The sequence below is a fragment of the Xyrauchen texanus genome, chromosome 38, assembly GCF_025860055.1.
Source record: "Xyrauchen texanus isolate HMW12.3.18 chromosome 38, RBS_HiC_50CHRs, whole genome shotgun sequence".
Taxonomy (NCBI): Eukaryota; Metazoa; Chordata; class Actinopteri; order Cypriniformes; family Catostomidae; genus Xyrauchen; species Xyrauchen texanus.
In genome coordinates this window covers 30,295,947-30,576,540 of record NC_068313.1, presented here as the reverse complement: position 1 = coordinate 30,576,540, position 280,594 = coordinate 30,295,947, and the positions used below count along the sequence as shown (strand labels likewise).

The window sequence follows — 280,594 nt, the reverse complement described above, 5'->3', positions numbered from 1 at the left end:
AGGTCCCCTCCCATGAGACTGAAGCTGTGTCCCAAAAGTATACATACACTCAGGCATGTAGCATATGAAATTTCAAAGTGTCATATCATCCCAGTTGACGGTGTTGTTTTTTTACAACTCAAAAGTATTTGCTGTTTTTCAGCTGAAGGTTATGTCTTCACAGAAGTTTTAGTAGTTGCTACATTCACCCATACATTTTACAAAAGATGTGTCAGATCATCAGAGTTTTCAGTTAACTCCACTGCTTCTGCTACATAGAACAAGCCGCAAAGGCTGAGTGCATGAAGTGTCCAACATCCCACACTTTTTTGTTTGAAGATGTACTGTACCTTATCCGGTCCTCGTAGTACACTTCTTTTCGTTGCATTTTCAGTGTGAACACACTGCTCCTAGTACTTTACTCTACAAAATGGCTTAAAATTGTGCAGAACTGTGCATTTTGGGACACACATTAAAACTATAGCTCTGTACTAACATGCATTGCTCTTAGTTACTAAGAAAGCCTGCTTGAACTGCTTAAAAACAAAAGTTTAATTTTCTTATCTCACTGAGGTCATCAAATTGGTGCACTTGCTCACAAATGTGGAGGTGCACAATGTTCTGGCTGTTCAAAAAGTGTTCAAAAAGTCATTAGTAAGGTTATGAGGGCAGGTCAGAATGAAATATGGGCAATACCATTCCACCTCACTACTCACATTGTATTTCAGTTCAAATCACTTCAGCTGCACACACAAAGCATTTTAGCCAAGTGTTGAGAGCATCCCTAACACTAGACTTACAAATTATTTTAACTTCCATTTTGTTTAGTAGGTAAATACCCCTGAACATAAGATTGAGCTCAAAATTGCCTCGGTTGTAAAGCAGGATATTTTTCTGCAAATATTCAGTGCTGTAATATTTCAAATGAAACAATATATTCTTGTGGACCACAACATACTGAGTGCAAAAATTCCTATGAAACTATGTTTTATATTCACACATTAATACATTAGACATAAGTTCATGTAGGTTAGAGTTAGACTAGTAGGCCAGTTAGACATCAAGTTGTTAATATCGTTGGTATTTGAGTACAATGAGCATATAAAAGCCAACAAAAAGTGGAGTCAAAAGAAGTGATATACAAAGAAGTTGCAAACAAAATGGCCAACCTAGCAGTTGACTAGTATTGTTAGCACTTTACAGTGATATATTTGTTATATTGTTATATCACAAGATTTTTTAAACAATTGTTCCATTTCAGGATAAAATCTCATTTTATCAATGAGATTAATTATCATTAAAGCAAATCTGTAGTGTCATAATGGGTTGTATTTCGATTAAATTATTTGCTATTTTAAATTTTAAATTTGCATTTCGTTGTCACACTAAATAAGCCTGCAGGTAATAGTGAAGTCACTTCAGAATTAATGTAATGTAAGACAAGTTAAATGCACTACAATTGCATTGCCAAGTTTAGTTAGACTAGTCGTTAGTATAGTAAGTCAGAAGTTTACATACACTTAGGTTGAAGTCATTAAAGCTCATTGTTTAACAACTCCTCAGATTTAATATTAGGAAACTATAGTTTTGGCAAGTCATTTAGGACATCTACTTTGTGCATGACACAAGTCATTTTTCCAACAAATGTTTACAGACAGATTGTTTCACTTTTAATTGACTGTATCACAATTCTAGTGGGTCAGAATTCTACTTACACTAAGTTACTGTAAATGTGCCTTTAAGCAGCTTGGAAAATTCCAGAAAATGATATCAACCCTTTAGACAATTAGCCATTTGGCTTCTGATAAGAGGTGTACCGAACTGGAGGCGTATCTGTGGATGTATTTTAAGGCCTACCTTCAAACTCAGTGCCTCTTTGCTTGGCATCATGGGAAAATCAAAAGAAATCATCCAAGACCTCAGAAAATATTTTTGTGGAACTCCATAAGTCTGGTTCATCCTCGGGAACAATTTCCAAATGACTGAAGGTACCACATTCATCTGTACAAGCATTAGTACTCAAATATAAACACCATGGGACCACGAAACCATCATACCACTCAGGAACGAGATGCATTCTGTCTCCTAGAGGTGAACGTAGTTTGGTGTGAAAAGTGAAACTCTATCACAAAACAACAGGAAGATGCTGGATGAAAAAGGTAGATAAGTATCTATATCCACAGTAAAATGAGTCCTATATCAAAATAACCTGAAAGGCTGCTCAGCAAGGAAGAATCGACTGCTCCTAAACTGCCATTAAAAAGCCAGACTACAGTTTGCAAGTGCACATGGGGTCAAAGATCTTACTTTTTGGAGAAATGTCCTCTGGTCTAATGAAACAAAATTTGAACTGTTTGGCCATAATGACCATCATTATGTCTGGAGGAAAAAGGGTGAGGCTTGCAAGCCAAAGAACACCATCCCAACCGTGAAGCATGGGGGTGGCAGCATGATGTTGTGGGGGTGATTTGCTGCAGGAGGGACTGGTGCACTTCACAAAATAGATCTTGGATGGGTTTCTGTCATTTAGCTTTTCCTCTGGAGTGTCTCGAAGATCTAATGACAGAGAAAAAGGCGGTATTTTTAGAGCAATACTTTTACTTTCGAGATACATCAGTCAGATTATCTGACCTTACTAAACATTTCAGACGGCATGTCTTGGAGAAAACATGATCACAATACTGACAGTTTGTAAATCCCACACTCTTGTTCAGAACACTGAACATTAAAGCAAAACAAATGCTGCACAAGTTTTCTTGATGGGGGTTAAGGTTTAAATATATACTTTTTGTTATCCTTTTTGTCTTCCAAGAGCATCCTTCTTTACTCGGCCTCATCAATTTACCACCACAAAATCTTTCTCTTTTCCATTTCTTTATCCTGTTCTAATTTATGAACCCTTCTATTTGGCTGTTGATATTGAGCATAAATACTATGTTGGAGAACTGGAACTGCAGATGTGACGTGATGTCCACAGTTGCTGCAAGCAACTGACCGTTGGTAGAAGTTAAATAATGAATATTTTTAAACAATGACGACTCTATACTTCTGTAGAAACTCCACCCTAATATTTGGGATTTGATTTTAAGATTTGAAATATAAAACAAATTCTTAAGGCTTAGGTTACATCTTTCATGGATCATACATTTCAATGATTTACTGATATGACAGAATAATGTTTTGAGATGCACAATATTTTGAACAATTCACATTATTAATACTATTAACTAAGTAATATGCAGTATACACTGCATACTGTTTATTATTCTTTAATATGTTATTTTGTGCAAAATGTCTAAAAAGTAAAAAAAGAGATGTTAAAAATTGTGGCAATAATTACTTCTGGATAATTCCAATGGGATGACCATATTTTGACAAATGTAGTTGGTCAGTAGGTTTTTCTACACATACAGCAAATTATAATGTTTTTGCACAGAATAAATCAAATATACTGCGAAAATAGATTGAATGGTTGTATGCTATTCCAAATATGGCCTTATTGTTAAACAAAAAGGCCTTATAGAACTCAAAAGGCTTATGGGTAATAAATGCCTTGACAGTTTAAACTGGCCTCTTTTATTGAATCAGAATCAGAATATGCTGATTCAATAAAAGAGGAAGATATACAAGTATATTTGGCAGCGGAAGATTTGCAGGTCAAGGGCCTAAAGGTGAGTGAAGATGATCAAACATGGTAAATATTGCGGTAAATGAGGTTTCCATGTTCATTTAATGTATGTGCATATGATCCTTATTTGAGTAGGTAGTGGAATATTTGCTCAGTTGGGTGCAGATGGATCATTTCTGATCTAGTGACCTGAGGTGACTTCCCTTCATAATTGTATATGAGTATGTGTGTGCATGTGTGTGTTTTGGGATGTGGAAGGAAAGGGGGAAAGGAGGAGAGAAAGTTGAGAAAGTTCAAACTTTTGGGGGTCTTTTCAAGGGGTCTCTACCCTGTTCCCTCTTACTCACTTTGTTTGAACACATACATACACAAACTCCATGTAAATTCACATAAACGTATGAGCAAACTTCTATTTTGTTTAATTTTTGACTGTTTGTGTTTTCTGTTTGTGTGGATTTTTTGAATCCATATAGCCTACAGAACAAGTCTTTATAGATGTTTCTGTTGCCCTATCAAAGTTTTTAATACTCAAATATGTCATACTACATAAAAGCAAATTGATGTTTAGTGTGGAAATATCCAGAGCTGTAGGTTAGCAAATAAATCTTTCTTAAGATTTAGACAAGAGAAAAAAATAAAAGCAATATTGAGAGAGAGAAATAAAGAGAGGCAGTGTGTTTGTGGATGTATGTGGCACTTTGCCGGCTGTCAGCGTCACTCGGATGATGACCATATTGTCCAATCAGAGCTTGTGATTGTTTTGCTCTTCTTGCTTCGAGGGGGCCCTGGCATGGACCCCAGTTGCACCCCCATTACCAAGAAATAACCCTCTTTCCAGTCCAAATTTCAACCATCCTTCCTCCAAATAAAGACTACAGCACCTTCATGATATTGAGCTGCCTCAAGTCTATCATGATGAGTCCTACTCATCAAAGACTTCCTCCGAGGGGCCTACAGCAGCCTAAAACCATTGCACTACTGAAACAATCTGGCCAAACACTTTTAATTAAACACAGTATTTAAGGCTAACACTCAATGTAGTGTACTTACAGTTAAAATGTAGCACTTCAAATTAGGCCCACTGCTTTAATGTACACACTGATCAAAAAGTTGTGTAGCACAGAGAGTTCGTCCAACCCAACTTATAGTGTTTTTGTGCTTTATTTGAATTTGCAATGCAATTACGAAATGTTTGTTTTTAGAGGGCTTGCACAGTTTCTCTCTCTCTCTCTCTCTCTCTCTCTCGCTCTCTCTCTCTATCTATCTCTCTCTCTCTCTGTCTCTCTCTCTCTCTCTCGTGTGTGTGTGTGTGTGTGTGTGTGTGTGTGTGTGTGTGTGTGTGTGTGTGTGTTTGTTTTGGACAACAAGGGTGCCAGTCTCCAAAAGGATAGATCTGGACAGGGGCCAAGCCTGAAGGGGTGAACATGAGAGAGACGGGACAGAAAAGGTTTTAAAGAGGGAAAAGGAACCAATCCAGCAATTACAAACCTTTTACAAACCTGAGGAAATTTCCCAAAACGCACGTGTACACACACACACATAAAATGAATGAAATGCCACAATTATGTGACGGTAATTATATGGTGCCATCTGCTGGTGGAAAGGGGCTCTGTGGCAACTTGGCTGTGAGGGATGTAGCCTACTTACAGTTTCTTCAAGTGCTGTACTGCAGCTTAAAGTGTTTTTGGATCCTTCCGCGGACAAAACATTGATAAAATATATGTTCAAGGACATTCAGTATATAAAAAACTCAAGACAACATGAATTGTGGAATAAAGCTTTATACCGTTCGTGCCATTTAAGAGATGGAATCCCTCACAACTATAGAGCCAGAAATACGACAAAACAATTTGAATTTGAATTGTGTAAATCTGAATTATAGACTTTTGAATTTGAATTATAAGTGTGATTTTTGACAAATGTAATATTACGTTGTATTTTAAATAGGTTTGAATTATAATGTTTTTTTAACTCCAATCCTGGACATTTCATATTTAACCAAATGGCACAATTTATGGCACAATTTAATAAATATGGATTTTCAAACAGCAAATTTTTGGTTCTGAATTCTACACCGTAAATATCTCGTTTAAAAAAATACAGCTTCAAGTTTTCAAGATGAAGAAGAAATTCAGAACGCCAAATTCAATATTCTAAAATTCAAACCGCAGAAATTCAGATCTACAGAAAGTGGGTCAGAGTTCAAGCTTCCGTGTTCCACAGGGAAGAGTAGAGGGTCTCGGAAAAGTCGAACGGAGCATTTTGACCAATTGCAGGTCGAGGTGCAATAATTCTCTGGCGCGAGCATGATTCAAAAGGTCGCCATTCTGACCATGAAGTGGTTCTTAAACTTTTATGATTTATATTTTTATGGTTAGCACGTTAGCACATCCTCAGCACATGAGACATTTGTCTAAGCGGTCTCTGGTATTTGTTTTAGTATAAAGTATATTTAGTATGAAAGTGATTAATATGTGAAAGAGTCAGCATCACATATAACTCAATTATGAATTTCTGCTTCATTCTGTGATCGGAATCCACATCAGATCTAAGTCGGATGTTATTTCAAACACTTGTAGGTGTTTTAAGTGCGTTTTGAGCTCAAGACATGAACATGAATGATCATTCAGATGTTTGTGATTTAGCAGGCGTGATTATATTATACGATTAATTTCATGCAAATCGTAGGCTTATTGTAAGGCATTTAATGGCTAATTTACACACCGAACTCAACAAACGTTACAAACACAGTATGACTGTCATTCTCCAACGTGTACATTCCTATTGATGTTTAGTCATTATGCCATTTATTTTAGTTTGACTGTCAGAATTATTTTAAAGGAACATTTCACGTGTTCTTGTCATAAATCTTCAAAGCTGCAAAATAAGTTAAAACAAGCAGCATAAAAAGGTTTGATTTTGGATAATGTTGATTATTGTTAATAATAACAATGTAAAAATGTATAAGCCTTTTTACTATTTAATAATTTTTTTTCATCATTATGGTCATCATTATGAAGGCATTTCAACGCCATTAATCCGCGCGCGTTATTGATGCTCGCACTATACATTTTTCACCCTGCCCAGAAGATGGCAATATGCATGACAAATATGAATCACCAAAAATACAAATAAAAATTCTTTTTGCAATGTAGCTCCCTTTCTTTCGCTTTCATTCAGTTTCTTCTCTTCGCTTGAATCCGTTTTTTTCCACCCCCTTTCTCTCCTTCTTTCTGCACTCTTTGCCTCTTTTCTCTCTTTCCTCTCTCTATGTCTTTTTTTTAGTCTGGGCCGTAACCTGAGGCAATGTTCTGGCTTTGCTTCCCCCTCAGAATAAATGTGGGGAAACTTTAGATTTGGCCCACTCGTGGGAGCATAACGTCAATTTCCTCCCAGAGAAATAGAGAGAGAAGGAGCCGGGAGGTGGGTGGATGGGAAGTAACCACTGCCACTTCCATGGTGAAGACCGGAAAAAATGTGTCATAATAATCACTCAGGTCTTTCCCCATTCTAGCAATGGCACACCATTTTCCCTCTTTATCTGAAAGAGTATAACAAAGTAACTTTTTCTATGCTCCCTAGCATTATATCACCAAGATAGTGTCTTAAATAGAACTATTTGGTTAAAAAAAAATAGAAATTTGCAAAGAATTCCTCTTTTTAATTTTAGCTTGTAACTTTTGCATTGAATGTCCAAGAAACTTCTTGTTTTTCTATGATTCAGTGGGTCACACAAACTAAAAATAAATGTGTCCCATCAAACAGGAAGTATCGCCATATCTTAGCAAGATATTGAGCTTACTGAAGAACAAAACTTTCTTTTTGCACCTATATTCTCTGCTTATCTTACTATTCTCTATTATCAAACATGTAATGCTGCCTCTGTTTTCCTTTACACTTCAGTAGCTTGTCGTACTGCATTTTACCATGTTCCACATGATCATTGTAGAGAAAATGATTATATGATTGACTATATGAAGTTGTTCTGCAACTCGTCCAACATTTTGGCTGAAAAGGAGACATCATATTGTACCATATTTAAGTCCCATTCTAGGCCAACATGATCACACGGGAAGTTGACATTTTGCTACCGAATGTTCCAGTACCCTGACATTGACCCCATTCTGCTGAGTTACTGGCAAATGCCATCTCCCATCAGACATTTATGCTTCAGCACAATTGTTTTTACCTTTTCCCATGATGTGACTGTTACCATGTTGCATCTGCACCCTCAGAGACATGGGTTCTCATATTGCATTGAAACCAGGATGCAATTTTGTTCAATGAATAACGCAATTCAGAGGTTGCATTTTCCCTTTAAGATCACATTGTTACTCCACTGATGGTTAGGTTTAGGGTTGGGGTTTGGGGTTAGAATTAATAAAACATGCATTACTCTACACTGTATTATATAATTTACTGCTAAATCAACTTGCTTTTGGCACCACTCTGTTGATATTTCACTTGAAAACTGCTCACACCTGCCAATTCGTTCAAAAACATATCCAGCTTCACCCACTAGGGGCAGATGTTTCAATTTCAGTAAGCACAGACCGTGTTTAGCTGAAGAAATTTCGATCTACTGTCACCGAATTTACAGTGAGATCAGTCTGCCTAGACAGGTGACGAAAGGTCCCATTAAACTGGCACAGTGCTTAAGCATCCCATATTCTTGTGACAAAAAGTTGGCAAACCTATTTACAGACCAGGATGCAAAAGGCCTTAATGAAATGTTTTACACACATGCACACATATGTAGAAATATATTCTATACGTGTAATGTGGTAATCCAAAATAAGTACACTGTATTTGTCTCAACGTAATGAAAATGTTAAAACCTCAGATGCAATGAAAGTTTGTTTCAACAAATATCAAAAAGCATTATTTATATTGAGTTAATTAAATTATTTAATATAATTCATCTTCAGTTTCAAGCTTCTACAGCTCTACAACATAACGGTTCTCTCAAAATACCTAACCCTAACTTAACCCATATCTTAAGCTACTGACAGGTGCACACCAACCTGCAGCCTGCCATATGACAAGTCCCATCATACAATGGTATTAAGTAGAGAGTGGGAATTTCTCCGTCTTCTCAAACAAAGATGGAAAAATACACACATGGTTTTTCTCTCAGTGCTAAAACAACAGCCTGAGAAAACTATCTTGCTGTATCTGCAGACTGAAAAAAGAGCGTTCTCTCTCTCTTTTTCTGCACCGTTACACTCTGTTTCGTCTTCTGTCCGGACTTCTTATCCGATCGGGTTTCTCTCCCAGAGTGGCTCTGCACAGCTGCACACCTCTTTAATCCACCTCTCGCTCTTTTTTCACACACACACACACACACACACACACACACACACACACACACACACACACACACACACACACACACACACACACACACACACACACACACACACACACACATGTTGTGTTTCCATGTTTTATGGGGACTTTCCATAGACATAATGGTTTTTATACTGTACAAACTTTATATTCTATCCCCTAAACCTAACCCAACCCCTAAACCTAACCCTCACATAAAACTTTCTGCATTTTTACATTTTCAAAAAACATAATTTAGTATGATTTATAAGCTGTTTTCCTCATGGGGACTGACAAAATGTCCCCACAAGGTCAAAAATTTCGGGTTTTACTATCCTTATGGGGACATTTGGTCCCCACAAAGTGATAAATACACGCTCACACACACACACACACACACACACACACACCTCTACCATCAGTTTTGAAATGAATATTTCCGGAAAAACATGGACGAAAACATAATTTTTCAAAGTAACTCATAGATGCAATCCAGGATTTTTGCAACCGCCAATTGAACTTGAGGGAAAAAACCTCTGTGATTGTAAACACATGGGTGGAATTACCATAGAAACTAGCTAGCTGTATAAGCGCTAACAGCCAGTCATTTGCAACAATTACAGACTAAACTTTGAAAGAAATTTACCTTGAAACGTGACTCAAATATACCAGAACTGAACTAAGAACTTCTTACCCAGTTGCTAAATAGTGAAACCAAGCAACAGACTCTTATTAGTTTTATAAACTGAGGTTATGTACTGCAAAAAATTAATTTCTTGCAAAAGTGACAGATGATGTTAAGTCTTCAGAGAAACCTAACCAAATTTAGTGAGATTAAGCTTAAAATGTTTTATATATTTTATAAAAGACTGTTCATATATTACATTTTTTAATATTCAGAGTTCAATACAAGTTGAACTCAATCGCCATCATTTGTGGCATATTGTTGATTACCACAAAAATGTATTTCCACTTGTCAGCAAAAATCTTGGTTACAGTGAGGCTCTTGCAACGGAAGATAATAGGGTGAATCTGTAAATGTTAAAATACTCACTTTTTCAAAAGTATAGCCAAAAGACAAATGCAATATGTGTTTTAACATGCTTTTAGTGTGATTAAATTGCTATCTTTTTCTGTGTAAAGTTATATCTAATTTTACAACTTTGTTGCATGATGATGTAATGGTGTAAACCCTAAAACCACAGTAAAACAATGATTTAAACAAATTTAAAGCTTAAATAAAGTTTTAACAGAAGACTTTATTTAAGTGCTTTTATAAAATTCTAAGCTTCACATTTCTGCCTTAAAACAACTAGTTTGCAGAAACACCATCTGTATGTAGATGATGGACACATCATCAGTGATGAACCCAGGGTCGTCGGGTGTTTCGCGTCTAATCATCAGACACCCTCACCTGGGAGACCCAACAGGGATGATCAGTCCCCAGCTTGTGTCCAAGTGGCACGCTACACCATGGATCCCTCCCTCTTGATCCACAACCAACTTGAAGATTTTTCTACATTTTCAATGATGTTCCTGGTGGCTTTTCTTTCCTGCAACCCTCTGATGCCAAGGAGCCTGAGTGCCCGGTGCAGAGACTGCCCTGGAAATCCCATGTTGCCCACCTCGATAGGCTCACAGCGGGCCTTCCATCCATTCCCTCTACAGGCCTCTTGCAGCTCAAGGTATTTGGCCCTCTTCCGCTCATGGGCTTCCTCTGTGCGGTCTTCCCAGGGGACTGTAATTTCCAAGATCACTACTTGCTTTGAGGAGTCAGATGTTAAGACCAAGTCTTGCCTGAGTCTTGTTTTCGCAATGTGCTGTCTCCGTAAGTCCACTTTCAGGATACCTTCGCTTGTATCGGAGGTTGGCGAATACCAGATCTGGGGCCCCTGATATATATACATATATATATATATATATATATATATATATATATATATATATGTATCCAGTTCTATATATATATATATATATAGAACTGGATCGCTGACACAACAGTAAACTGCCAGCAGTTTGTGTGCCCAAACTGTCATAGAGCATCAATGACTGACAGGCGAAAATGCCCCCGTTTCAGTCTCTGATCTCCAGATACAACAGTCACATTTTGCCCTCTAGTTACTATCATGATTAACTATTAATTTGCACGTTATGGATAATATTCATAGCGAGGGAAAATATTTACACGTATCGCGATGTAAGAGCATTCACCAGCCACAGTTTTCTGCCTATCAGCAGGGCTGGACTGATAATCTTTTGGCGTAATGGCCATTGGGAGAACCGAGCATGCCGGTGGTCTGGCCGTGAAACGTGCCAAATGGGCCGCGATAAGCAGCAATGAGCTGCCACAAAACGGCGCTAATTTCTCTTCCCAGTCCAGCCCTGCCTATCAGTGAAGCACAAAAATCACCAAAGGAAGTGGCAAAACTGCCCAAAAGATGTAATGTAAGCATGAAACTGTAAAAGCTGCTTGTTTTAGGGTGAAAACATGTCCTTTCACCCAGAGGGACTTTTAAAACGTTAGCCCGGGATTTCTAACTCATCTTAAATGCCCTAGATTTGTCTGTTTTTATAGTGATGTGCTCTCTGTGGTCATCCATGGATACATGTCTTACATTATGTGTTTGTTTGCTATTTACACCTAGCATATCAGTCTTAACCATCAGTCTCCCCTCACTCTATGCACACCCTCTGCGCATGTGATAGAGAGAGAGAAAAATCACGCTCCTATTCAAGTGACCGAGAGAAAAAGGTACTTTTTGATGAAAACATAAAATAAGTAACTCCAAACAAACACTTGGATGTTAACAATAAATAAGTGTGAAAATGTCTGCTTGTATCTCACCTCAGTTTCAGTGAACTTGTTTACATTCAGCTGATCTGTTCACCACTGAAGTTAGTTTGAGGTATACTGTTTGTTACAGATATACAACTCGCTTGTGCATTCAAGAACCAGGAAAATTTAGGAAAATAGGGATGTACATGCAGATTTCAGATATAAAATCAATGACTGAATGACTAATGTTTACTCACTGAAATTAGATGATTTCCTATTAAGTCAATAGGGACTTTGGAATGTTTGGGAATAGCAATTTTGTCTTAACTGTTATGTTGTCATCAGCAATCCAGTTCTATATTATATATATATCAGTGCTTTAAACCCTCCAAAAATGGGCACCATTTACTTCCATTGTTAGTGGCTCACTGTAACATCGATTTTTGCTTCTTTTTTTTTAAGAAATTGAGGGAGGTGTATTTTAGGTATATTATAAATCAACATTATGCCACAAATGCTGTCAATTGAGCTTGAGAGAGAACTTACCTTTACACGCTTAGCGTAGCACGTAACCACACAAACACACTCTCTAATTCACTCTCACTTTTTCCACCTTGAGCTACCATGAATATGTTTGTGTTTGCGGAGAGAATGTCACTCAGGCAAGTAGCTTGGCTACTCTTAGCGTCTCTTTCATGCAATCACTAAGTGGTTCACCCCATCTCCTTGGGTCACATGGAAGCCCTTCCTTTGCAACTGCAGGTGGGACAGATGACATCACCAGTGGAGAGGGTCCCAATAATGACAGAAGGGACGTGGGGTGTAGACGGGGCAATCCGGAGCATTGTCAGCTTTTTCTGACATTATTCTGACAGTACTCCGACATTATTGTCATATTAGTAGTGTCACTATTAGGCCAGGTGTGTTTTCACAGTGAGAAAACCCTAATTTCTTGAAATAGACACTTTATGGCCAAGACTGAGATGGGACAAATGTGGCATAGCTGACACAAGCTTCTTCCTCACGCAAACACTCATCATGAACCGACTAAAGGCAAACTGAGTCCATGAATGCCGGGGGGCGGAGTGTTCTGTTTACCAACTCCGAAGCAAACGTCTCGATCTCTGGGTTGTCCATCTCAGGAGCGCTTGAGAGCCTTCCGGGTCCTTGAAGGGGTCCGTGAGATGGGGGAGCGTGCAGACGGGGCATGGCCCCTGGCAGCAGGTTTGCAGCGGGGCAGGATGCCTCTCTCTGCTTCTTCACCGCTGAGGACTGCTGGGCGGAGTCGTCAATGGTGCTGCCGAATGGACGGAGCTGGGAGACAGGGGCATTCGAGAAAGCGTGCTATATTTCGACCAGGTCCAGTCCATAGATTACGTTTCTGGACCACAAGGGTGGCCATCGCCCGTTCGAGTGCCGGCGCTTCTGACCATTGCGGCCCGGGGGGCACGATCAGTCATTGAGGGTAGTTCCTGCAGCACATCAAGAACAGGACTACCCAAATGCATGTTTTGAAGTACCTTGGCCTGGTGTTGGTTCCAGGAGGGGCCATGGCATGCTGGGCGGAAGCGGTCTGGGACCACTCCACCACGAGGGTAGTGAGAGCGGAGGAGCGAGGAAGCCGGGGGCGAGGCTGTGAGCGGCGCACATGCCCGCGGAACCAATCAAGTAGCCATGAGCCCTTCATTGTCCCCAAATCGCCTTCATCGCCCGCGGCGCCTGCCCCAATCCCGTAGGAAGGAGGCGAGGCGCGGGGGCGGCTGAAGTGGCTTTCTCTCATGACAAAAGAAAGCCGCGACCGCAATGCTGTCATGGCTATGTTCTCGCACTGAGAACATAGACCATTCATAAAACGCTGCCTACGTGTAATCGCAGCACAGGCACGCAAGGCAGCTTTCATGACCGTCAAGAGGTGGGGAGAAATCAACTGCATCCAGAAACTACACAGAGGCGGAAACACATCTTTAAAAAGATGTGTCCTGAAAAGGACGTTCAACGCAGCTGTGTATTTGCTCATTTAACTGCTCTGTCGAAGCGCCCAGGGGCAAACTGCACTGCCGTGCAGAGAATGGAGAAAGCCGCTATAATGCGCCGTAGAATCCAACAGCAGGCAAGCGTCAGAGGAACAGGAGCGGGTGTGTAACTCGCAGCTGACTGCATACACGACCATCGGCTCCGAAGAAAATTTCTGAATGAACTCGACATATTTGCCCACTTTTATGCCCGTATGTCTGGGGGCTGGGTATGCAAATACTCTCTGCCTAATTCCCATTGGCCTTTTTTCATAGATCAGAGGCATACAATGTCGAAGTGAGCGACAGACGGGGAACAATATGCCACAAATGCTTTCGACTGAGCTTAACTTGTATTGTGCCCGGAACAATATTTTAAACCTTATTAAGAACATGTATTTACCTAATATTACTCAGTACATTCTTGGAGAACACTGTAAGTATACAAATAGAACACATATTGTAAAATAAATTGCAACCAGTATTTTTTCCAAGATATAGTTTTTTTCTGTAAAATAAGACAAAAATACTTAGTAAAAGAAAATAATTATTTTGCTGTGAAAGCCCTTAAATCAACTCGGAGTGCCAGGCTACCAAAAAGTTAAACTACAATTTGCAGCATATCTTTTCATCTTTCATCACAAATAAATAAAAAGAATAACTAAACCAGGGGATTCAACTACAGGGAGTCAAAACTGTAGTCACAAATTAGAACTTCACCAGCAGTCAGGAAAGTAAAACCTCTGTGACAGAGAAGCTCTGTGATCATTTGGCTTGTCTGCTCCCTCTCTAGTTTTGGGTACTTTTAAAATCTTTCATATAAAATCACTCAATGTCCCTGTAATAAAGACCAACTCCAAAAGTGTCCTTGTTGGTCCAGCCTCTTTCATGCTGATTTAGTGCTGGTCCAGCAGCAAAACCTAGCTGATAAATTTGGCCGACCAACATGATCTTCTGGTGAAGATGTTTAAGTTAAGCAGCCTGGTGGAGACACCAGCCCACCTGCATCCCTTGCCGAGTACCAGCGTCCAAATCACACCAGACACTGGTGACCAGCTATGCTGGCCTTTTCAGTCAGGTTAAAACACACAGGCGCGCAAACACACACACACACACACACACACACACACACACACACACACACACACACAACGGCTATATCACTGTGAAAGCTATCATGTTCAAGAGAGCATAGGGATCCTGAATCCAGGGCCAGATATGACGGTCTTCCTCTTTTAAAAGAGCATTGTCATGGAGACACTTCTGACACCACAAAACGTTAAATGGCAGAGCCATAAGGCAAATATTCAGCCAATTTTCGGTTGCACGCACACACAGCGACAAAGTCACAGTTGAAAAGATTTTCCTCATTTCATATCCACCTGGATATAAGTGTACAGTCTTAGCAAGAAATTTGCCAACAGATTGGCTTGAAGATAAGCAATCAAAAACACAGATACAATCTTGCACATCTTCATGTCTGATTATATTTAAATGGGGTTGTGTTGAGTCTGGTCACTATACACACAGATCTGGCCACACCCTAAGGATTTTTAGTAACAGAACACTCAATAAGTGTAGAAACAGGTTTCCTCTCTCTGCCTTTATTTTTCATCCCCTATTTTTTTTCTGTCTCTGTTCTCATACTGGACAGCTTTTTTGCTCTTAATCTTCTTTATTTTCTCATTCCCATAATAATGAAAAATCACAAATAAGATCTCTTAAATATCTCAATTGTTTCTCCTAGACAGCAATTAGATACATGGAGAGCAAATGTAGTCTTTTGGGGGAAATATTGCTCAACTGGATTTTCCTTTTGCCCCAAAACTTCTGAGACAACACCTTGACAACCCTACAGATTAAAATACCTCCTCACAGATCGCCTCTTAGTACCGGTCCTGAATGTATCTCCTCTACAGTTTTACAAGAGATTTCAACAAAGTCTCAAGCTGTGCTCAGGTGTGCCAACATAGGAAAATCTGCAATCAAATGTCAGAGATTTTAATTCACTGTTTTCTGGTCCAACCGCTGCTGCACTGTGGCATGATAATTTTGATTGCTGCTGGACTGTTTTATGGTTCTCCATTAGAAGCAATGTAAAAACTACAGTAACGAGTACTTTAGAAAGAGAACAACGACTATTTTAAGGTAATTGGAGTAAAAACAAATTCAGGCTCATGTTTTGCATTCTGCAACTTTGGCTGTCATAACAACTCCAAGAAGTTAAGGATGTCAACGTAACTAACCTTGGGCCACCACTTCATGTCTTCTGCTTACTCAGGTTAGGCACTGTCAGCATGACTCTGTGAAGTGTCGGGCCTTTGGAGCCACATGTATTTTTTATTTTGACGTTTTTACAAATATAACATGCTAAACATCAAATAAAAAAAAATGCAGATGCAAGTGAAAACACTGGAGTCTGGAAAACAAAACCATTATGAATCATGGAACACTTGTGAGTTCAGGAAAAAGGTGAACAAGAAGATTTTTCAAATCTTTCCAAAACACCTAACTAGCTATCCACATTCTTTTATCACTTTAAGGAATATTCCGGGTTCAATAAAAGCTAAGCAAGCTCAGTTGACTGCAGTTGTGAATAATATTGATAACCAAAAAAATATATTTTGACTCCATCGTTTTCTGCAAAAAAAAAGCAAAAATCTTGCTTACAGTGAAGCACTTACAATGGAAGTGAACGGAGGCAAATTTATGAACTTTGAAATACACACTTTTTAAAAGGTTTAGTCACAAGATGTGAACAAAATGTGTGTACACATATTTACACAATTTATAGCCTTTTCTGTGCAAAGATATAGCCAATTTTACAACTTTGTTACCATGACGGTATAATGTCAACAAACCCTAAAATGACTGTAAATATTACAACTTAACAGATCCAATAATACATTTTTATAACTGAAATAATTGCTTTTGACAGAAGAATTAATGCAACTGCTGTTTTTAATTATAAGCTTCAAGTTTCTGTTTAAACTCACCAAAAACGCCACTTTCATTGTAAGTGCCACAATTTCTTTTTCTTTTTTTTTTTTTTTTTAAAGAAAAGGATGGATGAGTTGAAATACATTTTGTGTTAATCAACATTATGCCACAACTGCTGTTGATTGAGCTAAACTTGTATTGAACCCGGAATATTCCTTTAAACACTTACTAAAAATCAACCATTTAGTTTTTTCTTTTTTTTAAAAAAAAAAACGATTTTAGAAAAAAAAACTGAGACAGAAGATACCCAAATTTTATACAAAGAGAGCAATCAATTTATATTATTGTTTTTTTTTTTTTTGCACACATGATCTCACATGTCTCTTCGTTTCCCCCATTCATGACTCCTGATTTTCCAAAACAACCTTAATGAGGGGAATGAGAGAGAGAGAGAGAGAGAGAGAGAGAGAGAGAGAGAGAGAGAGAGAGAGAGAGAGAGAGAGAGATCTTTGTTGGGCCTCTGTGGAAATTTTGTTGTGTTGGACAGGCCTGCTCTTTATTTAACAGTAGGAGTAAAGAGAGATGTGTGTAGATAAATATAGTGTGATAACAGGCAGACTGCTGGGGAGCTCTACTCAACCTTAACACTTCCTAAGACACTGACAAAGCAGAGTGAGAGAAAGACAAGAAAAGAGATTAGCTCTGTTTCCAATAAAGACTTGATGGAGTGAATTACAAGATAAATGCAGGTCAGGGTTTTACAGTCATCAATTTGGCCCTACAGGTTCACTCGACATTAGCACTCACTTGTTTTTAAGGATATTTGGATATTTTTCCTGGAAGACAAGTCTAAAATACCTATTAAGACATTGATTTATTGAATTAAATGGCCATGTACAGGATAGTTTAAACATGAGATATCATATTGTATGGATCGAAGACAAAAGTCACCTACGTGCTGTACACCAACGCATATACGTTTATACTATTTAACCCGTGGAAACAGCAGGTTGTCACTAAGTACATGACCTTCCATGAGTGTGTATGCAGAGCAAGAAGGACAGAATGCGACACAGAAAGAGTAGACAGAGGTGACCCACACATACAGCACACACACACACACACACACACACACACACACACACACACACACACACACACACATACACACACATACACAGACTTGTCCAGCTGCTCCATTGGGTTGCCATTACTTTGCAATCATATTGAGGATGAGAGAGTTGGCAAGAGCAGCTTCAGAGTGCGCCACAGTGGAAAACCGGCAGAAATGATGTCAGAGGAATCGCAACTACCAATTGGAGTGGAGATTCTCGGAGAGAGACTATAAAACCGGGAAAGACAACAGCAGGAACCAGCAAAGGCAGAGAACGTGTGAAATTCCAGGAACTGCACGGCGTCCATCTATACGTCCTGTGTGACTGAAATTAAATCAGATTAAGGGTAAGGAACCTTGGAGAGAGAGAGAGAGAGAGAGAGAGAGAGCGAGAGAGAGAGAGAAAAGATCTACCTACATATTCCTACAGGGCTGTGTCTGTGTGTTTGGGTGGAAAGGTGAGCAGACAGGTGTTGCAAATGTTTTTAAAGACATGTTCTTTGGGGGGTCAGATAACACAACAATGCATGCAGTTGAACAAGAGTGGCTGCAATTTTAATAGCTAGTTAACTGGACTCAGTCTGTATTTAATCTCTTGATCTTTGCATTTATTTGAGTCTTCTGAAGCAACAGTGAATTTGTTTGATCTACAGCGTTATAGATGAACAAGTATCAGAACATCTTGTTGATGTTACATCGTTGCGTACTTGCGACAGTGGCACTGGGGTGAGAAATCGTGTCTGGTATCAGAGGACTGTTTAGAGGGTCTTTGATAGAATGTGTGTGTGTGTGTGTACACATAGGGAGCCAGTGTGTCCTGTGAAGTGTGTGTGGGCAATGGGAGATGGCTGGAGTTGTTTATTTTTGGGGCTGGAAAATGCTAAAGTTAGACCATGTTGCTGGACAATGCATTTCCAAGTCATGGGGCAAGAGAGGGGCCGCCGCATCTGGTGCAGTGCTCAGTTCACCAGACCTGAAGTGCAAGATAAAGGACAGGAAACTCAAATGATAAGTATGAAAATGCATTTTGGGGCAATCAGAGAGACAATGGTATACAGAATGGCTTGATAATAGAGAGTCAAAGCTATTCTATCCTGCTAAAGAGTTTTGAAGAGTTTTGTGTTTGTATATAAAATGTGTTACACTTCTTTGAGAATGACAAATAGTTGCATAAATGACAATTTCACAGATTTTAAAATTGTACTTATAGCTTTATTTATTTGTATATATGTTTGTTGTTTTTTATTGATTTTGTAGAATATATATATATATATATATATATATATATATATATATATATATATATATATATATATGATGTAAACGTAAAAAATATACACAATTTTGAACTGTTTCAAATTAATTTTTGCGGATTGATGTCAGACAGATCGAGACACTTCGGATATTTAAAAGCTTGAAATCAGTTTTTAAATGGATAGTTCCAAATTTGTAAATTGTGAATGGCTGCCACAATTGAAGCCGATAGACTCACCTGTGACTGTATATTCCATTTATGTGCCAAGTTGCTAGGCACACATCATCAGCTCACAGTTATGCCAATTAACTATATTTCTTGGCAGAATAATTGTTTCATGTGTTTATTTTTCATCAAAAATATATTTAAATATTTATTGAACATTGGTGTCTTTTATAATATTTTTGTCGCAATTTATAAAAGTAATAAGCAAATATGCACAGACTCAATTGGTTGCTTTATTATTATTTGTCTATTATTATTTGCCATCCCAGATGTGTATGACTTTTTTTTCTGCTGAACACAAATTAAGGTTTTTAGAAGAATATTTTGGATTCACAATTGAAAAATGTCTATTGTGAGGATGGTGTTCTCTTAATAGAATATTTACTCTTAATTATTAAAATATATGACAGATTTACCAATACCACAAAATATTTGCTCAAGAGATGTGAGACTGATGGAGAGTCACAACATGAGGATGTGTGTGTGTGTGTGTGTGTGTGTGTGTGTGTGTGTGTGTGTGTGTGTGTGTGTGTGTGTGTGTGTGTGTGTGTGTGTGTGAATGGTTCAAGTGTTTTAGGGACACACAGGTAGGGGTGCAGGTTAGAGTGTGCATTTGGGCTGAGTTCATGTGTTTGTGTAGAGGGTGTGTGTAGAAGCATTCTCACACTCTCACAGCTGCAGGACCGCCCAGTCAGAGTGTATTTTCACAGATGGAGTCTGGGTGAATGTAAACACTGCCCTGTATCACTGTAACTCAACACGGTGCTGAAACTGTAGCGTGTGCATGCTCAATTGATAATACACTGCGACAAAGACACAATAAAAACTTTTTGTCTATAGTCTAAATTTTGAAGCTTTAGGCTAATAATTTTATTTTAATTTGTTTAGTTCCCTTTTCTCCCAATTTAGAATGCCCAGTTCCCACTTCTTAGTAGGTCCTCATGTTGGTGTGGTTACTTACCTAAATCCGGGTGGTGGAGGACAAGTCTCAGTTGCCTCAGCTTCTGAGACAGCCAATGCACGTGGCTCCGCAATCTTATCACGTGGCTCATTGTGCATGACACCGCAGAGACTCACAGCATGGGAGGCTCATGCTAGTCTCCGCGATCCACGCACAACTTACCATGCGCCCCATTGAGTGTGAGAACCCCTAATCGCAACCACAAGGAGGTTACCCCATGTGACTCTACCCTCCCTAGCAACTGGGCCAATTTGGTTGCTTAGGAGACCTGGCTGGAAGGCTAAATCATTTATAAATAATTGGGGAAACTGAAAAGTGTTACAATTCATTCTCTTATTTGTAACACAGTAGCTGGAAAGATTCCATGATTCTGCAAGTGTTAATTGGTCAAAAATCTCTTTAGAACATTCTCAGATCATGCTGGAAAAACATGTAATACCAGGGTTTTTGTAAGCTTGCGAAGTCCTTGCAGGTTTGGGTGTGTGTCATAAAAGCAAAAGAGGGCCATGCCAAATGTTAATTTTTCAACTGAGCTTTTCACTGAAGTTATGCTAGTAATACAATTTGTATATCATTTGAATATTTTCAGAAGTTGACTCAAGTCTTTAATAATTGACCCAAATGTACACTCACCTAAAGAATTATTAGGAACACCTGTTCAATTTCTCATTAATGCAATTATCTAATCAACCAATCACATGGCAGTTGCTTCAATGCATTTAGGGTTGTGGTCCTGGTCAAGACAATCCCCTGAACTCCAAACTGAATGTCAGAATGTGAAAGAAAGGTGATTTAAGCAATTTTGAGCGTGGCATGGTTGTTGGTGCCAGACGGGCCGGTCTGAGTATTTCACAATCTGCTCAGTTACTGGGATTTTCACGCACAACCATTTCTAGGGTTTACAAAGAATGGTGTGAAAAGGGAAAAACATCCAGTATGCGGCAGTCCTGTGGGCGGAAATGCCTTGTTGATGCTAGAGGTCAGAGGAGAATGGGCCGACTGATTCAAGCTGATAGAAGAGCAACTTTGCCTGAAATAACCACTCGTTACAACCGAGGTATGCAGCAAAGCATTTGTGAAGCCACAACACGCACAATCTTGAGGCGGATGGGCTACAACAGCAGAAGACCCCACCGGGTACCACTCATCTCCACTACAAATAGGAAAAAGAGGCTACAATTTGCAAGAGCTCACCAAAATTGGACAGTTGAAGACTGGAAAAATGTTGCCTGGTCTGATGAGTCTCGATTTCTGTTGTGAGACATTCAGATGGTAGAGTCAGAATTTGGCGTAAACAGAATGAGAACATGGATCCATCGTGCCTTGTTACCACTGTGCAGGCTGGTGGTGGTGTAATGGTGTGGGGGATGTTTTCTTGGCACACTTTAGGCCCCTTAGTGCCAATTGGGCATCGTTTAAATGCCACGGCCTACCTGAGCATTGTTTCTGACCATGTCCATCCCTTTATGGCCACCATGTACCCATCCTCTGATGGCTACTTCCAGCAGGATAATGCACCATGTCACAAAGCTTGAATCATTTCAAATTGGTTTCATGAACATGACAATGAGTTCACTGTACTAAAATGGCCCCCACAGTCACCAGATCTCAACCCAATAGAGCATCTTTGGGATGTGGTGGAACGGGAGCTTCGTGCTCTGGATGTGCATCCCACAAATCTCCATCAACTGCAAGATGCTATCCTGTCAATATGGGCCAACATTTCTAAAGAATGCTTTCAGCACCTTGTTGAATCAATGCCACGTAGAATTAAGGCAGTTCTGAAGGCGAAAGGGGGTCAAACACAGTATTAGTATGGTGTTCCTAATAATCCTTTAGGTGAGTGTATATTAGAACATGCACAAGAGTGAAGCATTGTAGTTTGATAATAATCATATTGCTTGTATTGTAGATGCTTGGCTGTGGACGTGTTTTGCTCTCTGGTCTGATGACACTGACCTTGTTCCACTGCAGTACTGAAAGCCTTCATGTACCCCAGGACAGGTCAGTGGTAAGTAGAGCTCTCTCTCTCTCTCTCTCTCTCTCTCTCTCTCTACACACACACACACACACACACACACACACACACACACACACACACACACACACACACTTAGGGTTAAATAAATATCTGACACTAAACAGACTTTAAATAGATTAAGAAGTGGCTTCTCTGAGACAGTAATGTTGAACTGGCCACACAAAAACCCTGGGAATACCCCCGGATAGCAAGTGCAGGAGGTTAACATCACCACACTCTCCTAATAAAGATTAGTTACCTGTCTGGGTCAACCAGTATATCACTCTTCCTGGCTCTCCATATGAAAAAGAAGGATCCAACTTTAGTAGTTCATCTTAAAGGGATTGTTCACTCAGAAATGTAAATTTCATCATCATCATCATCTACTCACCCTCATGTCATTTGAAAACCTGTATGGGTTTTCTTTTTCTGTTGAACAGAAATTATTTAGCAGAATGTGATGGCAAAATCTAAAAAGTAAAAGAAATATACAGTATAAATGTATATATATTGTGCCATAATACACATTTATATATAGATTATATCGCCATGTCATCAAAAGCCATGCAAAAGCTTTTTATGAGGAACAGTTGGCCCAACGTGGTCTACCAGCACTAACCAGCCTGATTACGATGGTCTGTCGAGTCAAAACCACATCCACCAGCTTGTAGGCCAGCTGATAAACCATCTAGATCAGTTAATAACCAAAAATGACCAGCTTGGATAAGATGGAAACCATGTAAATCCAACAAACACCTTAAGCTTGTTTTAGCTGGATTTTACAGCAGGGACAATGAAAATTAGTTGGAAAAGTGTGATTTAAAAATAACATCGAAAACCAAAATTGAAATTTGCATGATGTGTCACACTCAAGAATGCATTCATTGCCCTCTGGTGTAGTATGTGGAATCAAATGTCATGGAGGGCCATGGCATCCAGCAAATCCCAGGAGAGCAGAAGACCTCAGGTGCTGTGAATGCTAAACTCCTCCTACTCGACCAAATGATCCATCTGGAGAACGATGTCATTGAGACCAAGAGGAAACGGAGCTTCCCCGGATCCAACACACCACTTGACCGGCTGTCAATCAGCACCATGGACCCTAAGAGCAACAAGCAGAGGTAAAGAACAACAGAATAAGATGGAGGAGCTTTTTATTTTTAATCAACACTTTGGTTGAAGGGATAGTTCTCCCAAAAATTACAAATCTCTCATTGTTTACTCACCCTCATGCCATCCCAGATGTGAATGACTTTCTTCATTCAGTAGAACACAAACTAAGATTTGTAGAAGAATATCTCAGATCTCAGCCATGCCAATAAAAAAGTGGGGCTTAAGGTCTCAAAAACCTTCAAAAGACTTGTTATTTGCTATGATCCAGAACTGATGATGAACCATCAGTAGCTTTGATTGGCTTTGGATCAAACATATACAGTTTTCATTGGCTCAAGTCGAACATACACAGCTTGAGAGTTCTGTGTGTGCGTCAGTGCATGTTTGTGTGTTTTAACAGTACACTTAGTGCAAATTAATATTTTGTCTATAACTCACAGTTAAAGTTACTTCTATTACATTGGTGGAGTCACAGTGGTATGGATTAAGGGTTTGTCTGACATAATAATAGTTTAATACTGATTTACTGGCAGGGACAGTCCAGCTGTGAGGATGACTGGCGCATCGGACTTCCAGTCAATGATCAAACCCGTTCAGATTTGATCTCTTTGAATGATTTGATCTGCGCTGCTGGACAGAGCACACTGTGTTACTCAGCATGGCCTGAGGCACTGACAAGGCCCTATCTAAATTATCCTTAGCACTTGATAAGATCAGGACAGAAGCCAAGAACAGCAGTAAGAGCACAACGCCATGCATTATCAAATCTCATCACCTGAATCCATGTGTCAGGGTGTTCTGAATGGTTCCTAGAAAGTTGCTCGCTGGCTCAAAAGAGCCAAAAGATCCCAGTCCATATTTTGGATCCCTCCTTCAATGTAGAATTTTATCATCTGGCAGGCAAAAATGGTAAGTCTAATTGCTTAGAAAAGTAATAGCTTACCTCTTTTTTACAGGCAGCACAATTTGAGTTAACATCCCATGTCCATAAACAAAAACAGTGACATGAAAGGATAATCCTTGATTGTGAATGAGTGAATAATGAGTATTCTAAAGCACTTAAGTGGTTTCTTGGGGGCTATACCTGCAGGAAGGTGGTTGAATTGCCACGGCGACGAGTCAGCGTCCCAATTGACCGGATTGGAGTAGGCCATCTTCCCAATAGCCGAGGATAGATTCTGCTTCAGACCACACCCCGACATACAGGTACTTGAGATCAGAGATAATCAGCTATTATATTGTAAGATTAAATATAAAGCACATTTTCAACAAATACTGGCTTACATAGCAGCATATGTATTACATACGTATGTTGGAAAAAAATTTTTTTCAATAAGACCAATACTTTTTCTTTTGTTTATTCCACAGATGGCGATTTTGCAGGTAGAAGATATGCATGCTAAAGTACACCAGCCCTTACAAACCACTAACCATCGAACAAACTCCACATTCAATACGCACTTACAACCCTCACAACTCCAGAGCATTTCCTCTCTATTGATTACTGCTTTCATTTAAATCCCTGACCAAACTGTGTTTATTTAGAAGCCTGACCTATATGACATTTCACCCAATATAATGAACTATCCGTTCCACACCCTTTATGGTGTCATCAGAGGCAAATGCCAAATCCCAATCAGAGAGGAATCTGCTCATGGCTTCCATTGCACAACTCATTATTTACTCGAGTGCCTCAGCTGCTGCTCCACCTCTCGCTTGCTGTAATGAATACAATTATTGTTGTTTTCTCACTTTGACTGGAGGCTGAACATGTGAGCTCAGCCTTGACAATAAAATAGATTAAATATTGCAAGTTTCCAACTTTCTTTTGGTTTCAACTGTTTGTAACAAAATAGTTCAAGGAATAGTTCACCAAAAAAGGAAAATTCTTTCATAATTTACTCACCAGCATGTTATCCCAGATGTGTATCTTTCTTTCTTCTGCTGAGCACAAATGTCATACACATCTAGAATGGCAAGTAAATGATGAGAGAATTTCATGAGACTGGTTGTTTGAATGCTAATAACTGTGGCACATCTGGTGAGATGCTTTTGGTTTTACCAAAGTTCTTCAAATGTGTGTGTGCTTTTAATATAGAAAACACAAATAATCAAATCATAAAATGTTTAGGCAAAATGTATATAGAAACAATTAATTGACAATAAAAAGCCAATTACATGTTATATATTATATTTTACTATAATGATATCAAGTCAAGTCAGTTTTATTTGTATAGCGCTTTTCACAACACATAATTTCAAAGCAGCTTTACAGAAAATAACCTCGGGAGAAACCAGATTCACAGTGGGGGCCAGTTCCCCTCTGGCTAACCATCATGAATATAATGCCAATATTAGTTATTTATGTTCAGTGCAGGTCATGGTTTAAGATTAGTAAACTAAGTAAGTGTTAAGATCCAGTGTTTAAGAAAAAAAAAGTTGTTTAGGAACTGTAAGATTAATGACTAATGTCTTTGAAGTCCATCCTGGATTAACTGCAGAAGTTCACATGGATGAATTGTCCTTTCTTAGTTGGCTGATGAAGGCTTTTGTTGGCAATTGTTTGTCTATGTATTCCATTTCAAGAGTGTAGTCCATCAATATACAAAGGTGATGCAGGCAGAGATTAGTGAGGTGCATCATGGTTCAACCAGCAGGTAATTTCCGAGAGGTTCGGTGGGGTCCATCCTAAATCCAAGGTTAAGGCAATGGCATATGAAGTATCTAATGTCTCACAGTTGGATTTGGCATCAGTACATCCTCTGAAGTCCATCGTAAAAGACTGAAGTGATGTCTGGCTAGCACCTGCTGCATTTAGTCATCATCACTCAGAGACACATAGCAGTGGAGTCTGACACCAAGCAGGAACGGAGCTGGATAACCTCTGGATATGTATCAGCATATAGCATATTAGCGTAGATGTCATTCAATTTTATACAGAGTTAAAGATCATGATTGATTTTTCTGGTTCCGGCAGGCCTAACTAAAGCAGCCTAATTGTGAGTTGATGGATAAATTTGGTGTATGCCTAGCTAAATAGTCTTTAGTACAGCTTTAAACTGAGTATGTGTCTGCATCCCGAACAGTGTTAGGGAGACTATTCCATAGTTTAGGAGCCAAGTAGGAAAAGGATCTACCTCCTTTGGTGTATTTTGATGTTCTAAGAACTATTAAGAATTGTGTGATCATAATGAATGTGATGGAATATAGCATGTCCGAAGGTCACTTCATTACAGTGGAGCTAGACCATTCAAAGCATTGTATGTAGTTAACACAACTTTAAAATTAACATGAAATTAATTTTAGGTAGCCGACGATAAAATGGGACTAATATGATCATATTTCTTGGTTCTAGTCAGTACTCTGGCAGCTGCATTTTGAACCAATTGAAGTTTATTCATTGAACTTGCTGGACATCCTCCCAATAATGCATTACAATAATCTAGTCTTGAGGTCATGAACGAAAGGACATTTTATTTTAAAAGCAAAGAATATATAAAATATAACATACGTTCTTCGCTGTAGAAGAGGTTATTGGTCCAATACCAAATTATTAAATACATTTATTTTGCATTGCATTCTTTATTTCAATTTTTTTCTACCTCTGTTTTGTTGGAATTGAGTAGAAGAAATTTCTGGCCATCCAATCTTTGATTTCATTGATAGACGCTACTTTGGAGAATTGTGAATGTTGAATTTTTATTGTGTTTAGAAGAAACATAAAGTAACAGTGGAAACATATTAATTACAGTCCCTGTACTGTGATGGGGCCTAAATCCTGACTTAAATTGTTAATAAAATAGTTGAGAGGACACTACCTGTTCTAGTATTTTCGACATAAATGATAGATTTAAATCGGTCTGTAATAAAGCCAATTCTCCAGGATCAAGCTGTGGCTTCTTAATATGTAGTTTGATAACTGCCATTTAAAAATTTCTTGGGACATGTCCTAAGGATAGTGTCACGATTCCCCGTTGTCTGCTCTGTGTTTCTCCCCTGTCACTTATCATCCCGAACTACACTTCCCATAATCCCCTGCCCTCATCACTGCCAGTGTCATTGTTCTCACCTGTGTGTAATTTAGTCATCATCCCTGTGTATTTAAGCCTTGTTGTTTGTTCATTCGTTGTCGGTCATTTTATGTTATGTTGTCTTTGACTGTGTTCCTGCCGTGCCCTCCGTGGATGTTTCTAGTGTTTATATTTTTGTTATACCCTCGTGGATGTTTTGTTTGTTCCCTGTGTTTTGATTTATTCTGTGTTTTCTTGTTTATTTAATAAAGAACTGCATTTAGATCCTCACTCCTCATCTGCCCTCGTCTGATTCATAACAGAACGACCGTCCACGTTATGGATCTAGCAGTTCACCAGGCAAACTACAGGCTTCTCTGTAACTACAAACTACAGGCTTCTCTTCAAGCAGGAGGACCGCCCAGTGGAGGATCACATTCGTGAGTTTCTGGAGCTGGCAAATGTGGCGGACTTCCCTGAGTATTCCTTGGTGGTGTTCTTCAGGGGAAACCTCAATAGTTCGCAAAGGGAGCTGTTGCCACCGGCGACTCGTGGCTGGATGCTCCTAGACTTTTCTACGGCTCTGCCTCCTGAGCCTTCCATGGCTCTGCCACCTGAGTCTTCCACGGCTCCGCCCTACATGGCTCCGCCCTCAGAGTTCTCCATGGCTGTGGTCCTGTGGCCACCTCCCAGGCCTCCTGACTCAGTCCCTGTCCTGTGGCCACCTTCCAGGCCTCCTGATTCAGTCCCTGTCCTGTGGCCACCTCCCAGGCCTCCTGATCCAGTCCCTGTCCTGTGGCCACCTCCCAGACCTCCTGACCCAGTCCCTGTCCTGTGGCCACCTCCCAGGCCTCCTGATTCAGTCCCTGTCCTGTGGCCACCTCCCAGGCCTCCTGACCCAGTCCCTGTCCTGTGGCCACCTCCCAGGCCACCTGACTCAGTCCCTGTCCTGTGGCCACCTCCCAGGCCTCCTGACTCAGTCCCTGTCCTGTTGCTGCCTCCCAGGCCTCCTGACCCAGTCCCTGTCTTGTGGCCCCCTTGGACTGCCTGTCTGCCCCTTGTGCCCCCCGTGGACTGCCTGTTTGCCCTTTGTGCCCCCTTTGGACTGTCTGTTTGCCCCTTGTGCCCCCCTTGGACTGTCTGTTTGCCCCTTGTGCCCTCCTTGGTCCTGATGGTAGCAATGAGAGCAGCCCATGGTTCGGGTGGCTGGAGTCTCTGATGATCCTCAGAGCTTTATTCACACACCGCCTGGTATATGTGTCCTGCAGGGAGGGAAGCTCACCTCCAATGATGTGTCTGGCAGTTCGCACCACCCTTTGCATGGCTTAGTGTTTGAGGGCGATGCTGTTGCCGTAGCAGGCAGTGATGCAGCAAGTCAAGATGCTCTCTTCAGTACTGGTGTAGAACCATGTGAGGATGTGGTGGTTGATTCCAAACTTCCTCAGCTGTCTCAGGAAGAAGAGGTGCTGGTGAGCCTTCTTCACTATGGCCTCAGTGTGGACAGACCATGTGAGTTCCTCTGTGATGTGGACACAGAGGAACTAGAAGCTGCTGACTCTCCACCGGTGCTCCATTGATGGAGATGGGTATGTGTTCTTTGTCTTTTCTCCTGAAGTCCACCACAAGCTCCTTGGTCTTACTGATGTTGAGAGAGAGGTTGTGCTCCTGACACAGATCAGACCCACCACTGTCATAACATCAGCAAACTTAATGATGGCGTTGGAGCTGTGTGTTGCCACACAGTCATGTGTGTACAAGGAATACAGCCCTGTGGGGCTCCAGTGTTGAGGGTCAATAATGAGATGTTGCTGCCCATTCTAACCACCTGGTGTCTGCTTGACAGGAAGTCCAGGATCCAGCAGCACAGCGAGCTGTTTAAGCCCAGAGCCCGGAGTTTCACATCAAGCTTGGAGGGCACTATGGTGTTGAATGCTGAGCTTTAGTCTACAAACAGCATTCTCACATATGTGTTCCTTTTTTCCAGGTGGGAGAGAGCAGTGTGTATATTAGATACAATGGCATCATCAGTGGAGCTGTTGTTGCTGTATGCAAACTGCAGTGAGTCCAGTGAGGCAGGCAGCACAGAGCAGATGTAATCTCTGATTAGTCTCTCAAAGCATTTGCTGATGATGGGGGTCAGAGCAACAGGACACCAGTCATTTAAGCAAGTGATTTTGGATTGCTTTGGTACAGACACAATGGTGGATATTTTAAAGCATGTGGGGACCACAGACAAGGAGAGGTGCCACTATTAGTGAACATGTAATCTTATGCTTTAATGCTTTCTCTGTTGCTATATAGTTGAATAATAAATGTATTTTTGGTTGAAGTTGTTGGTCTTTCTAAACACTTGTATGCCGTTTGCGCAGTGTTACATGGTGGAAGCGAAGGAATATATCGAGGAAAATGGGAAACATGGGGAAATTATTATTATGTCTGTCCTTTTGAAGTGTTAGGGGTACATCTGGTAATGATAATATTGTTGTAAGTAACAGGGGCGTAGCACCAAATTTTGGGCCCTGGGTACAAACCATCTTGCTGGGCCCCCGTACCAAATATGTATGTATAGAAAACTGACTTCTAAGGGGCCCCCCCTGCCTCGGGCCCTGGGTACTCGGTACCCTTTACCCCCCCAGTCCGACGCCCCTGGTAAGTAATCGATTTCTAAACTAAAAGATTATAAAAATGAAATCCTCGCGACTGAACGGGGATGTCATGTGTAGCCTAGACTTTCATCGTGGAATTTAATTATAATATATTTTAATGTAATATTTTAATATAAATATATATTTTTTTTGAAGAGAGAAAAAAAAATTAGGAGGAGAGAAAAAAATATAAGATTTAGGCTCAGGAAGGAACTAAGACACTGTTTTTTTTTTTTTTACACCGTTATTTTTATTTCCCCCATCTTGCGGTTCAGAGCTGTGTCATATTGCTGTAATCATGGTAGGCGACAACAATGTAGTTACCATGTTGGTGACTTTTTAAAGGATAGTCTTGTACAAGAAAATGTAATTAACTCACTGACATAAAGGGGGAGCTGTAGTAAATTATGGTGAGTCAGAGTGTAAGAAATTCACAGAGAATTACCAGAGAATATTTCATAGAGATTTACATTTACATTTGGCAGACGCTTTTATCCAAAGCGACTTACAGTGCAATTATTACAGGGACAATCCCCCACAGAGCAACCTGGAGTTAAGTGCCTTGCTCAAGGACACAATGGTGGTGGCCGTGGGGTTAGAACCTCTGACCTTCTGATTACCAGCCCTGTGCTTTAACCACCACTATGCCACCACCACTCCAGAGATGGACCACTTCTATTAAATTGAATGGGAGAAATTTAAACATCAACCAAGGAGCTCGCACCCCACGGTCAACGGATGTAGAAAAGAAGCACAGCTGTTTTAGACAATTGCAGCGCCCTAGGCAAGATACTGTACCTCTTTGGCACCCAATATCATAATATTGGCCAACCATTTTTTAGATTTTGATCTTTCTCATTGAAGTAGATAGGAGCTGCACTAGTATGACTGGAAATAGCCTCCCGAGAGCATTCCAAAGATGGCCGATAGTGGACTGACTTGCTAGAAAAACTTTGGAATTATGTAAAAATTTAGTTGTGGCCATCTTTGGAATGCTCCCGATGCGCTCTCGAGCAAGCTGGTCAGCTATTTTTCTATGTAAACTAGCGGCAGCTCCTATCTACTTGAACAGGGAAAGACTGAAATATCCTAAACAGTTAGTCAAGATTATGACCAAAGAGCATAATTCAAAATTTCAGTAAAATCTGACAACGGTGTCATAAATTGTGCTATTACTCCAGCTTGTCTAGATAGTATGCATGTGCATTCTAGAGTTGATTGACAGTTGATGTCTGTATCTAAAAGGTGATTGGTTCTTTTACCTGAATGGCAGGACATCCTTTTCTATATCTGTTGGTCGTTCTACATAGTTACAATATCACACATGCACACGCACGCACGCACGCACACACAGCTTAAGGAAACTATGGCAAGTAAAGAAAGCATTGGGTTCTTAAAAAATACTTATTTTATTATAATAACATTAATATTCATGTAAATATCATACAAATGGTGCTTTAACTAGGAGTGTAACCTCCCTAATTCAGAAGTTAAAAGAGATTATAGTTTTCTTTATTTAAATCTAGCATTCAAAAATGTGCTTAGACATTTTGTTGGTGAATAATGGAAAACAACCCATTTCATCTGGTGTAAATTATTTATAACATATATTGAAGAGATATAATATTGTACATTTGCTTGTTCATCATTTTGTGTTAGAATATATAATACATGCTAATACTGATATAGGCTTAATGAGTACTGGAGAATAATCCACTTTGAGGACAATATGAATTTTAGATAACAGCAGATGAAAAGGAGAACATGCAAGCAAAAGCCAAAATACTGATAGCGCATGTTCATCACCCATGTGGTTCATCGCCCATCATCATCTATGTGATGTGCATGTTTTCATCTGGAAGACATATTCTGCAATACGTCACGACAATAAGAAGTTTCCTCTCGAATGTCAAAAAATACATTAAGCTGATGTCTTTAAGACATCTTTGATTTAGAATGTACATAAATCTGCTCTTTGTAAGAGGTTTATCAGAATATTGAACAGAACATAGAATGTAGAACTTCATAGCACTATATGAAGTAATTCTAACAAACCTCCATTAAGTTGAGGAGAAGAAGGCATTTAAGGGATATTACAAAGACATAGTGGGGAGAAATTTAAAATTGACACAAAACAGATAAATTTAGAAAAAAGGAGAGAAATCCAGCTCCTTCAATGATATTTTCCGTCATTGCCAGTGGCCTATATGTCCATATGCGTGTGAAGCCAGTGCACATAATTCGCCACCCGTGTGTACACTCCATACACTCTCTGACTACCACATTCCTCTGGCCCGCCCCAGGACACCAGTCCTTGTGCCACCCACCTGCCACTGAGGTCATCTTGGATGACGAAAGCTCCCCCACTATCACCCAAACAGGTGTCCCGCCCGCCCTCGTAAAAGCCAGCGCAGAACATATTACTGGTGATATTGTAATTGACGGAGCGTGAAGCATAGCTAGCTTTGCATTCATCTTGTGGCACAACCGGCAACTTCACATACTGGAGGAGTTCAGAGACAGCACCAGAATCAGACGTCATACCGCTTGTGGAGGCAGAAGCGTTTGCTGTGTTGATGCCCCAACCTGCCACCACGCCAAGGGTGTAAGGCATTACGTCTTGACCCCCTATGCCAGGCTTTGGTAGACAGACAGGTCGCACTAACTCAGAGAGTGCCACCTCCTGGCTGAGTTTAACCAGTGCAATGTCATTGTTGTAGTTTTGAGGGTCAAATTGTGGATGGAGGATGACTCTCTCTACAGAACGGTTGGTGGCTGTGTGCTTATCCCGTACGTCCGTGAGGCCCAAGTGGACTCGGATGTGTTCAGCAGCGACAGGGATGATGGAAAGATTACGGCGATGAGAGCGGAGCACATGAGCCGCCGTGAGAACCCAAGATGGGGAGAGCAGAGCTCCGCTGCCAAACCAGCGGTCCTCAGGGACACGAGATGCATCCTCTACAGAGAGAAGGGCCTGCCAGGGGAACAGACCGGGTGATGCTGTTTTCCCCCCAACGATTCGCTTCTGTTGGGCAGGGAAGAGCTGGGACTGTTCACCACATGCTTAAACACAAAAACAAATTTGTGCAAATTATTAAAGTTTTGGAACACAAAACATAATTGCACAAAGATACATTCCTAGACACAAATAATTTGTTTAAAGCTTAACAAGAGGAATGCTACTTAGTGGAGTCGGAAGCTGGGGGTCAGGATTTGTTCTCAAGTATTTTTCATCTCCTTCTACAGACACAAATAAAAAGTTAGAGAAACTCTAGTCATTTAATATTCATTAACCTTTATAAATCACTAAATGTAATACTCAATTACCATGCAAATGTTGTTGCTGTACAACGTAAAAATAACTACAGAGAACAGAATATGTATAAGCCTGTGTGGCAAGCCAGGCATGGCCAAGTAGTAAGGACAGACACCTGGTGGAGAATTAGCTCAATCAGCTGGGAGAACGATAAGAAGGAGCCGGAGCACCAGACAGGAAGAGAGAGTGATGCACAAGGCTGTCCGTATGTGTGTGTGTGTGTGTGGTGTGTGCTGAAAAGCAAACCTTTTGTGTACTGCTGAAAAGTAGTGACTTATTGTGTGACACTACAGGATAATTGTGAATATTCCCATGCACACACCTCACCTTCACCCTTTTACTTGTGCCCAAAGCCTCATCATGAACCAAACATAGGTGTTTAGTGGTCTGATTGCAGCCAGAATCCATCAAGGCTTGATGTGTACTCCCCTTAACACTCACAGGCATTCTGTACACTCTGGGGGCAGCCCATGGGATGTAGGGGACCCGGACCAATGTCCCAGCTCCATCATGGGACATTGGTCCTGAAAATGTGACCGGTTTCGCGGGTTCCCCACAAATCCAGCAGGCCGGCCCAGACCTTACGTCCGCACCTGTGACAGCGGGTTCAACCACCTGAGGGGGAGAGCGAAGAGAGACAGAGGGCACCGGCGGCTGTGAAAAACCCTGCAAACAAGGAGCCAGCTTCTGATGGACATTCCTGTGTTTCCGGGGAATAAGAGTAGGATGGAGAAAAGGGGCAGACACTTTGCCATTCCTTTCGACAGACAATGGATAAACTGCTCCAGCACCACCAGATTGGCAACTTCATCTGCGTCACAGTCCTCAGCCAGCAGTCATTTCCGGCGGGTGGCCGTGCACGTCAAGCTTTAGCAAGCAAAATTGTTGCCAGTGTTGTGCGGAGCTGCAGCTGACCCGCTGCAGGATGGTCTTCATCAGGTCGCCATATGCCAGGAGATTCGTTGCCAGCAGATGTTGCACCACGAGTTGAGCTTCCCCAGACAACAGTGGAAGGATTCCGGCCCACTGGGCACGTGGCCACTTCCAGATCTTGGCAGTTCTCTCAAACAAGTCCAGTAATGCTTCTGGATCATCTTCTGCCCCAATTTTCATGTGGGCAACCAGAGGCATGGTGGCTGCTGTGTCCGGGGTCGCGGCTGGGTCTTTCTTCTGTGTAGTAAGCTCTGGATGGACTGCTGGTCTCTGTTTGAGCCTGGAGAACCTCCAGGAATTGACTATCATGATCCTTGCAAAGCTCAAGCAGGGCTTGATGTTGGGAATGATGCATGCTGGTGTGTATGTCCTCCAAAAATCCCGGGTTTCAGCACCACTGTGGAAAATCTCAGCCAGGCGTCCATCCTTACTGCTTGGCCATGGCCGGTTCGCCACAGCCTGATTTCATTATAGGACTCTTAACACATTAACAAACCTTACCTGGTAGACAGATGGGTAGCTGTGTCCCATCCTCACTTACCCATTGCCCACTCTGATGACAGGTATATGTGTCTGAAATGCCAATGAGAATAAAATCCATAGTTAAACCTAATATGACTTAAGTGTAATGAAATCAAAAACTGACATTAATTAAATACATACTGTTGAGTGTGGGAGTGTCTTTACAGCTGTACTGTATTCTGGATCCAAACACAGTACTGTTCCCAAAGCTCTGAAAAACCACCTCACCCAGTACTAAATCTACTGCACCACAGTCGACCACTAAAGGAGCGAGAGAGAGAGAGAGAGAGAGAGAGAGAGAGAGAGAGAGAGATTTACTGTACTCATGACTTCCTTCTTAAAGGAATTTTTCATACAAAAATGAAAATTCTCTCCATTTGCTCACCCTCATGCCATCCCAGATGAGTAAGACTAACTTTCTTCTGCAGAACACAAATGAAAAGTTTTAGAAGAATGTTTCAGCTCCGTTGGTCCTCACAATGCAAGTGAATGGTGACCAGAACTTTAAAGTTCCAAAAAGCACATAAAGGGTCTGGCAGCATAAAAGAAATCCACAAGACTCCAGTGTTGTAATCCATGTCTTCAGAAGCATTAGGATACGTGTGGGTGAGAAACAGATCAATATTTAAGTTTTTTTTTTTCATTATAAATGTACTTTCAAATATACACGTTCATGAGAGTTATTTTTCTTCAGTTTTTTGTAGATTCACATTCTTTGTGCATATCGCCACCTACTGGGCTGTTGTGCAGATATGATCAAATATTATTTATTTATTATTTTCCTCTGCTTTATCACTCCCTTTCTTTTTCTTACTCCTCCCTGCCCAGTAGGTGCCAATATGCACAAAGAATGTGAATCCCTAAAAAAACTGGAAAAAAAAACTCGGTCCTTTCATGAACATGCAAAAGTGAATACTTATAGTTAAAAGGACTTAATTATTGATCTTGTTTTCACTCACAACTTTCATCATTTTGCTTCTGAAAATATGGATTTAACCACCGGAGCTGCTTTTATGCTGCTTTTATGCACTTTTTGGAGCTTCAAATTTCTGGCCACCATTCACTTCAATTTAATGAACCAACAGAGCTGAAATATTTTTCTAAAAAAATGAAAATCGTACACATCTAAAATGGCATGATTGAAAATGTTTGTTTTCTTTTGCAGATTTTAGAATGAGTTTTGTGCATATATTTAATAAACTGTACAAAAGGCAATCTTCAAAAATCTCCAAAAGTACAATTAAAGCACATTTTAGTAATTATAAAATGTGACCAAAATGAACAGATATGACATCAAATTAAGTCATACATTATTTGTTAGAGAGATTAGATTGGAAGGATTATTTTAGCATAGTGAGGTGAAAACAGTTCAATGACTCACAGGATGTTTAGAATTAACCTTAAATGTGATCAGTGGATTTTGCTTTAGAACATGCCATAGTTCTCATGAGATGATGCAGATGGAGTGGAGTTAATGAACAAATTAACAACTCAAATGGAGAAGGTAGATCATACCGAACTGTCAGTGTCCACTCTTCCAAAAGGGGTTTCCACAGTTGAGGGAGTTCTGTTGTGTCTGAAAATCTAAGTGCATTTTATGTGTCTTCTGTGTGTCCAAAAATAAACCAAATAGTCATATGAATGTGTCCTACTGAGTAAAGATAGGCATATAAACTTGTAGGGGAGGGAAAAAACTGTAAGGATCACAACAATTAGATTTCTTTGATGTGTGCCTTGAGTATATCCACACATACCTATGTACAGTATATTGATCACTGGTTTGACTCAACCCAAAGGCCCTTGTCATATCATAACAGTAATGACCAGTAGAGGGAGACAATATCTTAAACTAAACTAATGGCCATCAGAAGTGCTAAACTGGTCTCTGACATGGAGCTCCTATTGAAATATTGATCATGTTCAGCACAAATGACAACATACAATTTATTTAAGCTTGTTTAACAAAAAGCAGTTGTGCAAAATGTTTCATTGGAATAAAGTGACAAGGATTATAATGCAGGGTTGAATTATCAACAGAATTTAACACATATTTGTTACAGTCCATTAAGTAAATCATCAAAAATTCTCAGATTATTCAATTAAAATATATTTTTATTAAATTAAGGTTTATGATAAATTTAGATTTTGTTCTATTCAAAGACTAGCCCATAACATATCAATCCAAAACATAGTCCAGAACTAAGAAAAGTTTCCCAATAAACCCCAAGAAAAGGAACTACAAATACATAGAATCAACAATGTACCTTATGTTATAAGATATTTAAAATATGGTTGAGGAGTGGTATCTTAGTACTCTGGAGTATCAGAAACTCAAGCCGAGTTAGATAACGTTAAATACAAATACAAATGCATTGCCTGTTTGTCTTTATATCAAGCTGTTAATCAAATACTGCAGTGTACAATGGGCTACAGTTTGAAGTTGACAGTGATTGGCTACCAGCTGTAACTTATCTAACTGTTTAAAATGCTTGGTAGGGAATGGCGACTCCTTTAAGATTCCTTCACTGGTGGTAACAAGGAGAGGTAAAATAAGACAAGAAAGAGAAATGGCAAGTGAGAAAGAGACAGTAGGAGGAAAGAATAAGTGTCTAATCATAAATTCTAGAGTTTTCAATTAAAGACTTACTTTTACATAGCGGGATATCGCTGCTCCATTTTCCATCGTTCTGACACTCAATCTGATAATGCTCAAATTCTTTATCACCCTGTCACGGACAGAAAGCAAGAGTCTTAAAAATAGTAATGATTTGTCTCTCCATCATTCACTGCCTTTGTCAGTGCAAGAAAAGTGCAACCTTTGCCTGACCTTTCTCAATGAATAACCAGAGTCACAGGTCACCGTGACGTGATCTTTGAAGATGTAGTTAGATTGCAGAGGCTCTAACTGTCCATTAAGGGGTGTCGTGGGAGGAGAGCATTTAGAACCTGAAGGTGACAATTTTTAACTGCAACACTGACATACAAATATAATAAAACATTAAGTTTATGTGTTTTCTCCATTAAAAAAAATTCTAAAAGATTTCCCTTCTCTTCTCAAAAAGCTGCTAAATTTTGGGATAGGGCTGTTCAAAGCTCATCATAAAATGTATCAGTCTCTTACCCGTAGAGGTGTAGGTGAGTTTCCAGCCTAGATTCTCTCCAGAGTTGTCACTGTGAAACAGGATGCCGACCATGTTACTTCCTGTTTTAATCTTCCCTGGTGACTGATCTCCACAAAACGGACCAAAATCTTTGTCACCGGCCAGAATCTGTGGAATAAGAATTATCAGGATCACATTTTATACCAAGGGCTCTATTTTAGTAAGCACGCAAAGCAAAGCGCTACGCTCAAAAACCACGTGCTGTGTTATCCTAAGTTAAGGAGCCACACACAGAAGGAATTATGCTAAGTCTAAGTGCAATTTTCGTGCCAGCGCAAAGTACAAGTGGGCATAGGTGGGAGTGTTTGCGTCTGTGTTTGCGTGCACACTATGGGTGAATTGCATGGTAATGAAGAAGTGAAAAGCGCAGTATGCAATTTTCCTGAGAAACAGGTCATTGTGATAAGACGTTTCAAAAGCAGGTCTGTTTTCAGTGCAAAGTCTAAACTCGGTTCGTGCATTTGCAGGTGGAAATAAAGTTTATGTCCAAACTCTGAAAATATTTTGGAACATCACATTATATCCCTGATAATTGCTGTATTATGAAACTAAAATGTATGAGATGTGTTAAACTCAGGTCATGTTTTTTTATTATTATTGCTATTATTTTTATGTTTATATTTACAGTTGTATTTATGACATAATATGTATTGGCATTTTTCCACCCGATGCCATAGTAATTTTTAAGTCACTGCAAAAGGGGCCTATGGAATAAGTTGGGAAAATATTTTGGCTTTGGTATGATTTTTATGACCACTTCATTATTTTAATTATATTTACGTTTTGTTTAAAGTGTAACTTTAATGTATATATATTTCTGGTGACATTTCTTTTGTGCTTAAAATATATTTTTTTATTTTTCAAAAATTCTAGCCATGATTTGAGTGTCAGTAGATTAATATTACTTACAGAACACTTTTATAATGTAATGGAATGTACTCCCAAATCCTGATGAAAATCACATTTTCTATGCTTATAAAAGAAGCGTGTTACTGTGATAGAAATATTTCTGTTCTTCTAATTAATTGCATGCAGTCAATTTAGACTACAAACTTCTTATGATTGTGTTGTCATTGTTTATATCGCTGGTGCTTTTTTTATTTTATATATATATATATTTTTATTTTTAAGTTGGAATAGCCAATTCCCAATGCTCTCTAAGTCCTCGTGGTGGCATAGTGACTTGCCACAATCAGGGTGGCGGAGGAAGAATCTCAGTTGCCTCCGCATATGAGACGTCAAGTCATGCATCTTATCGAGTGGCTTGTTGAGCATGTTACCATGGAGATGTAGCATGTGGAGACCCAAGCTATTCTCAGCGGCATCCACGCACGACTCACCACGGGCCCCACCGAGAGCGAGAACCACAAATTATAGCGACCACGAGGCGGTTACCCCATGTGACTCTACCCTCCCTAGCAACCGGGACAATTTAGTCGCTTAGGAGACCTGGATTCAAACTCATAACTCCAGGGATTATAGTCAGTGTCAAAAGTCGCTAAGCTACCCAGGCCCCCTTATATCGCTGGTGCTTGACAGAGAATGGACAATATACAAGTAGTAAGATGCAGACGCTGCAATAACTGGAGAAGAACCTCCAAATTAAATTGCACTTGACCAAGCCCGTTAGCGTGTTTACTGCGCAAGATTTTGCCAAATCCACTTGTGCCTTGACAAAGAGCATGCTTGCATGAAAATACTAAAACCAAAACAGATGACTTTGCGCTTATGATTTATGGCATAGCACTTTGCTTTGTGCTAGCACTCTTGAAATAGGGCCCCAAATTTCACAATAAATGCTCAAATTTAAAGTAACATTTTAATTCCCCTTTCGAATTATATGATGACTATATGTAACTAATGATTTTCATGTGCACAGTGGTATCATCATTAGCCACTGTGCAAAATTGTAATTATCCACTCCGATTTTCATACACTTGCAAGTCAATTATTTTTATGTCAAGATTTGTATGTTACAAGGGCTATTTCCTTTTAGTCTGTAGTCTTAGAACTAAGAACAATGGCTCTAATGGTGTTTGTATTTATGCATGTGTGACTCAAGTCAAGAGGACCCAGGGGTTTAACCTGTGGGTGACCAAGAAATCTGGTATTAATGTCTATTAGACCAGGTTGCATAACATGGTCCTTATGGTGTGTTCAAGTTTTTCTGAGAAGTTCATACTTGCGAGGTAGCAGATCGTTAATACGATATAATGTCTGTCCAAGTGATTTTATTTTGGGGGGGGATGACTTTCTGGCAAAGATAGGAAGCTCCTTTAGCAATAATGCTACACAATGAAGAGCAAAGCAATGAATTAGGCGTGTAATTACTGTTTTATACAGTATATCTGTTTTATTATTCTCTTGCAGCCACATATAATGATGGGAAATGTAGTTTTCTTGCACAAGTCTGTTTTCTGGCAGGCCTAATTCTTCATGAACAGTATACAAAATGCATACAAATGAAACTGCACAGTCAAAATCCACAAGTAAAACTGAAATATTGTCAATAACAATTTGTTTCTGCTACTATTCTTGAATGGACACGCCTCCAATTTGGAGTCAAAGTCAAGGCTTGAAGAAAATCCAGAGTTTCCCCACTTTGTGGTGATGTTCATGTGTGCACATGACTTGAACGCACCATTAGCCATGTGAGATTCTTACTGATGGCTTTGAGATACTTTAACATTCATGACTGACTGAATTTATGTTTGTTTATATGGGCCCCTGTTTGTCTGTACCAGATGTCACGGAAGTTTTTGGACATATTTACAAGCATGACGTAGTTTCCTTATTTGATTTGCTAAATTGTTTTCATATTTTTCCTCTATATGACTTCTGTCCATTCTATTAAATAACATTTTAGCACTTCTCTTTTCTTAAAAAACAAAAACCCTATTGCTATACAACGCGGACAAGCTGCAAGATTCTCACTTTAACAAAGTCATAAGGGCAGGTGACGTCAGGATGGTCTTCTATGTCAAAGGTGTCATCAAACTCCAGAGTGATTTGAAATCCCTCCTCCAGCTCAATTCGGTTCATGCAGTCCAAGCTTTTGGGGTACGGTTTAGGGAAATCTGCACTGGTGATCTCTCCAGACCGCTCCGAATACACACTTTCATTACATTCCACTGCAACAATTACAAACACAAGAACATACTGTGTATTAGATCAATCACTCCTCATACTATAGAAACCAAAAAAAAGGAATGAACACTCATGAACAATGAACATACAACAACAAAACAAAGAGCCTTTGTCTTTCTAAAAAAACCTTGAATGTACAAATTGCATGCAAATGCATTCTGCTTCCCTAATCAAGTGTTTGAAGTTCACAAGTTTATCCGCACCTCACTGACCCCTTAAATGTAAATATTTAGCATTCTGCGATTAGTTACAATCAGATGGGCAGAGGCCAAAAGCTAGACATAAAACAGACACAGAATCACAGAAATACATGTATTAACTATGACTACAATGCATTATAGCAACATAAATCATGATAAAGTGACTAGATTTACCAGTGTCCAAGCCAACATTATGTAAATATGTTTTAATTAGTTCATCAGACTTACACAAGGCAGACTGCAAGATTTCTCTGCTTTTTCATTAGGAATCCCAGAAACTAATCCTAGATAAACCATGAGCACAAGATTTCTTACAAAAAATAAAATACAAATTAAATTCAATGCAATTTAGGGCTAAAAGTTTACATGAACTGCATCTGTAATGGTCAAACAGTGTTTGCCATGACCACAAATATGGACACAATGTAGATGAAATCACACACACACACAAGGAATTATACTGTATCTGTAAATTATGACATAAACTTGACTAATCAACATTTTCTTGAGTATTAGTATAGCTTAAAGGATTTTCCTCATTAACTTACAAATTAATAATGTTTTGAATCTGGCACCTTTTGGCACCAGAGAGTAAGAAATGGGTCAGAGAGTCAACCTTTTTTTTAGTGGGAAGGTTTAATGGAGCTTATCTGGGCAGCTGGAAAAACAATGGTTTTCGAGGTAGGCTTAAACGGTAAAAATGTACCAACACATTAAGCAGCATTGTTAGGCCCTGTTATAAGTAGACTTGCAGTCCACAAAACTATACAGCATTATTGGAGCACATATTACCCAAATATTAACAAGGTCATTATGTCCAAAGTCAAGAAACAAAAGCCAGCATCAGGGATTTCACTATATAAGCTTCAAACATCCTCCACTTTGTTAAAATCACCAAAACAAAAGTCTCCTTATAGTATCATGAGTTTTTTTTTAATGGAATTTACTTGATGTTGAGGGATGAAATAACAATATTTCACTTTATTACACGGCTCTACAGAATACTTAATCTAGTGGTCTGATTTTTTTTGAGTAACAACCACACATCCTCGTATCAGACCACTCATCCGGGTATTGCGAGCCATCTTTCCTGCTTCTCGGATCACTTTCCGATCTCCACAAGTAAGCTAATACAATAATCTTATATAGCGCTTTTTTTAACCTTAGAGGTTACCAAAGCGCTTTACACTGTGTCCCAATCACCCATTCACACTCACACTCACACTCATACACCAATGGTGTATCTGCCATGCAAAGTGCACAGGTTCTGCCATGCAAAGTGCTAGCCTGCCATTGGGAGCAACTTGGGGTTCAGTGTCTTGCCCAAGGACACTTCGGCATGTGGAGTCGTGTGGGCCGGGAATCGAACCACCAACCCTACTATTAGCAGCCAACCCGCTCTACCACCTGAGCCACAGCCCTCCCCAATAATACAAATTAAACAGTGTTAAGTGATTATTTTTACTCACATAACTATATATTTTCAATGCAAATCAATATGTTATGTCAATGTATTTATTTATTTTTTGTTATTATCCATATAATTAGTGGGATAATGTAAAGTCAGCCAGCTGTTATCTCAAAACAAACCCCTTCAGGATGATACAAGACCCTTCAGCTTTAGCACTAATGCTAAACAATGAAGAGCAAAGCCATGAATTAGGTGTGTAATTACTGCTTTATACAGTATATCTATATTATTATTCTCTTGCAGCCACATATAACATATAACATATAAGGTTTATTTTGCTATCACAGCCAGCTGACTGTATTATCCCTTACTTAGTTTTGCATAGAAAACAGCTGGTAAAACATATGTTTGCTTCACGCTGCTGTAAAGAAGCTTTTTTTTTACATACTGTAGATGACAATCCAACTGTAATGAAACAAACATTTTGAAAAGGAGTTGTTCTAACCACATACAGAATTTATATAGAGAATGAGACTTTAAGATTTTTAGCTTAGTAAATGAAGCAGGTGTTATACAGTAGTTTAACAGCTCATAATGTCAGTGGGTGGATTCTGAAATGCTACCTTTGCAGGTTCTGTTGTCGGAATGAAGCAGGAACCCATAACGACAGAAGCAGTAGAAACCACCAATGTAGTTGTGACAAAAATGATCACACACAAGATCTTCATCATTTCTGACCTGGCATTCATCTTTGTCTGGAAAGAGACAGAGAAAATTAGCAATTCTAGCAATTAGCCATTAAAAAAATAGTTAAATGCCCCATGAAGTTTGGAGTTTTGTGATTTTTAGTTAGTGCATACTAGCTTTGAGGTTATCTAAATGCCAGTGTTCTCCAAAAAGTTGACAGTTTGAGAAGATATACATAATTTAATCGTCATTTAATCATACAGACATGTAATCATTTAAAATGTACAATCTTTCCCTTGCTGGAAAATGGACCGAAAATATTGATGACTCATCTTGCACTCATGGGCGTGTACAATATTTTTTGTCCAATATAATGCTCTCTAGAATGAATGTCCCTCCCTATTAGCACCTGCCTCTGACTTGCAGTGGCAAGTAACAAATCATAGTTGTGACATGGTTGAGACATAAACTAAATACTCTTATCTTTTGTTTTGATTAATATATGTAAGTTAAGTAATAAATAAGTTAGAAAACAATGCTCATCAATCGATTTTGTAGGGTCTTTAAAACTACTGGCACTTGCGTCAACATGGAAAGACCATATTGTATTCATGTGTGTGTACATGTTGTGCGGGGGAGTGTATGTGAGTATGAATGTGTTTTTCCACACTCTCACCAACTGCGCTAAAGTGGGCCTCAAAGCCAGAGTAACGTTCCTCATTTGAGAAGTCTGAACGGAATGCCACACTGATCGTTCTCCCAGGGGACATAATGACATCATCAGCAGGGACATGCTCTGTGTCTGTATTCTCTTTTCCACAAAACACGGCCAACTCCTCAGTGTCTGAGTATACCTGGATGAACACAACACACAAACACGCAACAACAACAACAATCAGAACATTGCTATGCACTACACTGTCCATACAGGTTAAAGGGATAGTTCACCCAAAATTAGCCTCAGGCACCTTTCAGTGAATGGTGACTGAGAATCACTTTCCACTAAAAATCTCTTTTTGTGTTCCATGAAAGAAAATTTGTCATACAGCTTTGGAGTAACATCGGCACAAGTAAATTATAAAAAAATATATTTACTTTTTGGGTAAAGTATCACTGCATAAAAACGTTATTATTAAAAATTACACATTGAGCAGACTAACAGCAAATTTCCATTTGAACACTCCTACCTTCTCAAGCTCTGGATGTTCCCAAATAAATTACAGTACACAACAAGAATACTGCCAACCCATTCATTTAAGAAAATACCTGAACAAATACAAATAAACTGGCATGCGCATAAACACAATTAGATTAAGTAGACAGCCAACCTGCCAATCAAACACACAGTCATCCGTCCAAACATTTCAGACTGTAAACCCAGCCAAGTTCTCATTGTGTTTCCACAAATGCACACGCACACACACACACACACACACACACACACACACACACACACACACACACACACACACACACACAAAGAGCCTTAAAATATGTCTCTAATCGGACTCCCAGCCTGAGTGTTTACTTTACCCATGTCAGTGAACGGTGGGTAACCCACAGTTTCCAAAGAACCCCCATTAAGAGATGGCCATAGGCAGAGTATTTCTAAACACAATAATAAGCACATGCGCACAAATACACAGGGGACTTGACAGATCTAGCAATTAAAATAAAATGTGTGTGTTGAAGACATGCCAATGCAAGAATTCTAATTGCACAGCTATTTCACCAGACACACCTCCAGAAACATTATTACAAAAACAATCATGCAAAGGATAAGGTATGTGTATGACAAATGGGCTATAATCATGCCCTGTTCTAGATGCTCCTTGTGCCCCCCTGAATTTTTTGGAAAATCATGTGATTTGACTTGCTGTACTCATGTAAAACAATTGAATCATAATTTCTTTAATAATTATTATGCAAGCAGCTTTACAGGAATATAAGTACTTTTTAAAATGTGTTACTCTGCAGGACCATTTAAAGGTGCAGTCAGTAACTTTTTGCTAGTGTCATCTTGGACTTGCAGTGACACCTAGTGGTGTGGATGCAGCATCATTCAAAATCAATAGCTTTCTGTTACAGATGCCATTGTAGAAATTCACTATTCACAATCAGCCATGATTAATTTAATTCAAGAGTGAAAGAGTCCAATAAAAAGAGGGTTACTGAGATTAAGCGAGTAGTGTTCAGCTGGTCATGTGATTCCAAATTGGCAGTCCCCACGAAGACGCCCCTGCCCCATGTAGAATAACACCGATTTGATAAGGTTACTGATATGCCTAGAGTCCTCATCTCATGTGGTTATGATTTTTGTACATATATTTCAAAATTACAATAAATAGTTTTAATGTGGAAAAATGACTGAGTGCACTTTTAAGATGAACTAGCAATAAAAAAAATTACAAATTGAGAAAAACTTAACATAACTTTTTTTATACATATGCATTCTAACATAAAATCTTGAAAAAAGTAAATGGCCACATTTATGCATCAACTATCCATCTATGTGTCTGTGTGTGTAACTATCACGGTGTGTGTTCTCCATGCTCTTTGTGTCTGGTAGCGGATCTTGCTCCGTTGCCGTGGCTCGTTACCATGACTGGTTACTGTGGCACCCTCTGGGGGTATTTGAATATGAATATATCCCCCTGTGGAGTGGGCAGCGCATTGGCTCCTGTGAAATAAATGCTGTTAACTCCATCCACAGGGCATAAGGGCATCTGCCAGACCTGTCCATCAAAACACGTTCACAGACCACTCTTACCAACTTATACAATGAAAACACCAAACTGAAAATGAGATTCTTGCAAGCTCTGGACATGGTAACATGAGACTACCATTGTTTTTTTGACATGCACCATGGCAATTACATGATTTTTATTCATTGTACCATGGTGATACTGTTTTTATTTGATGGTACCATGGTAAAAATATGTTGTTGTTTTTTTGTTATTATACAATTGCAGTCCCTTGATAGTCTTTAAAATACCATGGAGTAGGCTACCATGCAAGTAACATGGTATTCAAGTGGCATTGTAATCATTCAGTACCATAGTATATATCGAAGCACCATGATATTACCAAAATAAGCTAATGTGTCAGAACCATTGTACCGCCACATTACTTTTAGTTAAAGTATCGTCCAATATGAAGATGGTACATGAATATGATAATCATTTAGTTTCATTGTAATGTCAAACTCTGATGTATCAAAGTTCTATGATATTATATCATGACTGTACAATAATAATTTTTCTAAGGGAATGTAACTGATCATGACTGTGGATATATTTCAGTATACTATTATTATAGAAATATTGCAAATTCTGTCAAATTTAAATTCGTGTGAGGTTTTAAACAGAAGTTTAACAGTATTGAAACAGTATGCAAACAACTGTAAACTGTATAATCAACACGTCATTACTCTACTTCTGCGAACATTATTGCACATATTTACGTAGGACCTACCTTTAAGTAGTCGTACTCGCACAAGTATGACGGCTCGATGTCGAAATGCATAAAATGAAGTCGGATTTGATATCCGTCCGGTACTGTTATATTCCACTGTATTTCTGTCTGCTTCGGGTATGATTCGGGGAAGTTCGGGGACTGGATGGTCCCGTACATGTCCGTGAGGTGGATGACTTGAGTCCACAGAGGCCACACGAACTGGGTCAAGATCAGAATAACACTGCGTACAGAGACATTTTATTTGATAATGTTATCATTGTCAAATGCGGCATTTTAAAGGTTTATATTTAAGATTAAACATAGTGTGTGTGCTCAACACATTTTATAAAGCGATTTTAATGCGATGCAATGTATTAATCCATGTCAGCACATATAAAACCGAGCCGGAGAAACAAATCCCAGACCACTTTAAACCCATCATGGAAATTAATTAATTTCTTAAGTTAGAATAAAAGAAAATGAAATCTTAACCGATCGACATTTGATCCTAAATTGATACTTGAGAAGAAAAAAAAATACCCAAAGTTCAATTTGGTTTCAGACCATTTAAAATGCAATATATTATTTCTTACAGAAAAATCAAAAGTTCAATGTGAAAGAAATTGTTAAGCCTATTAAGAAAATTCTCACCACGTGAGATCCATGACACTGTTCATTTACATTTATTTCTCAGTTGGAAAGGGGTTGCATTCCCGACTGAACTTTTACTGCAAGTCACATTGCAACTGTTTACAAAAAATGGTCTCCCCCACGGTGTGTGTGTGTGTGTGTGTGCGTGCGTGTGTCGGGGTGGGGTGAAAGTTTCTTATGTGGTTATCACAGTCACAGTATCAATATCAACAACACTAACAACAAGTTAATAGTATAATAACAATGCTCAAATGTAATAATTTAAATATAAAGATAACATCAGTCAATGGTGCTTTAATGGTAGGCCTATATACTGTGTATATATATATCAAGCAAAATGGTTTTATTGTTATATATTTATTAGCAAAAAACAAATTATCATTTATAAATACAAGTTTTGTACACAGTATTTGTCAAAGATTGGAAAGTTCTTAGAAAGTCAAAGATTCACAAAAAAAAGTTAAAAAAAAAGAAAGAAATAAACAACATAAAAAAGAAACAAAACTAGATTCAATCCACTAACCCTACCCCTAAACCTCACAAAAAAATAATCTGCATTTTTATATTTTCAATAAAACATGGTTTAGTATGTTTTTTTAAAGGTGGGGTATGTGATTTTCTTTTTTGACCATTTTTTCAAAATAACTTGAAATCCTATTCCTAACCCACTTACTGGCTGTAAATTAGAAGCACTGAAATGAAAATTAAGCAATTTAATCATCTGTGGAACGGGCAGGACTCGAAAAACTCCAGCCAATCATTTTCAAGACCATCTAGAATCATTGGACAGAAAATGTGTCAATCAAACGGTCGTACCATGCCCCCCTCCCCCCTGGCGCGCGTGTCCTGTTCGTGCGCATACTCAAAGCTCGTGACCCAGTAACAGGAAGCGATTGTATTTATGTATGGAGAATAGAGCTTTTATAGTGCTAGTGGGGTTGTTCCACATTTCTATGAATCCTGTTTTGAATAGAAGACCGCTGTACAGACGCCAGGGCTGGCTATGTTCTTTTTTTTTTTTTACAGTTATGAGAAAATCAGCTCTACACCTTTCAAGAGTGGTATGCGACCCCCTCCTCCTGCTGTGTCAACAATTTGCTCTGAAAAATTGTCTGACAGGTGAATGCACTGTTTGACTAGTGAGTCTAGAACACTGCTAGAACACTGCGCATCTGAGTTTTCGCTCGTGCATGATTGCGCGTCCATGTTTTTCGAATGGGTGGAGTCAGGGCCAGCGTTGGAGGAGAGAAGGTAGGACCTTAGAGTTGCGTATTTTCAAAATCTGCCGGCCGTTTTGCAAATCACATACCCCACCTTTAAGTGATTTTAATTATGGGGACTATATGTCCTCATAAGCCACATGTATAGAATAATACACTTGTAATTACCAGTTTGTAACCTAAAGAATTGTCCCCGTAAACCACATAAACCATAAACACTCACACACACAGTATAAAACAGTAAACAGTATAAAACAAATATGCAAAAAAGCTACAAAAACTCCTAATAATTATGTCAGTTGACACAACAATAATCTGTTAGTTCTGAAATCACATTCATTAAAAATGTACTTCACATGATTTTAGAAATAGTTTGCATGTGAACTTTGAAAATTAGGGTTGACTTAAGCCTGATTGTTATAGGGTGAAGGTAATGGTTCCCATCTAGATAATGCAGAATAACTGGGCGACAGAGCCAATTGAACTGAGTGATTTGCTATTCGCTTTTTTACCTCTAGAGGGGAGTGTTGATCCTATGCACAACTGAGCGCATTCATTTGGTCCCAATTTACAACTCCTACTATGGTAACGGCATAGCTCATGAATTTTAAATAGGATACGTAACTTGAGTAATTACGTAATTAATATTGATGAGGAAATCTCAAGCCACACTAAAATGAATCCTCAAGGAAATTTAGAAGAAAATGGAAACCGTTTAAAAACAAGATACACATCATGACAGGTAAGACGAGTAAAACAAAAAAAATCCAAGTTAATCGTTCAAAGTTGGTCATTAAGGTTTACCTTCAACTTAGATTGAATTTGTGGATTATAACCGCCACACAAATGTGCCACGGTAACCACAATTTCATCCTTTACTATCATTATTGCAGTAAAATTGTGGTCTTTTTATTTAGGCTACGTCTTCAAGCATTTTCCAAAAGTTGCTCGTCCACACTGAAACGTTTGAAAATGCTTAAATCGTGTCACTGCGCATGCGGAAAAACCCCGCTGCATGTACGGTCTGAAACGCGACCTCGTGTTCCGTCACCAGACACCAATTCCGAGTAAACTTCCCTTCGCCTTTGAAGGAATGCAATGTGAAGGTTGTACAAAGTTACAATAATTTTTTAACAACGCTATCAAATAAGTATCAAGTGCAACAGCGCCACTATTCTTCTTCTTTTATTGTTTTATGGCGGTTGGTAATCCAATTTAAATGGTGCATTCCCGCCACCTACTGGATTGGAGTGTGGAGCGCTAAACGGTTGGAAAGTTGAAAAAAAAAAAAATAATATTATGTTCTAGTGATCAATCTTGAATCTTTTAAGAAATTAAATAATTCTTGATAAATCATTGATTGCTTTGGGCCATTTCCTAACAAAACCTGAAGTGACACATCATTTACTCCCAGAGACCTTAAAGCTCGAGTTAGATGGAATCTTGCTCTTTCATATGATCACATTTTATAATGACATGTTCTACTGATTCTTCTAGACCATATTTATCACATTTACCATTCTCATGTTTCCCAATTCTGACAGCGCCGCTATAACACAGGCCGCCATCTTTATTGTTTTGGTTGGATAGATCACGTGACTAAAAATGCATCACCGTTTTTCAAAGCATCCATTTTCACAGTCCACACTACAACGTAAAAACGCCGTTCTCAAATGTATCCACTTTGGAGTGCGTCTTCAAAATGCTCTGTTTTCACGGACAAAAACGCTGTCTCAGTGTGGACGGAAGGCCAAAACGGAGAGAAAAAGATGCGAAAACGTATTAGTGTGGACTATGCCTTAGTCACCACTTTGATAAAAAAAAAAAAATGAAAGAAAGATTCTAAAAACTTACACCGGTTGAAGGAGATCTCATATCAAAGCTGAATGGTTTACGCCACTATCGTCATGTCTGCCATTGTGCAATCAAGTAGTCCCACCCCAAACTCTCGCCATTAACAGAGATTCGCCTGATAGTTTTTTGATTGGCTAACTCGTCCGGGACGCTGTAAAATCTTTTTTTGCCATTTTCATTTCAAACCTAGGGCAAATAGGGTTTGTTCACACTGACTGCAGGGAAAATCATTTTCTTTTCTTTCTTTTCTTTCTTTTTTTCTTCCGCAAATCAGGCTGGCTCTTCAGATAGCAAAATATATGTTGCCAGATCTGACTATTTTCGGTTGAGACTGCAGTCAGTTTTGCTAGCGAGTGTTTAGCTATTTTTTCTGTCATTGATTTATGTTTTTCATGAGAGCAGTATCATAATATTAATACATTCATCACAACACCCTCCTGCCATCCCAGATGTGTATGACTTTCTTTCTTCTGCAGAACTCAAACAAAGATTTTTATAAGAATATCACAGCTCTGTTGGACAATACAGTGCAAGTGTATGGTGACCAGAACTTAGAATTTTCAAAAATCACATAAAGGCAGAATAAAAGTAATTTATATGGCTACAGTGGTTTAATCCATATCACCTGAAGTTCTATGATAGTTTTGGATGAGACACAGATCAATAATGAAGTCATTTTTTTGCCTTAAATCTCCACTTTTGACCTGCCACAACCAGTAGGTGGCGATATGAACGAAGAATGCAAATGGTCAAAAACAGATGAAGACAAATGTGAAAGTGGAGATTTATGGTAAAAATAAAAGGTGATAATTATTGATCTGTTTCTCCCCCAGGCATATCATATCAATTCTGAAGACAGATTTAACCACTGTAGTCGGATGGATTATTTTTATGATTTTTGGAGTCTTAAAGTTCTGGTCACCATTCACTTGCATTGTGTGGACCTACAGATCACAGATATTCTTCTAAAAATCTTAATTTATGTTCTGCAGAAAAAATAGTCATACACATCTGGGATGGCATAAGGGTGAATAAATGATGAGAGAATTGTAATTATTGAGTGACTTTCCCATTAATTATTCTGCTTATATCATTAATTATTCTGCTTATATCATTAATTATTCTGCTTATATCATGGTTACCACACATTAAGACATTGTTCAGGGTTCATTTAGTAGTTTTTGTCCCTAAAACACTCTTGTGAGTGGAACTACTTTCTTCTACCACAGATTCAGCATCTTGGTTTGATACTGCCCAAGCCTCCATTGCTAGTTCGAAAACGTCACTTTAGAACTAACCACAGAGGCTTGTGAGTCTTGTGACACTTGCGCTGCATTACTGGAGCACTTCCTGGAGTAACAAGGTATTGCGTTTATGCATTTGTGTGTGTGCGTGTGTGTGTGTGTGTGTGTGAGTGTGAATGAGCGAAAGTGAGAGAAAGAAAGAAAACTGAGAGAAAAAGTGAGAGTGAGTGCAAGGATACGTTTCAACAGAAATTGAAATAAATGTAGCATAGTTTGTAATTGTTATCTGATGTATACTTAGCCAGTGTCTTTGTTTTTAGTTGGTTATCTTCACCTGTACGGCTATTTGAAATAATTAAAATTATTTGGCAAAGTGATATGGAACCGTAATGCAGACCTGGAACAACTTCATAGCCGTGCGTTTACTGGAAAATAATTGTACACCTTAGAACATCTGTCAACCAATCAGAATTAAGCATTCAACAGTCCCGTGGTATAATACCATAATATTATCATAGATCATCCACAAAAACATCAACAGGTGGCTGAAATCCAGCTCGGCTGAGTGACATGGTCACCATGGAAACAACACAACATGATGAGCTCATGTAGTATGTGGTTGAGCATCATCTCTTAAGATATTAGTCAGTGAATTTTAACATTTGCATTTAGACATATACACATATGGTGGATGAAATGCACAACGTCAGCACATTTGCCCCATGAAAAAATGCGGGGGACGGTCTTTGGTGTTATTGAAAGTGCTGCATATTCTATGCACGTGTCTGTCAGGTTGAAGCGACATTTTATGTCTGGTATTAAAAAACAATCAGCAAACAAACAACAGCTTTATTTTATAATGGTTTTTCTGTAGCAACAAGTAGAAACTGTGTTTATGATGTTTGGGACACATTGTGTTTTCATATAATGGCATCCAATATTTGAATTAGCTTTACACTCTTAATGCACAATTAGGTAAGATTTTTCGAGCGGTTTAAAAAAAACAGCCAACTTTCAAATGAATGCACCTCTCTTCTCTCTTTTATTATGTCTTTCATGTATCACCTGGGGCACTTTTAGATTTTTTTTTAAGAAACTTTCTTTACAAACTGTAATGAATGCTAATTATAATCATTACAGAGCTTAAATTTAATTACATTTAAATGAGGTGTGTGTATGTGTAGGTTGAGATCTTCAGTCTCTTTTACCACATATTAAACTGACCGTGTTTACATCAGAAGTTTAATACTTTAATCAATAAATAGCCAAGATGAATGAATCCACAGCAGGCAAATGCACTCATGGTAAACAGTTCTATTCAATATTCTTCTCGTTTTGAGTCATGGCTGACTTTATGAAATGAATCACACATTAGTCACATTTATGTTTGTCCAACACTATCAGCCAGATGATCTTTTAACACAGGCTGTGTGTGTGTATCACCATGGAAGAACAGGTGAATTGTTTTCTCATCAACAGCCTGAATATTTTTGTTGTGAAAGATGATGGTTTTGTCCATTGGCCATGAGAATGGTTAGTTTTCAGGCATTCATTATTGTAGCTTCAGTGATTTTCTTCATGCGTTGATTTTTTTAAATAAGAAGAGATTGTTTATAATGCATGTGATGGTGTATATATTGATATTAGGCATGATGTGAGTGTGTAATGAGATTTATTTAGGATTTAAATGCATTGTGTGTTTATATGCTTGTTACATTTTGTGTCTGCATATACATAGGTGCGCATAAGCATGTGCTTTATTTGTCTGTGTATGTTTTGATTGCATGGCTGTAGTTTGAGTGAACCGGTATATGTGTGTATCGTTAGAGCTTATGTTTGTGTGTGTGTGTGTATATGTATATGTGTGCTTTGTTGCTTGTGTATGTTTTGATTACATGGATGTTTGTGTGTTTTGAGTGGACGGGTGTGTGTGTGTGTGTGTGTGTGGGAGGGAGGCTTCAGGCTTCAGGGTTAAAGTGCTGTTCTATCAGGAAGCTCCTTGCAGCAGTGGCTGCATTGTCTGTGTGAATGCCTGAATTAAAGGACTTTGTCTCCTTTATGAGGGTAATGGCCTCTACAGGACAACAATGGATACCGAACAGGGACCCCCCTCCTCTTTTCCTCAATCCCTCTGTCCCTCATTTATCTTCCATACCTCTCTCTTCATCTGCCTTTTCACACTCTTCAGGAAGACATGGCATCACCCAACACTTGTTTGCTGAAATTTGTCTCTCACTGTCTGTGTCGCTTTTTATATTTGCTTAATAACTTCTTCATTTTGCTCTCCAGAGAGACATTTGCTCATTTATTTGTTTCTTTGTTCATTGATTGGTTCAGTCAGTCTGTACATATTTTTTTTTATTCATTCATTCAGTTTGGTTGGTTGGTTGGTTTATTAAGGTCTTGTAAAGTCTGAATGTGCCCCATTAGAGATGTTCACCTCTATTACCCTCTTCAGTGTCTTTGTGAGATCCTATAATCCAGCCAAGGTCAAGCACAGCAGTGTCCCACATCACTGTCAGAGGCTTGATGAAGAAACGAGGAAGCACAGAGGAAAATGAGGAGGAAGAATATCTGATGATCTCACCCTTGAGTACCTTTAGATAAAGGCACGAGGGACGTTCTGCCTGATCTCTATCTGCTCACATAATGTTTTTCTCCAGGACCACTGGCCCACTCATTACAGCGATGAGAGACAATCATCTTCAGACAGATCTAGGATAAGCCTCATGTTGGTCTTTGATTGGCTTTATCTATTGTGCTTGAGAATAAGTGTGTTGAATGATGTGCGTTTGTGCCATATTCAGTTCAGGTTTTCCACAGCAGTAATATTGAATCCTGAAACATTTGAGTGGAAAGTTTCACATCTTAAAAAATTCTATCATAGTTTATGTCACCACATTTTCCAGTCCCGTATGACTTTCTTCCTTCCATGAAAAACTAAAGGAAGATGATGTTAGGCAGAATGCCTCAGTCACAATTCACATTCAAAGTGAATGGTGACTGAAGCTGTACATCCCCAACATTATGCCTAACATCTCCTTTTGTGTTCCATGGAGGAAAGAAAGTCATGGGGGGGTTGGTGGATTTTTTACAAGGACAATTTTGTAGGTTACAAACTGGTAATTACAAGGGTATTATGCTATAAATGTGGTTTATGAGGACATTTCTATTGTCCCCATAATTCAAATAGCTTATACAATACCAAGCCATACTAAACAATATTGTTTTGCAAATTTTAAAATGCAGAACGTTTTTTTTTTAAGGGTTAGGTTAAGGGTTAGGTTTAGGGGATGGAATCTATAGTTTGTACAGTATAAAAATCATTATGTCTATGGAGAGTCCTCATAAGGATAGCCTCACCAATGTGTGTGTGTGTGTGTGTGTGTGTGTGTGTGTGTGTGTGTCTATGTGTGTGTGTGTGATAATATATATATATATATATATATATATATATATATATATATATATATATATATATATATATATTAGTGTCCACTGGCTACGTCAATAATTTGTCGCAGTAATTATTTCTGAGAGAGGATATTACCGCAAATAGAGACTTCATTATTTCAAACACTGCAAAAAAAATCATCAAAAATTGTACTGGTTAAGCACAAACCAAATGCCATTTCTCTCCTTTATCAGTTAAACGCATACTGTGTGGAAATGAGGATCTCCAGCCTGGCTCTGCTGCTGTCTATTACCCACAATGCCTTTCAAGTCAGCTGTTATAATGGATATGCAAATGATATGTAAATACAGCTAATGGACATGTTTTATTTGACAAGACTTGAGCTGAATAAAACTTTTGATGACCTGGGGAAATACCAAAGATGGGCAGATGATAGAAAGAGAGCAGATGATGTAAAGCTGTATCTGTTAATGTAAAAGCATGCATCACAATGCTTCTAGCAGATATTATTAGCAGTGATGCTGTTCGAAGTCACAGAAGCTTATTACTTAAACCATTTATGTAACACCCTTATCAAATATAAGGCATCTTTAACTGTCCATAACCAGTTTAGAACCATTAACCTATTGATATGATCATATTTCAATAAATCAACCATTTCTGTACATTTACTCAATTAATGATCATGCATGAGCGATGTTCATAGGTTCACCTCTTTTCATTTTATTTCCTACATTTTATCACCATCAGATAATCAATACATAGACAGGGCAGAAAGGAAGGTACAATTCTAAATAGTTGGTTCAAGCTAAAAAATATTTACTCACCCTCATGTTGTTCCAAACCCATATGGGTTTCTGTTCTGCGGAATATACATGTAACTCTTTTTTTATACAATAAAAGTAAATGGGGACCAAAGCTGTCCAGCTCTACAAAAGCCCCATAAAAGTAGCCTGATGACTATTTATGCACTATATTCCAAGTCTTTTGAAGCCATATGTACACAGGTTATGGTTGTTTGAAAATTAATGAAAGAATATTGAGATTCTATAAAGGGCCAGTTTATGGAAGTGCATTCACATTCCCTTTCTCATACTGACACAGAGAGGAAGATATTTAATAGTTGAATGAAAAGTATGCATTAATAGTAAGCACAAGGTGTGCCATATCAGCTACACACACACACACACACACACACACACACACACCCTGCGGGCCACTTCCCCCTTGAGAGCTGCTAATGATGGAGAAAAACGCAGGCAGACAAACCTGTTCACATTTCCAAAAAATACACATGTAAATATGCACACACACACACACACATGCTGAGGCTCTGACTGAGTTTACAGCTCTCTGTAGACATCATTACTAACCCATCATAGATTTAGATTATCATGATTGCTTTTTGTCTATTTGTGTGTTATGGTGAGAATGAGTAAGAAAAAGAGAGTGACGCATATCATTTTGCATAGTTAAAGAAAGGAGTAAAACCAGTGAGACACTTTGTTTGACTAAAGTACTTTTCAGCAAGGAAAAGTGAACACTTCATTCACGGCAGCAGGGTCAGATATCATTGATGTTGATGTCTCATCTGAGTTTGGATATTTTCCCCTTGGGGTCTCTTGTACTCAAAAAATTCTCAGTCTTGCAGAGACACAAGTTATGCCTTCACACCTGCATTCAATTTCTCTGGTACTGCCTGCCAGTTTTAGCTCCTAAGGGATGGATCCATCTGATTAGAATCCATTCTCGACCTTCAAAAGAGACATGAAACCGATCTGAGACGTAAGAAGTTAGTGTTTGGAAAATGCTTATGGTTTGAGGTGGAACTGAATTAACCTCTCCTGTTTTAGGGAAGACATAGCGCTAGTGGATTTGTAGTTTGCTTAGGCTCAAAATGAGAATGAGGCAAAAAATGAAAGTAATGTTTAGTCAGTCTATATATTGTTATATTGAGTTGTTTTCTGATTTCATATACATTTTTCTATTCTAATACAGAATTTTCATTAAAAATTACATTACAAGTTTAACAATTATGTTAAAAGTGAGAAAAATTAACATGAATTTAAGAGGATCTTGGTATTTGTCATAACCCCCTTTTGTTTTAATGACAGGGCTTTTGAGCTAGCATGGACTCCAAAAGTTTGTGCAAAACCAGATTATCCATGTTACCCATGCAGCATGATTTGAGAAGCAGACCTAATAAGCTAGAAATAGTACAGAATCCTAAATATTTCTTCCACTTTTTTTGCTTGTTTTAAATATTCCAAAATGATAAAAAATAATTTTATTTAGTTTAAATGGGAGAAAAAACAATCCCAGATTGTCTAAAAATGAGAATGCAAACGAGCCCCACTGTATATGGTTATTTCATATGAGTTATGGGCTTTTCTCAAACCATACTGTATCAGCATTTATTCATATTTATAGTTATTGGGCATAATAATCACCACTTTGTAGAAATCTTGTTTTCATGGCGACTTAATCAGAATTAAGTAAGCAAAAAATAAATGATTTTAGTGAGAGAGAGAGTAAATTGAAAAACTGTGTAAATTGGATGAATGAACTTGCTAATGTTTTTGTTTACTAAAAATAATTACCATCATCATCATCATCATGAAATCAAAGAACACACATATTACAGATGTTGCACGGTTCGATTTATAATCAGAATGTGGGCAATTACGGCAAAACAAACTGCATAATAAAGACGCATTGTTTACACATCAGAGAATCTGTTGCAGTCACTGGGGGCTAATGGACCCTGGGCTAAATCACGTCATTAAATGAATATTGATTTTGCTCTTGTGTAATTATATGAAGCTCCAAGAGTGTGAAGAATTTCAGTCTTTCAGAGATGTGAATCAATTCCAAATGTATGGTCATTTTACAGTCTTGTGATTATTGCAGTTGCACAGGCTTTTATAAAATACCAAACCAGGGTTTTTCCTGGCTTAAAATGAGGCGGAGGTGGTACCATACTGATAAAAAAGTGACGTTAAGAACACGTAAACGTTGTCTTTGCATTAATACACTCCTAATGACCTGGCAACTGAATAATAGTGTTAATTTTGTCATCTGTTTTTTTAATTTAGTCTTAGTCCTGTGTCAAATGTCCTTTTTAGTTTTTATCATATTTAGTCAACCTTATCCTATTTATTTATTTTAAGTTTTAGTAGACAAAGTCTGGGCATTTTAAGGTAGTTTTAGTCAATGAAAACTGTTGACATTTTAGTCATATTTTAGTAACATTTACTCATATTGACATTTTAGCCACTGAACACTGTAAACATTTTAAGCCGTAAGAGTATTATTGATAAGCATTTGTCAATCTAATTTATCCAAAACCAGTATATATATATATATATATATATATATATATATATATATATATATATACACACACATTTTATTGTTGTTGTCATTTTAGTATTATTTTTCACATAAGATTGATCTTATCATGATGATCTCATTAATGATGCATCACGTTGCGAGCTGCAGACAGTGGGGGTGAGAGACGAGTGTCTCCGTGTTAGAGTGCGTATTAGCCGGAGGAATTTTAAATCTCTACCGGTCTCGAATCCCGCTCAGATTGGGTCTCTTCCGCTACTGGTTGAAGCAGCTCTGACCGCACAGAGAATGACAGTTTTTAAGTTTGTGTTTATTTACATGGCACTCTCCCATATTATAGAAACTTTAATTAAGGATGAAATAAAGATATATCGGCAAGCTGTGATCTGTGTTTCTATCAGACCCTCGAGCTGCAGCGCTCTTGCGTGTTGTCATTATAGTTTTATATGATCTCAAGTTACGTTAAATGACATCAAGCGAGTATTCGACAACGGAATTTTTTTTATTATTATTGCCGATTTGCAGTTACAAATGACAATCCACCGAGTGCAATGCTTGTTAGTGTTTTCCATGAAGACACCCACCAGTCAGCCACCTAGTAATTCTATTTGCAGGAACAACTCTGTAAACACCACAACCCTTTGCAGATCTCATCTTCTTCCTATTCTTGATCTCTTACGTAAACTGAGCATATTTACATTTATACAAACGCTTTTATTCAAAGCAACTTCAATCAGTGTTTACTTTGAATCCAGACAATTAAGTAGTTTTTGGCTACATTTTTTAGTTCAGGTTTCGTTTTATATGTTTAGATAAATTATTATTTGTATACAAACATGATCCCCTTCCTCATGTAAGTGCGCTGGCCGCAGGGTGCACAAAACAATGAAATAAGCAAAGCAACAACCAAAAAAATTATAATAATGATTTAAACACAACAGAAATAAGCCACAACACAACAAAATTAAGTCACAAGTTCACAACACAATGGAAAAGCCACAACACAATGAAGATTAGCTATGTGAACATGACAAAATTATACTTATTTGTCCTTAAGTGCTCTAGCCAATACATTGTTGGGTTTCTGCCAGAACTCTTAATGCACAAAATTTAATCAACATTTGATCGAATCCGTACCTGGCAATGATGCTGGAAAAAAAACGTCAAAGTACATGCAGCTATTCTTGTGTACAGGCAGCTCTTATAAGGTAAAATTGCCTGTAAGCAGGCTGTACTCAGAGGAAATGTTCAACACTCTCTTGTGACATTGACCGGGGAACACTTGTAGTGACTTGAAGTGGGACGAGAAGCTCGCTGCATCTTTCGAGCAGCCTCATGATCTTTCCTGCATTGAATCAGACTGCCACATGATGCAAAATACAGTGCTTAAAAATGTAGCTTTGCTGTGGCTTAATTTAGCTTTGCTGTGACTTATTTGTGTTGTGTTGTGGCTGTTCCAATGTGTTGTGGCTTTATTTAGTTGTGTTGTGGCTTATTTGTGGCTAATCTGGTTGTGTACTTCTCGACCACAGTAAAATACTACTAATGTACAAACCTAGAAGTCACTTTATTTTTACCTCTTATTTTGCATCTTTTCACCTAGTTTCTTAAGAGAATGTCCTGAAACACTCATGGAGACCTAGCAAACACGCACTCATGAATTTAAACACAAGCACAAGCATACACCCTCCTCTCTGCTTCCATAATGTCAGTGTGGTGTCATTAAAAAGACAGATGAGACAGAGCTGTTAAAACTCCCTCTTTTGCCATTAATGCTGCCACTGAAAATAACACCAAAAATAATTAGCCACTTTAGACTGCCATATTGTCACACACAGATTTAATTAAAAGCGGCAGACTCTGAAGACTTCTTTTAAATAGAGATGCCGCAGAGTGTCAAATTGAAGTGTGTGGGTTATATGGACCTCTATAAAATATTAGGGAGGATGCAGCCACACACACACACACTCAAACACACATATTCACAGGTAAATGTTAGCTCAGGGAGTCACTGGGTTTGAGCATTTATTATTATAATGTTTATGATGATGAGGATTTAGATTATTATTATTAATATGGGTAGCATTCACTGATATATATATATATATATATATATATATATATATATATATATATATATATATATATATATATATATATATATATATATATGAGAAGGGAACCAGCTGAACAGTCAAATAGCTATTTAATAAAACAAAAAGACACAAACATAAACACACACAGCAGCTGCATGTTGCTCTCTCTCTCTCCCGAACTGCCGCAACCGGCTCGGCCTTATCCGTCTCCTATGCTAATTACCCTGATTGGGGGCCAGCCATGCACATTCACGGGACCCCACCTTCCTCCTCATCACACTCCTCCCTCCTTTGCCTCAGGCCGGGGACCCGTAGCATGACGTATACCCCCCCAATTTCAGAGCAGGATTTCACTGCCTTTCAAGACCTGGGAGGGAGACAGGGGGTGGGGGGGCAGGGGCTTAAGATGGAGAGACAATGAGAGGGAGGAGAGAGAGAGAGAGAAAAATGCTCCCCAGTTCCCAGACATGCCTTCACCTGGTCCTCGACCACTCCTCCACCTTCTGGTGGATGACAGCCGCTCCTCCCCAGGTGGACAGCAGCAAGTCCTCAACCCCTGGCAGATGGAACACCCCTCCGCATTCTGGCGGCTGGTAGCAAGCACCTCTACCCCTGGTAGCGGCTCCACCACTCCAGGCAGCCGGCAGCGAGCCCCTCCTCCCGGCAGCGGACGGCTGCAGCTGCTCATTTCGGTGAAATGAGGGAATTGCAGATGTAGTGAATATAGTTAGTAGTGTTGTATATGTACTGCTTGTATTACAAAGGCTATATAATTGGTAATTCCTTTGTAATGGTTATGTACAGTGGTCCACTTTATTTTTACAGTTCTATTTCCATGGAATTACTATGGACATACTAGTGAATATACCTAGTAGTTAATGCATACGTTATACATTCACCTTACCTAGCATACTTTAACTGAACACTGATTATCTTAACTGATTGGTATGTACCATGACATTACCCTCCTTTTATATCTTTGTAATTTCTGGCAATTTATGGAGGGATTTTTGATGACATACTTAGTAATTACGTGTGTTGACAGTTCTTATTTTGTACATATGCCGTAGCTACTAGACTAATATTTGAACTTGACTTTGCCAGGTGTCTTGCTTAAAATTACTAAGTACTAACCCTCTAAAGTACTGTATAGTTACTGCTGTGTTTTATATTAGGTTCTATGTAAGATCCCATCCAACTTCCAAAGCATGTATCACGAGTACTTACTAATATCTATCATTTTTTAAATTATATGTAAGTACTGTAATGTTTCACATTAGTTAACATGTACATACACTATAAGTAAGTGTCTGTTATTACCCCACACTTATCTGTAAGTACTAAATAATTACCATGTATGTACCATTGGTAAGTACAGTAATGTTTCATATTAGTTACCATTTACGAACACTTCAGGTAAGTACCCTTTTTTACTACACATTTGTCTGTAGGTACAATATATTATATTTATTTATATTCCATATATGAACCAAGAAAGTACACATACTGTTAAATAAAGTGCTAGTGAAGTATGTTTATACAGCACATTTCAAGCATCTTGGATTGCTTTACAAAGTACAAAGTTAAGAAATAAGAGCTTTTTTCAATATCAAAGATTCAGTATATGATTAAAGACTAAAATATTAAATGACTTTAGTTTAAAATTCAGGTTTATGGAAAAATAGTAATTACAGATTCTGCATACCTGTAGTTAAGAACCAGAAAATCTTCTTAAGAAAAAATAAAGTTCCTTTGGTTAACTTTTAAGAAGTTCATAAGTAGGTAACTAGCTATAAATGTTAATGTAAAGTTTAAGAAAAAAGATTCTTAAAAATTCTTAAGTCTTTTTGGGATTAGAAAAAAAATACTTAAAGCTACACTATGAAACTTTTGAAATAAACTTTTAACAATAAAACTGCATGCGTTTTGCTGGAAGAACATTGTTTTGGTAATGACGCAAGTTGTGCTTCGGCTCTACTCCTCTGCGTGAATTAATATGGATGGAGGCACCAGTGTACACATGGATACAGGGCATCTTATCAGAGCGAATAGACAAATTAATAATAAAAGAAAAGAAAAGAAAAGACGAATATCCGAACACATGTCATCTGAGCAGATAAGTGCAATGTCTTATGCTGTTGTTTTGACTTATTGGAAATATTGATGTTTTGAAATAAATGACGTTACAAAAGTTAGGCAACATTTGTTAACATTAGACTCAATGATTGCTAGTCTGATAAGGTCAAACATTGTGAAGTTGTAAAGTGCACGATATTATGGCCAAATAGACCAAGGCAGTAACTAATTTATAGATTGTCATCGTTACCAACCAAGACTCACATTTCCTTGGCATGCCCAGGACTAAATGATTTGTTTTATATAAATTATTGCCATTACATTTTTGCCTTTATATTCACATTACTCGCACACCATACATGCGCTACTGTAGACGGACCTTATTTTCTCTGTGTAAGGATATGACGTCAGCACACACAGGCGAATGACATATGTATGCAATTTCCCACTAAATAACATTTTGTTTGTTTTTAACAACAAAAAGGATACATAGTATTAAGTTAGGCAATAAGAATAAAAAAGTAGTTTTGGGAATCCTGCCCCTGCTGCCTCTTAGTGAATTGGTTTCAAATAAAAAAAAATATATTTTTTAATATTAGCTTTCAATATTGGCAAATACTGAACTTAAATTAACTAGGTTTCAAAACCAAATACAGTCGTATTGCAAAAATGAATGCTGTTCTTCCAAATAACATTACCAAGTTGTGGTGTTAACATTTCACAACAAGGTTGTATTCATTAACATAAGTAAACAATATTAGTTAATATGAACTAAGAATTAATAATATTTTTTTTAATAATAGTTGTTAATTTATTTTGAGCTAACATGAACTAACGATGAACAATTACTGTACTGTATATTTTCATAAATGAACAATAACCAAGAGTAATACATTCTGTAAATAGGCTTTGTTTGTTGTTAGTTCATGATACCCAGTGCATTAACTGTTAACTACCTTATTGTAAAGTGTTAAAACCGTTGAGGCATAAATTATGGAAAGGGTATTGGCTCCAAGACTTGATTCGACTTGAGTTGAAAACCATCAATGATCAATAAAGAAAAAGGCATTTGGTTACCCTTAGCTGTAGCAGGTTGCTTGATTGTGAAATTAGAAGAAAACGCTTACAAAATATTTGTATGCACTGATCAATATAGCTAGTTTATGTTGAATAATTCTTATAAAGGTTCATAAAAACTCTGGCTCCATTGCTAGCCCCAACTCTGATAGAAATTTTACCCTAAACATACTGTAACTGTAACATTAAAAGCCTGCTTAAAATCAAGTATTTTGATCTTTGAGGGTGATATAATGGTTAATTTTTCTAACAACAAATGTTCATTGTTTCTATTCAAAGTACCATAGATTCTAAACATACACAAAAACTACAAATAGAGCACACACACAACTGAAAAGAATATAGAGAGTGGTCCTATTGAAAGAATATGGTAAAAGATTGCATTTCATTTAGTGTACATAAAAGATGCTGCACTATGCCGTGTATGACATGTGATTTTCTCATGATGGCATGATTTTCAATGTAGAATTGTTAAAATGAGTTGTATGCAATCAGACAGGACCAAGAGCAAGAAAGAAAAAGGCTGACAGTAAAACGACCATTAAGTGCACAGCACCTGCTGTGTTCCTGGGTACTATTTCCTAAAATGTCACAGATAATGATGTGTTTTAAATGTAACTGCACATAACTAGAATAAGGGCAATAAGAGCAGAGTCCATATACTGTATGCGTCATATGAAAAAGCACTTGACATATTCATATTAAGAACAGGGGACCCCATTTCTGACAGCTAGTCAAATGTGCACAGCCTAAACTCCTCACTCCCTGTCAGTCTTACATTCTGCATTTTACCTCAGACAGGCTGTGCGGGGCGATAACACATTCACATTCACAAAGGGGGGAAAGGACCTTTTAAGTGGCAGGAAGAAATATACACACACGTTGCAGACCCACACCCACACACAAAGCCATAATTGTTTGAAAGCTTTCTTAACTGAATCTTTGAATGCTAAAGAGGAAAGGTTATTAAGAGTCTCTGTGATTCACCAGCCAAATCGAGTCTCGCTCTCTTTGTCAACTCTTCCACATACTAGTTGGCTCTCTCTGGATCTTAAATTAACCAAATGATTTCCACACAGTGCAGGTTATCATTAAAATGTATCTTAATGATAAGTTGCCAAAGCTCACACCTGCCACCACTTTAGCATGCATTGCATTACTGTTCAGAGAAATAATTACAAATATGTATTGAAGAGATCTATGCTAATCCACCTTGACATAATGTCTTTCCTCTTTTCAAGGATGACCTCAAAGTAGTCTAGGATAAATTGTATGTTTTCAAGGCTATGGCTTTTTAAACTGCTGGTAAAGACTAAAGCATCTAGCTCCGATGGTCAAAGTTTGCATTTGCTGCATTGGCATTCCAGTGAGGTACACACGTTTTGTGTATGCGTTTCTTGAGTTGGTGGGACAAATTCGCATTATGCATTGGCTCTGAAACATAGATTTTATTCAAACAAACAATCAAAAATAGTAATATCTGCTTTAATACGTAAAGTACAAGTAAAAGCAGATTTGCTCACATCCGTAAAACATTCTTTCCGATGACACATCAACAGCTTCGATACATAAATAGTCAATGAAAGCTATCATCGTTATAGGATAAATAGGCTATAGCCGTTTTTATTTTCTTATATACAGTCTGGATATGATCAGGAATGTGTGAAAGACTGAGAAAAGAAGGAATAAAAAAAGAAAATTAAAGCCAAAAAAAAAAAAAAAACACACACACACACAAAAAAAACGCTTTGTGTTGTAATTAACACGACGTGAAAGTTTTCCAGAAGAAGTTCTTGCATCCGGCTTTGCGCTCGCGGGGTGCTAGCATGGGACCGGCGGCTCGCTCCAGCTCGAGACGCACGTCATCTTTTTCCACAGAGCGAGACACATCCTCCGGCTCCAGGGCTTCGTTTTCTGCTTGCACGAGCTCTGAGAGCAGGTCTGCAAGTGTGTATCTGGCGATTTCCTAATGGTGAAAATTAAAAGAGAAAAATAAAATTATTGTCAAGTTAATTGTGATGAAATGTAGCCTACCCAGTACCCACATCACCTGTTGCCTGAAAGCGTCGAAAACACGACGTTAACGCAAGTCGACGTTGTACAAGGGTAAAGCATGTTCCTAATTGTTATTCGACGTTTTGTTTAGTACTAAATACGTTATTACACTATTAGGTGTCTCTCAGACAGAACGCGTTATTACGCTGAAAAGAAATAGACGGGACACAACAAATAGAACAGAACGACGGTGTCTCGAGACGCGTTTTTGAACAGTTGAAGTTCTATTTAACTTGACGCGTCGTATAAAAAACGCGACACAACGAAACATCAGAATGCAGGTGTTTCGAGAGGCGTTTTATTGAAGTTCCATTTAACTTGACGCGTCGTATAAAAACGCGGCGCAACGAATAGGTTAGAACAGAACGCATGTGTCTCTAGATGCGTTTAACAGCTGAAGTTCTAGGCTATATAAATTGACGCGTCTTATAAAAAACACTGCGCAACAAATAGAACAGAACGCTGGTGTCTCGAGACGCATTTTAACAGTTGAAGCTCTATTTAACTTGACGCGTCGTGTAAAAACGCGGCGTAACAAACAGAACAGAACGCAGGTGTCTCGAGACGTGTTTTAAACAGTTAAAGTTCTATTTTACTTGATACGGAGTTTAAAAACGCGGCGCTCCTGTTCAAGACGCTGAAATAGCAGGCACAGCTATCAAAGACGTCCGACTAGCGCATATTTACATCTAAAAACAGTGCAGAGAGGACATCAAATGCGTACATTTTGGGTTTTGCTCTATAGGACTTTCAAGGAGTTGCCGGTTACATCAATTTCAGCACCATGGACAGTTCACTCAGTTTTTTTTTATTCCTTCTCCTCAGTGATTTTTAACCGGCCAAGACAAAATATCAGCGTCACTCTTAACTCACCTGAAATAACAGCAAAAGGCAAACTTGAATATTTCTGGTAATCCAAATGTTTTATATGACTTTGGACGTTCTCTTTAAATACATATAGCTACATTTAGCCTATGCATTTGTTAAAGACTCTAGTCCGAAGCGAGGACTTTAATCCATTTATTTGTAATCATCTTTAACATTATTTGTAGCTTTCTTCCATTACCAAAAAGTAACGTTAAATTCATACTCAACGTAATGAGTAGGCTAATGTTGTTTTTTGTAATGGAAGAATATAAGTTTCAAATAAGCCTACCAGTTGTCCAACTACCTTCATTCACCACAGTTTACTATTGTTTTTGCTTTCATTTAGCCTACCTGTTTTCCAGCCGGGTTGAGGAGAGATCTTTGTAGAAGTTGGCGGAGTTTGGCGTCTGAAGGTGCTGCCGAGACGCTGCTGACAGCGAGCGCGAGCGACAGGAGCGCCAGTGCGCATTGGATACGCGTGGAGAGCATCTTTGAAAGTATTAATTTGAAAGGAAAGTGGAGGAAAGAGATGCGTTGCTTATCACTGCGTTAGTTGTAAGTTGCTTCTTCTATCTCTTTGCTCTTTCTGATGTAGCTCATTCCTCAAAACGTGCCTTTTAAACGATCCGCCTGACGTCAGGAGGTAAGGGGGTTTTCTCCGCGTGCGCGTGAGTGATGCTGAGTGACAAAGATGACACCGATTAGGGGTGTGAATCCGGCTGGAGATGAAAAGGATTAATGATCGATTTAACCTGCACCCGTCACTCCAACTCTGAAACACACAACCTAGTTGATACTGTATTCTTTCTCTCTCTGTGTTTTGTCACACATAGGCTATTTAGTCGTTCAGTATTTAATGCACGACAGATCTGTCATCATTGCATAAATTAACTTATTGTAGCCTGTTATGGCGACTAGAGGACACTTATGCGCACAGTGGGGGGCTCACTATATTTAGACGACAGTACATCAGTTCACACAGGTCCATAACCACCACAGTAATGAGCAGTGTTGGGTAAGTAACTCAAAAATAGTAATCCGCTACAATTTACGATAACACTTACAATAAGGTTCCTTTTGTTAACATTATTTAACAACATTAGTTAACATGAGCTTACAATCAACAATACTTTTACAGCATTTATAAATCTTAGTTAATGTTAATTTCAACAAATACGTTAATGCATTATGAACTAACAACTATTGTATTTGTATTAACTAACATTAACAAAGATTAATAAATGCTGTACAAAATGTCATTGTTTATTGTTTGTTAATGATAGCTAATGCATTAACAAATGGAACCTTATTGTAAAGTGTTACTCAAATTATTATTGACTTCTCTAAAATTAAAATCAAATTACTTTGCCATTTTTTTATATGGAAAAGTAATAACATCACTAATTATTTTCCCTTAAGTTACTTTTTAAAAAACTTTTAAAAGAAAGATTTTTGTTTTTCCTCAATAAATTCAAAATAATGTCTATATTTTGTCCTTGTTCATTGTTGTTGTCTTTTCAGCTGTCACAGAAACACAAACAAACAGAAATATGAACATAATGTATGCAAAACGTGTAATTTTAGAAGGATGTTTAACCTAAGTTATATTCTTAAAGGTAATTAATTTAACCAAAAGTCAGTAACTACTTTTATAGATTACAATAGCTATTTACTTTGTTATCAGATTACACCCAACACATGACATGGGATTAGTATATTCAGATTAATGGTCGATCAAGATGGGGTTTTGAATTATAATGCAGACATTAATATGTGATTACATCCTTTATTACACAAACCGTTTTGTTGCCCTTAGTGATATGGAGACTGTGTATTGCTACTTTGTGCATTTTGAAAAATGCCCATAAAAAAAGCAATTGATATATATATATATATATATATATATATATATATATATATATATATATATATATATATATATATATATATATATATATATATATTTTTTTTTAATAAATGTTTAATTTAATTAATGAATTATCTCACAACTTAAGGATTGTATGCAAAACATATTCCTAGACCACTGATTTTAAACCAGCCTAAGATACTTGGCTGGTCTTAGATGTCTGGTTTTAGAGGATTTTTGGAAAGTTTTGCTGGTCAGGCTGGGAGACCAGCTGGCCTTTTAACTAAACCAGCACAAGACCATTTTATATGCGCTAAGACCACCCTACCAGGCTGTTTCATTTTTTTCAGCAATGTATGGAAGATTCCAGTGTTGCTCTAAGTGGGTATGGTGCTGTCTGATGCTATTTGACATGGGCATAATTCAGATCCCTTTACCCTGACTTTGATTGATGGTCCTTTGGGTTGCGTTGGCTCATGCTTGAGCGCATTGACGTCAAGGTTTCTGAGAAGAGTCTGGTGTCCTGTTGCTTTCAGCGGGTTGGCCAGATAGTGGATGTGTTTGCCTCGTCCCTCCGTGGGGGTTCTCATTCCCCACTGTTCTTCCAATCAGGACGCAAGCTCCGATTAAGTGATGTTAATGGCCAGTCATGATCCGCACCGTGCGTGCCTTCCGGTTTGTCTTGTGTTAGCGGAGAACTCGCTCTAATTCCGTTGAACTAGTGGAGATGGTGTGACGTCGCACCCGTTCATGGGCTGCGAAGTGCGAACCCTGTGACTTGGGACGCATCCGAAGCGCTATTATTTACATAGGCATTATTTGTTTCTCAGAACATTGTTAAGTGCAAAGGAAGCTCAAACTTACGCTTACCTACAGTATGTTCCACAGCCTCAAATGCTAATTGCAGTTATATGTGGTTCGTGCGCAGTAACCCTTGAAACATATTTAGGCACATGTCTGAGGGCACTGATTGCTTTACAGTTGAAGTCAGAAATTTATATACACTTTTAAGTCATTAAAACAAATGTTTTAACCCCTCCACACATTTAATATTAGCAAACTTTTGGCAAGTCATTTAGGACATCTACTTTTTGCATGACACAGGTCATTTTTCCAACAATTGTTTACCGACAGATTGTTTCACTTTTTATTGACTATATCACAATTCCAGTGGGTCAAAAGTTTACATACACGAAGTTAACTGTGCCTTTAAGCAGCTTGGAAAATTCCAGAAAATGATGTCAAGCCTTAAGACAAATAGCCAATTAGTTTCTGATAAGAGGTGTACCGAATTGGAGGTGTACCTGTGGATGTATTTTAAAGCCTACCTTCAAACTCATGCCTCTTTGCTTGACATCATGGGAAAATCAAAAGAAATCAACCAAGACCTCAAGAAAAAAAAAAGTGGACTTCCACAAGTCTACTTCATCCTTGGGATCAATTTGCAAATGCCTGTAGGTACCACGCTCATCTGTACAAACAATAGTACACAAGTATAAACACCATGGGACCACAAAACCATCATATCACTCAGGAAGGAGACATATTCTATCTCCTAGATATGGACATAGTTTGGTGCGAAAAGTGCAAATCAATCCCAGAACAACAGCAAAGGACCTTGTGAAGATACTGGAGGAAACAGGTAGACGAGTATCTATATCAACAGTAAAACAAGTCCTATATCAACATAACCTGAAAGGCTTAACCCCCAAGCACATTTGCAAAGTTGTGGCAAAATGGCTTAAGGACAACAAAGTCAAGATATTGGAGTGGCCATCACAAAGCTCTGACCTCAATCCCAGTTTGTGGGCAGAAATAAAAAAGTTTGTGCGAGCAAGGAGGCCTACAAACCTGCCTTATTTACACCAGTTCTGTCTGGAGAAATGGGCCAACATTCCAGCAAATTATTGTGAGAAGCTTGTGGAACGCTACCCAAAATATTTGACCCAAGTTAAACAATTTAAAGTCAATGCAACCAAATACTAACAAAGTTTATGTAAACTTCTGACCCACTGTGAATGTGATGAAAGAAATAAAAGCTGAAATAAATAATTATCTCTACTATTATTCTGACATTGATCCTAACTGACCTAAGACAGGACATTATTTCTACGATTAAATGTCAGGAATTGTGAAAAACTGAGTTTAAATGTATTTGGCTAAGTTGCATGTAAACTTCTGACTTCAACTGTAAATGATATAGAAGCTGGCAGAGACCACCAAACTGCAATGAGGCAACTGAACAACTCTTATGAATAAGTATTGAGATGCAAATTTGCAACTGGTATAATATTATGCAGACACACACACACCAAATATATACACCAAAATTATTTGTACTTGTCATGCTTAAAAATGTATGAATTTAAAATGTATGGCTTTAGATAAGAAACAGCAATGCTTGGCATTTATTTTAAATAAAGATAACAGGCACACATTGCAAGTATTCCACAAAAGGATGTGAAGTTTAAAGTGACAAAAGAATAGATAAATGGTTCAAAATAAAGACAATATATATATATATATATATACACTTGGTTGCCAAACTTAGTGGAATATATCCATTGTTAATGTGATGAACAACTGTGATTACTCCGCTTGGGCACGCGTGCATTTTAGGGAAACTGGTTTTATACATTCACTATAAATGACCATGAGACCAGTTGGTTAAAGGAATGTTCTGGGTTCAATACAAGTTAAGCTCAATCAACTTCATTTTTGGCATAATATTGATTGCCACAAAAATACATTTTGAGTTGTCAATACTTTTCTTTAAAAATAAAACATATGAGTTACAGTGTGGCACTTGCAATGGAAGTAAATTGGGCCAATCCATAAACGTTAAAATACTAACTTTTCAAAAGTGTATCCACAAGACATAATGACATAACAGATGCAATGGCCCCCACAGAGCCTGGATCTCAGCATCATTGAGTGAGTCTGGGATTACATAAAGAGACAGAAGCAACTGAGGCAGCCTATATAGACAGAAGAACTGTGGCAAGTTCTCAAAGAGGCTTGGGACAGCATGTCTGCCAACAATCATGAAAAACTGTATACAGGTACAAGATCATTTTTTTTTCAAACCAAATATGGATTTAGCTTTTTTTTTTTATCTTTACTGGACATGGTTTGACATTAATTGATAAATGAAAACTATTTATACCATTAACTTTTTTGAAGACATCCTATCTATGCAACATTTCTCACAAGTGCCTTAAACTTATGCACAGTACTGCTGTATATACGAATTTTACAACTTTCTTGTCATGACAATGTAACGCTGCAAAATCTAAACCCTAAAACAACCATAAAATGCTAATTAAACCATCTTTACAGCTCAAATAATACAATTTGTTTTTAGAGAAAATTCATGTAAGTGCTTTAATTATATTATACGCCCAACATTCTGCCACACTGTAACCTTGATTTTGGCTTGTTTTAAAGAAAAAGAGGGACAAGTTGAAATACATTTTTGAAATAATCAACATTATGCCACAAATTGAAATATAAGAAAATACCACATTGAGCTCAACTTATATTGAACGAAGAATATTTCTTGAAAAGCAATTGCAAAAATGGCAAAATAAAATTGAATTACTGTAGTTCTGAGAAAGTGTGGCTAATTTCACAAATCCTGGGCCAAAGTATTACACATTTTAACACATGCATATACACCTTTACAGAGCAATCTCCAGTTGCATAATAAAGCTCAAAATGTTTTTCGGTATCCGTGCCCCATTGCCGAAGCAGCGTGCGAGTCTGAGCACCACCCCGTTAAGCCTTTAGAATTTCCACCGAATCCCTTGACAAATGCAAATGAATAGACATCTAATGTCAGATTGTTAGATTCATCAGCCAATCAGACTGATTTATTTGTTCTTGGTGGATGTGGTTTTTTAGATATGTATGTCCCAATAGTTTTTTGTTTTTTTACTTTTTTCACTTTTTTTATTATTGGTGATAGGTTAACACAACATATCTACATATGAACAAAAACATAGCATTATACAATCTTAAAGATATTTTAATTCTACAATAAACATCCAGACAGTGGGGGATGGTTGTGCATATTTTGCTCATGAATGTAAATCCAACAGAATAAAGAGGCTAACAATACATTTTAGACATTTGTCATCTTTATTTTCATAAAATAGAATCTTTTAAAGTAAAGCAGTAATTAACATTTACTGTTCTAAAAATAAATTCTGCCAGTTCAGTCCAAAACACATTAATAATCTAGCATTCAAATAATAAATGTGTCAAAGATTCTTTATCGTTCTTAAAGAAGGTACAAAAGTCATCTGTGTCAGTGTTTCTTGCAATCAAAGATTTGACTGGGTAGATGGTATGTAGAATTTTATGTAAGAATGTACTTACTTTTTAATACGATACTAAAAAAGATTTAACCAAGCACTCTTGCAATTAATATTCTCAAATAAAGAACAATCTGCCTTTTCATACAAGGGAATTAAAGAATGGAATAAACTACCTGATGATCTTAAAATTTGTTTAGATATTTATACGTTCTCCAGAAATGGTAAAAATTGGCTTTTAGGACTACAAACTTGTCATCATTAATTTTGTACGATGTTAGAATTTTACTGTTAATGTATATGTGTGTATTTATGTGCATATATTTGCTTGTTTTTTGTTTATATTGTTTTATTTACCTGCCCAGGGACTGCAGATGGAAATTAGCTAGTAGCTAAATCTGGTGCAAAGCATCTCTTCTCTTGTGAGATTAATGTTTTTGTGCATGGTCCCTGACAAATAAATGAATAATAATAATAATAATAATAATAAATTCCTTAAAATGTACAGGAAAATTGTGAGTAAACATAAATTGCTTATATGTTAGCAGATCCCCATTTTTATCAAACATGTTGAATAGGTGATTATGTCTCTGTTAAACCAATTAAGTAAAAATAAAGATTTATTTGCAGTAGCAATATTAGAATTATTCCAAAGCAAAGAAGTGTGAGGAGAAAAATGATGGGTGTAGCAAATCTTCTAAGCGAGAACAGTTTGCTGTTGAATCTTTCACAATTTCAGTGGTAATTCTTTCAAAAAACAATCCTGCTACTGTTAAAATTAGGTTCTCGATGTTCTCGATGGTTGCTTACTGGCTCAAGTCAGAAGAGCCCACTTTTAAGTCTCTACAATATTCACGTCTCTAATATGGCTCAGTAATAGTGATGTGTGCCATGTCAGATTAATTTTGGCTGAGAAACATGGAGATTTTTGACTGATGATGTGGACTCAAGCACATCTGTTTTACTGGAAAGGTTATTAACCTTTGTCAAACAAACATACCCACTCAAACGCAATACCGGGTCAGGTGCTTGCTGTGACTCCAGGTGCCCATATCATTCTAGACACATCTGTCCAGGCAGACCTGTACGTCCAGCAGTGTTAGTCAAAACAATATTTTAATTAAAAGTGTCATGTCACCTATATATATATATATATATATATATATATATATACTTTATATATATTTTTATATTATGTATATTTAGAATAATTTATAATCCCACACCCCCACATTTTAACATTGACACAGTGCTCCATGTAAGAGGTGATGATGAAGTCTCTGGGGCAGGGGGAGTTGCACGCTTCATTAAATTAAAATTTAATCAACCCTCCTTTCCTTTCTCTTTAACTCCCTTCCATAATCCTTGTATTCTTCACTTCAATCCTTTCATTTAATTTCATTGTTTTCTGTCTCCGTCTCCTCCTATCCTTCCATCGATATATTTATTGGAGTGTATCATTCATCTTCCTTTGTTTTGCATGGGACAATTCATAATGACAACCTGGAATGGAAAATCCAAATAAGACAGAGAAATGGAAACAGACAGACAGACAGACAGAGAGAGAGAGAAACTGCAAAACAGAAAGGTAGAAAAAAGAGATAAAGAGACAGACAAATGCAGATCAGATGTATAAACGCTTTGATTTGAAATGAATGCGCTTAAATTGAATGCGCATAAATCTGTCAGATTCTGGGCTCATCAGAGACTCGGAGGAATTACTCACCCTGCCCTTCGTCGATCTCGTAGTCTCTTCCTCCTCTGCTGGCATTTTCTCCTTCCTCACTTTCACACACATTTAAAGCGTGGAAATTTGTGTGTGAAGGTGTGAAATGACTTACTGCACACACACACAGAGAAGCATAAAGTGAATATGGGACCTGTCAATGTCATTGCAATCATATGGAAATACATTGAACCAAAAATGCATATAAATAATTTCTTCTATGTGTTTTACGGGGTTATTTGCATTATCTCACCATTAATTAGACCAGCAGCAGCACAAATAACTGCAAGTTTATAATACAGTTAATATTTTTACGAAACATCAAACGTAAGTGTCTGATTTTATTAGACTGAAATTGAGAGCAATCCGTTCCACTGCGATGGAGTGTTCTGTTTGCTTTTGTTCTTGGTTGATGAAATTATAAAATCTTCTTATGATACTTACATAATTCACATCCATTTATATCATTTCTGTCATCATCAAGAGATTTTTAATAAGCCACCAGCTAACTGCAAAAATTACAGAATGGAAAAAAAACTTGCAAAGTTTAACGTTAAAATTTCACAAATGTGATTTTAATATTTTTTTTTTACTGAAAATTATCCCGTAAGTCTTTTAATTATGATAAAGGTCAACTTTCTGTTTTAGGCCTTTGTGTCATTTGCTTATAACATCTGGTCTTTACACTTTCTTCTTTCTATCTCTTTCATGCTCTATAAAGGTTATATTGACATCATCTAAAATGTAAATGCTTTCACTTATAGACAACTTTACAGATGTAAAAATATTTATGAATCATTTATAGACTGGAACATTTGCGGGGTATGAGGCGACAATCCCATAGCATTACTCTCTTATAAGTAAATTATTAAGAAATTTTGTCTATTCATTATGTGTGTATGTGTGCTGTTAAAATCAGCCTGATCATGTGAAAAATTACATGACAGTGGCATAATTTTTGCTAAATGATAATATTTGGGTCCTTTGACTTATTCCAGCAGTTAGGAGGTAAAATGTCCACTGAGTGGCGCTAAAAGCAAGTAAAATTTTATCCTTAACAGATTTAAGATGTATTCTCTGTAGAGTTTTAAATCAACAAAACCTCCCTCCTACCCTAAACCTTAAACCTAAGCCTAACTAATAGTGTCATAAAAAGCAAATGTGAGATGAAAACGCACGTTTTGTGGTTTCAGCTCATGTGTGAAATCAAATGCTCTTTAGGACTCATACCCCTGTCCTAGCAAGTGCAACACTTTAACAGCTGAACTTCTCATTACGCTTGAACAAGCTTGTAAATGTAGTTGGTCATGCACTGTGAAAGTATCACTTTACAAGTCGTACACTATGGTAAAAGATGTCATAAGACAGCAATGACGAAATGTAAATGTTTACGAACAGATAATCTGACATTTTACTTATGATTTGTGTGAAAGGGAATAAAAGTAATTTTGTTGTATCGTCTTTAATGTTTTTTACCTGGAAACTGGAGCGTTGCGTGCAATGAAAAATCATGAGAAATCATCATTTTGCAAAATCATTATTTTGCAGAATAATATCAGATTAGGTAAATAACTGCTTTAAATAAATGTGATGCCGTGAAACTAATTTAAGTAATGTCAACGTATGAGAAATACCATAAAATCAACTTTTTTATGAACCTCCAAGGATTAGTTAAATATATATTACGTATGTCTAAAGTTGTACATATGTAAAATGTTTACATTTTAGAAGCTATTAGAACAGTAAATAAATGTGTGTGCTAGAGCCAAACTTCACCTATATAAACACTAATGAGATCATGTTTCATTCTTATACACATACACCCTCTCTTTGTCTCTGTCTCATTCGTACTTTTAATGCTTCCTGTAAACTATACAGAACCAACCCAGAATGAAGTATGCAGAGAACATGATTCAACATTTTCGCAGTTCTATGCATTGAAATCGTGAGACTCAGGCACCTGCCCTATGATGCAACATTACTCACTGTATTTCTCATCTGACTTGAGCAAACAAACTCACAGACTCTCAATCAAATAGCGCTTCTGTGAAGAGCAACACCCTTTGTGTGTCTGCGAGTGTGTGAAATGGTGGAATCAATGGTATTTACTGGTGGATCAGTCAGGCAGAGACGAGAGAAAAGAGCACCTGGCGACAGAATCATTCAGTATTGATATTTGAACGCCGTCTCGCCGAACCCCGTCTTCCCGCCTTTTCACTGCTAATCAGCTCTTCAGCTGAGACAGAGAGCTAGAACATAGTAACTCTTAAGTATGTGTGTGTATGTGTGTGTATGAATGTCTTTAGTGGGTCAGAATGATCTCCTGATCATCTCGAAATAAATTCAATTTGACACGTTCATCTCCGTTTTTGCAATAAAGAATCTTCTTTAATTTAACCGCCGTGATTCCTGTAGCTCAAATAACATTGAATCTCTTTTTTCTCTGTGTCAGGAAAATGGAAATGTAACAATTTTCAGGAGCTTTTCATGCATATGCAGACTTCATGTTAATCAAACAGCAGCTCAAAAAGGTCACTTGTTGATAACATTACGTAATTTTATTTAGATCCTTTTGAATGCTGTCAGTACAATCAGAAACAGGTTTGCTGTGATGTTATGAAGGTAAAATTGTGCCTAAATGATTTGCATGCACTGCGTAGATTTGCCTAAATAAATTGCATGCGCTCAGAAAGTTTTGTAAAGTTGTAAATCAAGTTGCAAGGGTAAGAAAATAATATTAGCAATACTTTAATGCTTTGCATAAGTGTAAGTCATGTGTTGTGAATCTGTGATTGTGTAACACAAAGTAAATGTGATGTGACTTCTGACTTCCTTTTTTTTCTAGCATATCATTTTGGCATTGTTTTTGTGCCTAAACGTGGCCAAAAACTTGCAATATGCAAGCAAAGAAAGGGTGTCATGAACAGCAAAAATTATTGACTGTGAAGAATCAGACTGTATGTGTAAAATAAACTACTGCAGTGCAAACGTGTAAATTACTTTCTTTTGTTTGTGGCATAAATATTTTGCAAAAATAAGCTGATATACATCATTCTGTCTTCCCTTTGTTGCTCTATTTTGGCACAAATTTCTCACTGAAAAGAGTTTTGCAAGTGCAAGGGGAAAGGCGGGTCTACCTGCTTCTAATAACCAATCAAATGAGGTTTTCCTGGACCAGTTTACTCTGACCTGCTTGGTTTAATAACGTGACAGATGTTTTTCATTATTTTATTTATATTTGAATTACTTTAAATTATCATTGTCATGACATATGGATGGATGAATTGATTAATTGATGGATGGATGGATGAATGGATGGATGGATGGATGGATGGATGGAATGATGGATGGATGGATGGATGGTGAATGGATGGATGAATGGATGGATGGATGAATGGATGGATGAGATGGATGGATGGATGGATGGATGGATGGATGGATTAATGGATGATGGATGATTGGATGGATGGATGGAAGGATGGATGGATGAATTAAAATATTTGTTCACAGAGTTTTGTTTTATATGGTTTACTTTATTAATTTGTTTTCTAGCATGAGTTCTGTGATACCAGCTAATTCCAGCTACTCACCAAAATGCCTTGTCAATGATAATTAATAGTAATTATAATAAAATTGTGTATGTATTAATATTTCAGTTTAATATTTAAGAGAGGAGAAACTATGCTGAGCCTCATGAAGAAGCTGTCTGTCACGTTATTAAACCAATCAGATCTGAGTAAACTGGTCAAGGAAAACCTCATTTGATTGGTTATTAGAACCAAGAAGACCCGCCTTCCCTCTCACACTTGCAAAACCTTTTTCAGTGAGAATTTTATGCCAAAAGTGTGAGCACAACAAAGCGAAGAATAGTGTATAATGTATTATTTCTAGAAAATGAAACACCAAGGGTGCTGTTAACTTTATTTTAAATCTGCAGTATGTATTTACTGGAACTGAAGAGAATTTAAAAAAATTATGAATTTGGTTTCCTTAACACTTCCCCTCTCTGTCATTGGTCAGATAAGCATGGAGTCTTGTTCAAAACTGATGGCATTGGTATAGCAGTTGTTGATATGTTGGTGCTCTCAAACAAACAGAACAATGTTGAAATGGCCATAGACCTTATTCCCACTAGCTCCATCTTAGATTTTTAATAGAAATGACAATGAGGCTGTGAGGGATAGACTTGCTGGTCTCTTCAATAGGCTGTACTGCAGTTTAAAGTTATGGCAGGGTGGAGGGGGGCCGGGTCGCGAATCCGCACACCTGGCCCCTAATCAGGCTAATTAGCCCCCGAGAGTGATAAAGGCTGACCGAAGACGGCAGTGCGATAGAGAGAGAGAGATTTACGGACAGCTGTCTGACACCTTGGTGTGTTTGTCTTTTTGGTTGATTTTTATATTAAACTATTATTTATATTGTCAAGCCGGTTCTCTCCTCCTCCTTTCCATTAATCCCTTTACAAAAGTGTTTTTGGATTGTTTTTGTGCAACACAGAATGAGATATTAGGCAGAATGTTTGCCTCAATTAACATTTTATTTTTATGACTACCCCCGATTAATTCCCTTTAAAATCATTCTAAAATCAATGTAACTGATTTAAATGATCATTCATAATAGACATCATGTTACATTTCATACAGTTACACCCACCAGCATGATGATGATTTGACACATGCTTTTTGAAAGTATCAAGATCAACATGTGAGAAAAACAACAGACGTTATCACTCATCACTTGACAAAACCCCATAGTAGCAGAGTATCTGATGAAGACAACTGAAAAATAAAAGCTAAGTGTGCATGAGTTAATTACCAAAACACTTGCAATGTGCCATTTTACTAGTGCATTATTTTAGAAATAGCTCAGAAAAGTAAAGTTAGTTCAGAGGAAAGGTCTAGTGTAATGTTTGTACAAATATCACTTGTTTGATTTTGTTTTCTAATGTAAATCATGTTTCTAAGTGTGGCTTAAAAGGATAGTTCACAAAAAAATATAAATTCTGTCATCATTTACTCACCCTCATGTGTTTTTACAGACCCGTATGATGGAAGGCAGTATGCTAGCCTCAATCACCATCAGCTTCAGCTGCGGGCTCTATTTTCGTGGCCGCACTAGGTGCAGTGCTACGTCCGGTGACCTTGCCCTATATCTTATCCAATTTTCGTGCCAGGGCAAACTCAAGTGGCCTTGGGTGGGAGTGTTTGCTCTATCTGTGGGTGTATGCACCCAAACTATGGATTTATTGTATGTTGATGAAGTGGCATGAAGCACAGTTAGCTATTTTCCTGAGAAATAGGTCATTGCGTTAAGACATTTGAGAACCATGTCAAATTTCATTGCAAAGCCTAGACTCAGTTCCTGCATTTGCACTTTTGGGGTTCCACCAGCAGATGATATCAAAGAGCTATTGATCTCTATTACTACTAGCCATGATTTATGTGTCAGTAGATCAGTATGTGTAATAATAATATGTTAATTTTGTATAGTGCCTTTCCAAAGCTTTAGGATGCTGTACATAAATTAAACAGAAAAGATTAAACAGAAACAAATAACAAATATACATTACAAAAAAAATTAACAATGGGAAATAAGCAAAGCATATTTCAAACAGGTGCGACACAGGAAGCAGGGCGAGAGCCAACAGTGCCAGAGAGGTCGATAGAGAACTTAAAACACTGTGACAGGGCGGAGGGCAGGGCCGGGTCTTGATTCTACACACCCAGCCCCTTATCAGGCTATTCAAGCCTCCGAGAGTGATAAACGCTGTCTGCGGATGGTGGTGCGAGAGAGAGAGAGAGAGAGAGAGCGTTTATGGCAGCTGCCCCGTGTGTGTGTGTTTTTTTATTTAATTAAATGTTGTTTATATCATCAAGCCGATTCTCGCCTCCTCCTTTCCATTAATCCCTTTACACTTGTGCCAAAATCTGGGAAGGAGGAGGTATGCGCAGTAGTGGAGTTCTCGCCGCTACCATCCACCCCAAAGGAGCAGTCGTGACCATCCGCTGGAGGACAGAGGAGCCTAACCGCCTGGAAGTGGAGGAACGGCTGCCGACCGCGAGGGCAGGAGGGGCTCCCAACCAACCGCCTGGAGCGGTTACCACTTTCAGGGATGGGGAGACCCCTACCATTCAACAAAAACGTGGCGGGGCGTTCTGTCCACCAGGGTCCGGAGGACTGCCTCCGATCCACCCGGGGAGGTGCGGCTGTCATCCACTAGAGGGTGGAGGATTGGCCGAGGACCAGACTACGACGTATCGGAGAACCGGCAAGTAAGTGTTTTTTTTTTTTCTTTCTATCTCTCTCTCTCTCTCTCTCTCGCTCTCTCACTGCCGCTCCGCATTGGCCTTTTCCCTCTCTTTTAAATTGTATTGTTTTTTTGTAGGGGGTACTGCACTTTTACAGGGAGTACCCCCTATTTTTCATTATTGTTTCTCTCCTCCTGTCCCCTCCCAGATTCAGGAAGGCTGGATGACCTGCCGGAAGACGGGGCATAAGGCACACCCTCCACAAGGAAAAGATGATTCTACACACAGCCCCTTATCAGGCTAATCAAGCCTCCGAGAGGGATAAAGGCAGACTGTGTATGGTTGTGCGAGAGAGAGAGAGAGAGAGAGAGAGAGAGAGAGAGAGAGAGAGAGAGAGAGAGAGAGAGAGAGAATTTACGGGTAGCTGCCCCATGTGTGTTTGTGTTTCTTTTTATTTAATTAAATGTTGTTTATATCGTCAAGCCGGTTCTTGCCTCCTCCTTTCCATTAATCCCTTTACAAACACATACAGTACAACGCTGTCAGAAAGCAAGAGACCCTAGACCAGAGGAACAGTTCGCAGGATTTATTGACAATAAATTAGAACCTGGCACTGACTGCAGCGAGAATTCGATGGGTGAGCTCATAGGCATGTGTGCGTAGTGACAGTGTAGAGTGCAGATCCGTGAGGAATCCTCCATGAACAGTGAAAGCTTATATAATAGGACACAGATGGTGCAATAACTGGAGAAGTACCTCCAAACTGAATTGCACTTGACCTAGACTAATTGTGCTTTGAGCTTGGGATTTTGCCAAACCCTCTTGCACTTAGACTTATTGCATAATTGCACAAAAATATCAGGACTTTATGGCCATGACTACTGACTTTGCACTTAGTATGTATCAAATAGCGCTATGCTTAAGGCAAAGCACTCTTAAAATAGGGGCCTGCTATTTTTTTATTTTTCATGCAATTAAAGAAGTGAGTGAAGCTAACATTTCGCCTAGCATCCCCTTTTGTGTTTCACAGAAGAAAGTCAGTCAATGGACATTTTTGAATGATGCAAGATTATGACAAAAATATTCTTATATTCTTAATAATTCTCCCTTTACTCACCCTCATGCCATCCCAGATCTGTACAACTTTCTTTCTTCTGCAAAACACAAACAAAGGTTTTTAAAAGAATATTTCAGCTCTGTTGGTCCTCACATTGCAAGTGAATTGTGACCAGGACTTTGAAGGTCCAAAAGGCAGTATAAAAGGAATCCATAGTGGTTACATCCATATCTTCTGAAGCGTTACGATAGATGTGGGTGAGAAACAGATACAAAATAAAATCTTTTAACTGTAAACTCTTTTGTTGAAGTGACTTTGACTTTCACATCCAGCAACCTACTGGTTGGGGCTGGTTGATAGTAAAAAATGACTTAAATATTGATCTCTTTCTCATCCAAACCTATCATATTCCTTTAGAACACATGGAGTCATATTAACTACTTTTATGCCTCCTTTATGTAGTTTTTGGACCTTCAAAGTTTTGGTCACCATTCACTTGCATTGTGAGGACCAACATTGTGAGGAGCTAAGATTTTCTTCTAAAAATCTTCATTTGTGTTCAACAGAAGATAGAAAGTCTTACACATCTAGGATGGCATGAGTGAACGGTGAGAGAATTTTCATTTTTGTGTGAACTATCCCTTTAAATATACTTTGACTTGTCATATGGGCTTGGTCAAGACATAAACTTTGCAAAATTCTATTTCTGACCCTTGTCTAACACCCACTTTCTCCATACAGAGAAACATGTTTCTCCATACAGAGAAACAGAGACACAGTTTTATGGCTAAAGCAGTTGGGTGTGCAGTCTGGCTTTGGTTTCTTCTACAGTTATTCTCAGTTTTAGTCACAGAGGAGGTAGAACTAGCTGTGTGATAACTTTAAGCGAGTTTAAATGGGGATTTAAAGGCAGAAGGGACAAATGTATGCTGGCTCATTTCTCTAATGTTCTTTCCCTGCTGACGGTGCAGTGTGCTAGTAATGAAGTTAATTTAATGTCATTGTAAAATGACTGGGGTGTGACTCTTTTCACTTTCTTAGTAGATACACGACTTAAATATGAGTAAACTTTCATATGAGATGTGGAATTGAAGGTTCTATTAAAGAAAGCAGATTAGACATACAATGTGTAGATGCAACCTTGCATATACACCTTTGTGAGAACTTTCCACTTGATTTTTTGGTTGTTACCACACATTCTGTGTGTGTGTGTGTCCATGTGCATGTGTGTGTGCAAATGTGTATTCTGAGTAGTTGTCAATGTGTGTGATGCAGTTGACCACTGACAGAGTCACTGTCTGTCATTTGTTCCGTTAGCATACACAACATGCACAAACACACATGCTAGAGAGATCCTAGGTGGTCAACCAGTGGGGAGAATGTTAAATGGTGTTTAATGGGATGAATGGTAGGGAGTGTTTAAGAAGACCTCAAAGACTAATGGACCAGCTCAGTGTGCACAGACAGCATGCTGTTCCTCTCAAAGCACACGCACTCAAACACATAGACTCATCCGGCACTGTGTTTTGAAGCTGTGCCGTTTTTCTCTTGAATGGATGAGTGGTTGTAATTTGTCGTGTTTTAATAATTTTTTGGTGATTGACTATCACATCCACATGGGCTGGGCGTTTTTTTTTTCTTCATATTGTTCGATATCAATATTTATCATGATATACGTTTCATACTATTAATGGGGAAGGAAAGTCATTAATTTCCTGGTAATACCCTGACATGTGCCATGTAACCCATACATCACGTAATTGCAGTAGCCTAAAAGTCATTACGTCCACTGAAGGACTTTTCTTGCATGTGTCCAAAAATGTGTGGACGTGACTGTGGATCATGAATATAATTAGCTTAATAGTATCACAAAGATTTTTTAGAAAATTTTGGTGATAAGAGAAACAAGTGCACACAGAACATTACAGTGAGACACAGAATATAAAACAATGTAAGTGTATAAATAGATATACAAATAATAGGGCATATAACAGAATGACATATGTACATGTGTAAGTGGAAATGTTTGTGCAAGGTAGGGGTATGTACAGTTATTGAATTAAATATGTGAATTTACATTATTGCACTATGGGGGAGTCCTGAGGCAGTTTAATTGTTCATGAGGAAAATGGCCTGAGGTTTAAAACTGTTCTTGTGCCTGGATGTCCTGGCGCTCAGTGCTCTGTTGCGCCAGCCAGAGGGCAACAGTTCAAAGAGGGAGTGGGCAGGGTGTGTGGGGTCCAGAGTGGTTCTACCTGCACGTTTCCTCACTCTGGAGACATACAGGACTTGGAGGTTGGGCGGGGCATTTGGGCACCTTTAATCCTCTCAGCAGTTCTGACTGTCCGTTGTAGTTTCCTTCTGTCTGATTTGGTGGCTGAACCAAACCAAACAGTTATAGATGTACAAAGGACAGACTCAATGACGGCTGAGTAGAACTGTGTCAGCAGCTCCTGTGGCAGGTTGAACTGCCCCAGCTGGCAAAGGAAGTACAACCTCTGCTTAGCCTTCTTCACAATGGAGTCTGGTGGTAGAGCCCAGGAACCTGAATTAATCCACTGCACCACAGTGCTGTTTAGGATGGTGAGGGGGACTGTCCGTTGTAGTTTCCTTCTGTGTTCCTTCTCCTGAAGTCCACTATCATCTCTACTGTTTTGAGCATGTTCAGTTCAAGGTTGTTGTGACTGTACCAGAAAGACAGCTGATCAACCTCCCGTCTGTATGCAGAATTGTCACTGTCGTGGATGAGGCCAATGACCGTGGTGTCATCTGCAAACTTCAGGAGCTTGACAGTGGGGTCTTTTGCAGTGAAGTCACTCATTTACAGGGAGAAGAGCTGTGGAGAGAGAACTTATCCCTTTGGAGCTAATAGTTATGCTAATAGTCCCGGATGTGAGTTTCACCTGTCTCACTAGCTGCTGCCTATCTGTCAGAAAGCTGGTGATCCATAGATAGATTGGGGTGGGTACAGAGAGCTGGGTCAGTTTGTTGAGAGAAGATCAGGCATGATGGGGTTGAAGGCTAAACTGAAGTCCAAAAATAGGATCCTTGCATAAGTCCCAGGTCTCTTGAGGTGTTGCAGGATATAATGCAGTCCCATATTGACACCATCATCCACAGACCTGTTTGCTCGGTAAGCAAACTGAAAGGGGTCCGGCAGGGGTCTAGTGATGTAATTCAGGCAGGCCAAAACCAGTCTCTCAAATGACTTCATGATCACAGACGTGAGACCGACAAGTCTGTAATCATTAAGTCCTGTGATTTGGGTTTTAGTGGGGACCTGAATGATGGTGGAGCATTTGAAGCAGCAGAGAACTTCACACTGCTCCAGTGATCTATTGAAGATAGTACATAATTAAACAGCAATAGTGTTGATGTCAAAGTTGCTGTTGTCTTCAGTCAATAGCTGTATTGCATTGTCATTGCTGCCATGTTCGGTACACAATAGGGTTGTGCGATTTACAGGTACAAACGAAGTATCGCAATCCCAAAAGAATAAAACAGTATGATATCATCTTGTTGCTAATTTCGGTACCATATTAAAGTATGCTGTCATTAGCACAATTATATGAGATGTGACAGTTTTGAGACTAAATAAATGAAAAATTGAAAATTAAATAAGAAAACCTGTGGATGTGGCCAAATGGTCATTAAACAGCAGAAGAATTTAATTTAATAAAATAATATATTAATGAACTCCTCCGGTGCAGCTCAGAGATTTCAGCTCCAGAGTTGTGATGGGATTATCCCAGCATTAATGGGAAGCCTGATATAAATAACTTTTTTCTAAAACAGGAAGAACTCAAAGGTATGTCGAAATAAAAGTCCCGCTTAAATGAAAGCTCTATTCAACTGGATGTGTGAAATTGAAGACAGAAAAATACAGTATAACTATTGTATAAAATTGTAATATTCAAAAAGTAGCAATGATAGTTATTATAACAATTAGATAATATTAAATGGTTGTTTTAATATTATTATGATGATGATTACTATTATTATCTGTATGCAATATCACAAATGCAAGTGTTCTATCAGCATGTTGTGATTAAGCCATAGCAGCCTTGTGCCACAGTTAATTAGATTTTATTTCATTTTTGTTTTCGTTAATACTGTGATGCTCTGTTGTGCAGCATTTAATTTGACCATAAAGTAAAACACATCATTTTTATCTGTGAGATTTTTTGCAGATCTTTTATTTGTTGATTATAGAATGAGTAGGATGCGTTTCATACAAGATCTGGCAACTGGACAACCTTTGAATAATATATTGTTGTGATTATTCATATAATGAGGTTTGGGGCCATACAAATTAAGGGAGTTTCAGGGAGAAATAACAAAACGGGAGGGGGGCAGGAGATGGGTGTGAAATACGGGAGACTCCCGGGAAAAATAGGAGTGTTGACAGGTATGGGTCGATTTATCATGAACGTTTTTTTATTAGAGCTTTCAATTATCTGGCTTTGGGACCTATTGTGCATCCACAAGCTTGTAAAATGCTCAGGGTTGCCAGATAATAGATGCAAAACCTCAAGCAGAGATTTATAAATGCACAAATAGGAAATATTTAGCCTTAAGTCATATTTAATTTATGCAATCTGGCAACAATGCATGCGATTGCAGGCTCTCTGTCTTCTTCGAAAAAAATTATAAAATACTTAGCCCTCAATAGCGCAATATTCTGCTCAAAGAAAAGAGTGATGCAGCCACTCCGTGTCCATTCATGAGGATGCATGTGCTATTTAGTGGCAAGTCTGTGAGCAAACATTTTCAGTGACGAATTTTAGTAAAATCCCAATAGATCTTCACATAATTTGCACATAGGGGACACGCGAGCAAAACCAAGTGAGAGAGGACTATGTTTATTTTTTGTGTTATTTGTTGAATTCTGAAGTCCCTCACACATGTATGCGATCGTAACTCTGGCAGTAATCATTTATCAGTGTCCTGCAGCCTGCTTTATTCAGTTGTGTGCTGAATTGGAGGCCAAACAAACCATTGACAAGACCCACATCATGACCCATAAGCATGTAAACATATTGATAATGCTTTCAGATTAAAACAAGTAAATGGCTCCACTTTAAAATAAGCTTTTTTATTTCTGAATATTTTATTTTATTATTAAACCAGACTCCTGATGTAGAATGTTGAATTGAATTCAAATTACCACTGCATTGAAGTATGGTCAAATAAAAAATTAATAATTATACTCAGCTTTTATTCAGTTTTACTAACACATAAAGAAAAGTAGCAGCAAACGCAGAATGGTCTCATCAGTATGCTCTTCAGAAAATTGTGCATCATTCATACTTCTGGGCTTAATTGATACAACTATGCAGAACTTTTTATCTTCTCTCTCCCTACTTAACGGCTGATGTGGCCCCTGTACCAAAATAACTGCACACACCTGCTCAAAAAATATGTAAGACTAATACTGTAAATTGGCAAGCAGATTTCCTTGAACCCCAACAAGCACACAAAAATCCCTGCAATTTGTGAACACACAAAATGCTGCATAAATGTATGTCCTAATCTGCAGGTGCATCATTTTGCGGTCATTATCAGTGACAGAACATGTGAAAAAACAAATGAAGCAATAAATGTTTTGTACATGAAAAACTCTTTACGTTGTTTTAGTAGAATTTAAACATGATTTAATCTATTAAAATATGTGTAGTTACGATACATCTCCACTTTATACAGAGCATCCCCACTATTTTCAGAAGGCCTGGTCTGGAAACACAATTTCTTCCCCAAAGTATAGCTAAGTTCACACTTACAAAGACATCATGTCTAATGTAATAGGTATGGGTACTTTTTCAAAATTTAACAATGTTTAAATTTAGCATTTAAAATCTTATTTGCTTGAATTTTTTTAACAGGTGTAAGTACAATATAAAGAAAAAGTATTTTTTTTAACGCTCTCAAGAGCTGTATACTATCATTAAATTTGCTTTGTATATTTTTCATCCGCTCGCAGAAGTTTGGCACCATACATTTGCAACATATTTGTGCTAAATGTAAACCAAATTAAATATGTCTCTTTGAGAAATATCAGTTGGCTGTGTGCTGGCAGCAAGGGTTGATGGAGAGTAATCAGCAAGCTGAAATGATGACTCATCATATTCAAATTAGCACGACTGATCAACGGTTTGATTGACAGCTGCAGACAGTTTGGCCATTTAGCTATCTCCATCTGACCAGACAGAAATAAAGACTACTCAGGAAACAAAATACCATTTATTGAATCTGTATTGAAATGAATTGAAATAACTTTGGCTGTGTGCCTATTACTCTTCACATGCTGAGGGGTCATGAAAAACAGTAGTAATGAGTCTTTTGTTCAGAGAACCTGACATTGCAGTGGCTTGGCTAGAGCTTTGTGGTGAAAGAAGATATACTTTTCCTCAATTCATGATTTAAGCTTATTGTTTTGCTCATGAGAGTAGGATTGTGGCTATTTGAGTATTGTTTTTAGGTGGATGAGGGAATAACAGGGAAAATCGTTTGTGCATGGGTACGTGTGTGAGTTAGAGAGATAAGAGTTTGGTATTATCTTTCTAACAAACTAATATTTATTTCTCTTTACCAAGAGGAAAATAGTATTGTTCAGAGTTTGCTTCTTTATATTGTATTACACTCTTATGTATATACTGTAGTTATATGTACATACTACTGGCAAATTCTCAGGGCCAGCAAAGCCTTCTCTGCTGGCCTAACATGCCCAATAAAAATTACTCTGTTATCCTTTCATTCTCTTTCACCTTTCTGCCTCATTATTTTCAATAACTTTCCACTCCTAATTCATCTACAAATGAATATGGGAAACCGAAAAGTTTATCCAATCAGAATTTATTCCTTGAATCTTGCAAGCAAAGTGTGTCACATTGCATGCCGAAGCTGAGTTTCTTGGCCGAAGCAGCACGCGTGTCTGAACTCCACCCCATTAAACCTTCAGAATTTCCATTGAAACCGTCAACAGTGCAAATTAATAGGTATCTAATTTCAGATTGTTAGACTAATCAGCCAATCAGATTGATTTATTTGTTATTGTTGGATGTGGTCGTATGTCCCAATCGAGGCCTTCTAGCTGGCCTTGAGTGATGCAATCACACGTTGAGTGATGCACGTAATTTGAAAGTGAAGAGCGTGAGCTCAAGCTGACAGAGTCAGCTGTCATCACTACCGCTATCACCATTGAGAAAGAGATCCTTATGGTTTAAAAACCCGAGATGTTCTGCATGAACATGTGATTGCTTCATTTATTTGGCAGGAAAGGAGGACTGATTTCAAGTAAACTTCAAGTAAATTGCAATGCTTTTGGCATTGTTATAGCAACTTCAGGAGTTTGCCCAGTGTAAATTGAGCATTGTGTCGTTTCAAGTTTTGAAAAGTAATCGTGTAACCTGATGAAGCAAAATGTATTGCAAGCAACATTTAAATCATAAATATTATTATATAGATTTTTTCCAGGTATTATAGAACTCCTTTGTAGATTCATATGAAAAATTATCATTTTTGAATGTCAATTTGGGAGACATTTCCAACTCTTATTTAATGGCTTGAGCATTCAGCATCTTTTCAAATTTTGGCTTTTATGCATGAACGTGTTTTTAAAATGTCAATTGGTAATATTAATTGACTTCTACGTAATGTATGATGTCCATAGTGTGTCTTATTCATTGTAAAAGGTGTAATGGAGTCGCACAGAAGGCCTAGACTTAAAATGTACGGGTCACCACTGGTACGTACTATGTGGTCGGTCTGATGCAAGCTCTAGAGTCATTACTTATAAGTAAAATGACAGTGTGTCTGCATGAAAGTGCAGCAAAATTAGATGTGCACACACACACACACACATGATCAGGCACACTCAAGGAAATGTGTGTACTCTGTAAACACAGAAGCTGAGAGGCGTTTATAATGCCTGACGAAGGCTCCTCTCAGGGTCGCTAATCATCAGTCCAGATGTGTCGAAATATTTGCAGTGCTTTTACGACTGTAATTAAATATCAATTACAGCTGACTAATAGCCTTTTCCACCCTGTCTGTGCATTTGCCTGTGTGCCCGTTTGTGTGTGTGTAAACCTCGGGGGGACAGAGCTTGAGTCATGGAGCAGTGTCTGTTTTCACAGCCAATAACACACTTATGAAGAACCCAACCTAAGTGGAGTGTGTGTGTAAGAAAAAACGAGTGCCTGTGCTATTTGTCCTCTTCATAGATGTACCGTCAGCCATGCGTGCTCTTTTCAAGATGGGAACACATTGCTTTTAATAGTGGAAAGGTGGACGGAGTTGTCCAAGTCCATTACAGAAAGGAACGTTTTTCTCTGCTCTGTCATTCTTAATCAGGTTAGTATGTTGGGCCTCAGTGAAGTGCACAGACCTTAGCAGGGACAGGGGTGGAAGGTTTCTCTTTTTTTAATGAGTTGTAATTATAAATACTTAACTAATTTCTTTGCTTTTGAGTATTCCAATTTGTTTTTGTATATACAGTATATGATGTTCATTGCATTTTTCCTTTATCACAAATAATAGCCTATTCTGTTATATTTCTCACAAAAAGAACCATGGTAATACACTTGTTTATTTATTTATTTTCAGACATGGTCTATGATAACCCCATGTTTATGACATGTGCCATAGTAAAACCATGGTATTTTTTAAAGTACCTTAGAGTACCATGACAGCATCATGAAATACAAACATGATCAAATCATTCAGTACCATGGCATTACCCTGGTAACATGGTGCACGGTGCGAAGGCGCGATGAGAAATTGTGAGCGTGAGGCGACTGTGTTCCCACGAATGATATAGGGTCCTTGAATAACACATAACATGCGAGTAAGGGCAGCCGGTGGAGTTTCTAGGGGGTTTCTAGGGAGTTGGTGCCTTACACAGACTGCGTAATATACATATAGGGAGCTGCGGTACTATGGTAGCCTAATGGTATTTTTCTGAAAGTGATTAGTCTAATGGCTTATTAGTTTCAACAAAACCAATCTGGCATTGGCTGTACCTGACAGCTCCTTCAGTTTATGTCAATATTTTATAAAAGACAAATTTAATGGGGGCCTGTGTAGCTCAGTGGTAAAAGACGCTGGCTACCACACCTGGGGGTTGCTAGGGAGGGTAGAGCCACATGGGGCAACCTCATTCTGGTCCCTATAATGTGGTTTGTTCTTGGTGGAGCGTGTGGTGAGTTGAGCTGCTGCGGTGGATGCCGTGAAACCTCCAAATGCTCTATGATTGCTCAACAAGCCACTTGATAAGATGCGCGGGTTGACGGTCTAAGACGTGTAGGCAACTGGTATTCGTCCTCCGCCACCCAGATTGAGGCGAATCACTACACAACCATGAGGACTTAAAAAGCACATTGGGAACTGGGCATTCCAAATTGAGAGAAAAAAAGGGACACAATACATGGAGTGGACTTTTTATCCTACCTGTTACTCGTCAGAGGTAACAGCAATTAGATACTGTGGAGCGCATTCAAAACTGCATTTTTTGCTTCCTTGAAGGGCACTCCAGTGGGAGGGGATGCCACTCAAAAGCTCGTTCAAAATGAAAGTGAGAAAATGAATCTTTTCTTGGAGGGCTCATCCACAAGACTGTTAGCGAAGGGTACATGCATACAGAGTACCCACTTCAAGAGTATAGGGCATAGGTAGGATCACTTGCGATTGGAATCCTCCCCCGATCTAGTGCAAACTCTTAAATGCACTTCCGCTTCATTTTCTATAATATGCCCACGATTTACAAAGAAATCTCATTATAACACATTACTTTTATTGTGAAATTAAGACGAGATTTTAATTTTGTTTTATTTAACTTTTTAATTTAATCATTAAAATGTCTCCCCTTTTTCTGGACGACCAAAAGGACACCTTTAAAATTGTGGCACCTTCACCCGTTCTGTGCATGTTAGTGTTGTGCCTCTCAGCATGTTAAACAGGATGGAGTGATCCCTAATGCCTGTTAATTAACACTAATCATGATTGTGAAAACATGTAAACAATAACATATAAAAAACACTCACTACTTATGTCCATGCTAATACTCCCTGCCAATGTGTGCCAACATTTTATAACCCAGGTACCTCCTAATGTAAAAATGTTTGAAATTATTGGTAACAGTGGACAGTCATCCATTAATGACAGCAAACATTATCCTATTATGGTAGACAAGAGACCTAGTTCCTCAGTTAACGAACCATAACCCTAACCTTTATATCCTTTGCCAACATGTCAATGTATTGACTGACAGAAAGAGATTTACTGTTGTTTAGTAATGGTCTACGATCTATACAAGGTTACCACAGTTATTGAAGACCTAGAAATATCGCAGAAATTTGTTAAAATTATGTTTTCTAGGCTTGTAAAAGTCATGGAAATGAATAAAACCTTAAATACATAGAAAAGTCTTGGTGATTTCCAAATTTTTCTAATTGTTTTCTGCTCTGAAATGTTTAAATGGTTGGATATTTCTCTTTTTTAGCATACATCTGCTAAAAGCCACCTTGATGAGCAGTTTCTTTTAGTGAATTACGAAAATCAGTTCACAAATGGATCTAAATGATTCATTAACAGGGTTGTAAAAAGTTCTCAAAAATTATACTTAAGTTTAATACTTAATAAGTATGGATACTGGTGGAAAATTTTACTCAGTTAAAAGTTCAAGTTTCTAGCCAGAAACATACTTGAGTGAAAGTATAAAAAAGTACCAAGTTAAATTGTACTTAAGTATTAGAAAATTAAAAGTAACATAGCAAGAATGAAAAACACATTTGACATTTCATCTTGTATGAATACTTTTAACTCTCTAATAATTCTCTAAGGTAGGGCTTAGGACTGTGTATTGATACAGATTTCCTGATTCGATTACGACTCACAAGCTCTCGATTCAATTTCGATTCGATGTCGATTCATATGGGTATATTTCAGTTTTAATGTCCCTTTTGCTTACATATGAAAGACATTCTTTCTCAGCTTATTCTGTGAATTATACAGGGGACCTTCTACATTACGAAAATATACATTTGACAAATTATATTTTATTAGTTTTTCATCATTTGTCATATTTTAGCTTTTAAAACTGAACAAATAAAATTATTTTAATCAATACATAATATATTATATTGCAAATATTATATACGTTTTTTACATTTGTATTGTTTAATAGCATAATTTGTTCTATTCACAGATATTTACATTGAGTTGTTGAATACGTGCTAAAAACTGTCTCTTTAAGAATCCCCGACATTTCTGTACAGAGCATCTGTAAATGAGCGATAGTTAATGAGTAAATGGCTTTATCTCATCTGTGCTATGCGTGATAAGTTGCATTTTAACAACAAAACTGACTAAAAGAAATCAACTGCTGCAAAGAACAGAAAGAGTATTGAAACAGACATTATTCATTGACAAATCGGTTGCCAGGACTTGTCTTTGGACACATGGAACATCTTTTACTCTCAACAGTGAAAGGATCTCGCTGTTGAATACTTCAACACTAAACTACACAATTCATTCACTGGTGAGTGAAATCCAAACATTTACCGGCCAGTTGTCAAATATATAAATTGTCAGTCATATAGCGCAAAATTTGGTTGCAAAATAATAAAAAGAAATATCATTATTATTCTAAAAAAAAAATTCCAGCCCTAATAAGTGCTCTTGCTCTGGTGACTGACCTTGGACTGGTTTTCTTTGAAAATGTAATTAAGTAACATTATTCAGTTTAAACTGCACTCGAGTAAAGTACAAATCTCCAAAAATAATACTTAAGTATAGTAATGAAGTAAAATTACTCAAGTACTTTACACCCCTGTTCATTAGCAAATCAGTCTGGTTTTAGAAACCATCAAAATGGTTTCTAAAAAACCTCATTTAAAAATAACAATTGTATGGAAAAGTCAACCTGGTCTCTTACTTTTCGCCTTAAAATCTTAATATTTAATCAAAACCCTTTTACTATAGCGCATGTAAGTCAATACATTTTTATGTTTACATTACATAACCAACTTAATTTACAAGCTTGTTCTATTACATAAAGGGGTGGATAAAAATATAGATTTTCTGATGCATCACGATCTTCATTTGAACAATCTTGATAATGACTCTTAAATCCCAAGGTTGATCTTTTACTCTTTGCGCAACCCTCCAATACAATGAGATAAAATAATTGAATTTGCTACCCAATTTCATGCTATGCCACTAAAATGTATATATTTGGCTACTTGTTACTAAATATTTACATTTCACTCACCAGTATATATATATATTGCGATTCATCAGCGAGATGCTTTCAGTGCATGTTGTGAGTTAAAAGTTGTTCTGTAGTGTGTTCAAAGACGAGATCCATGTGACAATTTGAACAACATCTCTTTTAATACTCTTTCTGTTCTCCACAGTCAGTTGTCGATCAAAAGCAATAAAAAAGAAACATGTATTCTAACACTGCATTGCACAGATAAGATGACGCCATTGGAGTCCTGTCTCATTAACATACGCTCATTTACAGATGCACTTTACGGAAATGCTGGCTCTGTTAAAGAGACAGTACAGGTTTTGCACATGTTCATTAAATTAAATTGTAAATAGTATAAATTATGCAATTAAACAATAAACATGTAGCAAAATATGACACGATTTTGAATCGAAATCGTAATCAAATCGAGAGCTTTACAAGACGTGATTACTTCAGCAATTGAATTCTTTATTTCACAATTGCTATTTATAACAGTATGTGTTAGGTTTAGAATTAAAGTTTAGGGTAGGGAGGGAGGTTTGTTGATTTAAAACTCATTAATAGCATTAATCTTAAAAATGTATCTTGAACTCTCTTTTAGCGCCACTCAGTGGACATTTCACCTCAGAACTGCACAATATGTGTGTAATGTTCCACGTGATGACAATTGTCAAAAATTGAGATCATGCAGAAAGTGTGGGAACCATGTCTTTGGAATCAGCAGAATCACATCATATGAGATGGAGGGAACGAACCGAGTGCGGGGCTGTGCGGTGGGGGGGGGGCACCTGAGACTCGTAGTGATGGATTAATTGACAGCTGCTGTCAGACTCTATGTTATTATTATTCCTCACACGGTCGCAAGACGACATGTACATGAATCTGGCGTGGTGAGCTGGAACCTGCTTACGTCAGCTGTCACCGCTTACGTCACGAAGTACCGCAACAGCCAATAGGAAAATTCAACTGCAGTAGCCACCGTTCAACCTGAAGAGGGCAGCACTCAGACGTTTTTACACCATATATTGTAGAAATAAAACACTTTATACACAAATGTCAAAAAAATTACTTGAATCAATGACCAGTACTAATAAAGCCCCATGCTTACAGATCATTAACTAAAAAAAGTTGGTTTAGGGTTTAGTTACCCTTTAAAGAAATTTCTGTATGTTTATCAGTCTGCAGTCTCCACTTACATACCAGTATTCAACTACATCACCCTCCACAAAAGATGAGCTTTGATTTTTTTTTCCATATTTTATTAGCCTACAATCGACTTACAGAACCAATTTAACCACAGTGGTTAGGTTAACATAAGATTTTGTTTGTTAGTTAATTGGCATCTTCAAGCGATGTAAACGGATGATTAGGGCCTCAGCAGGAAGTGAAGCCCTTCCAGTAGAAGTTTTTGCATCCTGCTTTGCGTTCTCGAGCAGGGAGCTGGTTTGTGTTCTCCGCGGAACGCTCTAGCTCCATACGCAGGTCCTCGTTCCCACCTGTCATGGAAACGTCATCCTCAAGAGCCCCCATCTCAGCCATGGACAACTGGGATAGCAGCTCCTCTATGTCTTTCTTAGTCCTGTCCTAAGAGAGAGGGACGCATTAAAGTACACACTAGTGAATATTTCTCAGGGTAGTTTGTTTCTGCATATACACACCCTAAAAGTTTTGGCTATAAAAAAAACGTATAACATTTGATCCGTTATTACCCAGGGAAAAGATCAGTTCATTGAACTTTTCCAGACAACATGTTTTATTAATAGTGGGGCAGGTTGTCACACTGTATGGGGCAAATTGTCACAATTGGAACCAGCCAGTAAGCAGCCTATAATAAGCTTTTCAGCAAAATGTAAATGGTAAAATGAAACAAAATATTCACTCAAAGAAAAAATGTGAAAGGTTGCATACAATAATATCAAACCATTGTTATTAATAAATTGCATCACATTCCAACATAAAATGCTTGACAATTTGCTCTTTCCTTTTTATTTAAAATCTACCTGCATTATATAGCTGACCCTCTCCTGATGTATGCCAGTGTGGTTTTATTTTGTTTTCTTATTTACCCAACAGCTATAAAAAGTTAAATATTCATATTTTAGTTGAAGCATGACATTCAATTTGTTTTTCCAATTAGAAACAATTTTAAAGTTTAAAACCAACATACAAAACCACTGCTACTTTATATGTAATTGGGCTTTTAACTTAAATCCTTAGTTAATGAGGTATAGCCCTTGTGACAACCTCCCTGTGTGACAACAAGCCCCGGACTCGCCTATGATGGGATTTCTCATGGCGATCATTTCCGTTTGCTTTTCCCCTCACTCTTCCTCTTATTAGGTGAAACTGTCTGGTAAAGTTAATGGTGTACAGTCCTTTAGATTGGCTTACACGAGGTGACAAGACTTAATGAGAAAAGCTCTTTTGCATTTATAGGGAAATGTGTGTTTTGATTAGAACCAAATGTATTCCATTAATTGAGTTCCCTTATAGTAAAAGAGAATGCATTTACTTATCAAAGCGTGAATGAGAAAAACAGAGAGTAATTTAGAGAGAGATAGAGAAAGAGAGGGAGAAGTAATGACTCTGTCTCTTATAGATGAGGGTGTAGTAGTTTCCTCTTCAAACCTTAAATGTTAAATATAGATTAAACCAGAGCCATAAACACCTGAAACACTGTAATCTAAAATTGCCTTATTGTCGCTGAGTAAATATTGTTTAAATTATAATGTTTAGTTCCGGTTCTGACAACATAGTCTCATGACAACTCATAATAATTCATACAAAATGGCAAGATATTGTACAACTTAGCTTGTACAAAATGATATGACTTTTATTTCCATAGAGACCAAATAGAATTTCAAATCGATACAATGCAGGCATAACATTTTATCTAGCCTCCTATGCAGCACTTTTTATTTATAGAAAGGAAACAGCTCTGAACAAAAGTGACTATACATTCTGGCATATTTATGTACAAATGACTCCCCACATCTCGTTCCAAACACAATATTTTCTTTCTTCCATTGTACACAAAGCCTATTTTCCTATTAAAATCATGGTTAGGTTTAGAGTTTAGGTAAGGATTCAGTCAGACTATATGATTCAGTTTAGGTTAGGGGTCAAACTAAGGAAAAATCTAAATAACATAGTTTTCTCCTTTGTAGAAATCCTACATTTGTATGAGCCAACTCGTACGAATATCTTACAATTTTGCCATCTTTACGGAATTTTTTATTTTATTTTTTTAACGAGAGGTTAATGAGATGACTGGAATAGTAATTGAAATAACATATTAAATGTAGTTACATATTTACATTTACACATTTGGTAAGGTGTACATTTTGTCAATATGGGTATTCCCTGAGAGTCAAACCAACAACCTTGGCATTATCATTACCATGCTTTACAATTTGAGTAACAGGAACAGAAATCGTAGCTTTAAGGTGTTATAAATGTGTAATAAAAAAAAGAAATAAATAGAAAAAAAACATGTTAAAGCATGATTGTTTGGGAAGGTTAACATAAACATGCAGATTATGAAAAAAAAAAAAAAAGAAGAAGAGAGATATGGAATTAATTTTGTTTAATGACGTGCTAGCTAGTAAATATAGGCCCCAGTGTGCATAGAACAAGCAAATATAACTGCATGTGGAACATTTGCCCACAAGGTTTCTGTACCTCATCTGGTGGAGCATTACACTAGCAACACAAGGTCATGGGTGCAATTCCAATGGAAAACACATACGTACCATAAATGCAATGTAAGTCGATTTTGTGAGACTCACCTGTGTAGCCAATCCGATCGCACGTGCTCTCTGCAGAAGTCTGCGATGGTGGAAGTCCATGTCCGGTTCTAGTTGGGAGTCACCACCGCGGCCACATAGCAAAAGAGACAGACCCAACAGAGCCAAATAGTAGTGAAGCTTGCACAGTCTCATTTCAAACTGTTCCAATCTTGTTCCACACACTGAATGTTTCCGAGAACTGTTCAGAGGAGCTGTGGTTCTGGTTCTGGAACCTTGAAAATCTGAGGTGCTCTTTTTAAACTCTGCCTCCTCTCCTACAATTGACTGACAGCTGCCCAGGTTGCTGGGTGAGAATGGATTGTGATGTCATAAAACATTTAGATACTTCTGGTCCCATACAAATGGGAGCCTTTCTCATTAAGATAACAGAAGTGAACGAATCGTGATTTGACAGTGGGAGTAACAATAAAAGCATTAAACCGAGTGGATTCGGGTTTGTGCTGCTAATCTAAAACAAATACAACAGAGAAATGCCTGGATGTGTGTGTGTCCCTTTCTCAGAAGCAAGCACACTGTGGCAGAAGTGAAGAATAAAAGCTTTCATAAACTTCTTAAATGATTCTGAATGAAGAGCTTAATGTGTCTTTTCTTACAGCGTTAACACAGAAAGTATGTGCACTTGTGCTGCTGGGGACATGGCTCTACTTACTCTACACTTCTAGCACAGGTGCAACAGTTTCTTTTTAAAGTTAAGTGATTAATGGATGCTGAATATAGCTAAATGCATTGCTAAAATGATTTGATATGGTTCATGGCCATATAAAAGTATCAAGATCTGTTCACTATTACTACTGCTCATATTTAGAGTTGGGAATTCTAACAATCCTCTAACCCCTAAGTATTAACCCTTAAATTCATGGTGTTTCGTCAAACATTATTGTAACGTAGTTTGATGGAAATGAGGAGGCGAGAACCGGCTTGATAATATAAATAATTGTTTAATATAAAACTGAAGCAAAAGACAAACACACATATGATGGACATGTCCGTAAACTATCTCTCTCTCATCGCACTACCACTTTATCCCTCTCGGAGGCTTAATTAGCCTGATAAGGGACCGGGTGTGTATAATCGCAACCTGGCCCGCCCTCCGCCCTGCCACATTCCTCCCTCGTTCTCTCAGGCTGGGGAGCCCCTGGCCTGACGTACATCACCCCCCACCTCTTTCCTTGGGGGAGGGTGTGCTTTAAGCCCGGTCTGCCGGCAGGTCATCCCAATCTACCTGGATGAGGGAGGGGACAAGGGGAGGGAAACAGAAATAATTAAAATGGGGGGTACTTCCTGTAACAGTGTAGTACCCCCCAAAAAAACACTAAAATTTAAACGAGAGGGACAACGCAGAGCGGCAGTGAGAGAGAGAGAGACCTACTCGGCGATTCTCCGATACACCGTCGCATGGTCCTCGATCACTTCTCCACCCTCTCAGGCAGACGACAGCCACTTCTCCCTGGGCGGACCGGATTCAGACTCACGACCCCCGGTGGTCAGAACGCCCCTCCACATTCTCGATGACTAGTGGGGACACTCCTCCTCCCCCGACAGCGACCCTACCGCTCCATCCTCAAGAGCCCCCATCTCAGGCATGGACAACTGGGATAGCAGCTCCTCTATGTCTTTCTTAGTCCTGTCCTAAGAGAGAGGGACGCATTAAAGTACACACTAGTGAATATTTCTCAGGGTAGTTTGTTTCTGCATATACACACCCTAAACGTTTTGGCTATAAAAAAAACGTATAACATTAGATCCGTTATTACCCAGGGAAAAGATCAGTTCATTGAACACATTTGAACTTTTCCAGACAACATGTTTTATTAATAGTGGGGCAGGTTGTCACACTGTATGGGGCAAATTGTCACAATTGGAACCAGCCAGTAAGCAGCCTATAATAAGCTTTTCAGCAAAATGTAAATGGTAAAATGAAACAAAATATTCACTCAAAGAAAAAATGTGAAAGGTTGCATACAATAATATAAAACGTCTAGGTTACGTATGTAACCTCCGTTCCCTGATGGAGGGAACGAGACGTTGTGTCAGAGAAGCGACACTAGGGGTCTCTCTTGAGCGCCGATATTCACCTCTGAACTATGAAAAAAGGCCAATGAGAGTTGGCAACCAGTATTTGCATGTCCCGCCCCTGGCCATACGGGTATTTAAGCGGCGCAAATACGGGAGTTCATTCAGGATTTTTCTGAGGAGCCGGAAATGGTCCGGCCACAACAGTGGCTCGGCTCAGCGACGTGGCAGGGGAGACACAACGTCTCGTTCCTCCATCAGGGAACGGAGGTTACATACGTAACCTAGACGTTCTCTTCTGTCGCTCTCTCCACGTTGTGTCAGAGAAGCGACACTAGGGGTCCACTTATAAAAGCGGCATGCGCTGAGCCGTGTACGTGAACTGCTGATACAGGAGCGAGCAGGTATTCTTACGTGCAGGACGACCAACTGTATCAGGCTGCACGTACCCTTCCCCAATGCCCCATTTAAGCCATCAGGATTCCTTATCATTACCCCAGAAGGGGGAGCAAGGTGCTGGCCGCCAACCTGGGAACGGGCCAAGCCTGGCCGGGCCTCTTTTCTCTCTATGTTTCTCGTGATAGAGCAACTTAGGCCGGGGCCCTTACACGCATTGAGGGAAGGGGGTCTTAGCCTTTATTCAGGGCGGAGAAGACCCTGCGGAGGCCACGCCTACCCGAGAGGGGAGGCAAGTTTAAGTGGCAAACCCATCAGAGGCCTGACTTAGGGCTTCTGTGGAAAAGTCGGTGCGGTGGTGGATCCAGCCTATAGAGGGGGAACATACAGCACGGCAACCGAGGCAGCCGTGACTGCCTAAGGGAAGCACGGAGTCCACTCACCAGAGGGACAGAACCATGGCATTACACACAGGGGAGTCCGAAGGAGGCCTTACCTGTGGAGCACCTATACCAGTGCAGGGTAGCTTGCGGTACCGCGAGTGGCTTGGGTCGGCGAGTTCCTCCGCTGAACTGCGACCCACGAGGGCTAGGGAGGAATCAACCAGTGTCCCAAACCTGAGATCTCCTGGGAATGAAGGCGCACTGTTTCCCCTGGTTAGGGGGAAGGGTGCTAGATGCAAGCGATTCACCCGGTCAGATCGTGGGCGTGCCACCAAGTTCTATGGGCTCGGTACCTGAGAGAACACGGGACGATACTGACTCAACTCGGAGATTGTAGAATCTCTCGAAAGTGTTAGGTGTTGCCCAGCCCGCTGCTCTACAAATCTCTGCTAGGGCAGTGCCCCTAGCAAGTGCCCATGAGGACGCAACACTCCTGGTGGAGTGGGCTCGGACCCGCAAAGGGGGGCACGGCCTGGGTGTGATAAGCCAGGAAATGGCGCCGACAACCCAGTGGGCGTAGTCTCTGCTTGGAGACAGCATTCCCTTTCTGCTGTCCCCCAAAGCAGACGAAGAGCTGCTCAGAGCGCCTAGTGCTCTGTGTGCGGTCCAGGTAGATACGTAAGGCACGCACTGGACACAGCAGTGAAAGGGCTGGATCTGCCTCCTCCGGGCAGCGCTTGCAGATTCACTACCTGATCCCTGAAGGGTGTGGTAGGAACCTTGGGAACATAGCCCGGTCAGCGTCTTAGGATCACAAAAGTGTCTGCCGGACCAAACTCCAGGCAAGCCGCCGCTAACAGAGAACGCATGCAGGTCCCTGACCCTCTTGATGGAAGCGAAGCCGATCAGCAGGGCGGTCTTGAGAGAGAGGGCCCTGAGTCCAACTGAGTCAAGCTGCTCAAAGGGGGTCTCTGGAGTCCCGTAAGGATCGACCGAGAGATCCCAGGAGGGGAACAGGTTAGGCCGGAGGGAGCTATCCTCCGGGCACCTTTTAGGAACCTGACGATTAAGTCATGCTTACCAAGAGACTTTCCGCCTACCGTAGTCATGGTGGGTCACGATAGCGGCGACATACACCTTGAAGGTGGAGGGGGACAGCCTCCTCTCCAGCCTCTCCTGAAGAAACACGAGCACTGACCTAACAGTGCACTTCTGCGTGGTCTTCGCCTCGGAAGAACACCAGTCCATGAACAGACGCCACTTTAGGGCGTAAAGATGCCTGGTAGAGGGGCTCTGGCTTGATTGATTACATCTACGACGGCAGATGGTAGACCGGCTAGATCTTCCGCATCCCGTCCAGGGGCCAGACGTGGATGTTCCAGTGGTCTGGGTGTGGGTGCCAGAGCGTGCCCCGTCCCTGAGAAAGAAGGTCCTTCCTCAAGGGACTTCGCCAGGGAGGGGCTGTCGTGAGGAGTGTGAGGTCCGAAAGCCAAGTCCGGGTAGGCCAGTAGGGGGCTACCAGAATGACTTGCTCCTCGTCCTCCCTGACCTTGCATAGCACCTGTGCAAGAAGGCTCACTGGGGAAATGCGTATTTGCAGAGCCCCGTGGGCCAGCTGTGTGCCAGCGATCTGCCCCGAGGGGAGCCTCTGTCCGGGCATACCAGAGCGGGCAGTGGGAGGTTTCTTGGGAGGCAAACAGGTCTACCTGGGCCTTGCCAAACCGGTCCCAAATCAGCTGGACCGACTGGGGTGGAGTCTCCACTCTCCCGGGCAAGCCTTGTCTTGACAGCCGTCCGCCATCACATTGAGGTTGCCGGGATGTGAGTGGCGCGCAGTGACTCCAGTCGCTGCTGACTCCATAGGAGGAGACGACGGGCGAGCTGTGACATGTGGAGGGAGCGTACTCGCCTTGGCGGTTTATGTAGGCTACGCACCGCGGTGCTGTCTGTCCTGACTAAGACGTGTTTGTGCCGAATTAACGGAAGAAACTTCTGCAGGGCCAGAAAAACAGCCAGCAGCTCTAGGCAGTTGATATGCCAGCGCAGCGGCCTCGGTTCCACCAGCCTGCAGCTGCGCGCTCGTTGCACACGGCGCCCAACCCAATTTGGAGGCGCCGGTCGTGACCAGAACGCGCCGGACACCTGCTGCAAGGGTACTCCAGCCCTTAGAAAGCAAAGGTCTGTCCAGGGTTTGAAGGTCTGGCGGCAGGCAGAGGTAACTTTACGCTAGCGTGCCAGCGGTGCCATGCTCGCCTCGGACTCGAGTCCGAGCCAGTGCTGAAGTGGTCTCATATGCATCAACCCCAGCGCGCGCCGCCGAGGATGCCATATGCCCCAGGAGCTGTTGGAAACGCTTTAGCGGGACCACGGCGCCTGGCTTGAAGGAAGCGAGGCATTTCAGCACTGACTGAGCACGCCGTTGGAGAGACGCGCTGTCATTGAGACTGAGTCTAACTCCAGACCGAGAAAAGAGATGCTCTGGACCGGGAGAGCTTGCTCTTTTCCCAGTTGACCTGAAACCCCAAACGGCTGAGGTGGCTGAGCACCTGGTCTCTGTGTAGCGATAGTAACTCTCGAGAGTGGGCCAGTATGAGCCAGTCATCGAGGTAATTGAGTATGCGTATGCCGGCTACTCGGAGCGGGGCAAGAGCTGCCTCTATGACTTTCGTGAAGACGCGAGGGACAGAGACAGGCCGAAGGGGAGGACTTTGTACTGATACGCCTGACCGCCGAACGCTAACCGTAGGAAGGGTCGGTGTCGAGGGCAAATTGAGACATGGAAGTACGCTGCCCTTCAGGTCTACCGCTGCTAACCAATCTAGATGCCGGACACCAGATAGAATTTGTTTCTGGGTGAGCATTTTGAACGGGAGTTTGGACAAGGTCCGATTGAAAACTCGCGAGGTCCAAGATCGGTCGTAAGTCACCGCCTTTCTTGGGTACAACAAAGTAAGGGCTGTAGAAACCCTTCTTCGCTTCTGTTGGAGGGACAGGCTCTATCGCGCCCTTAATAGAAGGGAGGTGATTTCTTCACGCAGGGAATGGGCATGTTGGCCGTGTACTGCGGAAAAATGTACGCCCACCGAAGGGGCGGAGACCTGGCAAACTGAATTGCGTGAACCGAGTCGAATGGTCCAGTGCAGCCAGCGTGACGGTTGGGCAGTGAAAGCCACGCTCTAAACTCCGCGCTAGGGGCACCAAGGGACGGGTTTTTGACGCACTCGGCGGGCTTCGCAGCGGTGCGGAACAGGTAACGTGGTGCCGGGAGGCAACGTGGCGCCCCGAGGCTCTGGTGCTGAGAATAAACTCAAAGCACTTACCTTGCTCACGCGACCCGCAGGGGCAGGTTCGTGACTGAGGAGGAGGTCTGATGCTGGCGTCCTCTGGACTCGCCTGAACCGGCCGCCCGGGAACAGTCGTGGGGCTGAAGGCGGGACACCGCATCCATGGAGCCGGACTGTTGAGGCCTGAAAGCAGAGTGCCGTGAGAACGGCATTTGCGGCCATATGCCCCAGAGACAAAGGAAATAGCTCTTTATTGAGAATTTGGGTACCGCAGCCCCGCTAAGGGGTGCGCAAATGAAAAACACAGGATTCTCCTCCCGCCCTCCACCGTGGACGGAGCGGTCTTACCACCTCCGGAGCTAACTTCTTGGACTCTGGGTGCGTTGTCTCAGGAGCTCTGGGAGCCTTCCGGTCCTCGAGGGGGTCCGTGGAGACAGGGGCGGCGCTTCCCGTGGTTTGCTCGACGCTGGGGCTGAGAGCTGGGCCCGGTTGAGGCGGAGCAGGAGCTTGTCTTCTGGCCACGGGAGGACGCCTCGGCGCAGCAGACGGGCATGGGCCGTGGCGGCAGGCTTGCGGCGAGGCATGATGTGAGAGATGGCCTCCGCCTGCTTCTTTACCGTGGAGAACTGCTGGGCAAAGTCCTCGACGGTGTCGCCAAGAGGCCGAACTGGGAGACAGGGCGCTTGAGGAAGCGAGTCTTGTCGGCTTCACGCATCTCGACCATGTTCAGCCACAGTTGACGCTCCTGGACCACTAGCGTGGCTATCGCCTGCCCGAAGCGCTTGCGCTGTGACCTTCGCCGCCTCAGGGTGAGGTCGGTCGCTGAGCGCAGTTCCTGCAGCGTGTCGGGATCAGGGCCACCCCGCGCATGTTGAGCAGCGCCTTGGCTTGGTGGACCTGCAGGAGAGCCATGGCATGCAGGGCGGAAGCGGCGCATCCGGTGGCGCTGTAGGCCTTCGCTGTCAGCGAGGAGGTTGCTCTACAGGTCCGGGAAGGGAGTACGGGCTGACCTCGCCAGGTGGTAGGGGTACCGGGCATAGATGGATCGCAACCGCCCTATCCACCTGGGGAATCGCCAGCATGCCGTGGCGCGCCCGCCGCCGAGGGTGGCGAGGGCGGACGAGCCTGTGGTGGTGTGACGAGTGGAGAGGGTGCTTCCACGAAGACGCCAGCTCGCCATGCACTTCCGGAAAAACGGAACCGGGGCGAGGCTGTGAGCGCGCCGCAGACCCCAGGAACCAGTCATCCAGCCGTGATGGCTGTGGAGAGGATGGAGGGTTCAACCAAGCCCACGCTGTTGGCTGCCCGGAAAGCATGTCGGACATCTGTGCGTCAGCCTCAGCCTGGGCATGCAAGCCCGAGGCGGCAGCCCAGGGGAGTCCTCTGCATCAGATGCCGCGCTCCGATGTCGCGGCGAAGCTCATCGGCTTCCATCGCAAGAGGGTCGGCTGACTGGCTGTGAGGCGAAGTCGCCGCCGCCGAGCACGGACGGAATCAACGAGCGCGCTGGGGCGCTGGTGGTCCGAGGGGCGCACTCGGCGGAGCTGCACCCGCAGCCATCCCCAAATCGCTTCCATCGCCAGCCGCATCGCCCTCAATCCCGTGGGAAGAAGGAGCAATACGGGGCGGCTGGAGTGGCTTGCTCACGGTTGTAAGCAAGCCGCGATCGCTAACGTTGTCATGGTCATGTTCTCGCAGTGAGAACATGATCCATCCACAAACGCAGCCTCGGTGTGATCGCTACCCAGACACACGAGACAGCGCTGTGGCCGCCGGAAGCGGAGAGCACTCTACCGCGATCCAGAAACAACACAGGGGCGGAAGGGCATCTTTATAAAGACGCGTCCTTAAAAGGACGCTCAACGCTGCTGTGTTTTGCTCTTTTAGAGGAAATTACTCTTTAAATAAAATCACTTTTTAGGAAAAACTCGTGAGAGTTTTTAAATCTGCACTGTCGATGCTCCAGGGGCAGGAATGCACAGCCGTGCAAACAGGAGAAAGCCGCTGTTGTGCCGTGGAATCCAACAGTTTATGCAGCAGAGGGATGACAGGAACTCGTGTGTGTAGTATGCAGCAGTTGCAGACACGACCATCGGCTCAAGAAATTTTCTGAATGAACTCCCGTATTTGCGCCGCTTAAATACCCGTATGTCCGGGGGCGGGACATGCAAATACTGGTTGCCAACTCTCATTGGCCTTTTTTCATAGTTCAGAGGTGAATATCGGCGCTCAACAGAGACTCCTAGTGTCGCTTCTCTGACACAACGTGGAGAGAGCGACAGAAGGGGAACCATTGTTATTAATAAATTGCATCACATTCCAACATAAAATGCTTGACAATTTGCCCTTTCCTTTTTATTTAAAATCTACCTGCATTATATAGCTGACCCTCTCCTGATGTATGCCAATGTGGTTTTATTTTGTTTTCTTATTTACCCAACAGCTATAAAAAGACTAGTGGGGACACTCCTCCGCCCCCGACAGCGACCCTACCGCTCCAGGCAGTCGGGGAGACACTTCCATCCTCCCCTCGCGGATGGCGGTCTTCCTTCGACCCCTCCGCGTTTCTGGGGGATGGTAGGGCTCTCCTCCGCCCCTGGCAGCGGCTCCATCGCTCCAGGCTGTCCAGTCCCCACTCTGCGACGAGCATCCCTCCTCCTTCCTGGGTTTCGGCACCAGTGTAACGTAGTTCGATGGAAAAGAGGAGGCGAGAACCGGCTTGATAATATAAATAATAATTTAATATAAAACTGAAGCAAAAGACAAACACACACATGACAGACATGTCCGTAAACTATCTCTCTCTTATCGCACCACCGTCTGCCATCGGCCTTTATCCCTCTCAGAGGCTTAATTAGCCTAATAAGGGACCGGGTGTATATAATCACAACCCGGCCCCGCACTCCGCCCTGCCACAATTATTATTTACCTCAGGTCTTTATTTACCTTGCACTTATATCTATCACAAATGGATCTACAAAATTCTCAGATAGTGTGACATTTTCAAAAAAAATTCAAGACAATTAGAAAAAAATAGAATAGAATATATTCAGATAAATTTTGATGTTTTATTTTTGAAATATAACTCCATATAACTCCAAAAAATAAATGAGGTACTGGGGGTGGAATGAAGTCCCGGGTCACTAAAGAACCGAGTATGCATTAAAGGGTTAAGCTTTGTGGTGTAACTTATCCTACACTTTGTGCTACAGACATGAATGATACCTCAAATGTTTTCTGATCAACTGAACTCAGATTTTTGTCTGGCGGACAGTAAAATGAATGAAAATGTCCCATAGGTTTGCACTAAAGGAGGTGCCCCAGCAATATCTAGGGACGAGAATATCATTGAGATTTTGGGGTGGGATCAGGGGCGTAACTAGAGGGAGGGCATGGTGGGTTGCAGCCCTAGGGCCCAGGGTGAGAGAGGGCACGCAACGGTCAGCCAAAAGAAACCTTAAATATGGCAGCGGCCCCAATTGGTGATGCAAAATTACCCCCCCCCCCCCCAAGGACGGGCCCGTTTCTTTGCAATGGAGCCCGCAAGATCCAAGTTACGCTACTGGGTGGAATCTTAATTGGGCCAGTCTGAAACCACCTATCAACGCCCTAGCAATCATTTAGTACACACTAGCATCGTGTTTTGCTAGTAAGTTTTTTTTTTTTTTTTTTTTTACGGGCAAGCAAAAATCTAGTTTTTAGTGAGTGGAGGACACTCATTACAAATATGAGTGAAAATATTTAAATAACTAATGTTCATATACACTTTTCAAATCCAATTAGAATATCCTATAATGAAAAATCACAAGAAAACCTGTGTACTATGAATTGTAAAGAGACTGCCCTGCCATCTTGTGGTCAATATCAAACGGTCATGCATTAGTAAAGGTAAACAAATCTCAATAATGCAAAACCAGATTTTTAAAAGGATAGTTCATTCAAAAATGAAAATTATGTCATCATTTACTCACCCTCATGCTGTTCCAAACCTGTATTACTTTATTTCTTCCATTGTAGTCAAAAAGATATGTTACATGGATGCAGGGCTGGACTGGGAAGAGAAATCGGCCCGGGATTAAACATAGGGGGGAGGGGGTGTTGGGGGATGGGGTTCGCTGTCCTTTTCAGCATATCGCGGCACCATTTTGTGGTCTGTTCTGCATAACGCGGCGGCTCATTTTAGATTATCGCGACCCATTCGGCACGTTTCGCGGATGACCCACAAGATTGCTCGGTTCTCCCTATGGCCAGTCCATCCCTGATTGGCCACAAAGTGTGTCGGCCCACTGGGAAAATGCACGGTATACCAGATTACCAGTCCAGCCCTACATGGATGGGAAAAGATGTGATGAAAGTGAATGGTGACTTAAACAAACCTACAGCCTAACATCATATTTCATGTTCCATGGATGAAAGAAAGTGGGTTTGGAACAAATGGGTTTGGAACAACAAGTAAATGAGTAAATGTTGTCATATTTCATAGAATTATCCCTTTAAATATAAGTACTTTCAATAAAAAGAAAGTTATGTCTTAAGCATGATTAAAAACACTTTTAAAAGTATATCATCCAATAGATTATTTATCGAATAAACACTAAAACACAAAATTCATCATTTATGGACAAAACTCACAAAAGTAAAATAAAACGACATGTCTCATTTGGTTATTGTAAATCTGTGTGGAAGAGAACTGTGAGATTACCTTAACTAATGACACAGCAAATACATAAACATACATCTTCTACAGAAAAAAATCCACAAATCCACAGAAATTTCCTACAAAAGATGAGTGATTTATTCTTTGACAAAAAAATAAATAAACTATTTTTTTCCATTCAAAACTAGCTTACAGTTCTATAAAACACTGCAGTCAAACAAAATAACTTCTTTTCAACTAAAAATGTGTACAATAACGTTTTCCACAAAAGAGGGTATGTGAATCATAGAGAGATATGCATCAAGTTGTCCACCAATGCTGCTTCTGAACATTTGAAAAATGCATAGATGCATGAAATATGTACACCTAACTATAACCATAACAGTGTCAGATCTTTAATAAAGCATATTAAACAGTGAAGGAACTTTGCATACATTACAATTCTTGCTTCAATGTTAGGGTTAATCGTGTAAGAAAGGATAAAACTCCTTAATTCAATATGTGTATCTTTTGAATACATACAGTACAATACTATACATACACACACACTTTCTCTGACTTTCATTTGCCATGACCCTAAAAAAAGTTTCTTTTTCTCTTTTTTCACTCATTCAACAATTAGCACCATGCATTCTGGATCATTAAGTCAATGCCTTTGCAAAATCATTACACCAGAACCATATTTTCAAAAAATCTGCTTTTTACAAATATCTTTGTACACTAAGAAATAGGCTTTATTGGACTCTTTCTTCAATCAAGATCCTTCAGTTACTAAACCAATGTAACTGCTCACCAGTATTACCAAGGTAACATGCAATTGTTACTTTAAAGATCTATTTCTACAAAATATAACTTTAAAAAATGGCTGTTTAACTTCGTCTCTGGGTTTGAAAGATAGTTTACATTGTAGTGCATGAAAGCTTTTGCAAAAGAGTAATTAGAATTAGTGCTATAGGTAGATTTGGCTAAACTGAAATTAAGTCACCACAAACTTTGATCAGTTATGATTGAGGATCATTTTGAAAAATAAAAACACATCTATAAGTGCTTGAGCAGACACAGAGGAAGAACTGTTGAATCAAACTAAAGAATTGGTCGCTGAGATAAATGAGAAACACTGGGCTGGCACCTTGGATTTAAGTGAAGGCAAACCCAAAAAGAAGAACTTGCAGTAAAAAAAAAGTCCTTGTCAATGTTAAATTGGCATTCTAAACATATATATTTAGTATATCTTTATAATATACTAGCTTATAGGTTCTGGTCCTGGCTTTTTCCACTCATAATTTTAAAAATATTACAGTTCGGCCTGGCTATGTAATCTGACTAGGACAAATGAACAGTTTGTCCTAATGGGGGAAATACTTATTTGGTCAGAGGGATTGTAGCTATTAAAGTATTTATATTGACTCAAATATATGCAGTTCCAGGAATAGTGCTTGAGGGCTTGCTTCACAGAATCTACTGAAATTACACAAGTCAAGAAAACTGACAGTTCATAGATTATGTTCTCTACCAAATACATACAATGATGTTGCTTCAAAAGGTCATGACATCTGGCCTTATGGCAACTGCTTCATACAGACCCGACAGCGGCTGATGATGTCTTGCTGTCTTGCTGTCTGACGGATAGGCATACTGAGAATAATAATACAAAATAAAATAAAAATTAGTGAAAGAAATACTATCCAAATATTGTTGTTTATTTAATGTAATAAATACATCTTTATTCTTTTCATAATTTACTATTTTATTTAATATTAAACAAACATTTTTTATTTTAAATAAACTTTTTTTCATGTTTTAAAGTAGGTTTAATTCAGCTAAATCAAGCCACTTTATGACAGTCATCTCTCCCATCTGTCCCAATTTGCCTAAATTCTCCCTAATACTTTTTTTTAATCTAATTTGCATATGTCACCCTACGATTTTACAGATTTTAATATGTTTTTTCCTATATTTAGTATATAGATTAAGGCAGTCAATCATGATGAAATCCAATCTGATTTGTGAACATAATTTTTTTTAGGCAAGTACTTGACCAGTAGTTATGGCTAATTCTATTTTAACAAGATCACCTGTTTTCCATGTGTGTAGGGCAAAACCCCTGAAAATTGAACTAGGCTATTTACTGAACCAAAACTTCACTTAAAATTGTAACCATCAAAAACATTTTCCTGTTTTTTGCTCCTTTGTCTTACCTAAACATTCTCTCAGGGTCAAGCGATGCCAGCCAGTAGCTGTAGGAATCAGCATAAAGGTTACAAGTGCCACGTCCATGACACTCTATGAATGGAATCTTGCGGAACTCCTCCAGACAGGACCCGGGAGAAACCAGCGGCTGCCCGGAACCCTCTGCACCTGCGGCTGTTTGCTAAGAAACCAATGACAGTGAATAAAGACTGCATAAAATCCATAAGGTGTTATCTTATATAAAACATAAAATTGCCTGATTGCCTAAAATTGCCTCCATTATACTCCAATCCATTTATGAATATGTGTGTGTGTGTGTGTGTGTGTGTGTGTGTGTGTTTGGGTGGTTTACAAGGAAATTTGTTTTAGGTTACAAACTGGTAATAACAAGGGTATTATGCTATAAATGTGGTTTATGAGGATATCTCTAGTGTCCCCATAACTCAAACACTTAAAAAAAAAAAACATGCTAAACTATATTTTTGTCTTTTATGTAAAAATCCAGAAAGTTTTTCGTGAGGTTTAGTTTTAGGGTTAGGGGATGGAATCTATAGTTTGTACAGTATAAAAATCATTATGTCTATGGAGATTCCTCATAAGGATAACCGCACCAACGTGTGTGTGTGTGTGTGTGTTTGTGTGTGTGTGTGTGAGCGTGTATTTATCACTTTGTGGGGACCAAATGTCCCCATAAGGGTAGTAAAACCCAAAATTTGACATTGTGGGGACAATTTGTCGGTCCCCATGAGGAAAACAGCTTATAAATCATTATAAATTATATTTTTTGAAAATGTAAAAATGCAGAAAGTTTTCTGTGAGGGTTAGGTTTAGGGGTAGGGTTAGGGTTAGGAGATAGAATATAAAGTTTGTACAGTATAAAAACCATTATGTCTATGGAAAGTCCCAATAAAACATCAACAACAAAAATCTGATTTAAACCTAGAAATAAATTTACAAATATATTAAAAACATTTTAAATAAATTAAATTTAAAGTTTTTGAAAATTGTCAAAGTAGCATTATGTCTGTACTGTTTCTAGGTAACTAATTTAATAAGCTAATAAGCTATTTATAGTAACAAATGACTCGAAAATTGATCTGTTTCTCAAATCAAATCACTTCTGAAGACATTAACCACTGGAGTCTTATGAATTACTTTCATGCTGCCTATATGTGCTTTTTTGAGCTTAAACATGTTGGACCATCTTTCATTGTATAGACCTACAGAGCTGAGATATTCTTCTAAAAAAATCTTCATTTGTGTTCTGCAGAAGAAAGGAAGTTATACATATCTTGAATGGCACAAGGGTGAGTAAATTAGAGAATTACATTTTTTAATGCAAAAGGAGGACATACCAAATACTAAGACTAGTACCTAAAATGCATGTATGTATCTTTCAATTAAAAATTTAGCTCATATTGTTATTAAAATTAATTTTAAACTGTTTAAAAAGTGCAAAATGTTTGCTTTTACACAAGTGGATTCAGACTTTTAAAACTGCATTGGAGATGTTCTTTAAAATTGATTTTGGTGTCTTCCATTTGCCTCAGGAGTTCAAGCATTTATTCTCATTTCAAAATGGAAATGAATCCAACAGCTGTTATCCATATATTATAAGAGTTATAGGTTGTTTATGCCATAAAGTATATTGATAGTAATGGCTGACTCTTACCATCACAAAGGAGTAACCTTGCCACAGAGACAGCCATCCAGCAGGACACTGTGGGATCTGCTTTGTCTGACTGTGCACTGCTATTACATTAGCAGGCGCCTCACATACTGCACATCTTTGAAAGACAGTTCAAATTACTTTTGTTACTACTTGTCTTGCTATCACTACAAACAATGAAGCATATACAGTATACTGTACATCATGCACATGCACACACACACACATATATATATATATATATATATATATAGCTTCTATATATATCTAAGCCAAAATCAAACAGGCAAAATGACAAATACTGACAAAGCAGGGGGTTCTGATATTACCTGCTGATATATTGTTCCAATAAATCACCAGAGATCATAGCCTTGTTGCTGGACAATGGTGTGTCTGAAGACAGCCAATAAGAGTAATCGTTTCGAGAAGCATAGCGACAGGTTTCGTCAGGGTTACAGACCAGGTAAGGCATGGTGGAAAATCTCTGCAAACAGCTTCCTAGAGTTCCTACAATCACAAATACAAATTGTGAAAATTGTAATTGAGTAAGAAAATTGAGTGTCAAAATGAAGGTGTTCATGTTTGTAGGCATGTGCTCACATATATTCCACATACAACAAGTGGCATCACCATAAAATAAAAAAATGATGCTAACTTCACTTTTGTTTTTGTCAATTAAGTAAATTCCCTTCAAGTTCACAGAAGCGTCATAGCAGAGTAACCACAGGTGTAGTCCTTCATATCAACTATGGACAAGTTCCACTAACATTTAACAACCAGAAAATGTCCAAATACTTTTCATTTTCATTGTCGACAAACTTCTATTTGTGAAATGTTGTGCATGAAAAATGCCAATTTGACATTTAGTGATCTAATGCTTCTGTGTTAATATGTGCATGTGTGTGTGTCCTGTTAGTGTATGTGTTCTGTAAGTGTGTTTCATGCCTAGGTCCTGCCCATGTCCACGGTTATTTCCATTGATGAAGAGGAGCGAATATCCAAAGTACAAATGTCTTGATTCACTAGGGCAGGTTGGGACGTCACTTCTCTGACTATGCCTGGTAAAAAGGAAGCTGTCTCTGGTGCCATTCTGCATAAATGCCCCCTTTGGACCTACAGAGCCCTTGGGACCCACTTCACCTGTCAAACCTCGAGCACCTAAGGAGACAGAAACACAACTGAGTACCTGCCACAGATTTGTAAAGCAACTAAAAGAGTTTGAGGAACCAAGTATAGATATAGAATATAGACACAATAGATGAAGTACACCCAAAGTTTGCAAATTACATTTTAACTGAAGCTACTTGTATATTAAATCTTCTCCTTTAATGGTACATTATAAGTGTACCTGACCAACAAACCGCATAAAATAAAATTTGGGCAAACTGTTTGTGAAAAAGTCAAATGGCATCATGTACAAGCTAAACTAACAGTAATAATCTTAAATAAAATGTAATAATGTTCTGTGCTATATTGTTAAAGAAATAGTTCACACGGAAATGTCAATAAATGATGAGTTACTCCCCCTCATGCCATCCTAGATGTGTATGACTTTCTATTTTCTGCAGAAGACAAATTAATATTTTAAGAAGAATATATCAGCTCTGTGAACAAAATTTTGAAGCTTCAAAAAGCATCTAAAGACAGCATAAAAGTAATCACTAAGATTCCAGTGGTTTAATCCATGTCTTCTGAACCTATCTAATCAATTTCGGGAGAGAATAGACCAAAATGTAGCTCCTTTTCATGGTACATCTTGCCATTGCAGTTTTTAGTCGTGATCATGATTTCAAGCTCGATTACGCTTCCTAGCGTCATCTAGTGCTTTGCGTATGGTCAAGCACTAGGAAGTGTAATCAAGCTTGAAATCACAATTGCCAAGGAGACTTATTTAATTCATAGTGAAAAATGTGTTATATTTTGGTCTGTTGTTGCCCAAAACTAAATTTGATTGCTTCAGAAGACAGATTAAATCACTGCGGTCGTATGGATTACTTTTATGCTGCCTTATGTGCTTTTTGAAGTGTCAAAGTTTTGGTCACCATTCACTTGCATTGTATGGAGTTATTCTTCTAAAAATCTTTGTTTGTGTTCTGCAGAAGAAAGAAAATCATATACATCTTATAACGTACTTTTAACATACCAGTAAAGGTGAAGGTTTAATATATTATTAGCAACAGTTGAAATGGAATGTGCCATTTGGGTGTATGTCATCTATTTTCGACAAAAAAAAATGGCCTTTACCTTGTCGCCCTGGTGGGCCGCTGTCTCCCTTTTGTCCAAGGATCCCAGGAAATCCCGGACGCCCATCTAGACCTGTGGCTCCCTTTCGACCTTGAGTTCCTAAAAGAAGGGAAGTTATGCAAATGTAAGATGTATTAATAAAACATGGTACTCTGAGAAAATCAGAATATTGAGAGTAGAGCTGGGTATCACCAACTACACATTGGAATACAAGTTCACGCTAAGTTAATTGCTGCTAAATAAATAAAAGTATAAACAGATAAATAAATACATACATACATACAAATAAATATTGATACTGGTATAAAAGTACTGATGGGATCTAAATTATTGATGCAATATCATGAGAAAAAGAATCATGAAATATTGATGCAGCTTTTGATTATATTGGCACAGCACAAAGTGTGTGTGCGCGCGTCCGTGGGTGCGTTGTACCTCGTGGACCTGTTAATCCTGGAGGTCCAGGATTTCCTTGCTCTCCTTTCTCACCAGCATCTCCAGGTAAACCAGGATCTCCTGGGATCAGGATGACCTCCCCCACAGCATCACAGCCTTTACTCCCTAAACAGTCACAAAAAAGATAATCAGGTTATTAAATACCAGGTAGATAAAAGACAATTAGTGCATTTCTTGAAAGACAGCACAGCCCAGATTTCACTTTTAAAAAGACAATTGAAGATTGCTCTCTGTGGCTTGTCAACTTCCCACTGCTTCAAAAAATTAAATAAAAGTTTATTATTTAAATTGAAAAAAATAACAATAAATGCTATTGATCCTGTATTACATGGTTGAGCAGAAATACAGTACAGTAGGCAAAGTTGCTTAAAAAATAATATACATGAAAACAAAATGTGATGGCTGTATTTTCAATATGTTGTTGTTTACACAGTATGTGAGCCTTTGCAATATCACCTTTGGGTCCAGTTGATCCTTTACATCCTTTTAATCCAGGAGGGCCGCTCGAACCATAGCTTCCCTTTGGACCTGCAACACAAGATACAAAAGACACACAAACACCTTTCTAAATGGAATACATTTTTAACAACAAGTTAATCTACTTTCTTATTCAAGATTTCCTTTCCATTTGTACAAAATCCAACACAAATTCTGTTTTGTTACCGATTGGTCCGACATCACCCATGGGCCCCATATCTCCTTTCGGGCCCTTACAGCCAGGACCTCCATCACTACCCTGGAAAAATAGCAGTTTATCTCATTTTCATACAGTATACAGTTTTCGGAAGCACCAATGTAAAAATGTTTAGAGATATGTTAACCATTTGCTCTAGTTAACTATTCTAGTCTATTTGTCTGCTTCTGTGTCCACTTACTGGTCCTCCTGGAACTCCACTGTCACCGGTGCAACCGGGCACTCCTCTAATCCCCAGGGGCCCAGCTTCACCTTTATTTCCCTTCAACCCTGGACCTGGGTCACCAGGAGGCCCACGCGGACCCTGGAGACCTGCATTTACACACAGAAACAACAGAAGAAGGTATAGGTTTTTATGGAGATGGCAATCTATTGCGATGCACTATAGTCACTTTATATAGAGTGTTGTTTCAAGAACTATAAATTACACTTATTTTATGATAAATTATTTGAAGGACACATTTAGAGTATTTTCTGGACACAATGCCAATTAGATTATTGATAAACCTAAATCTTTATATTATTGGGGCTTCATTCAGGAGCGGGTTTGGTTATTAGCAATAATTAATAATTAACAAAGATAATTATGAATTATTGAAATCAAGAGAACATTGAATAGAATCAAAATTAGCTTATTAATCCTTCAAATCAACAATCATGAAAGATAATCAGTTATCAAAATCAATAGAATAATTCTGAGTTGAAATGACAACGTCATAAAAATTATTAATCACCTTGTAGGCCAGGTAGTCCATAAGGTCCTCTCTCCCCTTTTGGACCGTCAACACAGATGCCCGCTGGACCTGGACACCCACTAGGCCCTGGTTCTCCGAGTAGGCCTGGAAGGCCCTTTTCTCCCTCTGGGCCATAGGGTCCTGGTGGCCCACATGGCCCTTGGGGTCCAGGATTGCCTTTAGTACCTGAAATTAAACAAAATTATTCATAATAACACACCTGCCAATGGTGGGTGAATTGAGATTATTTACCAGTCACATATTTTTACTGGCCATAACACTGTACTTGGCATTATCAATTTTTAACAAACAATGAAACATTTTGTGAAAATGCTTTTACACCTGCGTAGCCGTGTACAGGTGCGTAGAATACACTTCATAAAATAGGTAAATAGTAAAAGTCCTGCACACCATATTAATTAAATCACTTTATTGAAACACACAATATGTCTTTGGTTTGAATCCCGCCCTTACATGAGAGAGGGTCAGACTTTTGTTATTAAAGTTTGATTTAAATCATAATGTAGCATGTTTTTTCTTTTTCTGCTCTCTCTGTAGCTTATGTTAGAGGGGTTGGCTTTAGCGACTTACCTTTCTCTCCGTTAATACCCCGTGGACCCGGAGTCCCATTAACAGTGACTAAAAAAGAAAATAAGGATTATTTAATAAGAATATGCCTGCATATGTGTGTGTGTGTGTGTGTGTGTGTGTGTGTGTGTGTGTGTGTGTGTGTGTGTGTGTGTGTGTGTCTGTATAAGATATCTTACGCCCTCTATCTCCTTTTGTTCCAGATGGCCCTGGAATACCGTCCCTGCCTTGGTCTCCTCTGGATCCTGGAGGTCCAGGATCTCCAGCCGAACCAGGAACACCTTAAGAAACATCAGAGAAAGAAAACAGATACAGTACTTACATACATGCAAATGATAAGTAAAGAACTACACTGTGGTAATACATAATGACAGTGTATGTACAGATAGTTGACAACATGTCATAGAAATGAGGGAGTGGTTTAGAAAAGGGGTAAACAAACTCTGGTTACCATAGTTACCAATTCATCACTATGGGGAAAATCAAGTGAAATCTTTTTTTGTTTTTGAATATATATATATATATATATATATATATATATATATATATATATATATATATATATATATATATATATATATATATTCCATCAGCCAATTGCATAAAAGATGCTAAAACAATATCATATTATCATATGAGACACATGTGTAATCAAAGATGTAAACGTGCATTTCTGCAGCAGTATTATTTTTCATATTAAAAATACAATAAATAAAAAGTAAGTAAATTCAGTATGTTGACCATCCCAGTATATGACATGTTCTTGATCTGCATGTATCGAATTAAAGAAGTTTAATTAGATTATTATCAGTAATTTAACTATTCCAACAGCTACAATATGATGAATTACTGTATGTTGATAAAGTATTAACAGAGGACAATACAATAGATCTGGCGAAACTTAAAATGGTTGGAACAAAGTCATTTTCTTCTTATTTACTAATAACTGTACAAAGACACCCACCTTCAGTAGTAGCTAGTAACATACAAAGCTACTAGTTCCACGTTTAACATTTCAAATGTTCACAGAATTCGATTTTACCTGGTGGACCACAGGGCCCTTGATATCCAGTTGGACCTGGAAGCCCATCTAAACCCTTATCACCAGGAGGTCCTGGGGGTCCTGAAAATGCAAGAGAATGACAAACAGAGAGGTAGAACAAAAGAAACACCAAAATCGTAAAGATATCCTCCATGTGTCGGTTAGAGAGTAATGTGACAAAAAATACAAGACAAGGCAAAACATTTGCTGGGAGGAAAACTGTGAATTTAAATATTACAGATATATTTTTATAAGGATCCAATGGTAATAATGAACATCCTATTGAATACCTGGACCTCCTGGTACTCCAGTTTCACCTCTTACTCCAGGAAACCCTGTCAAACCTGGGGGCCCAGCCATCCCAAATATACCCTTGTCACCCTTTTCCCCTTTACTTCCTGGGCGACCTGGTTCACCCTGAAAGAATCAGAAAGAGAGAGAGAGAGAGAGAAGGTATTGATCAATTAATTATATTGCCATTGACATTTTGAGTGTTTTTACTGCATTGCTATGTGGTTGTTAGGGTGTTCAGAGTGATTGATTGGTGGTTGCTTATTGGCTCATGTGAAAAGAGCCTAGTTTCTATTATATTCTGGTTCATAGATATGGCTTGGTTGCATCCTTCATTTAAGCATATTGCATTTTTTCACCAGTTTTATTATCTGCTTGGCAAAAAACATTAATAAAAAAAAATGTACATCTCTCTTCATCAAGCTGCACGATTTGAGGTATAACTAATGTCCATAGCACAAACAACGAGTTACATGCCAAAGTTTACAAAGTAGGAGGTTTGTTAAAATTTCATGATTATAAGTCTGAGCAATAATAAAGTGGTGTTTGCCTTTACCACTAACAATTATGGGAGCCAATACCTTCTCGCCAGGTGGTCCTGGAAGCCCTGGCCCAGGCAGACTGGGTTCACCTTTGATGCCCTTTGGTCCATTTTGTCCAGGGATACCAGGAGTTCCGGCCTCCCCACGAACTCCAGGCAAACCTTTTTCGCCTTTTACTCCTGCAAGAGAAAATAAAATTATTTGCACCTGTGAAATGAATAGAAATTTCAACACTGCTAAAAATAATTTTCTTTAAGGTGCACTCAGTATTTTTTTTCCTTATTTAAAAAGTTTTACTTCTAAAGAAATGAATAGTAATATTAAAATATATGTATGAAATCATGACCACTCATGTGAGATGAAGAGTTCATTCATATCAGTAAACATTTAAAAGCTTTTTTTATCCTACATGCAGTGAGGGCACCCTCAAGGGGGCAGCCATGTTATGATCACATGACCAGCTGAATACAATTTGCTCAATCACAGTAGCTGCCCTGTTATTGGACACTTTCATTCATGGATTCAATTAATACTGGTTTACTGTGCATAGTGAATTTCTACAATGGCATTGATAACTGAAAACTACTGTGTTTGAATGATGCAGCATACAGGCCACTAGATGTCACTGTAAGTCAATGAATGTAATTTCAACATCCTTCAAAAAATTACTGAGTGCACCTTTAATTCGTATTTTTGTCTTGTTTTCCAGTAAAACACGATACATTTACATGACAAGCAAAACTGCAAAAGGAATGTCTTGATTTCAAAGAAATTATTTTGTCAGATTTTCCCTGAATTCTCTTTTTGCAGTGAATTGAAGCTTCACAGGGATCCGATTCTCGATTTTTATTCAAGGCACTAATTTACTTGTTCAGTGTATCTGCAGATGGGTGTGTATGAACTTGCCTGGGAACCCCATAACCCCTGGATACCCAAAGTTTCCATCATACCCTCTATTTCCAGGAAGCCCCTTCTGGCCTGGGTCACCAGGAGGACCTGAAAATGAGAAGGTGCCTACTTGTTTCCTATATTTTGGATAGTTACATTTTAGAAGATGTTGGTGAGGTTTGGGGGGTGGGTATCTGTACCTGGTTGACCAGTACTGCCTGGAAGTCCATTCTTTCCAGATTCTCCATAATTGCCTGGGATTCCTGGTTCTCCTTTAAAGCCAGTTAAACCAAGAAGACCTAAAACACAGAGAATGCTACACATAATTTTTGAAAAGTCTTGAAGACCCTTTAATAAAGGAGAAATTATAGAGCATCTAGTGAGGAACAGTTTAAGTACCATAGCAGCAGACGTACAGTAACAGCTTGCACTGTCAAATTGGAAACCAGAAGTTAAAAGGTCAGCTAGAAACTCACCTGGTTGGCCAGGTTCACCAGGATCCCCTGTAGACATGAGGTTTGTTGGCAGTCCCTTTGGACCACTGGCTCCACGGTCTCCTGGTTCTCCGGTTTTTCCTTTATCACCTGGAACTCCATTCCTACCCATTAAACCTGAGAAGAGATCGCCATCATTATCATAATGTTGTCAACATTATAAAGAAAAGGTCTTCTGTGGAACACAAAATGAGATGTTTATGGAACATTAAAAAGAACCATAAAAGTGTCACAAATCTTGTCTGTAGGACGTGTGAGGTATATTCTGAAGAAATTATTAAATACAAATTTAAAGGCATATTCCACTCCAAAAAATGTATTTTGTCATAAATTACTCACCTGTGTGTTGTTACAAACCCGAATGACTTTCTTTTTTTTGTAGAATGCAAAAGGAGACTGCTTGTCTCAATCACCATTCACTTTCAATGCACCTTTTTTCCAAATAATGAAAGTGAATGGTGACTGAGGCAGTTAGTAACATTCTGCCTTTTGTATTCTACAGAAGAAAGTCATACATTGCAACATGTGGGTGAGTAAATAAGTTTCAGTTTTTCAATGCATTGTTTGATTTGCATTTGCATGTGAGGGTATGCGTGTATTTTTTAACCTTTAGGTCCAGGAGCTCCGGGTGGTCCAGGATTTCCCTCAGCTCCAGGTGGACCCATGCTTCCAGGATCCCCCTGATTTCCACGTGGACCTGAAACAATCAACACAGTCAGAACAAGATCAAACTACGATAGAACCAAGAATCCATACTGTTAACAAGCGCATTCAGGCTTATTTTATACTTGTGTATTCACTTTAGTACCTGGGTAACCCGGTGAGCCATCTCGACCTCTGAAACCAGTTGGTCCCTGGATACCAATCAATCCAGCCACTCCATTTTTCCCAGGTATCCCTGTCATACCTGTTGGACCAGGTGCACCCTGTCCAGATGGTCCTGTTTCACCCTGTGACCCCTTCAGCCCCTGCATCCCTAAAAACAAGTTATTTCAACTGTCATATACATACAGAAAATATTTAAATTACTGTTATCATTTGTATCACATACTATAGCTCATACTTTGGTTTGGGGATATAACAAAACTCCTAACCCTAAGTATGACATTTCAGCATTTAACTCTGCGTTGTTTGTGGTGCAGAATTTACATAACATTGAAAATTGTGTACAGACAAATATCAACTATTGCTATTGTGCATAGTTTATCAAAATAAAAAAAAAATGTATAGTCTATGATGTTTATCATAGCTAAAGGTTTTAACAAGCGTCAGACTTTTTGGAACTTTTTAAAGAATTACAAGCAGAATAAATGTGTGTGTGTAAATCACAAGAAAAAAAAAACATTCTCATGTAAATTGTCCCATTGAAATAAATGCAATTAATGAATGATTCATGAACAATTTACACACAAATTTGTTCTGCTTATGTTTCTTGAATAAGGTGCATTGTTTTGTTGTTTAGGCAACTAAAAGCACAAATCATTCACTTTTATCTTTATATAGGTTAATCTGTATCAACTAATGTTAGATTTCTTACCTGAGGGTCCGTCTAGTCCTCTGGTTCCTGAGGGCCCTTCGTCACCTTTGGCTCCTGGATTACAGCATCCTGGAACCCCATCATCTCCAGGTAAACCATCAAGACCTCGGGCACCTGACAATAGGGTGAAGGTGGGTGAGTGTACAAGTGTTTTTCTAAGTATGATAGAATGACAGATATAGTCAGTATAGCCAACAGTCCAAAATCTGAGATTCCACTGAAAATCTTGGATTCAAAAAACCTGGAAACAAACAGTTTTAGCATTTATAAAATACAATAAAAACCAAAGGAACATTATGACGTAGAAGACTTATAAATATTTAAGATTCAGTGCTAGGTCACTAAACAAATACACAGGTTTGTGACATTACATCACTCCAGGCAAAAGGTCAGATTTCTTTGCTTCCATTGAAGCACACAAGATGCTCTTTAGAATATTCCTAAATCACGCTAGATAACATGGATCAACTGGTTGTGCAAAAATTATTTTTTCAAATTGTAATGCTGATGAAAAAAATATTACATCTGTCAGTTGCAAGGAAGGAAGGAAGGAAGGAAGGAAGGAGGGCGGGAGGGAGGGAGGGTGGAAAGAAAGAAAGAAAGAAAGAAAGAAAGAAAGAAAGAAAGAAAGAAAATAAGAAAGAAAAAGAAAGAAAGAGAGAAAGATATCATGTGTATACATCTCTTTGTGTATATTTCTTAAAGCGAGAGTTCACCCAAAAATGAAAGTTCTCATGCCATCCCGGATGTGTATGTCTTTCTTTCTTCTGCAGAAGATTTTTTGAAGAATATTTCAGCTCTGTAGGTCCTTACAATACAAGTGAATGGTGATCAGACCTTTGTAACTCCAAAAATCATATAAAGCAAACATAAAGGTAATCCACATGACTCCAGTGGTTAAATCTATAAGGGTTACTTTTATGTTTGTTTTATGTGATTTTTGGAAATACAAAGATCTGATCACTATTCACTTCCCCACAGAGCTGAAATTTTTAAGGACCCACGGAGCTGAATTTTTATATTTTTTAATTTGACCTTTTCATTTGCTTAAGTCACTTAAGAACAGAATTCTTATTTTCAATAACAGCCTGTCAGGAGTACAACAAACTCCTGATATTTTAGATATTATTTTAAAAATCGTAATTTGTGTTCTGCAGAAGAAAGTCTGGCATGAGGCTGAGTAAATGGTGAAAGAATTTTTGGGTGAACAGTCCTTTTAAATTATTGTTTTATTGTGATTAAGGGTGCACAGGCATTAATCCACCAACCACAGTCTCCTGGTGGCCCATCCCTTCCTCTTTGACCTGGACATCCAGGTATTCCAGGGGGACCATAGTTTCCAGGTGATCCAAGAGCCCCTTCATCTCCTGGAAGCCCCTGCCGACCCTTGGGCCCTGGGGAGCCGAATGCCATGTCCCCCTGTGGATTGAATTGTTTATTTCCTATTATATCTATTATCCATACAAAAAAACTGCACTCATATGGGCACAATTAATTTAGTTTCTGCTAATATCACTGCTTAAAGGGATAGTTCAACCAAGAATTAAAATTATCTCATCATTTACTCACCCTTATGCCATCCCATATGTGTATGACTTTCTTTCTTCTGCAGAACACAAACAAAGATATTTGGAAGAATACCTCAGCTCTGTAGTTCCACACAATGCAGCTGAATTGTGACCAGATCTCAGAAGGTCCAAAAAGGACATAAAGGCAGCATAAAAGTAATCCATAAGTGTGGACCAATGAAGATGTTAAATCCATGTCTTCAGAAGTGATATGATAAGTGAGGGTCAGAAACAGGTCAATATTTAAGTCCTTTTTTACTATTAATCTCCACCCTTGAACAGCCCCAACCAGTAGGTGCTAAATGTGAAAATGAAAGTGTAGTTTTACAGTAAAAAAGGACTGATCTGTTTCTCACCCATAACTATCATATCACTTCAGAATATATGGATTTAACCACTAGAGTTTTATGAATTACTTTTATGCCTGTATATCCTTTTTGGACTTTCTGAGTTTTAGTCACCATTCACTTGCATTGTTAGGACCTACAGAGCTGAAATATACATCTAAAATCTGAATTTGTGTTCTGCAGAAGCAAGAAAGTCATACACATCCGGGATGGCATGAGGGTGAGTAAATGATGAGAGAATTTTAATTTTTGGGTGAACTATCCCTTTAATGGCTAAAACTTCATGGTAAACACTTTGTTGCAAACAAAAGTTTAAAACAATAAAATAACAGTGAATTAAAAATACAGAAAGCAAACTCTTTCTTTGAATGTTTTCTTCCATTTGAGTCATCACAGAATATCCGGTCATTTCTATGCCACAGTAATTACTACTGATTTGATTTGAGAGTGAATAGCAACTTAAAGTTCAGTCTGCTCATCATACAGAGCGATCATATGCCTTCGGAAGACTCACATGGATTATTTAATGACATGTTTAGGTTCTTTCTTAAGCTTTAAAGTGAGTCACTATTTACTGCTATTGTATGGAAAAATATATAATAATATTCTTTAAAATATATCCTTTTGTGTTCCACAGAAGAAAGAAGAAAGTAAAGTCAAATGGGATTGGAAAGAAATGAGGGTGAGTAAATGATGACTTAATTTTCATTTTTGAGTGAACTACAGTATTCCCATAAATGGTAGATCACATGGTACACTGCTCTTTATGTAATGAGTGTCACAACAAACCTGACCTTTGATCCTGGTAATCCAGGTGGTCCTGGGGGGCCAGGGCGGCCTGCACTTCCAAAACCAGGTAGACCCGACTTCCCTTTCACACCCTTATCACCTGTAACAGAGAGAGAAAATGCCATTCGAGTGAACTGCCATTATTTGCTGTCACCAATCCACTCAGCAACATTAAAGGGATAGTTAACCCCAAAATGAATATTCTGTCATCATTTACTCACCCTAATGTTGTTTTAAACCTGTATGACTTTCTGTTTTCCATGGAACACACACAAAAAAGATGTCAGGCAGAAGGACAACCTCAGTCACCATTCACTTTCATTGCATCTTTTGGCCATTAAATAAAAAGTAAATGGTAACTAAGGTGAACATTCTGCTTAACATCTCCTTTTGTGTTCCATGGAATAAAGAAAGTCATGCAGGTTTGGAATAAAATGTGGGTGAGTATATGATGACAGAATTTTCATTTTTTTGGTGAACTATCCCTTGTTGACACACACACTCCATGAGCTACCTTTAGGACCAGTAAGTCCAGGTTCTCCTTGAATTGACAGTCCTTTCTCTCCTTTTACCCCATATTGTCCAGGGAATCCTTGAACTCCAGCGCAGCCCTCATTACCTTCAACACACACACACACACAGGAACATAAAACATTCATTAAAATTCCTGTTCTCAGACTAAGTGTCCATCTTCAAAGGATGAGAGATTTTTGCTTACCTGGAGGTCCTGGTAGACCAGGTGGACCAGGCCGTCCAGGTTCCCCAGGGTCTCCAGGGGTCATTTGTGCAGATCCTGGAGATCCTTTCTCACCTAGGTGATGGTAATATTTGAGCCTGTTATTCATCCTCCATGCCACGGTCGAATACTCAATTCTCATTGGATGGAATGTGTGCATTAAAACCGTTTAATGCACAGGTAGTTCTAGTCAGTTTCAATCACCCTTCTATATTAATGCACCTACTCTGCTGTCCTCCATAATGAGACTTTGCGAGAGTTTTATGCCTCCGTGTTTTGGATGGTTTTCTCCTCTTCTTGTACAGTAAGTGCTACTTCAACTATCACGTCAGCAACGCTGGTTTATTCTCGTTAATGTGAAAATTACAAAGAATAGGAATTAAATATTAAATGTTCTGAGGAGTGCCAACCCTTCTAAATTATGTGGCTATTATTATTTATCGACGGAGAATTTAAATTCACATTTATTAAAGAGTAGTTGGTCTCCAAAATCTATGATATTATCACACAACTTTATCTCTGTGTCTGATTTAGAACATGCAGAGCTGTAGAACTAATGACCCATATAGCATTATTGTTATTTTTCCATCCAAAATTTGCACTGTAAAAATCAATGACAGCTGTATCTAATAAATGCTGGCAAGTTACCATGGTATAAGTGGAAAAATGCATGGCTAGGTGTGCGTTAAATGACTTGCTCTGCTTTGCGTCGGTTGGTTCTTCGCCTCCATGTCGTGAATCAAAACAGTTTAACACACACCTACGGTAGCCATGGATTATTCCTTACATGTCTGCCTTCTATGGACCCTTTTCACAAACTGTGATGATGCATTTCCCTAAATTTTGCTGTGTAAATCTAGCAACTTATATTTTCAGTATCCACTGCTGCGATGGGGTTTCAAATACAGCTGCTAAGAGTGGGATAGTAAATTTGAGCATCTTTTTCTCTTTTGACTGCTGTAAACTTTTTCCTCTAGTGGAAAGTCACGTAAACACAATAGTAGGTTGATCATCTGCTGTTGCACAAAATCAGAACACATTATTGATATTTGCTGTGGTCTCTATTTACCCCTACAGAAAATGTGAAATGGGTCCATTTGTATTACAGTCAGTGAATTAATACATACCTGGTTCTCCGGGATTTCCTGGCCGACCCACTACTCCCAAACTTCCTTTCTCTCCGGGTATCCCGGGTTGCCCCACACCCATTGACCCCTGGCTACCCATTGGACCTGTGCGGCCAGGCTCCCCGCTAGGTCCTTGATCTCCATGGTTTCCCTTAGGTCCTGGAGGACCCTGGAAAAATAAGAGTCAATTACTTTAAAGGGTTCTTGGGGTTCCAAGTTCTATTAAATTCTTAACCTGTGGGTAGTTGGAAAAATTGTATTACATGCCAAATTGAGCCTGAAGATGTTAGTAACCAAACATGTGTTGCTTGCTTACACTCTTTTATTTAGGACAACACAAGTAGTAGAAGTAGTTTTAAATGATTTAATGCAGGGGTGCTCATTAGGTCTATCGCGATCGACCAGTCGATTGCAAGAGAACCGCTGGTTGATCTCAATTACAGGTCAAAAGGAAAAGAGAATAGAGAGAGAAATGACACACAGACTTTTTATTTCCTCACTTCTGTAGCTGTGTGCTGTTTTGGCGGCATATGTGTGTGCGCTTAAGTGCAAATACACTTCAAAATTACGTCAAAACTGTCCATCTTGTCAAGGTATAAATGTAAATACAGTCAATCATGTCTAAAGTGAACATTAACAGTGGGACAAAACAAGCACATTTGTATCAAAATGTCAGACTTGAAGTATAAATGTAACATAATAGACTTGTTGCGGATAAGCTTTTTGTTAATATTAATCAAATATCAAAAACAAGAAAACAAATAAACCACTCACTGCTCTTGGCTGTATACATTTAGTAGCTTTAAAAAGTATTAATGGAGTATAATCAAACAGTGAAGTCCATAGCTAGTAGATTTTTACAGTATGTTACAATGAATTTCATTCTTTCATTCATTTTTAATTTGATTCTCTTTTTAGCTTTAAATGTTTTTATTTATTAATTTGCTTCTTTGTTCTTATTTAATTACATACTGTTAACTTTATTTACTTGAGAACTTGAAACAATGCTTACATAATTACAAAAAATAAGTATTATTTTTTTATAAGTATTATCAAAATAGGTATAGAGAATCGTCAAATATAACTACCGACTAAGTATATATTGTGCATAGTAGGTCTTGCTATAATAACATTATGAAAAAGTAGATCTCATTCCATAGAAGTGAACACCCCTGGATTCATTTGGCTTTACAAATCAAACAAGCATGTCAACACTGCTGTGATGGGGTTTTATATACAGCTGCAGAGGGAGTGACAGTAAATTTGGCATCTTTCTCTCTTCTGATTGGTGTATTCAATCTCTATTTTTTTTTTCTTCTTTTGGAGAGTTGTGGAAACGGAATAGTGATTTTGTTTCTATTTCTGTTGGAACAAATGGGAAAGCAGAACTTACATTTGCTATGTTTTCCCATTTCCCTCAAAACAACAGCTGTGCCATTTAACCTGCTATAGTTCTCTTCTATGTTCCAATCCCGCAAATGTGACATGGGCCTATTTTTAAGAAAATTGAAGTATAGGTCTCTTCCGAACAATAATGTGCGTTTCTCAGTCTGAGGGTTTTTTAAAATCGGGATAGGTGTTTAACCAACTATCAAATGAAAGAAGGGAATCTCAATGTAGTAATCAGTTAGCTTTTCCAAACTAGGATGGGCATTTCTGAACTATCCAATGAAAGTAGGTAATTTCAATGTAGTAGGCAAATCATGTAAAGCGGTTGTAAATGCCCATTCAAGTTTGAAAACACTCACTGATTGCAAAATGCCTATTTTTTGTTCTGCAGAGACACAAGTCTCAGAAAACTGGGTTACTAACTGGGTTTCCTTTTGGACCTGGTGGTCCTTTGAAGCCAGGATTGCCTGGTATGCCATCATTCCCATTTGTCCCAGATGGTCCTGGAAAACCAGAGATTCCTGTCTGGCCCTTTTCCCCAATCTCAGCTCTTTCCCCTAGGTCTCCTTTGGGTCCCGGAGGCCCAGGAAATCCTGGAGGACCTAATGAACCCTTTGCAAAGATTAAAATTCTTATCACAGACATATTCAATAGTTCTTGAGAATCAAGAGCATTTTTCTGTACAATTTCAACTACTGGAGCTGACAAACCATAGTATTACTGTATAGTACTCTGTACTGAATAATGAAGGAGATGATTGGGTAAAGCAGTCGTATGCAACAAAACTCACCGGAGGACCAGGTGGACCCTCTGGCCCTTGGAAACCCTGGGAACCTTTAATGCCTTGAAATCCCCCAACACCTTCACAAAGATAAGTATTTGTTAATAGGTCTGCTGTTAATAGGCCTGATGTCTGTTACTGCTGCCGTACATATATAAAGTATATGTAAATGTGAAGTCACACTCTTCTCTGGAATACTTGATTCTGTTTGGTCATTCGTAGCATTCTGTAATAAAATATTTTTGTATAATGACCGCTAAACTCTATGCAGTAATTGATCGTTGTCCCAGGCAAAGGAGTTCCTGCATGGCTGAGATAGTTTCATGTCTCGCCTATCACTCCGACTCACCAACGACTCTTTCTTCTCACATAATAAACAAAAATTCAACTTATCGATATTTTGTCTATTTATTTATTTAGGTGGTGTAAAGGCATTCAATGGAAAGGAGGAGGCGAGAACCGGCTTGACGATATAAATCATATTTTAATAGTAAACTTAAAAGACAACATAAACACACACATGACGGACATGTCCGTTAACGATCTCTCTCTCCCGTCCGATCCTCTGCAGTCGACCTTTATACCTCAGAGGCTTGATTAGCCTAATACGGGACCGGGTGTGTAGGATCACGACCCGGCCCCCGCCCTCCGCCCTGCCACAGGTGGCTATCTGACTGTACATTATTCATTAAAGTTTTGTATACTTCATAGGAGTTGTTACTTAACCTAGACATAAAATGTGGTGTTATGACTTCACCTGGCTCTCCAGGTGTACCAGGATCTCCAGGTGGTCCCGGGGGCCCAGGATCACCACCAGAGAAAGCACACAGCCTGCAAAGATCGCCTTGCTCTCCTGTAATTAAAACAATTGAACAGCTTAAATGGGTTTGTGCAATTAATTCATTTTATGCCTTCATGTAATTGCAAAATGCACAGGAATATTCCGGGATCAATGCAATTTAAAGGGATAGTTCACCCAAAAACTAAAATTAGCCAATTCTCTTACATACACCTGGACACAGTTTTTCTTGGTTGTTGGCAGATAGGATGTTCCAAGTTTCTTGGATAATTCGACACAGTTCTTCTATCTATTTTGGCTGTCTCAATTGCTTCTGTCTCTTCATGTAATCCCAGACTGACTCAGTGTTCAGTGGGGGGCTCTGTGGGGGTCATGCCATCTGTTGCAGGGCACCCTGTTCTTCTAGTGAAGATTTGCAAAAGGGAGTCTAGCATTTATATTTCCTAATGACACACTAAAGCTAAAGACATAAATAACTATTTTAATAATCTTATGTGTCTTAAGACTTCTGCTCAGTACTGTAAATTTCATATTTCTGCTTACTAAATTTACTAAACGCCTGAGCTATCCATCACTGAGATTATTGGGCTGTGATTTGTGTTAGCTAGGTTATATGTCTGGGGGATAAAACAATCTCAATAGGCTATTATATATCGGAAAAAAATCCTTGATATCTATGATAAACTTTTGAGTAATTTTCTATATTTAGCCTATGTTCTACATCTAAACCAGAAGTGCTCATTATGTTGATCGCAATAGCACGAAAAGCACTGGTTTACAGGGGCGGATCTAGAAAATTTTATGGGGTGGCATAAAACTTTGAAGGGTGGCAAAACCAAAGCAAACGCCAATGCATAGTTTTTTATGGGTTACTGTAAGATAGCAAACTTCATTGCAACAAATACAAGTCAATTTATTGGAGTCACAATTTGTAATTTGTAATACAACTGCATTTCCACAGAGAACCCCCTTCTAACCATTTTAATACTGATTTGCAAGCATAAAAAAAATGTGTTTTGTTTTTGTTTGTTGCAATTTCACTTAACAATATAAAACAAATAATAAAATTCTCCAGAGCACAAAGACATTGTCTATTAAACACATCATCAAATTCTAAATGTTCCTTAAGTCAATAAAGAGATTGCTCTTATTAGGCTTCATTGGGGTAACAACTGGGAAAAATATTACTTTAATGAGGCAGTGCGAAGTGGCGGGATGAAATTAATATAAATTGTATAATATTATTCTGCTCAGTTAAATATTATTTTAAATGATATGTCTTGATAAGCGTGACGTTTGTGACAAGGACTCATCATAACAATCAAAATAACACATTCCAGCGCCAGATCGCCACCTCAAAATACACACAAATCAAATTGAAACTCCTCAAGAGTTAGAGATGTTTCATCTGGAATAGACACATTTACATTTATATTTATGCATTTGGCAGATGCTTTTATCCAAAGCGACTTACATAGCTCTTATTACAGGGACAATCCCCCTGGAGCAACCTGGAGTTAAGTGCCTTGCTCAAGGACACAATGGTGGTGGCTGTGGGGCTCAAACCAGCGTCCTTCTGATTACCAGATTACCAGTTATGTGCTTAGACCACTACACCACCACCACATTTCCCACCCGTGTCCACCCATAGCTGAAGCCTATGTATCTAATAATCATTCAGTGAAGACTTGGAAACAACAAAAAATTGTCCCTTTACCTCTATTCTTCCATGTGTCTGTCCATGTTGTCTTTATTGTTATGGATGAGGATATTGTTATATGCTATAGCCTTTTACGCATTCCGATCAGTTAGAGCTAAGGCAGTTCGAAATAAATAAACCCATATATAATGTCAAGATCAACTATAATATACTAACATATATATTTTATACATTGAGGTGGCAGATGGGGTGGCAATGTATTTTTGTAGGGTGGCAGCTGCCACCCCATGCCACTCTGCAAATGGTTCAAAACGCAGCCGCTAGACTCACTAAACGAGTCAAGAAACATGAACATATTACTCCGGTATTAGCCTCATTGCAGTGGCTGCCTATTCATTTTAGGGTTTATTTAAAAATCCTTGCATACATTACGATTTAAAATGATGATCAGTGTACTGAAAATATTTTTTTCATCTTTTCATCTCTGTAATCATGTCTCCCTGTTATTGTTTTGCAATTCAGATTCATGTAGTGTTTATCATAGACAATAAGTGATGTATTTTAAAAGTTGGCAGTCAAAAATACTTATAAAATACCTATATTTTTCATTCTTTCTGGCAAACTACCATAAAAGGGAATATAAATTACATTAAGCATTCAGTGTTTATTATAAGGGGTGATCGCATTCACATTCACAACCCAATACTCAATACTCATGAGTACTCATGAGCTACTCTTTTACTCTTGAGTAGTTTTTAGGACAGGTACTTTACTCTACTCCCACTACATTATTTGGGAAGTAACAGCACTTTTACATGAGTATGATTTTTCAGACTCTTTCCGCCCATGATGATGAAAGAATTTTCATTTTTGGGTGAACTATCCCTTTAAGCTCTGTGGGCAGCATTTGTGGCATGCAGTTGATACAAACAGCAAATAATTTCAACTCGTCCCTCAGTTTGTAAAAACAAACAAAACTTATGTGTACAGTAATGAATTTGTAATTAAACTTGCTAAATAAACATTAAAATGCATAGTTTCGAAAGAATATCGACAACACAAACATTATTTGTCTTTACATGCAACTAGTGTGCTAAAATTGCTTATTAATGTTATCTGTACAAAGTTATATCCAATTTTTAAACTCTGTCATGATATTTTACTGTAAAGGTAGTAGACATGATCTCTTTCTCATTATATGCACAAGGATATCAGAAATGGACACAACACAACTATCGGCAAAGTACTGTTTACACAGAGCGAAATCCAGCTAACAGGAATTGTATCGCTCAAACTCAAAATCAGACGTTCATCTGCCTAGAACAGTAGTTGAACCACTCAAAGGATGATTTGAAAACTTTAAAGATCAAATAAAAATGTTTTTTCACAGTACATAAGTATTACATTTCTACACATTTCTGTTTTAAACCCTTTATCATGTCTTGCCCCATTGTAAATGTGTCTTCTTTATTTATTGCAGTAACAGACTTGAGATTAACTTCACTATGAACCCAGAACAAAACAAACTCCTTGCCTCATCCAGAATTAATATGGCAAAGTAGGTGAATCTAACCTGGTTTCCCAGGGTCTCCAGACAGACCCATAGGTCCTATTAGGCCTTTCTCACCCTTGGGCCCTTGCGGTCCCACACGTCTATTGACATCTGTGGAGAGAGGAACATATGTGGTGTTTTTTTAATCCTTGTGAACTTGTGTAACTATTTCCCTCTATTTAATGAAAATTCAAAGTTCAACACTTCTAATTGTGCTTTTCTTTTTCTATTTAAAGTTAAAAAATAAATAATGAGGGACAAATACTTGGAGTTCCTGGAGGGCCAAGGTCACCAGGGGGTCCTCGTTCCCCTGGTTGTCCATCAATTCCTTTGGGTCCGGTGATGTAAGGTGCAGGTTCTCCTTTTTCACCTTTCTCACCCCTAAACCCAGGGGGACCTGGTGTTCCCTTAGGTCCTGGTATGGCAAGGCCTGTTATAATTAGTGAAAAGAATGTTAAAGTTTGTTGGTGTGCACTATAATCGTTTGTATTTGTGTACGTGAGACAGAGTTAGAAAGAGGTATGGATACATAATTTACCTGGAGGACCTGGATTCCCAGGAAAGCCACTGAAACCTTTAATAATAGACATATAAAGCTAATATTGATTAATTGTTTTGTTTACGACCCTAACAAAAGGGGGCCTTCTATGTGCTTGTGTACTCCGAAAAGTTGACAAAGTAACAGATATACACATTCTTATCTAAAATGTCTTTCAGGAAAATAGACAAAAATATTTATGACTTATCTTGTTCACCAGGGCATATACAAATCCTTGCCAAACAAATGCTCTCTAGCATGAGAATGTCACTTCCCCTAAACCATCTTCCACATCCATAACAAGTAGATAATCATATTTTGTCAGGCTGTGTATTAAACTAAAGACTTTTGGGTATTTCAGAAAAGGACAAATGTTTCAATAAATCCTACTCTATGACAATAGGAAATAAGTAAACAAAGGAAAGAAAGTCAAACCACTTCATGAGGTTGTTAAAGAAATGTTGTTGACTATAATTCTGTGTGCATGAAAGCTCTTCGTTAAATTAATTTTGTTACTAACCTTCACTGCCTCGGAGACCAGGGGGTCCTGAAGGTCCAGGAAAACCTTTTTGACCTTTGACCTCCCTATCTATTACAATAAACTAGAAATAGATATCAAAGTAGGATTAAATAATTTCTCAACATTATCCATTCCTATTTAAATACAGTATAACAATGGTGTCTTATAACACATCATCAGCTATAGTAGTACTTGTCAACATAATGTGATTGAAGTGAAATAAACATCTGAAGATTCATCATAACTGTATAAGTTTGTAAGTGAATTTATATCTACCTCTCCAGGGAGACCAGGGGGGCCGCCATCGCCCTTCGCACCCTGAAACATACACATAGAAGCAGATGAATGAGTTCAAATATGAAGGGTTGAGAGGAAGACTACAAGTGAATTCCATAGAAGAATCCACAAGAGGGCACTGTTTTAGCTGCACTTAAAGGTGCTGTAAGTTATTTTTTTCATGGAAAAATATGTCAAAAAATGTCCTTGTACTACTTCAAAGATATTCATTAAAAAGTGTCCTGAGATATTTCACCGGTCTCTGTGACATCTGTTGACTTTGTAAACAGCAGACAAAAATGTGTCCGCTTTTCACCTGTCAATATATTTGCTCATTCTCATTTGAAACGGAACATTAAGGCATAATGATACATAACGTTTGTCAGTTGAGAGTGCTATTGTAACACTGTTGAATCTGACAGCCACAGGAGCAAACAATGCAGCTCTTTTGCATGGTTCCCTTTCATGGAACTCAAGCTGCGTATGATTGCTATGGGACACCGTCCTTGTGTCACGTGGTCTTAAGCCCTTATACAATCACGGCAATTGATTGGCTGATGGCACATAAGCTACGTCCCCTAGGGAGCTATGTCATAAAGAATACACTCCATAAAGAAGCTCACGCTGAATACGACCAAGATATTGTTCTCGGCCATTTTAGCCAAGAGCGTCATGTTGCCAAGGCAACAGACACTGTTTCAAGGTATGGAGCTAGACTCATGGGCGATACAGACGCACCTGTCTCCAGCTCACGTTCTGTCATTACATCAGTATCTTACGATGTTCAGACATGTTCTCCCTGTGAGAACATTTCACAGACTTGGGATTCATGATCATGCGCTTCATCCCTTCAGAGTAAGGCGTGGGTGCTACCAGGCTCTTTTGCCATGGAAACAGACCAGTTTTCTGATATCGGCATTACGTTGGGACAGGTGTGTTGCCGCTAAGTGGTAACGACAGACGCCTCCTCCGTGGGTTGGTGTGCTGTATACATCAGCTGCTGGATTGACACATACACTGTCTGGAGACGTTCACTATGCTGCTCGTGCCATGCTGAGACTGGTACACCACAACCTCCTGTGGGCATAGAACAATGTGCTATGTCTCTACGAACCATACATGATCCGGGCCTGTTGAATTCAGGAGCAGATCTCCCGTCCAGACAGAGTCTGTTACCTGGAGAGTGACACATCCTCAGACTGTGGAACAAATGTGGAGTAAGTTTGTCAGAGTGGAGTGGACCTGTTTGCTTCGAGCAAGATATCGCACCATCCCCTCTGGTTTACTCTCTCGCCCTTGGCACCGCTGAGAATTGATTCCCATTTATGGAAGGTATGGGTGTTTCCCCTCAATGGGGTGCTCTTTTATCCCCCGCTGTGGGTGATACCATTCTAAATGCTAGAGGTCCATCAACAAGGAGTTCAGGGTTACCCCAGCAACATTTAAAATATATGTTGCCGCTATAGCGGCTGAATGTGAGCTTATCAATGGATTCTCTGTTGGCAGACATTCTCTTGTCTCTTTTTTTTATACATGGGGTACTCAGGTTTAGACCTTTTTGTAACGTCCATGTCCCTTTATGGGATTTATCTGTTGTGTTAGAGGCACTCCAGGTGCCCCGTTCGGGCCCTCGACAACAGTTATTGGTTATTTTTTGACTCTTAAAATGGCCCTGCTAGTGGCATTGGAATCCTTTAAGAGAGTCTGTGATTTGCATGCCCTGTCGATCAATCCCTTGTGTATGGAGTTTGCACCAGGGTGTTCAAGGATTGTGTTAAGCTCGTTTGGGCTATTTGCCCAAGGTTATTTCTACGTCATTTGGCTTGCAGACCATACATTTTCAGGCTTTCTCTCCTCCATCATTTGAGTCAGAGGAGCATGAAATGTTATGCTTTTCCCAGTTAGGGCGCTGCAAGTTTAGGTTGACCGTACTAGCCAGTAGCGTTAGTCAGAATAGTTGTTTGTGTGCTTTGGTGGCCGCAACAGAGGTGTTTCGGTGACAAAGCAAAGACTGTCTCATTGACTCATTGATGCAATTTCGAGTGCATATGATGCACATAGTTTACCTTCACCTTTGGGCATTTGATCCTATTCTACAAGGAACATGGCATCCTTATGGGCTTTGGCTAGAGGTGCGTCCTTGGAGGACATTTGTATGTACAGTGAGCCTGGTTTCTCTCAAGGTTATATTTCTCCATTAACCAACAGCTTATAGAGTTTTGTGTTCCTTGCCAAAGTCACCTTTAGCTTGCTCACAGGGGTCCTAAATACAATTATTATTTAATTTTTAAATTTTTATACACAATTTAAAATCATATTTAATCAAACTACACAATGATCACTCTAAGACTTTATAGATATTACAGTTAAATTGTTTTGTTATTGCATGATTTTCTGTAAAGCTGCTTTGAAACGATGTGTGTTGTGAAAAGCACTATTAAAAAGAATGTACTTGACTTATGGTGGCAGGGTGGTCCTCTCTGCATACATTTATTAGATTTTGTAATCTGGACAAGTGTTTGTTTCCCATGATCTCTCTGCTGGAACAGGAGTAAATTCATAATACCTTTTATTTAGACACTTTAGCATGCTTGTGCGCAGCTGAATGCTTGCCACACGGGCTTAGACAGTTGGAGCCCATGACGTAGCTTCCTAAGGAGTGTCGATTAAGCACCATCAGCCAATAAATTGCCATGATTGTATAAGGGCTTCAGACCATGTAACACTCGGACGCAGTGTTGTAGTACTCAAGATCGGTCTTGGTCTCGAGTCCACTTTTTGAAGGTCTCAGTCAGGTCTCGGAATCGACCACATTTTTACTCAGTCTTGTCTCGGTCTCAGACAAAGAGGACTCAGGATTTTATTTCAAGACTGGTCAAGACCACAACTGCGGGGATATCACTAAATTGCCTGTGCATTATCTGTGCATTGTCTGATTGATTTGTTAACATCACAGTGTTTGTTTCCCAACCACTGTGCCCACTAGTGTCCTGTGAAAGATTGTCAGGTGTGCCATGGAAAATTGTCAAATTCCTCCAAATAAATAAATACAGTTTTTGTTCGGTATTTAGTGAAGGCATAGAGACAGTAGAAGAGTTTTAAAGTTGCCAATTCAGTTAATTTTCCATATTATGGCAATAAAAGAGGTGAATGCAGAGGAATCTTATGTTTTCTGTGGATTTTTATGGGAATGTGGATCTTTCAGATCAATTTGAAGAGTGCCTTGTTGATTTCATCAGTGCACTGGCACAGAGATTCTATGGGGCTGTAGTCATTTGGTGATAGGGCTAGATATATCTGGGTATCATCTGCATAGCTATGGTATGCAATTTGGTTCTTTTTCATGATTTGGCCTAGTAGGAGCATATACAGGTTGCACAGGAGCTGTGCAAGAATTGAGCCTTGTTTGACTCTGCATGGATGTCCACTCAGATTCATAGTGGCCCATGTTCACATAGTAACCCCTACCTTCTAGATATGACCTGAACCAGGTGAGGACCGTCCCAGAGAGCCCTACCAAGTTTTCCAATTTGTCTAGGAGAATGTTGTGGTCAACAGTGTCAAAAGCAGCACAGAGATCTAATAATACCAGTACTGATATTTTGCCGTCTGATAGTCAGTATTTAGCCGAATGCCATTTAGGATCATTAATAGCACCGTCTCTGTGCTATGATGCAGTCGGAACCAGACTGTAAATTGTCCAAGTAGCCATTCAAGATTAAGAATTTGTTCAGCTGATTGAAAACAAACTTTTCAATTATTTTGCCTATGAAAAGATGATTTAAAATTGGTCTGTAGTTGTTCAATATTTAATCATCTAAAATGTTCTTTTTAAGAAGGGGCTTTACTACTACAGTTTTCAGGGACTTCGGAAATGTGCCTGAAAGGAGTGACACATTTACTATTTCTAACAGAACATTTTCCAGACAGTTAAACACATTTTTGAATTTTGTTTTGAGGAGTGTGTCAAGACAGCAGGTTTTACCAAGTTTTAAGATGCTGTACTATTTCTTCCAGGGATTTGCCATCAGTTTACTCAAAATCAGACATAGTGACTAATTTGTGGTGGGTACTATCTGACCTCAGTGCAACATGAGGACGAGCTGATCGCCATTCTAATATAATTTATCTTCTTCATGAAAAAAGATGCAAACTTGTTACATGTTCTTTGCAGGTGTTGTTTATATTGTTGTTAATAATGTTTGAGAAGGTCTGCCTAGCTGTGCCTAATTCCATACTGAAAGCATGAAGGTTGTCTTTATAGATATTATAATGGACTTCTGCTTTCCTGCATTTTGTTTATGTTTTTCACTGCTGTTGTGTTTCTCCAAGGTGCTTTATGACTGCCAGTGATCGTCCGGATCTTTACAGGAGAAATTCCATCAATAGCATTTTTTACTTTTGAGTTAAAGTTATCGAGGAGATCATCAACACAACACTTTGAAAACAGAGATACTCGGTTTCAAAGATATAACCTTGATAATTGCACACTATGTTCTCATTTATGTACCTCTTTTTGACAGAGACAGATCAAACTTCAGTGGCATGAGAAATCAATCTTTCAAAGAAAATACAGAAATGGTCAGATACCGCAACATCTTTAATAACAGTGGACGAAATGTTCAGACCCTTGCTAATTAGAAGCTCAAGAGTGTGTCCGCGATTGTGTGTGGGTCCATTTACATGTTGAGTCAGATCAAAAATTATTTGGGAGTGTTGTGATTATCTATATGAATGTTGAACTCCCCAGCAATAACAAAGTCAAATTCAGAGGAAGCTGTTGATAGCAGTTCTGTAAAATCAACAACAAAGTCAGGAGAGTATTTTGGAGACCTACAAATAACTATAAATAGAATGCTTGAAGTACCTTTTATTACAATACTTAGATATTCAAAGGTCAAGAAATCACCAAGTGACACTTGCTTGCATTGAAAGACATCTTTATATATTGCCACTAATCTTTCACCTCTCCTAACAGCTCTGCTGACGCTCATAAAAATAAGACAGACAGATAGACAGACAGGTATAGATATACAGACAGACAGACAGACAGAGAGACAGACAGATAGATAGATATACATACCATTTCCCCAGCTATTCCTGTTACCCCTTGATATCCAACATCTCCAGTTTCACCCTGTGAGAACAAAGCAGAAAAAATCACTGTTGCTTCTAATCTATCTAATTCCATTTAATGGTTGGGTGTATATGCTAATTTAAAGAACATAAGAGCACTAATACTGAGAATATGCCCAGTGATCTGTTAGCATGTCTCAGGTGGGTGAATGTGATTGATTGTGTTCTTACCTTAGGGCCAAACTCTCCTTGCAGCCCATCTTTACCAGCCTTCCCCTGAAAATAAATACATGCAAAATATAAACACAATAATAAAAATGAACACTGCAAAAACTTGGACTATGTTTAATGACTTAAGGATAAGTCTCTATTATCTATCTTTGTTTCTTAGCTATTTACCGGACCACCAGGCTCCCCTCTTTCCCCTTTCTCCCCCATGGGACCTGTACGACCAGGACGACCCTGCAGAGCAGAGCAATTGATCTTTGTACATTTAAATTACATTGTACATGAACATTTACATGGTTATTTAACATGCATTACTGCGAAAAGTATAACAGCAAAATGGAAAGAAGCATGAGCTTATGTGTGTCTATTTACAGTAGGCATTTGTGTTCCTGTGTGATAGATTATGTGAATGTGTGTGTATGTGTGTGTGTGTGTGTGTGTGTGTGTGTGTGTGTGTGTTTGTACTCACAATTGGTCCAGGACATCCAATGTCTCCAGGGTCACCTTGGTTGCCCTAAAACCAAAAATGGTAAATGGTCTGCACTTATATAGCGCTTTTTTAACCTTAGAGGTTACCAAAGCGCTTTACACTGTGTCCCATCACCCATACACACTCACATTCACACACCAATGGTGGCAGAGCTGCCATGCAAGGCACTAGCCTGACATTTGGAGCAACTTGGGGTTCAGTGTCTTGCCCAAAGACACTTCGGCATGTGGAGTCGTGTGGGCCGGGAATAGAACCAACAACCCTGCGATTGGCAGCCGACCCGCTCTACCACCTGAGCCACAGCCACCCCCAAAAGAGAATAATTTACCCTATTTACCCATTTAAGTTAGAATTTCATTTATTTGCATATCTAAATCCAACAGGATATATCTTGGACAAAATGTACAATGCATCATTTTAGGGAAAAGTTACCTTAGGTTCCTTTGGTCCTGTTACAAATAACTTTACACCTTTTTGCCCTGGTATACCAGGTGGACCCTTCTCACCCTAAGGCAGAGCCAAGAAAATGCATATAAAAGTTTACAACATCAGCTTTTTGAGATACCGTGATTCATGGAGACATTTTGAGTACAGATAACAACCGGGGTTCATCTAATTGTTCACCTGATTGTTTTGCAAAAGTAAAAGCTCGAGAGTCAAGGTATAAGACAGCAATTCTAACCTTTTGACCTCTGGGCCCGAGTATTCCCATGCTTCGACCCTCTAGGCCCTGTACAGAATGGGACAATGTTAGATTCAGACAAACACACACTCACACACTGGCATGATTGCATTAGCTTTATCAGGACCAACCTTCTCTCCTTGCATCCCTGGGAATCCTTGTATTCCCTAAAAGTATTTTTAACATTTAGCATTGTTAAATAGTACTTAAAAATTTCAGGCAGTAACAACTGTTCTGCAGTGTGACATGCTATACTTCATCTAAATCTATTTTAAAAAAAAATAACTATATATATATATATATATATTATAATTATTATGTATACAGTGTTATGACCTCATAATATAAAAAACTAAATAGAATAGGCCAGATTATGCTTTTAATGACTCATTTGTCATATTGCAGGACTATTTAAGTGAATCCAAAACACACAACAACAAATTACAGTACCTAAAATATATAAAAGACTTTCCCTTATACATTTATATACATATATACTTGAATAATAATACAACAAAAATAGAAAAGTTAATCTTTTTGTCAATGTTCTCAAAAAGACAGAAGATATATAAATACATTAAATAACGTACAGTTGCACCTCTAGGCCCCTCTGGTCCAACTGGTCCCAGTAACCCTGGCAACCCTGGCAGACCCTACAGATATACAACCAATCAAATTTATGCAGTGAAACATACAATTTCATAACATTTAGCAAGGTTAACAAGACAGAAAAGAAGTTACTGCATACACAGAACAGAACTAAATAGATAAAATAATTTGTGATAATAATTAATAAATAAAATGTATTCGTCCACATGATCAAGCTGCATTTATTAGCTTGATTGTCCTAATTATTTCTCTTACTTTCTCTCCTTTACTGCCTGGAAGACCACAACGTCCTTTCACTTCATCACTGGGTGGGAAGTAATATGTATCTCCCTAAAAATTACAATAATTTATTAATCTATGTTCATTGTTATAAAATCAGTTACACATATTCCATATTTCACACGCCATATTACTCTATGAGAGATGACCGTTTTAAATGGAATACATGCATATGTAAATATGTAAACTATTTATTTTACTGTACTTCTGTTTTATTATATGAACAAAAATACCATGCTATTTTGACTATGCAAATATAATTATTTTAGACTGTTTACTGTATCTTTAAAACATACCTTAGGTCCCTGGATGCCTGGAAATCCCTGAAATAAAGATAGAAATGTTCATGGTTGGTTAAAGCTTGAATCAGCTTCAAGTGAAATTATATATACTCAGCAAAAGAAACGTCCTCTCACTTTCAACTGCGTTTATTTTCAACTTAACATGTGTAAATATTTGTATGAACATAAAAAGATTCAACAACTAAGACATAAACTGAACAAGTTTCACAGACATGTGACAAACAGAAATGGAATATGGGGTGTCAGTAACAGTCAGTATCTGGTGTGACCACCAGCTGCATTAAGTACTGCAGTGCATCTCCTCCTCATGGACTGCACCAGATTTGACAGTTCTTGCTGTTCTTGCCTTGAGATGTTACCCCAGACATTTCTGGGGGTAATGGTCCTAGCCCTCACCCCCCGATCCAATAGGTCTCAGACGTGCTCAATGGGGATTGAGATCCAGGCTCTTCGCTGACCATGGCACCTATTGGAACTACAAGCCCTCAGTCCAGCCTCTCGCAGCCTATTGCGGACAGTCTGAGCACTGATGGAGGATTGTGCGTTCCCGGTGTAACTCGGGCAGTTGTTGTTGCCATCTTGTACCTGTCCCGCAGGTGTGATATTCAGATGTACCGATGCTGTGCAGGTGTTGTTACACGTGGCCTGCCACTGCGAGGACGATCAGCTGTCTTTCCTGTCTCCCTGTAGTGCTGTCTCACTGTACAGACATTGCAATTTATTGCAATCTACAACCAGACTGTACATCTACAGTCTTCATGCCCCCATGCAGCATGCCTAAGGCATGTTCACGCAGATGAAGAGGGATTTCCAGTGTCAGTAAATGGTCTCTTTAGTGTCCTAGGTTTTTATAACTGTGACTTTAATTGCCTACCGTCTGTAAGCTGCTAGTGTCTTAATGACCTTTCCACAGGTGCATGATCATTAACTGTTTATGGTTCATTGAACAAGCATGGAAAACTTTGTTTAAACCCTTTACAATAAAGATCTTTTAAGTTATTTGGTTTTTTACAAAATTATCTTTAAAATACAGTGTCCTGAAAAAGGGACATTTCTTTTTTTGCTGAGTGCATATATATATATATATAAAACTCAATTTCATTTAAACTAGACGTGAGTTTTGGGAGCTTGTATCTTCATTCCAACTTCAATTCTGTTTTCCGATTTCAATGTTTTGTTACAATTTTCTTGACTCAGTATTCATTACTGATATTCACAACTCACCTGCAAACCAGGACGCCCCATCATTCCAATAAGGCCTGGTGCACCAGGTTCACCCTGAGAGAATACATTTGAGGAGTTTAGTCATTATTTCATCACTCATTATTTTCACATGCAAATGAGCTTTGTGGAAAACTCTTCATTGTCACCAAAGTTTGCTGCAGGTTCACCACTACCGGTGAAGAGCTGCAAACTTTTGGCAAACATATACTGGTGAATAGCAAGCTCATTTGCATGTGAAAATAAGGAGTGGCGGATTTTCAGCAAGTTCTTGGTAATTTGTCAGAACTTTTTTGTAAGGATGGTGTAAGACATTCCATTTCGATGCATTACTGGAGCTGACAAAGTTACAAACAACTTCAATGTTAGAATCTTGCATGTGTATTTATGTGAGAAGTATGTACTGTATACTGTCTGTGTTTATGGTTTAACAATTAAAAATGGCAATTATAGTGATAGTATTAGTACTATGCACAATGAAAGTGAAAGGTAAATTACAATTTATTGACATATAACAGTGTTTAGGAAAACAGCCGAGACGAGCTACCGGACATTTGTGTGATATTGGGCCTTATTCATGAAATATACACTCACCTAAAGGATTATTAGGAACACCTGTTCAATTTCTTGTTAATGCAATTATCTAATCAACCAATCACATGGCAGTTGCTTCAATGCATTTAGGGGTGTGGTCCTGGTCAAGACAATCTCCTGAACTCCAAACTGAATGTCAGAATGGGAAAGAAAGGTGATTTAAGCAATTTTGAGCGTGGCATGGTTGTTGGTGCCAGACGGGCCGGTCTGAGTATTTCACAATCTGCTCAGTTACTGGGATTTTCACGCACAACCATTTCTAGGGTTTACAAAGAATGGTGTGAAAAGGGAAAAACATCAAGTATGCGGCAGTCCTGTGGGCGAAAATGCCTTGTTGATGCTAGAGGTCAGAGGAGAGTGGGCCGACTGATTCAAGCTGATAGAAGAGCAACTTTGCCTGAAATAACCACTCGTTACAACCGAGGTATTCAGCAAAGCATTTGTGAAGCCACAACACGCACAATCTTGAGGCGGATGGGCTACAAAAGCAGAAGACCCCACCGGGTACCACTCATCTCCACTACAAATAGGAAAAAGAGGCTACAATTTGCAAGAGCTCACCAAAATTGGACAGTTGAAGACTGGAAAAATGTTGCCTGGTCTGATGAGTCTCGATTTCTGTTGAGACATTCAGATGGTAGAGTCAGAATTTGGCGTAAACAGAATGAGAACATGGATCCATCATGCCTTGTTACCACTGTGCAGGCTGGTGGTGGTGGTGTAATGGTGTGGGGGATGTTTTCTTGGCACACTTTAGGCCCCTTAGTGCCAATTGGGCATCGTTTAAATGCCACGGCCTACCTGAGCATTGTTTCTGACCATGTCCATCCCTTTATGGCCTCCATGTACCCATCCTCTGATGGCTACTTCCAGCAGGATAATGCACCATGTCACAAAGCTTGAATCATTTCAAATTGGTTTCTTGAACATGACAATGAGTTCACTGTACTAAAATGGCCCCCACAGTCACCAGTTCTCAACCCAATAGAGCATCTTTGGGATGTGGTGGAACGGGAGCTTCGTGCCCTGGATGTGCATCCCACAAATCTCCATCAACTGCAAGACGCTATCCTATCAATATGGGCCAACATTTCTAAAGAATGCTTTCAGCACCTTGTTGAATCAATGCCACGTAGAATTAAGGCAGTTCTGAAGGCGAAAGGGGGTCAAACACAGTATTAGTATGGTGTTCCTAATAATCCTTTAGGTGAGTGTATATATAAATGCATTCTAACGTAATTGACAAAATTCACATTTCAAGTATCACTGTCCGAATGATTTACACACAAATTTGTTCTGTCCATTGTTCACTGGGTAGCCACACCCACTGTGAAATCTTATTGATCCAATTCCTGCTTGTTTTAACTGTACATTAAACTTCAAATATCTTCTTATTGGCTGTCATTGTGTCACTCTGCACAGCTGTTTCGTGTTCAATGTGGACAGACAAATTGCTTCTCGCTGGACACTTTGCATCACGTTGCGCCTGGTTAAGACACAGTGTAATACTAATTAAGAATTGGTTCTCCTAACATTTGTTCAGAATATCAATATGGGAAACCAACTGATCTATACTTCCTCTTCATTACCTTAGTGCCATTGCATCCTGGGACACCAGGAGACCCCCTAGGTCCCTCTTTCCCAGGGAACCCCTGAAAGAGGAAAACATAATGTTCACACTTTAGTTTACTGGGATTATTATAAATATAGGTCTTTAATAGGTCCTGTTTATGCAATATTTTTGACTAACAAATTTTCACTATGTAATACAGTATTGCAATGCAAGCTAAATGTAAAATGATCCAAAAACTTACAGGAAGTCCTGGTGGGCCCAAGAATCCAGGGGTCCCCGGAGTTCCCTAATGTTGAGAACAAGAGAGAGAGAGAGAGAGAGAGAGAGAGAGAGAGAGAGAGAGAGAGAGATGCGGTTGTAATTGTATACTGTAAGGCCATTGGGAATATATATTTGTACACACATACACACTCCATACCCTAGAACCTTTGGGACCGGGGATGCCTGGAATTCCCATATTTCCCTGTATGATAAAAAATAACCACATTTTATAATTAGTAAAAAACAATCTGTTAATTTCCATGTTGTTGGAAGCTAAGAAAGTGAAGACAATGAATCTGATTATTGCATATACTATATTGTATTAACATCTAAAAGCATAATTAAATGTTTTTTATATTTTGATATGATTCTCTATTTGAACTTGTAAAACAGTCATATGTAACACACTTTTGGACCATGATATCCAGGAGGGCCCTCATTTCCTGGATGCCCTGGTTTTCCTGTTACGCCATCAAAGCCAGGCAACCCAGGCTCACCCTGAGAGACAGAGATAGCTTATTTCAGCAGGTGTCATTCAGAAAACTGCTAGATAAAACACAACAGTAAGACATTGAACACATTCAGAGATTTTGACAAATTGGTTTTGCCATGGTATTTTAAAAACAATCACTGATGATTCTTTGTTAATGAGTGTACAAAAGGCAGCAACTTGTGCTATTCTGTCACTCTGTCCTACCACACTCAATATCACTTTATCTTGTTGTGCTGAAACCCAGTGGCTTGGATGCAGTATCACATTGTATACTGTAAATCAATCAGCCATAATAATTTACATATTCCACCAGTGAATTACGCAATATTATGCCACAAATGCTGTTGATTGAGCTTAACTTGTATTGAACCGAGAATATTCCTTTAAAGACCCCAAGAAATGGCTTGAAGATTGCTGTTTCTGCCCTAAGTTTTCTGACATGTTTCGTATTGAAACCAGAAATGTGGATGGAACATATTGAAAGGCTTGTCATTTGTTGTTTGTTTCATTGTTTAAACAGCCAATAAAGGCTTTAGTTTTGTCATAGTCAGAAACCATGATTTGCAACTACTTAGTCTGTTTCAGTGGGAGGGACATTCTCATTCTAGAGAGCATTTGATTGGACAAATATCTGTGTAGTGCAGCATGAGTCATTCATATTTTAGTTGATTGTACTGGAGGAGAAAAACTATAAATGTTAAATGCATATATATGCTAAAAAGGAAATGTTGTCCGTGTTCAGGAGTAGTGACTAAGAGCTAAATGTTTTTCATTTCGGAGCAGAAACTGTATTTTTTAATTCCGGTTCTGGCACTCAGCTACCTCCTTTCCAATTGGTAACCGGTTAAAACGAAGTTAAAGAATGGTTAATAAAGTCATTTTTTTAAAGAAAGTAATCTGTGCTAAGTGTTGGTGATATACCAGTTGCAGTATTATCAGATCATAACAAGCAAAGTATACAGCAGCCTATGTAAAATAACTTATTTTTAATTAATGTATTCTTAACATTAAATATATTACCAAAAATATTTCAAAAATATATCATAGTGTGGCGCTGTTAATCAGATATGGACACCTGGGTTGATTACACTTCCTAATGCTTGACGCATGCGCAGAGAGCTAGATAGTGATAAGTGTAATCGAGCTTAAAAATCATAATTATCAAGGAGACTTCTGATTTAAAATGAAAAAGGAGCTAAATTTTGGTCTGTTCTTAAGAACATGGATTAAACCATTGGAGTCATATGGATAACTTTTATGCTACCTTTGTGCTTTCTGGAGCTTCAAAGTTTTGGTCAACATTCACTTGCATTGTATTGAGCAGAAATATTCTTCTAAAAATCTTTGTTCGTGTTCTGCAGCAGAAAGAACATCATACACATCTGTGATGCCATGAGGGTGAGTAAATGATGAGAGAATAAATTGTTTTGGTTGAACTATTCTTTTAAATTTTTTATTTAACATTTACATTTTCTTTAGAAAACACAATTATCAGTTTTTTCATTAGCAAAAATAGCTGTTTTTATTTTATTTTATTTTTGTATAGTGTTACAGTAGCTCATTCAGCTGTTGTGCTGCAACTATGTAAGGCTGTGCATCAGAAACTTTGACCAGAAGGGGGCAGCACTTGCATCCGATATATCAGCCTGATCTCACATATAAATCGGCAAGTGTGAAAACACTGCCTCCAGAGGCTAAAGCAGTAAGTGTTTCAGACCATATAAACAAGTGTGACATCCATTTATATCCAGAAGAGGTCGCCAGAATACAGTTTTATTGCATATTTTATTTAATCTACCCCCAACCAAAACCCAAATCTAACCTTAACCGTTAGTAGAGACAAAATGCAGTGTTAGGGACAAAAATGCAACCTTCTTATAATGCATAAACGTATTCATTGTTTTATTGGGGATTGAACTGTGGTCTCCCATAAGCCGCTAGGGAAATGAAATGTTGTTGAGCCATCCCAAATATGTCCGATGTATGATAGGGCATGTCAGTGAGTTGGCATACTGTTGCCAATCCTAACAGAATGTTCGGAAACAGCATATCGACTTCCCGTGTGATCGTATTGTTTATATATGAGGTCATCTGACTGGTGGAACCCAATAGAGATGATCTCTCACTTGCTCTGTTAGTTTACTAAACTTTATGGATGGAAGCAAGCAATCACAATGAAATGTTCTACACAATATAATATGATACGGTGTGTGTATAATAAATTGGGCATATGTACGAAAATGTCCATGGATATACTGAATATGTGCATATTCTTACCATATCACCTTTGATACCAGGACAGTCACACTGGGATTTTCCACTGCAAACACACCCCTAAGGAAAAAAACAAACAAAACAACCATAAATGTTTGATTCAGTCTAATAAAAGAGAACAAACACCATGCATACACACAGTACAATGTTAAAGGGGTAGCTAAGCCCAAAATTGTGTCTTCATTACACTCTCATATCATTCCAAACCCATATGACTTTAAATGCATCTTTTATGTGAATAGTGACTGAGGCTATAATTTTGCCTTACATCTCCTTTTTTATTTCACAGATGAAAGAATGTTGTATGGGTTTGGATGATGGTAAGTAAATAATGACATAATTTTCAGTTTTGGATGAACTACCCCTTAAAGCATGATATCATGACACCATTTATACTTTAACTTTTAGTTTAAATGAAATACATTGTATTTAATAGACTCATTAACCAACAGAAATTCTCATTCTAAAAGGCAACATTCTTTTCACTCTTATGTTAGAATAAACCCACCAGAAACTGAGGGAACAATATCAATTAAACTTAAAAAAATCAAATGATCTCTGGATGTTGGGATCTGTTATCCATATCTGTTCTTTGAATTCAACATGGCAAAGAATTCAAAATCTTCAGGCTCTGGAGATATTAAAAGACACTTATGTGCTCAAGCGGACACCTAAGATAGGCCTGAAGACCAGTGACTCGGTTTGGATGGTGTGGTGGGAGAAATTCAACGCCAACTGGAGAGCATGCCTGTGATGCTGAATTAGAAGATCTTGCTGTAATACATCGATCGATTTCTGTTATGGAAACAACATTTTCTGAGTTGGTTACAAGAATCGAGGATGGCGAGAGAAGGATCGATTATCTGGTGAAATTCCTAGATGAGCTCTTCCCGAGTCTGCTCACAGTGACCTGGCTCGCAGTTCCGCTGAGGGAGACAGGCCCCAATCAATTCTGGCCAAATTTCTGAGGTAATCCAATAAAGATCTTATGTTGCGCGAGGCAATGAGTGAAGGAAAGCTTTTTTGGAAGAATCATTCTTGTTCTCAGACTTTGTGAATTCGACAAGAGAGAAACGTGATTGATTCAAGGAATGCTAGAAACTTTTAGATCTGATGTTTCCAGCCAAACTGGAAATAGATACTAAGGATGGCCGCAAAGTATTTACATTTCCACAGCAAGCATTGTCTTTCATAGAGACAATGGGGTGAGTAAATCGTTTTATGTTTCTCATGTGGCCCTGAGTGAGCTCATCTTGTTGCGCATACACTTGACTGTCTGCTGGCCGGCATTTTATTTATTTTTGTGTTGGTTCCACCTAGCGGCTGGAATTTGTTTTGTGGAATAACACTCCTTCAAGAAATTCTTACATCAACGGAGGATCGCTTTTGCACTGATGTTTTCGGTTAAATTGAGAATAGATACTAAGGATGGCCATAAAATATTTACATGCCCACAACAAGCGATGTTTTTCATAAAATCGATGGACTGATGAAGTCATGGTGTGTTTCTAGTGTGGCCCCCCCACTCTTGACCATCTGAAGAAACTGGGCTCCTGTTTTGTTTCTTTTTGTGCCTGTTCCGCCTAGCGGCTGGAATTTGTTTTGTGAAATAACACTCCTTCAGGACAGTTGTGGACAAGTCTGTCCATTCTTTGTGCCTGTGCTGATGGCTGGAGTTTGTTTTGTGGAGTATTTTTTTGTAGGACATTGGAAGGATTTGGTCATCTGCTGCACTCATGAACAGCCGGCTCACTGAACATTCGTTTGACTGCTCGAGGAAACTGAACAGAATTCTTTTTGTGTTTTTGTGCTGGTTACACTAGCCGCTGGAGTTTGTTTTGTGGAGTAACACGCCTTCGAGACAGTTTTGTGAATGAATCTGCACATTCTTTGTGTTTATTCTGCCTATTGGAAGGAGTTTGTTTTATAGATTATTTTCTGTTATGTAATTCTGTCTCACAGAAACACTGGACTTGAGCATTCAGAAGGCAAAGTTGTCGCTGGGAATCATGTAGGCATACATAGACTGTTTGAGTTTAGAGGGATGGACGCCGGTTGACGCTGTTGTGTGCGGGGTTAATACGCATGTTTTTATTTTTTCTGTTTGTTTGGTTCGGGGGGAATTTTGTGGTTTGATTGTCGCATTAATGTTGGAATGTGGTCGTTATAATTTTGTGTTTGACACACAATCTATTTTTCTGATATGTAAAAATGTCATATGTTAATATAAGTGGATTATCTCTCTCCATGTGTAATGTGAATGGGCTGGGACACCCCATAAAAAGAAGAAAGGTTATTTATTTTCTTAAAAGTAAGAAATGTGATATAGTGTTTTTCAAGAAACGCATCTTCCCCTGCAGGAAGCTGAAAAATTTGGGAAGATATGGGGTTGACATGTTTTCTTTAGTGCTGGCTCAAGTAAGAGCAGGGGAGTCATTACATTGGTAAGTAAACATCTACAATTTAAATATTTCAAACAGATTAAAGATAAATTATATATATATATACTTATGTTAGAATTGTAAGTGACCACTGTACGGCATTTTGGGGTATGTGTATGAGTGCAGTGTGATAACATGAGATAGACAATCTGTACATGAGGGTTGTTACGGTTTCAACATGCATTACAGAAAAAGTTAGAGACATACACAAACACACATGTATATCTAGCTAAATGGGAACATACCTACCATTGTTTTGATACAAAGCTAATAAAACTGCTATACAGTATGTACTAACAAAGACTTTCGGTACAAACACAGACTTCCATTATTTGTATGTAAAGCTAAATACTTTCAATATAGACCAACATAGTGTTCTACAGTTTAAAGCTAATTATACTCAACATACTGTATAGACTAACATAAACTTCTACTATTTTATATAAAGCTAATTAAACTAACTATGTACAATAGCATTTCTACTGTTTAAATACTGTTAAAGGCCTAATGTACATAATAGACTAAAATAAACTTCCATAAAGCTAATTATATTTACTCTATATACTAACAGAGACTTCTACTGTTTTATATAAAGGTAATTATCCTTATTATGTAGACTAACATGGACTTATATTGTTTATAAATATATAGGCTAAGCTAATTATACTTACTAAAATCTAACACAAAGTCAACCCACACCCAAACCATACCCTAACTATTCCCATACCTAAAAGAAAACTTTTTATTTTTGCATTTGTTTTATTTATACTTTAATTTGTTCCCAAACCTATTGCTTAAAATGTACACACACACATGTAAAACACATTTCGCACTTTGAGCACTTGCAAAAAGGTAAACACAGGCAGCAAAATTTAAACACAACCACAATACATATGCCATCACTACAAATTGTTCACACTTGTTTCTAATGATGTGAAAACATGTTGCTGAGGCAGAATGAGACTCCCATTGACTCATTTTGAGAGAGTGTACTGTAATGTGTTTTTCATTTAGTGTAATTTGCTCTTTGGGGTTTTCCAGTTGGACTACTGTATTTTTACAGTATACAAGTGCTGAATATACAGACAGTCAATACTGTATTACTTGCAGTACTTACAGTATACAATATCTTCACTGTACTACTGTAAGTTGTGATTACTATACGTTTTTGACAGTAATTGCAAAATGTGCTTACTACAGTATATACACAATAAATAAAAAAAAATCTGTAACTACATGCTCTGGATGCTGTGTTCTCCATTTTCTGATGTAGTGTCTAATGAATGCTCTGTAGAGTTTATATATTGACTTGATGTGTGTGTGATCTGAAAGCACTGATTGATTTTGAGTACAGATTAAATGGTTTTGAGGCAATTGTTTGATATTGACAGAAAGGTCAGGGGTTTTGTGAATATAGTTTGAAGATTTGGTTTTATGTTTAAAGTTGTGAGAAAATGGGTGAAGGATTCAAGAAATGTGTTTTAGCCATTCAGAAAAACTGTAAAATACTCACTTTTTTAAACATTTATTTAAATGTAAAACAAAAAATCATAAATTGTAGTCTGTTTAGAATTAGGATCGGTGCATTGCTTACATGATAATGCAATGGTAATTACATGATATTTTTTAAAGTACCTTAGTGTACCCTATAAATACTATGGTATATGAATATGGCAATTATTCAACATTATGGTTTTATGTCAAAGTACTATAATTGCGCTGCCAGATTACAATTTTTTGCAAGGCGTGATATTTCATGGCACTTACATAAAATAATACAATGGTGCATGTCCAAAAACATGGTATGAGTATAAGCCACACTGCAGGGACAACATCACAGAGACACAAAATGTTAAATAAGTGACACTTTTATCATACATTTTACTATGTTTGTTGCCTCTCTGGACTCCATGAACATAGGCTCTGCTCACAGTACAGAAAAGATATGTTATGTCACAGACACACAGGCCCACAGATACACATGTAATGAAATATGCTGATAGAGCTAAAGATAATTGAGAATGGTCCTGTTGAGTTCTGATGCACACATGTTGAGGGCTTCAGGAAGCTTCAAAGGGCTCTGCAGAATTAGTTTATTTGTATGCACTGGCAGATGCTCTGCCTCTATGCAGGTGTTCTCAGGTACAGTCACGTTCTGACAGGTAAACACACACCACACACAGCAACATACAAAAACGTGTCTCAGATAAATGTTCATCAATTATTACTAAAATCATTTTCTGTGTCAAGATCAATCCCACCAATATGATTCCATGTAAATGAGAGAGAGAGAAGAGAAGAGATGTTTGAAAAAAATGGAAGAATGTAAAATAAAATTGACCCAAAAAAGTGTGAAATATGAGCATGGCAGAACGCTCGTGTTGGGCTTTAAATGAGTTCAACCAAGCCCAGAATAAGAGCAGCCTAGTGATGAATGGAAAATACTCATAAACACCCCCTAATCTCTCTACCAACAAAACAGGCCTAGACTGACACCTCACATACAGGCACACTTTGAGATAGTGTATTCAGTGGGCATTTGTTTTGGCACCTATCCAATACCTGTCCTAAATAATGAAGCTAATGTTCATCTGTTTGTGAAAGGCCTGTAGTCATGATCGAAATGTCTTGTGGCATCAACGTAAAATTCCTAAAATTCATTGTCAGATGGTAAAACTTCTATGTATTTACATGCTCATGGAAGCACCTTTGGCTGGTGACCAACAGGGATATGATAATAATTACACGGAATTCAACAGAATGGAAAACCATCAGGAAACATTCTAAATAGATGTTCAACTTATAGAATTTCAGTTATACACCAGGGCCGGTACTAGGACGCGATCCTTTGTTGGGCATTTGTATGTCTAGGGAGGGCAACATTGATCATTTCACCGTCAGTCAGAGGTGGCGGAGTGCTCCTTGATTCTTCCCCTTTCAGTCAAGGTGTAGGCATCAGAAGTTTCTGGGGGGCAATGCCCCCCTAGCCCCATTATACCCGGCCATTTTATATGCCTAAATGACAACAGACATGTTATACTGTGTATCATACTTGCTATAGTTTACTGCCATGCTGCTTCTTGTCAAATAGCCATGTCAAATGTAAATCAAGTCAATCACTGAAATAACAGTGTCACCTTGAGTAACAAAAATATCATGTATATTATGTAAATGTACAGTGGTGGCCAAAAATATATTTATTGCTTATCCATTTGATCTTTTATTCAAAATATTCATAAAAATATATCCTCTAATGTTTATTAAACAATTGCAATCACAACACAAGTTTTTTCAAAAAACAAATATTTTTGTCATATATATTTGTGGCACAATTATTGGCACCTCTAGAAATTCTTATGAGTAAAATATATCTGAAGTATATTCCTGTAACAATGGTGTCTAGGAATGGAAGAACGGACACGCAGGGGTGGAATCCTTAAATCCTTTAATTATAATAGCTGGAGTGGAACAAAATCTAAACATTACAAATGAGCTACACAACTTAACACTTCATAAACTCAACTTAACACTTCATAAACTCAACTTAACACTTCAAGGACTGACAAATGATGAACAAAACAAGAGGGTATATATACACAGGGAAGCTAATGAGGGAATGAAAGGCAGGTGGGGATGATGATGAACCGATGGAAGTGATTAGGGCAGTGAACTCTTCAAAACTTCAAAATAAGAGTCCTTGAAGTAAATGAGGGAGACAGACTGTGACAATTCCCATTCATATTTTAAATTTTTTAGTGCACCTGGGTGACTAGGAATATTAAATTGTTCAGCCATGACTTCCTGTTTCAGAGGGATATAAATATGAAGTAACACATAAGTCAAATTCCCATAGTCATCTATCACAATGGGTAAGACCAAATAATATTATGATGTGCTTCAAATAGGTTTGTTGAGCTTCACAAAATGGAAAATGGCTATAAGGAAATAGCTAAAGCATTAAAATAGCCATTTCCACCATCAGGGTAATAACTAAGAAGTTCCAATCAGCTGGAGATGTTGAGAATCGACCTGGAAGAGGACGCATGTTTATATTGTCTCCAAGCACGGTAAGGAGGATGGTTCTAGTGGCCAACAATTCTCCAAGGATCAGAGCTTGAGAAATGCAAAAATAAGTTGGGTCTTGGGGTCAGAAAGTCTCCAAAACTACAATCAGACGTTACCTACATCACAAAAATTTGTTTGGGAAGGTTTCAAGAAAAAACAGTCTGCTCTCATCAAACAACAAATTCAAGTATCTTCAGTTTTCCAGACAATACTGGAACTTCAAATGAGACCAGGTTCTATTGTCAGATAAAACAAAAATAGATCTTTTTGGCAGCAAACACCAGAGATGGGTTTGGCACACACAGAGTGGTAGCCATATGGAAAAGTACCTCATGGCCACGGTTAAATATGGTGGTGGATCTTTAACGTTGTGGGGCTGTTTTTATGGCAAAGGTCCTGGACATCTTGTTCTGATACATGGCATCATAGTCTCAATCAAATGCCAACAGATAAAAAAATTAAACTCTGCATCAGCCAGAATGCTTAGAATGGGCCCTGGTTGAATCTTCCAGCAAGACAATGATCCAAATCACACATCAAAATCAAAACAAAAATGCCATGGCCATCCCAGTCTCCTGACCTGAACCTCATAGTAAACCTGTCCGGTGAACTAAAGAGGTGAGTCCATCATGTGGACCTCGGAAATTGAAGGATCTGGAGAGATTCTGTATGGAGGAATAGTCACAGATCCTTTGCCATGTGTTCTCCAACCTCATTATGCATTATAGGAGAAGTCTCAGAGCTCTTGGCAAAGAGAGGATGCACAAAGTATTGAATAAAAGGGTGCCAATAATTGTGCCACACATATATTTGACCAAAATATTTATTTTTGATCAAACTTGTGTTGTGTTTGGAATTGTTTGATATCAAGGTAACTGGTGATATTCTATACACCCTGATTCTTAACTGTTCTAGGAAGACAATATGTCAAAGAATTCAAAATCCTCAGACTCTGGAGACATTAAAAGACACTTAAGCAGGCCACAAGCTCGGGAGTTGATATGGCCAGTGAGGTGAAGGAAATTCTGCCACAATTGATGAACGTGTTAGCAATGCTGACGAAGGTCATTGTTGACTTGGAGTAGCTTGCTGTAATGTCGATCAATCACTGCCATGGAGACAAAATTCATTGAGATGGTTACAAGAGTGGTGGATGTCGAGAAACAGATAGATTATCTGGAGTCATCGGAGAGGGAATTAGCTGCTAATCCGTTAGCGACCAAGGCAGATTTGGAGCACGTCTGGGAGAAGCTGGAAGATTTGGAGAAACATAACCGGCGGAATAAATTTTGAATTGTTGGAATTCTTGAGGGAGCAGAGGGTCAAAATATGGTGGAGTTCCTGGATGGGCTCTTTCCATGTCACGACATAAAAGGCCACAACCTGGAAATCAAGTGAGCTCACAGAGTTCCAGCTCAGCGATCCGCTGAGGGAGACCAGCCCCAATGGCCAATTCTGGCCAAATTTCTGAGATAATCTGATAAATATCTTGTGTTACCTGAGGCAAGGAGTGAAGGAAGACTTTCTTGGAAGAACCACAAGATTTTCTTGTTCCCAGACTTTGCGAAGTTGACCAGAGAAACATGATCAAGGAATGCAAGAAACCCTTACATCAAGGGTTTTTTGATCAAACTCTTGTTGTTCCCGACCAAATTGAGAATGGATGCTAAGGATGGCCACATTTTGTGGTACTCACTTTCCAGCTAAGCAATCATTCACTTTACCGTCTGGGTAAACTGGGTGCCTTTTTTTTCTTTTTGTGCTGGTTCTACCAAGCAGCTGGAGGTTTTTTTTGTGGAATAGCACTCCTTCGGGACAATGTTTTGGATGAATCTGCACGTTCTTTGTGCTTATGTATCCTATTGGTTGGAGTTTGTTTTGTGGAGTTTGGAGAGGACATTGGAGTGATTGGGCCATTTGTTGCACTCATGTTGCAGTTTAATGGGCCGGCTTACTGAATATTTGTTTTCCTGCCCGAGGAAAATTAACAGCTTTTTATTTATTTATTAATGTTGTTCCGCTAGCGGCTGTAGCTTGTTTTGTGGCCCGCAACACTTTTTTCTGTTACGCTTTGGTAACCTCTAAGGTTAAAAAGGCACTATATAAGTGCAGACCATTTACCATATGAGTGTGGAGTGTTGAGATCCTTTGAAAATGTGGTAGTTTAGTATTTACAGCAGCGCCATCTGCTCTGTAATGTTTTTGAGAGTAGCAAACACCCCACTAAAGCGGCAGATACTCTGGGAGTGGTGATTACTGCTTTTGGAAAAGGTCATGAGGCATCAGTGTATTACTCCCTGCTAATTCAGAGTCTGGGGGATGCAGTTTTAACTTATATCAAGAGATTATGGGAGAAAGATTTAAACTTTATATTGGAGGAGGGAGTGTGGGCTAGGATTCATTTAGGCGATGGGGTGGTCATCAAAATAGGGGATAAACACATAAATATTTTGTTCTGACCAGTGTTATGACAGTCAGACAGATTGTTTTAAGGGGATGGAACTCGGCTGGAGCGCCCTCATTTTGGGAGCAGTGCGCAGAAATGGGGAGGGTGGCTGCTTTCGAGGACATGTCATATAGAAGGCTGAGGATCTGGGATTCATTTGATGGGAAATGTAGCAATAGTTTTTTTTCTTTGTCAACTATTTGAATCAATAAAAAAATGTAATCAAAATAAATGGCATTTGAGTATCTAGAATGGGGAACGTTTAGTTTGCAACCACCATTGGTCATCTGTGACAGTGTATAATCACCCTAAAGGCAATTTCCACTAATTACCCATGATACACTCATGCTAAAATACTATTTACTAACACAAGATCAAAAATAGCCCCATTACATCAGCTCAAGACCTTACACTTTTCATTTCTGTGGAGTCTATCATCCTGCAACGTGCAAATAGAAACATCTTACATAAAGCCTTTCATCCACATTCAGCAGTCTACACATCTTCCCAACATCCATCTAACTACACACACATCACCGCCAATGACCATCAGCTCTGACTTCCGATGGCTTGAAATGGCTAAGCTCAGTCAGGCCCTTTAATTGGTCAAACACGCAGAAAGACAAACACGGCAGGCTCCATACTGCCTCTGTAAATCCCCCGGGGGGCGACAATGCCTCCTACATGCTTTGTGTGAATAGAGGGACTCTGAATCAACAGGCAGTTTGGACAATGAGCTGAATCCAGCGGCTAAAATGTCGGGATATAGGATTAAGGTTTACCAGAGGAGAGGAGAAGAGAGGAGAAGCTTCTTGTATTTCCACCTCTTTCTCTTTCTCTTTCCCTCTCTCTCTGTCTCTCTAACTCTCTCTCGCAATTTAAATTAACTTTATTAGCATGATTGTGTTTACATATAATATTGCCAAAGCATCAATACACAAAACAGATAATGACAAGACAAATAATAATAATTAAAATAAGGTACCAGGTAATGAATAAAATAAAATGAAAACTATAATAACAATATACACTATACAATATAAAATAAAATAAGGATTTAACGAGACATAAAAATCAATCTCTCTCTCTCTCTCTCTCTTCCATGATATCTTCAACCTCAGGGCTGATGCCAAAGTTATTTCCTTTATTACATTCCTAGCATTCCCATATTTTATCCCAGTACAGAAAACTTCAATTAAACATGCTGCTCTTTGTTGCTTGAGAACATGACTTGGAAATTATATTTTGACAAAGTGAAAGACAACATAATTGTCATAACATGCAAATCTCCTTTAATCTAATGCAACACAAACGATACAAAACAGACTTTGACATATTTACAACTCTTTCTGTATCTAAGGGTGCTTTTGTCTAAAACTTTTGGTTTGGACCCGAGTCCATTTAATGTAAGAGTTTGGTTGTTGTTTTCTCTTTTTGAACTGCACTTGAAAAGGTCGTTGGGGTAGGACTCATGTGAACACCGGAAAATTTCGGAGATGGTATGAAAGCAATCCATTCTAAATTAGGGAAGCTAACAACTTTTTATGACATGCTACTATACTGTACATCTTACTATAATAAAATGCATTTGTCATTACTGTTTTGGAGTGGGGCAAAATTTAACTTGGTTTCAAACCAAGCGATCAAAATTGAAAACACCCTATATGAATAATTTCACTGTTAGTGAATATGGTGTTTAGTTGTGTTAAGTGTTTGTGTATGGGTGGATGGATAAAACAGAGATGGAAAGAGATAGACAGCAGGAGTATACAAAAGTGTGTGCATCTGTGTGAACATGGCTTGTGAAAGACAGGGAGACAGTGGTGTGTATGAGACCTGGGTCTGGATAAGGGGCAGATGAGATAAGACAGAGCATGCAGAGACAGACATCTACTTCTGATAGTGACAGATAGAGATGGTTCACATAGAATCATACTGACCACAAACTTACATTCACACAATTTGCACAATGCACAAATGTCCTCCAAATATCCAAGCATATTAACATTGCACATGTAATTGCAAACATGTTTTAGAACCATAAGAGAAAAGATAAAAATATTGTTTATTCAACAGCTATTTACAAAACCAAATGTGTGCAAGAGTTAACAACATAGCGGCTGACTGCCAACAAAAATTGAAAGAAGGAAGGTATGAAAGAAGAAAGGAACAAAATTGTGTTTCAGTTCTTAAAATGTTATCCAAATGTTACAGTGTTGTTGTGCGAACATGAAAATGCCCATTTTTCTTAACGTGGGTAAACGTTATTTAAAGGTAACAGTATTCCAGCACATTTTAATTCTTCCTGAAAATGTAATAAAACAAATATATAATAATAATTAGTTTAAAATGCAATGTCGAATAATGTCGCACAAAGAATGTTTTCTCCTAACAAGAAAAGAGCCTTTTATCAACAACATTATAATACCATCAGAAGGATGTTCCATTAATGTTAATTTAACATTTGTTTTTAACCTCTACATCATGTTAGCCAAAGTTGTTGGAATGTTCCCTTTTAGGTGGGTTTACATTGGCTGGCCTATGCACCATGGTCAGGGTTAGGGAGTAACGGAATACATGTAACGGGATTACATATTTAAAATACAAAATATAAGTAACTGTATTCCACAACAGTTAAAATTTAAATCATTGGTAATTAGAATAAAGTTACATTCAAAATGTCTTTTGATTACTGAAGAGATTAGTTTGCACTTTATTGTCATTTGTTTTATTTAATATTTTGTCCTTTCAGATGAAAAGCATTTATCCCTATATAAATGATGCAATCCAAAGTGTATTTGAACAGTGGTGAAACACTTTCTTATGATGTGTTACATTCAAACGAGCAGACAGAGAAGTACGTTTAGAGCAGAAGAAATAGAAAAAAACCTTGTGTAAATTGTCAGCTTTATGCTAAGCTAAAATGCTATTTCTAGCCATTTTACATACACATGTTACCAGGCACGATCATACTTTTATATCAAGACAATTCACGTTGGATCATAATTTATTTTTCTCTAGTAAGACCTTTGATATTAGGGCAAAAATCTTATTCTTGATAAAAAAAAATATATTGTTTTCCTGTAAAAATATCTCAAAATCCTTAAAACAAGATCAATGTGATTGATTTTGTTTTAGAAACAACACTACATAAGATATTTAGGTTTTTCAGAGAATGTATTTTTAACATGTGTATTTTGTCTTACTGTACTGACAGAGTTTTTATAGTCAAAACAAGTGAAAAAAATCTACCAGTGCTGAAGAAGTAATCCAAAGTATTTAGAATATGTTACTGACCTTAAGTAATCTAATGGAATACGTTACAAATTACATTTTACAGCATGTAATAATCTGTAGTGGAATACATTTCAAAAGTAACCCTCCCAACCCTGACCATGGTATTGTGATTACCATATTCATGTACCATTACATCCCAGATGTATATTTGAGGTGTGTTTAAAATACATATTTTTAAGTTGTTTGTCAGTTCTGCAATACATCTATAACACGTTTGCTCTCAGATCTCAATAAGACATTCAGCAGATGTCTTTAACATGTGTTTAGAATGTTTGTAAATCTGATCTTTTTAAGATGTTTTGTAGACGTTAATTAGATTGTGATGCTTTCCAGATGAAAAAATCTAAAACAGACATAGGATGGTTCACCAGAATACATCAAAACAAACTGGTAGCACCATGCTACTTTTTGGAATGTTTTTATTGTAAAACAGGAGCTGCAATAATGAGCTTGAGACATTTTGCCAATATTTGTACATAACTGGCCTCATTGATATCACTGAGAACTAAAGCAGAACATTTGAGCCATTTATTATGGGGTGCCGTTTGTAAAGTGGCTCACGCTGAAAATAACAGCAACATTTTGTCACATTTAGCTTCAAACAATGTTTAAAAATCTGGTATGAATTTTTGACGGTCACTTTTTAGCACATTTACAACAATATTTGTTAACATAGAGATATTTTAAATAGTTAAATCTAAATATTAAATGCTACACTTAAATGTTAAATGTTAAATATAAATGTTAAATATAAATATAAATGCTAAATATAAATATAAATGTTAAATATAAATATAAATATAAATGTTATATCTAAATGTTAAATATAAATCTAAATGTTAAATATAAATATAAATATAAATGTTATATCTAAATATTAAATATAAATCTAAATGTTAAATATAAATGTTAAATATAAATGTTAAATATAAATGTTAAATATAAATATAAATATAAATGTTAAATTTAAATGTTAAATATAAATATAAATATAAATGTTAAATCTAAATGTTAAATCTAAATGTTTCGTGTGAAACTAAATATTTAGCTAATATGCAAATTTAAATGCCGGTAACCGGAAGTGCCAAAATAAAAGCTCGAGGAGGTCAGTGGGTAGTGTCAAATAACGAATAAAAAACATCTCATCAGGGGAAATGGACTCTTGGACATGGATTATCATGATAAAAACTAACTAAAATAATAAGCACGTTTGGATAAACTGTAACTGTAAACAGTAGACTACTTTGAGGTTTTAGTGTCACTTTTATGAAAGATGAGGGACTTATGATGAGGGCATTACTAGAGAGCAATACTTTTATAGTTCATTGTGAATGCAAACTGTAGATGCAAACCAACTAACTGATAGTATCATCAACCCAACGTGCTTATTATTTTAGTTAGTTTTTATCATGATAATCCATGTCCAAGAGTCCATTTCCCCTGATGAGATGTTTTTTATTCGTTATTTGACACTACCCACTGACCTCCTCGAGCTTTTATTTTGGCACTTCCGGTTACCGGCATTTAAATTTGCATATTAGCTAAATATTTAGTTTCACACGAAACATTTAGATTTAACATTTAGATTTAACATTTATATTTATATTTATATTTAACATTTAAATTTAACATTTATATTTATATTTAACATTTATATTTAACATTTATATTTAACATTTAGATTTAACATTTAGATTTAACATTTAGATTTAACGTTTAGATTTATATTTAATATTTAGATATAACATTTATATTTATATTTAACATTTAGATTTATATTTAACATTTAGATATAACATTTATATTTATATTTAACATTTATATTTATATTTAGCATTTATATTTATATTTAACATTTATATTTAACATTTAACATTTAAGTGTAGCATTTAATATTTAGATTTAACTATTTAAAATATCTCTATGTTAACAAATATTGTTGTAAATGTGCTAAAAGTGACCGTCAAAATTCATACCAGATTTTTAAACATTGTTTGAAGCTAAATGTGACAAAATGTTGCTGTTATTTTCAGCGTGAGCCACTTTACAAACGGCACCCCATAATTTATTGCCCCACAAATATGGGTTATTGCAAAAATATTGGTCAACAGAGAAATTAATGATTTGTAATTATTAGTGATGTGTGTCACCAACACACTACCGGTCAAGTTGAAATTGTGATTGAAGCTCCGACGTCATGAGCGCCCCTACTGGAGTGTAGTAAGGTAAAACTACATCTGTCAAGAGTATAGGGATTTAAACACAAACAGTCTCACTGTTTTCTTTGTGCTACTTAGTTTTGCATACTATTTTCATGCAATACTGTACCATATCTGCTCAATAAGTTGCTGCATCCCTGTTCCTTGTTGTAGTGGTCCAGTGATTTTTAAAACAAATACATTTCACAAATAATAAAGTAATAGTAAATTGCATTTCCGCGCAATTTAAATGCATTAGTTGCAGTATGATCCCTTTTCTATATATATATATATATATATATATATATATATATATATATATATATAGATAGATAGATAGATAGATAGATAGATAGATAGATAGATAGATATAGATAGATAGATAGATAGATAGATAGATAGATAGATATTATAAAAAAATATATGAAGAAATAGATCTTAGACACAATCCGTAAAAACTATATTATATAATCGCCAACTCACCCCATCAGTTCTTGCCGGTGTAAGAAATCCAAGCAACAACATTCCGAAAATCGCTCGCGATAGTACACCACGGTCCATTTTCACATCAATATCGGAGCCGCGCGCAAATCTCACTGATCCACTCTAGAACGCCGGTCCAACCTCTCAAGGTCGCGCGTTATTTGCTCGTCCTGGACGGAAGGGCAAGATTTCCAAATCTCCCTCTGATACCACCTGCAGCACTCCTACCATCTCAGAAATAAAGTTTAAACATATACGCAAAAAACAAGTTATCTGATTCAGTCATCAGGCGTTTTGGATGTATCGGTGAACCCTCAAGAATTAAAAGTCAGTGGGGTTCTAAAGGGACGCGTACTTTGCTATATTCCCAAGTGCACGCGTTGTAGTACAAATAGAAAAGTCTAGCCCATTTATTACGTCATAGACGCGCTCAGTCGCCGCGGGACCCCTTTTAATTTAGCGACGCTGAAAAGTTTGCGCTTCTGTTTAAGTTATCGGCGTTCACCTTCGTCTCTATTTTGTACCGCATTAGTACTTTCTGCATAAATGTGAAGTCGGTGTGGCGCTCGAAACCACAGTGACCAGGTAAGATGGATTTTGACTTTGCCATTTTGTACGGGTTGGTGTAAATGGATGTATGGGTGCAGGTGCTGAACTTATGCATGCCGGTTATTTGTTTCCTAACGTTTAACTTTATTCTCTAGTTTAAGGCTGCAGGTGTTGAGAGATATATGATGGAGGTTATTATGCTTTTGCTTGTTATTGCATACCTCAGACCATCTTTTACGCATGTGCGAAGCCCCAAAACGCAGATAATGACTTTATTTTATTTACTCCTGTCTGTTTTATACGCAGACTTAGAAACAGGTACGTGCTACCTTTTTCACATCTGTAGTGCACACAGTTAAAATCCAGCGCGTAATTCCGCAGATCTAACGGCACTGGGTGCATTCATGTCGGTGGGGTCCGCTTGCAACTCTGTTGCGCGTCTTGATTAACAGTACTTGAGAAAGATTAATGGTGCTTACTGGATTTTCTGTCTGTACCACAACATTCATCATAATATCAGGTAGTAAGTTGGATGTTAATGGTTACAGAATGCCATTGAGTGCATTGGGCTCCAAGTTCAAGTTATGTTCATTCATCACTTGTTCTGAACGATTGATGACCTCATATGTACAATGATTTTAATTTAACTTTGTCAGTCTTGACTCTGGTGTGTCATGGAAAGGAAGCCATCCAGAAAGATCAACTTTGTCCCAGCTCCATCTATTGTATGGATGTCTCTTTTTCATCCCCATCCCTCCCATCAGCAACTCTGCCACATCGTCAGCCATTAGGGTTGTTATTTACGGTGCACCTGTAGCTTAACATGGTGCTAGCAATGTCAAGTTCAAAGGTTTGATAAATATATGCTGTTAATTCTAGCATTTATATAAGGTTTATCCATCGTATGATTCATTCATCTCATCATTTCTCACTCAGGCAGGTGAGTTGTCATTCAGGAGTTCAGGACGCATAGGCCTACTTACATCATTAACCACACCAATCTGAGGCAGTGGAGAAAGATCACATGCCCTAAGTGGCGGCTGAGATGACACAGCCCCATCACATCGTCCGGGACCTTTTGTTGTAAGAGTTCCCATTATATCCTAATTCACATGAACCCTTTTTCACATAACACCACATCTTCCATAATTCATATGCAGCACTTTCATTTCCATACAATATCCTCTGATATATTATTACTCTACATTCCAATTTACCATAGATCCAGGTGTCAAATACCTTATAACTCAACAAATTTGAGGCCATGGGGAGTACCCACAATGTCTTGCGCTTACATTTTTTAATTATGTTGCCTTAGACAAAGGGAAAATATTAGGGCATTTAAATAGTTATTAATAATTCATAAAGGTTTTTGTTCTTTTGTTGTATTTATGTTGTTTTGTTGCAAGTTGTTTTGTGTGGTGATACCATTAGGGGGATTTTAGACCCTTTAGATAAGTTAGGACCCTATTAACACTATCTCAGTTCTCCTTTTGCACGTGCAAATGAAGGACATGTGTCTATACATTTTTGTTGAAAATAAAATGAATTTAATGATTGACCTATATTCAGTTATGAACTTCTTTATTTGAGTTGTGTTATTGTATGACCCAAATTTGAGTAAATTCAATTTAAATTATTAAGTAGAATCAACAACATTAAAACTGCAAATCTTAGTTCAGTCTACAGTACTTGTATCAAGTTACCTTAACTTAAATACTTAGGTTCATTCTATATGATCACCAAGTTAAGTGTATTTAATTACACATGTTTTGGTTGATGCCATTACTCAATTTATTTTAGGGGAGGAGTTATTCAATCAATTGAGTAAAATCAACGTATTATGGTTTTCCTTGTGCAGTATGTGCTTATTTCAGTCTTATTCAATCTTCCCGCAGGTTGGTTATCTTAGGACTTACACCAACACAGCCAGCTTTGGGGGTGAGTTTCTTCTATTATCTTTAACAGGTGTTCCTGCTGGCTCTGTTGGTTGTCAGTAAATGCCTTTATGTCTGTGAAATTCCAATGGCACTATTAAAGTTGTGTCGGCTACCTTATGTTGCATTTGCATTAGAGATTTCCTTCCACAACTTATAAAAACATTCATAAAAGCCTTCTTGTCAGTATCATGGAAACAAGGGTTTCAAGATGCCACAGTACCGGTTATATCCCTACATTTTATTAAGGTGAAACTAGTTTGAGGTAAAGGTTTGGTTTGGTTTTGTTTACAACTGGTATCAAACTCTGTTGTGAACAGAAGTGAGAAATAAGGGTTGGCCACATTAGACTAAGTTATGATTTGTTCCGTTCAGAAATAAATTAGTTCATAAATTATGTTAAAGGAATATTCCAGGTTCAATAGGCCCTACAATTTAAGCTCAATCGAGGGTGTTTGTGGCATAATGTTGATAACCAAAAACGTCTAGGTTACGTATGTAACCTCTGTTCCCCGATGGAGGGAACGAGACATGGTGTAAGAGAATCGACACTAGGGTTCTCTCTTGAGCGCTGATATCCACCTCTGATCTATGAAAAAAGGACAATGAGAGTTGGCAGCCGGTATTTGCATGTCCCGTCCCGGACATACAGGTATTTAAGCGGCGCAAATACGGGAGTTCATTCAGGATTTTTCTGAGGAGCCGGAAATGGTCCGGCCACAACAGTGGCTCAGCTCAGCAACGTGGCAGGGAAGACACAACCTCTCGTTCTCTCCATCGGGGAACGGAGGTTACATACGTAACCTAGACGTTCCCCTTCTGTCGCTCTCTCCACGTTGTGTAAGAGAAGCGACACTAGGGGTCCACTTATAAAAGTGCCATGCGCTGAGCCGTGTACGTGAACTGTTGATACAGGAGCGAGCAGGTATTCTTACGTGCAGGACGACCAACTGTATCAGACTGCAAGAACCCTTCCCCAATGCCCCATTCAAGCCATCAGAATCCTTTTCGTTACCCTGGAGGGGGGAACAAGGTGATGGCTTTTTCTCTCTATGTTTCGCCGGGGCCCTTACACCATTGAGGGAAGGGGGTCTTAGCCCTTCTTTCAGGGAGAGAAGACCCTGCGGAGGCCACACCTACCCGGCAGGGGAGGCAAATAGTGGCAAATGCATCACATGGCCTGTTAGGACCTATGTGGAAAAGTTGGTGCGGTGGTAGATCCAGCCTCGTAGAGGGGGGAAGCATACAGCACGGCGACCGAGGCAGCTGTAACTGCCTAAGGGAGACACGGGGGTCCGCTCGAGAGGGGACAGTACTGTGGAATTACACACAGGGGGAGTCCGAGCAGGAGGCCTTACCTGTGGAGCACCTATTCCAGTACAGGGTAGCCTTCGGGTACCCATAGTGGCTTGGGTCGGCGAGTTCCTCCGCTTAATTGCAGACCCAAAAGGGCTAGGGAGGAGTCAACCAGCGACCCGAAGATGGGGTCTCCTGGGAACGGAGGTGCACTATTTTACCTCGGCTGAGGGAAAGGGCCCTAGGCGCAAGCGATTCACCCGGTCAGAACGTCAGCGTGTTACCAAGTTCTACGGGCTCGGACCTGAGAAAACACGGGACGATACTGACTCAACACGGAGATTGTAAAACCTCGAGAAAGTGTTAGGTGTTGCCCACCCTGCTGTCTGCTAGGGAGGTGCTGCTAGGTGCTGTCTGCTAGGGAGGTGCTGCAGATGTCTGCTAGGGAGGTGACCCTGGCCAGTGCCCATGAGGACGCAACACCCCTAGTGGAGTGAGCTCGGACCCGCAAGGGGGGGGGCACGGCCTGGGTGTGATAAGCCAATCAAATGGTGTCGACAACCCAGTGGGCAAGCCTCTGTTTGGAAACAGCGTTCCATTTCCACTGTCCCCCGAAGCAGACAAAGAGCTGCTCAGAGCGTCTAGTGCTCTGCGTGTGGTCCAGATAGATAAGCAAAGCACGTACTGGACACAGCAACGCAAGGGTTGGGTCTGCCTCCTCCCAGGGCAGCGCTTGCAGGTTCACTACCTGATCTCTGAAGGGTGTGGTAGGAACCTTGGGCACATAGCCCGGTCGCGGTCTTAGGATCACGTATGTGTCTGCCAGACCAAACTCCAGGCAAGTGTCGCTAACAGAGAACGCTTGCAGGTCCCCGACCCTCTTGATGGAGGCGAGCGCGATCAGCAGGGCGGTCTTGAGAGAGAGGGCCCTGAGTCCAGCTGAATCTAGCGGCTCGAAGGGGGGTCTCTGGAGGCCCGTGAGGATGATCGAGAGATCCCAGGAGGGCAATAGGTTAGGCCGGGAGGGAGTTAGCCTCCGTGCACCTTTGAGGAACCTGACAATTAAGTTGTGCTTACCAAGAGACTTGCCATCTATCGTGTCGTGGTGAGCCGCGATAGCGGCAACATACACCTTGAGGGTGGAGGGGAACAGCCTCCTCTCCAGCCTCTCCTGAAGAAACACGAGCACTGATCTAACCGTGCACTTCTGCGGGTCTTCAGCTCGGGAAGAACACCAGTTCGCGAACAGACGGCACTTTAGGGCGTAAAGATGCCTGGTTGAGGGGGCTCTGGCTTGGTTGATAGTATCTATGATGGTTGGTGGTAGGCCGGCTAGATCTTCCACATCCCGTCCAGGGGCCAGACGTGGAGGTTCCAGAGGTCTGGGTGCGGGTGCCAGAGCGTGCCCCGTCCCTGAGAAAGAAGGTCCTTCCTCAGGGTAATTCGCTAGGGAGGGGCTGTCACGAGGAGCATGAGGTCCGAGAACCAAGTCCGGGTGGGCCAGTAGGGGGCCACCAGAATGACTTGCTCTTCGGCCTCCCTGACCTTGCATAGCACCTGTGCAAGAAGGCTCACTGGGGGAAATGCGTACTTGCGCAGCCCCGCGGGCCAGCTGTGTGCCAACGCATCTGCCCCGAGGGGAGCCTCTGTCCGGGCATACCAGATCGGGCAGTGGGAGGTTTCTTGGGAGGCAAACAGGTCTACCTGGGCCTTGCTGAACCAGTCCCAGATCAGCTGGACCGACTGGGGGTGGAGCCTCCACTCTCCGCCGGCCAAGCTTCATCTTGACAGCTCGTCCGCTATCACATTGAGGTTTCCGGGGATGTTAGTGGCGCGCAGTGACTTGAGGCGCTGCTGACTCCAAAGGAGGAGACGACGGGCGAGCTGTGACATGTGGAGGGAGCGTGCTCCACCTTGGCGATTTATGTAGGCTACGACCGTGGTGCTGTCTGTCCTGACTAGGACATGTTTGTCTCGAATTAACAGGAGAAACTTCCTCAGGGAAAAGAAAACAGCCAGCAGCTCTAGGCAGTTGATGTGCCAACGCATCGGGGCCCGGTTCCAACGGCCTGCGGATGCGTGCCCATTGAACACGGCGCCCCAACCCAATTTGGAGGCGTCGGTTGTGACCAGAACGCGTCGGGACACCTGCTGCAAGGGTACCCCTGCCCATAGAAAGCAGAGGTCTGTCCAGGGTTTGAGGGTTTGGCGGCAGGCGGTGGTAACTTTCACATTGTGCGTGCCGCGGCGCCATGCTCGTCTCGGGACTCGAGTCTGGAGCCAGTGCTGAAGTGGTCTCATATGCATCAACCCCAGCGCCGCGGCCGCCGCGGAGGATGCCATATGCCCCAGGAGCTGTTGGAATCGTTTTAGAGGGACCACGGTACCTGGCCTGAGGGAAGCGAGGCATTTCAGCACCGACTGAGCACGCTCATTGGAGAGACGTGCTGTCATTGAGACTGTGTCTAACTCCAAACCGAGAAAAGAGATGCTCTGGCTGGGGTGAGCTTGCTCTTTTCCCAGTTGACCTGAAGCCCCAAACGGCTGAGGTGCCGGAGCACCTGGTCTCTGTGCGCGCATAGTAACTCTCGCGAGGGGGCCAGGATGAGCCAGTCGTTGAGGTAATTGAGTATGCGTATGCCGGCTTCTCGGAGCGGGGCAAGAGCTGCCTCTGCGACTTTTGTTAAGACGCGAGGGGACAGAGACAGGCTGAAGGGGAGGACTTTGTACTGATACGCCTGGCCGTCGAACGCGAACCGTAGAAAGGGTCGATGTCGAGGGCGAATCGAGACGTGGAAGTACGCGTCCTTCAGGTCTACCGCTGCGAACCAATCTAGATGCCAGATGCCAGATAGAATTTTTTTCTGGGTGAGCATTTTGAACGGGAGTTTGGACAGGGTCCGATTGAAAACTCGCAGGTCCAAGATCGGTCGTAAGCCGCCACCTTTCTTGGGTACAACAAAGTGCGTGCTGTAGAAACCCTTCTTCATTTCGGTTGGAGGGACAGGCTCTATTGTGTCCTTGATTAGAAGGGAGGCAATTTCTTCGTGCAGGGACTGGGCATGTTCGGCGCGTACAGCGGAAAAATGAACGCCCACAAAGGGGGCGGAGGCCTGGCAAACTGAATTGCATAACTGAGTCGAATGGTCCGGTGCAGCCAGCGTGACGGCTGGGCAGTGAAAGCCACGCCTCTAAGCTCCGTGCTAGGGGCACCAAGGGGACGAGTATTTTGGACGTACCCGGCGGGGCTTCGCAACGGTGCGGAACAGGTAATGCGGCGTCGGGAGGCAGTGAAGTGGCCCGAGGCTCCGGTGCTGAGAATAGACTCAAAGCACTTACCTTGCTCTGCGCACCCGGCAGGGGGCGGGTTCGTGACTGAGGAGGAGGTCTGATGTTGGCGTCCTCTGGACTCATCTGAACCGGCCGGCCGGGGAACAGTCGTGGGGCTGGAGGCGGGGACGCCGCGTCCAGGAAGCCGGGACTGTTGAGGCCTGAAAGCAGAGTGCCGTGAGAACGGCATTTGCGGGCCATGTGACCCAGAGACAAAGGAAATTGCTCTTTTATTGAGAATTTGGGTATCGCAGCCCCTGTTGGGGGGTGCGGCAAATGAAAAAACACAAAATTCTCCTCCCGGCCCTCCACCGGGGGACGGAGCGGTCTTACCACCTCCGGAGCTAACGTCTTGGACTCGAGGGGGTCCGTGAGACAGGTGCACTTCCCGCGTTTGGCTCGACGCTGGGGCTGAGAGCTGGGGTGATCGCTACCCAGACACATGAGACAACGCCTGTGGCCGTCTGAAGCGGAGAGCACTCTACCGCATCCAGGAACAACACAGGGACGGAAAGGCATCTTTATAAAGACGCGTCCTTAAAAGGACGTTCAATGCCGCTGTGTTTTGCTCTTTTAGAGGAAATTACTCTTTTAAATAAAATCACTCTTTTATGAAAAAAACTTGTGAGAGTTTTTTAATCTGCAACTGTCGATGCGCCCAGGGGCAGGAATGCACAGCCGTGCAAACAGGAGAAAGCCGCTGTTGTGCGCCGTAGAATCCAACAGCATGCAGCAGAGGAATGTCAGGAACTCGGTGTGTAACACGCAGCAACTGCAGACGCGACCATCGGCTCCGAAGAAATTTTCTGAATGAACTCCCATATTTGCGCCGCTTAAATACCCGTATGTCCGGGGGCGGGACATGCAAATACCGGCTGCCAACTCTCATTGGCCTTTTTTCATAGATCAGAGGTGGATATCGGCGCTCAAGAGAGACCCCTAGTGTCGCTTCTCTGACACAACGTGGAGAGAGCGACAGAAGGGGAAATGAAGTTCAACTTAATGGGGTCAATCTGTAAATGTTAAAATACACACTTTTTCAAAATTATAGTCCCAAGATGTTAACAATTTGCAGGTTTACATGATTTTAGTGTGATAAAATTACTTACCAATATTTTCTGTGTTATATCCAATTTTACAACTTAGTTTCCATGAAGACAAAACGCTGCATTTCATTTTACACTCACTCATCTTGTTACTTCAGTGCTATAGATTTGCCTTTGAAGTCAAACATCACATGATCCAAAGGGGTTATGATGGCATAAGGGATCGAGAGATCTAAGGTCAAGGTTACAGATGACTTTCATAACCAACAGTCCTTGAGAAAAGGTGGTTACGGGTGGACAGTGAAAGTAAATGTGAAATCAAGCTTCAGTTCTAAGTGTTTTGCTATTGACTCTTGGCTGAGAGTATGTGTGTGGGTTTGTTTGTGAGTGTGTGCTCCTCTGCCAGATTATTGATCAGTGTGCAGTCTAACTCCTCTGCCCATAAATCCTCCTTCCATGCAGTATCTCTGTAGCTTGGCTGATAGAATCCAAAGGCATATATGTATACAGAACATTACTTATGAAGGCATATGCTATCAATCCTTCAGTAACACTGAAGAGACAATGAATGAGGTGGGATATAGAGGCAGTAAGAGAGATAGTGAAGTGCAATCACAGGGAAGATATGAGAACTGCATTGTCTGCATCGATGCCATTCCTGAATAGAGGAATGTACACATCTTAGTAATGTAAATAATAAAATGATACATCTATACAGCAGAGAGACATAGAGAGGAGAATTAAAACCAGTGAAAGTGAGAGAGGGAGAGTGTATGTGTTGATAGTACATTGTGGTTTTGCACAGATATCTGTCTGTTCGCCTCAGGCAGTGTGTCTGATTCTGTTAAGCAGGTCAGGGTGTAGAGTTGTAAATCTGAACAAAAATGACCAGGTGTCACAAACAGGTGCTGCCTCACACATACATGAAAAAGGGGGGAAAAGTGCATTTTGGCACATCCTTAATGTATTATACACTCCTTTTCAGGTGGCATGGACATGATCGTGCACTCGCACACACTCACTTTCACCCAGAAGTCTACATTTGGACATCCCTAAAGTCCCAGATATACTGTGTTTCAGATCACTTTGCACCTGGTTGACAGCTATGCCTTTGTGGTTGTATTGAGGATGCGTCAAGCGCATTCGTATTCGCTCGCAGTCAGAATAGTATACTCACAAATGCAAATGCACAAATGAGCTGATCCAGAACATGCAAAAACAAAGTGTACCTGGGCCTTTAGACTTTTTAATACTGTCAAGCTGATAACAATTGCAGACTAACCCAAACCCTTCCCTCTAAAGGAAACTTTTTCAGGCATTTTTAGAATTTATAAATGCAGTATGTGCTTTATTTAGAAATCGACTTTTCGATTGAGGATGTTACTGAGTGTCCCCATTGGGCTACTTCCAACCTGCCAACTTACACCATAGCCAAAAATAATTGAATAAACTTTAAGCTCAATTAATAGCATTTGTAGCACAATGTTTATTACCAGAGAAAATATTTTCAACTTGTTCCTCGTTTAGTTACTTTAAGAAAAAAAATGGCAAAAATTGCAGTTACAGTGAGCCACTTACAATGGAAGTGAATGGGGCCATTTGGCTAACATTAAAATGCACACTGTTTTAAAAGAATAGTCACACACTGCAAACATTATACATGCCATCATGATTTTAGAGTAAGAACATTTCTGTTCTAAATTACTGAAGTGTGAAAATAATCGCATAAAGAGTTTACAGTGTGACTTCGCCATGACATTGAAGTTGTATAATTAGATATAACTTCACACAGATAAGGTCAGTAAGCAATTTTTTCACACTAAAATCATGTTAACATGTATAATTTTAACATGTTGTGGCTATACTTTTGAATCAGTGAATATTTTTATGTTTATACACGGCCCTATTCACTTCCATTGTAAGCCCCTTATTATAACCATGAGTTTTGCTTCTTTTTAAAAAAAATAAACAAGTGATGAGTTCAAATAATTTTTTTGTGGTACTCAACATTATGACACAAATACTGTTGATTGAGCTGAACTTGTATTGAACCTGGAACATTCCTTAAAAAATGTTGTAATTAGGAATCAGAAAGTGTGTCCAAACAAATTTAACTGGTAGTTTGTCAATTACAATTCATTCATATATGCTTATTCAGACACAAATTGTTTGTTCAACCCAATATTTAGGCTAACATTACCCTTTTAGTGCATTAAGAGATCTGGATAAACTGAAAGAAAGTGGGAAACAGAGAGTAATCTGTTGGATTGTAAATGATTGGCTGTCTGGGCAGAGTGAAGCAGGTGTACAGGTGAGGGAAGAGAAAATAGATGGGGGAAAAATTCAGATTGATTTTTAACACAATCATAATGTTCCATTAAATCAATGCCTGGAAATGCAGCATTGGTAACGTAAAATATGTAACTCAAATCATAGATACTAAAATAGTGAAAGAGAGAAAGTGATAAAAATGCAGAAATAGGAAGAGCTTTTTTTTTTTTTTTTTTTTTTTACCAACACAGCACAAATTTGAAGGCTTTGCTCAGCAGAACCAAATATAAACACATTTTTGGAGTGTATCTTACTCAAATTTGTCTAGTTGTCTTTTGTTTGAACTAAAGAAAACCAATACACTTTTATATAAACATACTGTAGCTTCAATCACAGATTCTGTTTCTCACTGTTATGAATAAACATGTTACTAGATAGATAAAGTGTGTCAAGTCAAGGTCTGGGTTTCCCAATAATGTGCTGATAACTTTGGCCAGTATGTCCAGGTGTTTGACTTCTCAAAAAGAAAATAAGGTGGAAAATACTGAAAAACATGGAAGTTGTTTGTAACCTTGTTGAGGCGCCAAACTTTATTACCTAATTATTACAGAATTTAATTAAAGAAATAATTATGGCTTTAGTAAGATGGAGTTTCAGATGTATTGATGTTCAATCATAGAGATGAATGAAAGTGATGCAATAAATGCATGTAACCTGAATGTACGTGATGTGAATCATAAGAGGCTCTCACGTAGCCTAAAGTTTTTGGCTGGAAACGAATCAAATGAACATAGAACAGGATTAAAATCCCATCAGTATTGAACTACACATAGACCTGTCTATATATTAACAGTTGATCTGGTTAGAGTTCAAGGTATAGTCTACTTGTAGCCTGTGACAAGTTTAAGTTTGTGGGCAATGGAGGATTACTCACACAAAAACTTGAACAAAAAAGGGCACTTAGTGGCCAAATACACACAAATTTAGTCAAGCGGGTACATGCAGCTACAACTCTCTTTGGTGTCTCTCTCCCACACTGACGCTCTGGCATGCCTTATCAGGTCTCCCTCCGCCATCACTATAATGAGAGACAGGTGTTAGAGTAATCACAAACCAGGTAACTAGCCTTAATATTCTCCCTCTCCTGCAGACAGACTTTTGACCCCCCACCAGATAGATAGAGGATAGATAGAGGAATTCACTCATTGCACATTCTCACTCAAATATGCTTTGTTAAGCTTTGTTAATTTTCATTATTTATTGAGGCATATGTATTTAAGTTTTTAACTGCATGGTCACATTTCTCACATATGTCTTCTTAAATAATCTGTTTAATAAGAACATGTCATCTTTCTATTGCCATTACAATTATGCTGATCAATGAAGGCTAATAGAACGTTATTATATGACTTGCAAATTTAGACTGCGGAGACTGCCTATTGATTTCAATGCAATTTTTTTCAACACATTTTTATCCTCTGAAATAGTTTTCTAAGGCTTTCCAATTATCAAAATATATTAATACAATTTATTAAATGTCTCATTGTTTTTGATAACTGTGAAAGATTTCAGAAAGATATGTTAAATTGCACTTAATTGACTTAAGAGTGGTTCAAAGCTCGTGTTAATCTACAAATGTTTTTATGAACTACTCGGATAGCGATGCTTTTGGGAAACGCGCCTTAGAGATTAAGTACTACTTAAGTGCTGCTAACATTCTACTTAGTGCTTTGGGAAACCAAGCCAAAATTTGTTGGCTTGACAAAGCCTTGTTTGAACGTTTAAACAAATTTTAAAAGTTTGAAGTTTGATGGATATACAGACAGTACAGTAAGACTAACAACCAGCTAGTAGATAGTCAAACAGATAGCTAGACAGCTAGAGAAAGAGAGAGAGAGGGAGCAACTTGAAGTAAATTGAAGTTTACATTTCAATTTTTGAACTGTGGAGTTTGAATTAACAAGCATTCCTTTGGCCTGTTGAATATTCTGTCAATGTTTTTTTTATGATATTTGATCATCCGCTGTGAAAAAAACATAAGTCTGAGTAGTTAGAAAAGACAGGGAACATTATTCTTGAACAGTCTTATGGCCTATACCAAGTTTGGTGGATGTAGATTGAAATCTCTAGGAGGAATTAGTGTTTGAAATTGACCTGCTCAAATAAGCGTGAACATTTGGAAGCAGTCGTGTGTCAGTCAGCATGCGGATATCGAAATAAGTCAGTGCTCAGTACTGTAGGAACCCTGTTATCGGAAAAAAATATATATATATTTTAGTACCTAGTTGGTACCGAAGTTCCGGTACTTTTGACAACACTATTGCCATACTGTATATAAAGTAACTAGTTTTTGTTATTCGTTAGATCAGTTAAGTGAATCAAATAGAAATCAGAGTACTAAAAAAAACACATAATTTTCATCCATTTTAAGGGGGGGGGGGATAATATGCTAATAAATAGTTGACCAGCATGTCACACTTTTTTATTTGGGTGACTATGCATGTTCAAATCATGCATCACTTTACGTCAGTTGGTGACAAATTAACCTTGTTCAGTGGTCAAATAATCCATACGTCTTTTACATAGTTGTTTAAGATATATTGGTAGGGATATTTTCCTTTTAAAGAGACTTTTCTGGGCCTTTTATTTATACCATGCAGGACATTATTTGAAACAATCTTTCAAATAATGGGAAGATTGGGAAATGTTGTGAGCCAGATTCAAACTCATGTCACTTGCATGAACGCCTCTGCTATGAGTCAGAGCATTTGCACTAACTGCTCATCCACTGCTCATGTTTAATCATGAACGTGATGGCTTGTGACTTAGGTCACCAGGTAACAGGTCTGAGTAAGGCTCTGCCCTAGAAATGTGGTCATTTAAAAAATAATTGACCTACACTCATCCTTTTATTTCCAACCCAGTCACCTGCAACAGTTTGGAATTTTGTGTTAATTTGAACAGGAAATGGATAGACCATTTGTTTCTCTTAATTCATGATCTGTATTTTACATATGAAAAATGTTTCTCTACCAATGGTAATACACATCTGAATGCCCATTTTTTGTATATTAGGGTAAGTGGTGTTTGTTGATTGTTCAATTCATCTAATTTAGAGTTCACTCCTGGGTAAAAATGTCCCTATAAAAAAGTACTGCTGCAGTACTATGTGTGTTGGAACCAGATGGTAATACCATGGTACAATATGTATTAGTATATATATAGTACATACATAATTCACACCTTGATGGGAGAACATATATAAACCAAGACCCAGACCCAGGCTGAGCAAGAAAAGACCCAAGATGAGGCAATAAAACCTGACACATGCTCAAAATCATCCAGTATTCATTCAATTTTCCAAGATTGGGTGTTACCCAATCACAACTCAAGGTTGTGATAGTGAAGAAATAATGCACAGGTAGCATGAGGGAAAGAGGATTGGAAAAAGAGGGAGGGAGACAGCAAAAGTGAGGGAATGGGGGAAGCAAGTCTCCCAGTCATGCAGCAATCCTTGTACCTGAGCGCTCTCATCTCGCACATCTGATTGACTTTGGAGTTAAGCGTGCGGTTATGCACATCAGCTATGATGTATGCACCATTTCAAACCCTCAGAACTGTCATCACCCAACATTTAAAACCATTACCTCTTGTGCGAGCCAATGCTCCCATGGAACTGCTGCCAGAGGTTTTTACATTTGTGTGTTGTATGACAGAACAAAGTAAATGTTGAGTGCAGACATGTGGACCAATGGTTTTAGGGATGCACCAATAGTTGTTTTTTACCAATACGAAAAGACATATAGCCTGAGGAGAGATGGAGACCCTGAGATACAGGAGAAGGAGAGAGCGAAACACATTGCCACAACTACTTAATTTACCAACCAACTCATTGTTTTAAATGATTTATAAAAAGTGGTTCAAGTCCATTGAGATAAAATTGCTACATTGTTGCATGGTTATGCATTCTTGCCATGTGTATGTGTGTTATGATCCCTTTCTGTCTGTCCCGTGTTTTCTGTTTCACCCGTCTCTGTTCACATTCCATGTCACGTTTTCCTTGTTGTCCGCCCCGTGTTTCACTGTCTTCGTGTTAAAACTATATTTCCCATGATCCCCAGCACTCATCACTGCCAGCCTTGTGTCATTGTGCTCACCTGATTGTAGTTTGTCATCATCTTGTATCCAGTGTATATATACCCTGTTTGTTCTCCATTCCCTTGTCTATCGTTGATGTTTGTGGACGCCTGTCTCCGTGCTCCTCCTCATGTTCATCCTGCCTGTTCTGCCTTTGATGCTTTCCGTGCTTGCGTTTTGTTTCCCCATCGCGTGTATTTCCTTTGTTTGTGTTTTGTCCGTTTAGTTTTCACCGTTGTTAATAAAATCACTGCATTTGGATCCAACCCCTTGTCTGCCTCCTCCTGCATCGTAACAGAACGATAGACCACATATGGATCCAGCGGTTCTCCGGGCAAGCTGTCGCCTACTGGATTTGAGGCAAGGAAGCCGCCCGGTGGAGGATCACGTTAGGGACTTCCTGAACCTAGCGTGTGCCACCGACTTCCCTGACTCTTCCCTGGTGGTGTTTTTTAAGGATGGCCTGACCGATTCGCTCAGGGAGCGGTTGCCACCGGCGACACGCGGCTGGACGCTCTGTGATTTTGTGTCGGAGACGCTGCTGGTATGCGGCTCGCCACTTACTGTGGATGTTGTGGAGGAGGATCCTGCCACAGGGAGAGCTAGGATCCAGTCGTCCCTAGCTCTCCCTGTCACGCCAGTCCCTCCGGTCAGCGAGCAAACCCCCACGCCTGTCGCCGTCAACGAGCCAGCAAGGCCAACTTCATCCGCCCGGAGGAGGAAGAGAAGGAAAGCTTCCGCCTCTCAGCCCACGCCTGCCACGGTCAGCGAGCCAGAGCCCACGCCTGCCACGGTCAGCGAGCCAGAGCCCACGCCTGTCACGGTCAGCGAGCCAGAGCCTACGCCTGTCACGGTCAGCGAGCCAGAGCCCACGCCTGCCACGGTCAGCGAGCCAGCGCCTGTAGCTTCTACCGTCCCAGAGCCAGCGCCTGTAGCCTCTACCGTCCCAGAGCCAGCGCCAGAAGCCTCTACCGTCCCAGAGCCAACGCCTGTAGCCGCTACCGTTCAAGACCCAACGCCTTCCGAGCTTTCCAGAGCTCCGCCTCCCGAGCTTTCCAGAACTCTGCCTTCTGAGCCTCCCGAGCTTTCCAGAGCTCCGCCTTCTGAGCCTCCTGAGCTTTCCAGAGCTCCGCCTCCCGAGCTTTCCAGAGCTCTGCCACCCGAGCTTTCTAGAGCTCCGCCTCCCGAGCTTTCCAGAGCTCCGCCTCCCGAGCTTTCCAGAGCTCCGCCTTCTGAGCCTCCTGAGCTTTCCAGAGCTCCGCCTCCCGAGATTTCTAGAGCTCCGCCTCTCGAACCTTCCAGGGCTCCGCCCCCCAAGCCTCTCGAGCCTTTCAGAGCTCTGCCCCTCAAGCCTTTCGAGCCTCCCAGGGCTTTGCCTCTCGAGTCTCTCGAGCCTCTCAGGGCTCCGCCTCTCAAGCTTCTCGAGCCGCCCAGGGCTCCGCCTCTCGAGCCCTCCAGAGCTCCGGCCCTCAAGTCTCTCGAGCCTTCCAAGGCTCCGCCTCTCAAGTCTCCTGAGCCTCCCAGGGCTCCGCCCCCCGAGCCTCCAACGGCTCCGCCTCTCAAGCCTCCTACGGCTCCACGTCCCGAGCCTCCTACGGCTCTGCTCCCAGAGACTCCAGAGCCTCCTACGGCTCCACCTCCAGAGCCTCCTACGGCTCTGCTCCCAGAGACTCCAGAGCCTTCTACGGCTCCGCCCCTCGTTCCTTCTACGGCTCCGCCTCTCGAGCCTCCTACGGCTCCGCCCCCAGAGCCTCCTACGGCTCCGTCTCCTGAGCCTTCCTTGGCTCTGCCTCTAGAGCTGCCTACGGCGCCACCGCCCTCAGCTCCATCTCATGAGTCTCCCTCAGCTCCGCCTCCTGAGCTCCCAGAGCCTCCCTCGGCTCTGCCTCCTGAGCCTTCCTCGGCTCCACCTCCTGAACCTTCCTCGGCTCTGCCTCCTGGGCCTGCCTTGGCCCGGCCTCCGGGGCCTCCCTCGGCTTCGTCTCCCGAGCCTCCCTCGGCTCCACCTCCTGAACCTCCCTCGACTCCGCCTCCTGAGCCGTCCTCGGCTCTGCCTCCTGAACCTCCCTTGGCTTCGCCTCCCGAGCCTCCCTCGGCTCCGCCTCAGAGGTCCTCCTTGGCTCCGCCTCACGCGGCTTCGCCAACCTCCCCAGTGGCCACTCCTCCTCCCAGGCCACCTGAACCGGTCCTTGCCCCTCGGCCATCTCCTAGGCCACCAAAGCCGGCCTCTGTCCTGTGGCCTCCTCCCAGGCCTCCTGACCCGGTCCCTGTCCTGTGGCCTCCTCCCAGGCCTACTGACCCTGTTCCCATCCTGTGGCCTCCTCCCAGGCCTACTGACACTGTTCCCGTCCTGTGGCCTCTTCCCAGACCTCCAGTCCCAGTCCTGTGGCCTCTTCCCAGACCTCCTGACCCAGTCCCAGTCCTGTGGCCTCTTCCCAGGCCCCCTGACCCAGTCCCTGTCCTGTGGCCTCCTCCCAGACCTCCTGACCCAGTCCTGTGGCCTCCTCCCAGGCCCCCGGACCCAGTCCCTGTCCTGTGGCCTCCTCCCAGGCCTCCTGACCCTGTTTCCGTCCTGTGGCCTCCCCCCAGGCCTCCTGACCCGGTCCCTGTCCTGTGGCCTCTTCCCAGGCCCCCTGACCCAGTCCCTGTCCAGTGGCCTCCTCCCAGGTTCCCCAAACCTGTCATTGCCTGGGGGCCAGCTCCCAGACCACCTGAACCTGTCCTTGCCCTTTGTGCCCCTCAGGTCTTCCTGCCTGCCCTCTGTGCCCCCTTGGACTTCCTGCCTGCCCTTTGTGCCCCCCTGGACTTCCTGCCTGCCCTCTGTTCCCCCTTGGACTTCCTATGTGCCCCACGTTGCCCCCTTGGACTGCCTGTCTGTTCTCTGTGCTCCCTTGGATTGCCTGTCTTGCGTCCCTTTGGTCTGTCTAATTGTCCCTTTTATCTCCTTGGTCTGTCTCTGTGTCCCTTGTGCCCCCCTTCATCTATCTGTTTTCCCCCCAGGTCTACCCCCTCACTCCTTGGTCATTTTTTCTTGTTGTCATTTTTTTGGGTCTTTTCCCCTCTAGGACCATCTGGAATCCGGTCCTTTTGAGGGGGGCCTATGTTATGATCCCTTTCTGTCTGTCCCGTGTTTTCTGTTTCACCCGTCTCTGTTCACATTCCATGTCACGTTTTCCTTGTTGTCCGCCCCGTGTTTCACTGTCTTCGTGTTAAAACTACATTTCCCATGATCCCCAGCACTCATCACTGCCAGCCTTGTGTCATTGTGCTCACCTGATTGTAGTTTTTCATCATCTTGTATCCAGTGTATATATACCCTGTTTGTTCTCCATTCCCTTGTCTATCGTTGATGTTTGTGGACGCCTGTCTCCGTGCTCCTCCTCATGTTCATCCTGCCTGTTCTGCCTTTGATGCTTTCCGTGCTTGCGTTTTGTTTCCCCGTCACGGGTATTTCCTTTGTTTGTGTTTTGTCCGTTTAGTTTTCACCTTTGTTAATAAAATCACTGCATTTGGATCCAACCCCTTGTCTGCCTCCTCCTGCATCGTAACAAGGTGCATGCGTGTCTTAATGTTTTGTGTTCTCACTGTCTCTCATCACCTTTATTCTCAGTGTGTTGACTTTGGCACTGTAATTATAAATACTCTTAAATACTCTTTGTACGTGCACGCGTCTGTGTCTGTGTTTGTGATCATACATTTGTGCCTTAATCTGTCATGTGTACTTTCAGGCTCATACCAGTTGACTTTAAGTTTGACTGTTTCTTTCCACTGTTGTGATAGATTGGTCTTTTGTCCTTTAAATGACACTGCTTGGGTAAATTTTAACACATTTCGTGTCTCCTTTCCAAAATATTGTTAGGAATAGTTGTCTTTTTGTTTGGCAAATTTTTCCATGTGAATTGAAGGCCATCCAAAAGATATTTGAACTGCATGCTCATTTTAGGTGTGTGAATCCATCTGTATTTCTAGACACTGCACACGTGTGCGTTTGTGAAAGAATGGCATCTGACCGTTTATCTGTCTCTTTTTTCCTTTGTGGCCAACTACCTCCACAAAGACATAACATGTCTGACCTAAACTTCATCTCGCTCTTGTTGCCCTCTTCATTATCTGTGTGTTTACGTTCCTGCCATTTTACTTGTGAGCTCATGTGTATGTCTTTGGATCTCCTGTGGTCTCAATATCAATATTATATACTGTGAAATTTAAAAAAAACGTCTATTCCTGAGTATTATACGGATAGTTCACAACATTTTTTATTCTCTAATCATTTACTAACCCTCATGCCATCCAAGATGTGTTATTTTTAAAGAATATCTCAGCTCTGTTGGTCCATTCAATACAGTTCTGAAGCTCAAAAAAAAGGACATAAAAGCACCATAAAATTAATCCATACGACCCTAGTGGTTAAATCCATGTCTTCAGAAGTGATATGATAGGTGTGGGTGTGAAACAGATATATTTTTATGACTGTTCACTTGCATTGAATGGACCAACAGATCGGAAATATTGTCCTAAAAATCTTAGTTTGTGTTCTGCTGAAGAAAGAAAGTTATACACATCTGGGATGGCATGATGGTGGGTAAATGATGAGAGAATTTTTGTTTTTAGGTGAACTATTCCTTAAAACTGACATTAATGACATAGCAACCACCCTCAACAAACTAGTGACAATGAATATTGCTTGGGCAAGCACTAAAAAAGCAAAAGATCTTCCTGCACTTCTGACTGTAAAGTGTGTTTCACTCCATTTCTGACAATATATTTCTATATTTTTAGGGGGACAAGACAGAAGTCTGCGGAGGTCGAGACTGTAATGTCTGCCAGTGTTTCCCCATCAAAGGAGACATGGTATGTAACTTTTAGCATTTTTACTCTAATGACATAATGACATAATATTCATTACTAAATAGTATAACATCTTTTCAAACAAGCTTCTTTTTCAAATGTTTGCTTTATTGGTGTGCTTGTGCTATATTTCTTTAAAATGAATGTCACTTACAGAAATGTGATATTTTTATCTAAATCTAAGTGTCCAAGTAGGGCTAATTGTTGGTGTCACTGTAGACATAGTTATGACATCACTGTGGAACATATAATTCTGATTATAATACATTAGAGAAACATTCTAGTGTCTGTTGACTGAGTGTCCTTTACAGTTTCCAACTTTTTCATGGCTAGAGAAAGCTGGATTTTGAGAGATAGTGTGTATGTGTGTGTGACGGGGCAAGGCGAGAAGTCTCCTCCTCTCACAAGTGATTTTTAATCTCATTAACTGTGTCTCACTCTAATCCTGTTTTTGCACAACATTTAGTACATTGTCAAAGACACACGCACAGATGCACACACCCTGGCACACTGACCCAGTTTCATGCCGTAATACATGCATGTTCATGTCTGTACCTGAACAGCTCCTTCCAGGTGTTGGGATAATGCGGTTCTTGGCGTGTTTCAAATACATGTTTTTAGAAGAGGAAAAAAAGATTAAATGTGTTTAATTTCATAGCAAAAATGCTTCACTGCAGTTTAACAATGGAATGCTAGTGTGTGTGTGTGTGTGTGTGTGTGTGTGTGTGTGGTGTGTCAGGTGTGCACTCAGTATTTCAGTAATTATGCTGTCAGTTTTGTCACTGAGCCAGCTATCCTACCCCTCTGTAAATAAATAACTTTAAACAATTTATGGCAAAAAATCTAATCTGCTGCAGTACAACAAATAACAGATTTTGATTTGTCCAGGTACTTTAAACCTTTATCTAATTAACCTAAAATATGCTTATTGTAAAGTGACCTTGAGCTTGGGAAAGGCACTATATAAAATGAACTTATTTTTCTTAACCTGGACTAAAAAGGGCTATGATTATGTGTTTAGTATTCTATTTTTATGTTCTGATTTGGTGTCAAGTTAAAAATGCTTGAAGGGATTTATATGGAATATCATGCATAAATTGTCCCTCCTCTTTGACAAATATCACTGAGAAATCACACTTTTTTAGCCAATTAGAAAACAATTTAGCATGTTTAGGTTTGAAGAATTTAGGTGGGGGTGGGCTTTTTTGAGAGGGCGTGGTCTTATTTAGCGCATCTGTTCTTTTTTGAACGTTTGGGCACATGTGAGCTGCATTTTTGGCTGAAATGACATAGAGTAGTGCCAGAAGTGAGTAGTATTTTGTCGTAAATAATGTAAAACAGTCAACAGAAATTAACCATTTAAAGTTAAGCATGATCACAGTCATGTTGCATGATTAAATCATGTTTACAGCTGATTGGTCCGTGCTGTCTGCACATCATATAGAATGTTCACTTCGACACTTTCTGTGTAGACAGCCTCAAGCCGCTGATTCTCGTCACACCATGTCAATGAACACATCCAGTGTAGACAGGGTGCTTGACAAAAAGCATGCATGGAAATGTATATCATCCAAAAAAAATGTCATACTGTACTATTGTCAAAATATAATGAATACAGACACACTTCTTTTTTTTTTTATTTTACATATAGGGTTAATATGGTTGTTTGAGTAAATGAAAGTATAAAAATGAATATGCAACAGAGAGTTTGAAAATAAAAAAGACTGATGGCATGTATGCTTTTGTGTGTCTGCATGGTAGAGTCAGTGTGTGTCCTCGCAGAAGGTCCCGAAGTCTAAATGAATAATAATAGTATTTAGCACAAGAGTGACACATTTACGGCTGCCTTGTAAAGACCAGCAGTCCAATGAAAGTTAGGAACGCAGTTACAAGGGTATGCACAGCTGCTTAGAATCCATTCAAGTACACACACATACAAATTCTGTGAATTATGTAGACAAGAACACATTGTAAATTTTTGTCATAACTCTCTTTTTCATCCAATCTGTGCTCATGCTCTTTATTTGCATACACACTCACAAACGCACACCAGTCCATAATGTCGATGGCCAGAAAGTCCTCCATCTTTGTAATTAAAGTGCAACAGAATCACTGAAGCTATCCCTGGATGGAGTGGGATAAATATTAGCAATTAACAATATTTGGTGTGGCCACCTTTGCCTTTAAAACAGTCCCTATTCTCCTAGGTACACCTGGACACAATTTTTATTGGTTGTTGGCAGATAGGATGTTCCAAGCTTCTTGGAGAATTCAACACAGTTCTTCTACCTTTTTAGGCTGTCTCAATTGCTGTCTCTTCATGTAAACCCAGACTGACTCGATGTTCAGTGGGGGGCTTTATGGGGCAATGGCATGTCTTGCAGAGTGCCAGGGCTTGACTGGAATGGCATACCGGGTATTTTCCTGGTTGGCTGAGGCACTTTTGGGCCGATCAGGGGCGGACTGGCCATCAGGAGATCAGAGGAGGTCGGCTGCGAAATGGGCCGAATGGGCCGCGATATGCAGAAAATGACAGCGAACAATAGTAGTGACAATAAAAGTGGGTTGAGTTGATATTTAAAAGTTTAGGGGGTTTGTCTGCAAATTTAAAGACAAGATATAATAAGATCTTAGTCTGCAGTACTTCACAGTAATTCAGTTTTCAAGATGATGATATCCAGTATAAAATCATATGAACACATGTACACACCCAAGGGTAGTTTGTCATTATGTTGTGAATTCCTGTGTTCTGTGTATTGATCATCAAATTAGTTTTACATGTGAATACTTGTTCAAGTGTTTTAGGAGGCTTGTGTACTATGTGGACAGCTGTACTTTGCTGAGCTAGCCCTAATCAAAAAAGCAAATGTGTATGGATATGTGTGTGTGTTTGTTGCTGGGGGAATCCAGAGGGTTTTTAGTAATTATCACAGTCAGTGCTTTAACTGAAAGACTATGATCACCCACAAAACACACTGATCTTCATCTGTCACAACCACTGAGTGTATGCCGCTTAGCACACACACACACACACGATCATACTTCTTTCATATCACAAATCACGAGCAAAATATGAGACTGTTTGTATATCATTTTTGTTTAATGTTAAACTTTTGTCCAAAGCTTAAATAAAAAAGAACCAGTGGAGTCTGGCCTGTTCTGTATGTTGGCCTTCTTGGACTCATCCAACCTGATCTCATTACGTAGCTATTTGTTTGTAATTAATTTGATAGGCACTAAAACGTACAATATGGATGTTTGAAAGCATCTAAAACTAAAACATTGTTACATATTTACAGCTTAAGAAATGTTAAATATTGACAAATCCACTACAAATATATTTTAATGCACAAATCGATTATAAATATACACAGTATTGTGCGAATGTTTTAGGCACTTGTTAAAAATTTTGCAAAAATTAGGATTTCTTCCAAAGTAATGCAATAAATAGTTTTATTGATCAGTTAATGTCATACAAAATCCAGTAAACATAAAAAAAAGCTAAATCAATATTTGGTTTGACCACCTTTGCATTCAAAATAGCAGCAGTTCACCTAAATACACCTGGACACAGTTTTTCTTGTTTTACGCAGATAGGATGTTCCAAGCTTCTTGGGCAATATGCCACAGTTCTTTTATCTATTTAGGCTGTCTCTATTGCTTCTGTCTCTTTATATAATCCCTGACTGACTCCAAGTTCAGTGGTGGGCACTGTGGGGGCCATGCCATCTGTTGCAGGGCTCCCTGTTCTTCTATTTTATTCTAATCTGTTTGCAAAATAAATGTTTGTCTAAAATATGCATATCCCATTGACACACTAAAACTGAAGATATAAATAACCATCTTAAGACAAATGTTTTTGTGAAACATATGTGCCTTATGTACTCTATTTGTAAATGTATACTGTTTTACATATATTTTAGATCCCTTAACCCCACTGCAACCTCTAAACATAACCACATTTTAACTATATACAATCATGTAACAAGTAGATTAATGTACAGTAGCAATCATTTTTGAGACAAATTGCTACTCCCACACCTACGTTTAACCATTTATTAAGTATTTAAAACACGTAAAAGGCAGAAACATTTAATCACAATAATTTATTCAGAAAAATTGCAAAATACTGTTATGACGGTAAGTGAGGACCCAAAGGCGATGTAACCAAAAACAGAGTCTTTTAATGATTGTTCAGGAAGCAATAATGAAGAACACAAAGTCTTCTCCTTGAGAGGTATGCAAACAAACAACCCGCAGAGAGGGCGATAATAAACAGAACAAAACAAGACTGTAGTTTGCTTCTTGTGAGAGAAACTCTAGTGAGAATCCGACAAAGAACGCAGCGAGAGCAGGGAGAGAAATAGAGAGCTAATCAGAGGAAAGAGGGAACAGGTGGGAAGAGAATTAACGAGAAAATCAGGGGAGATGAGGAACAGCTGGAGGAGGAGAGAAAGGAGAGGGAAAGTAACATATAACGATCAGCAGAGGGTGACAGAGTAGAGGGAAAGAACAGAAACGAGACATACCATGACAAATACAGTACAACGGTAGTCTAAATGGCCGATGTGCTCCCTGATGGCATTGTGTGAGGTGGAGAGTAGAATTTAAATGATAAATATCTGTAAATCTTCTCCTGATGCAATCCACAACAGAGTTCTCATATCTCATTCAAACATATACGTCGCTGAATACGGCAGTCGCCAACGGTCACGAGACACTTGAGAGCCAATGAGCATTCGGCATCACTGCCGTAAAACCGCTGGTCATAATGCTTGAGATGGCAATTTGTAATTTTTTAAAACGAACCCAACGCAGATTGACAGATCCAGCGGGTATAGAGACAGAAAACGTTGAATAAAAGGCTTGAATATGGGTCTGTTTTTTACAGAAAGTAGTCTGAAAATTGGGATTATCAAATTTATGTATTAATTTTATTATTGTTTTATGGCCCTTTTATTAGTTTATTTTGTTTTTTGGCATATTCTGAAAACTCCTTTTGTGTCCCATGGCAAACAATAATACAAATAAATGCTTTAATAAATTTTTTCATTTATTTTAAAGTTTAGTCTTGGTTAAAGTGACGTAATCCTTTAAAATGTATAGGGCTTCAGAAATCACATAGAACTGAAGGAATCCATTAAAATTGTATATTATAATGTCATCTGCATTAAATAAATATGTCATAACTAACTAATCTCAGTGATAAATTAAATGTAATTAATTGATTAATTCTATGAATTATTTGATTTTAATCGATTCAAACAGTACACGTAAACATTTGCATGTTTCTGTAGGTGTTAATACATAAAATGATGACATTTAGATGCTGTCAGTATTGTACATTTCGGTGTATATGTGTGACAGGGCGGAGGGCGGGGAGGACGGGTCGTGATTCTACACAGCCGGTCCCTTATCAGGCTAATCAAGCCTCCGAGAGGGATAAAGCCAGACTGCGGGCGGTGGTGCGGGAGAGAGAGATTGTTTACGGACATGTCCGTCATGTGTGTTTTGTCTTTTGTTTAAGTTTAGCATTAAAATATTATTTATATTGCCAAGCCGGTTCTCGCCTCCTTCTTACACTATGCAAACATAAGAGAATTTTCGTTTGCTTGAACCCAACTTTACGTAAAAGAATTCTCATGAGACCACGTTTACTCACCATATGCGGGATCCAAAATTCATACTCGGCAAACACCAAATGCCACAAAAACTACATTTGGCCAGTAATTAAATCTTACTGGCCAAAGTTACTGGCCCAGTTTCTATTACTGTCATGTTTCATGTAGCAATTGCTGCTGTCATAGCCTGTTTGATTTTATTAATTCATTTTCTTAAGTCTTTGAAATGGACACGAGGGAATACGAAGTAGGGTGGAATCATATTCCCCAGTGCATTAACTGCACAAGCAAGGGTCACAAGTGTCCGTCTCTCTGCTGATGTGGATGACCCATCCTGTCTATCAACAATATTTTCTGGGTTTTGGACAATTGTAACCCCTGTTTCATCTATGTTCCACATGTCTTTTGCATGAAATTTGTGCTTATCTAGCAGCTTGCTGAGATTGTCAAAAAACTGGGAAACATTATGTCGATTAAAACTTGTGATTCTAGATAAACTGGTAGGTTGTGGGCACATACAGAAAGACAGGGTTGCCTCTTCATAAAAGCCATGAACCAATCATGGCTGGCCATGGAGTTCTCATTCCAGGAAGGCAAATCGAAGAACCTGAAAGATAACCTGAAAACCTAAACAGTAGTTTTTAATTTATTCTGTCAATTACTTTTTACTTCACTCTGTCTCATTCTCCCTACCAGTCTTCCTTCCGCTGTTTTACTCTGATACACAAACTCTTTCAACACTTTCTTGTATACATACACACTTTGTTTGTTTTATGCCTTCCTCTTGCTTACCTCTGTAACGGTGCTGACAGAACAGGCAGAGACGATGATGACGAAGTGAAGATGAACCCAAGTGCAGTTTATTCTTAAAACGTGAAACCAGTATCCCTAACTATCAGTGTGAAAGGAAACAAAACAAGAAACCAAGGACCTAACTAATAATGACAAAACTAGACTAGACACGACATGAAATAACTAAGGCTAAGGCTAGACTGCACTGGAACAAAACTACAAGGTACATGTATACTGACTGGACTGGACTAGACTAGACTAGACTAGACTAGACTATGGCTTGACAACAAGGTTACACGTACAAAGGCTAGACTAAACTATGGCAGAACAACAAGGTTACATGTACAAAGGCTAGACTAAACTATAGCAGAATAACAAGGTTACATGTACAAAGGCTAGACTAAACTATAGCAGAATAGCAAGGTTACACATACAATACCTGACAAAGGCAAACATGAGGGTTTAAATACACAAGACATGGGTAACAAAGGCCAATCAACATACAGAACTCTAAAACAAGATAACAAGACAATAAACTAAAACCAATGACAAACTAGAACTGAATCAAAGTAATCAAACAATGAACCAATGAAAACCAGACACATGAACAAGAAGGGAAAACAGGAAATGACAAGACTAGGAAACAGGAACTTAACAGGAAATTTCAAAATAAAAGTACACAAACTAAAAGTCAACTGAGAATATCACAACCTCTTTGGTCTTCAGTCCATAGAATAGATCAGCTGCAGTTTTTTGGTATTCTGTGAGGCTCTTTTCCTGTTGTTCAGAAAAGACCCTCTTGGGAGTCCAGTACTCTGCTTTTACGTCCTCTCCTGGGCCTAGCTTCTCTCTCTTTTTAATAAATCGATAGAGGGTTGAGTGGCAAATGGCAAAGTCCTTTGACACAGACCTCACTGTCCTGCCTTTATCATTCGCTATGTTTGCTGCTAATGTCAGAACAGGTAGAGGGACATCCCTATCTGTTGGGTGTTTCTTCTTTCGTGGCATAGGCCATATAAATGTCAGCTACATTATGGCCTAGTCTGATTTTTAAAAATCGATTTACTTAAAAAAGGGAGATACCTGACATTTGAAAGGGGTTCTTTATTAATCCATAAAACTACAATTTTGTTATGACAAGCTTATCTATCAATGTTGTGATAAGGGACAGTTGCAACAACATGTTAGGATGGTTGCAACAACATGTTGCAACTGTCCCTACACTGACAGCCATGATAAAACATGCTTTGCTAGCTTGACACAATACATAAAACAGTTAGAAGCTAAGAAAACACTGATTAAAATGATATGACTTTACAATGCTTCACGCAAACAATTTAGACAGTATGACAAAAAGATTTAAAAAAAATATGTTTTTGAAAAGTATTTTGTTGCTGAAGGAATGGTCACTTGTGTCTGTTGTCTTCCAGGAAGGAAGAGGGACTAACTGAGCACGTGCAGTATGAATATCATCACTGTAGCTCAATCCTGATTGGAGGAATTAATTCATATTGCAACTGCCCCTTGTTGCAACCATCCCTACTCCTACTATATAATAGCTACTAACACTAACCTTAACTCAAATTAAGTACATGAAGTTACCATATATTACTCAGTACTTTATTAAGTACACTGAAAGTATACACAAAGTACACGTACTGTAAAATAAAGTGCAACCAAAATCTCCAGTTTTCATTTCGATTTTCAGTGCGACCTCACTCTAAATGTGTATTATCTATTTATGGATATACAGTATGTATTATAATATGTATTATCTCTTTTAAAAAATGTTGAGTACTGACCATAAGCAGATGCTATCGTGAGCAACATTGTATTTATATTCTCTCTATTGTGTAAATTTAGAGAGTAGGAATGTTATGTGAGCAGAACTTTTTGAACACACACACACACACACACAAACACACACACATGTCCTGTCAGTGCACTGCTATTGTATCTGATCTAAGTCAAATCCAGTGGCATTCAGTTCAAAGTGGTCACAAACCAAAGCATGCTGGTGTGTGTTGACAAAAGAGGAGGAAAGGTTGTGGTTTTGTCTGCTTGAGATAGTGATCCATGTGTTTGTTCGTGTGTGTGTTTGTTTGTGTGTGTGTCTGTGTGTGTGTGTGTGTGTGTGTGTGTGTGTGTGTGTGTGTGTGTGTGTGTGTGTGTGTGTGTGCCTCTCTATCAGAGAGAGAGAGAGAGAGAGAGAGAAGAGAGTTCCTGGTATTTTAATTAAAAGAGCTCTGAAAGTGGAACTGTCACAACACAGCTGTGGGACGAACCTACAATTAGTTTATTTCCTTCCTCCCTCTTAGAGGGGTTAAATAGCAGTTTGTGCTTGATTGGAAGAAGTGATTTATGAGGACATTTCTAGTATCCCCATAATTTAAATTGTTTAAAAAAAAAAACATACTAAACGATGTTAATAGAATCTTTAGTTTGTACAGTATAAAAATCATTATGTCTGTGGAGAGTCCTCATAATGACAGCTGCACCAATGTGTGTGTGTGTGTGTGTGTGTGTGTGAGAGAGAGTGTGTGTGGGGGTTTTAGGTTGTTTAAGAGGACTTTTTATGTTACAAACTGGTAATTACAAGGGTATTATGCTATAAATGGTTTATGAGGACATCTCTAGTGTCCCCATTATTCAAAGCACTAAAAACATGTGTGTGTGTGTGTGTGTGTGTGTGTGCTTGCTGTGAGCGTGCGTGCGTGCATGCTCTTAAGGCTGCTTTAATAAAAAATGTTGCCATGTTTACAATAGTATATTTTTGTCCATAAGGATTTTGGATGCATGTACATAAATATTGCTAAATCCCTGAGCTCCACCTCAGTTCCCCTTTTATGTGTTTGTTTGGTCTTGTGACCCACTGTTCCTGTCAGTGTTCCCATCAGTGTTGTTTCAGTCAAAGCTCTTTTGTAAAGTCAGTCATTCATAAAATTCTCACGCAGAAATCCTCAATATTTCAGTTGTTATAATAAACTAAATGTTTTAGTTGTTATGTTTGTGTCACGCACCCTCTGTTTTCATACAACTTTTGTAAATCATTCTTATACATCTTTTATATTTCTAATGATTCATTGCAGCTCATATTGAAAAAAATACAAGCGATTTTTTTTTTTTCAGGCAATTTACATGCAGACAATTTATACAATTATATGCAATTCTCTTATCACAGACTGGCAGTTTCCTACCTATTTGTGCACTCGGTCGTTTATATATTTTTTATTTTGTTTTAGCATACTACCATACTGCACTTACTTTTTCTTCATTATACTGTTCACATGCAACATTTCTGTATACATGGAATACCAGGATGTCCTACTACAGAACATTTCCCAAAATGTGCAGTATAGAGTAGTTCACAATGCATAAAATGTGCCACAATGCAACGTGTTTGACTTAACCTTTAGTTTCCATTGTCAAGCATGAACAAGTAGTAATGTCCACCATGATTTTTTCATTTATTTGGAATGGAAGAGTTAAGATTTACTTGACCATGATAACATTTTTGCAAACCAAAATAACGTGCTGTAATACACGTTTTGCTGCAATTTCCTAGTGAAATGTCCAGTAGTGGGTGCCAAAAACAAGTGAATTGGTGTTGTAATCAGATGACGTTGGAATCCAGTTTTAGATGGATGTTTTTATGAGTAAAACGAGTAAAGGAGTTTATATGTCCTTTCACAAATAAAATAAATAAATAAATACTATGAGATCAAGTCATTGATAACTTGCACAACTAAAAATTTAATGTATATGTTAAGATGTCCTTGCCAAAAGTTATATTGGTAAATCATCATGACAACTAATATTTAGGATTAATGAACATATGTCAACTACTGCATTAGATATCAAGATACCACGTACCCAGTAGCAAGACATTTTAATGAGATGGGTCATAGTTGTGGTTTGTTGCAGAGATGAGGACCCAAACGCAGAGTTCAAAACCAAAAGCACTTTATTAACAAAACAAACTCACATGAGGGGGAAAACATAAACAACCCCAAAGGGGATTTAGGGATACCCAGGCTGGGACAGAAGAAAACAGGGAATCAGGATCAGCTGTGCTGAGACCAGGAACAGGGATACAGGAACGACTGGAACATGGAAAATATGTACAGGACTGACTAGCGAACAAGACGAACTGGCACTAGACAGCAAACTCGAGGTGAATAAAATAAGGAGATAAATCAAGTACGTTAATAAAGGGCAGGTGTAACTATTTAAATAATAATGAGCAAACAAGGCTTGGGGTGACATATGATAGAGAAGCATGATGCGATACAAAAGCCATCTGGCATCCCAAAACGAGCACTAACATAGAATAGAAGATACAACAGAAAGGGAGGGAAACCAAAGAGGGAACTTGAAGAAGGGGGTGGAGTCCAGTGGACTGGGGGGATGCCTCAAGGCAGAGGCAGGGTCTGGAGACCTGGGTGGCAGCCATAGGGCAGGGAAAGGTGCTGGAGGCCTGAGAGACAGCCACAGAGCATGGACAGGGTCTGGAGGCCTGGGAGACAGCCACAGAGCAGAGGTGGGTTCAGGAGGACTTGAGGCAGCGGGAATAGAGTCTTGGGCGCTGGACAGGGTTCAGGAGGGAGCAACTCAGAGGGCGGAGCCATGGAAGTTTCAGGGGGTGAAGCCGTGGAAGGCTTGGGCACTGGCTGCAACAGGGAAACAGTCTTCGTGGCTGCGAGCATAGGCAGTGATGGGGAAATTATCTCTGTGGTTGTGGGCACTGGCCACACATATCTGATACCTTACAGAAGTGACCAAACCTCAGCACAACATGAAGACATCTTCCGACTCGTGCGCGCAGCACAAAGCGAGCGCAACACGTGCCCACAGACACGAGAGACAGACACAAAGACCGACATAGTGCATGCAGCCAAGATGACACAAGCGCAATGTACCCATGTCAATAACAGACAGACAAGGAGTATAAATGTCTGGGTCCTGACACAGACCGAAACAGAACTAGACATGAAATCAGGACCCAGACACCATACTCCAGACATGAAAACAACAGACTGAAGCTCGTGGCAGGGAATAAAACTGACCATGAGCTCACACAAATACAGACATGGGCTGATAATGCCATGGTCCCGTCAGACCAAAACCCAGACTGACAGAGCCGTTACTGTTGTATCAAACAATTAGAATGTTTATAGAGAGAGGAAGTCCAAAGGTCTTGTAGAGGAGGTAATTTAAATAACTAATTATTAAAATGTAAAGCTTTTTGGATTTACACATTCAAAGCACTGGCCCCTAATAATCTGAATGAAGAACTAGACTTATCTATTTTCCTTTGACAAAATTGTTATTAAACATTTTATTGACAATGTGTATTCTTTGGCAATGGACACCTACAGGTAAGGAAGATTTATTATTACAGTGCATACCTGATGTTTCAATGATTGGATCTTTTACACTTAGCTGATAGTTTCTTCTTTAGTGATTGTATGAAGTCGTGTATATTTTGTAATTCTTAACGTCTTAAGTATTGATTGTGACTAAGCAATTTAAAAAATGTGTATTCAGATGTATCTGGGTTGGTGACCTGAATTGAATAATAATTGTGTGTCTATTGTTGTAAGCACCTGGTGATCTTTTAAGTACTAATTGATTTGATCTTGTGACAAATCATGTTTTAAAATGTAAAGTTATGTGATGATGCCACAGAGATGATGATTGTATAAAAACAAGGTGAATAAGATGATTGTTTCACACATTGAGGAAGGCTTGTGTGCCGAAACGTCTGTGTCCATTCCCCTAAAAAGTAAAGTAATAAAAAAATATCAGTAGTTTATTATCTATTCATTGTAATACATACTATCCTAACCTAACCTGACTTTACCCGGCGGCACAACGGGGCAGTATGGGCGGCGATAAGTTGGAACAGGCCAACGTTTTATGCCGTACGGACCGTGACTGACTGAAGAGGGCTGCAAAACGGTATTGTGATATACAGAAAAGGACAGCGACTGTCTTTTCTTTTTTAGATGACAACTGAATACCACTTAATGAATTACATATGTTTGTAATGAGATACCAACATAACATGTCACTGTTAAAAACTTAATTTACTGTTGAATAATGTACACTCATAGATACTATTCTATATTTCACCTCTTTTAAGCTGGCCGTAGTAAGTGTAAACTGCACAGTAAGCAGTGTCCAGGACGCTAGTATTCCATTCTGAACATAGCTTGAGTGCACTCTCCACTGACCAATCACATTCCAGGACCAATTACATTCTGGCTAATCACACTGTATCATGCTTAGAGCACCAATCACACACAAGTTGCAACAATGAGCTATAATAGCCTATATGTCCAACAAACTCTAGCATCTTGTGAAACAGTAGGATGCATGGCGTGTTTGTAGAGATGTGTCGCACTCTTGTGGCAGTTTTGTAAAACTACATTCCAAAAAAGCTCTGATAACTAGTCAAAACATTGTAATGGACTTTAAACATGATGACAAATCCCAGTTGGAAAAATACTAAATAATTAAAAAATTATATATCTAATAATTTCAAAAATATTTAAAATCTGCAACAAAGAATATTTAAAAATTCACAATAATAAAAACATTGATCCTCCTGTCTGTTTTTTGCCCCACATGCTCTGACAGAGTCCGACCCAACAGTTTTCAGTAATTACACAAGCAATGTCAACTGTCACTTATTTGGTTAATTCATAACATTATGAATTCTCTATCTTTCTCTTTGTTTTCCAGGGGTCTCCTGGTCCCTTTGGTCAGCAGGGCCCCCAGGGGCCCCGAGGCTTACCTGGCACCCCAGGACTTCCAGGTGAGAAGGGTCAACGAGGAACCATAGGATTTCCTGGAGTGTCTGGCCGGAAAGGAGATCAGGTATATACAACCAATGCCAAACACACACATACACACATACAATGCTTGTGCAACTCAATCTAATCAAAGTCATCATTATTTTGTTGCGCTCTTTTATAACAGGGCGTCAAAGGATCTAGAGGCCATGCTGGATTAGACGGAGTGCCGGTAAGTAATTCTGCTGTAGATGCTATGCATTGTACACCTACTTGGACACACCTACTGATACTTTAATATTACTATTTTCCCTTTCTTTTCTTTTTTTACTGTGAAGTCATCAAAACTATTAATTAAATGACAAATGGAAGTATATGAGTTATGTAGTGACCAAGAGACAGCTTTTCTCCACACACTCAGGGCATTCTCTCATATGTACATATATACTAGACTTTATTTATATTAGTGAGATAGATTAAATGTTTTTTAATAGCTGTGTTGATGCTGAAAAGGATTAAATAGGTCTATCTATCTATCTATCTATCTATCTATCTATCTATCTATCTATCTATCTATCTATCTATCTATCTATCTATCTATCTATCTATCTATCTATAAGGGCTTATTTAGCGATGTTTGCAATTCTATTACCATTAATTCCCTCAAGGGTCATCCGGGGCCAGGTGGGCTTCCTGGGTTTCCAGGGAAGGACGGTTGTAATGGAACCAGAGGAAATCGTGGGCTGGATGGTGAGATAGGACAGCCTGGCTTACCTGGACCTGTGGTATGACTCCATACATTTGAGAACCCTTTGTGAAACTGTGAAATTATATGAAACGTCATTTTAAACAATATTTGCAACACATCCTTAATCAGATATATTTTAGAATGAAGCGTGATATTCAACGAGAAAAATTGTGGGCATGATTTTTTTTTTTCTAGCAGAAATTTATTAGATTGTGTTTTTCATTTCAGTTCGTTATGTACAGAAACTGTATTTTTTTTCGTTCCGGTTCCAGAGTTCCACAGCCTCTTTTCCAAATGGTAACTGGTTAGATGAAATATAAGAACAGTTAATAGCTATCTTTTTTAAATTACAGTACTCTGTGCAAAGGGTGGGTGACGTTTCAGTTCCAGTTGCAGTGTTGCAAGATCTCACAAGAGAAATGGGACCTGGTCTGGTAAAACACGCTCAAAATAGAAGACTTGCCAAAATAAACAAAAATATAAGCAATTAATTTTAATGTGGGGGAATTATCAAGATAGAAATCAAAGCAAACAGAGTATACAGAAGCCTATATAAATACAATTTATTTTTTAAACATTACCTTTTGGCTTTGCTATAGGCTATTCTTAATTTAAATTTTTTTTAAACCAACTGATCTTAGTTCTAGGCTGTCATTGAAGGATTCATCTTTCAGCACACCGAGTCATATGACTGCATGGTGCCAATCTCAGCTGAGTTTGTCTTTCAGAGAAACGGCAACAAAACTACATCTGATGAGAAACCAGCTAAAGTTTTCATATTAAAACCTGTTTGAGTCAAAAGAGTAGAGACTCTAATTTAGTTTCAAAAATTGCATAGCTTTATCGTGAAACGGCGTGTGTGGACAATATGACTAACTTTCCATAAACATCCTACATTTACTGTGCTTTATCACATTGAAAATCAATGGACGTATCCAAAAGCTGAAAAATGTTGCTTTCAGAGGCTGTATACTGAGTTAGGATGAAAATAAGGTGCATTTCATAATGTTCTGAGACCAGTGAAGACCGACAGCACACTGGAGGTCATTAGTGAAGTCATTAGTGAAGTCGTTCATTAATTAGGGAGCATCCTACAACTTTCCTATGCAAAAGTTTAGTTTCATTCAGCAGATTATGTTTGGACCACTTAACGTGTTTGGCAGACATGGGACAATGATAATCAGTACATAGATTCAGAATTTTGTAGTGCAAAATTTTATTGTAACATGGTTAGCAGTGATTTGATAATGCTGGCCATTACCTTTAATCAGAATTTGTTTTCCAGCTTAATTGAACATCTGCTGTAATTACTATAATATCTCAAAAACATGAATAACCAACACTCGTGGATACATAAAAAATCAGGAAGTGATTTATTTTTTTGCTTGTTTAGTTACAAATCAAAAAGGGATTTTATTTTATGTATTTGTTTTAATTACAGACCTGCTTCTCAGTCAAAACCTAGCAGCATCAAAGCTGTCTATTATGTCTAACAATAATTCATTGAAGACTGTAAGGATTATCCTGGCGATCACAAGAGGTCGCTATGTATGTTTATTGTTCACTTGTCTTTCGTTTGATTATGGGTTTTGTAGTTCTTTTCCTTTTCTTTGTTCATTAGGTCCAGATGTTCCTAGCTTTCTCATTAGTTTTTTGTGTATTTAATCTCTGTGTTCTCCTGTGTTCTTTGTCAGTTCTTGTCCTATGATGGATGTGTAGTGTGAGTTTTCATTTCTAGTTTCTTGTGCTGTAATGTAACTATTCTTTACATCTTATTTTCTAACAACCTCGGTGGTCCCAGCTTTGGTGGTCCCGGTGGTCTCAACTTTTACAGCTGACCACAGCCTCTACTTCGCCAGTTACTATGACCACACCAAGGGCCGCGAGCCAGCGTCCATGCCTGCCACGGACCGCAAGCCAGCGTCCGAGGCCTAGAAAATCCCTGAGTCCCTAAGTCCCCCAGCCGGCCTGACCACTGAGTCCCTTAGTGCTCTGTACTCCGCTTCGCCAGTTGTCCTGACCTCTGAGCCCGCCGAGTCCCTAGCTGCTCTGAGCCCTCCGAGTCCCCAGCTTCTCTGAGCCCTCCATGTCCCCAGCTGCTCTGTCCTCTTAGCTCTTTGTGTCCCCTGTTGCCTTGACCTCTGAGCCCTCCAGGTCCCCTGTTGATTTGTCCTCTGAGCCCCATGTTGCCCTGCCCTCTGAGTCCCCTTTTGTCTGGACCCTGCCAACATCTCTTATTTCCTCTACCCTGCCAACCTCTGCTGGTTGTCCACCTGGTCCATCTTGGTCTCCTGGCCATCTGCCCTGGTCTCCTGGCTGTCCGCTTGGTCCGCCCTGGTCTCCTGACCGTCTTCCTGATTCCCCATGGTCTCCAGCATCTGTGGCTGATCCCCTTATGGTCTCCAACGTCTGCACCTAAACCTCTGTAGTCTCCATATCCATCTGGATTCCTTACTCTGTCTAAGCCATTTGTTGTCCTGCATGCCCATGATCTTTAGCTCCACATGTTCTCCTCCTGTGGTCTCCTTTCCTGTCTTGCTCACCCATGGTCTCTTGCTCCTATTTAGAACTATTTTTTTTTGTGTATGTGTTTAGGAGCATCAGGAGCCGCTCTGTAAAGGGAGGGGGGGGGCTATGGGTTTTGTAGTTATTTTCCTGTGTGTTCTGCTGTGTTCTTTGTCAGTTCTTGTCCTTTGATGAATGTGTGTTATGTCCATTTTCAGTTCTAGTTTTGAGTCTTGCATTTTTTGTATTCTAACTTTTCTTAAACTACATTTGGATCCACACCCTTGTTCTCTGAGACACCATTACATTACAGAACAAGTGAGAAGTACTTTTTACTCTATTTTTCCTTGGATCTGGATTAATCATGCTTGTAATTAGATGTAGCTGCCAAAAAGGTCTTCAACATGTCACGGAAGGCTACATTCACAACGTGTAATTAGGCAAAGAAACGTGTGATGGAGCGAAGCAAAGTATATGCTTATCACGTTCAGCTAAATAGAGTAAAGCCCCAGGAAACAGTGTAAATATACTATGATTACCCCTTTGGTTTCATGACAAAAAAATATTGCAACAAAAGTTTTCACTCCGGAACAATTAAAAGGGACTTAGTTTCCATTTTCGGTTACGTTCTGTTAAACATTTTGTTTCTTTTTGGTTTCATTCCTTGAACCATTTTTAGTCTCTAATGTTGACAACCATGTTTTTTATTTGTTTTTTTAGGGACTACCTGGGATAAAAGGAGCAAAAGGAGACACATCTTATAGACTAATTTTCACGCCTGGAAAACCAGTACGTTTAATGCCATAAATGTATGCTTTCCTATTTTCAGTAATAAATTAATATATTCTTCATGTTCACAAGGAGGAGGGTGAGTAGTATGCAAAAACAAACATGGAGATGAGCACATATACTTTACAGCATTACCTGTGCTTCATCTCTTATGCAGTTGTAGCCCTCCCGCCGGGTAGAGTGTTGTGGCTCACAAAGTATGAGTCTGTCTAGGGGATCTTAAATTTACCCACTACCCCGGTAAAGGCACATTTCTCTTCAGTTACAGTATCAACACATAACCCAGATCTCAGATCTTCACCTGATAGTGTCAGATTTGTGTTTCGATTTATTTATAAGAAATACACTTCTGTGTTTACCTTTACATTTGAAAATATAAATCCCTCAAAGAAAAAAACAAATGAACAAAACAGTCAGTTCTTTCCATAGGAAATCACACAAAATTATGACAGATTAATAAACATGTATTTATTCTTCTCAGTACTCTTTGGTTTTTTTGAATGACCAAATAATTAAATTCACAAAGTCACAGCCTAACAGCAATGAAACCTAAGAATCACCATTAACATTAAAAAGGTCCATCAACACTTTGATTGCATATGTGTGTATCTTTTCAGACACAAATACAAATAATAAAATCCTCTTCTCATAAAAAAAAAAAAAAACAGTTACACATTTAGAAACCCAAACATTTATCCAGGTCTCTACACAGTGAAATATGGTAATAGAAATAACTAGATAGGTTGGTTTGACAATGACTTGACTACATTTTAAAAACTAGTTTTAAGGTTGAAGTTTAATGGATAGACATTACAATAACTCTGTGTGTGTGTGTGTGTGTGTGTGTGTGTGTGTGTGTGTGTATTTATCTTTTTATACTTAACCCATTTTTTATTTGTTGCTATCATCTGCAGGGTGTTGATGGACTTCCAGGAGTGCGTGGCTCACAAGTATGTACAAAATAGCTCAAAACAGTACATAAGTACAAAATAGCGGTACTAATATGAGGTATAATGTATGACTTTTATGTAATCTTTAATTATGTAGTTTTATGTATTAGTTATGTTTGTTCTGTTTCTGTGTGTTTGTTTGCATATGTACAAAGGGAATGGAGGGAGTCTTTGGCCTGCAAGGTCCACCAGGCCAAGTGGGATCTGAGGGATTTATGGTCAGCAACGTCTTTTCAATTGTTCATATGTAAAAGTGCTGATGTAAAACAATCCTTTTATTTTAGAGGTGTCCATCGGATTAAAGAGAGTTCATTCCAAACATTAATATTCTGACATTATTCCTATTGTTCCAAACCAATATTACCTTTCTATGAGCAACACAAGAGGAGATGTTAGGCAGAAAGTTAGCTCCTGTCACCATTCCCTTTCAATTCATATTTTGTGATGAGATGGTGACTGAGGCTAAAATCCTGCCCATTAATCTCAATTTATTTACTGCAGAAAAAAAAGTCATTTAAAAAAATTAAAAAATAAATAACTGACCAAATTTTGTCTGAAACATAAGGTACTTGATAATAACTTCTTGTACAAATCAACAGCAATTTTGCTCATGTGATATCATACAAACAGAAAATTATCTCTTTTTATATATATATATATATATATATACATTTAAGATGAATGCATTTGTCTTATTTAAATAAAGTTCTAATTGTTTTATGTTTCTTGTTTTAATTGGCCTCTTAATTTTGCTCTCTCTTTCTTTCTCTCTCTCTCTCTCTCTCTCTCTCTCTCTTTCTCTCCTTCTCTTTATCTCTCTTTTATTTATTTTTTAGGGCTTACCAGGTTTAACTGGTCCAAGAGGCCCACCGGTAAGTTCTCCTGGTTTAAAGCTCTTTAAACTCTTCATCCAAACACATGTTCACACTCAAGAAAAAATATTTCTTTTGGGATAAGCAGTAATGGGATCAGATCTGATGTCATTTCAAAACCTAAAGATCTTTGTCCGAGGGCCCCTGTGCTTGCAGTAATCTAACATGCCTGTAGGGCACAGTATCAACAAGTCATGATGTGTCTTTAAAGCATTATACTTCCCAAAGAGCACTTCTGTTTTCCACTGATTGTGGTCTATGGATTATGTGAAACCATTTTTTATCATTTTAAATCATGTGGTGTTTTATGATGTTTTCTCCATTTTCTTTTAGGGAGACCCAGGAAGATCATTGCCAGGACTGATAGGAGATGAGGTAATTAAACACATGGTTGTAATGATGATTTAATGTGTATACCTGTAGATTATGCAGTCGTGAATGGGGGTTTAACAGGGTGCTCTTGACTCTGTGTATCTTACAGGGGGATCAGGGTACGAAGGGGGAACCAGGACCTTTTGAATATGTGGAACCCAACCCAGAAGACTACATCAAAGGAGATAAGGTACATTTGTTCACAACTCTCTATCATTGCAACAGGATTTATCTGCAGTTGACAGTCTTGTGTAGTTATTTTCCCACTAATCCTTACAAAAGTGGTTGTTGGATGCAGGCCCATTTTGTTTCAGCTCTCAGGAAATGAGGGTATTCATTTTGTTAATTTGTGTGTGTGTGTGTGTGTGTGTGTGTGTGTGTGTGTGTGTGTGTGTGTGTGTGTGTGTGTGTGTTTTAATGTTAATACACAGTAGTTACAGACAACTAATATAAAGTGTGACTGATGTCAGGTGGTTACCCTGGTGGATATACTGTATATATTTAATAATAATACTTATAAATTAATGATTATTATATAAGGATGACCTATCTGCCAAATCTTAATGATGCTGTTTTCTTACTCTGCTTGTAGGGGGGAAAAGGTCAAAAAGGAATTTGTGGATTGCCTGGCCTGGATGTGAGTATTAGATTTTATATAACTGCAAGACTCGATGTGAGATGTCTGTGTTCTTTTGTTTTTTGATCAATGTTGTTGTATGTTCATTTATCCATGTTATACTCATTTTCTATCAGGGTCCTGAAGGAACTCAGGCAGAAAAAGGAGAGAAAGGAATTATTGGTTTCTCTGGACCTAGAGTAAGACTATTTACCAGTTTATATATCAGCTGATCTACTTCAAATCAACTAATACACCATATCAACCAATTATGACACTTCAAGACAACTTATCATGTCCGGGTCTAAGTGAGGGGCTGGGGAATTGTGTTAATTCTAGTAAATTTTTGAAAATTGTAATTGTTGTAAATGTTAATATATATATATATATATTTTTTTAAACATGATCATAGGGGCCACATGGTTTTCCTGGTCGAATGGGCTTTCAAGGACCTAAGGTACACTTTAGTTCAAATGCGTGTGTACATGTAGGTAGTTGACCCATAATATGAACGTAGCAGTAAACATTTTTAATATTAAGATTTTTAAGTGTGTTGAATTTAGTTTTATGTTTTCACAGGGGGAACGTGGGGAAAATGGTCTCCCTGGTCTTTTTGGCAACCTAGGAACAAAGGTTAGCAAATTCTGAAAAAACTTCTAGACTGCATTGTAAATGTTGCACAGTTGCATTGTATAATAGAAAGTGATTGGGTAAGTGATATCTATACCTGCAGTGTATTATCAGTCTGACTGCTGGTGTGAATGTGTGACAGGGATACGCAGGAGACCCCGGACCTAAAGGAAAGCAGGAGTACTATTACAGAAATGTGACAGGTAATTGTGTAATAGTTGGTTAATGGTATACTCCATGAACAGTTTGTCACTTTATGGTTTACATAAATTCATCTAAACATTCAGAATAATACATTTGAGTGTTCCAAATGGGTTGGGCCGTGTTTGAGAAATTCAATTGAAAACATTATAATAATTGTAACACTTAACATTCGTGAACATTTGTAAATGTATTAGGTATCATGAACAATCATTGAACACTTTTTTTATAGCATTTATTAATCTTTGTTAATGTTGGTTAATAAAAATACAATTATGAATTGTTAGTATGTGTTAGTTCATAGTGAATTAACTCATGTTAAGTACATCTTTTGATTGAAATAAATTGTTAGTATATGTTGAAATGAACATTAACCAATATTAAAAAAGCTGTTAAAGTATTGTTCATTGTTTGTTCATGTTAACTAATGTAATTAACTTGCTGTATATTAACTAATGGAAACTGTTATTGTGAATTATTACCAATTTTATTTTATTTTTATTTATTCATAATATAATTAAGAAAATAAAATACAGTGAGTTTGAAACAGGTTTGGTCTAAAGATATGACAGTACTGATTGGGTGGGCTCAGTTAACAGGGTTTTGTCTATGGACTGAGTTTTGTCTTCAATTTGCCCAAGTGTAACTCTGATTTGGTATACATAATTATGTAGGACTGCCTGGAGATCCAGGGCTTCCTGGTGCAGATGGACCACTGGGTGACAGAGGAATAATGGGTATTCCTGGCCCCTCTGGCGATCCAGGAACATCTATAATAGGTGTGGATCTGTGCATGTTTTAATTGTGAACTATGAACATCTTCAATGTCATTGCTTTAATATATATATATATATATATATATACACACACACACACACACACTTTACCCAGACATATGTTCTTGGATTCATCCATCCATCCATCCATCGTCAACCGCTTATCCTGTGTACAGGGTCGCGGGGGGCTGGAGCCTATCCCAGCTAACATTGGGCGAAAGGCGGGGGACACCCTGGACAGGTCGCCAGTGTTCTTGGATTCATTCACTGCGTATTTCTATTTTTACTTTTCTCTTTAACTTTTAGGTGCTATGGGTGAATCTGGTTTGCAGGGTTTCCCTGGACTGAGAGGACAAAAAGGCGACCCAGGAAGAATACAGTCTTCATATGTTTTTGATTCTCCTGGTAAGTGGATGCTACATAAGACACAATGGCGCCATTTACAATATACCTGGTATCAAAGGGAAAGTTCACCCAAAAATTTAAAATCAGTCATTATTTATCCTCCCACATTTTTCCAAATGTTGTTGTTTCCATGGAGCCCAAGATATGCAGAATGTTTGCCTCAGTTGCAATTCTCTTTCATTGCATTTTTTTTTCCCCATACAATAAAAGTGAATGGTGACTGAAGCTAATATTCTTCCTAACATCTCCTTTTGTGTTCCACTGAAGAAAGAATGTCATATAGTTTTAGAACAATATGAAGGGAAAGTAAATGAAGAAATGAAATTAACTGCATATAAGGATTTGAGTGTATGAAGTAGTTTCTAAATAAAAATGAGCAACATGATTCACCTCTCTTTCTCCAGGGGAACCTGGGAAACGGGGCACTCCAGGGCCTAAAGGAGAACGAGGAAATCCCGGCTCTCCCGGTGGGTGAATAAAAAATTTCTTTCTCACATCCTTAAGAAAAATGATAAGTGGCATGCGATCAATTCTTTTCCATGTTAATCTGAGATTTTGTCAAAAGCAGCCATAACTGCATCATTCTGATTGGCCCCACCAACAGTGAAATCTCATTGGTACAAAATCCTGCTAAAAACAGTGATTTCACTTTCAGTGTGGACAAACTAATTTCTTTTCTCTGAAAATTGTTGCACCTTGTTGTAATGAAAAGTCACAAGAAATCTGATAGTTTTGGATGTGCGTACCTGTACAAAATGTTACCATTGTATGCGTGCATGTGTGAGTGCAAGTATAATAGATACCAATAGAAACATTTTTATAATTGAATGTTTCATGTAACTAGTTCCCCAAATATGCTTTAAAACACATTGTCTGTCTGTCATTATGGTTTATCGTGTCATGTCATAATACATAAATACTTAGAATGTGCAACTTTGAGAGCATTACTACAACATTTTAAATACATACATTGATCAGAGTAAAACCATGGTGTTGAGTCTCTCTGTCTGTTACAGGTTACTACTGCCTTCCTGGTAAGCGTGGGGAACCTGGAAATGTCGGACAAAGAGGGCCTCTTGGATTGTCAGGTGTCCAGGGGAGGAAAGGTGAGTTTTGACACATAAACGTACAAATTTGATCATCAAAATCAAGCTAATCTGCAGACAAATGATCCTAGACCATTTCTGAGAACTAGTAACTTTTCTTAGATATTTTTGTAATTAATATGAATCAACTGTGATTTTTTATATTATAATTTTTTTGTGGACGTATGAGGTCAGTTTCCATTACGTTCACACAAGTGTCCTAGCAAGGTTGACCACAGGTTTAGTTCAGCACATTTACTATAGACATGTTCCACTAACATTTGACAACCAGCAAGTGCCCAAATATTTTTGTGTAAATTATGAACATTATACGTATACTGTTATTAATTAAAACATAACAAACTACTTTTGGTGAAATCTTTTGCTTAATGTTTGCTTGTCCTGTATTTATGTCCTTAAAAAGTGCCACTTGGTTTGTCTGTTTATTTAATGCAATAACATTCATACATTTTTCAGTGAATAACATACTTAAATCTAGTGTTTATAAACAGTCACAGAAGTAGGCCCACATGGAATCTACAAAAAATAATAAATAAACAATTGTTCAGTTTAAAAATCTTTGGAATACTGTGGAATGGATTTAAACATGCATTTGAATTCTGCATAAATCTACAGTCAACTTGTAAGCATAAGAGAGTCTTAGCTGGTGCTGTCCGCGGTGCTGATTACTTTTGTTGCCATTAGGCTGGTTGTAATGTGTATTGGTGTCCATTAGGGGGCAGTAGGTAAACATTTGCATATGTTCCTCTTCGTGCCTTTTCAGGTCCTGATGGTGCATGTGCATGTGACCCCCTTGGTGATCTACCTGGCAGACCTGGCCCTCCAGGATTGATGGGTGACCCTGGTGATCCTGGACGAAAGGGGTTCCCGGGTCCCATTGGTGATGTCGGTCCCCTTGGAGAGGGGGGTGCAGAGGGTGGAACGGTATGTCAACCTAGTCAAGATTCTCTGTGTGTCTGAAACCATATAATAAATGTACTTCTAGTGTTATTATAGTTTTGAATTTTACATTTAGTTTTTATTTCTATTTAAAAAAAGTAATTGATAAAAAATATATATACTGTGTGTATCTTTGTATCTTTTATTTTAGTTTCTTCTTTACAAATATGTATTTTAATTTCTGTTAACAATTTTTTATTTCGTTTTCATTAATGATAACACTTTGTGCATTGAGTGAGTATGTATGTATTTTCAGATTTTGTACTGTGTTCTGTTCATGTGTCTGTTGTTGTTTCTCAGGGCCCCAGAGGCTTCACAGGTGTCAGAGGAATTAAAGGAGAGAAGGGAGATGTCATGGTGTTAAGCACAAAGGGTAAAGCACATTTTCAATTTATAGTTTTTTTTAATAGATATTTTAGACATTTATACACTGACTTAACATTGTGAAAAACTTATGATATGTGCCTGTTGTAAAGTCTGAATGTTTGAATTTTAAATGTGTGGTTTAAAAAAAAGTCTTAAATATAAAAACAAATACAATTATAATTTTTTTTTTTATTATTTTTTATTTATTTGTATAATTTTGTATTTTTGTGAATATGACTATGCAATTTGTTCATGAAATGTACCCTTCAGTCCAACTTATAATACATTTATTTCATTAACTGTCACTATTATGTTCTTTGATTGAAGGGGAGAAGGGGGACAGGGGACCTGTTGGTCCATTCGGGCTACCAGGATATAACGGCAGAAAAGGGGCTGATGGGAAGATGGGCATACCTGGAGATCCTGGACCTCTGGTCAGTCACACTGGGTCATAAATATAGACTGTATATAGGGGTAAATACTCCTTGATAGATGGACTGATAGATCGTTAAATATGAATTCCTGTGGTTTATTTGTGGATTCATTGGGCAGAGTTGATTAATAGTACTGTCATCTGTGCAACATTGACTGTGTGTATAGTTTAGGTATATATATTTAGATTTTAGCAAGGGGTCCCTTGGAAAGGAATGATCATATTTGGGGTTCATAGGCATGTAAAACATCTGCACTAATTTACAGATCTTATTATTCAGTGATTAATTCTTATTTTTTCTTTCTCAGGGAGATAATGTTGTTGGACTGCTAGGTGATAGGGGGTGTCAAGGAAGTGTTGGTGCGAAGGGCTTCAGAGGTCCAATGGGACCTCCTGGCCCATCTATGATGGGGGCCATAGGGCGACGGGGGCAACAAGGAGACCCGGGGCCTGAGGGCCAAACAGGACCCTCTGGCCCCAAAGGGCTCCAAGGTAAGTTATATATATCAAAGTTTAAATGCAGCATGAAAAACTGTACTGTATACAATTGGGAAACAAATACTATTACTGTTACTATACTTATTGTGGAAGATGAAGTACCGTTCTCATTTGTGAAGGACACGTTTGTTTTGATTTTCCTTGTAGGTGAAATTCTGCCCTGTGGGACTAGCACTCCTGGGCCCCCTGGATTCAAAGGACTGCCTGGTTTTTCAGGTAATGTAGAAAAATTTCACAGCAATCAGAAGCAATTTGTCATGGCCAAAACATTAAGATGATTTTTTCAGGTGACAAAGGGAAGGTTGGAAATCCAGGATGCAGAGGGCAAGTTGGACCAACTGGTCCCAAGGGAGAGAAAGGTGACACTGGAGATTATGGATGTAGTGGACTCAAAGGTAAAGACAATCTAAAAACAAAAGACAAATTCAAAATGCTTGAGAACATTTTAACAGAACTTTATGAAAATGTAAAGAAATGTATATAGAAATAACCATTTTTAAATCATTGAATAGACCCTCTCTGAATCTATCTGAATAGGTTTTTTGATAATAGGGTTCCCATGACCATTAAAAAATCTGGAGAAAAATAAATAAATCACTGAATTAAAAAAAAATTAAAATATGGAAATTCATGGAAGTCATGGAAATTAAAAAAATATTAAAATGCCTAGGAAAAAATATATTTTTCATGTTATGCTCAGAGCTAAAATATTTCATCAGCAAGACACTGCTTTTTCGAGTACAATCTCTAAAATAATTTTTATAAATCCATATGCAGTATTCTTAAATGACTGGAAAAGTAATGGAAATGAATTGATCAAATGGTGTGGAAACTCAACAAGAACTTATCAGTTTGGAAAATATTGCAAATCTAATATCCTGCCATCTTTTCCATAGGTCCAGATGGATATGTAGGAGATCCAGGTGACACTGGCTCTGACGGCAACAGTTTAGATGGTCCACCTGGCATGCCTGGTAACCGTGGACCAGATGGTCTTAAGGGGTCTTTTGGAGATGGGGTTGTCGGGGCCCCAGGACCAATGGGACCCTCTGGGCTTCAGGGAAGCCAGGGCCCTAAAGGTGTCCCCGGACCCCCTGGACCAACTGGATTGCAAGGTACAACCAAAAAAATAGAGAGTTGTTGTTGTGCAGTTTGACACGATAAACTTCATCTAAAACTATTTTAAGCATCAATTTCTAATTCTAATATAATTAATGTTTCACATCACAATTTAATTGCACTGTGAAAGGTAATTCAAATTTATGAAAACGTACCTGATATTCCACCCTCCCTGATGGAAACTGTATAGTTATTGAAGTATGAAATATTCAAGTGCAACTAACTAATAATATAGAACAGTGAACTTAATTACATTTTTGTGTTTAAATTAACAAATGAATATTTGAGATGAAGGCATCCCAATACAATGACATTCAGACGGTGAATTCTATTGCATTTCTGCAGGTGCATTTGGAATTCCTGGATTTCCTGGTAGAAAAGGGGAAAAGGCTGCAGATGGTATGCCAGGGCCACCTGGTTGCCCTGGTAGGAGACCAGACCGGTGTGATAGAGGAGAACCTGGTCTGCCTGGTCTGTCAGGACCACCTGGCTTCACTGGACAGCGAGGTGAGTAGAAACCACTGTATCAACAGAAGCAGAAGGGATATTTGACTGACCCGAATTTGAAAGAATTGTTCGCCCAAAAAATGAATATTCTGTCATCATTTACTCAGCAAATTGACCCAGCTCCTGGTCACTATATGAATCATTGTATGGAAAAAAGCAGCGTGAACATTCTTCAAAACATCTTTTTATGTACCATGGAAGAAAGTAGGCCATATAGTTTTGGAACAACATGATATAAAATGTAGAATAAAGGTCACTTTTCTCTGTGTTCAGGCCGTCCTGGAGAGAAAGGATCACTTGGGGAGCTAGGACTTCCAGGCATAGGACCCAAAGGAGACCCTGGTAAGCCTGGTATCCCTGGCAATCAAGGGTTTCCTGGCCTTCAGGGGCCTCCAGGGCCCAGAGGGGATAATGGAATACCTGGATTTAATGGACTAAAGGGTAAAGTCTCTTGTACACTCCACAACTATTCCCACATGTCTCAATATGCTTTATGAGTTTTATAATTTAATTAATGCAACATTTTTTGTAGCATCATAAATGGTGCTTCCAAACCTCTAACTCAGCCTGGTAGATGATAAACCAGACAGAAAAATCTCATTGACTTAGAAAGGACCTAAGCCATATCAAGTGACCAACATATCATAGAGACTTGGGTTTGTGTATTTTTGCTAAAACCATAGCTAGATAGGAATGTAATATTATGAAATATATATTATATATATATATATATAAACTATACTATGTGTTTGTCACCACATTTAAAATGCCCTGGCTATTTTTTGCCTTAGGTCTTTTGATTCTCATCTGTACACTGTCATATGCTAATGTCACTCAGGTTTACCTGGATTACCTGGACTAGATGGCTGTGTTGGCAGCTCAGGGCGGACTGGACCTCAAGGTGTGCTTGGTCTGAAAGGCATTAGGGGGCTTGATGGGCGTCCAGGTTTCCCAGGAGAAAATGGATTCAAGGGCCAGAAAGGTACTTTGAAATGCTTTAGAACACCAAAGTGTTATTCTTTTGCTCAGTATCACAATTACAGGTGATCTGGACAGTGATGTGCACATTATTAGAATGTACATTTTTTGTGCTCCATCTTGCAGGATGTATTGGGCCTCAAGGACCTCCAGGAGACACAATTTCAGTCCCAGTGAAAGGCCAGATGGGGCCACCTGGATCTCAGGGGGATACTGGTTTCTCTGGAGCAAGGGGTAAGGGAATTAACTTGGTAAAATAGTACTTAAGTTAGATTATTCTCAGGAAATTTGTATATTTGTGCATGTAAATTTAAAGAGTTCACCCAAAAATGTGCCATCAAAGATGTTTGAATAATATTTCAGCACTGTAGGTCCATACAATGCAAGTGAATGGGTGCCAAAATGTTGACATTCTTAAAAGCACATAAAGGCAGCATAAAAGTAATCCATACCACTCCAATGTTTTAATCCATATCTTCTTATCTTCAGTGATATGATAGGTGTGGGTGAGAAACAGATCAATATTTAAGCCCTTTTTTGCTATTAATTCTTCTCCCTTTCCAGTAGACGTGATGTGCATGAAGAAACATGAGAAGAAGAATGTGAAAATGATCTGTTTCTCACCCACACCTATCAAATGACATGATGACTAGAATCTGTAAATGTACCAATTTGTTCCCCTAAATGACAAGTTTAAATGGTATAAGTTGATGGTAATCTGTGTTGTTAGTTGAATAGTCTTCATATTGATTAGACCATAGGAAAGCTTCAGATGTGGTCTTTACTCTTAAAACTCAGGTAATAAGGGAACACAAGGCCCTCCTGGCCAGCCAGGTTACCCTGGACTAAATGGGCCCCCAGGGTTTGAAAGTGGTAGTCGTGGACCCCCAGGTACCCCTGGACAGCCAGGTGAGCCTGGAACACGTGGGCAGCCTGGGCCAAAGGGCATTGTGGGATTATGTGGAGACAGCGGTGATCCAGTGAGTGGACGGTCTTATTTAAATCCTCTCATTTTATTCTTGCCAGTTATTTATTTGAGTGCACTAAAATATAGATGTATATCAAATACAATTTTGTTATATTTAAATAGTAAAAGAGAGGGAAAGTCTAGTCATTAACAAATGTTTGTTTGCAGGGTGACCCTGGATTGACTGGTATGTCTGGAACCCCTGGTTTCCCTGGATTTGATGGTCTTAAAGGTACAGTAAAATCTCAGCACCTATCCTTTATTTACTCCTGTGAACTGTCTCAAAAATATACTCAAAACATCACATATTCAACTGACAATTTCCTCATTTGCATTTATTAAACCTTTACACACCTAACCCACACTAAATAAAACCCTTCCATACTCAAATCCAATTACAGTCAGCCCTTACATACTTGACGTTTAACCATGCATACTCAAAATCATATGCACAAAACACTTCATAATCAAGCCCATCTACATTCAACTCAAGCTCACGTACAGTTTACTAAAACCTCTCATACTCAAACTTACAACCTTTATAAAGTATAGTACACACAATTATATATAATTATATCATACTTTATGCACACTTTAAATCTCCCTTGTGCAATATGTATGCTACTTGATACCTTAAAAATCTTCTTGTACTTTTAAAGCTTCATTGTGCTGTCTTGAGCAGGTGATAAAGGTGAATCTATTGTTATGCCGGGCCAAACAGGTGCTAGAGGGCTGTCTGGTGAAAATGGCTTATCAGGTGTGACTTTCTTAATTTTTACTGGATATGATTCAGCGTCCTTTTCCTCACCCTCTCATACAGAAATTCATGCACTAAAAATGTTGGATTGAGCTCTAGAATCACTGTCCTCTCTTCCCTACAGCTCTGCCAGGTGATAAGGGAGACATGGGTGACCCCGGCCCTCAAGGACCGAATGGACCCTTTGGCCTGCCTGGTCCACCTGGGAGCACTGGTCTAAGTGGGCCTCAAGGTAAAATATCCATTATTAAACTAATTGTTCCAGCTCTAAAGTTTGATAAGATGGTGCCCCCATTGTAACATTGAGTTAGGCTAATGAACTGTATTACTTCATGGAAGTAATGTTTATAGTGGTTATCGTTGTTAATGCCATTGTTGGTGACGTTATTGTAAATTCTGTATCAATATACTTTTCTCATTTGGTGTTGACATTTCAGGAGTTGTTGGGCCCCCAGGTCCATGTGGAAAGCATGGTCCAGAAGGCCCTCCTGGCCCCACTGGTCCACCAGGCTCTAAAGGAAACATAGGATGCACTGGACTTAGAGGTTTGGATACATTTTGCAATCATGTATTTTTATCCATTGCAAGCTGATTTTTTTTTTACGTATTAATTTATATCTGTGGTTCACTTTCAGGGCCTCCGGGGCCCCCAGGCCTCCATGGACTGGATGGCCTAAAGGGCGTCAAGGGTGAAATGGGGTCACGGGGTGAGAGACATGTGCTGTCTGTTGGGCTGTTAGAATTGTGTGTTGGCTTATTGACTGTTTGAAAAAATCCTTGTTTTTCACTTGTCTGTCTCTCCCTCTCTCTGTCATTCTCTTTCAGATCTGAGTTTAAAAGGTGATGGAGGAGCTCAAGGACTGCCAGGAGAGAAGGGCATTCAAGGAGACCCAGGGTTGCAAGGAACATCACAAACAGGTCTTCGAGGGCCAAAAGGACAGCAGGGTTCACAAGGTACACCTAACTAATCTCCCACAGGATTCTAATTAAGGAGTTCTTACTAAATTAGTCTTATAGATCCAGACTTAAGGCTATCAGCCTAAAGTCTGGTTCAATCTGCAGCTTTTTCGGGCTCACTTAAGGCCTCGATATACTTCCTATGAAATCGAAATCATTTAGCACAAAATCTGGCCATAAAGAAGGTGTTTATACGTTTGTTTTTGTGGTTTGTAACAGCTCGCTGGGGCGAACTTTTAGGAAAAATTCTATTTGACAGCAAAACACCTTCTTACTGCTATTGGTCCACATCATCGGTAGGTGTGACCCTGAGCTCCACCTACCATTGTTTCCTTTTATTTTATTATCCTCTTTTCTCCCAATTTGGAATGCCCAATTCCCACTACTTAGTAGGTCCTCGTGGTGGCGTGGTTAAGCCGAGTAGCAGAGGTCAAGTCTCAGTTGTCTCCACTTCTGAGACAGTCAATCCGTGCATTTTATCACGTGGCTCTCTGTGCATGACACCGCAGAGACTCACTGCATGTGGAGACTCATTCTACTCTCTGCAATCCACGCACAACTTATCAAGCACCCCATTGAGAGCGAAAACCCCTAATCGCAATCACGTGGAGGTTACCCCATGTGACTGGAGTCACTCAGCACGCCCTGGATTCAAACTCGTGACTCCAGGGGTGGTAGTCAGTTTCAATCCTCACTGAGCTACCCAGGCCCCCAGAGCTCCACCTACCTTGATGCCGACAGCAAGTTCTGTTAATGAGTCAAAATGAGTCAACATGAACACATAACTCTACATAGTTATTAGTGACCTGGTGCAACTTACCTACACCTGTATGATCATTCACTTAGAAACATTTTCCAAGACAATGTCATGCGACTTATTTTTGTTGAATCAGTCTACTAAAGGAACCAAATCTTCTTAAATAATCTCAAGTGCCCATTCACTCATGTGTCATATGCAGTGAAAGCCATTCACACATCTGTCTAAAGTAAGATATGCCCAGGATTATTATTTTGTCTTTATTCTGAACATTATCACTTTTATGCACTTATATTTGCATAGTATCAGTATCATTATAAATAACTGTAATAGTGTAACAGTGCATATAATGGCCATATATGGCATTTTAGGACATTAGCATCATGAATTCAGAATATAAACAAGACAAATTAAAACATTTCTACTGCATATACATTACATTAAATCATCATTGAGTGATTAAAATGGCTTCTCTATGAGTAGACCTTATGTGAAGTCTACACATAGAATAACGCATAAAAGCATTGATAACACATTTTAGTTTAACACGTTGTTTAAGGTTTTACATGTAGCATCCTCATATTTAAATGTACTTCTAAACACCTCCCACAGTGGTGTGTCCAGTGTCTGAATGTTCGGAAACAGTATACCATTGCTTAGCTGTTTAGAACTGCTTTCCCCCTGAAAGAAAGAATTAAAAGGAACTTTTCCGGTAGTATATTGAGGCCTTTATAGAGGAAGAGTCTGTCTGACTGACATGTTAACAACCAAATACAATTTGTTGTATGTGACCTTTAGGTTTATGTAAATATGGCTTTAAAAATATGCCACCAGAAGGACTTTTCATTTTAAAATGATTTAAAATAATAAGAATAATCTTAGTAAACACAAATAAAAAAAATTATTAATAATAATTAATAAAAAAAAATTTGATCCTGGATGCTGAATCCTCAATACAGGGTTTAAGCTATGCTATGTTCTCGATATAGTAATAGCTGTGACACAAAACACCTATTGATCCGTTACATATAAATCTATATAAACTATCATTTTAAAATGTCTATTAAAATAAATCATCCTTTCTCCTCCTCCTTTCTCTATAGGAGACCCTGGTTTGATCGGTCCTCAAGGACTTCGTGGTGCAGACTGTAAGGATGGTAAACTTGGACAATATGGAGAACAGGGTTACCCTGGCCCAGATGGACCACCAGGTGTGTGTGTGTGTGTGTGTTTATGTGGAGAAGCATTTTAATTACACAATGAACAATAAAATGTTGTATGGGTTAATCTCTCTATGCCTGGAAAGAATGGTTCATATTTCACCGCAAAATTAAAAGAAAAGAAAAAACATTAATTTTTTGAGAAAGAAAATTAAGCCTTTATTGTCTTCATTGATGACAAGTGGGTTATTCTAATTGCTATAATGCAAAAAAAAAAGAAGAAAGTACAGGCTAAACTGTTATGGAAATCATTTGTGTGTGTGTGTGTGTGTGGTTTTCCCAAAATTTTTGGAGAGAAATATGACCTGCATAGGCTTATTTTCTTTGTGAGATTCAGCATTATATCTTATATCTACAGTACATACTACAGTACGTTGTGTGGATGGTGCTGTATATTTTTTGCTTTTCCAGGCCCAATGGGAGAGGTGGGAGAACCAGGCACTATATTCAGACTTAGTGGTGATGATGGCGAGAAAGGTCAGCCTGGGTTACCAGGATATAAAGGAGAAAAAGGGTACCCTGGACTCAATGGCCCACCTGGATATCAGGGCCCGGAAGGCCCAAAAGGTAAAAGAAACCATTACTGATGAATAATAATATAAGCAAGCACACAACACACACAACTTTGATAAATGCTTTGAACTGCTACTTTATACAGTATCAACTCCTAATAAATATAGTCAAAGAAACTGTACACACAAGCAGATACATTTACGTATTTTAATATTCATACATTCTCTTTTAGATTCAAGCAATAAAACAAAGACAGTGTCCCCAAAATGTATTTGGACATGTAAGACACCCTTAAAAATGATGCATTAGATCGCAAAATATGAAACCAAATTACATCTGTAATTCAATTATTACTTTTAACCAACTGCATGCAAGGAAATTTTAGTGGATGTACTGTATGAATCAGTTCCCCTTAAGGTCACACAGGTTCCCTTGCAGAATAACCACTGGTGTAGTTTGTCAGATTTACAATATATACGTTTCACTAAATTTGACATACAAAAAGTTCCCAAATTTCTTAGTTTTTTTAATAATTTATTCAGCAAAGTGTGGTTTACAGTAAGTCTCCAAAATGTTTTTGGACCACTGTACATGCACGCATACACACATACTTGTATAATAAAAACCATGCATCACAAACTTTCGATGTTTAGCACTTTTTTAACAACCTCCCCAAACTTAACAGATCTATCGCCAAGACTTGTGTACTGCTGCTGCTCCAAAGAGCCATGTGCACAGAGTCTATGCTAGCTAGGTGTGCCTTGGCCTGCTTGGTCAAATGTCATAATGCTAATGAACTAATTCTCTATGTGTGCCTGGGGCTGCTTGGCAGAATGGTTTAAACAGGTAGTGACCTAACTCATCATGTGTACCTAGACCTAGAAAGCCCAGAGCATATTTAACAATTGGCTTAGCCTAGCTATGGATGTATTTAATTAAAATAATGACCTAAGATAGGATGTGTGCAAGTGCCTGATTTAGCTGCGGTTAACCTTGATAAAAACGTGCTTCCATTTGTCGTGGCCAAAAGCAGACCTTACCATGCAAGCTGATAAAAGACAAGGCCCCAGCACCCACATTTTCAAACAGCATTTTCAGAGAAACTGGCTTACTTGCAAACTGAGCTAATGTAAATGTTAGGCTAAGAAAGTGTACGCAAGTTGATTGGCTACCTGATTACTATCAAAGGACCTACAGTATCAACGTATACCATGTGAGCCAATTGGCTTGACATATCACATGTGAGCGAGCTGATTGGCTAACAGATAACAAGTTCAAAGAACCTATCAGCTTGGTTCTATCATAACTTAGTTATTTGTGTTTTAGGTCATTGTAAGTACAATTTTTACAGGTGAAAGAGGACAACATGGATCCATGGGCCTTCCAGGTCCCTTTGGCTCCATGGGCGAATGTGGCCCCCAAGGACCCAGTGGTGCTAAAGGAGAGAAAGGAGATCAAGGTCAGCAGGGCCTCCAAATCATGATATGACCATCTCTCTACCATATTACAAATCCTACACTCTCAATATCTCTTTCCCTCTGTATTTGTAGGTCAGAAAGGAGACCCTGGTATTGTCAGACCTGCTAATATACCCTGTAGCCCTCCACAAGGCCCCACTGTTGCTCGTGGCCCCACTGGCTTGATTGGAATTGAGGGTGTGGCTGGACCCAGTGGAAGAGAGGGTCCAAAAGGTACATAGGGAATTCATCTTTAAAAGGGAGCATTCAATTTTGAAATTCCTCATTAGCAGGTATGAGCAACGACAAACAAATTGGGTATGGCAGAATCAGGCCTCAAAAGAGACATTTTATTTCAAATACAGGCAAACATGTAAATAGGGAAAATAAAGTGTCTAATTTGATAATATGCAGTAACTAAAAAGGTTGCTGCAAGGTCTTTGAGGTACTAGGGTACTACTTTAAGTTAGTCACTCAACACTGCCTGATCTTGCCTAGGTATGAAGGGACCAATAGGAGCTGTTGGATTTCCTGGACTACCCGGGCCACAAGCATTAGATGGACCTCCTGGAAACCCTGGAGATGATGGCCTGAGAGGACCCCCAGGCTTTGAGGGTGTGATTCTGTGTATAAAACAGAATTCAATCAATCTGGTTTACCAATAGTTTATCAATAGTTGAGCCTAATGACATCTAACTGTTGTATCCTCTATCTTCCATCCATTCAGTTATTCATCCACTACATTTACATTTATACCTTTAGCAGAAGCTTGTTTCCAAAGTGACTTACAATTGAGACTGTATCTGTCCAACCACTTGCATCAACCCATTCATTGATTCTTTTGTCCTTCCCGTTTCTTCTTCTGTCCCAGGATCCCAGGGACCTCCTGGTGAACAGGGTGCTCCTGGAACTGGTGAGAAGTTTACTTCTGGATTCCTTTTGGTGATGCACAGCCAGTCTGAAGCAGTGCCTGCTTGTCCCCAGGGCCTGACCAAGCTATGGGAGGGCTACAGCCTGCTTTATTTAGAGGGTCAAGAGAGAGCACACACACAAGACCTAGGTATGTTTAGACATACATTATGAACTACTATAACATTTATGTAGGGCTGGGTAGTATGGCAGTTGGTTATATAATATATTAAACATCTGGGGGTTGTATGTCCAGCAAGAAGACTACACAGTGATATACTGTTAATGTGATATAAATTTGCATAAAATAAAAATTAGGGCTGTCAGTTTAACATATTCATTTAGGACTGATTAATTATAAAGAAATAATAAGAAAATGTATGTGAAGATAAATTAATATAATATAATTAGATTAATTATATAAAAATAATACATTAATACATTTATTATTATTATAATTTTATTCATTTATGTATTTATATAAATCCTTATTAGGGATGCACTGATACTATTTCTCTTCCGATTCCGAAAATCTCAGTATCGGCCGATACCGATACCGATCCCAATCCGATACCAGTGTTGTTTTTTTGCATAATCAGTTTAGAATACATTATTGTGTGGAACTAATTGGGAATACTCTTTAATATGTTAAGAAACACAAACCTCTAACTACACATTATTTCAATATAAATGTAGCCTATAGCTTATTAAGAAACACTTTATTATTAACTAGTATACTGGATAATGTAGCCCTTTATTTTCCCCCAAAAAAATTTCAACTTGCATATGGACTTTAAATGATTCAGATCTCTTTTTTGTTACATTTTTTGGAACCCATTCAACTTAAATATTGTTATCAATTTTAAACTAATGATGACAATAATAATAATAATAATAATAATAAATTGTTATTAATATTATTATTATTGACTTTTAATTTTAAATTGTGCACTTTTTAAACCCTCATGCTTATATTTTGACATTCTAAACTCTCCAGGAAGTCCTGTATGTGTCTGTTTGTAGGCAAGTTCACAGTAGTTTAATTTGATTCTTATTCAAATTCTGGTAAAATGCTCCTCCAGTGCCATTCTAAATACAAAATATAAGTGAACCGAACTTTTGAACATCTACATCTGAGATGTTGTTCATGAGTAGAGCTCAAATATTGTACACTGGCGTGAAGGCTAAAAATAGCTGCGAGTGTGTGTGTAAATAGTGCAGCGCATATCAATATTTTTTTGGAGCTTGACAGCAATAAACATGACTAACACACAGTATCAGATTTGGATTGGGCTCGTCGGACCAATACCCGATCCATCTAAAAGCTTCAGTATCTGAGCCGATACCGATCCGGGTATCAAATCGGTGCATCCCTACTTATTATCCCCTTTTCTTCTAATTTGGAATGCCCAATTCCCACTACTTAGTAGGTCTTTGTGGTGGTGCAGTTACTGACCTCAATCCAGGTGGTGGAGGACAAGTCTCAGTTGCCTCTGTGCATCTTATCACGTGGCTCATTGTGCATGACACCGTGGAGACTCTGCATGTGGAGGCTCATGCTACTCTCCGCGATTCACGCTCAACTTACCTCGCACCCCATTAAGAGCCAGAACCACTAATCATGACCACGAGGAGGTTACCCCATGTGACCCTCTACCTGGCTGGAGTCACTCAGCCCACCCTGGATTCAAACTCGTGACTCCAGCAGTGGTAGTCAGCATCAATAATCGCTGAGCTATCCAGGCCCCTAATACATTTATTATTAATAAAATATACAAATAAATTATTATATCATTTTACAATAATAAAATTACACACCCTAAACCATACATAAATTCCATAATAAAAGTATGTATTTTCCTACCATCGGAGCAATTCAAGTTTGAAGTACATGTAACTTCATGTGTTTGAGCCGCATCAGCTGGGGGCTGTGAGTGCGCCTCACCAAACCTTACAAGTAGCACAGCCACAGAATGAGAGTGTTCTTCACAAGTCAAATCAAGACATATATATTTGTATAGTGCTTTTCACAACACAAATCATTTCAAAGCAGCTTTACAGGAAATTATGCTGGATGAAGCACAACAAAATGCAGGGTCTCGAGACAAGATTTTCAAAGTTTCAACCACTTTTAACTTGACACAGAGTCCTATAAATGTGGTGTTTATGATGCTGAATACAAGTGCGACAGTCCAAAAACAGACTAGCCAGGACAGATTAACCAACTGTATTGCAAAATGGATTGCTGTCGATTTTCGGCATGTTCGGTGATATGGGAATATATCAATTTCCACTTTTTATTGTCTAATCAATGCTGTACATGTCAGCCACAAATTTGCAATATATGTCAATCTGAATAATTATATTTAGAATTATGCATTAATTTAATTATTTGGGGGGCTTTATTGTGAGAATATATATATATATAAGTTCGGGGGTTCAAGCCCCAGCACCATCAAGATGCCACTGTTGGGCCCTTGAGCAAGGCACTTAACTCCAGGTTGCTCCGGGGGGATTGTCCCTGTAATAAGTGCACTGTCACTTTGGATAAAAGTGTCTGCCAAATGCATATGTGTATATATATATAATGTAATTAATTTAATGAAACAAAAAATATCGATTGACAGACCTAGTTAAAATTTGTGATGCAAATTGTACACGTTTTTATACATTCAGTCTGTGTGTTTGTGTTCATCAGGTCAAGCAGGTTCATGTTTGCGTATGTTCAGCACCATGCCATTCTCCTGCTGTAATACTGAGACTTGCGACTACGCTAACCGCAATGACAAATCTTATTGGCTGTCTACCACTGCCTCGATTCCTATGATGCCTCTGGTGGGGCCAGAAATTCAGCCACACATCAGCAGGTGTGTGGTGTGTGAAGCTCCATCACCAGCCATTGCAATACACAGTCAAGACACATCTACACCACAGTGTCCACCCACATGGAGAAGTCTTTGGACTGGATATTCATTCCTGATGGTAAGAGGACAGAGATGTGTATCTTTGCATGTTTGTTCTTGTGCTTTAAGGTCAGGTTTTGCCTGACATCCTTTCTGTGTCCCAGCACACAGGATCAGGGGACGAGGGAGGGGGGCAGTCTCTGACGTCAACAGGAAGCTGCTTGCGGGACTTTCGCAGTCAGCCGTTCGTGGAGTGTCAAGGGCCACGTGGCACGTGCCATTATTTTGCCACCATCTACAGCTTCTGGCTGACTAGAGTGAGCGAGCTGCACTTTAACCCGAGCCCTCACAGTACTGTACTAAACAGCGAACAGGAGCAGCGCAGCAGCATCAGCCACTGCAACGTTTGCATGAGGGAGTGATTTCATCACAAGTCTCTCATGTTTCCTAGAAAACTGCACTGAGAATGCACAAGAGTAGGTCATCAGATTGGTAGTCAATGAAGATGCTTTTGGTCTCTTTTGTGGAGAAGGAAAACAATTACTTAATTTTGACCGTTTTTGTTGAACTACAGGCTGTGAGCTTTGCTGAAGTTTTTCCTGCAGTCACTGGATGTATTCCCACAGAGCTCTTTCAAACATATTCTTCTTTAAAGGAAAAGTTCACCCAAAAATGAAAATTCTATCATCATTTACTCACCCTCATGACTTAAACCCATATGACTGTTTTTGTCTATTTTTATGCTTCAAAAAGGATGCAAACGTGTTAAAAATGTAGTTTATGCAACTCATGCATGAATTACCAAATCTTCTGAAGGCATTGATTTTAGTGAGAAACAATACAAACATTTTGTTTACTTGTTCAGATTGACTTGCATGGTCACACTAGAACTTGTATTGTTTAATGTAAAAAAAAAAAAAGTCATACAGGCTTGGAACAAAATGAGAGTAAGTAAATTATTACAGAATTTTCAATTTATGACTGAACTGTTCCTTTAAGTCTTTGCATAAATTACATTTTGTGTCATTATATTTGGTGCTAGTGAAAATGAAACAATTTGCACAAATTCCTATGTTAATTTCCCCCTCTCTCACTGCAACAACAAATACTTATTTCACCTACATTTTGCCTGTAAACATCAAACATCAGCGTAATCTTGTAATGGTAGTTTTTGTATATGGCGCAATTTTTAACCAAAATGAAGCTTGAATACTAAACTTGGACATTAGCGTTACTATACTTTTTCTTTTACGGCGTTCACTCTGATAGCAGTTTGTAGTGACAGAGAAGTTTCAGGTGACATGAGCGATGATCTTTGATTTTTAATGGGAATGACAACAAGGTTGTGAGGGAAAGACTTACTATCTCTTCAATGGCACGAATGGTATAAAGCTGTATAAAGCTCAGAGATTGCATCTGATTTTCCACAACTCATGTTGTCTGGAGTTCTTTGTATACTGAATGTCCTTGGACAGATATTTTATCAATGTTTTTTCTGCAGAACAATCCAAAAACAATTTAAACTTTAGTAAAGCCCATTGAAGAGACTGTAAGTCTATCCGTCACAGCCTCGTTGTCATTCTAATAAAAAATAAAATGTGGCGCTAGCGTGAACAAGGTCAAGTAGAGTAGAGTTAAACTTTATGCAAAAATGCTCTATTTCTTTTTTCAAGCAGTATTAGTGTTTCTCTCGAAATGAATTAAGGAACTATGGAATTAAACTTTCAACAAAAAACCTCAAGTTTGTAAGACCAAAGGAAACACATTTTCTTGTGGACATAGACTGCATTTGCAAGGTGGTTTGATTGGTTGATTGGTTTTAGGGTATTCGGGACTTGAAGGAATATTCCGTTTTAGATTAGTCGACAGAATTTTCGGCATAAATAATTACCATAAAAATGTATTTAGTCTCATCCCTCCCTTTTTTCTGGGTTACAGTGAGGCACTTACATTGGAAGTCAATGGGGCCAATCCATAAACATTAAAATACTCACCGTTTCAAAAGAATAGCCACAAGATGTAAACAATATCCATGTTAACATGATTTTAGTGTGATACAATTGCTTGCTAAGCTTTACTGTGTAAAGTTATGTATAATTTTACAACTTCGTTACCATGAAGATATAATGTCAACATACACTAAAGCCCTCAAATGACTGTAAAATGACTATTTAAACAACTTTAAAGCTCAAATGACACACATGTTTTAACAGGAGAATTAATCAAGTGCTTTTGTAAAATTATAAGCTTCATGTTTCTGCCTTTAAACCCTCTTAAAAATTGGCCCTATTCACTTCCATTGTAATTGACCTCAATGCAACCTAAATTTTTGCTTTATTTTCAAATGCTGTCGATTGAGCTTAACTTGTATAAAACCTTGTATTGAATCTTTAAGTAGGTAGACGTTAATCATAATACTTCATATTACTCTCTACGTGGTTTCTATAAGAAAGTTTTGTTTGATGTGTCTTCTCTTCTGTTTTTGTGAAAGGTGCCATTTAGTTTCCCAGTCATCATTACTGAACACTTGAGAATCTTCACTGCCTAGTTTTACTTTTGTTTTTTTAAAAATTGATGGCGCTCATTGTCTAAACTAACTCAAGCCATTAAAAGGAAGCCAACACCCTCAGTATTCAATTGTTCATATCCTCGTAACATGGAGGCATGAGTCCTGTTTTGAGCATGGTATATTATTTTGTATGTATATATGATTGCACTGTTGAACATACAGCTTTGCTTTATACTTTTTTCTAAATGTCAAAAGTATTTATTTAGCTAGAGACTATTTTGGTGCTATTTTTGAATGGAAAAACAAACTTCACAGCAAATGGAAAAGCTTTTTCCTTTCTTAAAAGAAGTTATTATCCTTTTTTTCTTTATTTTCTCTCTTTTTTTTTATAATGTTGCCGGCAACTTAGAAATGCATTTCATTGTGGCATTTAGGAGTTGTGTGTCTCTCTAGTACTGTACTCTTAGACATGAACATGGAAGTACACCCACGACAAGGACAACAAACATTTTTAAAACACTTGTATATAACCATTCTTTTACTACGTCTTTGCATTTAACATTGAGCGATCAGGTTCAATTCTTATGGTGTATTAAATGTCTAATAAAAGTTCTGCTCTTTGTAATAACTTGCAATAAAATATGTGGCTAACTATTTCTTTTGTTATTGAAATCTGCCTTGGTTCAACAGTCCATAGTAATAAGGCACTTGACGTTATTTTATATTGTCTATGTTGAGCCATACAAAGCCCTATAACCATATAATTACAATATAGCATGACATGTCATACCTTAATGCATAAATATGGTTAGATCATATTATGGTCATTGTGGTGTCTTGAAATTTGAAATCATTCAGTTAGAACATGTTGGGGGAAAACAATGGTTTCCTTTTTGTTTACAAAAAAGAAGAAAAGTGCAAGTTAACATAATTCCATTCAGGTAACCGAGGCACATTGAAACAAATGCATACAATTGCACATAAAAGAACATACTGCACTTGGATTCAAAGCATCTACAAACATGTGTCTTAGATGTAGATTTCATTAATGTTCACTGTTAATAAACACTGAATGGCTGTTTGATCATTCTATCATTTACTCGCACCTCAGGTTGTTCCATACCTGTATGAGTTTCTTCGAGACACAAAAAGAGATATTATGCAGAATGTCTCCGTTGCAATTTACTTTCATTGCATCTTATTTCCATACAATGAAAGTGAATAGTGAGTGAGGATGTCAATCTGCCTAACATCTTGTTTGTGCTTCACGAAAGGAAGTCCATGTTTGGAACAGCACGAATGTGACAGAAACAAAACCATTTTCATTTTTGGATGAACTATCCCTTTAAGATTAGGATAAGACCCCCATTTTAGGCAAAAGAAACGTGTAGTGTATGAAAAGAAGTGCAACAATTCTTTTAAGATTTTTGCAGACCCCCATGTGTGAATTGAAATTCAGGAAACTGCCTTGCAAACTTCCCACACATCTAAAGAAATTGCATGCCAATGGGGATCCACGATGACATCATAAAGGATATGCCACTATACCACCAATCATTGTAGGTAGAATCATCTCATAATATCTGCGATGTCTTTACTGTAAACATTCTAGAAGTCAATCTCAATATTTGTCATACATTCTCAATGCGCTCAGAGATCAAACCTCTAAATTTGTCACCAGCAAATCTCTTCAGTGCTTGGGTTGGAGTAGGCATAAACTGTGTGTGATGTTCTGGTCTGTGTAGTGCCCCCAATAAAATAAACAGTACATGACACCTTGTAACTGCTGGTAATTTCAGGCATATTTCAGACTGCTTTCAATACTGCAGTTCCCAACAGTGAAAAGACAAATTTGTTGTGTGGTCATGTGGCCAGTAGGTGGCAGCAACCTCAAGCGCAAATACAAATTTGAGGCATGTTGTTCACATTATGTGATGAATATGGTTGTCATTTTTTGACAAAAGGTTTGTGGATGTGTACAACATAAAATAAAGCACATAAAATACCATACTCTCAATGTAAACTTTTATTTACATCATCTTGGAATATTTATTACAAAACCGTGTCCAAACAGGGTTTCCACACCTTTTGAACAATTTAAGCTTAAATTAATCTCCATGACTATTAATATTTCATTAATTTCCATGAATATTTGTAATTGTATTAATTTCCATGACTATTTATAATTTTATTAATTTCCATGAATATTTATAATTGTATTAATTTTCATGACTATTTAAGATTTTACATTACATTTTACATTTTCATACATTTTCATTTTAAGATTGTATTCATTTCCATGCCTATTTAAGTTTAAATTTATTTCCATTTTAAGATTTTATTGTTTTTCATGACTAAGATTTCATTAATTTCCATGACTATTAAAGATTTTATTAATTTCCATTACATTTTAAGTTTTCATTCATTATATTTTTCATTATTTATATTTTATTAATTTCCATTACATTTTACATTTTCATAAATTTCCATTTTCAAATTTCATTAATTTCAGATCTGGCATCACACAAGATTTCACTTGTATTAGTTTCCTGATGAATTGTAGTATGTCTGCAGTCCATAATGGCCACTAGACATCACAAAGCCTGAAAGGCCATAATGATGGCTGTTTATGTGCAGGATTCAAATTAATGCAATTGTTCTAAACTGAATGTTCTCAAATAAGCATGTTAACATTTTAAAGGGACAGAAAAGGGGTCAACCACACATGCACATACAGTATGATCAACACGTTCACAGAGTTGTTTTTACCTGCAAATATATTCAACACTCTCTTCAGTGGTCCAGTGTAGATCAGCCCCACCAGAATACCAGACAGGTGTCCAACAAATTAGGTTCTGCAAAAGTTTAAAAGTGTGTGTTAAAATGAGCTGTGAATATTGTCATGTGCCTACAACCACTCAAAGTTCTTTAAAAAAAAAAAACATTTTATTAACACTTATTCACTAGTAAGGACAGCAAAAATGTTTGTAAGGCATACTATTCTTCTCTCGTTTAAATACTAGATTCAAAAGTGTATTGTAACACTAACATAAATGAATGCATAAGCTTCAAAGTGGGGGGAAAAAAAAGTATTTTAGTTAGAGGTAGACTGATATATCGGTTTCACCAATTAATCAGTGCCGATAGTTGATTTTCATTATCGGCAAAACATTATGGCAATAGTTTTTTCTTTTTTTGTATTCCTCCGTGTTCCTCTATGGCTGGTGCCGGAGGATTATACAGTTCTATATAGTTATATATATATATATATATATATATATATATATATATATATATATATATATATATATATATATATATTATACAGATTATACAGCAGCCTCTAGAGGTGAAATAAAAACAATCACTGACAACTAGTGGAGATTTGCTGTATCTAAATCTTTCAACATTGACAATATACATCCATATTATTATCCTCACTTCATGCAGATTTGGTTATTTTGATTAGATAAATCAAGTGTTCTAAATTGAAAAGAAAGCAAAGAAAAATGTGACTTTATGAAAACGTCTTCCATATACATTGTCTTCATATCTTGTGAATAATAATAAACCATCCTCAAACATCATCTGATAAATTAAATATATTCAAAACCTTTCACCTGGTCAAAGGCTATAAGAAGCTTAATTTGGTAAATACTTAAATATATAGCATTTTAAATATAGAGAAAGGAAAAACTAGGAAATATTTTTAACATTCTAAAATTTGGGGCCTGTGTCAGTGAGTTTTGACATTGACTACCAACACTGAAGTGGCGAATTCGAAGGCAGAGCATGCTGAGTGGCTCCATTCAGGTCTCCTAAGCTACCAAATTGGCCCGGTTGCTAGGGAGGGTAGAGTCACATGGGGTAACCTCCTCGTGGTCGCTATATTGCGTGGTTCTCGCTCTCTGTGGGGCGCGTGGTGAGTTGTGCGTGGATGCCACAGAGAATAGCGTAGGCCTCCACTCGCACTACTTCTCCGTGGTAAAGCGCTCAACAAGCCACGTGATAAGATGCGCGAATTGACGCTCTCAGACGTGGAGGAAACTGAGATTCATCCTCTGTCACCCGGATTGAGGCGAGTCACTTTGCCACCAGGAGGAATTAGAGCGCATTGGGAATTGAGCATTCCAAATTGGGGAGAAAAGGGGAATTTTACATTTATTTTAAAAATTATTGGCCGATTAATCGGTTATCGGTATCGGCAAAATCCACTATCGGTTGCATAAGATAGGAACTACTGGTTCTTTCTATTGTCACAATGAGCAGAAATACAAGAAGTCATTGCTTCAGCCGCTCAGCGCTCTTTCAAAAAGAGGGAGCACTGCTTGGATAAGGTAATGACAGAAAAACAAACAGCTTCTGGAGTTAATTCACACTAAATAACAACCAATCTACATGCTTTTACAGTAGTTATATTGTAGTAAGCATGACTGTACTACAAGCCAAGATGGGATCTGCTGACTTTTTTTGCATTATCTGTGCTGATTTTGAGGGGAAATCTGCAGAATTCTGCAGAAAGGAATGAAACGTAGGGAAAAAATAAATGGAGCTGTAAGTATTATACTTTTATTGATAAATGAAAGCATCATGAAATTAGCCAAAATATTTAATAATTAGGCAATGTGTGGGGAATGTGTTATCTTTTGTGGATGAAAAATGTTTCATACTTGCAAATATCTGCTGTGTGTGTGTGTGTTATATTGTGTTAACCAAGACTGTACTCTCCATGACGGTTTCTGTCACTAATTTATAATTTAGATTTAAAGATTATTGGTTACTGTATTAAATCCATGGTTAATTTTCGTACGGTTAAACATAAAAGAAAGTTAAATAATTTTTCGTTTTAGGACTTTAGACTTTAATTATAAAAAAATATATACAAAAATCCCTAGATCCCTAGCCCATCCCTAGACATAGCAACATTATCTCAATTAATGGGTTTGGGGCAGGGCTATCTGGTCCTTGTTCGATATCTCGTTATCTATTTAAAAAAGAGTCAATGCTATTTGGTTACACTTGTATTATCTAAAGACTTTGTCTTTACCATTGCTTTTCCCACTAGCGGTCATTAAAGGATCTCTGCCACAGATCCTGATGTAAAATCATACATTTAAAAACTCAAAAGTCATTCTTATACTTAGTTTAGTGTAGTTGTTATTTTTAAAAATGTAAGGAAATATATATGGATAAATAACGCTTCAAGCTTAACGGTCCAATAAGGGCATGTCTGCATGTACTCGAATACTCTCTGCTCGCTCAGCATGCACATCTGTGTCATCCAAATAAAAGGGTTGGAGGGATCTTCCCATATATGCCAAAAAAACAAAAACAAATTTAGGACCTCTAAATAATGTGTTTTGATTTTATATTTCCTTTTATATCAGCTGTAATGTCCAGTATTATATAGTATTACAAATAGTGGAGTCAAAAGTTTTAAATCATCATCATCATCATCATCACTGTAGCCTGCTGAAAATTGTGTTAGAAAAATGCAGGTGTCTTGGCTAGTCCCAAAAACAAAATCAAAATCAAATCAAATCACTTTATTGTCACACTACCATGTACACAAGTGCAACAGTAGGTGAAATTCTTGTGTGCAGTTCCGAGCAACATAGCAGTCATGACAGTGACGAGACATATAGTGTGTGCAAATGTGTGTTTTTGCATGTTTTTTCATACTCCTAAAGTCTATTGATATCAGAAATTAGGTCTAGTTATTTTGTGCAACTCTTCACTAGTGGTGCATACTGTGATGAACACCTATTTCAGTCAGATTTTGCACGTGTGGGTTTTATTTCTACACCGATCATTTGCAGCAGTTTGTTAGTCTGATGCACTGTAAATGAATGACTTGGCACCTAAATGAAATAGAAATATACTGTTGTTTCTACTCTAAAGCATTAAAAATGTTTCCTGTGTAGGAAAGCCAGAGTTGCCTTTGAGCTGAGGTTCCAGTAGCCCCTGAAGAATGAGAGCCTGTGCTCAGAAGTCAACAAGGAATCTGTCTATATGTGTTTCGTAATTACCTAATCAAAGAAGATACTGATGGTGATGACCTTCCACTGATCAAACTCCCATCTCTGTTGACTGACCAAATGGCAAAGTGTTGGGCTGGCTTCAGCATCAGGAGTTAATACAATATACACCAATCAGCCAGAACATTAACGACTTCCCCTCTCATCTTTCTGTTCACTTCAATCTTCAATCCATCTTTAAATCACAAAAATATGAACTCTCTCATTAATAAAGATGCATATTGCCAATTTTCTTCATGTTAAGAAATGCACAGTGATGCATATATTATGACTCAATAAGTTGTGAGCCATCACGTTATAATCTAGCTGCAGCAAGTGCGCACTCGTGGGACGAGTGTCCCTGTGACAAAGTGTGTATCAGCCAGGTGCAGTTTCACTCTCTCCCCCTTAGATCGGGACATTCGCTTAACTCATATAGGAGGTGCTGACCACACAGAGAAATGCCAGTTTCAGAGTTTAAAGTAATTTACATTATCTGCTTCTTATTTGAACTTTAATAAAGTTGTAACGCATTAAATATAACTGTATTCAAGATGTAGCGACAGGGTGTTTCCTTTGAAAGAGCTCCGTCTCCACATATTCCACAATGAGAGTGCTTCTGTATTTACTTGTTTTGTATTTTTGCATTATAATTCCCTCATAATTTGCAATCTACATCACCTGAAGCCATTTGGAACGTTAAGAGTGCATCTGGACTGTGAGCTGTGTAATTCTTCCTCTCCTCATTCAGGCGAGAGTTGCAGCATGCCATCATTAGAGTTGAATGCAATCTCAGGTTACTTTAAATGAGACCAAACTACTATTTTGTTGACAATTTTTTATTATCGACGTTGTCGATAATGTTGACTAATTGTTTCAGCCCTACTGCACTGCTGCCACACGATTGGCTGATTAGATAATCGCATGGATGAATGTGGGTGCCAGATGGGCTGCTTTGAGTATTTCTGTAACTGCTGATTTTCACACACAACAGTCTCTAGAATTTACTCTGAATGGTGCCAACATGTGGGCAACTGATTTCATACAGCCACTAAAAATGACTTTGGGATGAAGTTGGTTGAAAAAGTCATTGCAAAAATATCTTGGATTATTTTCGTGCAGAAATGCTGCTACATTTTAAACTGCTTAAATTAAAGGAATGAAAAAGCATAAAGATCACTGCTGAATAATGAACTTATTCAGTAGTGTAGGGGCAGTGGCCAGTCAAGGCAAGCCAGAGGTGGGCTCCTCTAGCTGAGTCTGGTTCCCCTCAAGTTTTTTCTCTCCCCTAGCTAAACATCTTATGGTGCTTTTCCTCTGTTAACTAACACCGTATGGCGATTTTCCTGACCACAGTCGCCTTTGGCTTGCTCTCTGGGGGCTTAAAGATAATAAGGCATGGTTTTCTATAAAGCTGTTCACACGGGACAAAAATACTTTCTGTAAAGCTGCTTTGAAACTGTGTGTATTGTGAAACGTGCTAGACAAATAAAATTGACTTGAAAATGGAAAATACCAAGGGTGTTGCAGCACCACGATGTACGTTATTATACGTTATTTATAATAAGAAACGTGTATAATTATATTAAATAATTAATTTTATATAAAACATGGCATTGTTTAAAAATAGTAGCAAATATTTACTTATGTGCATGCCATCGTCAACAAACTTTGTGTGAACACTGGCTTCATTCCCCCAGGGTGCTATAGTTTGTTCTGAAGAAAAAAGCTTGGCATCTTTCACTGAATAAATTGAGCTTTAGGAGGAATGATCTGCGGTCTGCAACATCTGAGAGCCTTTGCATTGTGAGTGTTCCTATGATGCCAAAAAATTCAATTTTTTGGTTGGGAGTTTAATAGTTCAGAACATGTGTGCACACTGTAATGAAAGGATAATATCACTCAGAATCACATCAGGCTGCTTTAAAAGGATATTGCAAGTTCAATACAAGTTAAGCTTAACCAACTGAATTTGTGGCATAATGTTGACAACCACACAAAAAAAAATTTGACTCGTCCCTCGAGGTTACTTAAAGGCAGAAATGTCAAGCTTATAATTTCATAAAATCACTTACATTGTATTTAAAAATTTACATAATTTACAATTGTCTAATTGTATGACTTTACCAAGAAAAGTTAAGTAAATTGTTTTATTACACTAAAATAATGTTAACACACATATTGTTTACATCTTGTATTAAAAACAGTATTGAAATATATTTTAACGTTTACGGATTGATCCCATTCACTTCCATTTCAAGTGTCTCACTCACACCCAGATTTTAGATTTAAGGAGGGACAAGTCAAATTCATTTTTGTGGTTATAAACATAATGCCACTAATGCTGTCAGTTGACCTTAACTTGTTTTGAACCTAAAAATATTACTTAAATTAATGTTTTGTTTTGTTTTTTTCAACTCAGAAGTGTCTTGCTGTTGTACTGTTGTTTGTTTTGTGCTTTTTAGAGAGAGGACCACATAGTTTGAAGACAAAGGGCATCTTTTTTTCTAGTTTGCTGTTTTTGCACATACATTGGAACATGATTTCAATATTCAGTATCATTTATTTATTTATTTTTTAATGACTTTTTCTACCCTTGATATCTCTAAAGCAAGTTGTATTGGAATCCAATCCTGACTGTGTGGAATTTAAATAAATGCATTTATTATAGAATTCTGTTTCCTGTGTATGATGATTGTTTCATCACCAGCAATCAAACCATTGTGCTTTAAACACTGTATTCCATCCTCCAACCTTTGGCATATGAGAAAACACTGCTTGGTGATCTGATGCAAGAATAAATGTCTCAAGGCGCCTGAAAACCTGAGAGACAAGTCACAGAAAGCTTTCTGAGCGATCTAAAATGGATCAATAATAATTTCGGCATGCGATGAAGCTTCATGAATTAGAGTTTTGACAGCAGATGGCAGCATTGCTCAATAAATCCCGAGAGGAGCAGCGAAGCCACTAATTTGTATGACTTGAATGCACTTCTCCTATAGGAAACTGCACTAGACCAGTATAGTTTTATATATATATAGAGAGAGAGAGAGAGAGAGAGAGAGAGAGAGTATAATATTTTAAACAACCTATATTTATATATAACAATAGGGTACAAAATATCTGCAGTTTTTCACAAATCTTTTTTATTGTAGAATCCACTAAGATAATATAGGTAAAAAAAAATAATAATAATAATAATAAATAATAAAAACAAATCCAAAGAATGCTTTCAGAATCTCATACATAAGGGAAGGAATAATTTTCATAGATAATTTAGAATTGGTTTCCAGTTATAATAGAAATTTAATATATTTTCCTGATAAATTATCATTGTGCATTTTCCAAACCCTTTTCCAATTAATGTCTAATTAGATGCTTCTCCACTAGCTTGATAAACGGCATGCATACTTTGCATAACAGTGTCTAAACTAAACTAAAACTTTAATACTTAATCACCATAGTAGCCTAATAAAAATAATAGAATGTATAATTCAAAGGAGCTCTGCAAACTATACGTTAAGTAAATATTGTTCATAGTATTACTCAGTAGGCCTACATAACTACTTGTAAATAAACAATACATTTGAACACTGTAAACTATGAACGACATTTTATTTTACAAATGAGTGTTTATAAATAACGTCAGCGCATAGTTACATAGCGTCTTTACAACAGCAGTCTATAAATCAAACTTTTAAATCTCACATCTCTCACAAAGTCCCCTCCCACATATTTTTCACCATGACTGGCATCTGCTCCGTCCAATCAGCGCGCTCCGTGGCAACAAGGGCAGGTTCTTTAGTTGTATTTTAACAAGCTAGGTTGCAAACCCATAGTCTGAGCTCCTCCATACAAGCACATACGAGCGGTGCCTTGTTTTGGTCTCAGTAGAGGCTTCGCTTAAAAAGGAAAATCCAACGAATTTTGGAGGAACTAATCTGCAGTTTGAAACGGGCATCGGTACGTTTCCGTTGTAAATAACGGCTGTGCAAAATTTGCGCGCGTGCTTTTTTTAATCTCACTTTTTGGATTTTTGCAGACGGACGTTTGATCTCCGGGGTAAATAGGGTCGTACGCTGCTGACTGCGCTTGTTTTGATGGTGCTTTTGGATCTCCCAACTAAAAGGGACACTTGTAAAAAAAAAACAACAACAGAAAAAAACTTTTGGGGGTCTTTCCGGTACTTGCAATATCATTTTCAGGACCGATTGATTATTTTAATTTAGTTGTAACAATGTAACATGCTGCTGAAAAAATCGACGAACTGTACTAAGGTGCTAATTTAATTTCTTGTCTAAGCACACAAATATTTTTTTTTTTTAGTGAGATGTGCAAATATTTTTTTTTCCCAATGGAAACAGTTTTATGTCTGCGTTCACATTTAGTGAAGAATTCATGCCCGATGCTTTGACTATTAATCCAATAATATCTGTATTTTCTACCATGGCAAGCCCGACCGCCGAGCTAGGATGTTTTTCCGACGTGAAAAAGGTGGGATATTTAAGGAAACCCAAAAGCATGCACAAACGGTTTTTTGTGTTGCGGGCGGTGAGCGCCTCCGGGCCGTCCCGATTGGAGTATTACGAAAACGAGAAGAAATGGAGACACAAGTCCGGTACGCCGAAAAGGTCCATTCCGCTTGAGAGCTGCTTTAATATCAACAAGAGAGCGGATTCAAAAAACAGACATCTTGTCGCCCTTTACACCAAGGATGAGTACTTTTCCATCGCCGCCGACAGCGAGCTGGAGCAGGAGTTGTGGTATCAAGCCCTTGTGGAGCTGCATAACAGAGGAAAAGTCCACGAAAGCGCCGCGGGCCGTGGTGTTGGCGAGGATAATTACGGCGAGGCCACGCCGGGACCTGCCTTCAAAGAAGTTTGGCAAGTTATTTTGAAACCAAAGGGTCTTGGTCAAACAAAGAACTTGATTGGTGTTTACAGACTGTGCCTGACCAATAAAACAATCAGTTTTGTGAAACTCAATTCTGATGCAGCCGCAGTGGTGCTGCAATTAATGAACATTAGGAGATGCGGTCACTCTGAAAATTACTTTCTCATAGAAGTTGGGAGGTCTGCAGTGACGGGGCCTGGGGAGTTTTGGATGCAAGTGGATGACTCGGTTGTGGCTCAAAACATGCATGAAACTATATTAGAAGCCATGAAAGCCACGAGTGAGGAGTTCAGACCCCGCAGCAAAAGTCAGTCATCTTCCAACTGCTCAAACCCCATCTCAGTACCTGTCAGGAGGCATCATCACAACAATCCTCCCCCCAGCCAAATTGGATTAGGCAGACGCTCTCGGGCAGAGAGTGTGACAGCAGCTTCTCCTGTTAGGTCTGGTAAACACAGTCATTCATTCAGGGTGAGAGCGTCCAGTGATGGGGAGGGCACCATGTCAAGGCCAGCGTCTGTGGATGGTAGTCCTAGCAGCCCAAGCACGGCACGGCCTCAGTCACAGCTGCATAGGGGTGGATCCAGGCTTCACCCGCCACTGAATCACAGCAGATCAATCCCCACGCCCACCTCACGGTGCTCCCCCTCAGCGACCAGTCCCGTCAGCCTGTCTTCCAGCAGCACCAGCGGCCATGGATCCACCTCTGACTGCCTTTTTCCACGGCGCTCTAGCGCCTCCATATCTGGATCGCCAAGTGATGGCGGTTTTATCTCCTCAGACGAATACGGATCTAGTCCTTGTGACTTTAGAAGCTCCTTCCGCAGCGTGACGCCAGACTCACTTGGCCACACCCCACCTGCCAGAGAGGAGGCGATAAACAACTACATCTGCATGGCCAAGCCGGGTTCACTTACTGGGAGCCAATCCAGAGGAACACCATCTAAAGTGGAGGAGCACGAGTTGGAGAAATGTTTCAGGAAGCGAACTCTTTCTTCTGGTGCATCGCCGCCAACTCCATGCCACCAAAACACTCAATCCCAGTCTTCTACTGCATCGCTGGATGAGTATACTGTAATGATGCCTGCATATCCTAGAAGCCGCTCTGCTTCTTCATCATCATCAACATACAAGATTTCATTTATGCCAACACATTCATACCCAGAGGAAGGATTAGACATGTCAAGAGATAAAGAAAACAGTGGGCCAGATCACAAAGATGATGGCTACATGCCCATGTTGCCAGGTGTTGCATCTGCAACCCCAACAGTGAAAAATGGTGACTATATGCCCATGAGTCCAAAAAGTGTGTCTGCACCACAACAAATTATCAACCCCAGGCAGCACTCACATGTTGACTCCAATGGACATGTTGACCCCAATGGCTACATGATGATGTCACCAAGTGGTAGCTGTTCTCCAGATGGCACAACAAACTATGGCAAGATCTGGACTAATGGCATCAAGCTCTCTATTGAGAATATGGAAGGAAAAGTGTCATCTTGTGGAGAATACATGAACATGTCTCCAGCTAGCTGCTCAACAACCAGTACACCACCAGACTGCTTCTTCAACCCTGTTGAGGATCATTCCAGGCCTATGTATTCCTACTTCTCATTGCCTCGCTCCTTCAAACATGCCAACAGGAAGCAGGATCAGAGTCCACTTCGGATGTCACTGGGTTCCAGTCATATTGCTTATACAGATTCCTCCTCATCTTCAGCGAGCAGTGACAGCTTGGGTGGTCAAGGCAACTCACAAAATTCTGCTGTCAGACCCAAAAGGTCAGAGGGTAACAGTAGGCTGACACGTCCAGCACGGCTGTCACTGGATGCTAGCAAAGCAAGTACTCTACCAAGAACACGTGAGAGTCCCTTCCCCCCAGAACCCAAAAGTCCTGGGGAGTATGTCAACATTGAGTTCAACGACAAGGCGTTTTCAGCGAGTTTAGCATCGCTTTTCCCATCTGTGTTTACTGGAAGTGACGCTGAGGCCCCGTCAGACCTTTCATCATCTGAGTACATGAACATGAAGCTGGGGTCACAGGGCAGACGGCTGAACCTAGTAAAGCAGATTTCCACATCCTGTTCAGACTATGCCATCATCACCCCATCAAGCACAGTATCTTCCACTCCTTTGCCATGCGAGACCATCTGTCAGCGTGACTACATCAGCATGCAGATGGGATCCTGCACTCGCTATCCTGATACACAAATGATGCTGATATCAGAGGGCTTGCCAGATGTTGAAGCCACTCCCTGTTCCATATCACCCAATCATGACATCACAGCATTAAGCGGCACCCCTGGAGGACCAACTTTAATTGGCCCTCTGTCAGGGCTTAGTGCATTCACACGGGTTAACTCCACATCTGGGTGGAACCAAGGGGCTAAAGTTATCCGCGCTGACCCACAAGGAAGGAGGCGACACAGTTCAGAGACTTTTGCATCCACAACGACCAGAGGGTTGGTTGACACATCAACTACTTGTCAATCAGGTGGTGTCAAGCGCCACAGCTCCGCCTCTTTCGAGAATGTTTGGTTGAGACCTGGTGAGACTTCTGCTATGGCCAGTGGAGAAAGGGAAACTACTTCAGGCCCAGTTCCCACTTTAATGAGTCATGACCAGAATGGCCTGAACTACATAGATCTGGATCTAGTACAGAATGGTGAGCAGCATGTTCCAGACTGGAATGTGTTCCAATCTCAGCCAGTGGAGCTGGTAGCTGTGGAAGGTATAGAGGAGCTCAGTGCCTACGCCAGTATAAACTTCCAGAAATCAGATGAGACCAGAGGGAATCTTACACACAGAGAAGGTAAGACCAAGTGTGTTTATGTGTGACAGAGTGTGTGACTAATGAAGAATGGTTGGAATAGTTCACTCAAAAATAAAAAAATTCTGTATTAATTTGCTAACAATTACCACTCTTTTCACTTTTAGTCAATGGTGACTGAGGCCAACATACTGCCTAACATCTCATTTTGTTTTCCATGAAGGAAAGAAAGTCATACAGGTTTGGAACAACATGAAAATAGTTAATCAATTCTGACATAATGTACATTTTTTTGTGAACTGTCTGTTTAAGAATGGTTAAAGGGATAGTTAACCCTAAAATTAAAATGCTGTACTAATTTGCTCACCCTCATTTAGTTGTAAACCTGTTTGCTTTCATTTGTCTGTGGAACACAAAAGCAGATGTTTGGCAGAATGTTATACTCAGTCACCATTCACTTTCATTGCATTTTTTTCAATATTTTGAAAGTGAGTGGTGACTGAAAATTCACATTCACCCTAACTCAAAATTAGGGTGAATGACTGACTACAAAATATAATAAATACAAAATAAATAAAAGTTGGCTGAACTACCCCTTTAACAAACCGTCTGAGAAAATGTTTACGTGCTACCAAAATTTCCTTTTGTCTGCCTGTTATAATTATACCTGTCTGGAACATTTAATAGGTAATATGCATATTGTAATATATGTTTAATAAAAAAACAGCCCCCATTCATCTGTGAAGTTTGAGTCTTTGGTGGAAAATCCCTGTTTGAAATCTTGGGGGTCTCAGATTCCCTCCCACCAATGACTGGGCCTCTTCAGGCTGATAAATGGACATATTTGTGAATGGAGGCAGAAAGGGTTAGCGTGTCTACACTTGTTGTGGATGCAACAAAAGGGGGGAAAAACACATATATGCATTTGTGAGTCACTAAACAGTCTTTCTTTGTTTAGACGCCCTTTTGAATGGAAGTTTACTTAGTGTGTGAGTCAGTCCTTCAGAGATTTCTTTGATATGAATCAAGCGCGGCGAGAAATCCGCAGAGTTGTAACAGGGTGGAAAGAGCTGCGCTACTGTGCATTCACAACTTTGCCAAAGGAACTGGCTGTCATGCCTGGCTGACTCTGTATCATCGTTGTTCTAGTTTATTTACATGCTCCTTTCAGTGAGTGTAGAGCTTTCCACCCCTTGGACTTCCCTAACTCTTTCTTTGCTCTATTTTTCCTAAATATTATATTATTTTTGCTTATCGTAAGGAATGCATATAGGGTTGTTGCAGAGCACCTGATCTCCTTGCCCCATTGATAATCATGTTTTCGCAAAGTAAAAGTATAGTTCAACTAAAAAAGTGAGATGTTCAGCTGAGTGTTAGGAACTGAGCCTCAGTGGCCATTTACTTTCATTGTATGGAAAAATATGCATAGAAAGTGAATGGTGACTGAGGCTAACATTCTGCATTATATATCGTTTTGTGTTGCATGGAAGAAAGAGAGTCATACAGGCTTGGAACAACAGGTTTGAGGGTAAGTGATGACAGATTATTTTTTTAGGTGTTTGGAGAGCGAATACAGGGGCTTCAGTGTTGCGTAACCAATGTTTTTTGACTCTGGGTAGCCCTGTGTGTATGCTTGTGTCTGTGCCACTGCACCTTGGTAAAAACCCCTTATGTTCCTCTGGGAAAAAATAACTAGAAGTTAAAAGGATATGTCAGGCAAATATTAAAATTTCATCATCAAATACTCATCCACATGTTGTTTCAAACGAATATGACTTACTTTGATACATGGAACACAAAAGGAGACTTTAGACAGAATATTAATCTCAACCACGTTCACTTTCAATGCATCCCCGTTTCCATACAATGAAAGTAAATGGTGGAGGCTAACATTCTATCTAAAATCTCCTGTTGTGTTCCATGTAAGTAAGCAAGTCATACGTTGCTGCAATAAATGCAATATTGGGGTAAAATATGACAGGAAAACAAAAAACCCCTCCTTCCCTCACATGAGGTCATTTTTGTGTTGTGTTTTTTTTTATTCTTGATGCTTTTATTGTGCATCATCTTGTTAGTTTTGACAGTATGTCTCTCAAAATCTCAAGTTCCCAATTTAGTCTGTCACCTTTGGCACGTTTTGCTCATGGCATGGTTGCTGTCTCATCGCCAATGCCACCCATCTCTATGGTAATGCTGTTGCCGCAGCGCTTTTTTCCCGTGTCACAGCAGATTAAGGGGCCACAGTCTGAGACGCCGGGGGCTTCAGAGAGCTGCATTACCATTGGGTAGTGGTGGGGTGGGGCGGGGTGACAGAGTTCTTCGGTGGGTTTGGTCAGCATGAGACGATTAGAAGCCCTGCCCACCTCAGGCCACTGTGATGGGGTCACCCTGCAGAGTGCCTTCTTGTCCCCATTACCCTCTCTCTCTCCCTCTTGCTCAGTTTTAACCACGTTTTCTTTTTTTGTTGTCTTTCCCTCCCTTTCTTGCATCCTTTGTAAGAGATTTGAAGTGCTAAGCATTGTGAGGTAGCGTGATCAGTTAGGGGCGGAGCGCTGGGAATCAGATCACAGTGGAATCATGGGTATTCATGGTAGAAACAAAGCATGAGTGCAGGAAGAAATAATGGAATCCTTTTAGTTGAAACTAAGGGTGTAAATGATTAATTGATGATGATTAATAGTTTGTGCTTTTGGAGCACATAACCTCCTTTAACATTTCCTATTGTGATTTATTTTGACATCCTCAGTCACTATTCCCTTTCATTGCATCTTTTTCTTTATAACAATGAAAGTGAATGGTGACTGATGCTGTCGGTCACTAACATTCTGCCTAACCTCTCCTTGTGTGTTTCATTTTGAAATCCTTAATCACCTTTCTCTTTTTAATTGCATTTGTTTTACCAAACAATGAAATTGTATGGTGACTGAGTCGGTTACTCCACGTTTTACCTAATATCTCCTTTTGTTAATGATTAATGTATTAATTGATTGTTAAGGGATTGTCAGTGAAATTACATTATGTTTCTGTAAATTGACATCACTAATTGAAACCGCAAAGGTAGAGAAGAACCAGGGTCATAAAAAGAAGCTTAACAAGAGATCACTGTCAAGGTGGTCAGTGGGATGTGAGGCTGGCAGGTCTGGTGCTCTGTTCTTTGATGGGATCCTTGGAATGCGTGTGAACGGGGAAATGAGAGGTGTTTGTGTGTGTGTGTTGCTGCAGGGTTGGAATGTAAACGCAACCTTTGTGGCTGTTTTACAGAGCCGCTTGTTAAAGTGGAGACAGGCCGAGATATGGAGAGGAAGTGAAGAGAGAGGTAGCCAGGGGTACACAGCAGGAGAAGGAGAGGGGAATAAGGAAGGTTTAAGGGATTAACTGATAAAGGTTGAAAGGAACCAGACATTTTCTTTCCAATCAGTATTTTTTTTTACGTAAAAGGAACCTCACCTCTGTATTTATATACAGCACATTGGACTTTTACTGTATATCCTATAAAGAGTTTTAAAGGGATAGTTTACCCCATTGTCATTATTATCTCACCCTGATGTTGTTCTAAACCCTTTTTTCCACGGAACACAAGATGTTTGGCAGAATGACCGTCTCGGTCACCATTCACATTCGCTGCATCTTATTTCCGAGAAAAAAAGTGATTAAGGACTGAAGCTAAACATTCTCCTAAACAATTCCCTTTGTGATCCACAGAAGAAAGTCATATGGGTTTGGAACAACATGATGGTGAGTAAATTAGTTTTTTTTTGGGGGGGTGCTATCCCTTTAATCTGTTCATTTCAGCCCTAAAAGCACTTTAGAGTGAGTAAATGCATTTATGCATCCATACAAATTAGTCTTTTTGGACTAGGGTCAAAAATCAGAGGGGAAATTAGCTAAAAATGGCATCAGGAATGCTAAATTGCCTGGTAATGTGAAATGCCCCTGAAATGTGTTGGAAATAATAATTTTTCATTCTATTATAAACCTACCTAGTTTCAAATATCTCGTTTATACCCTGTAGTGACGTTTATCAGACACATTTTCACATAGGACGTGTTCATACTTTAAAAACAGATTGATGGAGCGAAACGGCATGGAACAAAATGTCTTTTAAAGAAATGTTCCAGGTTTAATAAGTTAAACTGAAATCACCAGCATTTGTGGCATAACATTGATTACCAAAAAATATGTTCAACTTGTCCACTGATTTGCTTTTTTATTTTTAAGCAAAAGCAAAAAAAATAAAAAAATGTTGATGTATATATATGAATGGTTCTGTTCACCCAAAAATGACAATTCTGGCATGTTTTTGGCCTATTTACCCACATAAACAAAATTTCTCCTTTTATGTTTCACAAATGGTGAGTAATGACGGTGAGTAAATGATGACAGAATTTTCATTTTTGGGTGAACTATTCCTTTAAATGTATTGTGAATGTATTTGACATAAAAGGATAATAAACAAAATAATTTCTGACATTTAGGATCCTTTATTAGAACACTGATAAACTTTCAGTTTGAGTAACTTAAAGATATGGGTTCATATCATGCTCTTATTGTTTTTTTACACTTGCACATGATGACGCTCCATGAAGTTAAATATGAGATGAACAGAGATCTAGATTATCCATATGAATAATTACACAAATTATCATTCATGCCAACTTTCTATCATTACAGTTTAAGTCTATGTGGTTTGTGCATCATCTGCCAAAGATAAAACCACATGAAGTCCCCTGTCACATTATGTTCTTCATAGTCACCAAAGTTTGTCAGTAATTTCACACAGAGTACTCCACACTGCTTGTTATGTGCTGCTGACTATTTAGGGTGAGGGTCGGAATGGAAGGATGTGGTGAGTTGGGCCAAATATCAGAGTGTTCCAGCTCCCGCTATAAGACTTGGCATCAAACGGGTGGGACGTGAGCCACGGGTTAGTTATATTTGTATGAAAATTATGTGTGCTGGTATGCAACCTCTGCTTGACAGCCATTTGAACAGATTGTCAACCAGAAATATAGATAGATGAATGAAAACAGAGTGTTGTGCATTGTCACTGGTATCTGGAATGAAATGGTCTCTTGGAAGGAACATGGGGTCTATTTTCAAGAGATCACATTGTCTGGATGAGTTTGCAAGTGAAAATGGAACTACGACATTCTTTTAATAGCTTAATACAGCAGGCTTTGTTCCTGGATGGCATTAGATGTTCTCACTGTCCAGATTCCAGTGCATTTCAGTAAGGGATGTCCAAAATAACATGTTCAAATGGATATTGTTCAAATGGAGTCATCCAGGTTCCAGGTTTAATACAAGTTAAGCTCAATCGCCAGTATTCGTGGCATAATATTGATTACCAAAAAATATTTTCAACTCGTCCACCGATGTTTATAAAAAATATAAAAAAAGGAAAAATTGTGGTTACTTTAAATGGAAGTCAATGGGGCCAGTCCATACAAATTTAAATACACATTGTTTTAAAGGTATGGCCACAAGATGTAATCATTAATCTTGTTAACATGATTTTAGTGTGATAAGATATCAAACAGCTTTGTTGCCATGGCAGTGCGTGTTAGACCTAAAAGCGATTTTTATCAATGGCACTTTTCCACAGCACGTTACAGTTCGACTAGACTCCACTCGCTTTAATTTTCTGAGCTTGCTTTTCCACTGCTGTTTAGTGCCGCCTCAATGTGGGTGGGATTATAGGCTGATCGTCATAGTTGCGCCACCTCTACTGCCTTGACATCATCTTAAACGCGACACAAAACAATAACAAGACCGCTAGCTGTTAGCTACTAGCTCATTGTGCTGCAAAAAGCAGTTGTTGCATGGTGATTTTACACAAGTGTAATAGTTACATTGGCCTGGTTGTTTTAGAAGCAAGCTTCCCAGTAGCTGGTCAACTAAATAAAGTGAAACTTTCAAGCAGAATATAGAGTTAACTTACCATCCTCCATCGTGGACTCCAGCCGGGCACTCTCCCTCCTATTGCTCGCCGGTCTAGATAGCTTATGCACCTTGTTTATTGACCACGATGTGGTCCACGACAGCCATTTCTTTTTACAATTCAAAAGTCACGTGAACAAATGATACTGTTATCGCTGTTGCTAACTTGAAAACTAGCGGGTTGATGTCCCATGTCGCTGGTAGTGACTATTCTCTCTGACCATGCAGGGTTTTGACATCACATTTAATACCTAATCACTTGGAACCTCGACTGAGGTGGTACTAAAAAAAGTACCAAGTACTATTCACAGTGGAAAACCCCAAAAATGTGAGCATTTTGTCGAGTTGTACCGTGCAGTGGAAAAGCCCCATAAAATCATGTAGAACAGAAATTTTATTACATTATAGTCATGTTAACATGTACAACATGTTGTTGTTTTTGTGCCATTAGTGTCACCAAACTAATTTGGAAACATAAAAAAATTGCTTTCAAACAGGTTTCCTGAACACTCCACCATCTTCCACTGGATCAAACAGATTGCTCCGCCATAATTTATCTCTTCATTTGTGGCACCACCGCTAATATATTAAAGATAGAAAAATATCTAAATTAACTCACTAGTTGCCGTGACTACCTTGTCAGCCTTTCTAATTCATCCCTACTTTCCATGTGTCTTTTATATTTATGTTTAGTTCTGCTCAGCAAATGTGCTGAATCTTTGTTTGTTGGATCCATCCATGTGTGTGTTTATGAGAGAGAATCAGTACTGTTCCATCACTCTGCCCTGCTCCATTGGTCTGGACAAGTTCCTCATGACCCAGTTGGATTCGTCAGCTCCGTGTCCTTGCATTACCCCAGCCACATGCACAGTCTTCCAATCTCTCCCTCTCTTTATTTATCTCTCTCTCTGGTCAGGGTTGGGGCAAGGCCAATACAAGGACAGGGAGTTTATAGAGATATGACAGGAAAAGACGTCAGTGCACACTTGTGCAACTTTTGTACAATGATATCTTCACTTTTAGGGGATGGTGGTAAATTGTTTGCTCTCCATTCTTCCCAAAACAAGAGTAGACAGTGACAGGCCACAGAAAACTCACAGTGCACAGTGTTTTTGTTTAAAATGGTAAATATGAACCTAGCATGTGACCGAAAAAGCAAAAGGGATGTCCCACTAGAAAGATAAATCGCATAGGAGATCTCTTTAAAATGGCAGTTGTTTCTCCTACACAGCAATGAGATGAAATGGAGAACAAATGGAGAATTTTGAGCAAGTTTGTTGCTTCTAATAGAAAAAAAGACCCTTGTAATCTCACATGTCTCCACTAGAGTTTCAGAAGAGATCTCAACAGTGTCTCAAATGGAGCTCAGTTTTCCAAGATACCAAAGTCTGCAATCGGAAGAGAGAAAGTTAACATATTAATGCAAACATTTATTACCATCAGATTCTTCCTGAATCAAAATATCTGGGCTATGCCGTCCACATGATTTCCAGAGCTTTGTACTCTCACTATATTTTAACAATTGTCTCATTTGTGTCTTTTATTTTTCCTCAGGAAGTTTAGGAGAAATATCAGAGGCAACTTGATATTTAAATTGAGAATGGCATTGTCGCCTGAGCTAAGAAGGCGCAACATCTGAGTGATTTTCTGTGGTTTTCACTTGCGCATTCTAAGTGAGTGCATACAGGACGCCTCAGACGGTTTTGGATTTGTTATGAAGTTTTGTGTGTGTATGTGCGTGTGCGCCCTTGTCGCTGAGGTCAGAGCGTCAGTGGAAAGTTTCTCAAGTGAGTCCGCTCAGGCTTGCCTGCATTTCAAGTGGGGCCGCCTTTTATTTTCTCTTCTTTTTTTCATCCCTTCTCTCTGTAACACACTGTATTAGTGTTTGCGCTGCAGCTCTTTGTTGTTGTACATCTTTTGTTTAAGAGCACATCACGTGTGAGTGTGTATGATTGAGTCACGCTTATCAGGGACACAGAGTTTTCCAATGAAAGGTCACGGATTTAAAGTAGACCCTTTCGGCTGATGTTTTCACTTCTCATCCTGTTTGTCTCTTTACCGAAAAGAGACTTTTTGTCAAACATTTTACCAATTTAGAAGGCTTCATATACAGAAAATTTTATTAGTTGGTTATATAATAATTCTAAGAATTTGTAATATTCACACACCATGGTACTTCCAAGGTACTATAAAGACACTATGAAATTACCATCTGATAATATCACCAATACGTTTTGGTAAAGAAGATACCATGGAAACCCATATAAAAGTCTTCCCTTACAAAAAACACAATACCATGGTACAGTGATGTTAATACCATGTTATTTTGATAAACAGTAACATGGTACTGAATTATTACCATATTCATATGTCATAGTATTTACACAGTCCTCCAAAATACTTCAAAGACATTTTTTGTGCTAAGATATTGCCATGGTAATACCATGTTATTCTTCAAATTACCTTGGAGTTCCATGTAAATACCATGAATATGATATGAAAGTATATGAAAGTACCAAGGTATTACCATCTTATACCATTACTGTACCATGGTACCACCACAGTACTTTACTTTTTTTGTGGAAGATGAATATCATGGTAAAAATGTTAAACTCTTCCCTTACAAAAAATCAAACGCTGTACTGTGGTATAGTGATGGTATGAGATGGTAATACCATGGTTCTTCGATATACCATGACAATGAATGATTACCATATTCATATGCCATAGTATTTACACCTACTTCAAAGATGCTTACAATCAAGCACTGTAGTATTGCCTCTTACCATGGTATTCATTGAATTGCCTTGTTGTACCAGTGTTCATATCATGGTATTTGAATATGGTGATCATTCAGTACCATGGTATATATCAGTGTACCATTGTTTTACCATCTTATATCATTACTTTACCATGGTACCACCACAGTACTTTTTTTTTATAAAAGGAAAACCATCAGGCAGCATTCAGACCATGGATCCATGTCTAACAAACATGAAAATACAAAAAAATCTACCAAGATCTTCAATGTGACCACTTTCTAAGTGTTGATGAACAAGAGAGACTTTGTCAACCATGTGAAGAGGGTCAAGATAAGCCTTCACTGATATGTCATTGAAGTATGACGTTCACAGCGTTTCTCAAATCCAGGGAATGCAAGGAGTCAGAAACAATGAACAGGACAGACTGCTTTCACCTTGTGTCCATATCAGAAAGGGCAGCGGTTGATGGCCATCTTGGGCCGAGAGAAAATCTTCTTTGAGTTCCTCACAGTTTACAGCTCTTTGGATGAGTGCAGCAAGGGGAGGGGAAACCGAGCGTGTGTGTGTGTCTCAACTTGCTGAAGTAGGCAAAACATCTGGTGTGTGTGTGTGTGTGTGTGGGGGGGGGGAGAGATGGAAGTTTTTCCTTCGCTAAAGGGAATGGTATTTGGCACATACTGTCTCTTCCACATCACACACAGAGCTGATACAGCCGCTTTTTTTTGTTTTTTTCTGCACCATTGTTCGCCTGTCACAAACACCAACATTTAATCCCTGTTTTGTTTAGGGATGCTTTTAACTCAGCCTGTTTCATTTCTATGGACGATTGTTCCCCAGTTTGCTTTAATTGTGTGGTCGATGAGTCCACTAGTCAATTAGTAGGTAGACTAATTATGGCGAATATTTGCTTTAACTATGCAGACTGTACGTGTGCCAGATGGACATCTTTGAGGGTTGCGTCACGACTTCTGCTGTTTATTTATTTTATTTTTTTAGTATCTCGGCCATGAGTGTTGTATTTTTAGATGGTTCCACTTTTGTTTAGTGGAACCAATCCCATTGTGCTCCATCCCTCAGTTTTTGAATGCAAGGACATGTCATATAAAAATGGCCCGTTAAGAATCATGCCTGATCGGGGTTTGGTTAACCAGTCTAATTATACCGGCTTCATTAAAGTAATATTCCCATGTTCAATTCAAGTTGAGCTCAGTTGACTGTTGTATTTCTGTTTGGCATAATGTAGAATACCACAAAATAATTTAGACATATCCCTCCTTTAAATTTTTTTTTAAAAGTGAACATGTGGGTACAGTGAGGCAGTTACAGTGGAAGTGAATGGGGCCAGTCCGTAAACATTAAAATATTCCTGTTCCAAAAGTATAGCACAAAGATGTAACACAGGAGTGTTAACGTGATTTTAGTGTTATTGAAATCACTTGCTAATATTTATATAGGACTTTGTTGCCATGACGACATAACACTGTTAACCCTACAACTGTAAAATAACGATTTACTGTAAATAACTTTACAGCTCAAATAATACACAACTTTTAACAGAAGAATTAATATAAGTCCTTTTCTAAAAGCCAGTGGTCTGGCCGATTTGTTTCTTGAGGACATGCCGAGTATCACCTACTTGCATGTGAATTTAAGGGACTGAGACATGTAAACAACCAGCCACGGTTCGTTTTGTTACGTGCCATCATGTTACCACAATAATAAACCGGTGTGCAACACAGTGTCATTTAAACGGTCTGCAGACACGTTTGACCTCATATTGTTAAAGTGCTCGCCTGTTTCATTCTCCCTCTCTCTCCTGAAAAGTTCCCTGTAACATTTAATTGTCTTGTCTAATGATAAAAAGGCAAATATCAATAAAACAAACATCATATACTGTCTGCAAATATGCACATATCTCGTTTAAATGGATATAATAACCCAGCCTCACACAACATGAGCAGATCCAGCATCCTGTGGAGAGCTCATTTATTTATCCATAAAGCATGTATTCTAACAGTCACTCCTCAACAGTTCCCCTTCACCTTTAGCTTTCTTTTCTAAAGATAAAAGGCAAATATCAATAAAATTTGTATTATTTACCATTTTGCAAATATGCAAATATTTTGTTTAAAAAGATGTAATTCACAAACCTCACGAAAATCCAGCGTTTTCTTCCCGTCGAGTGCTCATCTTCCTCTGAAGCACGTATTCCATCAGCCAGAATCAAAACTTCAGGATCAGCATCAAAAGTTTCTCTGATTCACAAATCATGACGGACAGTTCAAGCAGGCAATTCATGCTGTTTAAAGTGTCAGGAGATTGCTGCTCGTGCTGGATCCGCACAATCGTGTTAGTGCAACTTCAAGGCTGCGTCTGAAACCAGGAAAATGCTGCCTTCGCAGGCTCTTTATGGAAGTAGGATGAAAATAAGGTTATTTTTAAACTGTTCGGAGACCAGTTTCCTTAAGAGTTCCATTCATTCCAAACAGCTATTAACTAATTAGGCAGCAAGGTAGCAAGTCAGCTGCCTATGTTTTCAGATGCAGCCCAAGCCCAAGCGTCATGTGTGCTATAAGTAAATGTCTTATTCACTATGCACTGTATGTACAATTGGTTTGATTCTGTATTTTTTTTTGTAAATGCGCACGTCATCCATGGTTTCTGGACTACTGTCTGTACTGTTATTTCCTTCTTCATAATATATTAACAATATCTTTGTGCAAATAAATTACAATAATTTTATGACTAAACAGAAATCTGAAGAAACTGCTACCATTTAATCTACCATTTAAAATACAATATTCTTTTTTGGGGAAATTGAGTAAATGGTGCCAAATAAGATATATTAGTTTTTTAAGCAATTTTATGTTTGTTATTTACTATATTAAATTGTGATATATCGGCATTGTATCAACCTATTGGCAACCCTGCTCTCTGGATATTGGCCATTAAAAAACCCATATCGGACAATCACTAGTGTAAGCTATACATTTCTGCCTTTAAACCCTCCAAAAATTGGCCCCCATTCACTTTCATTGTAAATGGCTTACTGGAACCTTAAATTAGCTTTTTTTTTTCATGAAGAGGAGGGATGAGTCGAAGTTATGTAGGTAATCAACATTTTTCACAAATGCTGTTGTTTGAGCTTAACTTGTGTTGAACCTACAATATTCCTTCAAGAACAATTAGTCAACCAGTCGTTGAGGCAATGCACAGACTAGTCCATCATAAAAACATGTAGTTTTGCACATCCCTATCAGATAGTCAAAAGGCATCAGAATTCTGCATTACTATGTTACTTTGGGGTGTGTTGTGGCAACCTCTAATGTGGCCGTGTGTGTGTGTGTGTGTGTGTGTGTGTGTGTGTGTGTGTGTGTGTGTGTGTGTGTGTGTGTGTGTGTGTGTGTGGTTTCTACCTTAGTGTTATGAGAATGTGAAGTTCTTCGAATGTGAGGTAGTCAGGAAGTTCATAGTCATCACTTTGTGTATGTGTGTTTGAATGGTTAGAGAGTTTAGTGATTTAGGAGAGGAAGTTTGCCAGGGTGGTTTTATTGTGTTAGCAAAGCCCTTCTCACTTCAGAAGTCTTAGATTAATTTCATCAAGACCCTGCTGTGTGTGTGTGTGTGGGGACAAAATTATCACCAAAAGTGAACAGAATTTGATGTCCTAATTTGTGTGTGTGTGTGTGTGTGTGTGTGTGTGTGTGTGTGTGTGTGTGTGTGTGTGTGTGTGTGTGTGTGTGTGTGTGTGTGTGTGAGCGTGTATTTATCACTTTGTGGGGACCAAATGTCCCCATAAGGATAGTTAAACCCGAAATTTTTGGCCTTGTGGGGACATTTTGTCGGTCCCCATGAGGAAAACAGCTTATAAATCATATTAAATTATGTTTTTTGAAAATGTAAAAATGCAGAATGTTTTATGTGATGGTTAGGTTTAGGGGTAGGGTTAGGTTTAGGGGATAGAATATAAAGTTTGTACAGTATAAAAACCATTATGTCTATGGAAAGTCCCCATAAAACATGGAAACACAACATGTGTGTGTGTGTGTGTGTGTGTGTGTGTGTGTGTGTGTGTGTGTGTGTGTGTGTGTGTGTGTGTGTGGATATTGGCATCAGTGCTGAATGTTCTCTGCTCAGTGAATACGACCTGTGTACTGACGTCAGTGGTATTGAATCACAGCACACACTGCGGCACACATCTGTAACCGAATCCCCCTAACGCGTGGAGATGGATGCGTGTGGAACTTTCAGTGGGCTAAAAATGGCCCCACTCTCCCAGGTCGTGTGTGTGTGTGTGAGACATGGCTCGCTGGCTGAATGACGTTAGTTCATTGAGTTGAGTGTAGATGAGCACCACCCCTCGCTTATGGCCTTATAAGGTTCTCTGTTGAGTAAACCTCCAAATCCCACCTCTACAACTGCTGTATGAGTGAACAGATATCTGTAATGTAGTGTGTGAGTATGTTTCTGTAATGCAGAGATCTGTTACACGTGGTTATTATTAACACTGTCATTGCATGTAATGTGTTTTGTGTATGCGTAGATCACATGGTGGACACTGCCAATCTTTGTGGGAAAACTCAATGTGACAATGTTTGTAACAGAATTTCACTTTTGTTGGCCCCTCAATGTGGAAATCTTTTTGTGTAGTATCCAGTGCTTAACCTGGATATATATTTGCACAGTAAAGATGACAGTTCCCACAGTCATAGAAAACCTAAAAATATAAAGGAATGTTAAAGGGAAGTTTTTAATTTCTGCGCCACTTGCAGCACCAAACGGAAATGGCAGGCTGTTTGTTTGAGGAGCCTGACTCAGCCAATGGCATTACGGTAGTTCAAATAAGCGATGATGTTGGCATTTACACTCATTTACTTGTGAAAACATTATGAAAACTTACTTCAGCATGAAACCGACCTAACACTACGCTTTCTTGTGTACGGTGTGAAGTTTTAACATATACAATATATATATATATATATATTAAAATTAATAATTGTCTATTTTTTTCAGCCTGTTGTATAAGTAATTATTTATTTGTTGTCACTTATTCGTATATTTTTATTTACATAGGCTAAATATACCATTAATGAAATCTTGTTTTATTGCATATCGTATTTCAATGGGGATACAATTTATTACAGCTGACAGTTACATGAGCAAACATCAACTGTAACAAGATTAAACTGAAATACATGGCTTTTTAACACAGGTAAACGTCATATTATGTGACTACGCATTATTTTACAGAGAGATTATGACCTACTTGTAAGTCTTGCCTTAAAAACAGGTGGTGCAACCAAATTAAGCACTGACTTAGTTACAAACTAACTAGTAGTTACTAAGCCCTTAGTGTGAACTTTATGTCCCAACTTACTTGAGAACTTGTGCACAGCTGGTGCAACCCTACCCTGTTACGGAAATGGAAATCCACTCCAGGAATCTGAATGTTTTATTTGTTTTTTAATCTCAATATTGCAAACAGCTGAAATAGTCAATTAAATTAATTGGTCAAAAGGTATGGGAACCATGTGTGGAATTTAGCAGTATTTAATAAAAATGTGTACTATTGTGATGCAACACAAGTGGATTTGAGGTCATTAAAGTAGGTTTGTGCATGGATGACCAAATGTGTTCTGTAGTATTGCATTAAACAAAATAGGCTAAGTATTTTCTATTGTGACATCACAAAGACAATTGTGTTATGACCCTTCAAGCATGTTGCAGTACAATTATTTCATCTTTCTCATTCTAGAATCAGAATTCTAAAAATGCTAATTTCTTCCAGTAACCCCGCCCCCTCATTCCGGGATGTTGTGTCTTCCGGGAGCGGCGTTTTTGTGTGGCGTTCCCACTCTTATTTATTTAAATTTTTTCCCCACGCTACATGTTTGCACAGTCCGGCACCTTATAATTTCACCCTCTGCAATTTTCTCCATCTCTCTGGTTTTCTAAGTAAAGAGGAAAGAGGCCCTAAAAATAGGCACACTATGAAAGCACTTGACGTCGGGCTTGCCACTCAGATGTGAGGGCACTTTAATGTTCGCAGCACTGTGCTGTTAGACCTGCGGCTCTCTGCTTCACTGTTGCACAGCATTGTATTTATAGCTTTCAAGACACTACCTCTTCAGCTCTGTGCTCAGGCCTGTTCTTTTTTCCCACCTAATCATAACAACTGTGAGCTCCGTGCTGGGGCCTACTTCTTCTCAGCTCCATCACAAAGCCCAGTGTCATTCCAGTTTATGTTTCCATTGCCTGTACACAAATAACTCGCTCATACAATGACTATTTGGCCTAAGGCATAGTCCGCACTAATACGTTTTCGTTTGAAAACTCATCTTTTTCTCTCAGTTTTGGCCTTCCGTCCACACTGAGATGGCGTTTTTGTCCGTGAAAACTGAGCTTTTTGAAAACACACTCCAAAGTGGATAAATTTGAAAACGCCATTTTTGCATTGTATTGTGGACTGTAAAAACGGATGCTTTGTTGATGGTATTTGTTGAACTATCAAGATGGTGGTCTGTGTTATAGTGGCGCTGTTGTGCCTGATACTCACTTTGATAGCATTGTTAAAAAATAAATGTCACTTTGTACAACCTTCACAGCATTCCTTCAAATGCGAAGGGAAGTTTACTCGGAATTGGTGTCCGGCGACGGAACACGAGGACAATTGCTTTTCAGACCGTACATGCAATGGGGATTTTCCGCATGCGCAGTGACACGATTTAAGCATTTTCATACGTTTCAGTGTGGACGAGCAACTTTTGGAAAATGCTTGAAAACGTTAGTGTGGACGGAGAGATGAAAACGCCATTTTCAAATGTATCCAGATTAATGTAGACATAGCCTAAGAATTCTTTACAAAGGATTTTATGAAATCCCTGTGGAAATAAAGAAGTGGGAAATACTTACGGAACCAAGATGGCTGAAAAAGCGGGCGGGCTTGATAGAGTCTGACATTAGCATGCTAAGCTAATGACTTGGTACTCCTATAAGCACAAACATAGATAAAACTATTTTTTTATTGATACTTTGAAGTACCGAATATATTTATAATTAACAGTCCCCTTTTCAGGGGAGTCAGGGAATCAGAAAACTAGCCAATCGGAAGTGTGAATAATTGTTTACATTAGAGATTTCTGACATTGGGTTGGTTGGTTGATATGTCTTTAGAGGGTGGGGATTTGAAGAGAGGGCATGTGAATTATGTTGGCAAAATGACTGAAATCACTTCCAGTACAGTACTTGGTTAGGATGAAACATTTTTATTTTATTGGTTTAGTGACAACATAAGTGAGAAAAACGATCTGAATTTGTTTTAAATGTAGAAAAACACATCAGGTCAGTTGTTCCATAATATAATGGCTAGTGCTCTTGCACAAATGACATCAGAATCACTGCATCCAAAGCAACGATGGCTTCAGGTAAAGGTCTGGGAACAAAATCACAGCAGTCTAAACAAATAAGCTCAGTCAGAGATGCAGGTGTGGTTGTGTACCTGGCCTGTATTCCATGTCATGAATAATGTCAAGGGAACGGAAAGAGGGCAGCGGTTTGTGACAGGCTTGAATAGCATGGAATATGCGAACAGTGCTTCCAAATAAATGTACATGCATAATGCACATTACACACAAATGTATGTCAAGAAGAATTCTTTGTGTCTAAAGTGTGCTTAAAGTCATAGGCAATCATAAGTCCAGTTTTAAGATGCATATCAGTGACGTCTTTGTTTTGTCATGTTTATTTGTTTTTTTTACAGTGATGGTGAACTTGTGTGATCGTCTGTGTGAGCTATGTTCTCTGTCTACATTGTGATATTTTAATCAAAGTCAGGGAGAGTGTTACATAATCAAAACAGCTCGTAGTTTTGTATGTGTGTCTGAGTGGATTAGCGGTGAAGTTGGACAGAGCAGGAGTTGGAAACAGCACTTTTAGATGGGATACGCACTTTTGAAAGGATAAAGAGACAGATGCAGAAGGAGAGGACATTGTCTGCAGGTCCCTCTCTCTCTCTCTCTCTCTCTCTCTCTGCTGAATGATGATGTCATAAAGCTTTTGGCTTCTCTCAGGCTGTTCAGATCTGCTGAGCATTTCCAGGGAAACGATTATGCTTGTTTATCAACTGTTGGCGAGGTCAGTTCCTCCTCAGACCAAAAAAGAAAATTGAGTTTTCAAAAATTGTGGAATTGCTTGTTCTGTGTTTGAGACCCAGTCAATATGTTCCTAATAAAAGCAGGATAACTCTGTTTCTACTTTAAACTGTACTTAGTTTGTATTATTGTGTGGCTATTTTAACATCTAACCTATTTTCCTGTAGCTCAGTTGGTAACGTGCAGCTCTTTGAATTGCAAGGTCATGGGTTTGAATCCCGGGTGAACTCACAAGCTTTTTTGATAAGAGAAAATGTATACCTTGAATGGTCTGCAAGTCATTTTGGAAAAAGGCATCTACCAAATGCATAAATGTAAATGTTGTTTCTCTCTCCTTTTTTCCAGAATGAAGAGTAGAACAGCAGCTTCAAGCATCATGATTTTCAACCTCTTCCCATTCACCACAAGCCGGACCTCAAAAAAGACCTCAATAAACACTAACCTCATTTTCCTGGATCACACTATCAGCCGGATGCTACCAAAACCATATGGACACTACAAAACCGGACCTCACAGATGCTGGATTCCACTAACCATAAATCTGCAACCGCTTGGACTTGGAACCGCACTTTCCATGTGCACACCTCTTAAGACATAACAGAACTTGGGCATCACTGTCCAGCTAATAACTGTTACATACTTTGAAATGTCTGTTAAATTTCTACCATCATAAATGGTACAAAAGCAACTTCCTACATAGTTATAAAGTCAATGGTACTGCAGTAGTAGTTTCTCAAGCAATGTTACATTTTTGAGTTCATATTTATGTAAAAGATGGTACATGATTAGTAGCAAATGTACAACAAATGTTTTTGGTACAGGGATGCTCTACTAACAGCCATTTTGTGTTGGGTTTTTACTACAGCGTAATGCCCTAACAGTGTTAGATTGTACCATTTCCTTCGGTACTGCCAGTTATTTCCAATACAGATGGTACTACATATTACGATAACTCACAATTACACACACTTTTATACACCCAGACGGACAACCTCAAACATCCAGACTTGAACTCAGGACTTTAAAGAGTTTACACACACAAACACACACACTGTGTTTCAGCACAAGACCGACCTCATGCTGCCAAACACTGTGATGTCCGTCAAACCCTTTGAATTAATTTCAAAGTTTTATTTCATACTTGGCCACATTGATTTTGTCCCCTTTAATTTTATTGATTACCTTTTACATCACATTTCTACAGTATGAGTACATATTGGCTTCCAAATATTCCCCACATATATATATATATATATATATATATAAATAAATTGTTGTTTTATGTTTTTTATGCAACAGGCACAGGTTTGGTTATCACAGATCAAACAGTGTTTTTTGTATTGTGCTTTGATTTGTTTCATTTTGTTCTATTCTGTTCTTTTTTCTTTTTTTACCTACAGACACAGGTTTGGTTATTACAGATCAAACATTGCTTTGTTTTTTTTATTCAGTTCTTGTTTCTTTTGTTTTTTTTACCTAATTTGGTCTGTTTTTCATGCTACAGGTTTGGTTATCACAGATCAAACAGTGTTTTTTGTTTTGTGTGTTGTGTTTTGTTTTGTCTCATTTTGTTCTTGTTTTTGTTTAGTTTTTTTTTTAACCTTCAGGCACAGGTTTGGTTATCACAGATCAAACAGTGTGTTTTGTTTTGTTTCATTTTGTTCTATTCTGTTCTTTTTTTTCTTTTCTTTTTTCCACCTACAGGCACAGGTTTGGTTATTACAGATCAAACATTGCTTTGTTTTTGATTCAGTTCTTGTTCTTGTTTTAGTTTTTTACCTAATTTGGTCTGTTTTTCATGCTACAGGCACAGGTTTGGTTATCACAGATCAAACAGTGTTGTTTGTTTTGTGTGGTGTGTTTTGTTTCGTCTAATTTTCTCCTGTTTTTGTTTTGTTTTTTACCTTCAGGCACAGGTTTGGTTATCACAGATCAAACATTTCTGTTCTTGTTTTATATATATATATATATATATATATATATATATATATATATATATATATATATATATATATATATACCTAATTTGGTTTTATAGTTTTTAGGTTTTTTTTTTTTTTGCTTTGTTTTTTGTTTGGTTCTTGTTTTTAAGTTTTTTTTTGTTTGCTTTTAAACCTATTTTGGTCTTTTAGTTTTTCATGCTACAGGCACAGGTTTGGTTATAATAATTTTTTGTTGTTTTTATTGTACTATTCTTGTTTTAGTTTTTTTTTTTTTTACCTAAATTGGTCTTATATTTTCATGCTACATGCACAAGTTTGGTTATCACAGATGAAACATATTTTCCGTTCTCATCTCGTTGGAAACAAGTGATACACAGTTGAGATTTGCAGAATCGTGATGTGGTGGGCGTTCTTTCTTTTTCACTAATATTGCAATCAAATAAGAGGCCTTAGAGCCCTGGTTGGGCTAATTTAAGAGCTTGTTCAAGTAAACACATTTTTGGGTATGTAAATTACATGACTGAACTAATGTTACTGATTTAATCCAATCATCGATAGTGGGTCAAACTGAACAAATACCTGCACAAGAATGTGTAATGTGATGGTATAATATGTAAAAAATATTCGGAGTGCAAGTAAATATTACAGGCAGCAGTATTTTTGTATTTTTTTTTTTTGTCCTGCTGTAAAGCCTTGGAAGCCAGTGAAGTTGTGTGCAACTTTTTAAAGGCTATTTTATTTCATTGCAGTTGTATCTTGTATTTCCAATGTTTTGTTTTTGCATAAAATAACTCCTGTTGTAGGATTATGGTCACAGCAACATGTAAAAAAAAAAAAAAAAATCAAAATGTCATATTTGCTGCTGAAATGAAACAATGAACAAACTGTAAATTATTTAATGTAGAATTTTTTTCTTTTTTTTTTCCTTGGTTCTCTTTTAAGAGTTAAAATATTTAACATGTCATGCTTCCTGTTCCATAATTTTTTGCCTTTAGAATCTCGACACAAATCGTTTTGAAAATGTGTCAACCGTTTTTAAGTCCATTATATTTTTTGTGGGAAAAAAGTTGTTTAATCCAACCTTTTGGGGGGGAAAATGGTACAGTTCTATACAGTTTCCTCTATTTTTTAAACTATGGATATTAATGTAAAATGCGCATCAGGGACTTTCTCTCTCTCCCCCCCCCCAAAATGTTTTTGGGAACCTGTTACACTTGCGTGTCCCTGAACGCTGATTGGCTGTGACAGTGGTTTTCTTGTAACCTGATAGGCTACTGTAAATTTTGTCTGACATTTGATAAGTTGCAGTTGTCAATTCAGCACCCTGCAGTCATGTTAAGAAAACTGCGTAGGTTGTAGGGTCTATTGTAACAAGAACATTACTGTTCCAACCATTATGTGGCCAAACATCTCAACCAAACTTGTATATAATGTTTTGTATAAAAGATAATTAGTGATCGATACTGATGGGTACTGGACTGACCAGGGATGTATGAATGCTCAAAGCAAGCAGGTGATTGGTCGTCTCATGAATGAATTAAAATGTGCAAACAAAATGAGTGTATGTACAGATGAATGGATGTATGCACATGTAAACAAATATGTTTGTTTTATGAATGAAATTACCAGCAGTAAGAAAAGGGCTGTGTATACCCCTCCCTGCCACCCCCATTTACTGTAGAAGAATGGTATCTTCTGGAACCTTGACGTGTAATAAAGTAGAAGCGCTTTATCTATTTCTGAATTCTCGTTTCCTGTTGTTTTTATGACTGTCATTTGCAAAGAGTTTAACATGCCCCTTTTGACTTCCGAAGATCAAACCAGTGCATTTAGGTACAAGAGGATGTGCTGCTGTTGTTAATGGGTTAGTTCACTCAAAAATGATATAATTCTGTTGTCATTTACTCACCCATGTGCCATTCCAAACACATATGAACACAAAAGGAGACATTAGGCTTTAAAGAATAGTTCACCCAAAAATTCTCTCATAATTTACTCATCCTTAAGCCATTCCAGATGTGTATCAATATCAACACAATTGAAGATTTGTAAAATAATTTCTGAGCTATGTAGTTCCATTCAAAGCAAGTGAATAGTGGCCAGAATCAGCATAAAAGTCATCCACAAAACTACAGCGGTTACATCCGTGTCTTCAGACGTGATATGATAGAAACAGACCAATATTGAAGTCCTTTTTTACTATAAATCTACTTCCCTATTGTATTACACAGAAAAAATAGAAATGCATACTCATACAGGATTAGAGTATCTTGATGATGAGTAAATGATGACAGAATTCTAATACACATTGCTTATGCAAGATTCATTGGTACACATTTTGCCAGTTAAAGATGAAAGATTGCTGAGCATTATTGCAATAAATTGTTTGTCTCAGTGTCAGTGTGAATAAAATACTGTGATTAAAGCACCACTATTGACCAAGACGCATCCAGAACCAGAGCTATCCATTTTATAATTGTAAATACTGTATATAACAATCAGATGACATTACTATTTAACTCTGAAATCAGATGTTCTTTAACATTAGGGTGACTAAATTGAACGTACAGGATACATTTATACAGAACAAAAACTAATAAAGCTAGAAATAAAACATTTTATATGAAATCTTGCTTGAAATGGCAGGGCAGGGGCTTAAGTGAATTAGTGAATCATTTATGTTAACAAGTTCATTTACATGAACCGTCCAAACAGTGGCAGAGCTGGGGGGGGGTGGCCATGGCCAATATGGACCGGAGCCTGGCCACCCCATTGGCAACCCTACTCGCATTGCTGTGTTAATCATTTTTTCTATTTTTTTGCCCTGACGATATAAAAATGCTGCCCGGACATTTCTGTGCCACCACAAGCCTGATCGTATGCCCCTGCCTGGCCACCCCTTTGAAAAACTCCTGGCTCTGCCCCTGCGTCCGAACAAACCGAATCACCAAAATGAATCTGAGTTCACGCTGTTAAATTGAAATGAATCATTTAATTTAACCGGTTCATTTACATGAACTGTCCAAAAGAACCGATTCACTTAAATGATTTGGATTTTCCAGAGTTACGAGAGTAACAAAACAAACTGAAAGGTGTTACTCAACAGCGCTTCTCGTAAGAGTAAAAGCTACACTGTTGTGAAAATAGCTGAGATACTGTCATGCTACTGAAACATTATTTTTAGGTAGCCTAAGTAAGTAGTCTTTTGTCAAAATATAGGCCTAATAACTTGCTTCACCTCAGAAACGACTTTCCTTTTCAGCTAATATGTTGTATTGACCAATCAGCACCTGATTAAACAATAATTTTCATAATGGCGGATTTGAACCTTTCTAGCTTCTGTAGTTGTGTTTTAACATTTAGCCTTTATTTTCTGCATTCAGGTAAAAAATAGGAGATTCCTGAATTACACGTAGACTGGGCTCTAGAGATCAGCAACATATGGAAAATCTTTCAGAATGTGGAGAAGGAAAGTATGACATGAGGTGAACCTCATCAATGGAGTTCTCCACCGACATTCCTTCAGTAGTAGCTCAGCGATGGCCGAGCGGCTAACAAAAGGATCTACTTACTCTTGTGTGGGTGCACATGGTTTACAATTTTTGGGACATTAAGTGGATGAAGCTAACCAAAATTCTCTAATCTAACCTTAATTCTGTCATCCTTTACTCACCCTCATGTTGTTCCAACCCTATGGCTTTCTTCTTTGCAACACTAAATTATATGTTTTGTACAATGTTAACCTCAGTCACCATTCACTTTCATTGCATCTTTGAAAAAAAACATAATTAGCTTAGTATAAAACCAATAGAAGTCAATACAAAGTCCCGACCTTGATAGAAAAACTAACATACATGCATGTTTATATTCTGTGCACTATCGGTCCATTAGCTCACTATTAGGATTTTAGCTTGATTGTTGGCAACATGGTATTTAATCAGATTTGAGCATGCTGGCTGGCAAAATGTCCTGCAAGAGAACACAGTGTCCCTAGTTTCACCGCCCTAGAGTCTGAGAGCTCTCGCTGAGGACAGCGTCCTCAGATCCCCCTCTTTAACTCAATTAGCCTTTAGTAAACTCATCTGTGAACCATTTGCTGTTTTAGGTTAGTGATGCGCAGGTTAAAACACAATAAAGAGTCCCTATATATAGGTATAAACTGATAAGCTTAAAGGAATAGTTCACTCAAAAATTTAAATTCTCTCAACATTTACTCACCCTCAGGACATCACAGATGTGAATGACTTTCTTTCTTTCTTCTGCTTAGCTGAATACAAATGAAGATTTTTAAAAGAATAAATGCAAGTGAACGGGAACCGACAGTATGAAGCACCAACAAGCACATAAAGGCAGCAAAAGTAATCAATAAGACTCCAGTGGTTAAATCTTCAGAAGTGATATGATAGGTGTGGTTGAGAAACAGATCAATATTTAAGTCCTTTTTTACTGCAATTCTCCTCCCTGCCCAGTAGGTGGTGATATGCATGAAGAATGTGAATCACTAATAACAAAAGAAGAAAGTGAAAGTGGAGATTGATGGTAATATAGGACTTAAATATTGATCTGTTTCTAACCCACCCTTATCATATCACTTATGAAGACATGGAATTAACCATCTAATGGATTACTTTTATGCTGCCTTTATGTGCTTTTTTAGCTTTAAAATGTCGGTACCTATTCACGTCCATTGTGAGGACCTACAGATCTGAGATATTCTTCTAAAAATCTTTGTGTTCTGCAAGAAAGAAAGTCATACACATATTGGATGGCATGAGGGTTGGTAAATTATGAGATCATTTTTTTTTTTTTTTATGGCAAACTATTCCTTTAAGACTAATCGGTATCAGGCTACATCTACATTGCTGTGTGATTTAAGCCAGAGTTTTTACAAAAACATTTGACCATTGGAGTGGTTTTTAGCCCATTGCAGTGTGGATGCTAGTGTGTCCTTTGTGGTTGCTAGGGCATTGTTAGGTGGTTGCTTACTGGTCCAAGTCAAAAGCACCTCCTTCCAGGTCTCTAAGAAATGCTGGTCCATAGATGTGAGTCGAGTTCCTCCTTCAGTGTAAGTCTATAGGACTTTTTAGCACATCTCTCCATGTTCATTGCACAAACAGTGCAGGATAAGTTTAATTCTCAAGAGTTAAAGGTTTGTTCAACTTCCTTAAACATAAGTATGAGCAAATAGTGATGCTTGCCTTAACATCACTTGTAAAGTAAAACTTATTTGAAAGTTAAAGTAAAAATGTACTGCATGTCTTTAAATAGTTTTGTCTGACAGTACGCAATGGACAATATTGAAACAAAGAAACCTACATGCAGTAACATAGAAAGCCCTTTTAAAGACTCAATTGTATTCACTCTCACCCCCACCCACCTGGTTTATAATGTGTTTATAGGTAACCAGGTAGCTGAGTGACAGGAATGTCAGACATGTCCTGGTCTCTCATTAGAGAAAGAGAATGACAGAGTTCCACCATCTGAAAGTGTAGACACTAAGTGCACACAATGGCTTTTTTAAAGCAAATGCACACACACACACACACACACACACACACACACACACACACACACACACACACACACACACACACACACACACACACACACACACACACACACACAGCTAAGAGTTCTTTATTGTAGGGTGGTGTAATCTGATCTGTCTGTGCTGCCATGATCAAGGTTTGTCTCCATAACAAGCATACACACTCTGAAGGCATCTATAGACACTGCAGGTTTTGAGATTTAAAGGGATAGTTCATCCAAAAATGAAAATTGTGTCATCATTTACACACTCTTGTTTTTCTCTTCAGTGAAAATAATTTTCAGCCTCAGCCCCCTTTCACTTTCACTGTATGGAATACAGATGCAATGAAAGTTAAGGGTGACTGAATCTAACATTCTGCCTAATATCTCCTTTTGTGTTCCATAAAGGTCATTGATTCATTCACAAACAAAGCATCACAGTCTTTTTGAATGAATCTGTTATAGCGAACGGATCGTTCTCGTTCACCTCCATACACTGACTTGTATTTCTGATTCACTGTTGTCTCTCCCTTTCGAAGCCAATGAACTCTTTCAGTTGGAAGTGTAAAACTACTTTGGTGGCTTTTTTTGCCTGTAAAGACTGATTAGAGCATGAGACAATAACATTTGAGTGCAGGCTGTGAGGCAGCATATCACTGGTTTGACCCAGTGAACGAATACACACCTTCACTGAACAAATCAAGTCGGTCGTTTGAGTACGAATTCTCTCATCATTTACTCACCCTCATGCCATCCCAGATGTGTATGGCTTTCTTTCATCTGCTGAACATGAACAAATATTTTTAGGAGAATATCTCAGCTCTGTTGCTCCATACAATGCAACTGAATGCTGACAAAAACTTTCGAGCTCCAAAAAGCACATAAAGGCAGCATAAAAGTAATTCAAACGACACTAGTGGCTAAATCAATAACTTCAGAATCTATATTATCAGTGTGGGTGTCTATAAATGTCTACTTCCACTTTCACATTCTTCTTCTTTTTCCTTTAGAGATTTGCATTTCTGTGCATATCGCCACCTATTGACAGGGAGGATAATTAAAAATAAAAAGGACTTAAATATTGATCTGTTAATGGCTTTTTCCACTTGAAATCTTTAACCCTGGGTAATTCTAATCCTTGGATTAACGGATCCCTGGCGTATCCTGTTTTAATAATCAATCCTGGGTATTCATGTTCCAACATTTCACACTGTACTTTCGTAAACTCCCTGTTAACGTTCTTATTTGCATATTTGCGGCATGGATACAAATTATTGGATGAATGCAGCTCGCGATGGACACGCAACCTGTTAATGGAGCTGCTCTGCTCTTCTGTGGAAATGTTGCTAAGCAAATAACCTCTGTTTGCCTTTTTTATTCTGAAATATGCCTCGAAAAACACATAAAACTGTCTCTTCATCACTGCAGTTGTTGCGTTTGCCACCACTGTGCGACACTTTACCGTTTTTTCCGTGAAAAAGTTTCAGCGACGGTACAAACCGCATGCATATTTAATAAGGTAAGTACTGAGGCTTTATTTGATTGGTTTTCTGTTGCTAAAGAACTTTCTAAAATATTCGAACACTGCAATGTGGGGTTAACTCTGCAAATGCGGGGCTAACCCTGCTCCGGAGTAGGGTTTTATAACTGCTAACCCCCTTTCAGAATTAGAAGTGTGAAATGTTGCTTTACCCAGGGTTAAAAGCGGGGTCTAGAATAAAGACAACCCGGGGTTAAGTGCAGTGTAAAAATGTGTGTCTGGGTCTCACCCAGACGTATCATATCTGTTATGAATAAATTGAACCACTGCAGTTGCATGGATTATTTTTATGCTTCCTTTATGTGCTTTCTGGACCTTCACATTTCTGGCTACCTTTTACACTAAATGGATCAACAGAGCTGAGATATTCTTCTAAAAATCTTTGTGTTTTGCAGAAGAAAAAAAAAATCATACACAACTGGGATGGCATGAGGGTGAGTAAATGACGAGAGAATTGTCATTTTTGGGTGAACTTTTCTTTAAAAGCTGTAAAACTGCATATAGGACAATAATGCAACTGCAATTTTTGTCAAAAAAAAAAAAATCTTTCAGTTTAGCTTCATACTATCCAACAGATAAACACAAAACGCAATTATTATAAGTTTACAGTGTCTGCATGCAATGATGACAATGAATTTGTGTAAGGAAATGCTTTTGCATTCATGCATTTGGTTAAATACACAAAACACCTAGCAGGAAGTACGAGTGAGTGGGCCAGGTGGAAGAAATAAAGATAAGTGAGGATCAAAGGGAAAGACACGAAAAAGGAAATGAGGAGATGAAAAATAAGGGTTAGATTTTTGTAAATAAGATTAAATGCGTCAGACATGAAGATAGCTACAGTACAGATAAAGAGCAGACATGGAGGTAGAGCAACGCAATAGAAGCAGAAGAAGAAAAGGAGTGAGAACAAAGAGTAGACATGTGGAGGAAAGGCGCGATGGGGTGTGTGCGCATGTGTGTGTACATGTATGTGTGTTTGCAGCATGTTGGGGTTGATGAACTGAATAAAGGGGCCCCACAGCAGTCTGGGGGATAATACTCAGCAGATGTGTCCTTATCTGACTCTGAGAAGGGTAGAGCTGAACCCGGATGGAAGGGAAAATGGAAAAAAACAAAACAAAAAAAACAATGCATACTCCCGTCTATGACCAACTGGCTATTTCACCTATTCAGGGTGATGCTTAATCATATATTGCAAATGGTTGGACCAACATTCGAAGGCATTTTGTAATTATGTGTAAAGGGAGGACATTTTTGAGCTCATAGGTTGCTCTTTACAGTGCTGGGGAGTGGTTAATTAAAAGTAGTATTGCTAGTAACTTAAATAGTGTGTTAGTAGCTCAGCTATAATAGTGTAGCTTTTTGAGTAAAAAGATACATTTTTCAACGAGTAGCGCTGGAGTGTTACAATTACAAAACGCTACATTTGTTGGCTGGCTGCAACCTAGTCTCATAGAATGAAAGTTACTATAACAAAATGTTTGCAAATTGAGTAGCCTATTATACGCTGCTGCGTTATTATAACGAAACATTTGAACATTTGAAGAACGATACATTTTAACACTTGTGTCACAGTCTCACCTTCATTTACATGCTTATTCCAATCGGATTAGCTTGCATGGTAGCTCAACTGAAAGAGTGTTAGACTTTGAACTCTGAAGACCTCAGAATCCAGCTCAGTCAAGGAAGTAAGATAGCATGTACGATAGCAAACGAAAGTGCTATATTAGCGATTAAAAATTACGTGGTTGCTTCAGAAAGTGTGCCTTTCATGTCACAATTGCTTTTCAGGACACTGTTCGTTAGGTTTAGTTTAAAGTTTTATGTTAGGGAGGCATGTTTTACTAACCTCCATCTAACATTCACCTGAAAAACATTGTCTGATCACGACACCATTTCACTCTCTTTTGCCGCCCCCCGATGGACATGTCACAGGGAAACTGCAGCCAAATGCGTAATGAAGCACAAAATTTCGTTTTGCAAAGCTGTTGCCATGCTCACATCATTTACATGAGATCAGGCTAATTACATTGTATTGTGAACACAGCAGTGGATCTGAGAGAGTAATCATATAGGCTCACCTAAGCGTTGGGGAATCCAAATCATTTGAAAGAATCGGTTCTTTCAGACAGTTCATGTAGGCTAAATGCCGGGTTAAAATAAACTATTCCTTTATATTTATAATTCGGAACTTGGAACTCTGCTTGTTCATATAAATGAACTAGTTCAAAGAAATGATTCACTGATTCACCGCATGTAGTCTTAAAGGGACCTTGCTTTCTTTTTTGAAGCAAAATATTTAGTTAATTGCTGCCGTTTATTAGATTTTTCGATTCAGGTACATAAAATAGGGTGTTTTCTGGCTTATTAAGGATACAGTTCGGTTAAATTTAATGTTGTCACCCTTTTTGTTTAACCCTTAGGAAATGAATCATGGTTTTAGTATAGTAAAATTGTAGTAACCATTATAACCATGGTTAATTTTGTGGTTTATGGTTGCTGTAGTAAAACAATTAATTTTGGGAAAAGGGGAATGTCACCCTAATTACATATTTAATAATAATTTAATAATTTAATATTGATTTATTATTATTGCACAATAAAATAATGTCATCTGGTTGTTAAATATCTAATATATATATTCCTTGGGCCCACCACCCATTGGAGGAACCGCAGGAGTCGGGTGCGCTGCCATATGGGCGGCAGTGAAGGCCGTGGGCCTCGACGGACCAGACCCGGGCAGCAAAGGCTTGCTCTGGGGACGTGGAATGTCACCTCACTGGGGGGGAAGGAGCCGGAACTAGTGAGGGAGGTGGAGCGTTACCAGTTGGATCTGGTGGGGCTTACATCGACGCACAGTTTTGGCTCTGGATCCGTACTCCTGGATAGGGGATGGACTCTATTCTTCTCTGGAGTTTCCCAGGGTGTGAGGCGACGGGCGGTGTGGGGATACTCACGAGTCCCCGGCTGAGCGCCACTACGTTGGAGTTTACCCGGTGGATGAGAGGGTCAGCCTCCCTACGCCTACGGGTTGTGGGGGAAAACTCTGACTGTTGTCTGTGCATATGCACCGAACAGCAGTTCAGAGTATTCCGCCTTCTTGGAGACCCTGAATGGAGTCCTGAATAGGGCCCCAGTAGGGGACTCCATAGTGATGCTGGGTGACTTCAACGCACACGTGGGAAATGACAGGGACACCTGGAAAGGCGTGATTGGGAGGAACGGCCTCCTGATCTGAACTCAAGTGGATGTTTGTTATTAGATTTCTGTGCTAGTCATGGATTATCTATAACAAACACCATGTTCGAACATAAGGATGCTCATAAGTGTACGTGGTACCAGAGCACCCTAGGCCGAAGGTCGATGATCGATTTTGTAATCGTGTCGTCGGATCTGAGGCCATATGTTTTGGACACTCGGGTAAAGAGAGGGGCAGAGCTGTCAACCGATCACCATCTGGTGGTGAGTTGGGTCAGGGGTGGGGAAAGACTCTGGACAGACCTGGGAAGCCCAAGCGAGTAGTGCAGGTGAACTGGGAACGTTTGGAGGAGGTCCCTGTCCGTGAGATCTTCAACTCACACCTCCGGCGGAGCTTTTCAGGCATCCCTGCGGAGGTTGGGGACATTGAACCGAGTGGGCAATGTTCAAAGCTTCCATTGCCGAAGCCGCGGTGGAGAGCTGCGGCCTCAAGGATTTAGGTGCCGCAAGGGGTGGTAACCCTCGAACACCGTGGTGGACACTGGTGGTCAGGAAGCCGTCCGACTGAAGAAAGAGGCCTTCCGGGATTTGTTGTCCCGGAGGTCTCCGGAGGCAGTTGCAAGGTACCGAAGGGCCCGAAGTGCTGCGGCCTCGGCCGTGAGGGAGGCAAAGCAGTGGGTGTGGGAAAAGTTCGAGAAGCCATGGAGAAGGACTTTCGGTCCGCACCAAAGTGCTTCTGGAAAACCGTCCGCCACCTTAGGAGGGGAAACGGGGAACCATTCAAGCTGTATACAGCAAAGATGGGACGCTGTTGACCTCAACCGAGGAGGTTATTGGGCGGTGGAAGGAACACTTTGAAGAACTCCTAAATCCCAACACGCCCTCTATGGTAGAGGCAGAGCCGGAGGATGATGGGGGATCAGATTCTATTTCCCTGGGGAGGTCACTGAGGTAGTCAAACAACTCTGCAGTGGCAAAGCCCGGGAATTGATGAGATCCGACCAGAAATGCTGAAAGCTCTGGATGTGGAGGGGTGTCATGGATGACACGCCTCTTCAACATTAGCGTGGAAATCTGGGACAGTACCTAAGGAGTGGCAGAACGGGGTGGTGGTTCCCTCTTCAAAAAGGGGATCAGAGAGTGTGTGCCAACTACAGGGGTATCACACTTCTCAGCCTCCCTGGTAAAGTTTACTCCAAGGTGCTGGAGAGGAGGGTTCGGCCGATTGTCGAACCTCAGATTGAAGAGGAACAATGCGGTTTTCGGTCCTGGTCGTGGAACGACGGACCAGATCTTTACTCTCGCAAGGATCCTGGAGGGGGCCTGGGAGTATGCCCATCCGGTCTACATGTGTTTTGTGGATCTGGAGAAGGCGTATGACCGGGTCCCCGGAGAGACTGTGGGAGGTGCTGCTGGAGTACGGGGTGGGGGGTCCCTTCTTAGGGCGATCCAATCCCTGTACGTCCAAAGAAAGGGCTGTGTCCGGGTCCTCGGCACAAAGTCGAGTTCATTCCATGTGGGGTTGGTCTCCGCCAAGGCTGCGCTTTGTCACCAATCCTGTTTGTGATATTCATGGACAGGATATCGAGGCGTAGTCGGGGTGGGGAAGGTGTCGCGGTTCGGTGGGCTGGGGATCTCATCGCTGCTTTTTGCAGATGATGTTGTCTTCATGTCATCATCGGTCCGTGACCTTCAGCTCTCACTGGATCAGCTTGGCAGTCGAGTGTGAAGCAGCTGGGATGAGGATTAGCACCTCTAAATCTGAGGCCATGGTTCTCAGCAGGAAACCGATGGAGTGCGTACTCCAGGTAGGGAATGAGGTTTTGCCCCAAGTGAAGGAGTTCAAGTACCTCGGGGTCTTGTTCACGAGTGAGGGGACAATGGAGCGGGAGGTTGGCCGGAGAATCGGGGCAGCAGGGGCGGTATTGCACTCGCTCTATCGCACCGTTGTCACGAAGAGAGAGCTGAGCCGAAAGGCAAAGCTCTCGATCTACCGGTCAATTTTCGTTCCTACCCTCACCTATGGTCATGAAGGTTGGGTCATGACCGAAAGAACTAGGTCGCGAGTACAAGCGGCCGAAATGGGCTTCCTCAGAAGGGTGGCGGGCTTCTCCCTTAGAGATAGGGTGAGGAGCTCAGTCATCCGTGAGGAGCTCGGAGTAGAGCCGCTGCTCCTTTGCTTTGAAAGGAGTCAGTTGAGGTGGTTTGGGCATCTGGTAAGGATGCCCCTGGCCGCCTCCCTAGGGAGGTGTTTCAGGCACGTCCAGCTGGGAGGAGGCCTCGGGAAGACCCAGGACTAGGTGGAGAGATTACATCTCCACACTGGCCTGGGAACGCCTCGGGTCAGCCCAGTCAGAGCTGGTTAATGTGGCTCGGGATAGGGAAGTTTGGGGCCCCTGCTGGAGCAGCTGCCCCCGCGACCCGACTTCGGATAAGCGGTTGAAGATGGATGGATGGATGGATGGATGGATGGATATATATATATATAATTTCCTTCTTTAAAAATAGCTTCAATTTACTTGGCTTCTTTGTAGTGTAGCTAATAAAATTTTTTGCTTGACTAGTTAAACTATGAGTAGCTTGGGAAGCTACAAATATACAAACATATAACTATCTATATTAACGTACAGAGCTATAAAATGATTGAGGACAGCATAGCTCATACAATTTGGTCTTTGGTGAGAAATATAGTGTACTGTATTATTGAAGCAAAAAAGTTATCCAACATCTATATCGCCCATGTGAAAAAATAACTGCCCCCTTAAACTCATAGCTGGTTGTGCCACCTTTAGCAGCAACAACTGCAACCAAATGTTTCCAATAACTGGAGATCAGTCTTTCACAACACTGTGGTGGAATTTTGGCCCATTCTTCTTTAGTTCAGCCACATTGGAGGGTTTTCGAGCATAAACTGCCTGTTTAAGGTCCTACCACAGCATCTAGATCGGGTTCTAGTCAGGACTTTGACTAGGCCCCTCCAAAACCTTAATTTAGCTTCTTTTGAGCCATTCAGAGGTGGACTTACTCCTGTGCTTTGGATCATTGTGTTGCTGCATAATCCAGTTGCACTTAAGCTTCAACTCACAGACTGATGATCGGACGTTCTCCTTTAGGATTTTCTGATTGAGAGCAGAAATCATGTTTCCCTCAATTATTGCAAGTTGCCCTGGCCCTGAAGCAGCAAAGCATCCCCACACCATCACACTACCAACTCCATGCTTGACTGTAGGTATGATGTTCTTTTTGTGGAATTCTGTGTTTGATTTATGCCAGACGTAACGGGACCCCTATCATCCAAACAGTTCCACTTTTGACTCATCACTCCACAGAACATTCTCCCAAACGTTTTGAGGATCATCAAGGTGTGATGTATTTCAATCTCCCTTTTCCTCATAATTTCTCTAATGTTTTCAACCTAGTGTGCTACTAGGCGAAACCTTTTAGCCAACTTCATGCTGCTGAAAAAGTTGATTTGATTGAACAGGGCTGGCAGTAATCAGGCCTGGGTGTATCAGGGCAGTTTTGTAGATTTTGAAATTTAGTAACTAAGGGGGCAAATACTTTTTCTCACATGCCCAGATGGTTTTGGATTGTTTTGGTTCAATAAATAACATTATCATTTCAAAACTGTATTTTTTTCTTTATTCAGATTGCCTTTGTTTTATGTTAGATTTATTGCACTGTAGGTTTTTGGATAAAAATTATCAAAGCCTGGTGATTCTGTTCTTTTATCAGAGGCCAGGAGGAGATGACAAGGTTCTTGAGGTGGTCGGCCACCCTTTCATTAACTGAAAGGCTGAAACCACTGATAAACAGTCATTAAGCTTTGAACAGAGTTAGCGGTGACTACAGGGCCAATGGAGAGTGCTGACAGCTTCAAGTTAGCATTAAAAATCTAAATGTTTAGAGTGATCGGTTTGTAGCCACATGAAACTTCGGAATAATAAGACTTTATTTAGAGGCAGGCTTCCTATAGTTTATGATTTTAGAGCACGCTTCAATACGAGGAATAAACAATTTTGGTTAGAAGCCGAGCCACACTGTCAAGCATTTTAAATCATTTTGATACATACAGCTTAGCATAGTTGAAACAGCTGTGCGCTTGCCAATAATTGTGCTGCTGCTTTTCTCTGAATGGATGTTAGATGTGGTTTTGAAAGAGTGGGGGGGTGTCGCTCAGTTTTTTTTTTCCTTCCTTTTACCAGTTCGTTGTCTTTGACTTGGAGACTCCCTTTTATTTTGAGTTTGTCTCCAAATATAGCTTGGATGAACATGGAAGAAAGCAGTGTCCGTTATTAATCAAGCATGTTTTAGGTTCAAACAGTCCAAAAATACTGCGGCAGTCACGTGCGCTCATCTGAATTAGTGCGCGGATGGTTTTGGGGTAATTCAATTTGATCATGTGTGACTCAGAGCAAGAGATATGCCACAGAATGCGTAAACAGATTAGCTTATAGTCTGACGCAAAGGTGATAAGAATCACATAGAGAACAGAGTTTGAAAAGATGCTTATTTGGCAGTAACAGGATGTTCTTTCATTTGAAAGGTTCAGTGCAAAGTAAATTCTAGAAAATGTTGTGCATGAAAATCCCAGGAGATCAGCAGTTACAGAAATACTCAAACCAGCCCATCTGGCACCAACAATCATGCCACGGTTGAAATCACTGAGATAAAAAATAATTCCCAATTCTGATGGTTGATGTGAACATTAACTGAAATTCCTGACCCGTAACCACATGATTTTATGCACTGCTGCCACACGATTGGCTGATTAGATAATCGCATGGATGTTTTATTAGTGCCTAATGGGCTGATTTGAGTATTTCTGTAACTGCTGATCTCCTGGGATTTTCATGCACAACAGTCTCTAGAATTTACTCAGAATGGTGCCAAAAACGAATGGAAATGCCTTGGTGATGAGAGAGGTCAACAGAGAATGGCCAGATTGGTTAGAACTGAGAAAGTCTACTGTAACTTAGATAACCACATTGTACAATTGTGGTTAGAAGAATATCATCTCAGAATGCTATACTGAGATGCGGGTTGGTGCTGTTTTGACGGCACGAGGGGGACATATACAATATTAGGCAGGTGGTTTTAATGTTGTGGCTGATTGGTGTAGATCCGTCAAATGTTGTTTATTGTTCCTCCAGCATTATTGAAAACAACATTGTTAAGAACATTACTAAATAGCAAGAAGAGTTTCGCCATTATTAATGGTGCACTCAGTAATTTTTTGAAGTATGGCTTACACCGACACCTATTAGCCTGTATGCTGCCTCATTCAAATACAGTAGTTCTCAGTTACCAATGCCATTGTAGAAATTCACTATGCACAGTAAACCAGGATAAATTTTATCCATGAGTGAAAGTGTGCAATAACAGGGCAGTTACTGAGATTAAGCAAGTAGTGTTCAGCTGGTCATGTGATCATAACATGGATGCATATATACAGTGCATCCAGAAAGTATTCACAACGCTTCACTTTTTCCACATTTTGTTATGTTACAGCCTTATTAAAAAATTTATTAAATTCATTATTTTCCTCAAAATTCTACAAACAATATCCCATAATGACAATGTGAAAGAAGTTTGTTTGAAATCTTTGCAAATTTATTAAAAATACAAAATGAAAAAAAAAAATCACATAAGTATACATAAGTATTCACAGCCTTTGCTCAATACTTTGAAGCACCTTTGGCACCAATTACAGCCTTGAGTCTTTTTGTGTATGATGCTACAAGCTTGGCACACCTATTTTTGGGCAGTTTCTCACATTCTTCTTTGCAGGACCTCTCAAGCTCCATCAGGTTGGATGGGGAGTGTCGGTTCACAGCCATTTTCAGATCTCTCCAGAGATGTTCAATTGGGTTCAAGTCTGGGCTCTGGCTGGGCCACTCAAGCACATTCACAGAGTTGTCCCATAGCCACACCTTTGTTATCTTGGCTGTGTGCTTGGGGTCGTTGTCCTGTTGGAAGATGAACCTTCTCCCCAGTCTGAGGTCCAGAGCGCTCTGGAGCAGGTTTTCATCAAGGATGTCCCTGTACATTGCTGCATTCATTTTCCCTTGATCCTGACTAGTCTCCCAGTTCCTTCCACTGAAAAACATCCCCACAGCATGATGCTGCACCACCATGCTTCACTGTAGGGATGGTATTGGCCAGGTGATGAGCGGTGCATAATTTCCTCCACACATGATGCTTGCCATTCAGGCCAAAGAGTTCAATCTTTGTTTCATCAGATCAGAGAATTTTGTTCAGGTCCTTCAGGTGCATTTTGGTAAACTCCAGGCAGGCTGTCATGTGCCTTTTACTGAGGAGTGGCTTCCGTCTGGCCACTCTACCATACAGGCCTGATAGGTGGAGTGCTGCAGAGATGGTTGTTCTTCTGGAAGGTTCTCCTCTCTCCACAGAGAAACACTGGAGCTCTGTCAGATTGACCATCGGGTTCTTGGTCACCTCCCTTCTCCCCCGATCGCTCAGTTTGGCCGGGCAGCCAGCTCTAGGAAGAGTCCTGGTGGTTCAAATCTTCTTCCATTTAAGGATGATGGAGCCCACTGTGCTCATTGGGACCTTCAATGCTGCAAACATCTTCCTGTACCCTTCCCCAGATCTGTGCCTCGATACAATCCTGTCTCAGAGCTCTACAAACAATTCCTTGGACTTCATGGCTTGGTTTGTGCACTGTTAACTGTGGGACCTTGTATAGTCAGGTGTGTGCCTTTCCAAATCATGTCCAATCAACTGAATTTACCACAGGTGGACTCCAATCAAGTTGTAGAAGCATCTCAAGGATGATCAGTGGATCAGTCTTTTTTTTTTTTAATAAATTTGCAAAGACTTCAAACAAACTTCTTTCACATTGTCATTATGGGGTATTGTTTGTAGAATTTTTATGAAAATAATGAATTTAATCCATTTTGGAATAAGGCTGTAACACAACAAAATTTGGAAAAAGTGAAGCGCTGTGAATACTTTTCGGATGCTCTGTATATACTGTATATATATATATGTACATATAATTATTTTTCTTTTTATTATTTATTTATTTTTGAACAATTTTGTTCTCATCTCAGTTTTTATTCATCAAAATTATCCCTACCAACACTGTGAAAATTGGTTCATTCTAGTCATTAAATAGAATTAGTTTGAAAGAACGATTTGTTTGCGACAGTAATTGAAATAATATTTTTAATGAAAAGAAAATTCTGTGTTCAATACAAGTTAAGTTCAATCGACAGCATTTGTGGCAATGTTGTTTCCCATAAAAAATAATTTTGTCTTCTCCCTCCTTTTCTTTACAAAATGCTAAAATCTGGGTTGAAGTGTGGCACTTATAATGAAAGTGAATGGGGCCAAATATTTGAACATTAAATTACTCACTCACGCACAAGGCATAAACAGTATGTGTGTAAACATGATTTTAGTGTGATAAAATCACTTACTAACCTTTTCTCAGTACAGTTATAGCCAATTTTACAACTTCATTGCCATGACAATGTAATGTTAACAAACTTGTACTTGAGTTTTAACAGAAGAATGAATGTAAGTGCTTTTAGAAATTTATAAGCATCACATTTCTGCATTTAAACACTCCAAAAATTGTCTCCATTCACTTCAATTCTAACTGCCTCACTGTAACCTCGATTTTTGATTTTTGTTAAAGAAAAGGAGGGATGAGTCAAAATAATTTTTTGTGGAAATCATTATTAATCCATTGATTTATTTTTTACATTGTCAGCATGGTCATGTAAATTGCAACAGTTTAAAAACAAAAATGTACAGGTTGTTCTGTAAAGTTGTTTAAATTGTTACTGTATTTTTTACATAATTATTCTGTCATCCACAGCTACCAGTTTTTTTTTTTTTTTTTTGTTTAAACAACAGGATTTGTTTTACAGTGCATATAATTTCAAACACGCATTACATGATGTGTTTGTTTCCCTACAGACAATCTCATGTAACTTCAAACACACTGAGATGTCCTCGTCAGCTGTAAATATGAAGTTTATAGCAGTCCCTCTCTTATAATAGTGTTTATCTCTTCATTGGTTAGGGGTCATTGATAGAACAGTTGTTCTGCACATAATACCTGGGACCCTCTGTCCTCACAGTACTTCCTCTTTGAGTGCTGTTATGTCAAAGGATTCCTCTCTGGCTGTGAACTATTGAGATATAACGAGCACACGGGGTGACTGTGTCACTTTAGGCCAAAGCACGCAATAAATCAGCAATGTGTTTGTGCTGCAGTAGTAATGCCAGTGAAGTCCTCACTGCTAACAGCTCAAATACTGGGTCACACTCTAGCTAAGAATACAGCAGTGATAGTATAAATTGTGTGAAATGCTTTCATGAAAGTGAACTTTTATGAATTGTTATCTTGTACTGTTTATAGGTGAAAAAATGTACCTTACACCAATTTATCATGGTATCCATACTCTAACAAAAAATGAAACAAACGTACAATAGGATTATGGACTTTATAGTTTTTGAGTATATTTATGGTATTCTTTGTAGTACCTTGTACTGTAAATACCATGGAAAATGAAGCAATCAGAGCCAATGGCATGTATCAATGTTATTACATGATATTACTGTCTGATACATTACTGTAAAGTGTTGGTACAGTAAAGCTATTTTGAAACTGTAGATGTAATTGTATACTACAGTCAAGCTACCCTTTAAAAAAAAAGTGTTAGCTACACTAAAAGTTACTTACTGCTGTTCTAGCAGTAGCATGTCTCTATACTTGCTCTGCAGCTGCAGCAGCAGCGTAGCAGATCTAGTCCACCAAGATCAATGCCTTATCAATATGTCAGACTCACATTAGCATACTGAATCTTTCCGAGAGTTCTCATGACTGAAATAGTAATAGTGATTCTTGCTCCACCAGTAACTCTGTAGTAACTGTGTTTTGTAAGGGAAATGTATTTGGTTTGTCTGTATGTTTGTGTGTCTTCATTCACTGGCACATAAGTAAACATGACTACTGCTTGGTTAGATATTTTTGTACTTAGATTTACTCTTGTACAAAGATAAATTGTGTGTGGGAGAGACTGGCCCAGATTGAAGGCACTGAGCTACTGTAACTCCTTAAGACATAAGGAGTTACAGAGTCCAAAGACACAATTAAACACAATGTAGCATAGAGAAAAGGAGAGAGAGGGTGAGAGTAAATGTGAAAGTTTGCAACATTACAGCTAAAAACACTCTCTTGTCTGTGTGTTTTGTTTTTTCTCGTGTCTTAGTTACAAAACTACAAGCAAGAATGTAGCTGCCTTCCTCTTATTATGATGTAATAGACATACATTACTGAAGTCATTGACCTGTGCCCTAGTGATGTCATAAAGATGCTTTTACCAGTAGGTAAAAAAAGAATTTATGGGACCAGTCAACAGTTGGGTATGAGAGTGAAATCACACCTCATACCTCCACAAAAAACTATATTACACCGATCAGACACAAGATTAAAACCACCTGCCTAATATTGTGCAGATCCACCTCGTGCCACCAAAACAACACCAACCCGTGGTTATCCGAGTTATCATAGACTTTGTCAGTTCGGCCATTCTCTGTTGACCTCTCTCATCAAGAAGGCGTTTCCATCCACAGAACTGCCGCTCACTGGATGTTTTTTGTTTTTGGCACCATTCAGAGTAAATTCTAGAGACTGTTGCATGTGAAAATCCCAGGAGATCAGCAGTTACAGAAATACTCAAAACAGCCCATCTCGCACCCATCATGCCACAGTCGAAATCACTGGGATCACATTTTATCCCCATTCTGATGGTTGATGTGAACATTAACTGAAGCTCCTGACCTGTATCTGCCTGATTTAATGCACTGCACCGCTGCCAAACGAATGGCTGATTAGATTATCACATGGAGGATTATCATCTATGAGTCTACGGTAACTCAGATAACCACTCTGTACAATTGTGGTGAGAAGAATATCATCTCAGAATGCTATACTGATATGCAGGTTGGCACTGTTTTGGTGGCATGAGGGGGACCTACACAATATTAGGCAGGAGATTTTAATGTTGTGGCTGATCGTACATGTATGTGCAAACGTTTGTAGCATTCTAATGTTGTTTATGGCACTCTGGTTTGTATAGAATCATTGGCTAAATATTACTTTAACACTGGGTCTGTAAGCATTCAGATAAGTATATAAATACTCACACACACATGCACAGTGACATTTAGGATGTCACTCTGCCTTTGACATTTTCACAAGCTATCGGTTTCGGATGAGAATGTACACACTCTAATGAACATGTTTGCGTGTTGTAGGACAACTCTGAGGTGTGGTGTGTTCTAGTGACCTTTGTGTTCTGTGGGTCATAATGTTATGGAGTACACACGGACACATACAGCACTGTAGTGTGTGTTGTTGGGGGAGGGAATAAAGCCTCTGATCAGATCACAAGCTACATTCCACACCTCAGTGTGTGTGTGTGTGTGTGTGTGTGTGTGTGTGTGTGTGTAGAGAAAGAGAAGAATCTTAGTATAAGCACATGGGTGTATTTGATTGAAGGCTGTGGCCAAAGCTGTATGAACGTAATTTAAAACACAGTGGCGCAAAGCAGGGCAAGAAGAAGCTCTGCTTTAATATTACACTCACACACAAGCACTTTGCCTAGAAGATATGTTGGTTAAGTTTTATAAAATAAATCAGTCACACCTTAGTACTGTATATAATTTCAGGGCTGTAACCACCATAAGGCCAAACTTCGGCTTTCCGCGTTGCTGATCTGAATGAGCACAGAATGTGTGATGAATATTTCATCATCGGCACAGTCTGCACGGACTGTCAACACACGGCCCAGATTTTCTGAACATGCATACAGTCCTCGTCTGTGTGCATCATCGCTGTCTATCGTTGACTGTACTAAAAAAGCATTACAAAGCAGTCGATGTGCGCTTGCATTGAACCCATTGGTATTCGCTCACAATAAAAAGAGCATACTTTGAAAGGCTAAGTGCTCGACCATATACGAGACGATCCAGAACACGGAAAAACTTAGTATAGTCTACCCATAACCTTTAGACACTGTCCCCATCAAATACACTCATTAGTGCCAGTGTTTTTAATGGATTCTTAAACTTTTAGATTTGGACCGCTTTGAACAATCTTGAACATTTGGTTACATTCATAGGGTGAACGATCAAAACCAAGGTATACGTGGGCCTGTGTAGTTCAGCGAGTATTGGGGCTGACTACCACCCCTGGAGTCGTGAGTTAGAATCCAGGGAGTGCTGAGTGACTCCAGCCAGGTCTCCTAATCAACCAAATTGGCCCGGTTGCTAGGGAGGGTAGAGTCACATAGGATAACCTCCTCGTGGTTGCGATTAGGGGTTCTCGCTCTCAGTGGAGTGCGTGGTAAGTTGTGCGTGGATCGCAGAGAGTAGAATGAGCCTCCACACTCTTGGAGTCTCCGCGGTATCATGCACAACGAGCCACGTGATTAGATGCGCGGATTGACTGTTTCAGAAGCGGAGGCAGCTGAGACTTGTCCAAATTGGGGAGAAAAGGGGATAAAAAAAAAAACTGTTCAACCATTGAACAGACTGGACTTGTATCCCTCACAGCCTCGTTTTCTTTTGTGTCTAATTGTAAATGATGACAACCCTAACTAAGGTCCAGATGACCATTATGTATTGGGGTCTTGAAAGGAATATTCCTGGTTCAATACTAGTAAGCTCAATCTACAGAATTTGTGGAATATTGTTGATTACCACAGAAATTAATTTTGACTTGGTTACATTGAGGAACTTACAATGGAAGGGAATGAGGCTACTTTTTGGAGGGTTTAAAAGCAGAAATGCAAATCTTATTATTCTCGAAAAGTTATTTTTATCTGCAAAATGTTTCAAATTGTTGTTTTGTGGGATTACAGGGTTTACAGCATTATGCATCATGTTAACAAAGTTGGATAATTGGATATAACTTTACACAGAAAAGGTATAAGTGATTTTATCACAGTAAAATAATGTTAACATGCATATTGTTTACGCCTTGAGGCTATACTTTTACAGAAGTGAGTATTTTAACATTTACGGATTGGCCCCAATCTCTTCCATTTTAAGTGCCTCACTGTAACCCAGATTTTTGCTTTTTTTTAAAGTACATTTTTCTGGTAATCAACATTATGCCACAAATGTTGTAGATTGAGCTTTACATGTATTGAAACCGGAATATTCCTTTGAATGCTTAATCAGCAACCATATTTTTAGTATATTATTTGGTATTTTCCCTTAGAAATGCAAAGCATTTTTTTCTGTCATGCAAATAATTTTTAGAGTGATTCTAGCGATTGTCAGATAAATTACTCTTACTCGTGAGACAGGCATTATAAAGATGTCACTAGAACAAGAAAGGACAGGAAAACATTTACTGCTGCCCTCCGGGAAAGGAGGAGTGAGTAAAATGAACTGAATGAACAATAAAAAGTAACGCAGTTGACTTGCAAAATTGTGAACTGATGTTTTTGTTCGTTTTGATTTCTGGAACAGGTGATTTTCAGTGTCTTCGTTTGCAACTCTGGCATTCTGGATGTAGTCACTGGTTTGTTGTCAATAATTCCTTTACCTAGTTATGTTTTGTACAATATTTGGGCTTTATATTGACTGACTTGTTTTGATTTCCACAGGACTTCGTATTATTACTTATGAATCAGAGGTCAGATTCATGAAAAAATCTAAGATAATTTATAGAATAAATTATTAAAGTTCATAAGAATGTTTCTAAGTGCATTATATTCTAAAAAGATAAGAAAATTAGGAATTTTAGGAATACAAAATATTATTTTCTTTTAATTGCTAACTATTAATACTTTTAATATTTTGTAATAGAGAAAAGAATATGAGAAACCCTTATTATTTAAACTTAGAGCATTTATATTGTGCATTAGAGAGCTTCATTCTGATGAGAAATTTGAATGTGCATTTTTCCAAATAAAACTAATAAAATAAAATACAACTTTGTCGCTTAAGTAATGTTATATCTAATTGAGAATATATTGAATTGTGAACCTCAAATCCTACATCGAACTGAATCATGAGATAGCCATACTGTCCTACCCCTATTTTTAGGTTATATTTAAACCTATTCTGTAGAATTCTGTTGATTCCCCCATATTTAGTGCAGAAAATGAAAAAAAAAAAAAAATAGAGACCTTTTGGCTTTTTTATTCTGTCTGGTCCTGGTCAAAACTTACTTTGTTGTGTGTGTGTGTGTGTGTGTGTGTGTGTGTGTGTGTGTGTGTGTGTGTGTGTGTGTGTGTGTGTGTGTGTGTCAATTCCTTTGTGGATGGTGGGATGATTTCCAGGACGACCGCCAGGCATGTGTTACCCCTGGCCTGTGCACTTCAGTATCGTACACACACACACACACATGCCCCTGCTCTGAATGCGGCCTGACCAGGGACAGCAGGTCTCAACATTCCACTCCTGTTTCCACGGCAACCTCCATGCCAACAACACAATTCACTCTTTAACTCTTCAACAGAGTCCTGGTGGAGACACCTCCACTACCTAGCACGTATACATAATGCTCACATGTCCATAACACATGTGATTTTTGCAATATTAATTAAAACATCTCCTTTTGTATTTTACCTAACAAAGTAAGTCATACTGGTTTAGAACTACGTGAGAGTGAGTTAATTATCATGGAATTTTCATTTAAGGGTGAACTACCCATTTCTTCCTCAATGGGTGTTTGAGTTGTGTCTAATGGTTTCCTCAACATTTTCTCACAGTTCTTCAAATAGAAACACCAATCAACGGCCTGCTATGCCCTATCACCTATGACCTCTGAACTTTGACCCTATTGAGAAGTGCTTTGCTTCAAAGTCGCCACACACGCACATATACAGTAAATGTATGCACAAAAACACAAAATCCCACCCCTTTATTTACAGTAAGTTCAAATCCAAACATGCACACCTATGCATAATCACAAACATAAATGATGTGTGGTACAGCTGCGTGCGTCATAGGGTAATCAGCATTCAAGGCCTCAGACTGTAATGAAGGACATATGAATGCACTGCAGACATGAGCAAGGGTGTTTGGAGAGCTGTTTGTGTGTGGCCAGTTAGCTTGGGATGATGTAATGCCTAGTACAGACAGAACAGAAGGACTCATTACACAGTCTGTCGCCGCATGGAGACAGGCTACAACTGACCTACAAACACACACACACACGCTTACATAACGCACTTTAGAGCATCTAATGGTTG

At 39.1% G+C, this 280,594-nt stretch overlaps 7 protein-coding genes across 8 annotated transcripts; 3 read left to right on the top strand and 4 right to left on the bottom strand.

Annotated features, from left to right (window-relative positions):
* The first annotated feature begins 18,013 nt into the window (after positions 1-18,013).
* Positions 18,014-25,113, top strand: LOC127632192 (osteocrin-like). Its single transcript, XM_052110792.1, has 5 exons — positions 18,014-18,124; positions 22,131-22,229; positions 23,139-23,359; positions 24,442-24,557; positions 24,720-25,113. The coding sequence occupies exons 2-4, from the start codon at positions 22,131-22,133 to the stop codon at positions 24,524-24,526; spliced, it is 405 nt and encodes a 134-aa protein (XP_051966752.1). The 5' UTR covers positions 18,014-18,124; the 3' UTR covers positions 24,527-24,557; positions 24,720-25,113.
* Positions 25,114-31,465: 6,352 nt separating this feature from the next.
* Positions 31,466-47,603, bottom strand: LOC127631824 (mannan-binding lectin serine protease 1-like). Its single transcript, XM_052110187.1, has 12 exons — positions 47,491-47,603; positions 46,858-47,080; positions 44,060-44,237; positions 43,320-43,451; positions 40,873-41,069; positions 37,899-38,046; positions 37,605-37,723; positions 37,425-37,503; positions 34,919-35,038; positions 34,757-34,828; positions 33,190-33,246; positions 31,466-33,069 (listed from the first exon to the last, which is right to left on the bottom strand). Exons 1-12 carry the CDS (start codon positions 47,514-47,516, stop codon positions 32,210-32,212), a joined length of 2,211 nt encoding a protein of 736 aa, XP_051966147.1. The 5' UTR covers positions 47,517-47,603; the 3' UTR covers positions 31,466-32,209.
* Positions 47,604-65,263: 17,660 nt separating this feature from the next.
* Positions 65,264-67,318, bottom strand: LOC127632006 (somatostatin-1A-like). Its single transcript, XM_052110456.1, has 2 exons — positions 67,097-67,318; positions 65,264-65,789 (listed from the first exon to the last, which is right to left on the bottom strand). The coding sequence occupies exons 1-2, from the start codon at positions 67,232-67,234 to the stop codon at positions 65,583-65,585; spliced, it is 345 nt and encodes a 114-aa protein (XP_051966416.1). The 5' UTR covers positions 67,235-67,318; the 3' UTR covers positions 65,264-65,582.
* A 28,146-nt stretch (positions 67,319-95,464) lies between these two features.
* On the bottom strand, positions 95,465-98,208 carry LOC127632031 (somatostatin-2-like). The gene is made up of 2 exons (XM_052110494.1): positions 97,998-98,208; positions 95,465-95,793 (listed from the first exon to the last, which is right to left on the bottom strand). Exons 1-2 carry the CDS (start codon positions 98,148-98,150, stop codon positions 95,584-95,586), a joined length of 363 nt encoding a protein of 120 aa, XP_051966454.1. The 5' UTR covers positions 98,151-98,208; the 3' UTR covers positions 95,465-95,583.
* A 10,665-nt stretch (positions 98,209-108,873) lies between these two features.
* LOC127631810 (collagen alpha-5(IV) chain-like) lies at positions 108,874-163,558 on the bottom strand. Its single transcript, XM_052110167.1, has 52 exons — positions 163,215-163,558; positions 148,288-148,344; positions 145,926-146,015; positions 145,675-145,719; positions 145,498-145,542; positions 145,273-145,335; positions 143,093-143,146; positions 141,863-141,889; positions 141,543-141,617; positions 141,269-141,331; positions 140,810-140,845; positions 140,679-140,726; positions 140,429-140,503; positions 139,976-140,020; positions 139,678-139,740; positions 139,510-139,554; positions 139,286-139,339; positions 134,203-134,244; positions 133,927-134,008; positions 133,407-133,442; positions 133,134-133,298; positions 132,890-132,979; positions 129,615-129,710; positions 128,867-128,937; positions 128,500-128,688; positions 126,688-126,856; positions 125,543-125,635; positions 125,339-125,443; positions 124,830-124,924; positions 123,389-123,539; positions 122,121-122,234; positions 121,392-121,559; positions 121,191-121,280; positions 120,566-120,700; positions 120,290-120,388; positions 120,108-120,197; positions 119,241-119,380; positions 118,659-118,785; positions 118,369-118,449; positions 117,506-117,607; positions 117,330-117,377; positions 116,739-116,924; positions 116,186-116,316; positions 115,974-116,046; positions 115,767-115,838; positions 115,290-115,415; positions 114,855-114,953; positions 113,556-113,768; positions 112,940-113,117; positions 112,614-112,728; positions 110,950-111,122; positions 108,874-110,386 (listed from the first exon to the last, which is right to left on the bottom strand). The coding sequence occupies exons 1-52, from the start codon at positions 163,290-163,292 to the stop codon at positions 110,311-110,313; spliced, it is 4,983 nt and encodes a 1,660-aa protein (XP_051966127.1). The 5' UTR covers positions 163,293-163,558; the 3' UTR covers positions 108,874-110,310.
* Positions 163,559-163,607: 49 nt separating this feature from the next.
* On the top strand, positions 163,608-224,239 carry col4a4 (collagen, type IV, alpha 4). Its single transcript, XM_052110166.1, has 48 exons — positions 163,608-163,799; positions 164,700-164,846; positions 165,662-165,704; positions 182,560-182,631; positions 195,789-195,923; positions 196,026-196,070; positions 196,507-196,623; positions 199,812-199,880; positions 200,795-200,830; positions 200,986-201,048; positions 201,667-201,702; positions 202,036-202,077; positions 202,184-202,264; positions 202,667-202,711; positions 202,828-202,890; positions 203,103-203,147; positions 203,270-203,323; positions 203,463-203,523; positions 204,196-204,300; positions 204,604-204,702; positions 205,107-205,169; positions 205,719-205,808; positions 206,572-206,732; positions 207,048-207,120; positions 207,441-207,547; positions 207,855-208,038; positions 208,192-208,260; positions 208,332-208,439; positions 208,941-209,159; positions 209,509-209,670; positions 209,944-210,111; positions 210,509-210,652; positions 210,775-210,882; positions 211,447-211,628; positions 211,784-211,847; positions 212,298-212,372; positions 212,497-212,604; positions 212,810-212,917; positions 213,008-213,079; positions 213,198-213,326; positions 215,190-215,297; positions 215,718-215,873; positions 217,171-217,278; positions 217,370-217,510; positions 217,775-217,891; positions 218,148-218,336; positions 220,884-221,167; positions 221,253-224,239. The coding sequence occupies exons 2-48, from the start codon at positions 164,809-164,811 to the stop codon at positions 221,508-221,510; spliced, it is 5,004 nt and encodes a 1,667-aa protein (XP_051966126.1). The 5' UTR covers positions 163,608-163,799; positions 164,700-164,808; the 3' UTR covers positions 221,511-224,239.
* A 9,034-nt stretch (positions 224,240-233,273) lies between these two features.
* LOC127631387 (insulin receptor substrate 1-B-like) lies at positions 233,274-255,362 on the top strand. 2 transcript variants are annotated; one of them, XR_007968949.1, is made up of 3 exons: positions 233,274-237,322; positions 237,448-237,520; positions 254,478-255,362. XR_007968949.1 is itself a non-coding variant. In XM_052109493.1 (2 exons), exons 1-2 carry the CDS (start codon positions 233,983-233,985, stop codon positions 254,480-254,482), a joined length of 3,345 nt encoding a protein of 1,114 aa, XP_051965453.1. In that variant the 5' UTR covers positions 233,274-233,982; the 3' UTR covers positions 254,483-255,362. The 2 variants fall into 2 exon arrangements, 1 of the variants encoding a protein (XP_051965453.1); XM_052109493.1 differs by lacking the exon at positions 237,448-237,520.
* Positions 255,363-280,594: the final 25,232 nt, after the last annotated feature.

Coding starts and splice junctions, on each gene's coding strand:
- LOC127632192 (XM_052110792.1), top strand. CDS start 22,131: ATGCTTGGCTGTGGACGTGTTTTGCTCTCTGGTCTGATGACACTGACC. Junction 22,230..23,138: donor TACCCCAGGACAGGTCAGTG/GTAAGTAGAGCT, acceptor CCTCTGGTGTAG/TATGTGGAATCAAATGTCAT. Junction 23,360..24,441: donor CCTAAGAGCAACAAGCAGAG/GTAAAGAACAAC, acceptor CTATACCTGCAG/GAAGGTGGTTGAATTGCCAC.
- LOC127631824 (XM_052110187.1), bottom strand. CDS start 47,516: ATGAACAGTGTCATGGATCTCACGTG. Junction 44,238..46,857: donor GCGAGTACGACTACTTAAAG/GTAGGTCCTACG, acceptor GTGTTCATCCAG/GTATACTCAGACACTGAGGA. Junction 33,070..33,189: donor CCAGCTTCCGACTCCACTAA/GTAGCATTCCTC, acceptor TTTGTGTTTAAG/CATGTGGTGAACAGTCCCAG.
- LOC127632006 (XM_052110456.1), bottom strand. CDS start 67,234: ATGCTCTCCACGCGTATCCAATGCGCACTGGCGCTCCTGTCGCTCGCG. Junction 65,790..67,096: donor TCAACCCGGCTGGAAAACAG/GTAGGCTAAATG, acceptor TTTCACCATTAG/GAAATCGCCAGATACACACT.
- LOC127632031 (XM_052110494.1), bottom strand. CDS start 98,150: ATGAGACTGTGCAAGCTTCACTACTATTTGGCTCTGTTGGGTCTGTCT. Junction 95,794..97,997: donor CGATCGGATTGGCTACACAG/GTGAGTCTCACA, acceptor CCTCTCTCTTAG/GACAGGACTAAGAAAGACAT.
- LOC127631810 (XM_052110167.1), bottom strand. CDS start 163,292: ATGGACCGTGGTGTACTATCGCGAGCGATTTTCGGAATGTTGTTGCTT. Junction 134,245..139,285: donor CAGGAATAGCTGGGGAAATG/GTATGTATATCT, acceptor TGTATGTTTCAG/GGTGCGAAGGGCGATGGCGG. Junction 120,701..121,190: donor CGGAGCTCCTGGACCTAAAG/GTTAAAAAATAC, acceptor ATCTCTTCTCAG/GTTTAATGGGTAGGAATGGA.
- col4a4 (XM_052110166.1), top strand. CDS start 164,809: ATGACACAGCCCCATCACATCGTCCGGGACCTTTTGTT. Junction 213,080..213,197: donor GGGTGAAATGGGGTCACGGG/GTGAGAGACATG, acceptor ATTCTCTTTCAG/ATCTGAGTTTAAAAGGTGAT. Junction 217,279..217,369: donor AGGAGAGAAAGGAGATCAAG/GTCAGCAGGGCC, acceptor CTGTATTTGTAG/GTCAGAAAGGAGACCCTGGT.
- LOC127631387 (XM_052109493.1), top strand. CDS start 233,983: ATGTCTGCGTTCACATTTAGTGAAGAATTCATGCCCGATGCTTTGACT.